Source organism: Spermophilus citellus, assembly GCF_964194105.1.
Source record: "Spermophilus citellus genome assembly, chromosome: 1".
NCBI lineage: Eukaryota > Metazoa > Chordata > Mammalia > Rodentia > Sciuridae > Spermophilus > Spermophilus citellus.
Genome location: NC_138182.1, coordinates 165,057,363 through 165,345,720, shown reverse-complemented (window position 1 = coordinate 165,345,720; position 288,358 = coordinate 165,057,363). Strand labels below are relative to the sequence as shown.

Below are 288,358 nucleotides of genomic sequence, written 5' to 3'. Positions count from 1 at the left end.
CCCCACCTTTTTGGTTTTTATTTATTTATTTATTTATTTATTTATTTATTTATTTATTTTTATTGGTTGTTCACAACATTACAAAGCTCTTGACATATCATATTTCATACATTAGATTGAAGTGGGTTATGAACCCCCAATTTTACCCCAAATGCAGATTGCAGAATCACGTCGGTTACACATCCACAATTTTACATACTGCCATATTAGTGACTGTTGTATTCTGCTACCTTTCCTATCCCCTACTATCCCCCCTCCCCTCCCCTCACATCTTCTCTCTCTACCCCATCTACTGTAATTCATTTCTCTCCTTGTTTATTTTCCCATTCCCCTCACAACCTCTTATATGTAATTTTGTATAGCAATGAGGGTCTCCCTTCATTTCCATGCAATTTCCCTTTTCTCTCCCTTTCCCTCCCATCTCATGTCTCTGTTTAATGTTACTCTTTTCTTCCTACTCTTCCTCCCTGCTCTGTTCATAGTTGCTCTCATTATATCAAAGAAGACATTTGGTATTTGTTTTTTAGGGATTGGCTAGCTTCACTAAGCATAATCTGCTCTAGTGCCATCCATTTCCCTGCAACTTCTATGATTTTGTCATTTCTTATTGCTGCATAGTACTCCACTGTGTATAGATGCCACATTTTTTTTTATACATTCATCTATTGAAGGGCATCTGGGTTGGTTCCACAGTCTAGCTATTGTGAATTGTGCTGCTATGAACATCGATGTGGCAGTATCCCTGTAGCATGCTCTTTTAAGGTCTTCAGGGAATAGTCTGAGAAGGGCAATAGCAGGATCAAATGGTGGTTCCATTCCCAGCTTTCCCAGGAATCTCCAAACTGCTTTCCAAATTGGCTGCACCAATTTGCAGTCCTACCAGCAATGTACAAGTGTACCCTTTTCTCCACATCCTCGCCAGCACTTGTTGTTGTTTGACTTCATAGTGGCTGCCAATCTTACTGGAGTGAGATGGTATCTTAGGGTGGTTTTGATTTTCATTTCTCTGACTGCTAGAGATGGTGAGCATTTTTTCATGTACTTGTTGATTGATTGTATGTCCTCCTCTGAGAAGTGTCTGTTCAGGTCCTTGGCCCATTTGTTGACTGGGTTATTTGTTATTGTCTAATTTTTTGAGTTCTTTGTAAACTCTGGATATTAGGGCTCTATCTGAAGTGTGAGGAGTAAAAATTTGTTCCCAGGATGTAGGCTCCCTATTTACCTCTCTTATTGTTTCTCTTGCTGAGAAAAAACTTTTAAGTTTAATTAAGTCCCATTTGTTGATACTTGTTATTAACTCTTCTGCTATGGGTGTCCTATTAAGGAATTTGGAGCCCGATCCCACAATATGTAGATCGGAGCTAACTTTTTCTTCTATCAGACGCAGAGTCTCTGATTTGATATTAAGCTCCTTGATCCATTTTGAGTTAACTTTTGTGCATGGCGAGAGAAAGGGATTCAGTTTCATTTTGTTGCATATGGATTTCCAGTTTTCCCAGCACCATTTGTTGAAGATGCTATCCTTCCTCCATTGCATGCTTTTATCCCCTTTATCAAATATAAGATAGTTGTAACTTTGTGGATTAGTCTGTGTCCTCTATTCTATACCATTGGTCCACCCGCCTGTTTTGGTACCAGTACCATGCTGTTTTTGTCACTATTGCTCTGTAATATAGTTTGAAATCTGGTATCGCTATACCGCCTGATTCACACTTCCTGCTTAGAATTGCTTTTGCTATTCTGGGTCTTTTATTTTTCCATATGAATTTCATGATTGCTTTCTCTATTTCTACAAGAAATGCCGTTGGGATTTTGATTGGCATTGCATTAAACCTATAGAGAACTTTTGGTAATATCGCCATTTTGATGATGTTAGTTCTGCCTATCCATGAACAGGGTATATTTTTCCATCTTCTAAGATCTTCTTCTACTTCTCTCTTTAGGGTTCTGTAGTTTTCATTGTATAAATCTTTCACCTCTTTTGTTAGGTTGATTCCCAAGTATTTTATTTTTTTTTTTTGAGGATATTGTGAATGGAGTGTTTTTCCTCATTTCCGTTTCAGAAGTTTTGTCACTGATATACAGAAATTCCTTTGATTTATGCATGTTGATTTTATATCCTGCCACTTTGCTGAATTCATTTATTAGTTCTAGTAGTTTCTTTGTAGACCCTTTTGGGTCTTCTAGGTATAGAATCATGTCATCTGCAAATAGTGATAATTTAAGTTCTTCTTTTCCAATTTTTATGCCTTTAATTTTTTTCATCTGTCTAATTGCTCTGGCCAGTGTTTCGAGAACTATATTGAATAGAAGTGGTGATAGAGGGCATCCCTGTCTTGTTCCGGATTTTAGAGGGAATGCCTTCAACTTTTGTCCATTCAGAATGATGCTAGCCTGAGGCTTAGCATATATAGCTTTTACAATCTCAAGGTAAGTTCCTGTTATCCCTAGTTTTTCTAATGTTTTGAACAAAAAGGGATGCTGTACTTTGTCGAATGCTTTCTCTGCATCTATCGAGATGATCATATGGTTCTTATCTTTAAGTCTATTGATGTGGTGAATAACATTTATTGATTTCCGTATGTTGAACCATCCTTGCATCCCAGGGATGAATCCTACTTGATCATGGTGTACAATTTTTTTGATATGCTTTTGTATTCGATTCGCCAGAATTTTATTGAGGATTTTTGCATCTAGGTTCATTAGAGATATTGGTCTGTAGTTTTCTTTCTTTGAGGTGTCTTTGTCTGGTTTTGGAATCAGGGTGATGTTGGCCTCATAGAATGAATTTGGAAGAGCTCCCTCTTTTTCTATTTCCTGAAATAACTTGAAAAGTATTGGTATTAATTCTTCTTTAAAGGTTTTGTAAAACTCTGCTGTATACCCATCCGGTCCTGGGCTTTTCTTGGTTGGTAGTCTTTTGATGGCTTCTTCAATTTCATCCATTGATATTGGTCTGTTCAAATTGTGTGTATCCTCCTGACTCAGTCTGGGCAAATCATATGACTTAAGAAATTTATCGATGTCTTCACTATCTTCTATTTTATTAGAATATAGGTTTTCAAAATAATTTCTAATTGTCTTCTGTATTTCTGTAGCATCTGTTGTGATATTGCCTTTTTCATCCCGTATGTTAGTAATTTGAGTTCTCTCTCTTCTTCTCTTCGTTAGCATGGCTAAAGGTCTGTCGATCTTATTTATTTTTTCGAAGAACCAACTTTTAGTTTTGTTAATTTTTTCAATAGTTTCTTTTGTTTCAATTTCATTGATTTCTGCTCTGATTTTAAATATTTCTTGCCTTCTGTTACATTTGCTGTTGTTTTGCTCTTCCTTTTCTAGGGCTTTGAGATGAAGTGTGAGCTCATTTATTTGTTGGTTTTTTCTTTTTTTGAGGAATGACCACCAGGCGATGAATTTTCCTCTTAAAACTGCTTTCAGGGCTGGGGATGTGGCTCAAGCGGTAGCGCGCTCGCCTGGCATGTGTGCGGCCCGGGTTCGATCCTCAGCACCACATACCAACAAAGATGTGTCCGCCGAGAACTAAAAAATAAATATTAAAAAAAAAAAGATATTTAAAAAAAAAACTGCTTTCATTGTGTCCCATAGATTCCGATATGTTGTGTCTGTATTTTCATTTATCTCTAAGAATTTTTTGATTTCCTCCTTTATGTCTTCTGTAACCCATTGATCATTCAGTAACATATTGTTCATTTTCCATGTGATGTAGGATTTTTCCTTCCTTCTTTTATCATTGATTTCCAGTTTCATTCCATTATGATCAGATAAAATGCATGGTATTATCTCCACCCCTTTATATTTACTGAGGGTTGCCCTATGGCATAATATATGGTCTATTTTTGAGAAGGATCCATGTGCTGCTGAGAAAAAAAGTATATCCATTTGATGATGGTTGATATATTCTATACATGTCAGTTAAGTCTAGGTTATTGATTGTGCTATTGAGTTCAATAGTTTCTTTATTCAACTTTTGTTTGGAGGATCTTTCCAATGGTGAGAGAGGTGTGTTGAAGTCACCCATAATTATTGTGTTGTGGTCTATTTGATTCTTGAACTTGAGGAGAATTTGTTTTATGAATGTTGCAGCACCATTATTTGGTGCATAAATATTGATAATTGTTATGTCTTGTTGGTGAATGGTTCCTTTTAACAGTATATAATGTCCTTCCTTATCCCTTTTGATTAACTTAGTCTTGAAGTCGATTTTGTTCTATGTGAGGATGGCCACCCCTGCTTGCTTATGTGGACCGTGTGCATGGTATATTTTTTCCCATCCTTTCACCTTCAGCCTGTGTATGTCTTTTCCAATCAGATGTGTCTCCTGGAGGCAGCATATTGTTGGATTTGTTATTTTAATCCATGATACCAGCCTATGTCGCTTTATTGGAGAGTTTAAGCCGTTAACATTCAGAGTTACTATTGATATATGGTTTGTACTTCCATCCATGTTTGATTGTTTATCCTTTTTTTAAAAAATTTAGTTTGTTTCTCCATGATTATCTTTCCCCTCACCCTCTGTCTTTACTGAGGCACTTCCCACTGATGGTTTTGGTTATTTCATTTCTTCCTCGTGTAGTGTTTTGCTCAAAATGCTTTGCAATGCTGGTTCTCTGGCTGCAAATTCTTTTAACTTGTTTATCATGAAAGATTTTTATTTCATTGTCATACCTAAAGCTTAATTTTGCTGGATACAGAATTCTTGGTTGGCATCCATTGTCTTTCAGTGTTTGAAATACATTGTTCCATGACCTTCTTGCTTTCAGTGTCTGTGATGAAAAACCCGTTGTTAACCTTATTGGTTTACCCCTGAATGTAATCTGTCTCCTTTCTCTTGTAGCTTTTAATATTTTCTCTTTGTTCTGTATATTGGATATCTTCATAACAATGTGTCTTGGCGTTGGTCTACTGTGATTTTGTGTGCTCGGTGTCCTATATGCATCTTCAATTTGTATATCTGTTTCCTTTTTTATTTCTGGAAAGTTTTCTGTAATTATTTCATTCAGCAGGTTACTCATCCCTTGGTTTGAATCTCTGTACCTTCTTCTATCCCAATGACTCGTAAGTTTGGTTTTTATATGTTATCCCATAACTCTTGGATGTTTTTCTCTTGATTTTTTACCAGCCTTTCTGAGTTGGCTAGACTCTTTTCAAGATGATATATTTTGTCTTCATTATCTGACGTTCTGGCTTCTACTTGCTCCACTCTGTTAGTGATACTCTCAATTGAGTTTTTAATTTGGTTTATCGTTTCCTTCATTTCTAGAATTATTGTTTGATTATTTTTTATAATCTCTATCTCCTGATAAAGATGCTTAACTTCTTCTTTTATCTGTTTATGTAATTCATTCTCAATGTGTTCTTTCGCTGCTTGAATTTGCTGTCTTGTATCCTCTTTAAGGTTCCATTCCATCTGTCTAAGGTGTTCCTTGAGTTCTTTATATGACCATTTTTCTGATGACTCTAGGTCCTCCTGAATATTTAGGCTGTCCTGCATTGTTTGTACTCCTTTTCTTCCTTGCTTTTTAAAGCTGCTCATGTTACTTCTTGTTCTGTGTGACTGCTGAGTTACTGTTTACTCCTATAAATTTATTTGATGCTTGGGAGGAAAGGTATTAGAAGGGAGGGGAAGAAGTCACTAAAGAGAATGAGAGTAAGCAGATAGAATTCAAGGAAGGGGGGATAAGAGAAATGAAAAGACAATAGAAGAAAAAAATAGGAAATAAAAAAAGAAAAAACATTAAAAAAAATAATAAAAAAAATTAAAATTAAAATTAGAAGAAAAAAAATTAAAAATATTGTAAAAAAAATTAAAAAAACAAGAAAGAAAAATGAAAATGAAAGAAAAACCGAAATCAAAAAAAAAAAAGAGAAAAGAAAAAAAAACTAATAAATGCAGTCTTAGAGTTTGATTAACTTCTCTTCCAGTAGGTGGCGCTGTGCCCACCAGGTCAAGTTTCTCCTGTCAATACGCGGGAACCAATCACTGTGCAGCAGCTCCTCCCAGACTGGGCCAGTCTCCAATCCTGAGTGTCTAGGGCCTCCTCTTGTGTCTAGTCACTTCCCACTTTTCCTCTAGCCAGGCCCCTCTCACGGGTGCCGCTCATCACAATACTGGCTACACACCAGGTCTGCTGCTCCCGGGAGCCCTGTTTTCATGAACGACTGGGCACACTCTTCCAGTTTGCCATTCCCTCAGACCCTAAGTTTGTAGAGCTTGGGGCTGAGAATCCTCAGCGAATTTTACTTGCCCTCCGGTAGCCACTCCCCCGGTAGCTGGTGCAAGAGACCTCAGCAGTCAGCCTTGGTGGGAGCGGTAGTTCCGCGCGGCGGGTCCCGCGCCACCTCTGATTCCCTCGGGCTGGTTGTCGCACTCACGGGAGAGCTGGGAGGGGCCCTTACGGGAGAGCTGAGAGGGGCCCTTAAGATTTCCCCGATGTGTGGAGAGGGAAGGCTAGGGGATTACACACCTGTATCCGCAGGTTTCAATGAAGTTATCTCCTCCGCCGCAGTCTGATGACCTTGGTTTTTATTTAGAGAAAGGAACTCAATAAGTGGCCAAGGCTGGCTTCATACCTGTGATCCTCTTGTGTTAGCCTCCCAAGTACCTGGGACCATAGGTACAACTCATACCTGGCTATGAGTTGTTAGTAACCATAAAAATTAAATGTTTCCATTCTAATTCAAGAATATGGGAGCAAAAAACAGACAAACAAACAAACAAACAAAAAGCAACCTCAAGTATTCTAGATTGCTTTCATATAACATAAATAACAAATGTGTTAATTATAATTATTAATAAAGAAAAGTGTCTAATTCAAGTAGTTCAATTGAAAAAGAGCAAAAATACTTGAAAATATTCTCTCAAATTTGGTAATCTAAGTTCTTTAATGAAAGCCTTTTTAAAATAGCAAAAGAAAAAAAGCCTAGTTTGTATCTTTGCTGTTATTTGGATATAATATTTGTATTTACAATTAGTGGGAGAAGGGAGATTTAAAAAAAAAAAAAACAGCTGATTTCTTCTTCATGCCTCCCAGCCCAACAGCATGGGGTATCCTTGCTTCCCAAAGAAAATTGGACTGAATATAATACATTTAAAAATCTGTGAAAGAGGTTTGCTTATTGCTTATGAATTTTATTTTTATTTCACCAATCCTATTTTCAGAATTCCCCAACAAGGTTTTTTCTTCTTTAATTATGTAAGCAAATTCATTCCATTTCTATATTTTTCCAGTGCTAAAAGTTAATGATAAATATGTATATGGGTCACTGACTTAGAAAGCAAACAGAATTACTGTTTCAACTCTTAAGACTATTCAAAGGAGCAAATGGATTAGAAAGTTGAAGCAGTTTGATTGGCAAAAAAATCATAATAAATTTGTAAGAAACTCTTCCATGAATTTTGTACAATACATCACCATACTGTACCATACATCCTAAAATAAATATGAAGCTCCTAGTGGCTGATATCCTGAATGTTTCACATGAGAATAATTTATGAGCTAGTAATTCCAGAAAACAATTTTCATAACTAGGTATGATGAATTTTTTTCAAATTTGTTTCTAAACTGCTTGCATTTTTACTTTCAAACACAATAATATAAGCTTACAAGGGAAGGAAAAGAAAACAGTAGATGTGGAATTAAATGTTTTAGAGAAATAAGAAATGCTGAGAATAACAGGAAGCAAACATAAAACTGAGAGGATCAAGGAAACAAAATGAATATAAAGTAGATGGTAAAAGATGCCTAAGTTAAAAAATAAAGAAGTTTTCCTTGTATTCATGATGCGAAGAAAATATACTACTTTAGCAGCTTAGTTTCTTTAAAACAAATCATCTTGACCTCTTTTGTTATATTTTTCCAATATATGAAATAGAGTACTATTTTAAAAGAAACATACAAATGTACAAACACATATACATGAGTGCCCATATATGTGTATGTATATGCATATGTTTATGAGAAAATTTTCAGCAAATCGTAAAACTGAAAGACTAGAAAAGTTATCTAATGAAATAGAATGTTGAAATCTATTCTTCTAGGTAAAGATTACTGCACTGCTTTTAGATGCAGGTGAAAATTCAGTAACACCAGATGCTACAATAGATGGTATAGATAATTAAGATTTAATGTACTTCTCTGCTTTAAAAATTAAATAGGAAGGGACTGCAGGGAATTGTTTTCTATTACCAGGAAAATTACATCATGGTCAGAAAAGTGAATTTTCTTGAAAAATTCTGTTTGCTTTAATTTGTTTGAGGGACATTTTTACTTATGAGGAGGCCCTTTCTTCCCTTTCATTTAGAACTTAAAATTTATGTTGTCAATTTTACAGCTTTAAGAATAAGAAGTTTTGGACAAACCAGATGTCAAGACCATTTAGGAAATCTATGTTTAATGGAATAAAAAGAAGAACTGCTGGAGCTTGGCACCCATTTTATTACTGTCTGATTTAGCAGCTTCAAACAGAGATGGAAAGTTTTATCATGAACCTTTTAACTACCAAATTCACAAAACAAACAGAAGGTTTACCATGGGAGGTAGAGAATGATCAGAGTATATCCTGTAGTTACTCTTCCAGTAAAACAGCATGTGTTGTCTAAAATTGCTATGGGAACCTGGGAGCTCATCAGAAAAATGAGTTCTATTTGAATGTCTTTTTAAATATCAGATACCATGAGCTCCACAGTAAATAAAAGCCTTATAGGCAGACAACTTTATAAGTAAGAAAAAATATTAACATTAAAGTAGAGCAAAATTATTTTAAACTCTGAAATTTAATTAAAGTGCTGAATTCTTCTAAAGCAAGTATACAAGCTTCACTGCATGAGTTTTTTTGTTTGCATAATACTAATGATTTTAACATATTCTATAAATTCAAATCAATATACAGAAAGTCAAATTTGTGCTCTAGCTCCTCTTTGACCTATAACATAAAATAGAAAATCATACTATTGCATATTTCCTTCTCAAAAATCTTAGGTGTTCCTCTCAATATTCAACACCAGAAGTAACCAGATCTAAAATAAAAAAATTATTTAAAAATGTACAGAAAAGAAGAGGGGAAACACCCAAATAAATACTAGATTGAAAACAATAATTTAAGCCTTACTGTAATATTTCTATATCTGAATCATTCATATTACCTTTCACAAAAGTAGAATTTAGTGTAATAGAGAATTTGATTAGGAGACAACCTATCTAGGTGCTAGCTACAGTGCTGCCATTATTAGGCTGGGGACTTTGGATAAATCAAACTCTTCTTGGACTTTGCTTTCACCAACTACAACTTCTTACTCTCTTCATTTAATGTTGTAGTACAGTCAGTGTCAGTTTTTGACATTAAAATTATTTCTAAGGAATTGTGGTCTGACACACAAAGTTTGAAAGTCATCATTCCATCTTGACCACAGATACAAAGCTGAAGAAACTGAAAAATCAACAAGTCTTCTTGGATTCATAAGAGAAGTGAGATACAGACAAGTGAATACAGAGAATCACAACTTACCAGATGAGAAAACCATAAATGGAAAGCAGTATCAGAAGACTTGAACAATAATTGACTAATCGTTAGAGACTAGTATCGACAACTGGGAAATCAGAAAACTCCAAGGAGATGTATTCATAGAGAGGCCCCTCACTTTTGTCAAGTTTGACCTCCAGGAGCATAATTTGGTTCTCACAATGATACTGAGGAAAAATTCACTTATGTTTCTGGCAAGGGAAGGGGAAAAGAAATCATTTTGAAATACACCAGATCACTCTGCTGTTCTTAACAAAGTCTACCCATAAGAGAAACTGGAGTTTCATCTGAACCTGACAGACTTCCAAGGAGGAAACTAACTAACTTTAGCAGGTGTTATCCTTCCAGGTGGGAGAAAGAAAATGCCCGACTCCAACCCACTCCACCCATTGTCTAAGTGAATACAGGAGGGTGGGGGAAGAAGACAAACAACTACAACCACAAGAATAACAAACAAACCTGAAAAACATTTGTGAAGTTCAAAGTCAGAGGCACATGCTTGCTAAAAGACTGACACCTAATGAAGGTGTCACTTCCCCTTCCCCACACCTTACCAATACAGTTCTACAGGTCTAGTTAGAGTAGTTCCTTTTATTTAGTACAGTATGTTCAGCCAAACCAGAGAAATGAAAAGTTGTGCTTCATTTGTGTACAATGAAGCAAAATGCATTCTGCTGTCATATATAACTAATTAGACAAATTTTTTAAAGTTAAGGCTCTAATAGGTAAAGAAGACAGTAAGAACAAATGGAAAGTATAGGCAAAGAGATGGAAATTCTAAGAGCTAAAAAAGAAAAGCTAGATGTCAAAAGCACATTACAGAATCAATGCCTTTGATAGGCTTATTAGTAAAGTGGATAAAACTGAGGAAAGAATCTTTGAGCTGGAAAACACCTTAATGGAAAACTACAAAACTGAAAAGCTAAGAGTAAAAAGACTGAAAATACACAAAACAGTTTCAAAAATCTGTGAGACAACTACAAAATTATAACACATGATGAAATTTCAAAACGGGGAAAAGGAAGAAAAATATTTGAACCAGTAATGAGAGAGTTTTCTCAAATTAATATCACATATCAAATTACAGATCTAGGAAGCTCAGATAACACCAAGCAGAAAAAATTGAAAACAAATAAACAAACAACTACATGTATGAATATCATATTAAAACTAAAAAAAAATTAAGAAATAAAGACAAAATCCTGAAAGAAGCCATACAGGGAAAAAACAACATAGAGAGCAGCAAATATAATAATCATATGCAACCTGTATCAAAAACAAGGGATCGATCCAGCAGGCAGATAATCAGTAAGGACATGGTTTAACTCAACAGCACCATTACTCAATAAGATACAATTAACATCCATAGACTAACATCCAACAACAGCAAAATACCCATTCTTCTCAAGCTCATAAGGAACATTCTCTAACCTAGACCACATTCTGGACATAAAAAAAAATTAAGAAATTCATAAGTATAGGAATCATATAAAAGCTATTCCTAAGCCATAAAGAAATTGAACTAAACATAATTAAGAGCAACATAGCTGGAAAATTCCAAAATGCTTGGAGATTAAACAACCCCATTATAAATGACACATGAATGGGTCAAAAAGAAATCAAGAGAGAAAAATATTTTGAACTAAATAAAAATAAAAATACAACTTATTAAAATTTGTGGGATGCAGCAAAAGTAGTGTTTAGAAAGAAAATTATATATCAGAGGGAATTCATATGTAAGAAAAAAGATCTAAAATTAATAATCCTAAAATTCCAACTTAAGAGCCTACAAAAGAACAAATTACGTATGAGGTAAGAGAATCAAAAAGAAAAAAGAAACGAAAAAAATAGCACAGAAATCAATGAAATTGAAACCTCACTCTCCTTCCCCCACACACTCAAATAATACTTATGGGTGCTGATGGATATGTTAATTTGATTGTGCTAGTGAGTACATAATGTAAAAGTATATCAAATGGTATATCTTGAATTTATACTATTTTTATTTCTCAAGTGATGTAAAATAAATAAAATCAATAAAATCAAAGCCATGTAAATAAGAAAAAGGAAAAATACAAATTACTAGTACTAGTAATAAAAAAGGTGACATCACTATGGATCCCATAGATATCGAAAGGATAAAAAAAAAGTGTATTATAGCTGGGCATGATGGTGTGCACCTGTAATCCTGGTGGCTTAGGAGCCTGAGGCAGGAGGATCGGAAGTTCAAAGCCAGCCTCAGAAAAAGCAAGGCGCTATAAGCAAGTCAGTGAGAACTTATCACTAAATAAAATACAAAATAGGGCTGGGGATGTGGCACAGTGGCCGAGTGCCCTTGAGTCAATTCCTGGTACAAATATATATAATAAAAATATAATAAAACTCTTTGTACAAAAATTTGATAACATAGATGAAATGGACTAATTCCTTGAAAGACAGAATATGCCAAAACTCACACAAAAAGAAATGGATAATATGAATAAAGGTTAACTGATTAATTCTATCAAATACTTAAGGAATAAATTCTACCAATCCTGTACAACTTCTTTCAGAAAGTAGAAACAGAAAAGGTACTTCCTAACTCACTAGATAAACTCATAATGTAGAAAACATAAAATAGGCAAAAAACCCCAACTATAACAACAAAAATCATGCAGCTAAGAAGTGATTATAGGAAGATTTCCTGATACAAGGTTAATATACAAAATCAATCATTTTTCTATATACCAGCAAAACAAAGTAGAATTTGAAATTAAAAACATAATACCACTTAGATAAGCACCCCAAAATATGAAAAACTTAGGCATACATCCAACAAGATATATACACACCACATATGCAGTAATGGTCTTATAAGTTCTAATGAAGCTGAGAAAATCCTATCAATAACCTACTGATATAGCTGGTGTAATGTCATAGAGTAATACATTACTCACATGTTTGTGGTATTCTCAGTCTTATGAATATATAGCACATATCACTACACATGGTACATAATAACAACTTGATAATGATAATAAACAACTATTACTGGTTTATATATTATTTGCTGTGCTTTACTTTTTAGAGTATGTTCCTTCTACTTACCAAACAAAAAAAATTTACTATAAAAACGTATGCCATGTTACTCTGGCAATAGCCTCATATACCTTGTGTTTACTATATCTCACAATTGCATTGAGAGGCCTTGTCTCAGTTCATGTAAAGATACCCAACAGCATTCACACAATGACAAAATCAGCCAACAACGCATTTTTCTAAATATATCTCCATCATTAAGCAATGTATGACTGTAGATCAATAGAACAGAATAGAAAGCACCAAAATAGAACCACATAAAGATAGTCAACTTATCTTAGACAAAGGAACAAAGGCAATGCAATGGAGAAAAAAGATAGTCTCTTGAATGAATTAGCAAATAAATCTTGATAGACCTTACATTCTTCACAAATTAACTCAAAATGGATCTTAGTCCTAAATGTACAATACAAAATTATAAAACTCCTGGGAGAACATATACTAACTGGTCACGGCAAAGACTTTTCAGATGTAAAATCAAAGTCTATTAATCCATGAAAGAAAGAAGTTATGAGATGGGCTTCACAAAATTTAAACTTTCTGTGCTGTAACAAACACTACTGAGGAAATGAAAAAAGAAAATCAACCAACCATGTCTTAAAATGAACCAAGAACTTAACAGATACTTCGCCAAAAAGGACACACAGATGGCAAATACATGAAAAGATGCTCCATCTCATATTTAACAGGCAAATGCAATTTAATTCAGTAAGAAATCACTACACATTTATTAGAATGGCCAAAATTCAGGATTTTGACTACACCAAATGCTGGTGAGGATGTAGAACAACAGGAATTCTCATTCATTTTAAGTGGGAATGCAAAATGATACAGCAATTTTGGGAGACTGGCAGTTTCTTACAAAACTTAATAGACTACTACCAAATGATGCAGCAGTGAAGCTCCTTGGTATTTACCCAAAGGAAATGACAACTCATGTCCACCCAGAACATCTGCACATGGAAGATTATAGCAGCTTAATTCATAATTGCCAAAACTTTGAAACCCTCAAGATGTCTTTTCAAAGGTAAAAGAATAAACTGTGACACATTTAGACAATAGATTATTATTCAGTGGACATATTTAAAAGACACACAGGAACACTAAATGCACACTAACAAGTGAAAAAAACCAAAATGAAAAGACTACATGCTGTATGACATTTTGAAAAAGGCAAAACAAGCATAAAGAAGATTTTTAGGACAGCAGAAATACTCTGTATGATACTACAAACATGGATATATATCATTACAAACATTTGTCTAAAATCATAAAAGGTACAACATCAAATATGAACCCTAATATGAATTATGATCTTGGGTGATGATATATTATGGAGAGTCATCTATTGTGACCAATAACATGTTGGTGGAGAATGCTGACAAAAGCTGATTATCCCTTATTTGAAATGCTTGTGACCAGAAGTACTTCAGACTTTGGATGTTTTTCAGATTGGGGAATATTTGCATATGTGTAATGTGATACCTTAGAATGACACCCAAGTCTGAACATGAAACGCATTTACGTCTTATGTATATCTTTTAACACATAGCCTGAAGGTAATTTTAGACAATGTTTTTAAAATACCTGCATTGACTGTGACCTATCACATGAGGTTGGGTGTGGAATTTTCTACTGCGGCACCATGTTGGCACTTAATAAATTTTCAGACTTTGAAGCATTGTGGGTTTTGGGAAGCAGGGATATTCAACCTGTAATAAGAGAAGGGAATATATGGGAAATCTCTATACCTTTCTCATCATTTTGCTGTGAATTCCAACACTACTCTAGAAAAGTCTGTTAAATACACACACACACACACACACACACACACACACACACACACACAGAGCATGGTCATCCCAAGTTAAAAAATAATTTCCACAGAGACAATTATTTCAATATAGCATTAGGAATTCTTAGTATCAAAGTCAAGAGAGTGGCTTCTGAAGGTGAATATCTACTAAAAGCATGCATTTCCAATATACTACAAAGGGAAAACCAAAACATAGTAAAAAATTAAACTGTTCCTTCCAGGTTTTTCCCTCAAGCTGTGTCTAATATTAAAATTTTTCTCCTCAAGGATAGTAGTGGACATTGCTGAGTATATAAGGCTATACACTGAGGTTTTAAAGAAACTAATCAAGACGATGTAAGATGTGTGTCTATGTAATAAAAAACATTCTCAGAATTATTATTATTATTATTATTTTTATTTTTTAGTTCTCGCGGACACAACATCTTTGTTGGTATGTGGTGCTGAGGATCGAACCCGGGCCGCACGCATGCCAGGCGAGCGCGCTACCGCTTGAGCCACATCCCCAGCCCCATTCTCAGAATTATTGAGACTGAGTGTGTTTAAGAGCGAGAGAGAGATGAGGGAGGACGGTAGGAAGGAGAGAAGAAATACTCTTTACATCTTTGATTGTCAAGCCTCCCGGGTAATAACCACAAGGAATACATCCATAATTCTGGGTTGTACAAACTTATAAATCAGGGCTTAGTATTTCATTTCACCTCTCCTACTGACACATATATAACCTAGGCAACTCATGTAATCTCCCTGTGCTTCTGTATCTTTAAACTAGAGTCAACTCAAAGGGTAACTGGCTATTTCCATGGGGAACCACACAGAAATTAGCTCTTTATTGTTCTTTTAGGAAAGGAAGAAAAAGTAGAAGAATTCTTTCATAAATTTTCTACATATAATTCTCACTGGTAAGAAATATTTTAAAATGTACTGTGCCTAGCTTGTGGAAGGCCCTGGTTCTATCCCCAGTACCAAAAATAAACAAACAAATAAAAATTTACTGTAATTTCATGTACTATTTTCACGAAATACATGACATTTTGGAAAGTAAAAAACATTGTCTTAGGTGATAACTTCTTATTAAAACTTCCAAGTGTACTACCATCAAATGAACAGAGTATGAATGAGATGAATTTATGGTCTCTTCCAAAACTGAAGTTTCTATGACTATAAACTAGAATATGCAAGCTTTGTGAAAGACAACCACTTATTTAAAAAGTGCCCAAAGTATTTACTACATAAAATGTTGAAAACTATATTTATTTGACAGAAAGACTATGCTTTCTCCATCATACACTTCTGATATAAATTACTGACTATCTATAAAAGGAAAATATATATCAGACTATTTTTATGTAAACACAAATTGAAACAGAGGAATACTGGTATATCAAAAACTTCTAAGCTTTATTTGGTAAATCATCTGTCATATTAAACAAATATCCATTAATTTTTAGGCTTTATTCAGTATCTTGACAAATCTGAAAACTACTAATATGGATCCTTATAAATGAAGATAAAAAGCCATCATTTAAAATATAGTATAGTAACTGCTTTTCCAAACATATGATTGTGACATGCCATTCATACACACATTTTTAGCATTTGAGACTAACAGCATGAAAAATATTTGAATATAAACATGCACTGTCTATAGACATAAACCGTATTTTTCCTTAAAAGTAAATACAATATCAACTCCATAACTATGACTCTCTTCAATATCATCTGGTAATCTGATAATAATAATCAAAGCAGGAAAAGATTTGGCTATAGAATTTTTATAGTAGAAAGTCATCATTATAATTCTGTTTGTCTAAGATTATTCATCCATTTTTTTTCTTTTGAGGTATTAGGGGCTTAATCTAGAGGCACTGTACCACTGAGTTACATCCTCAGTCATTTTTAATTATTATAATACTTATTCCATCCTCTTAACTCTTCCTCAAACCTTGTTTTTCCTAGTTATATACTAGTTTTTTATGTATCTACATTTTTATTGGTGCACTATAATTGATAGTGAGATTTGTTCCTACATATTTGTACAAGCATGTAATAAACAATATAATTTAGTCAATATCATTCCCAAGTATTTTCCCTTTCCCTTCTCTCTTCCTTCCCCCATGTTTCCTTCTTCTACTCTGATGGTTTCCCTTCATTTTTCATGAGATTTCCTCCCACCTGCACCTGTCTTTTCCTTTTTTCTGTCTAGTTTCCACATATGAGAAAAAATGATCTATGGCTTTCTGAGTTTGGCTTATTTCACTCAACATAATACTCAAGAGTTCCACCCATTTTCCTGCAAATGACATAAATTAATTCCTTCTTAATGGCTGAATAAACCTCCATTGCATATTAGACTCCATCATGTATATATACCACAATTATCTTTATCCATTCATCTATTGATAGGCATCTAGGCTGGTTCCATAATTCAGCTGTTGGGAATTGTGCTGCTATAAATACAGGTAGGCATGTATCACTATACTATGATGACTTTAATTCTTTAGGAAAAACATGGAGGAGTGGTAGAGCTGCACCAGACAGTGGATTCAACCCTAGTCTTTTGATAAACCTCCATAATGATTTCCATAGTGATTGTACTAATTTGAAATCCTATCAATAGTATAAATGTGTTCCATTTTCTCCACATCATGTCTAGCATGTATTATTGTTTGTATTCCTATGGTTGCCATTCTATCTGAAGTGAGATGAAATCTCAGTGTAGTTTGGATTCTTGTTTTCCTAATTGCTAAAAATGTTGTACATTTTTTCATATATTGGTTGAGCATTTGTACTTCTTAATCGGTTTTCCATTTATGAATTGGGTTATTTGTTGTTTATTTTTGGTGTTACATTTTTTAAGTTCTTTATATATTCTGGAATTAATCCTCTGTCAGAAAAGTAGCTAGCAAAGATTTTCTCCCATTCTATAAGTTCTCTTTACATTCTTTTCTTTGCTGTGCTAAAACTTTTTAATTTGATACCATTTTATTTATTAATTCTTAGTATTATTTCTGATGTTAGGAATTCTGTTGAAGAAGTCATTGCCTGCACTGATATGTTGCAGAGTTGCCTCTGTTTTCTCCTAGGAGTTGTATAGTTTCAGGTATAATTCCTACGTCTTTGATCCATTTTGAGTTGACTTTCACGCAGAGTGAGAGGGACCTCATCTCATTCTTATACATATAAATAACCAGTTTTCCCACTACTGTTGTTAAAAGGCTGTCCTTTCTTTTATATATATATATATATATATATATATATATATATATATATATATATATGAAATATTTTTTAGTTGTACATGGACACAGTATCTTTATTTTGTTTATTTACTTTTACGTGGTGCTAAGGATTGAACCTAGTGCCTCACACCTGGGAGGAAAGCGCTCTAACACTGTGCCACATCCCAGCCGCCTCTCCAACATATATTTTTGGCACATTTTCAAAGATCAGCTTTGTCTCTGTGTCTTATATTCTGTACCATTGTCCTATATGTCTGTTTTTATGCCAATATCATGCATATAATTTGAAGTCAGGTATTGGGATGACTCCAGCATTGTTTCTTAAGCCTAAAATTACTTTGACTACTTTGGGTCTTTTATTATTCCATATGAATTTTAGGACTATTTTTTCTAGTTCTGTGAAAAATGTCATTTGTATTTTGATGGGAATTACATTTAATCTAGTTACATGTATAATGCTTTTGGTAACACGGCTGTTTCAACAATATTAATTATACCTATTCATGAACATGGGAGGTTTTTCTATCTTCTTGCATCTTCTTCAGTTTCTTCCTTCAATGTTTAATAGTTTTCATCATAGAGGTCTTTCATCTCCTTGTTAAGATTTATTCCTAGGTATTTTATTTTGTGTGTGTGTGTAAATGGGATATCTCATCAATTTCTTTCTAAGCAGGTTGATTATTAGTTTATAGAAGATATTGATTTTTGTAGTGTTGAGTTTGATTCCTGACTTTTCATTTCTTATTTTGAAACACAGTCTTGCTAAGTTGCTGAGACTGGCCTCAAATTTGTGATGCTACTGACTTAGCTTCTGAAGTAGCTTCGTGTGCATGCCACCACAGCAAGCTGAATTTATTTTAATTGATAACAAACTGTTCAAAATGGCAAAGCAGTTTTTAAAATAAGAACCAATAAATCAACCTTAAATTTTGTGAATATAAGTATTTTTAAAAATTTTTAAAAATATACATCCACTATATATTATTAATAAAACACAGACAATAACTTACTTGTCCATTCTCTTTGGCTGTGTACATTTATCCTAGCATATCTGTGTGACTTTCATTAAGATCAACTTTCATAACAATAGTCAACTGAACTTCAGGAGAATTCTTTGCCTGCTTACTATAACGATATTTTCTAATACCGAGCCAATCACTCCACCACTCTAAAAACCACAAGTTAAAACAGGACTTTGAAAATGAAATGTAAAACAGATGAATTAAAAAATAAAAAGACTTATAATGCTATTTGTAGCTTGGTTAGTACAAATCAAGTTGCCCCCAGTTCAAGTATACAATCATGATACATTTTATATAGTCAACAGCCTCTGCAAGTACACTCTATTCTTCTAGAATATACTTTAAATCTACCATTTGGCAGGGCCGGTAGGTACCCAGGATTGAACTCAGGGGCACTCAACCACTGAGTCACATCCCCAGCCCTTTTTTGTATTTTATTTAGAGACAGGGTCTTACTGAGTTGCTTAGTGACTCACTTTTAGATGAGGCTGGTTTTGAACTTACAATCCTCCTGCCTCAGCTTCCTGAGCTGCTGGAATTACAGGCATGTATCACCAAGCCTGACTTAATTCTACCATTTCATTGAACAGACTTGACCTTTAATTACTTGACTGTCTGCCTGCCCCTCATAAAAAGAACAACTTTGGAGATAATAAAAAATACATCAAACAGAAACCTATCTCACTGATGAATGACTTATGTTAGAAAAGTATATTTCCTTCAAGCTGACAAAATTTGAAATCCATTTCCCCACAGAAACAATGTTAGGAACAGTAGTAATACTCCCAGACTGGTTAATAAAATTTGATATGAGCCTTAATGCAACTGACCTATAGATCACTTTGAATACTTAATTCTATATAACGGGGGTCACGTGGGAACAAGGGCAATGTTTGTAATTACCATTAGTAGTTGCAGGAAAATTAAATCAGCTATCACTTATCGAACAACAATTATGTACTGGGAACATATATATTTGACTTTATTTAATTTTTATAACCACTATATGAAAATTATTATTTTTATCTTATAGGTTAAAATCAGTCTTTGAAAAATTAATGAAATTGCTTAAGGTTATACAGATGAGAAGTGGTAGAGTCCCAGACTCCCACATGGGACAATATAACTTCCAGTCTATGCTGTCTACCACTTTGCTACCTTGCTAAGCATCAAAATACCTACTGTCCCACCCAGAGCCAAAATTCCTAATCCTTCAATATAAATGATCACAACTGCATATTAGCAGAGACCAGTGTAATGTAATGTACACTGGACATATATATTCAAACCTGCCAGACACTTTATTTTAGTCTTGTTAAAAGGAGGCAATTTAACTCAATTATGGCATAATAGATGGTGAAAGTAAAAAGAACATAAAAAAAGTAAAAACAACAGCTTGCAATGGGAAGGAGATCAGTTCTACTTAAGAGAACATCTACACTTGTCCAACTGCCATCTTTTCTTTTTTAGAAATGTCTTCATTCTATTCAGTGTTATTCTGACGGCCACTGATCTCATGGCCCTCCTTCCTCAAATGCTAGTGGTCATGAGAAACAAGCAGAGTCACTACCTATTATGTACATATGTATTTTTTTCCAGGACATTACTAATTGCCACCAGGAGAAACCATAGTCACCCACACTTATTTGAAATCTAGAATGATAATAATGATACACATCTACATATTTGCAGCTCATGGCCAGAGCCTTGTCAGAGAATAAAGCCAACACAGAGGAAAGTAAGACCTAAATATGGTGGTATACAAACCCTTGGATTCTTCCATGAGAGGCTAGATATTTAACTGTTACTCCATAATAACTACTTGAGCCAGTAAATATCCTATTTTAATTAGGTTAATTTATGTTCAGTGTCAGATGCTAGCACCCCAAAGAATCCTGATTAATATAGGTTTCTTAGAGTTTACTCTTAGAAATCTCTGGAGGTTATGTCTCCTAGGAAGTGCTTTCAGAAGTCCTTTTTTTATTTCAATAATCACACATGTGGTACAAACAAGAAGATAAATTAAAATTGATTTCAATTTCAGATAAGGAGAGATTAGCATAAGGTAAGCAAAGGAATAAAAAAATTAGGTTGGGGCAGCTTGCCCAGTCTGGCTGGGCACAAATAACCGGGAGGTTCAGCCACTTGTAGATTCAAGCAGGAACGAACTTTATTTTCGAACTCACCGAACACTACCCACGCGACCCTCCAGGAATTCTGCGCAAGCTCAACCGAAACTCAACCAACCCACGTGAACTCTCTAGGAACTCTGTGGGAGCTCAACCGGAACTCAATGGGAACTCCACAAGAACTCAAAAATAGCAGGCACCGGAGGCAGCAGGAACTGCCCCTTCTGGCAAAATGCCAGGCACCATGTTGACCTGGCCATGGCTCTCAACATCTCCCCCCTTTTGTTTAATTAAACAACAAGTATGTGGCTTAGGGACCGTGCCTGTCTTAGGTTGTCCAATACTACATATGGTCCTTACCCGTCATCGGATGAGCTGACCTCAAGGCGTCAGCCTCCTGTCTTAGGTTGGTACCATTGCAATTGGATCTTACCCATCATTGACTACTGGCCCAGCATTTATCCACACTTGTGGATAGTGGTTTTTACACAAACACCATAAACAACCTGCTACAAACAGAAAGGGGAGGATACAAAACGCCACGACACCAAGCCAATTGATGGCCCCTTTTAGAAAAATTGTACCTCTGATGACATCATCAGGAAAGATACCACAGCACTACTACAATTCACTGCACCAACAGATAATTCACAATGTATACAAGTGATACATAGTCCAGGCAAGTTCTGCAAGCAGTTCAAAGCAGAGGAATCCATTAATATGTCCTTTTCCTCCCAAAGTAAATCGAATCCTTGATTGAGCATCACTTGTTGAGTTACATTATTCATTGATGCATCAGTTTATACAGTTTGTTGTGATAGCTATCACAGAAGCTATAGTTTGGTTTTATCTTTGTCTTCACCAGCACTGGGATGAAGATAGGAATTCTGGCAGTGATGGCTAAAAAAAAATTATGTAACATTCCAGCAGGCACTAAAAAAAAAGCAATTTTCTAAACAATTTAGTATCCTGAATATAATTAGATATAATGAAAAGGAAAGGTGAAAGTAAACAGATCTGTTAACCTCCTTTTTTGTTCACATTTTAAAACAATCCTCAACAGCTGTTTACCCAATTTAAATTAAAACATTTAAATCACGTGAATAATAAAAAAAAATTTGGATCCATTTTTTAATGAGCACTCCTCATATATGATATATGGATATACGCACATACAGACATGCAACACAAAACACAAGTGTGCACACATAACACAATACATACAACACATAACATAATAGTAAAGGCCTTGTAGCTTTTCACAGGTGAAATCTCCATTGCAATGTTTAAAAACTCCACAGTCAAAAAATATAACTGATCAGAAAAACATTAACCTAGGTGTTTATGAGCTCAAAAAACAAAACAAAACTTCATGATGTGGGAAAGGACAATAATAAAATAGATATTGAAAAAAGCATCCTGATTACCACCTGGGTTTGACTCTTCTTTTGACATCCCATCCTTTTTCCTGTAACTTGCATATGGGTCTGAAGGTATTCCCACAAGCAAGCCCCAAGGTTTCTTACATTTGAAATAGGCCTTAATGGTGTTCATTATTCACTAGCCTCCTGGTGTGGGAGAACCACTGTCGCAGATTTAAGGATAGCCAAACTGGAGTTCTGGATATCAGCTGTTATGGATTTGAGCCAAATCATCTTCTTTTTGGTCTGTAGAAATCGCTTTAGTTAGTCTCTCTGGAATCCAAATTGACTGCTGTTCTCCCCTCAGGCGTTCCCCCACACGGGCCACCATATGCCGCAGTCTGGCTGGGCACAAATAACCTGGAGGTCGAGCCACTTGTAGATTCAAGCAGGAATGAACTTTATTTTCAAACTCACTGAACGCCACCCACGCGACTCTCCAGGAAGTCTGTGCAAACTCAACCAGAACTCAACCAACCACGTGAACTCTCTAGGAATTCCGCGAGAGCTCAACCAGAACTCAACGAACCCATGCGAACTCTCTAGGAACTCCATGAGAGCTCAACCAGAACTCAACAGGAACTCTGTGAGAACTTTTAAAAGTAGCGGGCACGGGAGGCAGCAGGAACCATCCCTTCTGGCAAAATGCCAGGCACCATCTTGACCTGGCTGTGGATCTCAACACAGTTAATGACAATAATGATAAATATATTTCCTTATTTAAAATATCCATAAGCAAAAATTGGAAATTAGCTTGATTTTCATCCTTAAATTCATGTTTTCACCCATGATTTTTGACAGAAAACCTCAATGTAGCAATGTCAAAGCCATTACGTTTATAATAAGAGAAAAATGGAGGATAAAATGTAAGACAGTGCTTATTCCAAAACAAAGATATACTTTCCAAATGTTTGACTTTATAAAACACATAAATTACATGAACTAAAAGATTTTTTTTTTCATTTCCCATCTTGTATTCCACAGACTTGAATAAGATAGAACATAAAAATTTAGCTAATTCATGTCTTACAAGACTTCAGGTTTGAGTTTTCATTCTTCCCTTTCTCAATTCATACTTCACCTTCAAATATTAGTTAATTTTTATTATTAATATTTCAGGTACAGAAGTTATATATAACTAACATGTAAGTAAAAGGTAGTACTAAAAATGTGGTATTAAAATATTAGGATCCCTACTCAAATGATTTAGGAATGACATTCCAAGGACATAGGACTCTTGATTGCCAGTAGCAGAAAATAATAAACCAAACTAGAATGAGCAAAAAGGCAATATATTGGGCTACAGTTCTGAAAGTGTAGGAGCAGGAATAGCTTCAGAAATAGCTAGTCTTGGGGCTGGGGTTGTAGCTCAGTGGTAGAGCACTTGCCTAGACTGTGTGAGGCACTGGATTCAATTTTCAGCACTACATATAAATAAATAAATTAATTAATTTTTAAAAATAATGGTACATTAACAGCTAAAAATATGTTAAAGAAAAGAAATAACTAGACTTAGGCCTCAAAATATATTATGATAACTTTGTTTCGCTCCCTCCACCCTCTCAGTTCTACTTTCTAATATGTTGCATTTCTTCTTAGACTCCATGTGATACCTGAAACTTTGCTGCCTGAAGTCACTACACCTGAATTTAAAAGTATCCTAACATACACTCATTGGATCTGAACTAACTACCATGACAAAGTTACGGGAGCAAAATAGGAGACAAATCACTGCAGTAGAGAAGAAAATTGAGGAAGAGGGAGGAGGAAGAAGAAAAGAACAGTGGAATGATCTGACCTAAATTTTCTATGTATATGTATGAATATACCCACAGTGAATCTGACCTTTATGTATATTTACAAACAATAAAAAAGTAACTATAAGTAAATAGGAGAAAGATCATAAGAGGGAAAGGAATGAGGGAGGGGGAAGGGAGGGGGAAGGTGAAGTACTGGAGACTGAATTAGAGCAAATTATGTTCCATGCTTTTATAATTACATCAAAATAAATTCTAATATTATATACAACTAAAAAGAACAAAGAAAAAGAAAAAGAGAGATGGAGGGTACTGATTGTTTAGGTATAGCTTACATACACCACATCTGAGCTGGTGGGTATGGTCTTACTCTAAGTGCAAAAAGGATACATTCTTCAAAGGAACATCAAGGAATTTTCTTCAGAGGATCAGAATGAATGCCAATATACATTACCTCTATCGTAATGAAGATAATATGAACAAACAGTAATATATAGAAAAAGTGCTTTAAGTTTTATTCTGCTGAAAAATATGAACAATTTTTTGAAAAACAATATTTTTCATTAGATTCTCACTATTGTTTTCTTCTGATACAATGACTTACACAACAGAAAATTTTATTTTCTTCCTTTCAAATTCCTTTTACAGCATTAAATGAAATTCAAGGTTTTGACGGCTATGGCTATCAAAAAAATAGGCTATTGTTCCACATAGCTAGAGATTAAGACCAATTTTTCACAAGAATAATCATAGTAATCAGAGTTCTAGGTCTCAAAAAGTGAAAGCAACTTCTAGTTAACTTAAGCAGAAAAAAACTCAGCTCACAAAAATGATAAAGCTGATATAACACACTTGAAAAATACACTGAAACTAAAGAAGGGTAGAAAGTAAAAAATGGATTCAAAATCATGCTTCAAAAAGAAAGACATTCAGCTTAGGAAGCCTCTGCTAGAATGCATTACTGCCACCATTGCTTGCACCATCAGTACATTCACTGGTATGAGATACTAGATGCTTCTACAGCTGCTAGAGGATTGAATTCTAAACCATTCTATGTTTCTCTGGGTCACTTTTTTCATAAATGCAGTCTCAATGCAGAAAGATTTCCAATTGATTGATGTCAAGTCATGTACCCAAAACTCCAAGTGTAACAAAAGTTATGAGAGATACTATCTGCCATATCTTGTATTCCATACTGGAAGATGAACCCTCAACTACTTAGAATAAACTCTAAAATATAATAAATATAATTTATTATTCTGATTAAACATGGTTTAACTAATTATATAGCTAATATTTTCACAAAACACCACCTTCATTAATAATAGACACAAGAAAGATGAATATCACACAATTATTTGTAGAACACAGGCAAAATTAAGCCTTTTGGCTCTTATTTCTAATTAAGCAGAAATAATTCCTTAAATATAAATCCCATGCCCCCCTCCCCATTAAATTTATCCTGTAGAACATAGTTTAAGTCAAGTGGGCTTAATAAGAAAAATATATATATACCTGAGAGGAAATTCCAGTTAAAGTATGACCCTATAAGGTAGATCATATACAAGTTACTTCCCCTCTACTATAAATCATAATTATTCAAGTAAACTCAGGCACTTCTTCTGCAAAGTAGATACCAGCATTCATTTACGTTGCCTTCTAGTACAGCTATTGGAAACTAATGAAGTCAAATTTCTGTTGTAACTGATGTGTTAGATCACCCCTAAAAATTCCTGTCTCTGGGGCTGGGGATGTGGCTCAAGCGGTAGCGCGCTCGCCTGGCATGCGTGCGGCCCGGGTTCGATCCTCAGCACCACATACCAACAAAGATGTTGTGTCCGCCGATAACCAAAAAATAAAAAATATTAAAAAATTCTCTCTCTCTCTCTCTCTCTCTCTCTCTCTCTCTCTCTCTCTCTCTCTCTCTCTCCCCCCACACACACACTCTATCTTAAAAAAAAAAAATTCCTGTCTGGGCTATGGATCTATATACTTGGAAGGAAAAATGTGTCACTCAGTTCCTATATTACCACACTATTCTGTGATTGTAGGGTCAAGTACATTATTAATATTCTCTTAGAATAATACACAAGACACAGAACTGTAATTTAAAGAAAACAAAGTGTAACACATAAAGGAAGTATCTAAGAGGAAAATTTTGCTTATAACACAAGCATACAGCTGTTTTAATTAAAATGCAAGTACTTGAACAAGCAATTTTATTTATAAAAATACTTTGTTAAAAAGGACAGAATTTAATTACTACAATATGGTTTCTTAACTCAGCTAAATGCAAACTGAATTAATTTCCATATTTTTTTCTTGTGTGTTTTAATTAGAACATGTTAGGACTATATTTACATGTAACTGTTCATAGGTGAAGTAATTAAGAGACTATTTAATATACTTGGTAGTAATAGCCCAAATTCTGTCACTCCTCTTTGTCACAACCATACGTAGATAATCTTCTGGGGATTTACATCAATAGAGTAGCTGTGCAAGTAAGTAGCTGTGCTTTTAACTATCAAATAGCTTCTAATTATAAAGGTTTTATAATATTTATTAGAGTACTACAAGCTGAGAAGGGTCAAATATATTCAAGTAAAAAATAAAAATGGAATTTCTTGGGTTTCCTTTGAATATATGTATTTCCATATTGTTTTTCCCTTATATTAATTTGTTGTATATGACAACAGAATGTAATACAATTCATATTACACATATAGAGCACAATTTGTCATCCCTGGTTGTACACAAAGTAGAGTCACATGCTTCATGTCTTTATATATGTACTTAGGGCAATAATGATGATCTCATTCCACCATCTTTCCTACCCCTATGTCCCCTCCATTCTCTTTCCCCCTTTGCCCTATCTAGAGTTCATTTAATCCTCCCATCCCCCCTTCTGCCCACAGCATATTATGGATCAGTATCCTTAAAACAGAGAAATCATTCGGCATTTGTTTTTTTGGGATTGGCTAATTTCATTTAGCATTATACTCTCCAGCTCCACCCATTTACCTGCAAATGCCATGATTTTATTCTCTTTTATTGCTGAATAAAATTTCATCATGTATATATGCCACATTTTCTTTATCCATTCATCTACATCTAGGTTAGTTCCACAAATTAGCCACTGTGAATTGTGCTGCTATAAATATTGATGTGACTGTGTCCCTATAGTATGTAGTTTTTAAGTCATTTGGGTATAAATCAAGGAGTGGGAAAGCTGAGTCAAATGGTGATTCCACTCCCAGTTTTCCAAGGAATATCTATACTGCTTTCCATAGTAACCACCAATTTGCAGTCCCACCAGCCAATGTATGAGTGTGCCTTTTTCCCCACATACTTGCCAACACTTGCTGTTGTTTGTATTCTTAATAGCTGCCATTCTGGCTGGAGTGAGATGAAATCTTAGAGTAGTTTTGATTTGCATTTCTCTAATTGCTAGAAATGTTGAATATTTTTTCATATATTTGTTGATTGATTTGTTGATTGATTAAATATCATTTTCTGAGAAGTGTCTGTTCAGCCCTTGGCCCATTCATTGATTGTGCTATTTGTTTGTTTGTTTTTTGCTGTTAAGACTTTTGAGTTCTTTATATATCTAGAGATCAGTGCTCTATCTGATGTGTGTGTGTGTGTGTGTGTGTGTGTGGTAAGAATTTGCTCCCATTGGGTAGGCTCTCTATTTACTTCACTAATTGTTTCTTTTGCTGAGAAGAAGCTTTTTAGTCTAAATCTATCCCATTTATTGATTCTTGATATTAATTCTTGCGCTGTAAGAGTCTTATTATGGAACTTGGGGCCGAATCTCTGAATCTGACATGATGGAGATTTGGGCCTACTTTTTCTTCAAATAGACACAGTGTATATGGTTTAATTCCCAGGTTCTTGGATCCACTTTCAGTTGAATTATGTGCATGATGAGAAATAGAGGTTTAATTTCATTTTGTTGCATATGGATTTCCAATTTTCCCAGCACCATTTGTTGAAGAGCCTATCATTTTCCAATGTATGTGTTTGGTGCCTTTGTCAAATACAAGATAATTGCAATTATGTGGGTTAGTCTCTGTGTCCTCTATTCTGTACCTTTGGTTTATAAGTCTATGTTGGTACCAATACCATGCTGTTTTTGTTATTATTGCTCTGTAGTATAGTTTAAGGTCTGGTATGGTGATGCCACCTGCTTCACTCTTCTTGCTAAGGATTGCCTTTGCTATTCTGGGTCTCTTATTTTTACAGATGAATTTCATGATTGTTTTTTCTATTTCTATGAGAAATGTCATTGGGATTTTGATTGAAATTGTATTAAATCTGTATAGTGCCTTTGGTAGTATGGTCATTTTAGCAATATTAACTCTGCTTTAACAAGAACAAGGGAGATCTTTTCATCTTCTAAGGTCTTCTTTAATTTCTTTCTTTAGCATTCTGTAGTTTTCATTGTAGAGGTCTTTCACCTCTTTCAGTAAATTGATTCCCAAGGGATTTTTTTAAGCTATTGTATCCCGATACTTTGCTGAATTCATTTACTAGTTCTAAAAGTTTTCTGGTGGAATTTTTTGGGTCTTCTAGGTATGGAATCATATTGTCAGCAAATTTTAGTTCTTCTTTTCCTATGTGTATTCCTTTAATTTTGTTATCTATCTAATTACTCTGGCAGGTTTTTAAAGAACTATGTTAAATAGAAGTGTTGAAAGAGGGAATTCCTTTCTTGTTCCAGTTTTTAGAGGGAATGCTTTCAATTTTTCTCCATTTAGAATGATATTGGTCTGGGGCTTAGCAGAGGTAGTTTTTACAATGTTGACATATGTTCCTGTTATCCCTAGGTTTTTTTTCGTGTTTTGAACATAAAGGGGTGCTGTATTTTGTCAAATGATTTTTCTGCATCTATTGATATGATCATATGATTCTTTTTTTTTAAAGAGGGAGGGAGGGAGAGAGAGAGAGAGAGAGAGAGAGAGAGAGAGAGAGAGAGATTTAATATTTATTTATTTATTTTTTAGTTTTCAGCGGACACAACATCTTTGTATGTGGCACTGAGGATCGAACCCGGGCTGCACGCATGCCAGGTGAGCGCGCTATCTCTTGAGCCACATCCCCAGCCCATGATCATATGATTCTTATCTTCAAGTCTAATGATGTGATGAATTACATTTATTGATTTCTATATATTGAACCAACCTTGCATCCCTGGAATGAACCCCCACTTGATCGTGGTGTACTATCTTTATGATATGTTTTTGTATTCAATTGGCCAGAATTTTATTGAGTATTTTTGTATCTATGTTCATTCAAGATATGGGTCTGAAGTCTTCTATTCTTGATGTGTCTTTGCCTGGTTTTGGAATAAAGTTGATATTGGCCTCTCAGAATGAGTTTGGAAGTGCTCCCTCTTTTTCTATTTCCTGAAACAAATTGAAGAGTATAGGTATTAATTCTTCTTTAAACGTCTTATAGAACTCGGCTGTGTATCCATCTGGTCCTGCGCTTTTCTTGGTTGGTAGGCTTCTGATAGCATCTTCTATTTCATTGCTTGAAATTGATCTGTTTAAATTATGTACATCATCCTGATTCAATTTGGGCAAATCATATGACTCTAGAAATTTTTCAATGCCTTTCATATTCTATTTTATTGGAGTACAAGTTTTCAAAATAATTCTAATTATCTTCTGTATTTCTGTACTATCTGTTGTGATATTTCCTTTTTCATCATACATATTAGTAATTAGAGTTTTCTCTCTCCTTCTCCTCATTAGCATGGCTAAGGATCTGTCAATTTTATTTATTTTTTTCAAAGAACCAACTTTTTGTTTTGATAATTTCTTTTGTTTCGATTTCATTGATTTCAGCTCTGAATTTAATTATTTCCTATTTTCTACTGCTTTGTTGATTTGTTCTTTTTTCCTAGGGCTTTGAGATGTAATGTTAAGTCATTTCTTTATTGACTTTTTCTTCTTTTTAGGAATGAACTCCATGCAACAAATTTAACTCTTAGAACTGCTTTCATAGTGTCTCAGAGATTTGATATGTTGTATCTGTATTCTCATTCCACTCTAAAAATTTTTTAATCTCTTCCTTGATGTCTTCTGCAATTCATTGTTCATTCAGTAGCATATTATTTAGTTTCCAGGCATTGAAGTAACTTTTATTTCTTATTTTATCATTGATTTCAAATTTCAAATTTCATTCCATCTGATAGAATGCAGGGTAGTATCGCTACTATTTTATATTTGCTAAGTGTTGCTTTGTGGCATAGAATAAGGTCTATTTTAGAGAAGGAACCATGTGCTGCTGAGAAGAAAGTGTATTCACTCATTGAAGGATGAAATATTCTATAAATGTCAGTTAAGTCTAAGACATTCCTTGAGTTCTATAGTTTCTTTGTTCAGCTTTTGTTTGGTAGATCTATCCAGTGGTGAAAGAGGTGTGTTAAAGTAATCCACAATTATTGTGTTGTAGTCTATTTGATACTTAGACTTGAGAAGAGTTTGTTTGATGAACATAGTTGCTCCACTGTTTGGGACATATATATTTATTAGTTGCCGCTGTCTGGTTGGGCACAAATCACGAGCCACTTAAAGATTCAAGCAGGCAAACTTTATTTTTAGAACCCATGCCGCACGCCACCCATGCGAACTCTCTAGGAACTCCGCGAGAGCTCAAACATAGCGGGGACCCGAGGCAGCAGGAACTGCTCCTTCTGGCAAAATGCCAGGCACCATCTTGACCTGGTCGTGGCTCTCAACAATTAGTGTTATGTCTTTTTGGTGTATGGTTCCCTTGAGCAGTATGTAGTATTCTTCTTTATACCTTTTGATTAGCTCTAGCTTGAAGTCTACTTTATTTGATATGAGGATGGAAACCCCTGCTTGCTTCCAAAATCCATGTGAGTGGCATTATTTTTCCCAAACTTTCACCTTCAGTCTGTGGATGTCTTTTCCTATGAGATGAGTCTCTTGGAGGCAGTATATTGTTGGTTTTTTTAAAAAATCCAATCTACTAGTCTATGTCTTTTGATTGGTGAGTTTGGACCATTAACATTCAGGGTTATTATTGAGACATGATTTGTATTCCTAGCCATTTTTTTAAATTTTTGGTATTAAATTTTATTTGGTTTCTCCTCTGTTTAGTTTTTCCTTTAGTGTAACACCTCCCTGTGCTGATTTTCATCACTGTTTTTCAATTCCTCCCCTTGGAATATTTTCTGAGGATGTTCTGTAGTGCAGGTATTCTAGTTATAAATTCTTTTAACTTTTGTTCCACGATCTCCTGGATTTGAGGGTCTGGATTGAAAAATCTGCTGAGCACTAAAAAATGACAAAATCATGGCATTTGCAGGGAAATGGATGGCATTGGTACAGATTATGCCAAGTGAAGCTAGCCAATCCCTAAAAAACAAATGTCTTCTTTGATATAAGGAGAGCAACTAAGAACAGAGCAAGGAGGAAGAGCATGAGAAGAAGATTAACATTAAATAGGGACGAGAGGTGGGAGGGAAAGGGAGAGAGAAGGGAAATTGCATGGAAATGGAAGGAGACCCTCACTGTTATACAAAATTACGTATAAGAGGAATGAGGGGAAAGGGAGAAAAAAAACAAGGGAGAGAAATTAATTACAGCAGATAGGGTAGAGAGAGAAGATGGGAGGAGAGGGGAGGGGAGAGGGGATAGTAGGGCATAGGAAAGACAGCAGAATACAACAGACACTAGTAAGGCAGTATGTAAAAACGTGGATGTGTAACCGATGTGATTCTGCAATCTGTATACAGGGTAAAAATGGGAGTTCATAACCCACTTGAATCAAATGTATGAAATATGATATGTCAAGAGCTTTGTAATGTTTTGAACAACGAATAAAAAAATAAAAAATAAAAATAAAATGAAAAATCTGCTGAGATACGAATTGGTCTCCCCCTATACGTGATCTGATTCCTCTTTTTTGCAGCTTTTAAGATTCTATCCTTATTCTATATGCTAGGTATTTTCATTATAATGTGCCTTGGTGTAGATCTGTTGTAATTTTGTACATTTGTTGTCCTATAAGCCTCTTGTATCTGGTTTTCCAACTCGTTCTTCATGCTTGGGAATTTTCTGATATTATCTCATTAAAGAGATTGTACATTCCTTTGGTTTAAAACTCTGTGCCTTCCTCTATCCCAATAACTCTTAGATTTGGTCTTTTGATGCTGATCCCATAATTCCTGGATGTTCTGTTCATGGTTTCTTACTATCTTCACTGTGTGATCAACTTTATTTTCCAGATTGTATACTTTGTCTTCATTATCTGACGTTCTTTCTTCCAAGTGATCTAGTGTGTTGGTTATGCTTTCTGTTTTTTATTTGATTTATTGTATCCTTCATTTCAAGGATTTCAGACTCGATTTTATTTTTTTAGGCTCTCTATCTCTCTCTTGAAGTAATCTTTTGCTACCTGTATTTGCTCTCTTATCTCTTTGTTGGAGTGATCAATTTTTGCCTGTATTTACTCATTTAGGTCATTCTTTTTTTTTAATTTTTTAAATATTTTTTTATTGTTGGTTGTTCAAAACATTACATAGTTCTTGATATATTTCACACTTTGATTCAAGTGGGTTATGAACTCCCATTTTTACTCCGTATACAGATTGCAGAATCACATCAGTTACGCTTCCGTTGATTTACATATTGACATACTCATGTCTGTTGTATTCTGCTGCCTTTCCTATCCTCTACTATCCCCCCTCCTCTCCCCTCCCCTCCCCTCTTCTCTCTCTACCCCCTCTACTGTAATTCATTCCTCCCCCTTGTATTATTTTTCCCTTTCCCCTCACTTCCTCTTGTATGTAATTTTGTATAACCCTGAGGGTCTCCTTCCATTTCCATGCAATTTCCCTTCTCTCTCCCTTTCCCTCCCACCTCTCATCCTTGTTTAATGTTGGTCTTCTTCTCGTGCTCTTCTTCCCTAGTCTGTTCTTAGTTACTCTCCTTATATCAAAGAAGACATTTGGCATTTGTTTTTTAGGGCTTGGCTAGCTTCACTTAGCATAATCTGCTCTAATGCCATCCATTTCCCTGCAAATTCTATGATTTTGTCGTTTTTTAGTGCAGAGTAATACTCCATTGTGTATAAATGCCACATTTTTTTTTATCCATTCGTCTATTGAAGGGCATCTAGGTTGGTTCCACAGTCTTGCTATTGTGAATTGTGCTGCTATGAACATCGATGTAGCAGTGTCCCTGTAGCATGCTCTTTTTAGGTCTTTAGGGAATAGACCCAGAAGGGGAATAGCTGGGTCAAATGGTGGTTCCATTCCCAGCTTTCCAAGAAATCTCCATACTGCTTTCCAAATTGCTGCACCAATTTGCAGTCCCACCAACAATGTACAAGTGTACCCTTTTCCCCACATCCTCGCCAGCACTTGTTGTTGTTGGACTTCATAATGGCTGCCAATCTTACTGGAGTGAGATGGTATCTTAGGGTGGTTTTAATTTGCATTTCTCTGACTGCTAGAGATGGTGAGCATTTTTCCATGTACTTGTTGATTGATTGTATGTCCTCCTCTGAGAAGTGTCTGTTCAGGTCCTTGGCCCATTTGTTGATTGGGTTATTTGTTATCTTATTGTCTAATTTTTTGAGTTCTTTATATACTCTGGATATTAGGGCTCTATCTGAAGTGTGAGGAGTAAAGATTTGTTCCCATGATGTAGGCTCCCTTACCTCTCTTATTGTTCCCATGATGTAGGCTCCTTACCTCTCTTATTGTTTCTTTTGCTGAGAAAAAACTTTTTAGTTTGAGTAAGTCCCATTTGTTGATTCTAGATGTTAACTCTTGTGCTATGGGTGTCCCATTGAGGAATTTAGAGCCCGACCCCACAGTATGTAGGTCGTAGGCAACTTTTTCTTCTATCAGATGCTGTGTCTCTGATTTGATATCAAGCTTCATTTAGGTCATTCTTTAATTCACAGATCATTTCAATTATGAACCTTCTGAACTCCTCTGACATTTCATCAATAACAGAACCCATCATGTCCATGGGTTCTGTTATTGTGCAACCTGCTTTGTTTGGGGCACTTTCCTCCCTTGTTTTTCCATGTTGTCTACGTTTCTTCCTTTCTTGCAGTGTGGATCTGAAATATACCAGTTTCTACCTTGTATTCTTGTAGTACCCATGCAGATTGTCTTTACCTCTCTGTGATGTTAGGCTTCCAGACCCTGCTGGTGTCCCTCAATGTATGCTACTGCAATTAAAGGTGGTGGCAGCAATAGCCAAGGTAACTCCGAGATAATAGTGGAGGTGCCCCAAGATGGATGCAATGTCTTACAGAGATGGGACTGAAAGTGTGGGCCTTACACTGTCTTTGGGATGCCTCCTCTGAGATACAGCTGCTTCTAGGCCCTGTCTGTTGTCAAAAAAGTAGGGACTACTGCATGGGGGATGCTATGGCAATGTCTACACTGTCCCAAGATGGAAGTGGGTTAGGTTTGGGCTCCCAGGTAGGGGCGGGGAGTGGCGAACTCAGACCTACCCTGGGCCTGAGTCCCACATATGTTGGTGTGGGCTGATCTGGGCCAAGCCTGAGCTCCTGGTGATCTGCTGGTCAGAAGAGGTAGACCTGTTCTGGAGCTCAGACAGGTTTCTGTCAGTGGTGGGATGGACCCAGGCCTACTGTCTCCATATTGGTTTTAAAGGTTTTTTTTTTTTTTTTTTTTTTGCTTTTTAGAAATGTGAATCACTTGTTTATATTTTAACATTTTACTTAAATGCATAACCAAACACTACTCAATAGATATAGATTTGATTAATTTGAAATGCCATAAAAATCAAACTACCTTCTTTAATAAGATGCCTGAAATTATTATATATGCCTGGTTATTTTTAATGGAAAAAGTAAAGGACAATAGAGAACTATATATGCTGTTGCAGCAATTATGCACTATTGGCTGCACGGCTTAATAACTCCAGTGGAGGAACTAATAGTTTCATCTCAGCTTAAAATTCATTACACAACCAAGGAAAAGAAACTTTAATAAAGTCAACTGCTACAGTGAACTATGGAAGGATAAAGTTGCTAAGTTATACAGTCATTTCTTCAACAAACATTTCTTAAACTCCTTCCAAGTATCAGATCATATAATCAGTGAGATCCCTAATCTCTAGAAGCTAACATTAAAATATATGGGAAAAAAGACTTTTTAATAAGGGAAGAAAGACATTAAATTAATTATTACAAGTGCTTTGAAGAAGAGGCATAAAACAGGAAGACTGGGTGAAGTCAGGTCATGGAAAACCTTCAGGAGATGTAATGATTAATCAGTAAGTGCAAGGATTTAAGGAAAGTGAAGAGAGTGTTACAGATAGAGAAATCTAACAAAGGCAAGAGAAAACTAAATACATTTCATGAAAAGAAGAAAGTGCTGATGGCCAGAAAAGAGGAGTAAAACTACATGAATATTTGGTTAGGGATATAAGACTATCATAAGGAAATGAGAATTCTGTTAAGTAGGGAAGTGAAACAAATTTACAAAAGTAATTTTGATTATGGTAGCATAAACTGTATTGAAGTGGGCTAAAGACTGTGAAAATGAAAAATTTGTTTAAAATATTTGGTGTGAGAAAGGCAGAAAGAAGGCTTTGGCTAAAACAAGAGATTTGTTACTTTCGTCTGATACTTGGGTTCATTTGAGCATCTTTAAATGCTGATGGTAAGTGGCCAATAAAGAGAAAGTTACTGAAGATGAAGAAGAGAGAAATCACCTCGATAACCAGAAGGGATGGATACCAGAGCTTAGGAAATTATAGGTAACTAATTAGAGCACTGTGTTATTTTCTTCCACAATGCTTGGTGGCAAAGTGAAGTTTGAGAATACTAATTCAGGGTCAAAGTTCTTCCTTGTGGGTGCTGGCAAGGTTAGCAGAGAAAGAACTTATGTACCCTGAAAAGAGAGTAAAGTGATGGATCAAAATCTAAGATAGAGAAAAAGATAATGAAAATAAGGAGGGTCTAATAAACAGATCTCAATAAAAACAGGAGGACATAACCAAAGGCACGATGCCTGCATTTGTTATTTGTACAGTTGGAAAACTTCTGAAAACGTAGCTTTGTGTGGATAAAGATCAAATTGAGAGCTAAGGAGGTAAAGGAATTTTCCACTAAGAGTTCCCTCTTTGTATAGAACCCTTGTTCTTTTGTTATACTTTATTCTCTGAGAACTCCAAGCAATAAAACAGACTGGAATTCCTCCCTGCCCTATCCCCACTCTTATCCCACTCATTACCACAAACTTAAAACTCCAAGGATAAAGCAAGGTAGAATTCAGAAGAAAGGAAAGCCAAAGAATAGATTGCTTAAACATGCTTTCGGTTTTTCAAACTTTCTTGTAATACACAGACACTTTTATTCAAGAACTTATGTGCAAATACAAATAGTAAAATGAAAAAAAATGTAGATGCTCTGCTAGAAGTAGGACCTGAGGTCCTGTTAAATGCCCCATGCTTGTCCTTGTCCTTCTTACATCTACCTAACAGCCAACTAGGACCTCAGTACAAAATTAAACTTTTGTTCTTAAAAAACTCATGCTGCCGGGCATGGTGGTCATGCCTGTAAAGCCAGCAGTTTGAGAGTTCAAAGGATCGCAAGTTCAAAGCCAGCCTCAGCACCGTGGAGGTGCTAAGCAACTCAGTGAGGCCCTGTCTCTAAATAAAATGCAAAATAGGGCTGGGGATGTGGCTTAGTGGCCCAGTGTTCCTGAGTTCAATCCCTGGTACACCATCCCCTCAAAAATACTCCATTTGTTGGAAACATTGTGATCACTTAAGCTAAGACAATATAGTAATCTATGGGCACAAAGCTCTAGAAAATAATGAAGAAACTTTATTTAGATTTCCTTTTCTATATTTAGCAATAGAATATGCTCATCTTTGGGGAAAAACCTATGTATGCCAAAACTCTCATTAGTCATTTTGTGCATGTAATTGCATTCAATTCTTTCAAAATTCTTGTCAGGAAGTCACATTATTCCTATTTTCCAAAATAGAAGTTAAGGTCTAAAGAGGTAAAGTAACTTGTCCACAGTCACAAAGTTAACAATACAAAGCATCTAACCCAAAGTTCCAAGTCCATGATATCACATTGCCTCCAAGTTTAAAAATCTAATGCTGTTCCTCTATTATCATTTTTATATAAAATCCTCTAGCTAAAAGCCCATAAAATGTTTTCTCACACATACTATTAAAAATAGTTCAACCCTTAAAAATTATCCTATAACTGCATCATAGTAATAGTGCATAACAGTCATTCTGACATATTTCTGTTCAGTCTGTTTTCTCATGGTAAATAGTCATTCTTTGACTGCTACTGGAATAAAAGTTGATGTTGATTCTTTAGGCTTGGTGTTCATTAGATCCTAATTCTACACCCACATATTGATTAATGAGATTAAACCCTATGAGTGATTATTAAACAGTAATGTTAATATTGAAAGGTTGTTTGGAGTTGAAACTGCAACCACTAAAATTTGTCTACATATAAGTAACAAAGATCACAGAAATAAATATTTAGGGAAATAATCACTGAATAACAGAATGAGAAAAAGGAGCCCAAGTACATTCGAATTATTATAAAATAAAGCTGATTTTAATCAAGAGCTTTCAGATAAATAAATATATACATAATTAAGAAAATACAGAAATATATAGCTTTATAATTAGGAAGTGAATGAAAAAGACTTTGACCTGCTAGATCAAAATTTAGAGCATTCTGGACCAGATTTATTGTCTCAACTACAATAAAAAAGTACATCAATTGAATTTTCAAAAATAAATCCAAGTAAAAAACGCCCATCTAAGATCCATAATTTTTTTTTCAATAGTCACCAATAATATTTGTTCTCAGAAGCATCATTATTAATTCAATACTTTAGGATTTGGAATTTAGAAACAACATTGTCAATTGTGATTACAGACCTTAAAGAGCAGATGATCAAAATTAAAATCCACACAAAATCCAACAGTGATTTTATTTATTTTAAAATAACACCAGCATGCTCTGCAATGGAAAAATGCTATCACAAAAGACATCCTACCTCATTTCTGATAAGCACTAATCCTATTCAAGTGTAATCTTCTAACCATACATACTTAAACACAGTAACAGGTAGAGAGAAATCTCCTAGGATACTACAAATTATCAGTTTTCCAGGTATTCTAAAAACAAATTTAAAATTTTTATTTTTTCATTTATTCAATAAATATTTGTTACATGTTTACTATGTGGTTGGTACTGTGCTATATACTGAGGACCAAAACAGAAATGGTGTATTTCTTTCAAGTGTAAAGGAACACAACACCAAGAAACTCAAGTTTAAATTAATACTCCTCAGAAAGTCTGTACACTTATTAACTTCAAAGAAGTCTATAATTCTCTTTCATAAGATACAAATTAGTTTAGTCCTCTCAATAGTCCTTTTGAGAACTGGAAAATATCACATTAAAAATAAAAACAAAACTGACTTTCATTTTAATGAGTTAATATTCTATATAGTCATTGAAACTGTAAGGCATAAGCTACCCACATCCAGGTTTTCAAAACTACTTCAGGCATTTAAATTTTATTTTCAAGGAGTTTTGGGGGTTTAGATCCTCTAGGAGCAACTTTTCTTTCAATTCCAGCGTCTCCCCTAAGAATACTAACATTTCATATTTCAACATAATGTTAGATACTGTAAACCCATGGTAATCAATTTATTTCTATATTCTCTGGTGAGCCAATGACCTCTCTTATCAATAATCTCTTTATAATTATGTATTAATCTCTTATTTTCACTTACCTTCTGGACAATCTGCCTGTTTTTCACTTGGCTAGAATTTTCACCCTTTTAAACTTGACTTTCTAGCTTATTAATCTTTTTAGTTGTCAATATCCCCCACCCCAGCAGACTGCTTTCCTCTTAATCCTTGATAACCTTGATGATTGTTTATAATTCTGTTTTGCTCCCCTAAATTTTATTATATCTCAGGAATATTCTAAATTTCTCAGCAATAAAGTTGCTTCTTACTTTAATGTGGCAATTATTTTAATTACTTTGACTGACCTTTTCTTTGCCCAAATGCTCTCAAAACACAGCTGTACTTCCTCCTGTCCTTAAGCACACACACTCTTCCTCCACTTCAGTATGTAATAGTATCACTCATTCACTTACATAAACCAGAAACTTATAGATTGTTCTTAATTTCTCTCCTGTTTCTCTCTTACCTTCCTTTCTAGTTCCCATCCCCACCCAATCTTACTAGTAGGCTCGTGTACTTTCAATATTTTTTGTGGGTTCTTTTTTTTTTTTTTTTTTTGAGCCAGGAATTGAACTCGGGAGTGCTTTATCACTGAGCCACATACCCAGTCCTTTTTATTTTGAGACAGGATCTCACTAAATTGCTTAAAGCCAGGCTAAATTGCTGAGGTTTGCCTTGAATTTGTGATCTTCCTGCCTAAGCCTCCAGAGCTGCTGGGATTACAGGCTTGTGCCACCAAGCCCTGCTAGTGTACTTTCAGTTCCTAAAATAAAGAAACTATTGCCTCAGATTCTACACACATTCAATTGTCTCTGCTAAAATAATGATCTTACTACTCCTTGAAAAAGACCTAGTTTCTTCTATTACAGGTTCTCAGGCTCAAGGTTATCTCTTCAGCAATCCCATTTTTAATAAAGTTAGCTCTCTAATTTTACCAATCTTCCTTTTTGAGTCCTTCATATAACATTTTAACTGGCAACAACATAATTTGCCTGTTTACCTGTTTGTTACTATATTGTTTCCCCAAAAAAGTAAACTCCCAGAGGGCAGGAGATGTGTGTCTTACTCTTTTTCTCCAGTCCTAAAAATGTCTGGCACAAAGTAGATGTTAAGTAAATAATTACTGAATCATTAGATGAATATACTAAAAATTTTACATAAAGAAATGTTGAGATGTTGGGAAATTTTATAACATACTACCACTGTAGTAAGCAAAGTCAAAGCTAAAAGTTAAAGACTGTATTCTTAAATTTAAAAAAAAAAAGTCTTTCTCATTCTCCTCTGAACATATGAAATGATTCTAACATGAACTGTAACAGTTATTGCCAAAGAATGGTCCCTGAACCAGCAGCATGAGGATATTAACGCTATTTCAAAACAATGGTTCTCTAAAATTGTTTGTTGAAGTCAACTGAACAGAATTCCTGTTATTATTTCTCTCTTTCTTTAGGTGAGATTTTATGAAGAACTGTGATTTCACTTTTTAAAGTCCTGACTCAAAAATTTTAGGAGCATATCAAACATAAACTATCCCACTTCTACTAATCTCTCACATAATTGTAAATTCCTAGCTTACTTTTAATCTACTTTGTACTGTTATTTCATACAACTTCAGAAGATAAAAGATATTGAGAAGTCATACTGAACACACATAGAACATATACCCACACACTACTTTCAGAGATCTCAATTTAATCTAACAGAGAAGTATACCTGAGAAATAAAACAGTTTTGTAATTAAAATGAGGGCATAGCCAGAACAATATAATTTAGCTAGTATAATTTCATTTTCTCCTAAAATTCTTTAATGTGACAAGAATAAAAAAATGTAGTCAATAGCTGATATAATCTACAACATATATATAGTCCCCTAGGTGTCTCTAAATTAATTAATTAATTGATTCTTACTTTAATGTGGCCCTTTCATCCTTATATGTTTATTGAATGTACCTACATATCAATTAAATTAAATTAAATGAGTTAATTTCATATAAAAGAGTTTAAAAAACTCATTTCTTTTTTAAAGAGAGAGAGAGAAAGAGAGAGAAAAAATTTTTTAATATTTATTTTTTAGTTTTCAGTGGACACAACATCTTTATTTTTTTATTTTTATGTGGTGCTGAGGATCGAACCCAGCGCCCTGCGCATGCCAGGCGAGCGCACTACCACTTGAGCCACATCCCCAGCCCCAAAAAACTAATTCTTAGACAAAAAAATTTCCTAGACAAAAAAATTCTAATTTTTATTTTGGTTTTCCTACATTTGTTCTTTAAACAAACTAAGATCAAAGGGCAAACCCAGGTAAATGTTTAGGATTTATGAAATAATTATGAATTAATTTTATAATAAACTGGCATTTCTAGGCAAATACAGTTTTCCATTGATATTTGGAAGAAATTGGTTCCAAAACTGTAGGACCTCCTACCCCTACCCTGCAAATATTAAAATTCATGTATTTACTCAAATCTCTCAAATAAAATGGTACAATTTTTGCATATAACCTATGTATGTCCTTCTGCATACTTTAAATAATCTGTAGACACTTATAATACCTAACATAATATAAATTTTATCTAACAAGTTGTTATACTGTATTGCTTAGGGAATGATGACAAGAATAAAATGTCTGCATGCATTCAGTACAGATGCTTTTTTCCCCCAATATTTTTAATCTGAGGTCAGCTGAATATGTAGATAAAGAATCTATGGACATGATGCCAACTATATTATTAAAAATATGAGGTACCACTAGAGTTGTTTGTGAAAAGTAAAACCATTATTCCAAAATTAAAACAGGAAAAATGGAATTAAAAAAATTCTCTTATTGTAGTTTATGTCAATAAGACCTAGGTCCTAAACAAACAATAAATAAGTAACTTAATTGGATAGGAAATCTGATGAGCATGAGTACATTTTAAAAATGCCTAAGCAATGGAGCAGTGACAAGTTACAAATTCAGCTGTAAATTACTGCTGATTAGTTTTAAATGATATTCATTTTTATGAAACTGAATATAGTAGTGTTCTAATCAAAAATGTTGATATACATGTAACTGTTAATGTACAGAGAAAACTTAACAGTTTCTAAGTGTAAATACAACAGGTACAACTCATTATTAACACTAAAAGTAAAGATTTCATTATTGATTGCTCAAAGATAAAATAATAAAAGCCTCCTTAGTTTTTTTCTATTTAATTCTTGTTTAGAGCTGACTCACCGCTGCAGAACCTACATATAAATATGGATCTAATTTAACTTCTTTATGTCTCTATTGTACTTTAATCAAATCTCAACTTTAGAGGTTACTTGTTAAATTTTTTTGTATGTTTTGTTTTGCTTTGTTTTGTTTTTGTCTTTAAGTTTTTCAGACACAATGACATTACTTTTTTCTTTGGGATTTTATGGCCCTTTTTTTCCTTATATGTTTATTGAATGTACCTACATATCAAGCACTGAGTTAAGGTCCTTTCCGGATTCATTTAATGTCCCATTTTACACATGAAATAATGTATTTTTCAAAAGATAACTAAAAAACAATCCTCACCAAAAACAGAGAATAGACTCCATACTAAGTCCATCTGAGACCAAAGTTCAAATACCCTAAACTATTCTCCTGCCACACTTACATTGTTCATTCTTTTCTGTCTCCTTTTGCTCCTGTGTTCTCTTTTCTCTTCTCAATTGTACATAAAATTTCTGAGACTGCATCCACTAGGCATTTTTAGCCCTATTTCTTTAAGTAAGCTCATATGCCCTAATAATTTAAACATGATCATATAGACAAAATTTCAAAATCTGAATTTTGGCTTTTCAGTATAGTGCTATATTTCTGAATCCTTATTATCATATATCAATTATAGAAAATAATGGTTTTATTATGACAATTTCATATGTACAAATCACATACTTTGATCACATTTACCTCCCTATCATCCTCTTTCTATTCCTCCTGTTCCTCATTTATTCCCTTCCCTAATAGTCCCCCTTTTACTTTCATGACATCTTCACCTAATGAGAGAGAACATGCATGCAATACTTGTATTTCTAAACATGGATTATTTCATTTAATATGATAATCTTCAGTTTCATCCATTTTCCTGCAAATGTAATGACCTTTTTTTTCAGTTGTTGATACACCTTTATTTTATTTATTTATGTCCAGTGCTGAGAATCGAACCCAGTGCCTCATACATGCTAGGCAAACACTATAACACGAGCTACAACCCCAACCCCATGACTTTGTTCTTTATGGATATATAGTACTCCATCATTTATATACTTAGCATGTTTTCATTATCCAGTCATCCACTGATGGGCATCTAGGCTGATTCCATAACTTAAATATTATGAATAGTGTCACGATAACATGGGTATGCAGGTATCTCTATTGTACTAATTTTGATTCCTTCAGACATATATTCAGAAATGACATAGTTGGATCATATAGTAATTCTATTATCTATGGAAAACAGTATGGAGGTTTCTTGAAAAACTAAAATTAGAACTACAAATTTAATCTTAATTTCACATACCAAAAAACAAAAACTCAATTTGTCTTAGTCTTCTAGATTATTTTATTTCTATGCAGAGAGAATATCAGTCTACTTTCTTCTTTTGTATTATTTATATAAATTGCTATGTATTTCAATAATTATTCTACAAGTAATTTCTTATGGACTTGAATTTTTATTTCATTTCTATGAATATAACTTCTTTACTATGCTTGGCATTTCAATCTTTCAATATCACAGACTAATATTCCAATGGACAAAATTATAATCAAGTTATTCTGCTTACAGAATCTATAAAAGCAGCCAACATCTACCACATCATAACTATATGGTTTTCAAGTTCCTCCTTAATCTAGGCCCAGGTTACTAACTAAAATTAACTTCTACTCTATGCCTTCTATTCTCATCAGGCCATTTCCTTTACTCTTCAGCAGGTCTTCTGAATTTCCATATTGTCCCTTCCATTGTGGAACACCAGCTCTCCTCCCCATCATCTACCTATATCCTTAAATATCTCACTTCCTTTGTTTACCTTGAATCAAGCCCATGCCATAAATGTTCATGGGTACTTACGAATAAAAAGAGTACTAAGCTAAAGTCAGTTTCCAAATCTGGTTCTGACAATATCCAATACTATATCTGAGATAGCAACTAATCCCTATTTCTGACTCCCAGTAAAATGAGATAATGAATTAGATTCTCTCTAAAATCTCCTTGTTTTAAAATCTTAAAATTTCTGCAACATTTATTATCTTAATACTGTATCACATAATAATACATTGAAGGTGCTATGTGTATTTAATCTTATTTATTGCATTATAAACTTCTTGAGGATATATTTTATGGTTTATATTTTGCAAACTCAGCAAGGCATAGCAAGTTGTTAGATAACATAGTGGTTCTTCTTCAGCTTTTTTAAAATTTTTGTGTGAACCCAGGGTCTTGTGCATGCGAGGCAAGCACTCTACCAACTGAGCTATATCCCCAGCTCCCTTCTTTAGCTATTATATTTTGATCATAAGATTATAAAATTGAATAAATAAACATGGAATCAGAAGACTGATATACTATATTTCAAAACATGATTATTTTGTTTTCCTTTAATACAGAGTGTCTATGACCCATAAGTGTCTGGTTCAGGTGCATTACACAAAAATTTATATCTGACGCAATTGAAAAATTAAGGCATACAATGTTATATTTTGTAACCCTTTCAAATGGAAAAGGTTTATGGAAATACATTCTTGCAGCCATTTTCACAAACTACAGCTAATTGCTGCTAAGAATGTCACAATATCAAATGTCATGTTTAAATTTTATTATCAAACCACATTTCCTAAGGCTACCAGGAAAAGCAGAATCACTACAAAAGGTCTTATCTAGGCTAGAAAATAAACTGTCAAAAAGGCTGTATTTCCTAGTACTATACTTTTAAGGGCTTCTTAAGAATTAGAATGGTGAATGTTTTTTTCAGAAACAGACACTCGGAAAGGGGGCATCCTCAACCATACAACAGTTAAGTGCCAATTTTTTAAATTTATAAACATGCATACATGTGTATGTACATACACACGTTTATGTGCAGACACATGTAAAAATATATTTTTGTATCCTTAGGGGGCATAGCATTCTTTTCACTAAGTAGTTTCTAATTTTATTGTATCTTATTTAACATACGAGAATTTTACAATAATCTTATAAGTTCAAACACTAAACATAATCATCCACGTTAGGACAATTTTTAAATATTTTATTTAAGTCTTAAATCTTACTAATTTAGAAGTCAAAGAGAACCTAGAATCACAGGTCTAACACAATGTTTGTTACATAGTAGGAGCTCTCTAAGCAAATATCTGTCATCTTGATCTTATAGTACTATAAAGAACAAAAGAAGACACTCCAAAATGAAGTGGTTTCAATTTCAGTTCCATGACTCATTTAAACAATTGGCTCATTTCTACCTCTCCTTTTCTTATCTCTAACTTGTACTATCTAGCACTAGCAATATATATTTAAGCACTAGGAAAATGAAAGAATTATAGAAATGAATGTATTATATCTTTTGCAGATATGAAACACACAAATCCCAATCACTTTCAATTAAAGTTTCTGAATGCTATCTTTTTAAGTTATGGTTGATAATCACATTATCTCAGAAAAAATATTAAATGCATGAATTTAGGCTTATTCATGCATATAACAGATACTTATTAGGCAATCACTAAATGCTGTCGTTAAATTCCAAAAGTAAGAGTTTTATAAGGTAACAAAACTCAGTTCCACTGTGGGGTGAGAGATACATAAATGAATAAAATAATGTTCAATGTGAAATGGTTACCTCGCTCAGAAGAAAGCTAGGACAAACAGGAAAACATTAGTGGCATTTAAGTTTTCATTAAAAATCAGTAGATTTTTCCAGATGAAAAGGTAAGGAACACTAGAATAGACAAAATATGCCAAGGTCTAGGATATGATGCTTGGAAATCTTTGAGAAATTCCAGATAGAATGTGTCTATCATGGCTAGAGAAAAGTGGGATTAAAAGAAACTAGTAGAATGGAGAGAGAGCAGACCTACAGAGCCTGATTATTCAACAGTGCAAGGTTACTAAGAAACTTTAAGCAGCAAAATGACAAGTCAGAACTTTGTTTAGTAAAATGACACTAGATTGAGAAAGAAAAGTTCTGAGGGCAGGAATATAAATTAGGAGAATGAGGTAGTTCACCAGGATAAAAATGATGAAAGCATCAGCTAAAACAATGAAAACAAAAGAAGATACTAATGGAAAGTCTAAAGAAGAGAGATAAAAACTTGTTTCTTAAGACTTTTTATTTTTCCCTTCTCATGCCCTATTCTAAATATACCAGCTTTTTTCTGGTCTAATCAATGTTATCAATCCCTCTCAAGTTTCCCATCTGCATGAGGACTGTTCTCCACTAGATCACAGTCTTCATCACATTGCTGAGACTCTCTCAATTACATGTTGTACGCCTCATGCTGCAAACCAGTTATCTCCTGACTACCTCCACATACCGATCCAGGAACCTCAGCTCAACTGGGCTCCCACTCTGAGACCAGCAACCCCCAAAAACTGTTCAACATCCAGAAGGCTGCACTACTAAGATCTTCTCTAATAAGATCTGAACTCCTTTCTTGAGAAAGGTCCCTTACCACATTGTTCCCTTCTTCCACACTCTTCTTCAACCCTGGGATATCTGTTACAGTTCTTTTTACATTGCTATAGTTCCTCCTCACCTACCATAGCTTAATTATTCTTCCCATAATTGTTCCCTGTTTGAATTACTTTATAGTTTATGTCTCTTGATTAGACTTGGGAGAGACACTGACAATAAAAAATAAATTACATTTCTTGAGAATGACAACATGAGAACTAATAACTAGGAATTGTTTTTAAATAATAAAATAAGGATATAAAATTATATCATTAAGAGTACAACCTTATAGGACTTAAACATCAGAAAACTATATAGAATTTAAGACTACAGAATAAAAATTTTATACACATAATAAAAGTTAAAAATATAGAAAAATAACCATTAGTAATGTGAGCTTAAGTAACGAAATGAAGAAAAACAAAATTAAAAGCCTCAGATTAAAAGCCTCCCATGTTAGGGAGTTTGCCGTATTATTATGAGGCTTTTCATGTTACCATAAATGATTCAGATTATATTTGTTAAAGCGTACAGTAGAACAGTTAACAACTCCACAAAGCCAACAAGGTCTAGGTAAGATCCAAGTTCAAAACAACCTGCTTTCAAAATCAACCTTTTTTTCTTTCTTCACTCTCCCTCTCTTTATTTTCCCTTTCTTCCTTCTCCCTCGCCCTATGGTAAAATATACCATCAAATTTACCAAGTTAACTGTTTTCAAGTACATAATTCTTTGTAATCAAGTACATTCATATTTGTTGTTGAACTATCACCACTGTACTCCTCTAGAACATTTTCATATTTCCCAGCTGGAACTCTATACCCATAAATTACCTCCTCCCCACAAAACTGACCACTCATAAAATTGAGATTGTATAATACTTGTCCTTTTATGACTGGCTTACTTCATGTAGCATAAGATATTCCAGATCCATCCTCCATGCTGCAGCACATCAGAATTCATTTTTTTTCAAGGCTGTGAGAACTTCTATTTCACACACACACACACACACACACACACACACACAGTCCACATTTTGTTTCTCTACTCATCTGTCTATGGGCACTTTGGTTGTCTCCAACTTTTGGTCATTGTGTATAATGCTGCTACAAACATGGGTATATGAATATTTGAGTTTCTGATTTTAATTCTTTGGGGTATACACCCAGAAGTAGAACTTCCCTAAATCACATGGTAAGTTTATGGATAGTGTTTTGTCAAATCACCATACTGTTTTCCATAGTGGCTCCACCATTTCATATTCCCACCAGTAACACATAGGATGCCAATTATTCTTACATTCTGTCTCTTAATAAACACCAATCACATAACATAAGGACATCTGTTTACAACCAAGTATTCATTCAGTTCATGTATAGTTATATAAGGAGTAACTATGGCATGATAAGTTGTATTCGAGTGTCACTGAGACTACAGCAGTTTTCTAAAAACTTGCCTCTGTCCTTACGAAATTTTTATTTTAGTGAAGGTAATACAAGCACTATATATATATGTATGTATGTATGTTTATGTGTGTGTGTGATGATGATGATAAATACAATGGGGACAAATAAGGTAAAAGAACAGGAAGCAATGGGGGAGTGATTTAAAAGGGGCAATGAGAGAAATCCACTCTGAATGGTAACACTCAAAATGAGACCTAAAGAAAGTGAAAGAAGCTGGGAAAGACCAAAAACAGAAAAACAGACTTGTTCCCTAGCAAAATACTACTTCATATCTTTTAGTTAACAAGCTATATTTTCATGTTTTATCACATCTGCCACAAGTACAGTTTTCCAAAAGAAAAAAAGTTGACCCACTAGGTTAAATTGTTTTAAAGAGTTTCAAACTTTTAATAAACATTTAGAAATTGACTCTTTATAGAGATGTTTAAATGGGCTATATCAACATTTTTGAAGGATGATACTAATTTTCATAAACATTGAATCAGAATGGCTAAGTGGCTACTATTTGGGGAAAATGGTTAGGAAAGTGTTTCTGTAAACATAATCATAGACAACTGAGAGAGACAAAAGTTAACCAGATAAACCTCACAGTCATCATTAATGAATCACTTTCTCTCAAACTTTATTTCCCACCAACAAATCCTACAATCTTTACCTTCAAAGTATTTCAGAATTCCCCTCTCATCAACTCTACTGCCATAATTCTGGTATAAACAATCATCACTTCTTTGCTGAATTATTGTAATAAGCTATTAATTGTCCATTGGTTATATCATTGCTCCTTTGTGATCTATTTTCTGTATGGTGGCCATAGTGATACTTGTAGACTATAATTCAGATCATGTACTTCTGCTCAAAATCCTTCATTCAGGGTAAAATCCAAAATTTTTACAAAGGCCTACAGATATTTCCACATTCCCTCACTCTCTTTTTTACTTTACCTTATCAGCCGAAATTTTCTTCTCACACATACTCCACTCCTGCCACACTAGCTTCTTTGCTATTCTAGGACTACTGAAAGAATATTTCCATCTTAGGACCTTTTCACTTGCTGTTTCTGCTCACTGGCTTTTTCTTCCTTGGGATATGCACACTTCTTTCAGGTCTCCAATTAGACATTATCTTTTTTTTTTTTTTTTTTTTTTTTTTTTTTTTTTTTTTTGCCATCATAGAGATTTTATTCTTTCCATCTTGAAAGTACATTAGTTCAAGAAGTTATTGTGTCTGGTTTTTCATTTTGTTTTTTTTTTTTTTTTTATAATAACAAAATATTTTTTTTATTGGATGTTCACAACATTACAAAGCTCATGACAAATCATATTTCATAGATTAGAATCAATTGGGTTATGAACTCCCATTTTTACCCCAAATACAGATTGCAGAATCACATCGGCTACACATCACATTTTTACATACTGCCATATTAGTGACTGTTGTATTCTGCTACCTTTACTATCCTCTAATATCCCCCCTCCCCTTCCCTCCCATCTTCTCTCTCTACCCCATCTATTGAAATTCATTTCCCTCCATGTTTGTTATCCCATTCCCCTCGTAAACTCTTATATATAATTTTGTATAACAATGAGGGTCTCCCTCCATTTCCATGTGATTTCCCCTTTTTTTTTTCTCCCTTTCCCTCCCGTCTCATGTCTCTGTTTAATGCTATTCTTTTCTTCCTGCTCAGCCTCACTGTTCTGCTCTTAGTTGCTCTCATTATATCACAGTAATGTGGTAAGCATCACAGGCGAATGGGGCCTGGATTGAGGAACCACAAGAGAAGGACCTAGACATTATCTTATCAGAAAGAAAATGGTATTCCCTAACCACTCAATAATCACTGTTATTACTCTCTATCTCCATACTCAGTTTTTCTTTACAGCATATCTTCATTTCACCTGTTTTTCTACCTACCAAAATGAATGTTCTAAAGAAGACAAAGAGTTTGCTTTCATTACCATGTTCCCAATACCTAGAAGTAACTGGTACATGTATGCTTTCAATAAATGTTTATTGAATAAAGAAATGAATTAATCCATATTAGTGTTCTTATTGTCCTCATTTCAGAAAAAAAAATTCAAACATGCATCAACAGTATAGTTAATACTGAATGCTACGGCTTCTTCAGTGAGCACATGCAATTCTATTTTGATATCTATAATACATCCAGAGAAGGTAGATGGCTTATGAAACTATAATTCATCTACTGAAAGCTAAGAACTGACTGGAACTTATGAAATTACTTCTGATGATAACTAGAAAGGTGAAAATGAAAGCTTCCAAAAGTGAAGGGCAAATACCAAGTACTTCATTATCCAGGATGCAAATTAGATCCTTTTTTAATGTTATGTGTAAGGTAATAGCTGAAAATAACCACCAGCTCTTTAAATGTAAATATATTTAGACTAACTATATAAATTAAATCGCATGATTCAGCCCACCAAAGCAAAGTAGAAAATTACAATGTTAAAAGTTAGGAAAATTTCAAAGATTATATTCCTACTCTAATACTAACTTGCTTAAGTTGGATTATATAACATTTAAAGGCATAAATAACAGGGAAATTGAAAATTACTGTACTCAAGAGAAATAATGCTGAGTAAGCACAACTTAGGAATATCCTAATTTCTAAGAAATGAAGGTTAATGTTAACGCATTAATATGGCTTTTTTTTATTTGTAAGCCACTTTAAAAATGGAACAAATGGGGAAACAAGCTGTTAGATGAATAAGATTATATGACTTTGTCTTGACCTTTACAGTTTTACCTAACTATTTCAAAATATACTAAAAGAAAACATGCATACAAAATAGGTCTATATGCATTAATTTACATTATTATGAACTTCAATGAAGACTATAATGTGCCATAATTTTAGGTAGTTTAATTAAATTTTACAAACTTTACAAAAGCAAAAGTCAAAGACCTGATATTATATAAAATGAGTAAAGATGTCTTCTCATATTAATCCAACCCTTATATTCCTCAAAATTTTGCAAGAATACTACTGAAATACTATTAAGCTATCACTTTAAAAAAATAGAGAACACAGAATTTTAGCTTCAAAGTCTTCACTATTTCAGATAATTAAGGGAGTAAAATAGTATTAATTTTAATCTACACATGTGCAAAGCCAGGGCTCAAAAGTACAGGTCTCTGTGGCCCTCTTCTCCATGGATCCAGTCTTCACTACAGGGCTGCAGCTACAGAAGACACAGTAGAGGAATGACTTCATAACACCATCTTTTCAAAGTGTGTAGGAACGCAGCTCTGTTTCCTCAAAAAACAGACTAAACTGAAGAAAAAGCACTTAAATATTTCTTTCTGAAGACATAGCATAGAACAACAGTCAGACTGAGCAAAGGCTTCAAATTTAAGGGAGCTCCTGTGTTTTTATAGAATCAAAAGCTAAAGACTCCTAACACACTTTGAAGATGCAAAAGAGGCAACATCAATATTCCTACAAAATACAATTAGCATTAACATAGACGTTTTCTTTATACATAATCTTTCTCCCTCTCCCTCTGCCTCTCTCTATTCCTTTCCTCACTTTCATTCCCGAAGCAGTGTAAATATCCTGCCCACTCCTGTAATGATCCAAAGTTTTCCTCCTCACCTCCATGCAGCTTAGATATTAACTCAAATCAAATTTTCTCTCTAAGAATATTAAAAGCTACGAGAGAAAGGAGGCAGATTACATTCAGGGGTAAACCAATTAGGTTAACGAATGATTTTTCATCACAGACTTTAAAAGCGAGAAGATCCTGGAACAATGTACTTCAAACGCTGAAAAATAATGGTTTCCAACCAAGAATACTGTATCCAGCAAATTTAAGCTTCAGATTTGACAATGAAATTAAAATCTTTCACGATAAACAAAAGCTAAAAGAATTCCCAGCCAGAAAACCAGCACTGCAAAGCATTTTGAGCAAAATACTACAAGAAGAGGAATTGAAAAATAGTGCCCAAAACTAACAGCAGGAGGTATCTCAGTAAAGGGGGAGGAAAATAACCAAAAAGTAAAAACTAGCCAAACTAAAATAAATAAATAAATAAACATGACTGGAAGTACAAATCATATTTCAATTGTAACCTTAAATGTTAATGGCCTAAACTCACCAATCAAGAGACATAGGCTAGTAACCTGGATCAAAAAAACAAATCCAACAATATGCTGCCTTCAGAAGACTCATATGATAGGAAAAGACATACACAGGCTGAAGGTAAAAGGTTGGGAAAAATCATACCACTCACATGGCCCTCGGAAGCAAGCAGGAGTGGCCATACTCATATCAAATAAAATCAACTTCAAACCTAAGTTAATCAAAAGGGATGAAGAAGGACACTATATACTGTTAAAAGGAACCATCCACCAACAAGACATAACAATTATCAATCTGTATGCACCAAACAATGGAGCTGCAATGTTCATAAAACAAACTCTCCTCAAGTTCAAGAGTCAAATAGACTACAACACAAAAATTATGGGTGACTTCAACACACCGCTCTCACCATTAGACAGATCCTCCAGACAAAAGCTGAATAAAGAAACTATTGAACTCAATAGCACAATCAATAACCTAGACTTAACCGACATATATAGAATATATCAACCATCATCAAGTGGATACACGTTCTTCTCAGCAGCACATGGATCCTACTCAAAGATAGACCATATATTATGCCATAGGGCAACTCTTAGTAAATATAAAGGCGTGGAGATAATACCATGCACCATATCTGATCATAATGGAATGAAACTGGAAATCAATGATAAAAGAAGGAAGGAAAAATCCTACATCACATGGAAAATAAACAATGTGTTACTGAATGATCAATGGGTTATAGAAGACATAAAGGAGGAGATAAAAAAATTCATAGAGACAAATGACAATACAGACACAACATACCAGAATCTATGGGACACAATGAAAGAAGTTTTAAGAGGGAAATACATTTCTTGGAGTTCTTTCCTCAAAAAAAGAAAAAGAAAACAACAAATAAATGAACTCATACTACACCTCAAAAACCTAGAAAAGAAAGAGCAAAACAACAGCAAATGTAGTAGAAGACAAGAAATAATTAAAATTAGAGCAGAAATCAACGAAACTGAAACAAACAAAAAAAAAACATTGAAAAAATTGAAAAAAACTAAAAGTTGTTTCCTTGAAAAAATAAATAAGATCGACAGGCCCTTAGCCATGCTAACGAAGAGAAGAAGAGAGAGAACTCAAATTAGTAACATACGGGATGAAAAAGGCAATATCACAACAGACACTACAGAAATACAGAAGATAATTAGAAAGTATTTTGAAACACTATATTCCAATAAAATAGAAGATAGTGAAGATATCGATAAATTTCTTAAGTCATATGATCTGCCCAGATTGAGTCAGGAAGACACACACAATTTAAACAGACCAATAACAAAGGAAGAAATTGAAGAAGCCATCAAAAGACTACCAACCAAAAAAAGCCCTGGACCGGATGGGTATACAGCGGAGTTTTACAAAACCTTCAAAGAAGAATTAATACCAATACTTTTCAAGCTATTTCAAGAAATAGAAAAAGAAGGAGCTCTTCCAAATTCATTCTATGAGGCCAACATCACCCTGATCCCGAAACCAGACAAAGACACTTCAAAGAAAGAAAACTACAGACCAATATCTCTAATGAACTTGGATGCAAAAATTCTCAATAAAATCCTGGTGAATCGAATACAAAAACATATCAATAAAATTGTACACCATGATCAAGTAGGATACATCCCTGGGCTGCAAGGCTGGTTCAATATACGGAAATCAATAAATACTATTCACCACATCAATAGACTTAAAGATAAGAACCATATGATCATCTCGATAGATGCAGAAAAAGCATTTGACGAAGTACAGCATCCCTTTATGTTCAAAACACTAGAAAAACTAGGGATAACAGGAACTTACCTCAACATTATAAAAGCTTTATATGCTAAACCTCAGGCTAGCATCATCCTAAATGGAGAAAAACTGAAGGCACTCCCTCTAAAATCTGGAACAAGACAGGGATGCCCTCTATCACCACTTCTATTCAATTTAGTTCTTGAAACACTAGCCAGAGCAATTAGACAGAAAAAAGAAATTAAAGGCATAAAAATAGGAAAAGAAGAACTCAAATTATCGCTATTTGCAGATGACATGATAATATATTTAACAGACCCAAAAGGGTCTACAAAGAAACTGCTAGAGTTAATAAATGAATTCAGCAAAGTGGCAGGATATAAAATCAACACGCATAAATCAAAGGCATTCCTGTATATCAGCAACAAAACTTCTGAAATGGAAATGAGGAAAACCACTCCATTCACAATATCCTCAAAGAAAATAAAATACTTGGGAATCAACCTAACAAAAGAGGTGAAAGATTTATACAATGAAAACTACAGAACCCTAAAGAGAGAGATAGAAGAAGATCTTAGAAGATGGAAAAATGTACCCTGTTCATAGATAGGCAGAACTAACATCATCAAAATGGTGATACTACCCAAAGTTCTCTACAAGTTTAATGCGATGCCAATTAAAATCCCAACGGCATTTCTTGTAGAAATAGATAAAGCAATCATGAAATTCATATGGAAAAACAAAAGACCCAGAATAGCAAAAGCAATTCTAAGCAGGAAGTGTGAATCTGGAGGTATAGCGATACCAGAGTTCAAACTGTACTACAGAGCAATAGTAACAAAAACAGCATGGTACTGGTACCAAAACAGGCAGGTGGATCAATGGTACAGAATAGAGGACACAGAAACCAATCCACAAAATTACAACTTTCTTATATTTGATAAAGGGGCTAAAAGCATGCAATGGAGGAAGGATAGCATCTTCAACAACTGATGCTGGGAAAATTGGAAATCCATATGCAACAAAATGAAACTGAATCCCTTTCTCTCGCCATGCACAAAAGTTAACTCAAAATGGATCAAGGAGCTAGATATCAAATCAGAGACACTGCGTCTGATAGAAGAAAAAGTTGGCTACGATCTTCATACTGTGGGGTCGGGCTCCAAATTCCTTAATAGGACGCCCATAGCCCAAGAGTTAATAACAAGAATAAATAAATGAGACTTACTTAAACTGAAAAGTTTTTTTCAGCAAAAGAAACAATAAGAGAGGTGAATAGAGAGCCTACATCCTGGGAACAAATTTTTACCCCTCACACTCCAGATAGAGCCCTAATATCCAGAATATACAAAGAACTCAAAAAATTAAACAATAAGATAACAAATAACCCAATCAACAAATGGGCCAAGGACCTGAACAGACACTTCTCAGAGGAGGACATACAATCAATCAACAAGTACATGAAAAAATGCTCACCATCTCTAGCAGTCAGAGAAATGCAAATCAAAACCACCCTAAGATACCATCTCACTCCAGTATGATTGGCAGCCATTATGAAGTCAAACAACAATAAGTGCTGGCCAGGATGTGGGGAAAAGGGTACACTTGTACACTGCTGGTGGGACTGCAAATTGGTGCGGCCAATATGGAAAGCAGTATGGAGATTTCTTGGAAAGCTGGGAATGGATCCACCATTTTACCCAGCTATCGCCCTCCTCGGACTATATCCTGAGGATCTTAAAAGAGCGTACTATAGGGATACTGCCACATCAATGATCATAGCGGCAAAATTCACAATAGCTAGACTGTGGAAACAACCTAGATGCCCTTCAATAGATGAATGGATAAAAAAAATGTGGCATCTATACACAATGGAGTACTACGCAGCAATAAAAAATGACAAAATCATAGAATTTGCAGGGAAATGGATGGCATTAGAGCAAATTATGCTAATTGAAGCTAGCCAATCCTTAAAAAACAAATGCCAAATGTCTTCTTTGATATAAAGAGAGCAACTAAGAACAGAACAGGGAGGAATAGCATGTGGAAAAGATTAACATTAAACAAAGACGAGTGGGGGGAGAGAAAGGGAGAGAGAAGGGAAAACATATGGAAATGGTAGGAGACCCTCAATGTTACACAAAATTACATAGAAGAGGATGTGAGGGGAAAGCGGGGGGGGAAACAAGGGAGAGAACTGAACAACAGCAGATGAGGTAGAGAGGGATGATGGGTGGGGAGGGGAGGGGGGATAGAAGGGGATAGGAAAGGTAGCAGAATACAACAGTCACTAATATGCCATTAGGTAAAAATGTGAGCGTGTAACCGATGTGATTCTGCAATTTGTATTTGGGGTAAAAATGGGAGTTCATAACCCAATTGAGTCAAATGTATGAAAGATGATATATCATGAGCTTTGCAATGTTTTGAATAACCAATAAAAAATAAAATAATAAAAAAAACAAATTTTCTCTCTATAAAAAAATATCAGCTAGGAAGTCAATACAGGATATTTATGATTTTACATACTTATCTATATGTAATACATAAAGTAGCTGGCTGAAAATGTATTTTTTTACAGTTTTAGGTTATTCTGCAAGTTCTAGACACACCATTGAGCAAAATCTTTCATTCTGGCACCCATCAGCATTGAATTTAAATATGATCATTCATAAAACAAAGCACAGTATTTTGGTTTATTTGCAAGAGGTGGTGCAAATAAAACTTGCTGGAACTTTCCCTAGAGTGCTTGCTCTCACAGAATTACATTTATCCTGGGGAAAGGGACATGTTTGGCCACTTACAGAGTCTTAAGTTGGGAGCTAGAAGATCTGGGTTCAAGTCCTGAAGTTTTATAATAGTAAGAAAAAATGTCATATATTTTCATAAATAATTACTGATCTTTGCATCTTACTTTATACTTTACAACATATTTCCCTTAGACAATTATGATTATTACCAACTTTGTGGAGCAACTACTGTTATCATCATTTTACAAAGAAATAGACTCAAGTACATAGAGTTACTGGTGCTAGAGTCCCAGAACAAGATTATGAAACTATTTAAGTGTGCAAGCTCCTCTTGCCACAAGGGATGCATGAAAGCTCCCAAGGAGCTCAGGATGACACTCTTAAATGAGTATGTCACCACAAATGACCCACAGCAATGCATATACCCAAATTGTGATTTCATCAAAAAAGGGTAAGAGAGACCACTTTTCATGGGCAGATACTAAATAACCAAGTGTTATGAATTAAATGTGTACCCCAAAGTTCATACATTAGAGGCCATAAAACCCAGTGTGGCTCTATCTGGAGATTGGGCCTCTAACAAAGTAATTAAGGTTAAACGAGGTTACAAGAGTAGGATCTCTGATCCAATAGGATTAACTGCAAGAGATGATGAACATTTTTTCATATATTTGTTGATTGTATATCATCTTCTGAGAAGAGTCTGTTCAGGTCCTGGGTCCATTTACTGATTGGGTTATTTGTTTATTTGGTGTTTCTGAATTTAATCGCACAAAATTGACAAGATAGTATATAAACTGTCCTTGCATAGAGCAAAGTGCACACCTTTGTAGTCATGTTATCTATAGTTTAAAGTCTTCAACCAAATTTATTTTTGAGTTAGCAAGTTCAATAATGGCAAGTAATGAACTTATAAATCCACCCAGCTGGACTAGAGCTTAATCACCTTCCACTCCAATATATATGCTCTTCCTTATCACAAAGAAATTTAACAAAACTGGAAATCCATACGCAACAAAATTCAATTAAGCCCCTATCTCTCACCATGCACAAAACTCAACTTTAAGTGGATCAAGGACCTTGGAATTAAATCAGAGACCCTGTGCCTAATAGGAAAAATAGTAGGTCCAAATCTCCATCATGTCAGATTAGGCCCTGGCTTTCTTAATAAGACTCCTATAGTGCAAGATTTAAAATCAAGAATCAATAAATGGGATGGATTCAAACTCAAAAAAACTTCTTCTCAGCAAAAGAAACAATCAGTGAAGTGAATAGAGAGCCTACACAATAGGAGCAAATTTTTACCACATGCACATCAGATAGCGCACTAATCTCTAGGATATTTAAAGAACTCAAAAATCTTAACACCAAACAAACAAATAACCCAATCAATAAATGAGCCAAGGAACTGAACACACACACTTCTCAGAAAATATACAATCAATCAAAAAATATATGAAAAAATGTTCAACATCTCTAGCAATTAGAGAAATACAAATCAAAACCACTCTAAGATTTTATCTCACTCCAGTCAGAATGGCAGCTATTAAGAATACAAACAACAACAAGTGTTGGCGAGGATGTGGGGAAAAAGGCACACCCATACATTGCTAGTGGGACTAAAAATTGGTGCAGCCAATATGGAAAGCAGTATGAAGATTCCTTTTAAAACTAGGAATAGAACCACCATTTGACCCACCTATCCCACTCCTCAGTTTATACCCAAAGGACTTTAAAACAGTATACTACAGTGATGTAACCACATCAATGTTTATAGCAGCACAAATCACAATAGCTAAATTGTGGAACCAACTTAGATAGCCTTCGTAGATGAATGGATAAAGAAAATGTGGTATATATACACAATGGAATATTACTCAGCATTAAAAGAGAATAAAATCATGGCATTTGCAGGTAAATGGGTGGAGTTGGAGAATATAATGCTAAGTGAGTAAGCCAACCCCAAAAATCCAAATGCTGAATGTTTTCTCTGATATAAGGATACTGATTCATAACAGGGATAGGGGAACAGTGTGGGAGGGACAGATGAACTTTGATAGGGAGGGAGGGATAGAAAAGATGGTGGAATGAGACAGACATCATTACCCTAAGTACATGTATGAAAACACAAATGGTGTGACTCTATTTTGTGTACAAAAGAGACATAAAAAAATTATGATCTATTTTTGTAATATGAACTGAATTGCATTCTGCTGTCATACATGACAAATTAGAATAAATAAAAGAAGAAAAGAAATTTAGCAAAAGCTACTGGGATAGATCACAACTTAGCCTACTATCTTGGTAGCTAAGTACAGAGACAACAGTTACTAATAGGTACAACTTGAGACCAATTAAAGTTTTACACACATGCGCATACACACACACACACACACACACACACACACACACACACACTAGATAGATAGATAGATATCAAAGAGAATTGATTTGCATATGTTTTGTCCAGCTGAATTACTTTACATGGAAATCTCCAGGTGTTTAAAATAATTGGAAAAAGATTCTCTAAAATATGTAAATCAAAGAATCTTTGTTGTTCACAAATCTTAAAGAATTTATCTCTGCTTATTACAACTATACTCACCAAGAAAGATTACTTTTGGCTGATTTCATTCAACAACCAGAGTAACAATTCTTTTTACTGCATTTCATCACAAGCAAGTGAGATTGGTGATTAGAAATATCCTGTTTCAGAATTAAAAAAATTATTGATATGAACTTGGGAAAATCAATCTCTTTTATAAAGCTTCCAATTTAAAGAATATAGATTAATCCCAGAGGTTTGGGATACTGAGGCACAAGGATTATTAGTTCATAGAGCCAGCCTCAGCAATTTAGAAGGCCCTAAGCAACTTAGCAAAGCCCTGTCTCAAAATTAAAAATAAAAAAGGATTAGGGATATGGCACAGTGGTTAAGTGCCCCTGGATTCAGTCCCTGTTACAAAAAAAGTAAAATTCTTACCAATGCACTATGTTTTAGTAAAGTTGTTTAGGTCCTAAGTAATAGCAAATATCAACCAACAAATAAATAAATAGAGATAACTATATTAGTTATCATAAGATCTGGTTCTGAGTATTACGTATTAACCATGCCTTAACTATTCTAGTCACTTAACCATCTTAGCTTCAGTTTTTTCTCATCTGCAAAATGGAAATTGTGATACGCATATGTTATGTTTAGATATGAAATATTGCCCAAGAACTTTTGTGTGAGACAATGCAAGAACATTCAGAGGTGAAATTATTAGATTATGTGAATTGTGACCTAAAGGATTGGTCCATTGTTATGGATTAACTGGATGGTAACTAGACAGATAGGGTATATCTGGAGGAGGGAAGTCAGAGGGCTTAACTTTGGGGTTTTTATTTTCTTCCTGGTGAGCAAAGCTAGCTAGCTAGCTTGTACGCACACGCACGCACACACACATACACAAACACTCACACACACACCCTTTTCTCTGCCCCCTGATTGCCATGTCCTGAGCTGCTTTCCTCCTTCAACTCCTTCCACCATGATGTTAGGAAATAACATAAGCTTTGGATTCATGGGCCCAAAGTAATGTAGTCCGTGGTCTATGGAATGAAAACTTTGAAACTGTGAGCACCGAATAAACTTTTTCTCTGATAAAATTTTTCCTGTCAGGTCTTTTGGTCACAGTGACAAAAAAGTGACAAAAACAGCAATAGTACATACCATGCCTAGTTAGAAACACTAATGGCACTAATGGTGAAAACAATTTAAAACAATAAAGATCATATATATAGATTATTATATGTTATAAGTATAAAAAATGAGACTGGGAAAATGTACTTCTAATACTTTTACTTAAATGACAGTATAAAATTATGGGCTCACTACCATAATATTTTGTTGTTTAATTAATTTTATCACAATAAAACTTAAAATCTTCAAACTTTTCTCTACTTTTGAATTTTCTTTGTTATATGACTCAAACATCATATCAATTCCCTATACAAAAGTTTCAAATAATTTAAGATCAATAAATTAATTTTTAAATGAGTATGTTAAATACAAAATACACCATGTCCTTTCACTAAGAGACTCATCAAACAGATGAACACTTCTTTTTTCATCTTCTCTCTTGGGTTTATATTCAACTTACACTTTACCTGAGATTCCTTCTACTCCCAATCAATTATAAGAAAAGGAAGGAGAGGGGCTGGGGCTGAATCTCAGCGGTAGTACACTTGCCTGGCATGAGTGAGGCACTGGATGCTATTCTCAGCATTACATGTAAATAAATAAAATAAAGGTCTATCAACAGCTAAAAAGAAAAAAAATTTAAAGAGAAAAGAAAGGAGAGAGAAAATCCAATTTATTCATCTCCTATTATACACCTAGCACTACACCGGTATATATACATTATCTCAGTCAATCCTCACAACACTAAGAGATAAGTATTCACTTCTCAATTTAAACAGATAAGAAAGATAAGAACCACGGTAGAGAAGATTTTAAACCAGATCTACTGAGTCCAAAGCTTATGTTCTTTCCACTAAATCAGTAGTTCCCAGACTTTCTGATCTCAGTATGTACATTAACACAGAAAAACTGGTGGACTTCATGGGGATGCCAACACTTTATTTTCTAAGAAATGATAGATTTTTTTTTCCAAAGCCTACTATTTACCATCTGCATTATTTTATAAAATAAAATTATATTAACATGAAAAATAAAATGATATTAACATGAAAAATAAGACATAAGCTTCTGAGAAAATAACAGTTGACAGCCATGTAGTAATATTTTCATCAAAGAACAATACCAGTTCTCAAACTGGTAGTTGAGAAAGACGGTACTGAATCACACTGTTTCCCACAAGGGAGAAGATGAACACAGAAACTAAAACATTCTTCTACAGACTCTTCCCAATTTTAGTCCAAAGGTGATGAGAATGCATGTTGCCTTGACTAAAATCAAGGAGTTTTCTGTAAGTTTCACATGCCAAGGTTCTGAGAACAGACTATCATAGTGACTTAAAAAGTTAGCTAACAAAGCTTCTGATATCAACAGATGTGTTCATTTTCAGTATTACTTTGTATTTTCACAAACAGCAGTTCAGTGATTTTCCTTAAACAAAATCTTTATATGTCATACAATCAAAACAGCTGTTAAAGTGTAGAAATCTGCTACCGCTACTTAACAGAGTCATCCATCTTCAGTTGCTTTCCTGTCTTTCTAGCCTTATCTATAACATTTAATTAAAAAGACCAGGTTCTTATCTTCCTCATGTTTTGATGCAGCTTCTGATGCTAGGAAGTTACTATTTGAGGGTCAGTACTCACTGCCAGTGCCAGAACAAATGTTAAATATTAATAAATAAATTTGTGGAAAATTTTCAGAATTTACATTTTTTAAAAATTCAATTTTTCCTCAAAACAGTGACCAATAGTAAAAGTCATCATAATACTCAAACACATATTATCTAAATATTCACCACCATCTCCATCACATGTCTATTAAGTTTCATCTACTTACTATGCAGAGGATGAAATCAAATATTTAATGATGTAAGAAAACAGGGGAAAAAAATCTGTTGTTTGCTATCCCAATGCACTTGGAACCAAGTTATTTAATTCATTACTGTTTATGAGCATTTAGTGTGTGAGGCACCACATTAGGTACTTCTATCCCTGTTCCATTATTTTTCCATCCTGAATTGTCTTCAAGCACTTTAAGAATGGCGCATACAAGCACTTTAAGAATGGCGCATACTCACTAGACACTAAAGTGCCCACACAATCACTTTGAAATAAAAGTTCACAATTTTATCCAGGTCAACAAACATGGTAAATTTTCTTCTTTGTGGATTAAATAGTATTTTGACTGATCCACTATATGTACACGGTATAATTATCTATATTGTATAAAGATTTAAAATATTAAATAATCTTCATTTGGTCACCATCTTAAAGGTTATAATACAATGCTTTTGGAACCATCTACTCATGTTATAAAATAGGACTTTCAAATAAAATGAACAAGGGAGAAGAATGAAGCATTTTTTTGAACAATATATTGCAAGACCATAATATATTGAAAAGATTCTAAGATTCAAAGTAAGTCATTGCATATACTCTTCCTTTTTCCCAAACTATCTGTTCCTTTCATCACTTACTTTTTTAAGGCCTCATTAAAAAGTTTCTCTCTAGAGCCTTTCCCAGGAATCTAGACAAGATCTAGTCCAAGTATCTATGGGCACACACTGCACTTTTAATAAACTTCCACAATTCAGTACTATTCATAAGCATCTAGTGTTTGGGATACCATTTTAGGTGCTTAAACATCTTAACATATTTCTGAAGTAAGTGCATTACAACTACATCTTTTTTTCTCACCTTCTTTATCCACTTAGTACCTAGCTCAGAACTTAGATAAAGAGTAACAGGATGGATACTACAATTATTTGCAGTGGGTTCAGGGAAGGCTTCTCTCATGGGATATTTGAATAGAGACTACATGGACGGGAAAAAGCAGTCACTTTGATATCTAGAAAGAGCATTCTGAAATAAGAAACAAAAAGCAGAAAGACCATGAGGCCTGGGCATTTTTGGAGTGTTCCAGGAAAAATGAGGCAACTTCCATGGTTACAACAGAGTAAGCAGGGAGAAAAAATGTTAAGAGATGAAGTCAATTAGGCAGTGTGAGTTTAGATCACATAGGCTCTTACAGACTATGCTAAGGCCTTTGGTTTTGAATTATAGGGCAAGTTCTTAAAATATAAAGACAAAGAAATAACATAACCTAAATTACATTATTTAAAAATTATACTGTTTTGTGAAAACTATACTGTAGAGGACAAAGGTAGAAGCAGGGAAACTAGAGGCACAGATGACAGATTCATGTCAAATGAAAATGATTAGCCACAGGAGAAATGAAATTTCCTGGATTTAATTAATGAACATGGTGACCTAGGCCCTTTATTTCCTGCAACAAGACTGCAAGAGATGTTAGCACCTGCTACTTGTCAAACATGACAAAACTGTTTGTCAACAAAATAGGAATTAAGGGAAAAAAATTATAAGGCAATTGACACTATTACAAAAATCTTTACATAATGTACATTAATCCTTAAAGCTTTAGATGCAGCTCTCCAAATCTGTCAGATTCATGAAAGTTAAAACTACAAAGATATGAATAAAATTAATCTTCCAGGAATGGAAGACTAAAACCTACTCTTGACAGGTTGGAAAATATAAATACCTCTCCTCTCTAGTCTCTCACTCAGCTGGCAAAACATTCTCCAAATACAATATAGCATGAAACTGTGGAGAAAATAAAGGAGTAGCTCTAAAAACCTTTGTTAATGCATCTGAAAGAATGATGAAGGTACTAGACCCTGTGAAAGTAAAAAGGGAGTTCATTCTTAAGGGGGTTGTCTCATGGCAGTCAGTCTGACATACCTAAAGGAAGTCTAGAGAAAGACATGTTCCAAAAACAATTCCAAGTATGACTTTTGGCAAAGTTGAACAGAATTAGAGTAATAGCAGGCCCAGAAAGGTTTTAAGAGAGGTATACTTGCAAAAATGATGACACTTGGACTAAAATGGACCAAAACTAATCAAAATGCTAAAAGACATCTAGGCGCCCAAATTTCTACAGACTTAGCCGGATGCTTAAAGAGCATATATCCCCATGTCCTCCTCAGAAGTAGTTAAAGATGGCAATGGAAAAGAAAGAATGACTCAAAGAAGAGTCAAGAATTATACCAACTCTCATCATCATAGCATCTCCATTCGAATAACAGAGTTCTCCACCCTGAATCTTAAGTGACCTATAGGTTGTTTGGCGAACTAAATTTGATAAAGCAATAGTAAGCCCAGCTTTGAGCCTAGGCCTCAAGAAGTGTTGTGTGCTTTTGCTTCCTCTTTTATTGCAAACATTATGATGTAAACAAGATCAGGCTAGGCTGCTAGATGATGAAGGAAAAGTATTCTAGCCACCCTGTCACCACAGACCACAGCTACCTAACCTACACAACCAACTTCCAGACAACCTACAAGCTAACCATAGACAAAGAAGATAAGTAGGAAGCAATCAAGTCTGATCTAAATTAAATCAGCAAAACCATCTAGCTAACCCATTGACTCATCAGCAATAAACCACTGAATGGAACAAATACCTAAAAGTAAGATCTAAAACCATAAACATCTTAGAAGAAAATGTAGAACAAAAGTTTCTTAACATTGGATTTGACTATGATTTCTTGGCTACAAAATCAAAAGCACAGGCAGCAAAAGAAAAAAACAAATTGGACTGTACGAAAACTTAAAATTTTGTGTATCAAAAGACACTATCAACAGAGTAAAATAGCAATTCAAAAAATGGGAGAACATATTTGTAAATAATATATATGAAAAAAAATTAATATCCAGAATATGAAAAGTATCCCTAAAGCTTAATAACAAAAATAAATCTGATTTAAAATTGGGCAAAGGATTTAAATAAACATTGTTCTAAAGAAAATATATTAATGGCTAATAAGCATATGAAAAAATGTTCACCATCACTAATCACTAGAGAAATAAAAAATAAAAAATGAACAAGCAACACAGATGTTAAAGAGCATATGGAGAACTGGGAATCCTGTGCACTGTTCTTGGGATATAAAATGGTTCAGGCTGGAAAAAAACAGTATGGCAACCCCTCAAAAAATTAATAACAATTTACCAAATGATCTAGCAATTCCACTTCTAGGTATATATCCAAAGAACTGAAGCAAGGTCCAAAGAGATATGTACACCCATGTTCATAGCAGCATTATTCACAATAGCAAAATGTCTAACAATGAAAAATGTACTTGTGTGTGCATGCACACATGAACATACGTGTGTGAAATATATTCAGCCTTAAAAATGAAGAAAATTCTACCTAAGCTATGCAGACAAACTCATCAATAATATATTTAAATCTACCTTTTAAGAATTTGACATACAGGGCTGGGGTTGTGGTTCAGTGGTAGAGTGCTTGCCTAGCACGTGTGAGACACTGGGTTCAACAGTCAGCACCACATAAAAATAAATAAATAAAATAAAGGTATTGTATCCATCAACAACTAAAAATAAATTGTTTTTAAATTTTACATACAATATTTGAACTTATTTAAGTGGTACAATGTCTAATGATCAAATCAGAGTAATTACCATTTCTGTCTCCAATTCTGTGTGCTAGAACCTTCAAACTCTTCCAGTTATTCTGAAATGTATAATTAACTGTTGCAAAATATAATCACCATGTTGTGCTATACAACATGAGAACTACATCCTTCCCTCCGTATTTTGGTACCATTATCCTCTCTCTATTCCGAATCCCTATCCCCTTCCTGGCTCTAGTGATCTCTATATTACTTTGTACTTCTATGTGATCAACTTTTTGAGCTTCCAAAAATAAATTAAAATTATGCAGTAGCTGTCTTTCTAAGTGTGGCTCATTTCACTTAACATAATACCCTCCAGTTTCACCCATGTTCCTGCATATGACAGCATTTCATTCTTTTAACAGTTGAATAATATTCCATTGTGTTTATACACCACACTTTAATATTACTTCATTGTTTAATGGACATTTCATTTGATTTTATATCTTATCTACTGTGAAAAATATGGCAATAAACATGTATATATAGGTATCTCATTGATAGAATGATTTCCATCTCCTTTGGATATGTTTTCAGTTGTTAGAATGTTCAATCATATGATAGTTGTTAAATTTTTGGCTAAGACTCCAAAAGTACTAGCAATAAAAGCAAAAACTAGACAAATAGGATTATATCAAACTAAAAAGCCTATGCACAGTAAAGGAAACAATCAATAGTTATGTGATTCCCTATGGATTAGAAAAATATTTGCAAATTATATTCATCCAATAAGGGATTGATATCCAGAATACATAACAATTAAAACAACAACAAAAAAACCAAATAATCCCAATTAAACATTGGACAAATTATCTGAATACACATTATCTGAAATATGAATAGCCAACAAGTAGATGAAAAAAATGTTCAACATCATTAACATCAGAGAAATACAAATAAAAAACCACAATGAGATTGTCATCTCACTCCAATTAGAATGACCATGATTTTTAAAAATGCTGATGAGGATACAGAGAAAAAAGAACTCATACATTTTTGGTAGGAAGGTAAATTAGTACAACCATTATGGAAAAAAGTATGGATGTTTCTCAAAAAAAAAAAACCTTTTTTGCCTATCATATTTTTAATTGAGAGAATTACATGCTAAACAAATTCTCTCAACCAAGTGAAATCTTAAATTTTTAACTACATTCAGTTTACTGAAACTTCTTCCCCAGGACACCACTGTTACTTGTATTGTTTTTAAAAAACTCTCAAAGTCATTTACACCTTTGAAAAATATCAATGAAAGAAAATGCACTATAATATACACTTCTACATTTTGCAATTATGTTTAATTCTGTGAAAAGTCTATGAAGTAGCTATTATCACCCAACTTTTAGATCAGAATTTGGGCCTCAATAAGAAAGGTAACCTTAAGATTCTCGGGTTACTTCCTTAGTGGCACACAGTGTAATTGCAAAGCCTGTGCTATTTCTGACTATATCCCAATGCCACCCTCAGTCCATCACTACTTTATTCTCCCATATCTGTCAGAAATAGTAATACAGAGGTGTTTGTGTGCTGGATGATAGAGATCACTTAACTCACACTCTTCATGTTGTGTATGAATGTACGAAAACCAGACAGGTAAAATGACTTGTCTCAGGACATACATAATAAAGTCTAAGCACATTCTATAATATTATCAATATGAAGAAAAAAGAAACTGAATTATAATTTATAGTCAGACCTTTTTAAAATAAAATAAATTAAATATTATAGTTCTAAAAAATTAGGATATTAATTTATTAGCATAATTGACTTCAAAGTCTCTTATACTAATGATGTTATATGTTTTAATGGCCTAAAATGAAGAAAAATTAATGGATGATTAAGGCTACTAAAATAAAGAAAGGTAAATTCCTATGACTAAAGCAGTGTAAGGAAAGCCTACAAGAGTGGAAACCAGAGGAGGCAGTCATATCTGAATCTAAATCAAATTAAAAATAACTTGGCTGACAGCAATAGAATTTGGCTTAATATATTTCAAAGAGATAAAAGAAACATGCTAGAATTCTTCAAAAGAGGCACTCATTAGGTCAACATACTCACCTTTCTCCCTCTATTAATTTTAAAATTAACCTAGCACTTATACTATCCTATGCTCTCCTTTTCTCACTAGGACACATAGAATGCCTGTTTATCTACAGATTTTTACAAGAATATACTTATCTAACAAATACAGAATATCAATGAGTTTATATTTAAGAACTTCTCTCTCTCTTAACAGGTTCTGATACTATCCGTAGGAAACTGTTTAACAGGCAGAAGACTTTCTTAATGAACACAGTAGTACGATTACATTCTAGGAAATGGGAAAGAATAGAAGATTCTAATGCATAAATAACAAAACATAAGGAGGACAACATATAACAATTATCAGTTAATACAGTGGAGTAATGTGATATTTAATCTCTGTGAATTTAACTATGATTCACATGTATGAATTCAACTATAAATGCTACTAACAGAAATAGATTATTTAATTCAATTAAGTTCACTATTGTGCTAAATAAGTGTAAAGCCTAAAGTGCATATGAGATAAAAAAAAAAAAAAGTCAATCTGCTATTTCCTCAGTCAATGCATGCCAAGGCCTCATGTGATTCCAGGTCTTATGTGTGCTAAGGACTATTCCAATGTTAAAAGACACACATATGTATTCCAAATATTTAACTAAAGAAATTACAAACTGTTTCAACAAACTGTTAAAAAAAATAATATTGCAGTCATGGACTTATTCAGAAATATTATGATGGAAACCAATGTGTACTTTTCCTAAAGGACTCCCTCCCTCTCTCAAGAATAAACTGTCTCTATGTTCTATGAATTTATCACCTTCTGCAGGTCAATCAAAATGTCAGTTGACCTGTCACCTACTTGAAATTTGTGTATCTATTATCTGGAAAAATTCAGTAAAGATTCATTTTTACCTCCCAAAACTCTCTACATCTCTAGTACTATAAGTACTCCATCACCCAGAAAGCCCTACTAGGAAAAAACAGGAATGATTCTCAACCCAATCCTTTATTGTCATTCTTTCTCTTCTTACACTTGGCAAATGGACATAAATTACCTACCCTCCGGAGAGTTTAAAAGTTACCAAAACAAAGTATTTAAAAACAAGATAATACCATAAAAACTGTGAAAATAGGGTTTGATGATCCAGGGACCTCACATAAGACAAGTAGCAAAGTCATCACCATGGAAACATAATGTCTACTTTATTAAATTATAAGTTATTTTCAGTCCTTCTGGACCAATTAAAAGAGTGACTCACTTATTAACTTGAAAAGACCAATGAGAAAAAATACAAAATCACACAGAATAATACATATTGGCACATTTTAATTGTGGAGTAAATGTTCTTTATTATTATTATTTTCTGGATCATTTTAACATGGTAGTATCAGGTATAGTGTTACAGTTTTTGCACTACACCTATCAAGACCCTCAACTGTGGCCTTACCCACTCAGAAAGAGGTAGCACTTACAGGAAAAATAATGAGGTAGCCCAGCTGCCTGCAAATTTTATGTAATATCACTCATTAATCAGATGTCCCTTCAATCTCCAAATGGTTCCTGTCACACACTAACTGACCCAAGACAACTTATAAGTTTACTTTTTCACTCTTAAGGAATGTTTATCATTTTTAGGAAATACTAGTAATAAAGTCATTTTAATTTTTATTTTTAGACTTGTTCTTTTTTAATTTGTTCTTTTTAGATAATATATGACAGTAGAGTGTATTTTGACACATTATACATACACAGAGTACAACTTATTATAATTAGGATCCCATTCCTATGGTGGTACATGATGTGGAGTTATACTACTCATGTATTCATATATGAACATAGGAAAATTATGTCTGATTCATCTTACTGTCTTTCCTATTCCCATGCCCCTTCCCTTCTTAACCTATATAATATCTATCTCCAAAAATTTGTTCTTTTTACCTTTTGTTTTTGTTTTTCGGAAAAAAAATTCTTTATTTTTTTATTCCTCTGAAGATTACCACTCATAAAAAACATGTAGCCAAAATATAGGATTAGGTAGTAGTTTATTCACAAAGGACATGGGTATCATAAAAAAGAAGCATAAGAATACTATCGTCTGGCAGAAGTCTTATTATTAAATAGTCAGTACCATGCTGACTTAAAACACCTGGATGGTAACTGGAAACACAATACACACTGACAAACGTAAGACATCTATAAATTATTGTACTTATCTGTCTACAGCAAAACGTTCTGATAAATTTAAATATTTCAAAAAAACTACGTACATAGAATTTTCATATTTTCTTGTACTTTAGAATTAAAAGAGGCAAAATAAAAAACAATCAGTTGAAAAGTACAGAGAACACTCATTAAAATGGGGATAAACATTTAACCACAATTCACATGAGGCAAAAGAACTTTTTGGTTTCTCACTTTCAAATAAGACCATGCTGTAATAGGGGCCATATTTTGATGAAACCATTTTTTCTCTTAATCATTGATGATTAAATAAGACCATTCTCCTCTTCTCTTACCAAAAAAAATAATAATAATGATTAATTGAACTATTTGAGGCTCAAATTTATAGAGCTTTGAGCCCTGTAACTGAAAACTACTAAGTAAATATAAAGCATAACTAAAGATGGTGATATCAAAGCAAAGATAATTTAATATAAGACTACATTTATAGTTGGCACATTGCCATACTACCCCTGAAGATTTGTAGAAATGGTGTTCTTCCTCTATGTTCATTTGAGAATTATTTCTACTAATTGGGAAAAAAGGAACAGTGATTTATTATAAATAATAGCTACAGATAACTCAGTCTCAATTCTAATAATCAGTTTACAAAACACGATACTGTAGCACTGAACAGTTTTTTCCTAGAAGCAAACTATGGTATAATCCACCAAGACAATATCCAACTCTTCTTTAAGATAGTATATTCCTAAAAACTATTTTGCAGAATAACTTGTCTTCTCAACATAATGTTAAACTATAGCATTTCAAATTCAATTAACATTAACTTTAGACACCCACAATGTGAGAACTACTACCATAGGCATTTCACAGACTTTATCTCATTTAATTCTATCAATAATCCTATGAAGCAAGTATTACTATCTACATTTTACAATTGGGAAATTTGCCATAGAAAGATTCAGATTCTTAAACAAAGCCTGCAAAATAAAACTCAATCTTCTCACTTCTCACCTATATTCATTCTACTATTTTAGAATAAGTTCTTATCTGGCTGTGTCAATAATCAACCAACAAACTATAACCTCACTAAGACTAGATTTTCTATCTGTTGAGAGCCACAGCCGAAAGGGCCCCAGCAAACTTCCAGCTGCCAGCAAACTTCCAGCTGCCAGCTGATGATTGGCTCACAGAGGCCCCAGCAAACTTCTAGCTGCCAACTGATTGGCTCCTCTGCAGTGATGCTCATTGGGCCGTTTCCTGGCCCTTTCAGACCACGGAGCTGCTCATTGGGGGACTTTTTTTTTGGCTCCGCCCATACGACCCAGCCAATCGGCCTCAAGAGCAGGAGAAGTGGGGGAAGTTGAGAGGCTTGTAGGAAGCCAGTGGTGGCAGTTGGGCTCTTAGGGGATTCCTGAAGAGCTGTGTGGTGTGGTGTGTGTGTTCTAAAAGTAAAGTTTGTTTCTTTTGACAAGTTGCTCCTGAATTGTGCCCAGCCAGACTGCAGCATCTATCAATAAAATTAAAGGGTTGTTGTATATTTCTAAGGGGTAAGTGTGTGTGTGTTGAATCATTTTACAGTCTGTGTACAATTCAGTGGCTTCCAAAAACAAACATAATGTTGTTACAATCATCACCAGAATCTAATTCCAGAACATTTTCATCACCCCCAAAATAAATACCCATTAATGTCTCGCTCTCCTCTTCCCTTCCCTCAGACCCTGACAACTGTTAATATACTTTCTAATTCTATGAATTTCCCTCCCTGAACATTTTATTTAAATGAAATCATACAATATGTGAACTGTAATGTCTGGCTTCTTTAACTTAGCATGTCATCAATGTTTATACATGTAACAGCATGTATCAATACATCTTTCCTTTTTATAGCTCAATAATATTCTGTATGTATGTATGTATGTGTATGTATATGTGTGTGTGTGTATGTGTGTATATATATATATATATATATATATATATATATATATATATATATATATATATTCATCCATTCATCCATTAGGACATTTGGATTTGCTATGGTCTGAATGTCTCCCAAAACTCACATATTAAAACTTAATCACTAGAGTGATAGGTTTAAAAGGTGGGGCTTTTAGGAGATGACTAATTATGAAGGCAGAGCCCTCATGGATGAGATTAGGATCTTTATAAAAGGGTTTGAGGGAGTAGGTTTACTCTCTTTGTTACATGTGAGAACTCAGGAGGAAGGGCCCTTATGGGGCACTAAATGCTGGCACCTGGAACTCAGATATCCTGGCCTCCAGAATGGTGAGATAAAATTTTGTTTCTTATAAATTATACAGTCTCAGGTATATTGTTATAGCAGCACAAATGGACTGAGACAATATTTCCACCTTTTAGCTAACATGAATAGTGCTATATGAATATTCATGCATATGGGCTTGTTGGACTTCCTATTTTTGGTTCTTCTGGGGCATATAATTATAGAATCATATGGTAATTCTGTGCTTAAAATTTTAGGAATGAGTAAACTCTTCGCAGCCGAAATACTATTTTACTTCCCTACCAGCAATGGGTGAAGACCCTACTTTCTCAACATTCTTGCCAGGCTTACATCCCTTTTGACTTTTTTTTTTAATCATAGCCATCATAGTAGGTATGAAATGGTACCTCATCGTGGTTTTGTTTGCATTTCCCTAATAATAAATGATGTTAAGTAACTTATCCTGTGTTTGTTGGCCATCTGTATATCTTCTTGACAGAAATGCTTATCCAAGTCCTTAGTCCATTTTCTAAATTAGGTTATCTTTACGTCGTTGAGTTGTAAGAGTTCTTTATATGTTCTAGATACAAATTCCTTATCAGATATATGATTTGAAAACATCTTCTCCCATTCTGTAGGTTATGTTTTTACTTTCTTGATAATGTCCTTTGATGCACAAAAGTTTTCCATTTTGACAAAGTTGTATTTATATATTCTCTTTTGTTGCTGATCAAATATTATATTAAGAACCCATTATCAAACCATAAAAGACCTCTTTTGGTGAGAAAATTCCATAAAACTTTGCTAATTCCAAAAATAAATTTGTACAATTCTGTTTGTTTTATGTTGAGAATTTGGAACATGTTATATTGGAACGTACACTGCATTGCCTTCACTAAGGAAGAAGCAGCATTTAAAATTGGGTTATTATTTTCTTATAAGGTGGATGGCTTGGATCTTTTTTTTAAATTTTATTTTAGTTATACATGAACGCAATATCTTTATTTTGTTTACTTATTTTTATGTGATGCTGAGGATTGAACCCATTGCCTCACATGTATGAGGCAAGCGCCCTACCACTGAGCCACACCCCTAGCCCAATGGCCTGGATCTTTATAATATAATGCTACATGGAGAAAGAAAATTAGTTTGCAATGAATGGATTGGGAAAAATATATATTAAGTATATCATTCAAAATGATTACCTATAAGTAAGATTACAGGTAAAAATTACTTTCTTTCTTGAATTTTAAAAAATTTTTCTACAATATAAATAACTTGTGTGAGCTTAGAAAAATATAAAAGAATTTTTAAAAAATAAAACTAATATTCCTTAAAAATGAAATTTGTAAATAAGAAATACTTTCTATACATTCACTTGCTATTATATTTCATCTTCATCTAGTATATGTAATTTGTCAACAATATTCTTTGGTTATCCAATCCCAATAATCACAACCAAGATAAAGAGATTTTCGCTGATGTTGTAATAGCATAGTTATTGAATATAAGTAAAATTTATATAAATTCTGAAAATGCCAACCTATTTTTTAAAACTTAGAATGTTACATTTTAAAAGAAAATTCTAGTTTGTTACTTCATTGGTTGCACTAAGGAATCAAAATGTTATGAAATAAGTTAGCAGGGTTTGTAAAAATTAGACTATATTAGTTCTGTTTCTTATCTTGGCTAGTAGCAAAGAGTGGAATAATTGATAAAATAAAGGATGATGTTGCTTCATCAACCCTATTCCAAATCTTCTGTTTATCTATTGCTCTAGTTGGGACAGGTTCCCACTGCCTAATGGGCATTACCCTTTGTCATATGATAAGGTGACCGAAATTGACTATTCTCTATGCACTGACCAGTTGCCTTCAGATCCTCAAATATGTCACCCAAATATAAATCAAAAACACAGAACAGATCATGAAGAGCTAATGCTAAATACAAACAAGAAAAAAGCTAAACTAGATTCATAATAATTAAGTATCTCAGGATGACCACATTTCCACATAAGAAGTTCAATGATACAAGATTTGAGAATCTGACTCTTTTAAAGGATTTTAGTTATGTAATACACAAACAAGCGGAGATTTTTTTTACAGGTTGCAAACTTCTGGATCATAAGTATTTAAGACAGTTGAAAAGGCGTGAAGAGAGACAGAGACAGAGAGAGAGAGAGAGAGAGAGAGAGAATATATGAATGAATGAATATGAATTTGATTTGTGAACTTAGTACCATAAATATTTTTTATTAGAAGACCACAAAAATAGTCAACAGTTTTCATTTCAGATTTATAGTCACAAATATCAAATGGGCAATCAGCCAATTCAGCAACAGCAAAATATCTAAAATACTTTGTTAATTTGTCAAATATTCAAAATAACTTCACACTTTCTCTTCTTTTCTCAAACCAATTAGCCATCTCCACTCCTCCAACCTAATGACTACACTAAGAAAATAGAAGTAATCAGACACTTAAAAGTTTCCTTTTGTACCACCAAAACCACCTACATAACCTTTCTCTACTAACATGAATAAAATATTCACACTCCCATCAAGTCCAACACTTTCTTTTATGTCTCTGGATGTCATATCTTTCACATTTCCTATAGAATTTATATTCCTCTTTATTTAGCATATCATCAGTTTCTCCCCTACTAGATCTGTGTCATCAGCATACAATCCTCCTCTGATATCTCCAGTCATTATACTCATCTTTCCCTATATCAACTGCCCTATTTTCTGGTTCTTGAAAGAATTACCTATACGGTTTCTTCTACTTTCCCAATATTTGTTCCGCAATTTACTTCAATCAGGTTTCTTTCTCCTCCTCTCAATCATAATTGAAATTACAAAAGTCAAGGTAAGATGAACAGGAAAGTTCACTTTACTAAATCTAACAGATACATGTATTTTTTCCTTATCTCACAAATAGTATTCAATATTTCCCTCCTGCTTAAACATTTCCATCTACTTCCCACAAAATAGTCATCAGCGATGTCCATGTCACTGTTAGTTTTTGTTCTGTTTTTGTTTTTTTTTCATTATGTAATGATTATAATGATATATGATTATAAACTCAGACTATGGAATCCCACAGACCTGGGTTAATATCTTGACTCCATCACTTTTTAAATTCAATTTAGGAAAAGATGTTTACCACTGAGTCTCATGAGGTTCCCCCACAAAGCTCATGTTTAATTCATGTGGGAATGTTCAGAGGTGTATGATTATATTATAGAAGCTATAACCTAATCCATGATAGATTAATAATTTGAATAGATTAGTAGGTGATTGACTGTAGGCAAATAGGGAATGGCTGAAGGAAGTAGGTCATTGTAAACATGCTAATATATTTCTATTTTAATAACTCTACCATTATCAACTGTGACTAGATTTAATATAAGATTTGGGGAGCTAGCAAAGACAGTAAAGATGATATTTGTTTCCCTATTTAGGAATCACACAAAAATTTTAAACAAAATTTTATTTAAAAGATATTTTACTTATTTTTTTAATATTTATTTTTAATTGTAGTTGCACACAATACTTTTATTTATATGTGGTGCTGAGGATTGAACCCAGGGCCTTGCACATGCTAGGCGAGCGCTCTACCACTGAGCCACAATCCCAGCCCTAAAAGATATTTTAACTTAGGCATTAGAACAGAAACCCTGCACCTAATGAAAGAAAAATGTAGGCCCAAATCTACATCATGTAGGCTTAGAAACTGACTTGCTTAACAAGACTCCTAAAGTTCAAGAAGTAAAATAAAAAATCAATAAATGGGGTGGAATCAAACTGAAAAGCTTCTTTACAGCAAAGCAAACAATCAAGAACATGAACAGAGAGTCTACAGAATGGGAGAAAATCTTTGCTACCTGCACCTCAGATACCACTAATCTCCAGGACATATAAAGAATTGAAAAAAAAAAAAACTTAACATCCCCCTCCCCCAAAAAACCCCAAATAATCCGATCAATATTTCAAAGAAGAAGTTATATACTAAACAAATATACAAAATAATGTTCAACATCTCTGGCAATTAGAGAAATGCAAATTAAAATTATTCTGAGATTTCACCTCACTTCAGTCAGAATGGCAATAATTAAGAATATAAGCAACAGTAAATTTTGACAAGAATGCAGGGAAAAAGGTACACTCATACATTGCCGGTGGGACAGCAAATTGGTGCAAGTACTCTGGAAAGCAGTATGAACATTCCTCAGAAAACGTAGAATGGAACCTACCATTTGATGCAGTTATCCCACTCCTCAGTTGATACCCAAAGGACTTAAAATCAACACACTACAGTGACACAGCCACATCAATGTTTATAGCAGCTCAATTCACAATAGCTAAGCTATGGAACTAAACAAGGTGTCCTTGAACAGATGAATGGATAATGAAAATGTGGTATGTATACACAATGGAATATTACTGAGTCATAAAGAAGAATGAAATTATGGCATTTGCCGGTAAATGCATGGAACTGGAAAATATCATGCTAAATGAAATAAGCCAACCCCCAAAAAACAAAGGCCAAAACGTTCTCTCTGATATGCAGATGCTAAATAAAATAAGGGCAGGTGGGTGGTTAGAGAGGAATAGAAGTACTTACAGAAGTACTTTGGATTAGAAAAAGGGCAATAAAGGAAAGGGAGTGGGAATGGGAATAGGAAAGATAAGAGAATGAATTAAACATTACTATCCCATGTGCATATATAATTACACAATCAATGTAATTCTACATCATCTACAACCAGAAGAATGAGAAATTATACTCCTTTTATGTATAATATGTCAAAATACATTCTAGTATCAATACAAGTAACTAGAACAAATAAAAAATTTTAATATTTTAATTCTTTAGGACATAAAAACTTTAAAACATTTTTACAAGGGATTATCTCCTTAAATATTATGTTATCATTTTATCCACAAGAATAGTAAATCTAATTATGTGTAGTATTTGGTTTATTTTAATTCATCAAAGATACTATAAAATATATTTTTATTAGTTTACACAGTTTTATCATGGATAAAAAGAGATTTTTCATTAGGTATCCAGGAATATATAGAATAAAAGCTTACACACACACAGACACACACACACACACACACACACACACAGGAGCAGGGGGCTTGCTTAGTGTTATCAAGTAGTTATACACATATGATTTGTATCAATATACTTGAATATATAAAATTATTTTAAAAATCCATATAACCACTGTCATGTATAACTAAAAAGAACAAATAAAAATTTTAAAATAAATTAAAATGCTACATTAAAAAAAAGCCAAATGACTCACAAAACTAAAAAAAAAAAAATGAATTGAAGAAAGGCTTTATTCCTCTTATTTAAAAAAAAAATGACAACTTGAATGATAATATCATTGAGAAATTGATCACAATGAAAAAGAATACAAAATAAAATTAAGAATTCGAATGCTAGAATCACATAGCCCTAAGAATATTCAAATAAATCTGATGCCAAACAAAGAGGTTTTGTTTTCAAAGAATAGAGACAATGATGTGATAAGAGTGATTTTTTATTTTTTCTAACCACTTGAGAATATTTGATCAGATTGCTTCCACAAGTGGTTTTAAAATGAAATAAAATAGAACAGAACAGGCTCAGTAGCCTGCGGAGGGGCAGAGCTGCCAACCACACCTGCAAAGTAGGCGGACCTGCGAACCACCAGCAGAGTAGGCCCAGCAACCCGCGGAGGGGAAGAGCCGCCCCACGCGCCTGCAAGGTAGGCGGACCTGCGACCCACCAGCAGATCAGCCCCAGGGGCCTGCTGAAGGGCAGAGCTGCGCCCTCCCCCCGCGCCTGCAAGGTAGGCAGACCTGCAACCCACCGGCAGGTCAGGCCCAGCAACCTGGGAGTAGCAGAGCCGCCCCACGCGCCTGCAAGGTAGGCGGACCTGCGACCCACCAGCAGAACAGGCCCAGCAGCCTGCTGAGGGGCAGAGCTGCCCCCTCCCCCCGCGCCAGCAAGGTAGGCGGAACTGTGACCACCAACAGAACAGGCTCAGTGGCCTGCGGAGGGGCAGAGCTGCCAACCACGCCTGCAAGGTAGGCGGACCTGCGACCCACCAGCAGAATAGGCCCAGGAACCTGCAGAGGGGCAGAGCCGCCCCACTTGCCTGCAAGGTAGGCGGACCTGCAACCCACCAACAGAACAGTCCCAGTGGCCTGCAGAAGGGCAGAGCCGCCTCCCGCGCCAGCAAGGTAGGCGGACCTGTGACCCACCGGCAGAACAGGCCCAGCAGCCTGCAGAGGGGCAGAGCCGCTGCCCGTGCCTGCAAGGTAGGTGAACCTGCGACCCACCGGCAGAGCAGGCCCAGCGGCCTTCAGAGGGGCAGAGCCGCTGGCCGCGCCTGCAAAGCAGGCGGAACTGCGACCACCGACAGGACAGGCCCAGTGGCCCACAGAGGGGCAGAGCCGCCACCCGCGCCTGAAAGGTAGGCGCACCTGCTACCAACCGGCAGAACAGGCCAAGCGGCCTGCCGGTGTGGTAGGCACATTGCCCCAATTGGAGGAGGAGCAGAGCCCCTGCCCGCACCTGCGAGGGAGACTTTGCAACTATACAAGAGTAATACAAATATATAGGGGGAAAATTCAATAACACAACAGTTTCAGCAAGCAGAAAGAAACGCGAACAGTATGAAGAGACAAGGAAAGAAAGGACCACAAGCAATGCAAGTCAACTCAACGTTAGAAGAGGTAATATCTGCAGCAGATGGAATGTCAGATAAAGAATTCAGGATATACATGCTTCAGATGATCTGGAGTCTCAAGGAAGACATTAGACAGCAAAATCAGACAATGAAAGATCACTTCAACAATGAATTACATAAACAAATCCAGGAAGCAAAAGATCAACTATACAGGGAGATAGAGGTTATAAAAACAAACAGAAATCCTAGAAATGCAGGAAGCAATAAACCAACTTAAAAACTCAATTGAGAATACTACCAGCAGAGTAGAACACTTAGAAGATAGAACATCAGACAATGAAGACAAAGTATTTCAACTTGAAAAGAACATAGACAGCTCAGCAAGACTGTAAAGAAACCATGAGCAGAACATCCAAGAAATATGGGATAACATAAAGAGACCAAACTTAAGAGGCATTGGGATACAGGAAGGTATAGAGGTCCAAACCAAAGGAATGAGCAATCTATTCAATGAAATAATTCAAGAAAACTTCCCAGACTTGAAGAATGAGACAGAATCCCAAATCCTAGAAGCCTACAGGACGCCGAATGTGCAAAATCATAAGAGATCCACACCTAGACACATTATAATGAAGATGCCCAACATACAGAATAAGGAGAGAATTTTAAAAGCTACAAGAGAAAGGAAGCAGATTACATTTAGGGGTAAACCAACCAGGATACCAGCTGATCTCTCAACACAGACTCTGAAAGCTAGAAGATCCTGGAATAACATATTTCAAACACTGAAAGAAAATGGATTCCAACCAAGAATTGTGTATCCAGCGAAATTAAGCTTCAGGATGGAAGATGAAATTAAAACCTTCCACAATAAACAAAAGTTAAAAGATTTGCAGCTAGAAAACCATCTCTCCAAAAAATACTCGGCAAAACATTACAGGAAGAGGAAATGGAAAATAACAATGAAAACCAAAAGTGGGAGGTAGGAGAGTAAAGGGGGGAAAATAATCAAAGAGGAAAACAAACCATGTTCAGTAACATAAACAAACAAATATGGCTGGAAGAACAACCCATATCTCAATAATAACCCTAAATGTTAATGGCTTAAACTCACCAATTAACAGACACAGGCTAGTAGAATGGATCACAAAACATGACCCAACAATATGCTGCCTACAGGAGACACATTTGATAGGAAAAGACATACATAGACTGAAGGTGAAAGGTGGGGAAAAATCATATCACTCATATGGACTTCGGAAACAAGCAGGAGTGTCCATACTCATATCAAATAAAATAGATTTCAAGCCAAAGTTAATCAAAAGGGATAAAGAGGGACACTACATACTGCTCAAGGGAACCATACACCAATAAGACATAACAATCATAAATATATATGCCCCAAACAACGGTGCAGCTATGTTCATCAAACAAACTCTTCTCAAGTTCAAGAGTCTAATAGACCACCATACAATAATCATGGGAGACTTCAACACACCTCTCTCACCACTGGACAGATCTACCAAACAAAAGTTGAATAAGGAAACTATAGAACTCAATAACACAATTAATAACCTAGACTTAATAGACATATATGGAATATACCACCCAACATCAAGCAGTTACACTTTTTTCTCAGCAGCACATGGATCCTTCTCAAAAACAGATCATATATTATGTCACAGGGCAACTCTTAGACAATATAAAGAAGTAGAGATAATACCATGCATCTTATCTGATCACAATGGAATTAAAATGAAAATCAACGATAAAAGAAGGAAGGAAAAACCATGCATCACTTGGAGAATGAACAATAGGTTACTAAATGATCAATGGGTTATAGAAGACATCAAGGAGGAAATTAAAAAATTCTTAGAGATAAATGAAAACACAGACACAACATATCGGAATCTATGGGACACACTGAAAGCAGTTCTAAGAGGAAAATTCATTGCTTAGAGTTCATTCCTTAAAAAAAAAAAAAAAAAAACCAACAAATAAATGATCTCATACTTCATCTAAAAATCCTAGAAAAAGAAGAGCAAAACAACAGCAAAAGAAGTAGAAGGCAAGAAATAATTTAAATCAGAGCTGAAATTAATGAAATCGAAACAAAAGAAACAATTGAAAAAATTGATAAAACTAAAAGTTGGTTCTTTGAAAAAATAAATAAGATCGACAGACCCTTAGCCATGCTAACGAAGAGAGGAAGAGAGAGAACTCAAATTACTAGCATACGGGATGAAAAAGGCAATATCACAACAGACACTTCAGAAATACAGAAGATAATCAGAAATTATTTTGAATCATTATACTCCAATAAAATAGAAGATAGTGAAGGCATCGATAAATTTCTTAAGTCATATGATCTGCCCAGATTGAGTCAGGAGGATATAGACAACCTAAATAGACCAATATCAATTGAGGAAATAGAAGAAACCATCAAAAGATTACCAACTAAGAAAAGCCCAGGCCGGATGGGTATACAGCAGAGTTTTACAAAACCTTTAAAGAGGAACTAATACCAATACTTTTCAAGCTATTTCAGGAAATAGAAAAAGAGGGAGAACTTCCAAATTCATTCTACGAGGCCAACATCACCCTGATTCCTAAACCAGACAAAGACACTTCAAAGAAAGAAAACTACAGACCTATATCTCTAATGAACCTAGATGCAAAAATCCTCAATAAAATTCTGGCGAATCGGATACAAAAACATATCAAAAAAATTGTGCACCATGATCAAGTAGGATTCATTCCTGGTATGCAAGGCTGGATCAATATACGGAAATCAATAAATGTTATTCACCACATCAATAGACTTAAAAATAAGAACCATATGATCATCTCGATAGATGCAGAAAAAGCATTTGACAAAGTACAGCATTCCTTTATGTTCAAAACTCTCGAAAAACTAGGGATACCAGGAACATACCTCAACATTGTAAAAGCAATCTATGCTAAGCCTCAGGCTAGCATCATTCTGAATGAAGAAAATTTGAAGGCATTCCCTCTAAAATCTGGAACAAGACAGGGATGCCCTCTCTCACCACTTCTGTTCAACATAGTTCTTGAAACACTGGCCAGAGCAATTAGACAGACGAAAGAAATTAAAGGCATAAAAATTGGAAAAGAAGAACTTAAATTATCACTATTTGCAGATGACATGATTCTATACCTAGCAGACCCAAAAGGGTCTACAAAGAAACTATTAGAGATAATAAATGAATTCAGCAAAGTGGCAGGATATAAAATCAACACCCATAAATCAAAGGCATTCCTGTATATCAGCGACAAATCCTCTGAAATGGAAATGAGGTCAACCACTCCATTCACAATATCCTCAAAAATAATAAAATACTTGGGAATCAACCTAACAAAAGAGGTGAAAGATTTATACAATGAAAACTACAGAACCCTAAAGAGAGAAGTAGAAGAAGATCTTAGAAGATGGAAAAATATATCCTGTTCATGGATAGGCAGAACTAACATCATCAAAATGGCGATATTACCAAAAGTTCTCTATAGGTTTAATGCAATGCCAATCAAAATCCCAACGGCATTTCTTGTAGAAATAGAGAAAGCAATCATGAAATTCATATGGAAAAATAAAAGACCCAGAATAGCAAAAACAATGCTAAGCAGGAAGTGTGAATCAGGTGGTAGGGCGATACCAGACTTCAAACTATACTACAAAGCAATAGTAACAAAAACAGCATGGTACTGGTACCAAAACAGGCGGGTGGACCAATGGTACAGAATAGAGGACACAGAAACCAACCCACAAAGCTACAACTTTCTTATATTTGATAAAGGGACTAAAAGCATGCAATGGAGGAAGGATAGCATCTTCAACAAATGGTGCTGGGAAAACTGGAAATCAATATGCAACAAAATGAAACTGAATCCCTTTCTCTCGCCATGCAGAAAAGTTAACTCAAAATGGATCAAGGAGCTTGATATCAAATCAGAGACACGGCATCTGATAGAAGAAAAAGTTGGCTACGACCTACATACTGTGGGGTCGGGCTCCAAATTCCTCAATAGGACACCCATAGCGCAAGAGTTAATATCTAGAATCAAAAATGGGACTTACTCAAACTAAAAAGTTTTTTCTCAGCAAAAGAAACAATAAGAGAGGTAAATAGGGAGCCTACATCATGGGAACAAATCTTTACTCCTCACACTTCAGATAGAGCCCTAATATCCAGAGTATATAAAGAACTCAAAAAATTAGACAATAAGATAACAAATAACCCAATCAACAAATGGGCCAAGGACCTGAACAGACACTTCTCAGAGGAGGACATACAATCAATCAACAAGTACATGGAAAAATGCTTACCATCTCTAGCAGTCAGAGAAATGCAAATCAAAACCACCCTAAGATACCATCTCACTCCAGTAAGATTGGCAGCCATTATGAAGTCCAACAACAACAAGTGCTGGCGAGGATGTGGGGAAAAGGGTACACTTGTACATTGTTGGTGGGACTGCAAATTGGTGCAGCCAATTTGGAAAGCAGTATGGAGATTTCTTGGAAAGCTGGGAATGGAACCACCATTTGACCCACTATTCCCCTTCTGGGTCTATTCCCTAAAGACCTAAAAAGAGCATGCTACAGGGACACTGCTACATCGATGTTCATAGCAGCACAATTCACAATAGCAAGACTGTGGAACCAACCTAGATGCCCTTCAATAGACGAATGGATAAAAAAAAATGTGGCATTTATACACAATGGAGTATTACTCTGCATTAAGAAATGACAAAATCATAGAATTTGGAGGGAAATGGATGGCATTAGAGCAGATTATGCTAAGTGAAGCTAGCCAATCCTTAAAAAACAAATGCCAAATGTCTTCTTTGATATAAGGGGAGTAACCAAGGACAGGGTAGAGACGAAGAGCTGGAGAAGAAGATTAACATTAAACAGGGATGATAGGCGGGAGGGAAAGGGAGAGTCAAGGGAAATTGCATGGAATTGGAAGGTGAGCCTCAGGGTTATACACAATTACATATAAGAGGAAAGGAGGAGTAGGAGAGAAATTATATAAGTGTAAGAAACGATTTACAGTAGAGGGGGTGGAGAGAGAGAAGGGGAGGGGAAGGGAGGGGAGGGGGGATAGTGGAGAATGGGATAGACAGCAGAATACATCAGTCACTAGAAAGGCAATTTGTAAATCAATGGAAATGTAACTGATGTGACACAGCAATCTGTATAGGGGGTAAAGGTGGGAGTTCATAATCCACTTGAATCATTCTGTGAAATATGGTATATTAAGAACTATGTAATGTTTTGAACAACCAACAATAAAATAATTGAAAAAAAGAATCATACCAATAAAAAAAAAAGAATCAAAAAAAAAGAATGTATTTTGACATATTATAGATACATGGAATATACCTCCCATTCTTACACTGGTCATATATTCACATATGAACATAGGAAATTTATGTCCCATTCATTCTACTGTCTTTTCTATTCACATACCCCCACCCCTTCCTTCATTACCCTCTGTTTAATCCAAATTTCTATTCTTTTCTCCCACTCCCTTACTGTGTGTAAATATCCACGTATCAGAGAGAACATTCAGCCCTTGGTTTTGGGGGATTGGTTTATTTCACTTAGCATGACATTCTCCAGTTCCATGCATTTACTGGCAAATGCCATAATTTTATTCTTCTTTATGGCTCAGTAATATTTCATTTTATATATATATATATCACTTTATTTATCCATTCATTTGTTGAAGGGCACCTTGGTTGGTTTCACAGCTTAGCTATTGTGAATTGAGCTGCTATAAACATTGATGTGGTCATGTCACTATAGTATGTTGTTTTTAAGTCCTTTGGGTATATAATCAGGAGTGGGATAACTGGGAGATTGCATTCTTGTTGCCATATCTAGTATTAAAAATTAATAATAAAATTTTAATTTTTTTGTAAAACATGAGAATATGACTATCTTTAAAAATCACTTGCAAGTTAACAGATGTACAAAAAAATACAAGTGGAAGGATGTATAGGCAAATATAACACTAGTATAAGTATTGAAATTATGTCTGATCTTAATCGATATTTTCCCTTAACCTTTCTGAATCTTTATTATAAAAATATGCAGTTATTTTAGTAACAAAAGTAAATTTAAGTTATCAAGAGAATATGCAGAAATAAATTCACTATATATATTAGATCAATTAAAATACAATGGTTAGGGTACATAATGAGATACATTATAATAAAACTATCAAAAGTTAAAGACAGAAGTTTAAAAGTAGCAAGAGACAAATGGTTTGTTATATACAAAGGAAACACTCATAGGATTCTGAACAGACTTTTCAGCAGAATTTTGCAGATCTGAAAGGATTAGCTGATATACTAAAAATACAGAAAGACTAAATAGTTAACCAAGAATACTATACCTAGCAAACCTGTCCATCAAAAAAGAAAGGGAGGGCTGGGGTTGTGGCTTAGCAGTAGAGTGGCACTAGGTTCGACCCTCAGCACCACATAAAAATAAATAAACAAAATAAAGGTATTGTGTCCACCCACAACTAAAGGAAATACATAAAAAAGAAAGGGAGTTGGAAAACTTTCTTACACTAGTAATAGCCAAGGTAGAATATTACCACCAGACTTGTCTTATTAAAAAATGAATAAACAAACAATAAACAGATGCCAAAAGGAACTCAAAAAGTTGAAACAAAAGGACATTAAACAGTGACATGAGAATATAACAACATATGAAACTTGTTGGCAAAGATAAATATATATATTTATTATATAAATAAATATATCATATACACACACAAAATTATTTTATGATCATATTGGTAGGCAAACCAATTATAATATTATAGAAATCAAAAGATAAAAGTATTTTTAAAAAACTACAACTAAATTATATTAATGAATACATAACACAAATAGTGGTAGATTGCTACATCGATAATATATGTGAAGAGGACAGGCAAAAAGTAGAAAGTTCTTGCATGCAAGATAAGTTATCAGTTTAAAGTGAAATAATGTAAGTATTTTATATAAGCTTCCAGGCAACATAGAAAAAAAAATACAAATTACACAAAAGAAAAAGAGAAAGAAATCAAACTCAGAAAAATGGGGTAAAAAAGGAAGAAAGGAATGTTAAAAAAAAGAGAGAGAGAAAGAAGGGCAGAAGAACCACAAGATAAACAGAAAATAGATAATAAAATGGCAATGATAAATTCTTTCTTATCAATAATTACTATAAATGCAAATGGGAAAACTAACCAATTAAAAGATACAGGATGATTACATGAAAAACATACAAAATCCAAAATCTCGGACAAGTAAAAAAAGAAAAACATACAAAATCCAATCTTATGGTGTATGTAGAAAATGGTTTTGATTTAACAAAATACATAAGTTAAAAGTGAAGAAATGGAAAAAGCTATTCAGTGTAAATAAGAGATAAAAGAAAATAGGAGTGGCTATACTTATTCAGAAAAAGCAGATTTTATATAAAAAATTGTCTCTAGAGATTAAGAAGATCATTACATAAAGATAATGAATCAATTCAATACACAGGTATAACAATTATAAACATATATACCTAAATATGTAAAGCAAATATTGACAAATCTAGAAGGAGAAATTGGCGACAATACCATAATAGGAGAGTTCATTACCATACTTTCAATAGATGATCCAGACAGAAAAACAAACATCAGACTTGAACAAAACTATAGACCAATGGACTTAACAGACATTTTATATACAGAACTTTTTTTCTGAAAGCAGAAAATGCATGTTTTTCTTAAATGCACACAGAACATTTCCCAAGATAAACTATGTGTTAGGTCATAAAACAATTTATTTTATTTTTATTTTGAAGTACTGGAGATTGAGCTCAAGGGTGCTTTACAACCAGGCTATGCCACCAAACTTTTTTATTTTTTATTTCATGACAGTTTCAGTAAGTTGCCCTTGGCTGCCCTCAAATTTACAATCCTCCTGCAGCAACTTTCCAAGTACATGGGTTTACATGCATCCACTACCATGACCAGCTCACAAAAACACATTTTAACAAATTTAGGAAAAGCAAAATTATACAAAGTATCTTTTACAACAACAATGGAAAGAAACTAGAACCCAACACCATCAAAAAAAAATGTTGGAGGGAACAAAATGGAAATGAGAAAAAATGAAAACATGATTTACCAAAATTATGGAATGCAGCAAAAACAGTCTAAAGAAAGCTTAGAGCAATAAATGACTACATTTAAAAAAGAAGTATCACAGGCTGGGGCTCTGGTTCAAGGGTAGAGCCCTCGCCTCTCACATGCAAGACCCTGGGTTCGATCCTCAGCATCACATAAAAATAAATGAATAAAATAAAGGTATTGTGTCCAACTACAACTAAAAAATAAATTTTTTAAAAAAGAAATATCTCAAATACACAACCTAACTTTACACTTCATAAGACTAGAAAATAAAAACAAACTAAATGCAGGGTTGGCATAGGAGCTACCAAAGATCTAAGCAGAAATAAACTAATTAGAAAATAGAAAAAAATCAACAAATAGATTCAAGTAGTAATCCTCAAAAAGAACAACAACAAAGAAAACGCACAACCAGTACTGAAAAATCTTCATGGCTTCACATGAAGCTAAATTCTACCACACATTCATAGAAGAATTTATACCCATCCTCCTTAAACTCTTCCTAAAAACTAAACTAGATGTAGAGAAAATACTTCCAAACTCATTTCTGAGACCAGTATGACCAAAAAAAAAAAAAAAAAAAAAAAAAAACAGTCAAAGACACCACAAGAAAACAACAGGCCAATATCTCTAATGAACACTAATGAAAAGAATTCTCAATAAAACATAAGCAAACTGAATTCAACATTACAGAAAGAATATTATACACTATGAAGTGAGATTTATACCCGTAATACTAGGCTGATTACACATACACAAGTCAATTATTGTGATACACATCATAAAATAAAAAATAACAACCACATGAACATCCCTATAGAGGCAAAAAAAAGTCATGTGACAAAGCACAACATTCTTTCATGATAAAAACTATGGATAAACTAGTTACAGAAGGAAGTTTCCTCAATGTAACAAAGATCATTTGTAAAAAGCCCACAGCCGACATCATAATTAATGGGGGAAAACAACAACTTTTCTGCTAAGATCTGATACAAGGCAAGGATGCTCACCTCTGTTCCTCATAGTAAATAGTAACAACAGCAATCAGAGAAGAAAAAGAAATAAATGGCATCCAGATTGGAAAGGATGACAAAATTATTCCTGTTTATAGATGACATGACCCTGGAAACTACACACACACACACACACACACACACACACACACACACAGTTAAATTAAAAATTCAGTAAAGTAGCAGGAAAAAGATTTCAAGAAACAAAAATCAGTTATATTTCTGACACAAATAATGATCTATCTGAAAAAGAAATCAAGAAAATAATCCCATATACTATAGCATGAAAAAGAATAAAATACTTGTCAAATGTCAAATGGATTCCCACTATTATAACTATAATGCAGCAATAAAAATATTTTTAATACTCTTTTAGTTGTAGTTGGACACAATACCTTTATTTTATTTATTTATTTTTATGTGGTACTGAGGATCAAACCCAGTGCCTCATACATGCTAGGCAAGTGCATTACCACTGACTCACAATACCAGCCTCTAACATTACCTTTAAAGACATGCGCACCTATAATCCCAATGACTCAGGAGGCTGAGGCAGGAGGATCAAAAGTTCAAGGCCAGCATCAGCAATTTAACAAAGCCCTAAGCAACTTACTAAGACCCTGTCTCAAAATAAAAAATGAAAAAAAAACTGGTGATGTGACTCACTGGTTAAGCAACCCTGGGTTCAATCCCCAATATAAAAACAAAAAAATTTCAAAATATTTCAATTTCTATAATAAGAGTTTGTGATTTGATTATCACACTTTATTTTTTGAGACATCTATCCTAAATAAATCTGAGGATATATTTCTCTTCAAGTAATATAGCATATTTCTTTGTCAGTGATGTAATATAGCCCTTTGTTAATAAACGTAGACTCAATAGAACTGATATCATATATTACTTTACTTACTACATAACAGTAAATAAGTGTCTCACTAAAAGTGTAAAATTTTTTCACCTTAATCAAATAAAAAGAAGAGAAAAATAAAATTTAGAATTCAAATAACTCTAATTTAAGAAAAATAATAACAAAACTTTGCATTTTATAATGTATTCAACATGTTGAAATGTATTCATATTATAGGATCAAGTACTAAATTATTAAATAAGTAAAATGATATAGTACCCTACCAATGAAGATAACACAACACAGGACTCTGAAATAAACCTAATAAATATTTGAATGACAAATCTGGAAAAATTATTTAACCTCTGTATTTCCTCTACTTCTCTATTTATAAAGTAAAGATAATAACAATTCATACCTGAAAGGATATTTTAAGCATTAAGAGATAATATCATGTCTAATACTAAGTAAATAGGAGAAAAAGTCCCTTTTTCATTCTTAATAAAATGAATTGTACATTTTGGAAATAAAAATGAAGATCTTTACCTCAGAAACTGGTATAAAGATATCTAAGTTTACTCAAAGTCATAATTATTGGTCCAAAAAGTACCTTTCACAGCCTAAGTATAATTCAGTTTTAGCATCAAGAAAAATGAAAGATCTCATCAAGGTAATTTTATTCCAGTTGTTGCAAAAGAAAAAAAGCAGAATGAAACACAATAATTCTTTCTTAAAAGATATAGGATAAATTGTTAAATCTTCATATTAACTAAATATGATTGCATTGATGGATATGAAATAAGAGCAACATGTAAATATTTCAATGCTTTTAATATTTACATTAGAATATTCAAAGTTAAAGTACTGATGTCATTCAGAATTAGCAATATTTGTTACATATTCACTATAAGTAAACAAAAAAAAAAATTCAACAGTCTATAATTAGCCTGGAACTAGTTAAACTATAACCTAATAGAGCTATTCAATTTTCTTGGGAGTTATCTTATTCCCTTTTCTCATAAAGAAAATACTGTAAGTGACAGAATGTAATGAAAAAGTCAATAGTATAGAAGGCTTTTTTAAAAAATTCATTTTGGCAAATGATCACAGACAAATTAACAAAAGCTGAATAATGATGATTTCATTTATTTGCTCTATCCACATCTGATTAATAGGCATTAATTCTGTTGATAGAAACAAGAGAAATCTATTGTTATATACAGATTAGAAATGTAAACACTTTGCATTTCCCATAACTACTGACTTCACAAGTTATTTTGAATGTTATTTCAAATAACACTGAATGCCTGAAAAGGTTAGGTAAGCAAAGCGCTCTACTGCCCTCTAACGAAACAAACCAAAAAATAAAAAAATAAAGAAGAAGGAAAAGAACAGAGGAAAAAAAAAAAACTTCAGAAAACTTGTTTTGAAGTATATGTACAACAAGAAAATAATCTTATTTTGCAAAAATGAAATAGACAAACACTAAGACAATTAACTGAAAACAACCTGAAAATATATCAAAATACTGTAGGAAAGCTACAAACACCCAGTTTCATGATAAAATTAGTAGCAAAACAGGAAAGCCTTGAGACAGAAATGTTCTAAGAGAAAGGAGACCACAGTCCAACAATGTTATCTAGTATGATAGCAATTAAAATGTAGCCTTCATTGTAGGCTACATTTTTCATGTGAATGTTGGAAGTGAAAAAGAAGAAAAAGAGCTCCTTAGAAACTACTCTTCAGTGAATTACAGTAAGTTTTCAGTTCAACAGCTCAAAAGTAAACAATATCAAAATACTTTCTTACAATTTACCCTGACTCTAATGCTCTCCAAAGCAGTTTAATATATGCATATTTGTAGGATAACTAAATTTAAAAGAATTTTATACTTTTAAATTTAAAATAGTCAAATGCTTCCTGTCTTAAACACCAATTTAGTACTTTATAGTACTTTGCATCATAAACTAAACAGTACTTTTTAATCTTCCTTTCTAAAAATATTAGTTTGAAAAACAAGCTCCATGACAGAATATTCTTTTTATTTAATATTTTATTTTATTATTTTTACTTAATATTCTTTTTATTTCTTTTTATTTAATGTTCCAATCTGTCAATAATTCTGAATTTTCATTTCTGCACAAAGCAAATGTGATGGTTTAGATATGAGATGTCCCTAAAAAACTTACATGTGAGACAATATAAGAACATTCAGAGATGAAATGATTTGGTTATGAGAGCCTTAAACCAACCAGAACATTAATCTACCTAAAAGGATTAACTGGGTGCTAACTGTAGGCAATTAAGATGTGGTTGGAGGAGGTGGTCACTGGGAGTGTACCTTTGGGGTTTATATTCTGTCTTTGTTGAGCAGAGCTCTCTCTCTGATTCCTGATAGGCATGTCCTGAGCTGCTTCCCTCCTCCACACCCTTTCGTCAGTCATGATGTGCCTCACTTTGGGCCCAGAGCAATGGAGCTGGCCATATAGACTGAGAGCTCTGAAACCCTGAGCCTCACATAAACTTTTCCTTTTGTAAAATTGTTTTTGTCAGGTCCTTTGATCACAGAAACAAAATAAAGCTGACTAAAGCAACAAATATTGGGGGGAAAAGAAATACATGGTCCTTAATATGTAAAAATTAACATCAGGAGCTGGATGAAGTAAGAGGATGAAGAATAGAATACAGGTAATAAAACAGGAAAATGTAAACAAAAGAAAAAAGCAAAACTTCTAGAAGGCAGTTCACTGAGCGAAACAGGTAAAGTATTTAACTGTCCTTTACAGATAGGTACAGCATCACTTGAAGGTAGCATGTTTCTGTGCAGGTTGGCAGTGTCTGTTGCTCAGGAGATAGAAGCAACAAAACCTAAATCTACACAATGCCATAGAAAAGAGAGGCAATACAGACAACAAGTCACTGAAGTCTGCATAGAAAATGAAAAAGACATATCCTGTATATTTGGGTGCTGCTATTCTTCCTGTGTCTGTTAATGAAAATGGTGTGCTGTAGCTCTAATAATTATAAGGCTAATGAATGTGCATATATAATGATATTCATTCAAAATTTCAAAATAGCAACACAGAAAAACATAAATGTACTCAAAGCCCATATCTCAAATGAGTTGAGCTTCACATCTGTATTGACTTCCTGAATAATATGAATTTAAAATATGGCTGTTCTATTACAAGCATTACTCATTCATTCCCTCTGTCTAAAAATATAACAGATACATAGGCATATTGTGAAGCTATAATAAAGGAGCAGGGAGGACTTGAGCATCCCAAAGTCAAGCACTGTAAAGCCATAATGCTTAGTCAAAACAGTATGTTTTCAATCTATAAAATGCTTCTAGCAATTTATACTCAAACTTAACATACTGTAGTCAAAAGGAATAAAACAAGATACTTTGAGTATGTGTGTATATACAGATGTACGTATTCTATTCATGGAATAGCCCAGTTTACACCAGGGCATTCCAGATCATTTCCTAAACTTAAAGAAATGCCTCCCCAGTTCATAGAAGAAAAAGGGACTTTGTGGGCTGTCCATTTTCTCCCAAATTCCCAGCAAGCATAAATATTAAAAATATGGTCAAGGAAAAAAGGGAGTAAGAATCAAGAAATTAGAAAACAAAAAGTAATAATCTCATTAGGAAATAAATTTAGTGAGAATTTTGGCCTAAAACAAGGGTATTTGTTTATTTATTTAAACCCTCAAAAGTGTTACTGATGATGTTAGCAGCCAGCACTTACTGAGCATTTACCATAATAGCAAGCAATGGACTTTACATACACTAGGCATTTAATCTTTACAAAAATTATGTGAAATAGAAACAATTATCTCCATTGTATAAGTGTAGAAATTGACACAAAGATTAAGTACCATAACCAAGATTACACCCCTCTTAACTTGCATAATATACCAGTTTGACTTTTAACCACTAATTTTATATTACTTCCCAGTAAAAACATGAAATGACATTTTGAAACACTGCAATAAACTAATAAATTACACATAAGATCTAAATTGCATAAAATTTTGTAGTCATATAACTTAGATTAGCCCCTGGTTCCAGTTTTTTAAAGACACATATGTGCATAATGCAAGAAAACAATAGTGAAAGATGTAATAAACACTGCCAAAGAATGTTGTAATAAACATTGCCAAAGAAGTATCATTTCCACCCTTCAATGGCCATCATAAATGCTGTTCTTCTCTAATCACATTCAGCCATTGTAAACAATATCTCCTTCCTCAGATCTTCCATAGCACTTCAGTCTCAACTGTTTATCTTAAAATGAGATCAACTCATATAAGAAACAGCAAACAATAGATCCTATACCATATATATGCAGTTTAAACAATAAAACACCCAGCAATATTCACAAATACCTAAAACTTTAAAATTGTAATTTTACATGATCTCTACCAAATTTTTCCTTTGTAGAATTTAAAAGAAAACATTATAAAATGTTCATACAATTCATTCCCAGGTCTCAACACCAAAACAAAAATGTTTTTACAAAAAAAGGCACCTTTCAAGATAGGCTACTTCTTCAGATACATAAAGACGTGATACTTAAATCTGACATCAAAACCTGCCACAAGTAAAGATCTGTCAATTTATTAATCCTTATTTAATTTACCTGATTCATGTTTAAATTTTAAGTCCAAAGAGCAAAGACTCTGCTATCAATAAATTATAAGACCTAACAAACAAAATACATCATATTTCAAAGGGACACCATTTCTTACCTTTGAATCTTCATTATTCACCCCTAGCTGTAACACAGCTTGAGGAGATTTCAGTTTTGCTTGAGCAGAGTGAGCCATTTGAAGGTTAAGCTGCCATCCAACTGTCTCTAGCTATAAAAGACAAGTGTAGATTGGAATCAGATGGTACAGAAGGAAGAAAACAGTCAACTTTAAGCAAATTTCCACTCAGCAGGAATGAACATGGATAGCCTACTCTTCATGGAAAGTCAGTTCCAAGGCTCCTTTAACCTGCACACTCTGCAAATTCTCCCTTTGGGCTCATTAGATTGGCCTCTTGCCATGCCTGTCAAATTCAACAGTAAAAATGATCTTTAAATACACTCTATTCTAAAAATAAAAATTCTAAGCAATGAAGTACACAAAAAGAGCAAATGGCTTTTTGAAGTATATTTTTATTTTAAAATAGCATTGTAAAAGCTAGTATTTTAAAATGGTTACAAATTTCAAGTAGTAAATAGCATATATTGGCAAAAATCCTTTAATGATTTCCCATTATCTTTCAAAAATCTTTGTATTAGGTAAAACTTTCCTTCCTCACTCCCTCCCTGTCTCCTTTCCTTCTTTCATTTTAATGTAGAGAGAAACTAAAGTACCCAGATGGTAAGAGGTTCACACGTTTAGATACAGTGAGAATGGAATAGAGCCTGGTGATGAACTGATATCTACTTGTCACCAGGTGGTACCCAACAGGTTTTCATACTTTACAAAGTACTCTAACTTACCATGGTTCCCAATTATGATGGAAATTAATTAGAATATTTCCTTTGATTTAATTAATACAACAGCACAATTTAACCAGGTAAGACAAAACTAGGAGAGCAATTTAATTTTTCCTGTAAAATGTTAAGCAGTACAAAGGTGGTTTATGGAACCTGACTGATCATTGCTTCCTCCAACCTCAGAAGTATATGATTTTTAGATTCAATTTCATGCAAATATCAAATATCAATATTAGGGAAGTTTTGTAAAATGCAATTATTATATGCCTCTAACAACATGACCCTGATAATGGATTTAGCAAAACTACCTTGGCTATACTGAGTAAAAATGCCAGCTTCACAACAATTTTCACTTGACCAGAATACTAATCACTTAACTTGAAAGACTGCTCAACAGCTAGAATCACAGTAGTGACTCAAAGCCAAGTTGGAAAAGAGCAATGAAAGTATTATCTATGTGAGAGAGGATGTGATGAGAAAATAAAGATACAGTTCTGTTCTTTCTGGCACTTTTAGAGGTTATGTGTATATGGGGAAGATAATGCATAATCCCTAATGAGTAAAAAAATCAATTTAATGGTGCATGTTAAGGATCCTTACTGTACTTGTCTTTTACAGTGATTACAGTAAGCATAGTCTCTGACAAAAGCCAACCACTATTTTCAACAGTCACATGCAACAGAACTTCTAATAAATACATTATATTCACTCTCATACTCACAAGCATTTTGACATGCAATGCCTTAACTGGAAAGCACCTTCTAGATATTCATATGGACCTGTGGAACATTGTATTGATCTTACTTAACTGATCCTACCCCTATTTTTTAGGCATTTAACATAACTAATGAAAATAAATACTAAGCAAATAAATTAAAATATGCCCCCATTGTGGTAAGGCTTTGGTATCAATTAATAAATGCTTAGAGACTGCATAAAGTTGGTAGGGGAGAATTTAAAAGAGCACTGAACTTGAAGTTTATGCTTTGGCTCATGGTCACGCTATCACTCACTAGCTATGTGTCCCTGGCTAAGTCTTAATCTTTCAAGATCTCAATTTCCTCATGAAATAAAAATATCTATCTGAACTATCTACTTTTCTAATTTATTGGCAGTATCAAAATACAAAGTGCATACTCAGTAATAGTGAAGCTTCAAAGCATTATAAATACAAAGCATTTTGGTCATTTAATTTTTATCTTTCAAATATTTTTCAAATATCTTCCAAAATTCATGAGCCAATTCCGATACTATCATCCATCTCTTCCCAGACTACCACAAATAATAATCTAACTGGGCTCCTTGCCTCCTATCTAACCACATCATCTTATCCCATTTTCCTTCTTAAAATTCTCTAATAGCTCTTTATTACCTACAATATAAAAACCAAATTCTTAAGTCCTAAAACTAGTCTACAAAGCTCCTCAAAATGTGATGCCTAACTACCTCCCCATTACTGTGCTCTAGTACAGCTTACTAATCATCTATCATCAGCAACACTGAACCAAGTGTCATTCCCAGAGTGCACTATGTGACTTCCTATGTGATTTTGATCCACTGTTATTTCCTCTGTGGTTTTTCACTTTTCCTTCTCTCTGCAGTTTGCCACTCGGCTCTCTCAGTATTCTGTACCTTCTCTATTAACACTTAGATCAGTATATCCCAATTATTTGCCTAGTGTTTATGTTCTCAGGGTAGACTGAGATAAGGCTAGAGTTATAATCAAAGTGACTGGGCACAAAACATACATATGCTTTCAAGGAAGAGTATTTACCTGAAAATGAATGGCAGCAGAAAGGGGAGCAAAAAAATAGTTCTATTTCCATTTGTTTATGGTTTTGTAATTAGTCAAAACTATAACCTACGGAGTCAACATTTTGGTTGATTCTTTTTACATGCTCATAAACTCACATACACAATTAATTTTTATATCTACAGATCAAAGCTTGCCCAGAAACACTTTCTATAGTGAGTAAAAATTACCTTATAGTGGTTACTTGGACTGGTAAGTAATAATAAGACTATAGACTATGGACTATGGAATTCATTAGAAGCTAACCTTAAATAAGTTAAATGTTCACCTCTGTGAGCCTCAATTTACTCACTTGCAAATTGGAAGCTAATAATACCTCACTAACTTATTGAAAAAGAATTAAATGTTGTTTTTTCAAATATTGAATTAATGGCATCTCCTTTCCCAACTTCTCCAATTTAGTGTTCTTTTCAAACTATACATTCTATACTCAAGTAGGTACATGTATATTTATAATATAGCTAAGAATTATCCTTCTGTGCTCATATTATTCATTGTCATTTTTAAATTTATTTATTTATTTATTTATTTATTTATTTTGATTCATTGTACACAACTGCAGCACAACAACTTTTGCCAAAGTGAATGTCTTATAGTATACTATTTAATTATTCCTAAGAATTCATAATGAGATATGATAGTTATCAATATTTTAATTACACATGAAACAACAAAATCTAAGGTAGAGTTTTTCCTTAAGTTGGCTAAACTTCATTTGCTTCTATTTAAAATAAAAGTGTATTCTATATACATTATACACCTGTACATTAAAATACTCAGCAACTGCATATCCACCCAAACCGACCAGTGCGAGACCTAGGCTCACAGTAGGCCTGGACTGGCTAATTTCACTTAGCATTATCCTCTCTAACTCCATCCATTTACCTGCAAATGCCATGATTTTATTCTCTTTTATTGCTGAGTAAAATCCCATTGTGTATATATGCCACTTTTTTTATCCATTCATCTGTTGAAGGGCATCTAGGTTGGCTCTACAGTTTAGCTATTGTGAATTGTGCTGCTATAAACATTGATGTGGCTGTGTCCCTATAGTATGAGAAGAGGGATAGCTGGGTCAAATAGTGGTTCCATTCCTAGATTTCCAAGGAATCTCTCAACTCCATGAACTTGACCTAAGAGTAAAACTACCATTACTTATCAAAGAATTTTTATTTGGAATTCTGACAAGCAAATAAATATAATAAAAAGAATCTCTGTGGCAAAAAAAAAAAGAAACTGGCATTTTTATTTTTTTCAAGTCTTAACTTCTGAATGTGTACTTAAGCAACACTTATGCAGTTTTTTAATGAAATCTTTGAGTCTCCATAATAAGATTATGACTTGTTTTTTAATCATTCAAATTTGTATTCAAATTCCAGGCTCACCATCATAATTTCAGGCTATTGGAAAAATTACTTAATCCTTATAATCTCAGTTTCTTCATGCTGGGTAAAACAGAGGAAATCTAATTAACCATTGCATTGAGTATTTGTTGCCACTGAGATATGTGTAAAAGTACCAGCAAAGTGTCTGACAAATAGAAGATTAAAAATGCACCATACTTTCCATTCCTTTTTACTTCAAGATCAACATTGATTATTTTCACAGTAATATACTGCAATCCCTTTGAAGACCTTAATTTTTTTTAAAAAAGTTAAACAATATCTTTTCATGTTTACTGAATTTATTTCATAACCTGTTTTTCCCATATGGTAAAAACTGTAATAAAAACTGTTATCTCTAAAAGTATTTTAGCATAGAAATTTCTCCCCTTCCTGTGTATCTGATTTCTAGGATTCAGTTCTAGACATATTGTAAGCCTTACATAACTTTATTTCTCTCTTTAAGTTTATTCTCTTAAATGCCATTGCTACAACAAATCTCGGAGTCCTATTCCCTATCTATAACTATCCATTCCCTATCTATATGTCCCTGTCTTACCCCTTCAATGCATAAGCGTCACTTCTGATTCTTGGCCACAGAACTCACTTTTCTTTTTTACACACTTATTTATCTTTTAAATCACATGTATATTTACTTTCAAATATGCTCTATCAATTTGTTTGGGCATATCTCTTATATAAAGTCCAGAAATGATTTTACTTTATAATCCTTTGGCCAAGAAATCTTAAGTAGGTGATTTGCTCATTTCTATTAATTTTGCTTTGTTCTGTTTTTGCACTGCTAGGGATTGAACAGAGGGCCTGTACACACTACACAAACACTGTAACATAGAACTATATCCCAGCTCTCATTTCTATAAATTGTTATAAAGATATTTAATCCTTATTTTGAATGATTTAAGTTTACACTTTTTGTTTTTATACCTATTTCTAAATATCATTATATGCTATATATGCCATATATGTGCTACTTCTGATACATACAGAGTATTCTCTGACCGCAATGATATCAAAGGAGAAATGAAAATCAAAAAGACAACAGAAAAATCCCCAAACATTTGCAAACAAAACAACATGCTTTTAAATAATCCACAAGTCAAAAGAGAAAGTTCTCAAGGGAAATCAAAATATCCATTGAACTAATTGAAAGTGAAAACACAGTGTATTAAATTCTGTGAGACACAGAACAACATATTTATAAGAAGGAAATTTAAAGCACCAAATGACTACATCTAATAAAAGAAAAAGCCCAGGTTTCTACTTCAAGACTCCACAGACAAGAAAAAAGAAAGTGAACCTCAACTGAACTCTCAAACCTTGTACAAAAACTAACTTAAATGGGATCATGACACAAATCAAAACGTAAAACTGCACAATTTTAGGGGGGAAAAAAAACTAAACAAAAAGTTCCAGACAACTGAAAGCTAGGCAAACCAGTTCTTAGGTTTAACAACTAAAACAAAATCCATAAAAGAAAAAAATAGTAAATTTGTCCTCAAAAAAGTGAATAATTTTTGCTTTGCAAATAACCCTATTAAGATGAGAACTCTACAGACGAGGAGAAAATATTTTCAAATCACATTTCTGACAAAGAATTAGTAACTAAAATATATAAAGAGCCCTCAAACTCAACAATAAAGAATCCAATTAAGAAAGTACAAAAGAGGGAAGAAAGGTGGGAGGGAAAGGGAGAGAGAAGGGGAATTGCACGGAAGAAGGAAGGAGACCCTCATCGTTATACAAAATTACATATATGATGGTGTGAGGGGGAAGAAAAAAAAGGGAGAGAGAAATGTGTCATAGTAGATTGGGTAGAGAGAAGTGATGGGAGGGGAAGGGAGTGGAAAGGGGGATAGTAAGGACAGAAGAATAAAATAGACACTAGTATTGCTGTATGTATATATGTGACTATATGGCCAATGTGATTCTGCAACCTGTACACTCAGAAAAATGAGAAATTATAGCCCATTTGACTCAAATGTATGATATGTCAAGATCATTGTACTGTCATGTGTAACTAATTAAAACAAATTTTAAAAAAAAGAAAGTACAAAAGACATGAAGAGTCATTTCACCAAAGAGAACATGCAGGTGGCAAATGAGCACAAGAAAAAATGTTGAACATGATCAATTATCTGAGAAATGCAAATTGAAACCATGATGAGATATCACCACACAATTATTAGAACAGTTAAAATAAAAAATAATGACAACACATATGCTGGCAAGGATATGGAAAAAGAAGATACCTCATACATTGCTGATGGGAATGCAAAAAGATACAGCCACTCTGGAAAATATATTGGTAGTTTCTAATAAAACTAAACTAAAACTACCATAGAATCCAACAAGTGTACTCCTGAGCATTTATTCAAGAGAATTAAAAAACTTATGATCACATAACTACAATATACAAATGTTTATAACAACTTTATTTGTAATAATGAAAACAACTCAGATATCCTTTCAAGACTGAAATGTTTAAATAAACTAGTTTGTATCTATACTACGGAATACTGCTTAGCAATAAAAAGGAACCACTGAATACATATAACAAGAATGAATCTTTAAAGAATTATGGTGAGTGAAAAAGTCAATTCCAGAATATTATATACTGTACTACTCCATTTATATAACATTCTTGAAATGAGAATTTATGACTTCTCAACAATGTGTGTGCAACTAAACCTTTGTTTAAAATAATAGATCAAGCATAATTTTACACTTATCTAAAATAGAAATTTCCACTCTTTCCATCATACTGTATGATTACTTCCTCACAGTTTACCAAAGGAAATAGGAGAGACCACCAATTCCATTGGAAACAACATTCTATGTACCAGAGCACAACACTATAGCACAAATGATTATACTTCAATTTTTGCCTTAATTTTTTTGAAAGAAAATTATGTAGAATGAGAAAAGGGTACACACAATCACCAAAAGTAGGTTCATTAATCAAATGAGCAAACTTATAAACAATCTATTATTTGAAGACCCTCCAAAAGAGCCCAAGTTTTTTTCTCCTTTTTAGGTTTCAGGGCTCAAAGTTCTATTCAAAAGGTCTAGTTGTTTGAAAGGTGGAATAAATTTGCAAAAAGAATATTATAAATTATTATTAAATTGCCAAACAAATATAAGAAATGTAGGTAATTCTTAACTTTTGTATACAATAGATTATTTTTCTCTTTTTTAAAAGGATGTCTTATTTAAAGAATGTTTATTTTGGCTCACAATCCCATAGGTGGTCCAGGGTGGGCCGATCCCACTGCGGGCCAATCCCACTGCTCTCAGCCAAGTGAAGGAGAGTTTCTACATTCATAGAGGCAAAGAAGAGATAGGGAAGGGGGAAGGAGCTACATGAATCCTTCCAAGGCACGCCCCCACTAAAACAGATTCTTAACTAGGGGAATGTCTAAAACTCAAAAATAATAAAGGAAGTTTCACTCTCTCCTTCCTCAGGGCTAAAAACAAGTTATGCCCTGGCATTAAGACAAATCTTTAATTTCAGCATTTTATTTATATATATGGCTTTCTTAAATATTATATACATATATATCATCCTTAAAGCAACAATTATACAATTTGAGAAAAAGCACAATGTTTTCAGGATACTAATAAGTCTTACCTCTATATAAATTGTGTCACATTTATGAAACTTATACTCCTTATCAGAAGAATCACACTTCCATCCTAGCTTTCTATTCATTCTTAAATAATAATGGCAAAATGATATAAGGATTACATCAATCATCACTGTAGTATAAAGTTGGCAATGTTACCAAAGGTTACATTTTAACTGAAAGAAGTAGAAGAGGTCATATATCAAAATGTCCATTCATTCACTGATAAATAGAAGACTGAATTTGGCACACACTAAAACAGATTTTAGTGGCACTGATGGAAAACATGAAATAAATACTAGTATATAAATCAAGAACCACTTATGTAAATAAATTCACTCTCAGTGTGAGACCTCTCTTTTTCTCTTTGGGAGAAAGGAAGGTATTGGTATAAAGGTACTACCCTACTTATGAAGGGACTAAAGAGAGGGAAAAAATAGAAGCTTAACATTGAGACTCATCTGAAAGTCAGTTTAACATGGTTGCTGTAAAATCTGTCAGATTAAAACCACAAGCCTACTATTCATACCCCTTTCAGCTAAGAAATACCATTCACCCTGGTCACAGCTATAATTAAACAGTGCTGTTCATCATATACAAGTCCTAGACTGATAACATGCTACTTCATATCACTTCCCAGTATTGGATACCAAAACTCTGGAATTATCTATTCAGTGTGTGACTGTTCTAAGAATCTATTCAAGAAGCATTCATTAAGTATGAACACTCAATATACTACTTTAGGTTTGAGGGTACAACAGTGGAAAAACACAATGAACAGAAATATCTACTTTTCACACGGGAAATGGGGGTCCAAGAAAAGTGTTAAAAGAATAATCTAAAATTCAGTTTAGTTTACTAGTGTTCAGTTTCAGATGCCTAGTAGACAGTTGAAATTAATGAGCAGGCAATCCCAGAGTAGAGGCAAAAAAATTATAATTTAAACTCTAAAGCCTAAATAAGATTACTGAAGAAGGGGATATGGATAGAAAGAAAAAAAAGGGACCAACAATTAAGTCCAAACATATTGCAATATTTATAAGTTGTGAAATTTTTAAAAAAAAATGTAGCAAATGTGGCTAAGAGATACAGCCAAAAAAAGAGAAAAACTAAAGAAGTGTGGACATGACTTTTATACTATCTTGGATGCTCAGGACATAAAATAAACCTACAATCTCTGCCAAAATTATCCAAGTCTACTGGTAAAGACAAACATTTTAAAAAAATCTAATCAGTGATTTTATTAAGGTTATGATAAAAAAGATTAATATGAAAAATCAGTAATCTTCCAACATAACAGAAGTAGACAGAAAAATAACAAAAATGTAATAGGTATTTGTAGTAACAAACATAATCATACAAATGCATAGGAAAAATGTAACAAAATTTGTGTAAGTTCTGAACAATGAAAAACTATGAATATAATTGAAATAAATTATAGAAGATATCAATAAATCAAGAGATACACATGCTCGTGAATTTGAAGGCTTATCAAACATGTCAGTTGACACTAAAATTTAAATAGAAATGCAGAAGAGACAAATCAAATTTTAGAAAAGAAAAGAAAGTTGGAGGAATTATACTACCTAACTTCAATACTTTCAACAATCGAGAAAATGTGGCATTGGCAAAAAGATAAGAGACCCATCAAACAATTCCTAACAAAGGTGCCAAAGCAAATGAGACTGGAACACCTGAAAATCTGAATAGGAAAAAAAAAAGTGAATAACCCCTACCTCAAACCAACACAAAAAAATTAACTCAAAAAAAATCGGAGTTCATAACCCACTTGAATCAAATGTATGAAATATGATATGTCAAGAGCTATGTAATTTTTTGAGCAACTAATAATAAAAAAATCAGTTTTTATGTAAGCATAAAAACTATAAAGCTCCTAGAAGAAAAAAACAAAAGAAAATCTCTATGATCTTGGGATAGACAGAGATTTTTAGATAGGAGATTAAAAGGATTAACTATACAAGAAAAAAAGTACAACTAGACTTCATCAAAATTTTAAAAATTTATCCTTCAAAAGTTAATATTAAGGGTTTGGGGATATAACTCAGTTGGTAGAGTGTTTGCCTCTCATGCACAAAGTCCTGGGTTCAATCCCCAGCACCAAAAAAAAAGAGAAAAGAAAAGAAAAAGAAAGAAAGAAAAGAAAAAAATAACCATTAAGGAAAAGGAAAAGCAAACCACAGACTGATAGAATATTCACAATGCATATATTTGATAAAAACCTATATCCAAAATATATAAAGAATTCTTACCACTCAATAATAAGACAAAGAAATATATACAAAAAGCAGCAAAAATTTGACCAGACACCTCACAAAAGATGATATATGAGTTTGCAGTAAAAACATAAAAAGATGTTCAACGTTCCTGTTATAAGGAAAATACAAATCATGACATACAACTCTAGAGCCATCAAAACAGCTAAAATGCAAAAGACTGACAATACCAAGTATTGGCCAGAATATAGAACAACTGAAGATTGAAATGTAAAAGATATAACCACTTTGTAAAAATGTTTGACAATTTTTTATAAAGTAAAACCTACATGTACCCTACAACCCAATCAATACCTACAAATAGCCCAGATGTCCATCAACATATAAATGGATTAACAAATTGTGTTATATCCATACAGTAAGTATTACCCTGTGATAAAAAAGAACGACAAATACATGCAAGAAAATGGATAAACCTCAAAATCACTGCACTCATTAGATAAAGTTAGACACACAAAAAAGTATAACTGTATGATTCTGTTTATATAAAATCCTAGAAAACGCCACATATAGTGTCAGAAAATAGATCAGGGGTTACCTAGGTTAAGGTTAGTCGTGCAAGAGACTGCAAAGGGGCATGGAAAATTTTTTGAGGGTAATGAAAATGCCCTGTTTCTTGATTATGTTTATGATCTCATGGATACAGACATGGAACTATATAACTTAAAAGGATATAGTTTCATACTATGCAATTTATAATTTTAAATTGTTATTTTAAAAAGATACCATGTACTAAAAGACATAACAAATCAATGTGTAGATGAAATGGGAGACTATATTCAGCTATCTGCCACCAATCACCCTCTGCCATCTTCTAGTCCACAGCAAGAACAGGAAGCAACAAGTCACTAAGGACTCAGCTTACACCATTGCTTGTCCCTAAAGAAAGAACCCTGTACTGTGACACCTATAAGAATACACAAATAACATCAGAATCTCTGAGGTGACCAGTATAAGATATGCCATCTATACTGCATAGATATGAATATATTACAATATATTACAAAGATGTTAAAACTTGAATTTACATTCAAGTTATCCTGTAATAAGTGACTACCTCCCTCCACAAAGCCTACCTTACAAATCTCCACCAGTGCTGAGTAATATTCCATTGTGTATACATTAAACACTCTCTAGAGTACATTAGGAATGTGTTACTCTCTGTAAAATCCAAAGTAAATCTCCTTTTGGCATTCTGTGCTTTTAATGTTATTGCTATATCAAATAATAATAAGAGGTAGAAATGCTTTATTATATATGCCACCACTGAAGGCAACTTCCTAGTTTAAGTATACCCTCAAGTTCAGACACCAAAAAGTCAGCCTAGTTTCACTACAGGGTGACAAGGAATTTGTATTTCTTAACTTGCAGATTTAGCCAAAGTACCTAATCACGAGATTGATCTTCATTATCCAAAGTGTAAGGAGTTGAGGGAAAATATCAACAAATCTTCTTTTAAATTGTTTGCCTCCTCTGCATACCAAGAATATACGAAGATAACAGTATAAGTTTAAGAACAGTGAAATGTCATACAACAAATGCTCTCACGATTGGTGACACTCTGAAAAAGTACATCAACTCTATTTAGCAAGTGCACATCTTTGAATACTATGACATAAAAAGAGTAATTTTGCTAACAGCACAGTTCTTTGGCATTAGCAAAATCTTTATTCAATTTGTTAATGGTCTGGTTTCAACCAATTACTTATAAAGTAGAAAATACATTTCTGTTTCAAAAAAAGACTGATTAAGGGTTTCTTGGATCTAAAGCTCTTTAAATTGATTGCTGCATCAACAGCTAAATCCATCAACTTCTTTTCCAGGGGAATTTCCATTTGTTTCAAGCTAAAGTAATTCTTCCTATATTTCACTTCCTATATTTTCATTTTTAAAAAGGAAAAAAATTAATGATTAGAATCTAGTATTCCAGCAAAATTCAAGAGCCATAAAAATAAATGAACCACAAGAAAAGCCCAAAGTACAACCAAAATGAAAAACAAAGACAAATGGGAAATACAAAATATAATTCATACTCTCCTCCTTAACTGTTCTTTTCTCCAAAAATTAGAAATATCCTTCTTTATAAGAAAATAAAATAGACTAAACTTCTAAATAGCAAAATTTGTAAACAAGAATATTGTACATTTATTCATTTAACAATTATTTGAGAATCCACAATCTCCCAAGGGCCACTAAAGTAATGAAAATATAGCAATGAACAAAACAGACAAAAAATTCTGTCCTTGTAGAACTCATATTCTAGTGATAGAGAGAATACAAAAGTAAACAGATAAAATATATACTGGGTCAGATAAGTGTAAATATTAAGAAGCAAAATATCACATTTAAACAAAGACCTAAAGAAGGTAAGGAAGCCAACCACATGGACATACAGGAGAAAAACTGAGGGGAAAAAAAAAAGGTCACAGGCATTCAGAGTAAGCCAGGTAGAGGATATTAAGAAATGAAAGTAACAATATAGACAGTGGATCTGGGGGTAAGTGGGTGGGGGGCTAAAATCATATAAGCAATTGTAAAAACCCAACTTCTATTACAAGCAACATGGAAAGCCATTAGTGGATATGAGGCAGTGAAGGAATAGAAGATGACTTACAATTTTTAAGAATCATTTAAAATTTTTTATTTGTTTTAATTAATTATATATGACATTACAATGACTTTGATATATCATACATTTGAATCAGATGGGATATAATTTCTCATTTTTCTGAGTGTACAGGTTGCAGAATCATATTGGTCATACAGTCACATATATACACACAGTAATAATAATGTCTGTTTCATTCTACTATCCTTCCTATCTCCCAACCCCTCCTCTTCCCTCCTATCAATTCTCTCTACCTAATCTAAGGTAACGCTATTCATTTTTTTTTTCACATCTTCATAACATGTATTTTGTGTAATGATGAGGTTTTCCTTCCATCATCCATGCAATTCCCCTTCTCCTTCCCTTTCCTTCCCACCCCTCTTTCCTATGTAGAGGTAATCTTCTTCCCATGTTCTTCCTCCCTACCCCATTTTGAGTCACCCCCCTTATATCAGAGAAGACATTCGCCATTTATTTTTTAGGGGGGGATTGGCTAACTTCACTTAGCATAATCTGCTCTAATGCCATCCATTTCCCTGCAAATACCATTATCTTATTATTTTTAGTGCTGAGTAATATTCCATTGTGTATAAATACCACATTTTTTTATCCATTCATCCATTGAAGGGCATCTAGGTTGGCTCCACAGTCTAGCTATTGTGAATTGTGCTGCTATAAACATTGATGTCCCAGTAGTATGCTGTTTTTAGGTTCTTTGAGTATAGTCCAAGAAGAGGAATAGCTAGGTAAAATGGTGGTTCCATTCCAAGCCTTCCAAGGAATCTCCATACTTCTTTCCAAATTGGCTGCACCAATTTGCAGTCCCACCAGCAGTGTATGGGTGTACCTTTTTCCAACATCCTTGCCAGCACTTGTTGTTGTTTGTCTTCATGATGGCTGCCATTCTTACTGGAGTGAGATGGTATCTTAGAGTAGTTTTAATTTGCATTTCTCTAATTGCTATAGATGATGAGCATTTTTTCATATATTTGTTGATTGATTGTATATCCTCTTCTGAGAAGTGTCTGTTCAGGTCCTTGGCCCATTTGTTGATTTGGTTAATTATTTTTTTGGTGCTTAGCTTTTTGAGCTCTTTGTATACCCTAGAGATTAGAGCTCTATCTGATGTGTGAGGGGTAAAAACTTGTTCCCAAGATGTAGACTCCCTATTCATCTCACAAATTATTTCTCTTGCTGAGAAAAAAAAAACTTTTTAGTTTAAATTCATCCCATTTGTTGATTCTTGGTTTTAATTCTTGTGCAATAGGCATCTTATTAAGGAAATTGGGGCCTAGCCCCATGTGATAGAGATTAGGGCCTATTTTTTCTTCTATTAGACGCAGAGTCTCTGGTTTAATTCCTAGATCCTTGGTCCATCGTGAGTTCACTTTTGTGCATGGTGAGAGATAGGGATTCAATTTCATTTTGTTGCATATGGATTTCCAGTTTTCCCAGCGCCATTTGTTGAAGATACTATCCTTTCTCCAGTGAATGCCTTTAGCACCTTGTCTAATATAAGGTAGTTGTAATTTTGAGGGTTAGTCTCTGTGTCCTCTATTCTGTACCATTGGTCTACCAGCCTGTTTTGGTGCCAGTACCATGCTGTTTTTGTTACTATTGCTCTGTAGTATAGTTTAAGATCTGGTATAACGATACCACCTGTTTCATTCTTCCTGTTTAGATAAAAATCATTTTTGATTCTTAAATCAAACAATGATTGGGAAGTAACTTATATCACACTAACCTCCTTAAAGATAAAAATCATCACCTGTAGACAAAAATAGTTTTTAAAAATGTGACAGCATTGGAGAATGACTAAAAGCAGGCAGAAGTTAAAATAAAGTTGTCTCAAAAAATAAATGGAATTTGAACTTTAAAGAAAGGGACTTTACAAGGTGAGATATTCACTCATATATGACTTTTCCCAATCCTTGTAGCAGAGGGTGCCTAAAATTCTAATGGAAATCCTCAGCCTTTTTGGCATGAGGGGTCAGCCGTGCTATTTCTAGATACTTACTCAAAGAAAATGAAAATAAATGCCTATTAAAAGACTTGTATACAAATGTTCATAGTGATGTTATTCATAATATCCAGGAACTGTGAACAATAAATATCCACAAACAGGAATATGGATAAACAAATTATGATTTTCATACAATGTAATACTATTTAGCAAGAAAAGAATTACTGACACATGTAATAATATGAATAAACCCAAAATATGTTAAATGACATTAGTCAGATACATTTCATACAAGTCCATTTTAATTAATTACAGTATCAGATAAAACTAAGTTAAGATGGTAGAAATCAAAAAGTGAGCATGAGGGGAAAAGGAACTGACTGAAATTGAGCACTTTCTGGAGATGAAACACTTGTTTCAAATGATTTGCTTTGTTTCAAATGATCGAATGGGTACACATAATTTCTTAAAGTCATCAAAATGAACACCTAAAATCTCAGCTTACCACAGATAAATTATATTTCAATAAAAAGAAATTTAAAAACACATTGCAACATTTAAACCATAGAACCGCTTAAGTTAATTCAAGCATATAGGGAAACCTGACTTTTACTTGAATAGCATGCCAACAACTAAGGTAACAAGAGAGGAAAGTTTGAGTTGTATGAGAATATAATCACAACAAAATACCTTTCCTGTAAATGAAGACAATAACATTAAGAAGTAGTTAAGATTGGGCATGGTGGCACAAGCCTGAAATCCCAGCAGCTCAGGAGGTTGAGACAGGAGGATTGCAAGTTCCTCAGCAAGGGCAAAATGCTAAGCAACTCAGTGAGATCCTGTCTTTAAATAAAAACAAAAAATAGGAAGGGAGGCTTAGTGGCCGAGTGCCCCAGAGTTCAATCCCTGGTACTAAAAAAATGTGGTGTTTTTTTTTTCAATTTTTTAAATTTTAAAAATCTTGAATAAACTTTCAGATATTTATTCATAGCTATATTCCATGTTTCAATATTTAGATGCACAAAATGTGCTTTTTCTGCCCTTTTTATAATAAAGCCTTTCATTTAACCTTGGAGTTCCAAAAGAAACAAAATTTAAATATTAAATAAAATAATAACAAAAAACATAATTTTTAATGTAAACTTCTAGTTTCTTATTCACATGAAAAACAGGTATTTAGAGTTCAGTACAAGACACTCTGAGTTTGATATACCTGGAAGACCTCCATGTGAAGACTACATTAACAGTACTATATATGGCTCTGAAACTCAGGGGAGAAATTTTGGATTTGCATATTTTGAAGTATTGGTATTTGTAAGATAAGACAGCCAGGGAGAAGGAAGGCCAGGCATGAAAGTCAAATCCTCCTAAGCTATAGTGCTCAGCAATGTACATAATGCAGAATTGTTGGCTAGTATGAACACTGGACATATTTCCTTGGTACCTGCTTAGGTTTTCCTGGACCTGATGACCACAAGATCCTAGTGGAATCTAATGCATTAAATTAGATAACTTATGGTGAATTCTTCTCTCTCCCTATCTCTTGTTATAGTTTATAATTTTATTATTTCTTTATATTATTTATTCAATGGAGATGCTCTTATCTCAAAAGACCTGTCAACATTATAAATTTTAAAAAGTAATCATTAACCAAAACATCAGATTAAAACTTTATGACATTGTTTAAATATTAAATGAGTTACAATTTTAAAAAAATTTTAAACTCAGTTTAAAGGACTGTTGATCATTTGTTCTCCTATTCAGTCTTCAGTTTATATTCCTTTTTCAGAGTATATTTGTAAAGATTTTAGTATATAACTAGTCCAAAATTAATGTGTTCTGTCAAATGAAAGGTACTTTATTAAGGAAAATAGATCTCTCCTAGAATCTGGTTGTTCTTTTTAAAGGAAGGAAAAATACAAATTTTAAAAGTGAATAAAAAGAAAAACAAGTATCTACTAATTAAAAAATTAAGTGTTATACTTAACAATAAAATGGAGAGAGGGCAGGACTAGGGATGTAGCTCAGTCTCAGTTGTAAAGTATTTGCCTAAGATACACAAGACCCTGAGATGGATCTCCAATACCACAAAAACAAACAAACAATAAAATAAATTTTACAATAACTTAAATTTTGAATGTTTTAGAAACATTATTAATGTTATTTAATGTTTCTATAACATTAATATTACTTAAATGTTATAGAAACATTATTATCTTAGGAATCTTAGCCATCCATTTTTAAATGTAAATTGTTCAAGAACCTGCAAGAATAAAATTTTATTACGTAAAGAAATAATTTAGCCAGACCTGGTGGTGCTCCCGAGCCGCCTGTAATCCCAGTGGCACTGGAGGCTGAGACAGGAAGATCGCGAGTTCAAAGCCAGCCTCAGCAATGGCAAGGGGCTAAGCAAGGCAGTGAGACCCTGTCTCTAAATAAAATACCAAAATAGGTCTGGGGATGTGGCTCAGTGGCTGAGTGCCCCTGAGTTCAATTCCTGATACCAAAAAAAGAAAAAACAAGAAATAATTTATATTATGAATAAAATCCGACATGCAAATGGTGAAGTGAAGAACAATCTTTTTTTTTTTTTAAATATTTATTTATTTATTAGTTCTCGGCGGACACAACATCTTTGTTGGTATGTGGTGCTGAGGATCGAACCCGGGCCGCACGCATGCCAGGCGAGCGCGCTACCGCTTGAGCCACATCCCCAGCCCCGAAGAACAATCTTAATAGAAAAAAAAAATCCCATTAAAAGCATTTTGAAAATTCCAAACAGATACAATGGACAAATTCATACTTTAAAAACACTGTCAAAAATACATAAATGTTTTTAAGAAAAGGAGTCAATGTGTGTACCCTTTAAAGAGCAAGCACCTCTATCAGTGCTTAAAATATGCCTTCTATACATTTCTAATAACCTTATTTGTAAAGGTATTTTATTAAAAAATATACAAAATAGCACAGTTTAAGAATTATGACCCAGAAAAAAAAGTTCTCAGAAAAAAAAAATAGATTGATTTAAAAAATATCTGACATGTCAGTTTATATATTTAGTAGAGTAGAAACACATGTAAAGGCACTCTAAATAGAATTTCAGGAACAAAGTTAAACATAGTATTTAATTCTGACTAAAAGAGGATTCAGAATTTAATAAATGTTATGACCACAAGGCATTATTTTAAAATCAAACAGAAAACCCTGTTAGGAGAGCTCTGCTGACAGTCAACACTGATAAAAGAGGGAGGAATATAAATCCTCATAAATGGTGATGACATTTCAGTCTCAAGTCTCCAAAGAGATTAAGACAAAGTGCTAAAAAAAAGTGAGAGGAGATAAAACTTTAAATTTTTTTTCAATCATATCCTAGGAAAAGTTATCATTATGATTATTTTTCGATCTGCCTTTCTCACTTATTAGCTCTAAATAACAAAAGAGAAGAAAAGGTGTTTTTCAACTGATCTTTGACAAAGGTGCCAAGAACACACAATGGGGAAAGATAATCTCTTCAACAAATGGTACTGAAAATACTGGCTATCTATATATAAAAGAATGAAACTGGACCTTTATCTTACACCATATACAAAACTTAATCTGAAATAGATTAAACACATAATGTTAAGATATGAAACTAAAACTTCCTATAAAATGCATAGGAAGAAAGCTCCTTGACATTGGTCTTGGTGATGATTTTTTTTTATATGAAACCAAAAGTATAGGCAACAAAAGCAAAAATAAACAAATGGGACTACATTGAACTAAAAAATATCTGTACAGCAAACAACAAACAAAATGAAAAGGCAACCTACAAAATGTGAGAAAACATTTTCAAATGATATATCTGATAAGGGTTTATTATTCAAAATGTGTAAAGAATTCACAGTCCTCAACAGCAAATCAACCCAATTTTTAAAAAACTGGGAAAGCACACAAATAGGTACTTCCCAAATAAGATGGAAAAATGGCCAACTATATAAAAAAAAGTGTTCAACATCACTCATCTTCAGAAATATGCATATCAAAACAACAATGAAATATTATTTCTACATGTTAGGATGGCTATTATCAAAAAGACAAGAAATGACAAGTGTTGACAACAGTGTGGACAAAAAAGATTACTTGTACACTGATGGTAAGAATGTAAACTCATATAGCCATTGTTGTAAACAGAATGGAAATTTCTCAAAAAATTAAAAATAGAACTGTCTTATGACCTAGAAATCCTTTGCTGGGTAAATATCCAAAGAAAATTTAATCAGCACCTTGATGAGATATCTGCACACTGCGTTCATTGCAGCATTATTCACAACAGCTCAGATATGTAAACAATCTAAGTGTCCACAGATGAATAAATAGATAAGGAAAATGTGGCATAAAAAAAGATAAGCTGCCTTTAAAAAGACAACAGGAATGAAACCGAAAGACATTATGTTAAATGAAATAGACCACTCACAGAAAGACAAATCCCGTATGATCTTAGAGAGTAGATTCTAAAAAAAATCAAAGTCACAGAAGAGTATAGAATAGTGGCTACCAAGGGCTGGGGCATGGAAGAAATGGGGAGATGTTTGTCAAGGGGTACATATTTTCAGTTACATGACGAAATTCTGAGGATCTAATATGCAGCATGAAGACTACAGTTTGTAATACTAGATTGTTCACTTAAAATTTGCTAAATGAGTAGATCCTAACTGTCCTTCCACACTCATACACATACCAATAATGGGTAACTGTGTGGTAACTGATGTTTGGATATATTGTAACCATTAAACAATGTATATTAAATCATTTTGTATACCCTAAATACATACAAGTTATATTTTTCAACTGTACCTCAATAAAGCTATGTTTTAAAAAAACTGAGGGCCGAGTGCAGTGACTCACACCTGTAATCCTAGCAGCTCAGGAGGCTGAGACAGGAGGATAGTGAGTTCAAAGCCAGCCTCAGCTATGGTGAGGTGCTAAGCAACTCAGTGAGATCCTGTTTCTAAATAAAACACAAAATAGAGCTGGAGATGTGGCTCAGTGGTTGAGTGCCCCTGAGTTCAATCCCCGGTACAAAACAAAAAAAACAAAACTGAATTAACTGGGCAAGATGCTCCACACCTGAAATGGAGGCTAAGGCAGGAGGATCACAAATTCAAAGACAGCCTCAGCAATACTTAGCAAGGTCCTAAGCAACATAAAGACACCCTGTCTCAAAATTAAAAAAAAAAAAAAAATTAAAAAAAAAACAGAAGGCCTGGGCATGTACCTAGCAGTTAAGTGCCCTGGGTTTAATTACTGACACCAAAAAAACAAAACAAAAAAAAAAACTGAATTAATAACTTTTGATATTTTAACTATTTAAATGAATCTTAAATCTTATTTACTTTGAACTAAAATGATAAGTATCATATAGACAGTACACATAGATCAATCCCTAAATTACCATAAAAAAATTAGTCATTGTGTATACACCTTTTATTCATTCTATAAGTCTGTCATTTTGTCATTTTTTTAACAATTTAAATGACATGATCTATTTCAGACATGGCTATTTTAGCCACCATATCCTAAATAGCATTATAGCTGTGAGAGGTAGCATGTTTTAAAAGAAACATGGCTGAAAAGATAAAGTTACTTACATTTTCTAAAGTTTTATATCCTTTTCAAAACTAAGAAGCATACACACAAATACGTACATTAACACACACACACACACACACACACACACACACAAACTGTACAAATCACTCTGCATAATGCATGACACAGACAATTTGTAGCTAACCTGTATGTGGTGGTATGGCATAGTGTCCCATCCCAGTTCTGTCACTTACTTAGGTCCATGACCTTGGATAACTTGCTGAGTTATAAAATATATAACAGAACTACTGATGAGTTTTATTAGATATAAAGTACTTAGCATAATATTTGGTCCATCATAAATACAATAAATGTTTGTTATAATTACATTAAGTATTTAAGATATTTAAAATGTATTTGCTGTCTGTTATGATTTAGATATTAGGTATCCCCCAAAAGCTCATGAGAGAAACAATGCAAGAAAGTTTAGAGGTGAAATTAATCTAATCAGTGCATTAATCCCCTCATAGGGATTAATTGGGTAGTAACTGTAAGCAGGTAGGGTGTGGAAGAAGGAGATGAGTTGGAGGGTGCCTTTGGAGTTTATATTTTGTCCTTGGTGACAGAAGTCTCTCTCTGCCTCCTGTTGTGACGTCTTGAGCTGCTTCCCACAGCAACACTCGTCGGCCATGATATTCTACCTCACCTCAAGCCCTGAGGAATGGCGCAGGCTGTCTATGGACCAAGACCTGTGAAAGCTTGAGGGTCAGATAAACTCTTCCTCCTCCAAAATTATTCCTATCACATCTTTTGGTCACAGCGGGAATTAGCTAAACATAGTTTCCAGCATTCTCAATGAGCTAATATACAATTAACCAAGTCTGCCTATCTTCTGTTTTTGTTTATGACAACTGATTAAATAATTTCTTAAACAGAAGCTAAAGTTATAAAACTTACAAAGCAAAAATATTATTTTTGAAAAACACTATCAGCCAGGCGTAGCAGCACACACCTATAATCCTCATGACTTCAGAGACTGAGGCAGGAGTATCAAGAGCTCAAAGCCAGGGGCTAGGAATTATGTAGCTGAGATCATTGCCTCATATGTGTGAGGCCCTGGGTTCAAGCCCCAGCATTGCCAAAAAAAAAAAAAAAATTAAGTGCGATATGTCTTAGAATAAGTTATACTCCATGTATGTATAATATGTCAAAATACACTCTACTGTCACATATATATAAAAAAGAACAAATTTTTAAAACTTAAAATAAATTTTAAAAAGAGTTCAAAGCCAGCCTTAGCAACTTAGCAAGACTCCAAGTAACTTAGCAAGAACCTGTCTCAAAATAAACTATAAAAAGGGCTGAGATGTGGCTCAGTTGTTATGTGCCCCTGGGTTCAATCCCTGCTACCAAAAATAAAATAAAATAAAAACATCAGCCAGAGACTCTGAAAAACATCTTATCATTGGAAGTACCAAAAAAGAAAAACCTACAAACTATGTAGTGTGATTACTAAGATGCCAGAAATAGTGAAATCTATAAAACAAAAGGAAAATAAAGAAGAAATAATTGCAGGAAACAAGATAGAAAACTTAAAATCTATGTTGGATATAGGAAAAATAAATTCAAATTATGAAAAATGAGGCAGTAAAGGACAGAGCAGCCAGAAGAATCCAGAATTAAAAGGAGAGATGAAAACAATAAAGGGCATTTTCTAAAAACCTATAGATAACATCTTAATGATGACAGGCTGAATGCTTTCTTCCCAAAATTATGAATAAGTAAATAATGCTCAGACTTAACACTCCTGTTCAGCATCATACTCAAAGTTCTAGTCAGTAAAATAAGGCAGGAAAAATGAAGAAAAGCTGTACAGAATGGAAAGAAAAAAAATGAAACTATCTGTATTCCCAGATGTTGTAACTATCTACATAAAACAATTGCAAGAAATCTACAAAAAAAAAGCTCCTATTACTAATTAGTGAATTCACCAAGATACTAGAATAAAAAGTCAATAAAGAAAAATCAATTGTATTTCAATATGGTAACAATAAACAATTGGAAACCAACATTTTTATAACAGCATCATTGACAACAGCTCAAAAAACAATGAAATACTTAGCTACAAAGCTAACAAAATATATGCATAATCTGTGAAAAAATACAGACAAAAGAAATCAAAGAAGATTTAAATAAATGAAAAGATATACTCAATGTTATTTCTCCATAACTTCATTTATAAATTAAACCCAATCCCAATCAAAATCCCTGAAGGATTTTTTCTTTGTAGACACAGGAAAGCCGACTTCTAAATGTACATGGAAAGGTGAAGAAACTAGAATACTCAAAATAATTATGAAAAAAAAAAGAATAAAGTAAGCAGAATCATGCTATCTGATATCAAGACCTAGTATAAAGCTGTAGAAATTAAATGGGGGATATTGGCATAAAGATAGACAAATCAATGTAATCAAATTTAAAAATCCAGAAAAAAGACACACATATCTATGTGAAAAGGATTTCTGACAAGGGGCAAGGCAATTCAGTGACAAAAAGATGATGTTATCAACAAATAATGCTGGAAACAAGGAGCATCCATACACAGAAAATATGAACTTCAACCTGCACTTAAAATGAACTCAAAGCCAAATGTAGGTTTAAATGTAAAACATAAATGTATAAAACATTTAGAAGGAAATAAAAGAGAAAATTTCCATTACATTGAATCATGTGCCAAATTCTTAAGATACAAAACAGAAAGTAAGATCAAGAAAGAAAATAATTTAATGACTGGACTTTATCAAAATTAAGAGCTTTTGCTCTGTAAAAAACACTTGTTAAGAGAAAAGAATAAAAGTATAGACTGGCAGAAAATATTGTAAAATCACATATCTGAAAAAGAACTTATATCTAGAATATAAAAATAACCCTAACACCAACTAAGAAAAAGAAAACAAACATCCTCCTCCTCCACACATTGTAACCAAAAAAGAAAAACAAAAAACTACAATTCTATATGCTAAGGTTTATATCTGTGACTTTTCTTTATATTATATTATATAATTAGACTTCTCTATCAGTCATAATTTAAACATACAGACATACAGTGAGGCAAAAGATCTGAACAGATACTCACCACAGAAGATACATGCATGGCAAGCGAGTACATAAAAAAATTAACAACATACTTTATTAGGTAAATGCAAATTAAAAACACAAGACACCACCACAAACCTAACAGAATGGTTCTATTAAAAGTTAACTGACAGGGGGTTGGGGTTGTGGCTCAGTGGTAGAGTGCTTGCCTAGCATGTGTGAGGCACTGGGTTTGATTCTCAGCACCGCATATAAATAAATAAAAAATAAATAAAGGTCCATGACAACTAACAAATAATATTAAACAAAAAGTAATTGATAGTACCAAGTGCTCACAAGAATTTGGAACTATTGTAACTCTTATATATTGCTGACAGAAATGCAAAGTAATAGTAATCCTTTATAAATTCTTACAGAAAATAGAGGAGGAAAAACACTTCCCAATTCATTTTGTTATCCTGATAACAAAGCCAAAGACATCATAAGAAAACTACAAATCAATATCCCTCACAAACATAGATGAAAAAAAATCTGTAACAAAATATCAGGCTGGGCAGTGTTATACATCTATAATCCTAGCAACTCAGGAGGCTGAGATGTGATTATCCCAAGTTCAAGGTCAGCCTGGACAATTTAGCAAAACCCTGTCTCAAAATAAAAATATATATTAATAAAAGGTCTGAGGATGTAGCTTAGAGGTAAAGTACCCCTGGGACTAACCCCAGTACCACAAAAAAAGAAAAAAAAATCAGCAAATCAAATTTCTAGCAATATATGAAAAAAATTAATACACTATAACCAGGTAAGATTTATTCCAGGAATACAAAGTTGGTTGAACACCTGAAAATTAATTAATATACACAACATGTTAACAGAAAATGGGGCAAAATCTGTATGATCATCTCAAACTTCATCAAAAGTAAACTGAAGGTTTTAAAAGGTATCATAAGAGCTTTATGATACTTTGGTTATTTTGTATTTTTTTTTTCAAAGCATTCATTTTCTTCACTGTTAGCTACACAAGTTCACAAATACTAATTGAGTACCTACAGCATATAAGCAATTCTGCTAGCACTAATGTAGACACACAAAAACAATTACATACATGATTCAGTAAAAATTAAAATAAGGTTCATGCATAGAGACACAGATAAAGGAATAACAACTCTGCTTATGGACTTAAGGAAAGAAAACTATCTCATTCCTAAAGTTATAGAGGCATATTTTAAACTGTAAGTTAAAATTAAATCATATTGTGGTAGCAAATATGTTAACATATAGAAATAATTTTATAAGAGTACTATGTATATATTTTCATTTGCTTGACTCTACCTCTCAACAAAATAGTATCTCTTTAAAACGTCTGAAGTATAAGAATTTATTTTGTCCATTATTAAAAATGTCTTTCAGATAGTATATCCTATACCTTGTGGGGAGCCAGAATCCTCTGCCTGAACTTTTCAACTGTTTCTTGACCCATGGAAGACCAAGCATTGATGAATGCTTCTGCTTTGTCTTGTCTAAGATGAATGCTCTCTAATTGCTGCTGCAAAGCTGCTGGCTTCACGTTGTGATATACTGCCTATTAAAGAGGAAAAAAAATTACATATATCCTTCTATTCTTACAGAGACTTTGAGCTGTAATCAATACAAAATTACTTTTAAGGGATTTAAATCAAACAACATTTCACATTCTTATTGCAGACATTTTGGATTGTTTTATAAACAATATCATATACTATCAACGCATAAAAGATTCAGGATTAAAAAGCTAAATTATGAGGGCTAACGATTTTCAATTCTGCCCATTTAAACAATATTACATGTACTTAATAAGCAAAAAAGTTTCTTTGCTCTGGCTATGTTAATTGTACCTCAGTTAAAATTTCATCTTATTTATTTAACTTAACTATTCAAAGTTTACAATGATTTTGTTTCTCAACTAACAAATGTTTTTCAAGAAATAGTTTTCAAAACTATCTTCATCCTTCTATTTCTTAGGTAATACAGAATTTTAAGAACTGTAAAAATTTTTAACAGTGATTACTTGTTCTGTTTTTTACATTATTCTGGAACAGAATAAATTTCCCATAAATACCATTTTGCACTATCCTATTCAATTATTTTGTTCTTCTGTTGAAGCTCACCATCAATAGGAATCACAGTCATCTTTATGACCTGTAATTATATAAATCTGTAGTAGATGCCTGAAAATTTGTCCTCCTAATAGAATTTGTTTACTAGAATGTTCATGAAGTACTATTTAATCTTTTATTTTACAAATAGTCTGTTTAAGCAATGAAGAGAAATTTCTTGAGAATCTATTTTAAGCCCAGTGAAGTGGTGGGCTTACACAAAGCATATCATCCCTGCCCCAGATAAATTCAAAATCCTCTGAGTGACATAACTGACATATGTGAAATAAGGAAAGACTAACCATGTGACCTACTATGATGAGCCAAGGTTAAAAGAAATACAAATAAGGGAAGACTACAGGTATGAGAGCTCAAGGCTAATTTGAGATGAAGTAATACAAAAGGGAAGCTCAATAGGAAAAAAAATTACTATGATAACACTTCTTTTCTAAAATTTTTGTTTATCATTCTAGTCAAATATATCCCCCCAAATCATTTATCTAATTTCTTAAATGTGTTCCATTTTTCCAAAGTACAACACCAAGTAACAATGAATTCAAATCTTTTATAGCTGTCTGAAATCAAGAAAGTCTTGATTCACATCAATAAATCTCTACCGCTATTCAGCGCTGTTGCTTTGTAGAATGAAACACTGTTGAAAGAAATGATGCTTTCAAATATTTTTTACTATATTGAAATTCTTGATTAAAATGTGTTCACAGCAAAAAATAAAATAAATGTATTCACAGTTTCCATCTTGCACACTTTGAAAAAAACTGGAATGTCATAGATATCACAGCAATACAAATAATGTAGTAAACAAATCATAGTAAGGAAATTTGAGGTAATAAAAATACCTGTTCTAAAATAAATGATATTGTTTCAAGGACAAGGTGGAGATCTTGTTTCTCTAGAGAAAATGCAGCTTGAAGTTTTTCTTCCTCTTCTGCACTGAAACTGCTCTCAGCCTACAAATACAAATAGCAATCTCTTAGCACATATTTATGTATTCAAATCTCATACTTGACTCAATAATTCATATATGAATGAGAACATTAAAGAAAAAGTGAATCCAGGATGAAAGGAAACTGATATAACTTTCTAAAAGGTGTAACCTCCATTCTACACTACTACAAGCAAAATAAACTGGATAAAACTAACTTCTTGTGATGACTCAATTCATAATTATGTGCAATGATGCCCTGGTTACAGTAGCTTTAAGAAGTGCTGATGATTTTTAAGTCCAATTTTTTAAAAAATCTCAGACTCCTGTGTTTTTACATTTTTTATTTATTTTTTTATTTCTTCTTTTTATATATGCATGATTGCAGAGGGTATTTTGACATATCACACATACACAGAGTATAACTTCCCATTCTTTGAGGTTGTACGTGATATGGAGTTACACTGGTCTTATACATGAACACAGGAAAGTTATGTCTGATTCATTCTACTCTCTTCCCTATTGCTCTCATATTTCTTATACCTGGTTTTCAGAATTCTTCCATTTCATTTCATGATTAGTAGTCATTGCTTGAAACTGCCTATGTGACCCATTATATAGTAGCACCTTCGTCCTCTGGTTTGCTGGTTCCGCTCTCCCAAGTTAGGAACCCAGACAGCTGATTCTTAGAACTAGACATACAGCACAGTTATATCAATAGGGTTTATGTGAAGGCCTAAAATCTGTTCTGTGGAGCCACATATATATGTTTTTGGTTTATTACATGAGTTTTAACAGCCATTCCTGAGCTCAGAGGCCATAAATGTTTATATTTACATTCTCAGCTAGGGAAGTTTGTCTTAACTTCCCTCAGTATTTCCAAGTACAAACTGTTGAGATGCCAGATGAAACATTACAAGATATTTAAAAATCCGTGTACATTAAATGCCAGCAGCAACCTTTGCATATTTTAACAAACCAAAACAAATACCCCAAACATACACACACACACACACACACACACACACACACACACACACACACAATATACATGTTAGGATGGGCTAGGAAGATGACCAGTTCAAAGAAAACTGACTCCCAGGTCCATGGTCAGGTATGCATGCCCATATTCTAAATCTAAGCTGTCTTAGTTTCTTCAAGTTAATCCCTACTAAGGAATTCAAGGAAGCAACCTGGATAAAGACTGGCATACTCCACCATAAACAGAAAAAAAAAAAAACTTGGTAAAACCAAAGTATCAAGTTGATGATATTTAGAGTAGCAATCAATTCCCTAAACCTCTTCACCCATACACCTGCCTCAAGTTCCACTATTCTGCTTCTTTCAAGGCAAACACCAATTTGATAGAACTAATGTACATAAAAGAAAGGTGGCCAATCCTGAAATACACTGCAAACTCTAAGAGCTGTTATCACAACAGGAACCTCTCTGTAAGATCATCTCCTGAAAATGCCTGGGAAAAAAAATAAATAAAAACTGAAATTGTTACTGACATTCTCTTATCAGGCAAGATTTCACATACATGCTCTGTCCTCAGTTATTTCATTTCTCAACAAGCACATCTCACCCAATCCCACTGTCTCTGATGACACAATATTCAGAATTGAATGATCCAGCTACATGGTTACCTCCAGACACCTAATAACTTATTCTCAACTCCAGAGGTAACTGAGAAGATCAAAGACAAACTACGCATCAAATTTTCCATGCAAATGCTCCATCCTCCCCGGTATCAAGAATGAAAGTTGTATATAAGTTTTTTTCCCCATACTGTTTTACACAATTAAGAATGCAACCACTGACTCAGGAAGAAAAGTAAAACTTCTATATCTATTGCCTGCATCATTCACTTTGGAGCTGATTTATATAATGTCTTATACTCCTTCCTGAGGTTTAGTGTAATGGGTTAAAGGAATGGACTCTTGGAGCCAGACTAAATTACTATCTAGTTGTATGATTTTAGGCAAGTTATTTAACTGGTTTCTATTTCAGTTTCCTTGTGGATGAAAGGAGGCTGACAATAGTATCCACTTCAAATTGCTGTCAGGATTAGATGAATTAATAATACCAATCCATTAAAAGAGTACCAGTCACATAGAGAACAATGTAACTATTTGTGAAGAGCAGATAACACAGAATATTACTGCTATTGTTGTTCTTAGTCCTTCCATCTACATCACAAATTCCTTACAGGCAGGAACTTAATGGACCTCCATTTGTATTTGTTTCCCATGGAAAAGAAAAGAACTAACTCTGAGAACCAGTATTGAGTGCTGTGTAAGTAGCAATGTATTAGGTATGAGAGATATAAAATGAGTAAAACATGACCCTCAAGATATTTAAAGCAGGGGTGGGTAGATTGGTGAAGAGGAATAGAGGTTTGATTGCCTTCTGATCATAAAACAAATATTTATTATATAGTACTAAAGTGTAATGAAAATGAAGCAAGTTTTAGAAGCACCAAAAAGAGAATATAAAACTGTGAGAGTGAGGTTGCAAAATATTTGCAGCATTAGTAGTTTTCTCATTTGGACATCTGAAGGCAAACAAACCAAAGAGTACACACATACAACTGAAAAACTTTATGGCACACTGCAGTAAAAGAGCATTGTCCAGTCTTACTGAAACACATGCAAAGCGGGGAGACCATAGGCTGTACCTATATTATAATGGATTATAGACACAATGTTAAGGATTTTGAACTTTTCTCCACTTAGCAACTGGTAGTCACTGATGGTTCTGAACACTGTAAAAAAAATGATTGGAGGAGTTTTTTGTTTGGTTGGTTGGTTGGTTTTGGTTTTTACCCTAAAACTGGGGATTGAACCCAGAGGTGCTTCACCACTAAGCTAAATCCCAGTCCTTTTATTTTACTTTTGAGACAAGTTCCCCCTAAAACCCTAAGGATCTTGCTAAATTATCCAGGCCGGCCTCAAATTTGCAGTCCTCCTCTTCAGCCTGAGTCACTGGGATAACATGTATGCACCTGGCTGATCAATCTTTTTTTGAGAGAAAAACATTTAGAAAGATAATTAAAATTATATTATGAAGAAACAATAGGAAGTAAGAAGACTACACGCGTAGATACTAATGTGAATGTAATTATTGTATTCCAAGTAAAAGATAAGAATCTGAACTAGCACTATAAGGACAACTCAGATTTGACAAATACAACATAGGGAGTAAGGTATGGTTCTGGGACTACTTCCTGGCCAAGAAAAAGAAGAAGAAAGAATAAGAGTTCTGGTTGTCATTGGCTATTGATGCCTGGTACAAGGCAGAGCAGTTACTGGGTGCTCCATAAACATGGGTTTGATGAAATCAAATTTTTATAACCTAACAAAGAAATTAGGTTGGACTGGCAACCAAGTAATGAATTATCAAACACCCACACATCCAAAACAACCACACCATTGAAATAAAAGAATAAGAGAAATAAAATTAGATGAAAGATTAAATACTAGTTTAAAGCAAATACCACAGAATTATTAAAAGGAAAAATGAATCAGAATTTCCCCAAAGCATGTTCCACAGAACATTACTTCCCAAATACATACTACAATAAAACATTTCCAAGGTCAAATACATTTGAAAAAATGTTATATGCCATATTCACCTTTAATGTTTACCATAAACACTACTATATTAGATATGAAAAGTTCCATAATTTTAAAATTTAACTTTATGGAATACAGAGTTTTCCAGATTTTGGACCATGGAACACTATAAAATCTGCAACAAATCAAGTATTCCTGAGAACACACTGGAAAACACTGTATTTCTCTCTCTCTCTCTCTCTCTCTCTCTCTCTCTCTCACACACACACACACACACACACACACACACACACAAATTCTACAAATGACAAGAGTTTCAGTGGCATCAGAAGAAATTTTTACATGACATAGAAACACAAAAAATACAAACCTTCAGGTGAAGTTTTTGAAGAATTCGAGTAAGCAATCGTGGAAATCTTCCTACATCTATTGCATTTATCAATGACACCGCTTTTTTCATGCTAAATAAATTAATAAAAGAAAGTTTTAAGACAAGTTTTAAAATATACTTGCTATCATTGTCTACAAGTTTTCATTTCAAAAATTCTGACTGCTATATGGAAAGTCTGAGTTAAGTCAGGTAAAGAAAATGGCAACCTTCAAAGAGTAAGGCAATCTGAACATTTCCAAAAAGATGCCCCCCAACAGTATTCTGTTGAAAAGGTGCACTTGGAAAATTTTCTCTTATTGTAGGCAAAGCAAACTACAAGGGGCGCACTACTCCATAGATGTTCATGTAACCACTTAATCCAGAATGGAACTAATAAAAGAGTGAGATAGGGGTTACAGTAATTTAGAAAATTACACTAAAAACATAATGCTGAATAGCAAGTAATGGGGGAGGTGGACACTGCATACAAAAAAATTGTTATTACTAAGAAGATGGTTGCTTTAACACCCTGTTTCATTTGTAATAGTCAAATTCAAACAATATGATAAGAACAATTCAGTACCAAATTAAATACGGTTTAATGAGGTAGTGTGTGTTCCACTGATTTGAGGAAAGAAATTAGATGTCAGAAACAAAGGAGTCCAGGATGAAGGAAAAACTTAAAAATGACAACTCTCTTCTTGAGAAGATTTCAGTCCAATCCAGGCATGAATAAGTTATTTTCCAACTCAATTATTTGCCTATATACTTCAGTGATTCTTTTGTAGCCACACAACACATTTCAATAAATTGAATCATTTTTATTTAAATGGGGTTATTTTAAAAGAGAACTTTGGGCCTAGTGTGACGGTGCACACCTATACTCTCCGCTACTGGGGAAGCTGAGGCGGGAGGATCACTTGAGCCCTGGAGTTCAAGATCAGCCAGGCCACATATCAAGACTTGGTCTCAAAACAAAAATCAAAAATAATAAAGGGAAATTTTCATCACTACCATGGGCAGCCAACCTTATCTACCACAGAGAAATTTGCTTTTAAAAAGATAAGTAAAATGGAAACCAAAGTGTTACCAAAATCTAGCCAGATTATATGACCAGCCAAAAACCCTGACCCGAGATTTATTCAATACCGACACACGTTAAGTATTATACACCCTCCAGCACCAGCCAGAGCCTTTCCCATCATCATCATCAGGTCTGAAACTTGAAAAGGGAAACAGAATACTTCTCCACGTGATTCGTCACTACTCAAGGTAGCGCCCGGGAACTTCTGACAACACTCTCAGAAGTGACCACAACCACGCACTTTCCTACAGACCACGGCTGCCAGGCGCACTGTCAGCCACAGAGGAACCTCCGTAAAGGTGGAGCACCAAGCGTTCCCACGCACTCGGCGGACCTGCGTGGCCCACGAAGCAACGTCGGCAATCTCGCGCCCACTCCTCAGTCCCGCGCCCACTCAGGCCCCGCCGCGGCGCCAGGACAGTAAGCAGCAGGGACATCCTCGCGCGGCTACCGCAAGTGACCAGAGGGACAGTACCTAGGACTCTCTGGCAGGATCAGCGCTGCGGACGCCGCCATCCTCGCTGCTTCCTAGTCCCCGCCCCCTGTCAGCTGCGGTTCGCCCAACCAATCCGGGCGGCGGAGGACGGAAACCCGGAAGGCCCAAGCTGCGCGGCAGTTGCCTGCTTCCTCGGACTCCTGAGGCTGGAAGCCCAAAGAGACCTGTCTTGCCTTCCTGGAAGAGCGAGGGATCATCACTGTCGTCCTCCCTGTAATTCTCTAATCGTATTGGAGTTAAGATTCTACCTGTATGTTTATTTATACTTGAATGTTTACCTGGCTGGAGGTGTACATTTGTGCATTTTTGTATTTTTGTGTCTTTAGACGTAATGTAGTAATGTGTGTGTACCCACACACACACATATGTAGCATTATTTTTTCAATAGCGCACGTTTAAGACGCTGCGGCGGCTGCCAAAGGAGCTGCCACATCCCTACCCAGCCCTGGAGTATGCCTCCTTTGCCCAGCATCGTTCCTCAAAAGAGTTAGTGCAGCCAGCTCCAGCCTTGGCACTGAGCAATCCTCTACTCCTGTATCAGCATCCCTGAGCTCCGCGAGGCTCCATAACCCGGCTTGAAGTGTGTACCTGCAATTCACTGAGTACCTACTATATGTCAAGCACTAAGCTAGGCACGGGGGATGTAAAATACCAAAATTCCTGTCCTGGAGTTTTGCCAGTTTTTGAAATGAACAAGAATTCGGGTCTCTCTTTTGAGTCCACCACAGCCTAGTAGAGAAGATGAATCACTGCAAACAGTGCCATGAATTACCTTCCAAGAGAATAGCATTTTCACAAATACTTTCAAATGCCTTAGAGAAAAACAAGGAGAGCATTAATGGAATTCAGAGGTGGAAGCAGGAAAGCCTCCTGAGCAGGTGGCAAATGCAGTAATCCTGCAGAGATGAGGAAGGTTTTTCAGTGCAAAGGGTAAGAACTAGATGGACAGTTCCAATGGAGTTTGAAAAACAGGCAGGAATTAAGACTAGAAAAGCTTGAATGACAGGTTTTGGCATTTGCACTTAATCTAGAGAGAAATGGGCAGCCATTAATTTTTTTTTTCATTTTTTTCCCTATGCATGAAATGTTTTTAAGTAAAGAAATTTTGGGAAGAGAACTGAGTTTGGTGTTCTGCCCCCACCCCCTCCCACTCCACCCCCGCCCTTTTTTTTTTTTTTTTTTTAAGTTTCTGGACTGGAAAGAGGTAAGCAAGAAAATTACATAGGAAACTATTGCAGTAATCTATGGAAAGCAATAAAATCTGCTGGCACTAAAAAGGCATTGGAGAATGAAAAGACAGTGGATGGATTAGAGTTGCATTTCAACAGTAGAATCTTCCAGAACTGGCAAGAGATTGAATTTAATTTTCCTCACTAATTATGTTTTGCTTAAATTATTATTTAAATTAGTTGGCATTCCTGGAGCAGCCCAAAAACATCTTAACTGAAAGGAGAAGCCAGATTGCAAATTAAAAGTGAATAATCCCCACATGGATAATTGAGTCAATTATACAGTGTGTTGAATACATACAAATACATTTAGTTCCACAACCACTCCACACACTCCCCAATTTATGCATATCTGAAGAAGATGTATGTGAATCAACATAAATTATAGGTCCCTGATCCAAACACAGATTACCTTACCTGGCACAACTTAAAAGAGGTTCTAGTTCTCTCAATCTTCAAATCATTTTCCTTTTGTCTTGATTCATTGCCTGAAGTGGAGCTACTAACCTGCTTAAACTGTTTCAAATCTATAGTGAAGTTCACCTCCTCCTTCTCAGTTGCCTTTTTTTTTTTTTGCTATTTTGAACAAGGTAGTTCAAATACTGAATCTCTATAACCTTGGACAAAATATCAGTCTCACTTAACTTCCCATTACTAATCTGTAATGTGGGGATAAGAATAATGTCTGCTCCCCTGTACTGTGGTAAGGATTAGGTAATATGATGTGCACCTTCAAGAAACGCTCTACCCTTCTTATACAATAAAGCACAGACTTCCAAGTTTCTCACAAGAGAGTCACTGATGGACACAGAGGCCTCTTGCTCTGTTTCTCTACTTGTGCAATGATGGATTGGTTACTTCTTATTATCATTTGTTTCTAAAAAGGCTTGGTGCTGTGAATAATTTTGCCCCTCAAATATTTGAGAGCCTCACCTAAGATATTTCTGCATTCTCTAGAATACAGGCATATATGTCCATGAAAAAGTCCTCCAGGTTATTTCAACAGTTGCCACCTGCTATAGAACAGGAATCATATTTCCTGAAGGCAAAATTTCATGACCACTCTCCACCCTTACCCTCCAAATTCATTGACTCATCTTCATGATAGATCCGAGCCCAGATCTTCTGCTCTCATTTATTAACAATAAGCCATGCTGAATTCATCAGTTTTTCCATGCCCCTACCTTCACTGCAAACTTCCACCAAGACAAACTTTTTGACTTTCTGTGTTAGCCAGGTCCTGTAGGAAACAACCTGATTTACATTCTTGTGCCTCACTGAGGGCTGTAAATGCAAGGAAGTAGGAATGAGGGCAAAGGGAAGTAAGAAAGGAAAGGAGGAAATTGAATACAAGGTGGCATGTTATACAACTGGTTACAGCTTCAAAACCTAGCTTACACATCAGTACTGTACAGAGAGTCTATTTGGAGTCATTATAACTTAGGAGTAGAAGAAGAAAAAATTGCCTGCAAACTCTTTGAAAGAGTTTTTTTTTTCTCTCTTTGTCTCTCTTGTTGGTCCAAATTAATCCTATGGTTCCTACCGCCTCTATATTTCTAGGGTGTGCAACATGATGACTAAGCAGCTCCACTGCAGAGTCCACAGCCTTCATGGGTCTGGTAAAGATGGAACTGAGTAGGAACCCATGACTAAGTTCCCACTTGTACGCCCCTCCAGATTACTTCCCTCTGGACTCCTGAGTGTCAGTAAATGGCAAAAGCTGTAAGACCAGGGAACAGTTCAGAGTTTCCAGAGGAGTTAACCCTTCCTTCTGAGTATGAGCTTTGTCTTTTTTGGAGTCCCTCCCTTTTAGTGGGTTCCTACTCGAAGACCTCTTTGTGTTCTCTTCCTGTACCCTCACTGCACATTCATCCTCTCCCTGCTAGGCATGATTTATACGTTTGATACTCAGTGAAGTAGAACGAAGTGTGAGCCTTTTCCCAGAAGACTCCTCCAATCCTAAATGAGCTCTGGACACAATAAGGAGGCACACCCAAATCCATCTTCCAACATCCCATCCCCTCAAAAGTGAGTGATTATCTTTGAAAGATGGGTAACACCTACTCACCCACTGGAATAGAATCTGAGTCCAGAAACCCAGGCTAGCTGAAATGACATTTTAAACATGTGGTATATATTATTAAGTTGGGCAGGTGTGCAGACATTTTATTATGTACCCCACATTGTCCCTGCAATAAGTTGACTAATTAAGAAATATTTTGGAAGTTATTAGTCCTCCAACTCAATACTTAGTTTTTCAGGTCCATCTATGTTATGGTTTGGATATGAATCTTCCCCCACAAGCTCCCATGTTAATGCAGGAATATTCTGAGGTAAAGTGATTGGATTGTGAGAGCTGGAACCCAACAAGTCCATCCTAGTTTAAATGGACTAACTGTAGGAGGTAGGTGTGGTTTGCTCTCTGACTATTCCAGGCTGCCCCACTATGCCCTTCGGCCTTGATGCTTTATCTTGGGCCCAGAGCAATGGACTTGGATGACCATGGACTGAATCTCTCAAACCAATATAAACTTTCCTTCCTCTAAGTCATTCTTGCCAAGTACTGTCACCACAGCAATGCAAAGCTGATTAATACACTCCATCAAGGAGTCACATAGGGCAGAAGACTAGAACTACCTCATCTGCCCTATGGTGGGCTGACTATAAAGCGTGTGCTTCCTGCTCAGCTGTTTTAAAACCTTTGCTGTGAAAGCCATTGGCCCAGCTTTCCTCCTCCTCACCCAACACTAAACAGACACTTCCCCCTCCACACCATCACTCAGTCACAGTTTCTAGCCCTGTTTTTAGCTCTGTAGTCAGCACTTGCCTCATAGGTGTGAGAATCAATTTGGGTGTAACTGAAGAACACCCTTTAAGATGGTAAACATGTAGTTATTTGTTCCACATTTTCCCCCAGATTCCCAGGGGAATGAAGTTTATTACACGTTTTTTATTTTGAGTTGGTTATGTGAATGTTCCTGTTATTGTGAGATACATGAGGAATAAAGAATGCTTGAACATTATCTATTCCCTGAGTATTTGCATAAGAGGCCGTGATGTGAAAAGGAAAACAAAAAGCTTAGAAAAAAAAGAAAAGAAAAAATAATATCAAGGTTGCAGGCCACATTTCCCCATTTAAAAAAAAAAACACAGTATTTATGTTCACTCACCCTTCACCAGAAGGAGGATAGAATAGGGGATAGGAGGGAAGCCTTTATTGAAATGTAGAAAATACACACTTTGTGATATATGAACAGATATCTTTGTAACTATTCTCAAGCTTAAAGTTGAAAACCAGCTCAAATTATCACCCCTCCATTTTCATTTGCACCTAGTTTCTTGCATTCTACTTCCCAGAGGCCTGAGCCATGTAAAGGACTGATATTCACACATAAGATGTGTGAAAGACTGAGTGGTTTCTTCAGTAATTTTCACCTGTGAACACTATTTGAAAAAAATTAGATGGTGCCTCCCATATAGACATGTGAGAGTGAGGCAAGATTACAGATTGCTTTCTACCCAATGACTAGTGAAGGAAATTTTAAAAAATAGTAAATGCCACAAATAAACAACAGAAAAAAATAAATTAACAGCAAATGGACAAGGAATGAAAGCATAACCAAATAATACAATTGAAAAAGTGTTTGCCAAATAAACAGATTCTGTTGCTGGGTCCTAAAGGCGGGCCTCAACTTGCTAAAACCATCTCGGAAAAGAAGGGGTTCACAAACTCATGATAATTCTCTTTATATCCCCCCAACTTGCAGAGATGCAGAATTGGAGGTAAACAGTCAGTCAGTGGAAGTCTTGGGAAATCCTGGAGAATATGAGACCTGAGGGCTGATGCAGGAACTGGTGAAGGTTAGAAGAGGCCCCTAAGGTATCCTTTTTGACACCTCTGAGCAAGAAAAGATATATATATATATAGCATTAAGACAGGAAAAAAAATACAGGGCTGGGATTGTGGCTCAGTGGTATTGCACTTACCTAGCATGTGTGAAGCACTGGATTTGATTCTCAGCACCACAAAGCATAAATAAATAAAACAAGAGTATTGTGTCCATCTACAGCTGAAAGGAATTTTTCAAAAATTATATCTAAGGGCTGGGGTTGTGTGAAGCATTGGATTCTATCCTCAGCACCACATAAAATAAAATAAAGATATTGTGTCTACCTATAACTAAAAAATAAATATTTTTTTAAATTACATCTAATTTTCTCAAACAACAAATAGGGAGCTAGCAAATTGAAGACAGAAAATAAGAAGATACTCCAAGGCACAATCCAGTGAAAACATGGAAGCCTCAGGGAAAATAACTTTGCCTCAAGCTCTCTGCCTCATTGTTAACACTGCAGAAACCCACAGGCACCTGAATCCTTTCCCTGTCCTAGGCAGAAAGGAAAGAATGAAATGGGAAATGAACAACCAGGGCTGACTCAGGAGGAATCAGAGGCTCTGGGGCTCCACAATTAAAGAAGAGCTGATTGGAAGCCTGTGGGTACCCCCTCAGGTTGGACATGCCCCTCCTGTGTGTTGTGAGTCCTAATACAGGACTATTAACAAAATCACAGACCTGGGAAAATAAAAACTAAATCCACTGATGAAAGCTACCTTCAGTACCAGATTCCCTGTAAGCTTTGATTAAAAAGTAAATTTTAAAAAAAGTAAATAGAATACAAATACTGAGCCATCAAGATGGCATTTCTGATGGGAAGGCCAATTGGTCTCACATTAATAGGCAAAAGAAGCAAGAAGACTTTGGCACAATATCAGGGAAAATAGAGCCGGGGCAGAGCTGTCCATGTCACTTACAAGTAAAACAGGGAGCAGTGCCATGGCAACTATGCAGGATTCTACAGGAAAATATAAGAAATAAAAGTATATAGCATACCAAAAACAGATGAAAATTCCACGTGCATGTTCAAGATGAACATAATAAGGAAATTAATTCCCTAGAACAAGAACTAAAAGACAATTTGATAAAACAACAAAATTAGATTAAAAAGCACAAAAAACAAAGAAAAAAAAAGTTGAGAACTGAAAACTCAGCATTTCCTAGCTATTACCTAAATTGGAAACTGCAAGAAACAGACTAGACACAATTGCAAATTTAATTATTGACAGAGAGGAAGGGTATTTATGGTGAATGCAAAAGAATGAGACAGAAAGTAGATACTGAGAACAAAGAAAAACCAATCTAAAGATCAATGTGTCCCCAAGGCCAAGAACTCAAAAAATAGACCAAAAGTAAAAGAATAATAAAAAAGCACATTCAAATATTATAATAGTGTCTGGCTCCATTTTTCATGTTTAACTGCTGACAGCTTTCCTGGCCCACTACTCCTTTTTCCCCTTCTGTCCCACATCTGGGCAAAGAAGCCAAAGTGCTCCCTCTTGAGCACAGGTAAAAAATTCAAAGCCCAGAAGCTCCTGACTACTTGGGGGAAACCATCACCTGGGCCCCACCCTTTAATCACCACAAAACCCTAAGTCAGATGCCCTCCCCTGCTCTTTCAAGCAATTTTTAGGTCTGTTTGACAGCTGATCTGTTCTCTCCAGAAAGTCTCATCCATGTAATATTTTCACACCTTCCTCTAATAATGTGTGTGTCATCATCAGTCTAGGTACCAAAACAAATTTGGAACAGGGAGTCCATTTTGCCTCTCTTGGGATGACCAAAATAAATATTTAATAGAAGACCATTTCCCTAGAATGTTGGAAAAACTGAAACTGCAGTTTAATGAAAGGGTAAATTGTTTTCCAGAAGAACTAATATCGAATAATAATGCTGGGACAAATTCTAATAAAATGACCAAACTCTAAATAAAAAGAAACAATTATTCAGGCAGTCAAGTGAAATGAGCATCTCGTTTACAAAAGTACAAAAATCAACAATTCTCAGACTTCTCCATAGCAATGTCTAAAACATTTTCATAAAAGTATATCATGTCTAGGCAAAATGCTATTCAAATATGAAAGCAAAAGTTAAATATTATCAAACATGATTGCATCCATACTTCTCATGAGCTATTTTGGAAAAACTGATAGTTGAAACTAAACCAAAGAAGCAATTAGTGAAAATAAGAATTTCAGAATGGAGATATTATGGCACATAGTGAACATTAAATCTATATAAAATAAAATGTAGTTAAAATAGGAATTATGCTTATGAAATTAAATTTATTTTGTAATGTTTGATTATATATGTTGCAGTGTTTGATTATTATAATGTGAAATTAGAATATAGCTAAGAAAACTGATTTTAAAATGAACAAAATGGGTGGAATAAAATTTTAAGAATACCAATTGCTTTATCTTTCATGGCAAGAAAATAATAAATGTACCATGAATGGAATACATCTTTAATAAATTGACTATAACTTCTTACATTTTTCATGATTTTTTTAAAAAGTGCAGAAGTGGCTCTCTAGAGAGCTGCAGTCTTAATGTCACTCAGAGAGTGTGGAAATAGTTTCCCCATTCATTTTGTTCAATCTACTCAGTAATCAGAAAAACTCTTATTTTGAAAACAATATAAGCAATTTAGCATCTATCACTTTCTAAATCATGGTGTCATTACTTCTAAAGGCATTTGAGTTTGTGACTCCTGTGTTACAGGGGTCTCTAACATCTAACATCTCTTGTTAAAGAAACAATTCTATAAAATATGGCGATTTCTTCAGTTTATTTCCCTTTTATCCATTTTAATAAAAAGCATTTCTATATATTTATATCCTATATGTTATATATAGCATATAGATTTATATCACATATCTCATATATTACATATATAGCATATAGATAGCATAAAGGGATTACCAGAATTAGGTCTGGTTAATGTTCATGATGTTTATTTGTTTGGTAAGAACTTCTGTAATTTTCTGCCCTCTACTTTGCATCTCCTTGTATTACTTGAATCTCCAATGATGAGAATGAATTATTTTTATGAAAACAGAAAAGTTATTATTCAAAACCAATGAAAACAAAGAAAAATAGTTATGGATATATATACATATATATTTATGAATGTACAGTTATATATATATATTATTGATATATACATATGTATCTATGTATATATAATGGATATGTATATGTGTGTGTGTGTATGAATACACACACACACACACATAGTATTAAATAGTCAACATTCCAACAAAAAATACTTTGGAAGACCAAAACATTAACATCATCTTGTAGCAACTTGTAAATAGTATTAATTCATTAAATATTTTCAAAATTTACTTAAGTTTTTTGTGTTAAAGTAAAGAAATGTCCAAAGTAAATTATTCATACTACTGCATTTGAAAAGAATCCAAACATATATCTCTTCAGTATAATTGCCCATCTTTTATTTACACAGGATTTTAAAAGGCTTTCTTTTTACTGTTTGCTTAGATTAGTAAATTGAAGAGATGAGTGCAGTTACCTCTTTCAGGATCAGAGTCAGCATAGCATTACTAAAGATAATTGATGCTTCTAAAAAGCCAAATAGCCACAGGGGTCTTTATCTACCTTTTTAGAGCCATAGATAACTACACACCACCGTACCACCGGCATGATTCCACCCTGTTTCCTGAATGTTCCAGCCTGGCATGCCCATTCTCTGTCTGTCCCTAGTCTTGTGACACACTTCCCTGATGATTTCCACCTCTCCAGAAGGGATTATGGATGTAAAGGTATCTTGGTTATTTCGATGCCTAAGGTAGAGCCCCGAATCACAGTCTCATACAATGATGAGACTCCCCAAAGTGTCAATAGTAACTGTAGAGAAACCAAACCTTCAGGCCTTCTTGATCCATTTAGTTCACACTTTCTACTGTCCCAACCACCAATTTACTCTTTTCTCTGGACTCTCAGAGGTTTATCATATGAAGCATACATTTAGGCAAAGATCATATAGGATTGTTTCATCATTAGCCAACTATCATAAAAGCAAAGTTTCATCCTTAAACTTCCTTGGATACCTTAAAATGCCTTGTATCATCTTAGTCTCTACCTCTTAAATCATACTGATAGCCCTTGGATAAAATTCAACTAATTCAAGCCATTTTACAATGAAGATCTAACATCTCATTTGGAAAGCCAATTTAGTTAAAGATTTAGGTCCCTTGACTGGTCATGCTCTTGCATTCCTATCTCCAGTGGGACCTTCATTCCAAAGTCTCCATGTCTGAGGCCGCTGGGGTAGGGGGCGCGCAGAGGGCTTCTTCAGGCATCTCTGCTGAGCTTCCCTAGTGGAAAGGAGGGAATGTCTTGAAGAGCCTATGCTGACTCAGTACCCAGTACTTTTCCCTTTGGAACCTTTCCCTTTACCTCTTCCCACTTCTATCTCCACTCTAGAGTCCACAAAAACTTCTAGAGCTCTTTGTATGAAGCTCTCTCAACATTAAGACAACCCCCATATCCATGCTGATGCATGTGACTCCCATGACTCTAAGTCAGTGTGTGTGTGTGTCCATGGAAAAGGTGAAAGGCGGCCCCACTACCTTCAGTTTTAGACTCTTGCCTGCTCCTTCACAGTAAGTGCCTAAAGCTTTACCTTTTTCTTCTTTGGCTTGTTGCTATTATCAGTCTGATATTTAACAGCTCAGCTCCCTCTCCTGGCTGGCTCAGCTGAGCTCAAGACAACTACATGGTCCTTGAAGACATTGTCTTTGGCTGCTGTGCAGCTCCCAGATTCACCCTGGTACCTCTTCTTACTGAGGCTAAATTCTTATGCATTTCTTTTTACTTAGTGAGCCTTTTTTTTTTTTTGGCTTAAATTTACCAAAGTCATTTGCATTTGAGACCTTAGCTGACTTAATCATAAAGGCATGCTGATCACAAAAAGTCACCAAAAATAAGATTGCAAAGATACAGAAAAGAAATGGTAATGCAGATCCTAAAGAATCTAGGGAAATGGGATCCAGAGGTTGTTCCAGTTGACTGTTGGAAAGAAATTCTTTTACTCAAACTACAGGAATGCCAGCAAAAAGAAAGATGGATAGAGATTCTTACCAAGATTTGGGGCAGGAGAAAAAAATCAGGTGATCAGAATTATATATTGTATGACCTCCATTATTTCTAGGAGGCAACATTGCCAAAATGAAAAGGTGGCAAGTTAAAGATTCTGAAGGCTTGACTAGCTGAGGAGAATGACTGAGGAGCTGGCTTGACTGGGAAGCATTGCCATGAGAATATAGAACAATGCCAGTCTGCATAACTGAGTACTTTCACCACAGACAGCATGAGAAAGAGATATAATGGAAGTTAGACTTTTTTTTGGGTATTGAACCCAGGAGCACTTAACCACTGAGCCACATTCCTATTCCTTTTTTATATTTTATTTAAAGACAGGATCTCACTGAGTTGCTTAGGACCTCGCTAAATCGCTGAGGCTGGATTTGAACTTACAATCCTCCTGCCTCGGCCTCCAAAGCCACTGGGACTACAGGTGTGTGCCACCACACCTGACAGGAATTAGACATTTTACATGAAATATTTTCTAAATTTTATGTTTTCTGCTTATGTATCCCTTGTTTTCAGTTACAATTCAGAAATTTAAAAAGAATACCAAAATAAAAATACATTTACCAAATTGAAGTCTATCATAAGTTGAAGACAATAAGTCAAAATATTGAAAAAAATTTTTAAGAAAATATTTTATTTCAAAAAAAGAAGAAATCTCATTGTAATCACTTCCAAATAATCTTTTTAGAATATGTATGTGTTTGAAAAATACATACATATTGTATGTATTTGAATATGTATATATTTGAAAAATACACATTGTCTTGATTTTGTCCTGTATAAAATACATATGAATAGCCAGCAGAGGGAGCCAAAACCATGCATGTAATTTTTTTTCTAAGTTTTTGTTCTTTTAGGAAAGCGGATTATCAAAAATTTCAAAATGCGTTGAAACACCCTTGTCTTTCAAGAACCTAGAAAAAAACATATAAATCGTATAACTTCATAACAGTATGCTGCCAAGTACTTTATGGAAAAATTTAAAGCTAAAATGGTCTTCTGAATCTGAAGCAATTAGAAGAAAATGTATCTTTCCCTCCCTTCCTCTCTTTATTGCACTTTTTGTTTTCTCTGAGACTTCTTTATAGTAACAACCCAAAGCAAGGTAATTTCTATACCATATCAGTTGAAAACTTCTATGAATTGTGTGAAAACTTTTTCAGTTCTGATTACAGGGATCATATTGGTCACACGTATGTTCCTACCTCTTAAATCAGGCTTTGAGCATGTCTCAGGAAATGGAAGGAAAAGTTTCTAGTGCAAACTTGTTGAAAATCAATTTCCTAAAACTACACATAAGCATCTCTCTATTTTCTGGATGACATCTGACTTGGGGTGTTTTGTTTATAAACAAGAGAATCTGATTCTGACTAGATTAAGAGAAGAAGGAATTTACTGAAAGGATGCTGGTTTGTAGTATCATTTCAATAATTTTTGAGAGTTGATAATTGAAATTGTAAGTGGATATTGTATACATCTTTATGTTCAGAAATTTGAAAAAATTTTATAAATTATATAATTCCTAGAAAAAATATAACTGTCCAAAATTTACATAAGAAGAAATAGAATATAACAGAATATGACTATTTTAAATGAATGCATTATTTAAAGGCTTTGTATATAAAAAAAATAAAGAAAACCCAACAAAACAAAAACAAGGGAACTCTTCAGGTCCAGATGATTTGACTTGCAAGTTTTAACAAACACTTAAGAATGAAGCATTTCATCTGAAACAAAGCCTTCCAGAGAAGAGAAAAAGATAAAGTACCCCTAATTCCTTTTATGAGGCTAGCATTACCTTGATATCAAAGCCCTATAGTGAACTTCCAAGAAGATGGAGAAGTTATGCTTTTTTTCTATTCTGCTCACTAATCCAAGCTAAGTATTGCAATTTTTCTGAATAAAACAAATATAAGATGATTCTGAAAGGTAGGGAGAAGAAGTCAAGCTGGCTGGTGACCTTAAATATGAGGAATGGCACAGTACTAAGTACCCTGGGTTATCTTTTACTTAGTATTTCCCTGGATATTTGAAGACTAGGTAATGAAGATTCTGGCAATCCAGAAATGCTAATGGGCACAGGTGAGAAAGCCCTCAAAACCTGGGCTCTGTATTCAAAGGACCAAAAAAGGGACCACCTATTCATACAGAAAACTTTTAAACAATAGTCCTTTTATTCCAGCCAAGGACCATAAAAAACACTCTTTCCTCACCCCCATCAGCCATGACCAAGAGGAGAGACCTTGATCCATTCTGGGCAGGCTGTAGCAATGTACCACCACCACAACAGGATAAACCCACACCAAGACACATCACATTCTAAAAGCTAAAACAAAGACAAAAAAAAAAATAGCTGGAGAGAAACAGCACATTATCTACAGGGAAAAATCTCAAATGACAACAGATTTCTCATCAGAAACTATAGAAGCTAAAAGGAAATAGCAAAACATGTTTTACATAATGAATGTAAAGAATTGGCAACTCAGAATACTACATCCAGCAAAGATATCCTTCAAAAATAAAATAGAAATCAAGACATTCTCAGATAAAGGAACACTAAAGAGAAATATTCTCTAGCAAGCCTACCCTAAAAGATAGCCAAAAGCACACTTACTAGTGAAAGACTGACTGCATTCTCCCTAAGATTAAGGACAAGGGGAGGTTGTCTGCTCTTGGCAGCATTATCTAACATAGTGAACAGAAAGGAAAGGTCAGAAAAGACATAGAGAATAGAGAGGAAGAAATAAAATTGTTCCTATTTGCAGATGACAAATTCCAGCTACATAGAAGATTACAAGTAGTCTTAAAAAAAACTTCAAGAATTTATAAATTAGTTCAGAAAATTTGAAGGTATAAGATCAACACATCCAAGAATCAATAGTATTTCTATATGCCTTCAGCAATACTAAAAATGCTATACCATTTTTAATTGCTCAGAAAATGAAATAGGTAGTCATATAGGACTGTTGCGCCCAAAACTACAAAATGATGATGAGAGAAATCAAATATCTAAACAAATAAAGAAACATGCTGTGTTCATTAACCAGAAGACTCAAGAGCAATGCCAATTCTTCCCAAACTGATACTTAGATTTTAATACAATTTCTACTAAATTCTAGAATATATGCTGTAGACATAGAGGAGATTATTCCAATATGTATATGGAAAAACCTATGAACTATAATAGTTCAAACAATTTTTAAAAACAAAAATAGGAGAAATCACTCTACCTAATTTGAAGACTTTACATATCTCCCAGAATTAATATATATGTAACTGAATAGATAACCCCAAAATAGAATAGCACTACAAAGTATGGACAACTGATGTTTAGGAAAAAAATAAAAACAATTCAATGGAAGAAGAATAGTCTTTTCAACAGCTGGTGCTGGAAACAGTTGGGTATTCCTAGACCAAAACAAACAAACAAACAAACAAACAAACAAACTTGACCGAAATCTCACATTGCACATCTTCTATAAAACTCAAAATGAATCACATCAAACTCTTAGAGAATAATACAAAGGTTGGGCACGGTGGCATATGCCTATAAACCCAGTGGCCCAGGAAGCTGAGGCAGCAGGATCACAAGTTGAAAGCCAGCTTCAGCAAAAGTGAGGTGCTAAGCAACTCAGTGAGACCCTGGCCCTAAATAAAATACAAAATAGGGCTGGAGATGTGGCTCAGTAGCCAAATGCCCATGAGTTCAATCCTTAGTACAGAAAGAAAGAAAGAAAGAGAGAGAGAGAGAGAGAGAGAGAGAGAGAGAGAGAGAGGAAGGAAGGAAGGAAGGAAGGAAGGAAGGAAGGAAGGAAGGAAGGAAGGAAGGAAGGATGGAAGGAAGGAAGGAAGGAAGGAAGGAAGGAAGGAAGGAAGGAAGGAAGGAAGGAAGGAAGAAAGGAAGGAAGGAAGGAGAGAAAGAAACTAATACAAGGGAAAAAGGGATTGGATCAGAGTTCCAAAAGCACAATCCATAAATGACAAAAGTTTATCAATTGGACTTCATCAAAAATGGAAACTTTGCTCTGAGAAGAACTTATTAGGAGAATGAAAAACACCTTAAAGACTGAGAGAAAACATTTGCAAACCACATATCTGACAAAGAACTCATTGCCAGATCTTAGATCACAACAACAACAACAACAAAAAACAAATAATACAGTTAGGAATTGGACTAACGACACTAACAAACATTTCACTGAGAATGACATACAGATAGGAATTAAATACATGAAAAAGATGTTCCATGTTATTAGCCATTAAGCAAATGCAAATTAATGCCACAATGAGATATCATTGCGCACCTATCAGAACAGTTTAAAAAAAATAGTAAGAACACCAAATGCTCACCAGGATGTGGGAAAATTGGATCCCTCATACATTGCTGGTAGAAATACGAAACAATACAACCATTCTGGAAAACATTTTGACAGCTTCTTACAAAACAAACATACAACTACCATCTGACCCAGCAATTGCCTTCGTGAACATTCCTCAATATCAGTCCTTTTCCAGTGTCCTCTAGCTCAGATGGCCACCTCATCTATTCAATCATGAAATCCTGGAGCCATCTATGGCTCCTCTGTCTTCCTCATCCCTCATCTCTCTTCCATGACAAAGTCCTCCCATCTGTCTTTCTCATTGCAGCAAGAGTGATCTTTTAAAAATGCAAGGATGATCATGTCACCCACTCCATTGCTTAAGGTGCTTCAATGGTTTCCTGTTGCTTTTTGGTCACAGAAGAAATTCTTCAATTCGATTAAAACGCCAGACACGATATGACCACTGTCTGTTCTACAGAGGCTTCTAAATGCTCCCCTCCCACCTGGCTTCTTCCGGTGTCCAGAACATGCTCTTAACGTTTCCTGCCACAGATCCCTATACATGGTCTTTATCAGAAAACTCCTTATATGTAATTCTCACCATTCGACCCCATACCTGTGATGGCTCCCTCAGGGAAGACTTCTGTGTAAAGATTTTCCTGAAAGTTATACCACCTCTCCCTCTTCTCACATTCGTTTATGTGATCACTTGATTATTTTCTCTCTCTCTACTCTCTGTCAGGTCCATAAGGACACCATGTCTGAGCGTGTTCCCGTCCCCAACCTATTATATTACTAGTATAGTAATGTGCCTGGCACATAGGTGGTACTTGATCAGTTAATGAATAAATGAATGGAAAGTCACCATGTAGAAAAACTATTCATATTTTATGTAAAGGCTATTTGATGCACTATTAAGGAAAAACATTTAAAGTCAGTCACTGATCTCTCTGAATTTATTATATCTGACCTAAGATTTGGCCCATTTATAAAGTACACATAGGCAGCCATACAATAGGGAGGAGGGAAATAATCTGCCTTTATAAACTGTAAGCACAAAATAGAAAATTTTTTCACATTGGGTATGAGTCTAAGTAGTATATATGTTCATTATATATATATATATATATATATGTATATACATACAGATAGGAAATAAATGAGATGAGAAAGAGAGAAGTGAGGATTTTAAAAATTATGTTATACAAGAATATGAGTTAATTTAAAGCACACAATGCTTAGCATACAGTAAGTGTCAACAGCTACTGGACCATCAAGAAATCCACATGCCAAATGGTACCCACTTGCAGAGCCACTTTGCTGCACACCTCTGGGAGACATCATTGGCCTTGCAGTCAATGTAAAATGCACCCTCCACTTAACTAGAACACAGCCTGCATGGCCAAAACACTGAAGCCTTGCTAATGTACATGTTCAAAAGTTTCCCAAGTAGGCATCATTCACTTTCCAGAAAAGCAAAGCAGTCTATAAAGGAAAAAGTTAAATAATTTTTCTGTGATCGAATATCCCAAGGTCTATATATGCAATGGATCTAGGTGATTATAATGGAGGGTAGACACTAGAAGGGGGGCAGCATAAAGGATTGTTTCAGAAGCTATATGGAAAGTCTTCCAAATTAGATGCAAAGTTGTCATGCAAATTGATGTGATATGGCATTGCATAAATGCGCTCAGGGTGACTTGTCTAAATCCTTCAGTGTGCATCAGTTTATATTTAAATGACCTTCTGTAAAATTGCTTTCCTTACACTTTCTATACATATTCATGAAGACACACTGTCAGCACTGAAAGATAGCCAAGCAGAAAAGAGAAAAATCCTATTACACTAACAAGACAATTTCCTTGGTTAATGTAATCAGATAGTACAGCTGCACTCCTTGTTAATCTGAATTTAGTTCAAATAACTAAAGAGCTTTATTCACTCTGTGATAAAAATTAGACACTCGCAAATCAAGTTTCTGACAATTCAAATAAATTTATTTTTGTAATAATCATTTAGTGCAGGAGGCCTTTTTAAAATTCACTGAATTGGCATTGGATCAAGACGAAATAAATCTGATTTATAAAAATGCACCTCATCAACGTCTTGCTAGGTTTCCACATAAGTATCATGAGGTGTCTGCTTAGTGATTATGCAATTTTTTACTTTATTTTTTGCTTTACTAGGAAAACTTACCAACCTAATTTGCCAATATACTTTTCAAACCAGATCATGTTAAGCCAGATTAATGCTTAAGACTGAATGACAAGAGGAGACAGAAGGGAAGAAGACTTTAATGCTAATTTGCCTAGGATTATTTTTATTATGAAAAAAGGTGACTGATGATATAAAACAGTGTTTCCCCAAGTGTTCTGATCATGAGACTTACCAAGGATGCATGTTTAAAAGTAGGGATGCCCAGGCCTCAGTCCTGGAGGTTCTGATTCCTGAGACTTACAGGGGGACTCAGGACTGTATATTATGAAAAGAACCCTGAAACATTTTAGGATGAGGCCAATTTGGGAAATCTGTAATATCATGAAAAGAATAGTGGCCTACTCTTATTAATGCTCAAAACCCCAGGTTTCCAGCTCCTCTGTGTCCTCACCCATCTCATTATATCTGAGTAGGTCTAAATGTCCTCAGTTGTAAAAAGTTAAGAAAAAGCAACAAAAATAAGAAGAGTTTGATTGAATCCACAAACTTCATGAAGACTGGTGGATTCCACTCACTGTTCTATCCTCTGCACCTAGTCTGCTGCCTGGCGCAAAGCAACCTCCCTTGATGTTTGTTGACCACATGACTATTTAGTTGAACTGCAAGGTTTCTGTTAGCTTTAAAATAAACAATAAAACAATTCATTTGTTCCACTATTTACAAATTATTAATTACTCTCAGAATAAAAGAATGTATCAACTGAAAAAAGACCCCTACCCTTTCGTCAGGTGGCGAGGTTGCTCGTGCCTGGTGACCAAGTCAAGGATGTGACTTGGGTAATTTCACCTCTTATCTTCCTGTCAAGGTTGTATACTTAATAGTGATGGAGGCAGTTAGCACACTGTTTGGCTCACAGTAGATGTTCCATAAAAGTAAGCTGAATCTGGGCAACCCAGCAAATTCCATATAAAACAATGCCAAAGAATAAGTGTTCTTGCTGTGTGGACATAAGTTCTGATTTTTAGGATTTTTGTTACTTTTATCCTAAAACATACTGTGAAGTAAAAAGTTCAGAATTGTTAGAAGTCTTCGCAAGCACATGTGTATAGTGCAGAAACAAGTGTTTTTGAAACTAATTGTGAAGGAAAATTAAATCCTGAAAACTCTATTATAACATTTCAAACTTATTACAAAAGCAAAAGCTTTTATTTCTTTTTAAAGAGTTTATTAAATTACACATATAAATACTTCCTTTCATCATGTATCTAATATAACTTAGAGGAGTGATTCTCAAAGGGTGGTCCCAATCTCAGCTGTACCAACATCATGTGGGACCTATTACACATGCAAATTCTTGAACCCTGTCCCAGACCGAATGAAACAGAAACTCTGGGTGGGGAGGCTGCAAAATCTATGGAGGAACAAGTTCTCTGGGTGATTCTGATGCACAGAAAATATGAGAACCACTGACTTAGAATTAACAAGATAGTCAAAAAATGAGTTCAAAGGAAGTTGAATTCAACTTCCTATACTATGATGTATTAGAACTGAAAAGGCCACATCACGTTCCTAGTTAACTACTTACAAACATACAAAAAACTTTTTTTTTTTTTTGTATATGAACTCAACTTTCCTCTCTCTGGAAAAAAAAATCTTGAAATACTAATTCTGGAATTAAAAATGTAAACCACCACTTTTAGAATATTCAAGTCCTAATTTTTCAATTTTACAAATAAAATGCAAATGTGTAATTATATTACCAAGCATTAGCAAATTTAGTTTTAATTGTTGAATTTTTTAAAAAATGAGTACACAGTTAAAAGACACAGAGGCTGTTTTTCTTCTAGTCCAAATGGCAATTCTGATTTAGAATTAGTGATGCCTAAGATTACAAGGATAACTAGACATGACGAATTTATGATTCTATGTTCTATGTAAGGCAAACCTCTCAGCAGCAGAGTTCTGAAAATCTTTAAAACTGTGTGCTCTCAGATATGAATAAAGAGGGAGGGATTTTTAATTTGAAGGCAGCATTGAAATGGGGGTGTTGGGGAGAGATTGTGATCCATCCACTGTCACATTCTTCCATTCCGAGCTAAAAAATGAGAGAAGACTAAAGCTTATAGAATCATTGCCCGGCGAACACTCTTCCGCAGCTTGAGAGAACTCTAGTCTTAAGGATGTTTGTTGAGAGCCACAGCCAAAGGGGCCCCAGCAAACTTCCAGCTGCCACAAACTCCAGCTGCCGGCTGATGATTGGCTCACAGCGGCCCCAGCAACATCTAGCTGATTGGCTCCTCTGCGGTGATGTTCATTGGGCTGTTTCCCTGCCCTTCAGACTGCCAGCTGATGATTGGCTCACAGCGGCCCCAGCAACATCTAGCTGATTGGCTCCTCCACGGAGCTGCTCATTGGGGGACTTCTTTGGCTCCGCCCACACGACCCAGCCAATCAGCCTCAAGAACAGGAGGATTGTGGGAGGTGGTGAGGGTTGTGTGGGGGTGAGAGGCATGTGGGAAGCCGGTGGTGGCAGTTGGGCTCTGAGGGGTTTTTCCTGAGGAGCGGTTGTGTTTGGTGTTTTTAGTTCTAAAAATAAAGTTAGTTTCTTTTGACAAGTTGCTCCTGAATTGTGCCCAGCCAGACTGCGGCAGATGTTTTTCCAACATTTTGCGCAAACCCCAACATTTATCCAAAAGAAAAAGGTTGACTTAAAAGAAGAAACAAATCAGTCCAGAAGAGCTCAACAGCTCCTAGTCAGGAACATTAAATGGCAGAGAGCTGATGACCTCTCCAGATTCGGTGACAATGGCATCATAAACCCACCGTCGGTTGCAGCGGCACTCAGGCCCACACTTGTTGGAGTTACATTTGGGGCAGGGGTAAAAGCAGCCCAGGCAGTTCTTCTCTAGGCAGTCACACAGGTCAGCGTCATTACAAATTAGCCTGCCACTTTTGTCATACTTCTTCATAACTCTATAAGAAAAGAATGACATTCATATGAGAGCACAATTGTCCTCAACATGGAGAATAAATTATTGTGCTGTGACTTCATATACACAATCCTTTCAGTCTGAGTGAACAGCACTTGGAAATGACCCAGAAACACTCCAGAACAGTAGGTGGCAGTGACGTCATGGGAATTTCAGTCAATATGTGATTGAACCATTTCCAGTGCAGCCAGCTTGTCATGGAGAGTAACTCTTCATTTTCCCAGCATTGCCAGGGAACATAATAATCCTCAAAGAATTATGAGGAATAAGCTGACTAACACTTCTTTCTGTGTTACAATTTTTTCTTTAAAATTTAACTATTCTTGATGGAATTTACCCTAATAGATGATACTCTTCTTTCTGATATTTTTGCAATTACATTTTTTAATGACTCAAAATGAGAACTATCAGTGAGTACGTCATAATCATTTAAATAAGAAAACTCTGCCACTGACATTCTACAGGTGCCACTTCTTTCCTTTCTGATGTCTTTTACCCAGTGGGAAGGGAGAATGCAGGTGGCAGAGATGATAGGACACCACATCATAGGTTCTGAGTGAAGGCAAGGTACTCTGTACCACGAAGACCACCAGAGTCCCCACCCTGCTGTAGATTCCCATGCTTTCTGTCAGTAACTGCAACATGGCCAAGGGGCAGAGACTTTCATAAGAATTTCACCATCCCCTCCAAACCAAATCATTTTGAAATATGTAATTCCAACCAAGCTAATGGAAAAAAGCCTTAGATAACAAAAACACCTCTATACGACTCAGATCCATTATTAGCAGTTGAAGTCCAAAAGGCTGGCCCTTCATTGGTGTGGTCAAATTATGTACCTGTGTACCCTTTGTCTCCAAGCTGGCAAAACACCTGGCCTCTTCATCTTCAGTGAGGTAATATAGCTCCACCCTGTCCCCCTTTCCTAATAAAGCATGGGTACTTGCTGCATGATGTAACACTTCCGCAGGGTTGTCTGAGGAGGATTTTCATCTAAGGTATGAGACCCTTCCCAAGCCCCACAGGAAATTCATACAAAGAGATGTAAATTTTATTATAGAACTGATAGTGAGTGGGTGGTCCTAAAACAAACGGAGAGTGTCTGTCCTTTCCTTGCTTTGCCTGAACTTAACACTCCCTAGCCTTTAATCAGAAATCAAAATGATTTTATGGTTTCCTGCCCATATGATACAATCTCTCATAAAATTCTCAACTACCCTACATATAAAAGTGTCTAAAATACACAGGCTCTATGGATAGATAATTATACCTTTGAAGTCCTCCTCAGGTACTACTCATTACATTTCTCTATGACCACTCCAACAGGAACTGCACCTTGATAGAAAGATCATGTCCTTTTTTAAACTTTTAGTTAAGCAATGTATGGATGTATCCCCAAGCATACTGAGATATTCTTCTGTAATTTTCCTTTTTATCCTACTCCATGATGTCAGATTCTTCCATGATGGTACAGATTAGCTTTATTCAGATATTTTTACTGCTACATGTAGCCTGCTCTATGAATATAGCACAGGTCATTTATATTTTCCACTACTGAACGTCATTTGAATTATTTATGCTTTGTTTTTGCTGTTACATTGCTGCCATGAAACTTCTTGAACATGTCTCCCCTTATACGTAATAAGACTTTGCCAGAATATATACCAAGGAATGAGAATGAGAATCATAAGACACATAGGAAATGCCAAGATGTTTTTAAATAGTGGTTGTACCATTTAACATTCAATTCATGCCCCAAAGCTTCATCAACTTTGATATCATCATACTAAACTCTGCCTATCTGGAATACCTGGCCCTTCTCCAGAAGGTACTGATGAGGTTTAGTATCCACATTAGCTTTATCTTCTGTGAAATGTTGGTTCACTATTTTCTTTATTTTTCTATTATGATGTTTATCTTCGTCTTATAAGAGTCTTTAAATATTTTAGATTCTGATTTCTAACTTTTTCCACTTTGTGATTTTTCTTTTGCTGTTTTAAGGGCATTTTTAATGAGTATATGTTATTAATTTTTAAAAATATATATGTATTTTTTTAGTTGTCAATGGACCTTTATTTAATTTATTTATTTGTATATGGTGCTGAGAATCAAACCAGTCACACATGCCTGGCAAGCGCTCTACCACAACTCCAGCCCCATGTTATTAATTTTAATGCAGTTGAACTTATCAATTTTTCTTTTTGGTTTGCTTAATGTGTGTGTGTGTGTGTGTGTGTGTGTGTGTGTGTGTGTGTAGTGAGGATTGAACCAAGGGCCTCCTTAATACTAGGTAAGCTCTCTACTGAGCTACACACCCAACTAGTTTCTACTTCTGATACACTAGCAATCTTAATGATAGTACTGCGCCCATTTAATATTCCAAATTCATTCCCTTGGTGACATTATTTCTCCTTCTAAGGATGCATCTTTGTTACTTTTAATCACATTTCCTACTAAGCTATTACTATAGTACAGGGATTTTTTATTTTCAATTGATTTCTTGTTTCAGATTATATTTGCTAACTTCCAGGAATATGGAGTACTATTTTAATTTAGATATTTTTAAGTCATAGAAGAGGCAATCTAATTAAAATCAAGGAGAAACGGAGAGTTTTATTTCTATTAGTATAATAATAATAATTGTCATCATCATCATCAGGTACTGTAGATTTAACCCAGGGCACTTTACCACTGAGCCACATCCCTAGCCCTTTTTATTTTTTATTTTTGGACAGGGTCTCACTAAGCTGCTTAGGGCCTCGCTAAGTTGCTGAGGCTAGCCTCGAACTTGTAATTCTCCTGCCTCAGGCTCCAGAGTTGCTGTGAATACAGGAATGCGCCACCATACCAGGAGAGACCTTGAAAATTTTATAAACCCACTAATAAAATAGAATGAGATATGGGCTTACTTGTGTTTCACAGAAAAATATTCATTCATCTTTGACATCCGGGCTTTCTTCTTCTGCTGCCTTGTTTCCGGGTTGAAGTCTGCTACCTGTGGTCCAGGGTTTTGAAATGCCAAGCATTTTAGCTGCCTTTCTATTTGTTGCTGAGAAACAAACAAACAAAAATGCTTTAGTAGTAGGAATTAGATCATTCGTTTTGCATTTTCAAAAGAACTTTCTGTAACTTTAATCATAATGGCATGAAAGTATATTTGTTTTATGTAGAAAACCCAAAGAATTTGACCTGATTACATTTCAAAGATGATATAAATAGTCTCCAATTAGGTATTGTTTCCAAATAAATACATAATACAAAACTTACATAATAAAAATGTAGAAAAAAGAATCATGGGGAAACACAAAACTTCTTTTTACATGAAAAACCACAGTCAGCTTCATCTAAGGGACCCTTCCCAAGCCCCACAGGAAATTCATACAAAGAGATGTAAATTTTATTATAGACTGATAGTGAGCAGGTGGTCCTTTCCAAATAGGATGAAGATGAATATCAGAAATAGCATTTTTCTGATGGATAAGGATGAAGGAATAATGGTCCAATGGTCCTTCCTCAGCTGTGAGCAGAAGATGTCTATGTAAAGTCTCAAACCAATGAGGACCCACAGTATGCTCAGCCCTACCCTCCAGGTCTGGGATGAGTTTTAGGTCTGCCTGTTCTGGGACTGTGGACATCACTAGGCCTTCACGTGAGAGCGCAGCCACCTGGAGGATCCACTCTTAGTCAAAGCCAGATTTGAATGGAAATATCTTGCTAGAATTATTTTCTAGGGTGTTAGGGGAAATTTTCGGAAGTTTTTTTTGGGGGGGTTGTAATTAGAAATTAAATGAGGCCTAATTGGGAAGAAAGCAATCAAATACTGATGACTTAAAAAAAAAAACATGCAGCACACATATCACAAGGGAAGGGAACGCTCTCTTGAAGGATTTTAGGAGAAAGTAATCTGGGTATCCCAAACATGTAGGCTGGCATATACTTGGAAACACTAAACATGGAGACAAAAGGACAGTTTCATTGTAACATGAGTAACAGGATCTCATAGGCTCTCCTACAATTTATTTAATATAATAGTTTAGGCAATCTAAAATAATATGTTTCTTTGAAATTTTCATCTTAGTTGTGTATATATGGGTTTGTTTTACAGATCTGAGCTTATGTAACAGCTCTGCACTTAGGTATAGCTACAAAACAGGTAACACCTAGTACTTTCTAAGTACTAGGTGCTTAGCTCTTGCAAGCTCTGCTGCTTGCCCGTGGTGTGCCTTGAGCAAGTTCCTACTTCACTAAGCCTCAGTTTCCCATTTTTTTAAAATGGGGCCAATAGTAGTATCTTGTGATAAGAATTAGATGAGTCAATATATACAAACTTTAGAACCATGACACAATGAGACCAAAATAGGGGTTTGTTCAATTAAAATACTTGAGTATATTTTTTTTCAAGCATTCTACTCTGAGGGTGAGATTTTATTGCATACAAAGAACATTGGAATAAAAATGAAGGAACATGAGAGGCAAAGAGGACATGTCAGGTGAAACCAGTCCAACAGCTGGCACAGAGACCCATCTGGTGGAGTCCTGACTGAACCGACCTTTGCACTAAGTCCACCAGCATCTCAGAGATCCCCAAGTTTGGAACTCACCAAACAATATGGAATCATAAAATCCATGTATCATACCAATTGCTTCTGTCCAATTTGACAGATTTTCTCTGGAGAACTTCGATCTGTGGGTCTCTCTCGAGTGGAATTATTTTTATCTGATTTCTCAGTCATTTCTGATCACTAAAAAGAGTAACTGAAAAGAAGCAAAAACATTAATGTCATATATCCCCAGTAACTTTTTGAAAATCTCATCTCTTCCCAGGGTTTCAGCTGTCACCTCTTCAGTCATCATTCCCAGGCTATCTTTAAAAGCCTTGACCCCCTCCAACAAGTTTTCTGACAAATTTCCTGTGTAATTGGGCTAAATGGGAGGTGAGGGGTTTTCATAATACCCAGTTGATAAAATGCCTGTAGTTTGCTTCAAAATGCTTCAGTATACATACCATATTCAATATATATGCAGGGTGTGTGTGTGTGTGTGTGTGTGTGGGTGGGTGGGTGGGTGTGTGACTTCTGTGTGACTGAGGTATAGCCCACACATTGCTGATGCTGAATGCATAGTGCAGTGTTCGTCTGCTGTGCTCTATCAGGAAACACCATGCTCCAGAGGTCTCCACAAGCCCTGCCATTCTCCCTACTTACCATCAGCTACCATGCCGACTACCAGGTGCTATTTCTCCCAAAGGAACCGAAGAGTTATGCTCTACTATGTTGACATGGGTCATTTGGCATCACATCTCTCCCAGACAGCTGGAAATTCCATTTCTATCACTGGACCTCATTCTCTTTGAGTCAAGGGACAACACCTTTGTCTATATCCTCTGTATCCCACTTTCTAATTCCCAACATTAGGCTAGGAAGGAATGTTGATATTTCTTTTCTGATAGTCCTAACACTGGTTCTTCCTTTCCAGTCTCTATTGAGTAGTCTACCCTGATGATAATAGTAGCAGCAGCAGTGGTAGTAGTGGCATTACATTACCCTTGACTAAGGTGACCTCAAGCTTCACTAAATTTTAGACAGATTTCTTCCTGATAATAGAACCTTGACCTCCTTTTCCTTTAGAAGCATTTACTTAAGAAAATGTGCAATTATGAACTCTTTCTTTTTCCCTTTGGATTGTAAATCTTCTCCCATTTTATGTCATTTTATAACCCGTGTCTGTCTTTCTCAAGTACCTGGAAACTATCCCTTTGAAATTGAATCAAGGAAGATAGTGCCCCTTTCTCCCCTGTCTCCATCAGAGGATGGGAGTCTAATTTTGACTAGGTACTAATTAGCAAACACAAGTAACCTTGCCACAAAGACATTTGCAAAATAATACAATGTACTTGATGCATCCCATTGTCCAATAAACCCCTTTCTGTCTTCCATTTCTTTTCAAGTAGTTGATCTCAGCCCTTGAGAACCCACCACCCTCTGTTTCAGTGGAGTTAAGTTCATACTGAGTTCTGGTCTCAGTCCTTTATTATGACAGCTGCGAATAGTCTTCCTTGCCTATTTAAAAATTATACTTTGTCCAGAGTAATTTTTACTTTGACACTACCACATGCAAGTTTTCAGATCTGATCAAACATTCCTGTTAAGTATTTTTCAAACTGTTAGAAGATAAAATCATATGAAGCTGTTTTAAAAATCATAATTTCCTTGATGAATCCCAGACTTACTTGGGCTATCATTTTCAGGGGTAATCTGTATCATTATAGGCTCTCCAGGCAAATTCCATCTTTAGGTAGTTATGGGAAACATTAGGATAGGGAAAGTAAGTATAATTTTATCTACCCAGTCTTGCCATTTGATCCTAAAACTATTGTCCACACTTTCTTCCTGCCCCTAATTCATCAAATACATTCTGGTCATGTTAACATTCCTTAAACAGAAATTTATTTGTCTTCCTATTAAAAGACTGCAATGATTCCTCTTTGCCAATAATATCCCACCATCACTGGTGTATATTAGCCAATGTCTATCAAAGTGTTCTATACCCTACCTGCCTGAGCTCATCACTGCACATACTTATACTTGGGCTAACAGCTACCTGACTTCACTGCACCCATTAGCATCTCTCCACCTCTTACTTATCTGAATCTTTCAACTTCAAACTTTGGCCCTCTGCCTCCTAAGAGGCCATTGCTTATCCATGAATCTCTCTTTTAGACTCCGTGTGGAACTTTTCAAGAACATATCCAAAAAGGGGTCCCAAACCTTCTAGTTTCTTCACATAACATTTTTTCTCCTCATTGGAAATATTATGAGCATCTTTGTAAGCAAGAACTTTTCCTGAAATGGTCTGGGATTTAACTGCACTCCATTAAATGAGTATCTTATGCAAACCCTCTGCCCAAGGCACTTTAAGTCCTTTGTAAAAAGATATGAGGAGAAAATTTGCTACTTTGCATTTCAAATAATGCAAAAAAATTATAATATAATTTCACCGGGTACTGAAATGTAATTAGATTTTATTGTGAGCCCAAAATATTGGTCTTAGGAAAAGTAATTAAAAGGTTCAGAATTCTCTCTTTTCCCTTGTTTGGTATTCCTAAAGCAGAGATTTTTAACTGGACAATACAGGTGGTCCTTGAACTTGGATAAGTAAAAAAAAGACATATTTGTTTCCATTAATCCGTAAGTGAAATTCTGGCATTTCCATCTATGATAATGTAAACAACATGCCTCAGTAGTGTTAGAAGTATCTGTGACCTTGTTGAGTAAGAAACCATAGATTTTATCAGTCAATTAGAGTTGCTATGTATATACAAATTTTCATTAATGTTTATTACTTATTTAAAATTATTTCATGAGCTTTGTAATGTTTTGAACAACCAATAAAAAAAGAGAAAAAAAATAAAATTATTATAGTTCTTAGACTTGATATTAGATCTTATTGTTTGGCTATTAATTAAGTGCATGTTATTATCATAACATTTTGATAAGTGTATTTTAAGCTAATTAGTTTCCTTTGTAATCTTACAGACTTTATATTATATCATTAAAAATATCATTCTGGGAAATAATCCATATATGTCACTGTTAACCTAAGGAGTCCACAATACAAAAAGAAGATTCAGAGTCCCTGCCAAGGGGCAGTGTAATCGACTGCCATCATCTCCACTGCTATTGGTGATGAAAATGACATTTCCCAGCTCAGGGTCATTCAGGCTGTGGAAGATGCTCATCTCCAAGCACATGACTGGAGGCCATGTAGCATATCCTGAGTTACTGAATTTGACAGGGATGCAAAGAATGTGAAATCAGTTTGACAAACTCTCAATTTTTCCCTAACATTTTGTCAGATTGCTTTTAAATGATAAAAAATAAGGTCCAACACAAAGAAAGGAGGCTCCCCCAAGTGGCCCATTCCTAACTCCTAGCACACAGACTCCTAGAGGAGCTAGTCTAAGAGTGGTCCTAAAATAAAGCAATTAGGTATCCATGTGGGGAAAGAGAACACGTAGCCAGAATGGAAATCATCTGCTTCACTAAGTACATTGAGTAGGTTAGCTTTCATTTTTCTTCACAAAAATACAATCTTCCTGGCCAAGACTGATGGTACATCACTATAATCCTAGCATATTGGGAGGCTGATTCAGAAGGATCAGAAGTTCAAAGCCAGCCTCAACAACTTAGGCCCTAAGCAGCTTAGTGAGACCCTGTCTCTAAATAAATACAAACTAGGACTAGGGACTTAACTCAGTGGTTAAGCACTGCAGGGTTCAATCCCTGGAATTAACAAAAGAATAAAGAGGAGGAGGAAGGGGAGAAGGAGGAGGAGGAGGAGGAGAAAAGAAAGCAAGCAAGCTAAAGGAAAGAGTTCCTAAGGAAAGAGTTCCTCAGTCTACATTTGGACACAAGCCCCTTTCTCCACCATGAGCAGGAACCTGAGTAGCTCTGGAGACATGTTGGTTGTTACATTCAGCTTGATCTACAGACAGTGCTAAGAGCCATAGCCAAGTAGTAATGATGCATGGCATTTTTGGTTGAAAGGTGATGCCAGCAAGCCATTGAGATGATATGATTATGTTAAGATCTGCATTCAAATAGATATTAGACCCCTGCTGTCCACCTTGGCCTGCTAGGGACTCCTGGAGAGTTCCCATTGGTTGGGAAAGTGCGGTAGGAGGGAATTCCGGTAGGAGGGAATTCCTGTTTGTGTGTGTGTCCGGGAAGAACGCCACGTGTGTGGGTAGGCATATTTCCCTGGAGCATACAGGGCATTGGCGGGAGTTTCAAAATAAAGTTTGTTCCTGTTTGAGTGGCTCGTGATTTTGTGCCCAGCCAGACTTCGGCAAGTCAGTTCCCTTTTTATATGCAAGTTCCTGCTTCCAGTAGGTCTTCAGCTTTCTTACACCTTTCTCTATCCCCAGCAAGCCCAAAGCTAGTACATAGACAGTGTTCAATGTCATGTGATATTATGCTTATGGTACATGCTACATGCCAAACACTTTATTGAACTTCCTACATATATTCCTTCACTGAATTTTCACAACAATCTGTGAAATAAATAGTAGATATTATTTTTCCTATTTAACACATGAGAAATTGAGACCCCAAAAGATTATTTAGGTCACATAGTCACTAGTAGGGTACATGAGTTTGTCATATAGACTTGTCTGACCCCAAATACTATGGTGTTTTCAGAATATTACACTGATTTAAGGTTTGATGATGATCACCATCTCTACATATGATGTTGCTGAGGGAGCAATTGTAATTGATGTCAGCCACACAGAAACTTTTCAAAAAGAAGCATGGGAAGGGACTGGGGAGGAGGCACTGCGGACACCTCTAGTTACTCCCTTCCCCTCTTCTGCAGCAGCACACATCTAGGAGAAAATGCTGGGCAAAGGTTTGCATCTCAGCCACATGAACCACATCTGACTTCAGGGTTAGGTTCTGAAGTCCAAATAAAAGAAAGTCACTTTTACAGTCACCTTGGGCAGCTTTAACAGAAAACTATAAATTGGGTAGCTTAAGCACAGACAGCTCTGGAAGTTGGGAAGTTCCAGAGCAAGGGGCTGACTTATTTGATTTTGGTAAGAGCTCTCTTCCACCTTCGTTCTAAGTCCATTCATGGCCTTTAATTGGTGTATGGAGAGACAGTGATGGGTAGGAGCTTTGCCTTGTGCTTCCTATAAGGTCATTCATTAATCCTACCAGGTTAGGTAGGATTACCTACCTACCTACCCTATAACTTCTTTTTTTAATATTTTTTCTAATTGTTGATGAACATTTATTTTATTTATTTAACGGTGGTGCTGAGAATTGAACCCAGCACCTCACATATGCTCGGCAAGTACTCTACCATTGAGCTACATCTTCAGTCCATACCCTATGATTTCTTTATTTCCTAAAGGCCTTATCTCCAAATCTAGTCACATTGGAGTAAGGTTGCCATCCTGTAGATTAAGGGCAAGGCACAAATAGGTCCATGGCAGTCATAAATACTTAAATGACTCTCTAAAATTCCTTCTAAAAAGTGCCATGCTTTTGAAATAGCTCTCCACAGCCAGACATTTCTTCAGGGACGGAATAGATTGTTGTTTCTTAGGTGGAGCATGAGATAAAGTAGTTGGCTTATGCATAGGAGCCATGATGACTAAATTATCTATGATGGAGAGATGATATTTACCTTTAAGCCTCAGAATTACACAGCCTGGCAACTTGTACTCTTTGTGCAAGATTCAGGAACAAGACCAGAGGAAAGCAGACCAGATCATTTCTATCCCAACCCTCACTGTGAGGCACAGACCATCAAGGGAACACCAGGCAACCTAACTCACACTTTAATCACTTACACTCATCTTTAGGGCACCCTGGCATGTACAGTTGATTTTATGTAAACTGTGTCTTGAGTAGGATGAAATGAGTAGCCCTCCATCATAACCCCTAAGAACACTACCAAATTACCAAAACAAGGAAGGTATCCAGCTTATCTCTGGCCCAAAAATTGGCCTCTATTTTTATTCAGGAGCAGATAAAGTCATTTATTCAGAGACACTATGTGTAAAACATCTCTGGAAAACTATTTAGAAACAAGATACACAGACATTCATAGCAGACAAAAGCATCAAGCTATTTTAATCTCATTCTGTCTCTACCCTTAGTTCCTGTAGTTGCTAAAAAGATGGGTCACTGAGATAATTGACAGCCGAGGAGTCAAATCCCACTGGGGTGTATTTGGTAGAGACACAACACTGTGCAGGTAGCCAATTAAGTCCTTGCTGCTCCCTCCCAGCTGCATCAGCTGTTTTCTAAGCCACAAGATTGCTCAATGACCTCTAAAAGAAAAAACTCTCCATTGCCATTTGTCCACAAAAATTTAAAGTAATTTTATCTAATCTTTCGAGTGTGTTGTTGGATGAATAAGTTTAATGCTTTAGAAACAACTGTTTACAATAGCCATAGATTCCTAGAAACACTGTTAGAGCTGTATTTTCCTGTACTCTACATACTACACACACACACACACACACACACACACACACTCTCTTACAAACACATCTGTGGCTCAATATAAAATAATGTAAAAACACAGATGGTTTATTTTAAATAATTTGAAAGTACTCTTAGCAGAGAAATTGATAACCTGAAGAACACAATAGGACCATGCAGTTTCTATTACTAATGGCTTGATTGCAGCAAGCTAGTATAACTTCAAATCTGGTACCTTCAAGGGTCCTTCTGGGTCAGTTATAGATCCGTTTCTATAGTTCAGGGCCAAACTATGCCTTATTCATAATACGGATGGCTTGAATCATGCACTCAAATTCTTCTTTGCAATTTTAAGGATTATGAACAAAAGAGACCTATCTGTTTACCCTGCCCCACTGATGGAGATGGAGGAGAGGAAGACTCTCTCATGACACCAGAGGATTAGGCCATTTTTAGCATTATCCTGAGAGATGTCTTTGAAAAGTACTCATTCTCAAATACTCAAGTGTGGAAGTTCTTTCTCCTAGATCCCTACCGTGTTCCCATGCTCATTTCTTAGTTTTCATCTTTATTTCATTACAATAAAGGAACAATAAAGGAACCCTAGTCACCTTCCGTTCTTAACCACAACACATTAATCTAACAACATATATGTGAGGTCAGCATTGGGAGGCTTGTTTTACCTCTTCTTTCTCCATCAACCTCAGAGGGCATCAGGTTTAAAATGCATCATTTCAATCGACAGCCGCATTTCTACTGCTCCCTGCTCCTTAGTAAGAGTCACCTGGTAAAGCCGAAGCAGTGGGGTGGTAAAGAGAAAGTGCACATACCTTTAAGTTGGATGAAAAGAAGGAAGGAATACTGCAAAGAAAGAGAAACTGTGCTGCTTTATTTTCTTTGTTTTGCTGGGAAACCATAGAACCCTCAAGGGAAAAACCATAGGGCCTCCAAGGTGCTTCTACAATTTAATGCTTCATAATCATGGTGGGGGAGGGGCGAGTGTGAGCATTAACTCCTTCTTCCACCAGGAGTCAATTCTAGAACGCTTTGGAATCAGTTAATGATAGCTCTTTTCTCTCCAATCTTCCATTCGACATAAGCAATTAATCTAGACCTAAGTTTTGGCCACATGGCTCAATCTCACCTCTGAACTTCAAATGTTTAATATTAACACCAAATTGCCCCTGGACTAGTTTTATATTTCAGTATAAATAGATGTATAAATGTGTAGAAATATCAGATCTGAAAAATCTCCAAACTTTATATGTAAATATAACCAAATTGGATGGTAATTCTTATTGCAAGTACTGTCTATTCAAATAAATCAATTTATATAATTTATAATAAAATCATTCTTCAATACTTTGTTTTATTATTTAAAAAAAAATAAAAATAAATAAATAGCACACTATATACATAATCAGCTAAAAATTATGTCAGGGGAAAAAAAAAACTGTGGTCCCAAGAGAAAACTAAACCATGTTTATAAACTGTGTCTAAGAAATGTATTAATCTCTAAATTACAACCCTCAAAACATTGTCCTCTGCCACCAGGATTCAGATATTGTGTTGTGAGTCATTAAAACCACTTTGCTGTCAGGTTAATACCAGCCCTGTTCATTTGTGAATTATAGGGTAAAAACCACCATTCCATTCCTAATTACTTTTGCTGCAAGGAACAAGGAAAAGAAAATCATCAGTGAAAGGAGCTTGCAATTTGTCTGGCAATGATGCAAAATGTTAAGGTGTTTCCAAAGAGGCAATATCTTTTACTTGAACTTGACATTTATTAAGGCACTTCTATATTTTGGGGTACATTTTAAATAATCAAAAGTGTGTTCCTTCTTGCAAATTAAGCATTAATAAAACTCCAAGCAGGTAAAAATCCTACCAGACTTTTCCATAATCACACTCTACAAAAACATACTCATTGGCCAAGTTTTGGCTTTGTTCTTACATCGTCAGCAGAAGTTACTCTTCACCCATCTGACTCCACAAGATGCTATAAGAACACTGAGAAAGAGGGAACATCAGGGCCAAGTGCAAAAGCTTTTAAAACTAGGTGGAGGAAAATCTGCTAGAGGATAAAAATGGCAACCAACCAAGAAAAGTACCATTAAAAACCTTCTTAAAAATGAAGGTGCCAGGCTGGGGTTGCAGCTCAGTGGTGAGGTGCTCGCCTCGCCTGTGGAGGGCACTGGGTTCAATCCTCAGCACCACATAAAAATAAAATAAAGGTATTGTGTCCATCTACAACTAAAAACATATTTTTTAAAAATGAAGGTGCCACAATAGCTAAACTAGGGAACCAACCTAGAATGTCCTCCAACAGATAAATGGATAAAGAAAATGTGGTACATATACACAATGAAATATTCGTCAGCCATGAAGAAGAATGAAACTATGGCATTTGCAGGTAAATGGAAGGAACTAGAGAATATCATGCTAAGTGAAATAAGCCAATCCCCCAAACCAAAAACCAAATATTTTCTATGATCAATGGATGCTGATCCATAGTCTGGGGTAGGTAAGGATGAATAAAGGAACTTTGGATTGTGCAGAGGGGAGTGAAGGGAGGGGTGGGGCTGCGGAGAGGGGAAGGACAGTAGAATGAGACATTATTACATGTATTATTACATGAATAATTTAGTACATACATTACTCATGTATGATTACACTACTTGTGTGACTCTGCATCTTGTACAGCCAGAGGAATGAAAAGTTGTGCTTCATTTGTGTACAATGTGTCAAAATGCATTCAATTGTTAGGTATTACTAACTAGAACAAAATAAAAAATTAAAAACAAAATGAACATATTGAGTTTCATAAGGACTACCTCTAAATCTGACATGTACCTTTCTCCTTAGAAGACCAATTTCATTTGTTCAATTGCATTGACTCAAATGAATTCAGAAATATATTTTAAATTATCATAATGAAGATGCTAAGCAATAATGGTACTCCACAGTATTCAAAGTTGTAACTTTCTATTATTTTTCAACTTAAATGTCATACAAAATAATTATCCCATGTCATTTACAAACTTCTTAAGCATAACCTTATAGTTTTGAACTATTGATTTAACTGGTGAATCTTCTGAAGAAATTTATAGTGCTATTAAAGATTATAATTTCATTTTAAAAGATAAAATGGTATTCTTCAGAAATAATAATGCCTCATTAAATTTTCTAGTCTAGAATTTATTGCACCTTTGACATGATTTATAGAGAAACTATATATTTTTTCTCTGTAGACATTATCAGGTTTGTTAGAGAATAAGTTGAATTTAATATAAAATTGGTTGTTTTTCAAATAAAGGATTCACATGCTAAAAACTCCTCAGTTTATCTATTAATTCTGAAAGTAAAAATCTTTTGCTTATGAATTGTATTATTTTATCAGTTCATAGCTATCTACATATTAATTTGTAATATACACTGTACTTCAAGTAATCCAACTTATAAACTTATTCATTGTAGTATTGTTTGCAATTGCAAAATACTAGAATGCCCATACATAGGAGAGTGGTTAAATACCTACGGTAAATCCACACATGTACAACAAATAAGGAGTACTATGCAGCTGTGAAAAAAGGAGATACCTATGAAGTGATAGTGATTTCAAAAATGTATTTTAAATAAAAATGCACAGTATAAAGGTATATTTACTGTACTTAGGTTCCTCAACTTATGATAGGGTTATGTCCCAATAAACCAATTGTAAGTTAAGAAATGCACATATGGCTGAGGGTGTTGCTCAGAGGTAGAGCACTTGCCTAGCATGCAAAAGGTCCAGGATTTGATCTTTAGAATTAGAAAAATGCAGGAACTAGACCTAACCTGATGAACATTGCATCTTAATAATAGGGTACATTGTATAGTTTTTTTCTCCTTGGGAACACACAATTGGCTAAAAGTCTTGGCCAGGAATGCTGCTATTCATCATCGCAAGAGAATATGTCACATATCATTAGCCTAGAAAAAACAAAATCCAAGACCTAAAGTAAGCTTTCTATGCAGCTGTGAAAAAAAGGAGATTCCTGTGAAGTGATTGTGATTCCAAAAATATATTTTAAATAAAAATGGCATATCACTTTCCCACCATCATAAAGTTGAAAAATCACAAGTTGAATCATTGTAAGACAGAATTGTCTGTATACTACCCTTATGTAAGAAAGAAGAGGATATAAGAAAATTGCTACTGTGGCCAAATAATTTTAATAAATTTGATATGATGTGGGGTGTTTATTGTGAAATAATTAAAAAGTAACTGGCTTTGAGAGCCATGAGCATCTATAGAGGGCTGCAGTAGAAACATTCTAGTTTTATCTCCTAAATTTTAAAAGTCTTCTTCAGAAGCTATTGAATAGCTCTCACTGGGCTTTTCCAGTTCTCTAACAAGACCCCATATTGTCTGGATCCTATGACTGCAGGCTCACTGTGGGTTTTGTTGGTTAAGCACTATTCTGCTATGAACCTGTACTGAGTTGCTCTTTTCCTAGTGGGGACCCGGGTGTAGGTCCAGAAGTGCATGGCGCTGATCGCCTCAGCTATCACAGTAGCTCTGGAGGTATCAGTTGGTGTGACTGAATCATTCACTCACTTGGCAAGCACTTAAAGACCAATAAGACATGGTTTCTCTCTTCAAAGAACTCTAAGGTCTACTCCTAGGAGATATGTAATCAAATCAGTACAGGATGTGCAATGCAAATGTTCAAGGCACTGCTGGACCAGTGGAGAGCTTAGGACTGGTGGTGGACTCTCCCTGGGAAGACTTGCCAAGTAAGGCTCCCTAGAGGAGTTCTACCCGAGAGCATCTTCCAAGTGCACAGGAAAAGCCCAGATAGGAAGGGAACAGAGAAGGCATTCTGGATAGCGGGAGCTGCTCTAAATAATGACTGAAGGTAGGGAGAAGCCTACAGAGTTCAGAAAGTTTTATTGGGGATGTGAGGGGTTGTCCTGGCTATGATAATGCTAAACCCCAAAGTGCACCGCAAGAGCTTCTGTGTGATAATATAGACTCTAAAGAGTATCAGCCCAATGACAAAATTAGAGTGGCTGGCTGGCAGATGAAGTGAGACAATGAAGAGGGAGTAAGTGTTGTCAGGACTTCCAGCAGTTCCATTTGGAAAATCATTAAAATTATTTCACACAACTTCTAACCTAAACAGTGAGTGGTATATGATTATGATATGCAAGTTAATAGTTTTACACCAAATAATTGAATTATTTTAACCATTACTACTATTATATTTACTATGACTCTTACTATGTTGGCCATTACTATTATGCCAATATTGGGCTAGTGGTATGAGTTTCTGGTATCACAATACACCTATTATTTCATGGAGTACCTCCCCACTCTCAGGACACATTTTTCACTTGCTATACCCAGATTTGCTCCTCTTACTCTCTCTTCCAGGAATGCCTTCTGTCACTCCTTTAATGAAAACTACATCCATTTGTTACATAACTAAAGCTTTAAAATAGGTATCTTCTTTGACCCAGCAATTCCTCTTTGTGGAATTTGTTCTGAGGAAAGATGAAGATCTTCATACAGATACGCACATGCAAATACAAGAACAAATATTGTATTTATTGCTAGGTTGTAGAATTGTTGAGAGTCAGCATTTAGCTACCATTTTATCAAACAAAATAATACAGTATGATATTACCACTAGAACGATATTGTGGTGAATTGATATTGTGGTAATATATTTATTTGCAAAAAGAAAGATCTATACACTTTATTGATCAGAAACATCTGAGAATGTAGAGGATTTAAATTTTTTTCTTTGTGATAAAGTTTTGTTAGATTACATTTTTCTAGGAATTTAAATATTTCTCCAAAGTGTCCAAACTTATTATCATGAATTCACCCACCATATCATTGTGCTGTCATCTAAGTCTGTAGTATCTATAGTTACCCTTTTTATTCATAATTGTTTATTTGTGCCTTCTCTCTTAGAGATTTCTCATTAAAGAACTTTTAGTTTTGTTTTTCTGCATATGTTTCTCATAATTTTCAGCAGATTTTATATATTGGGGTATGTTCTGCTGTCTTAAAATATAGGCTTAGCTCCTTAGTTTACATTCCTTTCCCCCCACTAATGTAAGCATTTAAGGATAAAAGATATATTATTAGGTTTTGCCTCTGCCATCCCAGCTTACTTTTAATCCTCTCTCCTTTTATCATATCTCTGTTATTGATTTTATCTCTTGCTTTCAAAGAAGAAATGTCTTCTCAATGTTTTCATTCCGTGGAGAAGTTTGTTCAATATTCCCTTCTGCTTTATGGTATTTTTGTTCTTCCACATACATGTTCTTCTCTTTGTTTTCCCCACTATTTTGAAGAGGGCCCATTCTGGCCCTTTCAGATCATATGTGATCTTTGCAAGGAGCCCAGCAACGGGTTCTGGTTGGAGGAGGAGGAGGCAGGCCTGGGGCTGGGGGTGAATGACCTGGAGAGAGTGAGCAGTTAGGTGGGTTGAATTTAGGATTTCCCACCAACCCTGTTCAGGACATAAGTCTCAACCTGTGACTCATTCTCCCTATGGGTGCACGGATGAATCTGGGTGTCTGAGTCCTCTTGATTGATCAAGACCAGCAGCTTCATAGTTGATTGCTGCTGGCCCTCACCCTGCCACCATAACAGAAGGTTGGGTTATCCATATGCTTCCTCATTCTGCTCCATTTCCTCTGTACCCCATGAAGTCTGTCAGTCCAAGGGTCCCATGGAAAGCCTGTCTGGGGTTTGCAATTCCAAGTAAGTTTGCAGGTTTGGCTTTGCAGGGTGTGCTAGTTGATTTTGGAAGGTTCTGCATTTTGTTAATGATCCACAGACCCATATGTTTGCGCTCAGATTTCTTTCATGGCTGGCGCCAATTTCCACTTTATTTAGAAGTAATTATTCATAGACGGTGTTTTTCAGATTGTGCTGTTTTCTCAGGTGCACTGAATTTTCATCTGCTTCACACCCTCCATATTTATGAGGCCAACTTCTAACCCTAACCTGGTTTCTCTTCCTTCAGCTATTCATATCTTCACATATTGCTACCATTAGTTATCCTCCTTAAAATTCATATTTCTCTGTGCCACTTTCCTCCACCACAACCTTTGAGGTACTTTGCGATCCTCAGCATTTTTCAGGCCTTCTATGACTTGACCTAATGCTACCTTCCCAGCCTCACGTTCACTGCCCATGTCCATTAACCTGACACTAACTGCCAGAATGTGCTCACCTCCAACACTCAGGTACACTCTCCTCACAGTGCATGTCTAGAATCGTCACTATGAAACCCTCCCCATCACCTGCCCACTTAGAATAAGCACCCTGCTTCTATGTTTCCAAGCTTGTTTAGAGTTTACAGATAAACTTCCCCTTATCTGAGGTTTCTCTTTCCAGTTTCAGTTACCCTGGGTCAACCAGAGTCTAAAGATATTAAATGGAAATTCCAGAAATAAACAATTTATAAGTTTTAAATCTTATACCATTTTGAGGAGTGTGATAAAATCTTGTGCCATCATGCTCCCTCTTGCTCAGGACACGAATCACCCTTCTGTCCAGCATATCCATGCTGCATAGCCATCTCAGTTATTGGGTCAACTGTCATGGTATCACAATGCTTGTGTTCAAGTAACCTATAGGGTTTGATACTTTTGGAGATTTCAGGCATCCACCAGGGGTCATGGAACATATTCTCATCTGATAAAAAGGGACAATTGTACTTCTTTACATTTTTTGCTTTCCCCACCAGAAATATATCACTTCCAGGCAGGATACTAATGTCATTTAAGGTGAGCACCACAGCACCTAGCAAGCTCGTGCTTGTGCATATCCACCAATAAAAAGGATTAGTGACACATTTTTTTTTCACTGGGAATATAGTAACTTAGTGATCAGTTTTCTGTGAGTCTGAGCATGTACGTTGGTTTTCCACAACCTAACCCACTGTGCTACCCCTACCTCTCCTTCACCTTCGCCTCTTAAATTGGAATGTAAAGCTTCTGCTATGCAGGAAAGGCAAAGGAAGCCCGAAGGAACAACACAACAGGGACAGAGAGCAGCACCACTCCACGAACCTCACCTGAAACATGTCCCATGTTCCTCCTGTTGCCATAACCTGAATGTAGCGCTGATCTCAAATTTGTATTTAAACACAAATGAAAACCTATTCCTGTGTGTTAGGAAATACTATTAGATCTTAGTAGTAGATATCTCTGAGTTTTTGTTTTATACTTTCTGTTTTCTATGTTTACCCATTTCCTATTATAAGCATATATTTCACAATTTTTAAATATCTTAAAACATGCTTCTGTGACTAATGCACAGTGCAGCTGTCTTGTATGTGCAGAATAAATATGTCCAGCAGATGGTGCAAAAACCCCAGTGGGGAAAAAAAAATAAAGAACCTTATTTCAAGCCTTCTTTTTTTACATGAGAGTAGAGTATATTTTGAAATATTATACATGCATAGGCTAAGTATCACTTTTTCCAATTAGGATCCCATTATTGTGGTTGTACATTATATAGAGTTACATAGGTCATATATTTATATATGAGGATAGAAAAGATATGTCCAACTCATTTGGCTGTCTTTCCTATTATTTCCCTTATTTCCCTTCTCTTCCATCCCCCATGTCTAGTCCAATGAACTTCTAATAGGAAGAGCACGTTTCTGTGTGACCAGGGATTAACCAAAATGGAGATTATCATCTCCAATAAGTATGATTCATCCACCTCTTCTTCAGTCAAAGAGGAGTCATTTCAGAGGCAAGTAGGGGGCTCTGTGAGACCTACAGAGGCTGCAGAGCAGGATGGTCTGCATAGGAAATTGCTGAGGCAGGAATAAGTTGCATGTTCATATGACACTGAATCATATGACCACGTAGTCCACTGAGTTCTCAAACACTGTTAAACAAAGGCATTTCTCTAAAAAAACATCAGCACCTGAAACCCAGAAAAAAAATGTAGCTATCTTAACTGAACTGAGGCATGGAGTACAAGAGCCAAACGAGGACTTGTCTGTTCCAGCCCAGACCTGCCCTTTCAGTGGCAGACATAACTAAGAATTGACTATACATTTACAGACTCCAAAAATACTTCCAAGAGGTCCCTGGAGAAAACCACTAATGCAGAGCAAAACTGTCGTTTTAATGTTAAAAAAAAAAGGGAAGTTCAAAGGAGAGAGATTGCATATTAAAAATAGAAAACACATAATCAGCAAAACAACAACAACAAAAAAAAACATTGATTGCTTTTAAAGAAAACCACCAACAAGGACATTTGAAATGTATCCATAAATTTAATGCTAATGTTTTTCCCAAATTTGACATTTGAAATTAGAGTTTATAGAGTATTAAGTTTCTGATTTTGTAACCTTGGACTCACTTAAATCCATTTTATGGTCATATATTGTTTATAGAAACCACATGAGACTCAGCATTTCATTTACAGATAGCTTTGTGAATAATCTAAACATATTCATAGATTATATTCATATTAACAAAGTTTACTTAGATCAACTAAATATCCTTAGACAATACTTCCTTTATAGACTCTAATTTTTGATTGCAAGTAGGAAACACAACAGATAGTCATTTGATAGTCTAAAGCTGGTCATTTTAGAACTTTGAAATCTCATAAAAATATGTTTGGCAATGTTTGAATGTAAATGAAACAACTATTTAAATTTCTTTACTTAAAGTTTCTTTTTAATACAAGTCCAAATTTAGTCTTATAAAAATTATTCTTGGAATGTTTTCTCAGGAGAAATGTTTGTTGCATCCTGGAGCTTCCTCCTTGACACCCTATATTTTTCATGTGTGTGGGTTAAAAACTTTCAGAGAAGCCTTCTTGACATGCAATACCACCTTAACCGTGTCTTAACAGATAAAGAAAAAAAAGTGAATGGGGTTTCACAGTAGACTTAAATTCTGCTCCTGCCTCTGCTAGCACTGTGACCTTAAGCCTCTGTTCGCCAGTGTGTTACAATCAGAACAATTATATTGACCTGAGTTGCATATTAAGCTATTCTCTCTCTGTTCTAAATCCACCTTTTCATTCTCCACTTTATGATCTTAGGACTGAGACTCTGCAAACCAGTTTGGTTTTGCCTGCTTGGCCAACAGGGGATACTGAGGGGCTCTAAGGGCTGGAGGAGGCAGAAGGGGCTGGCCTGCTCCTTTCTGTTTGCATCTGGCTTCTATCAGTATCACCAGGGCAATGAATTTTCCTTCTTGCCTGAGCGGTTGGATTCCAGTTCCCAAGATTTTCCCCTTGACCTCCCTGACCCGGTGGAGTGTCACACAGAGATGCCAGCCTGATAGCCAGAGCCCCCTCCCCAGAGGTCTGAGTTCACTGCAAGGCGTCCTCCTTGGAGTTTCCAAAGTCCCAGCACCAGCAAAGCCAACCCCCTCCCTCAGGGTCTAGATCCCAGCCCTGCTGAGCCTCAGGGCTGCTTTATGAATAGTTTTGTGAATAATCTAAACATATTCCTAGATTATATTCATATTAATGAGACAACCATGCTAACTTCCAGGTTGAAACCCACCTCCTCCCTGTTGCTCCTGCCCTGCAAGTTCTAGCTGCCTCTCTCTGGTCCTATCTCAGTGTTTTCTCAGTGTTACTCTTTGTCTTGTCAGTTTTCCACTTAGCAATAATATAAGGATTTAATCCTTATATTAAATCCTCTCAGTCAAAATAAATAAACAAATAAATAAAGCCAATCAGGTTTCTGATTTCCTTATTGGATCCTAAATGATAATAGATAATCCTAGGAAATAGTTTCTCAAGAATGGGTTTTGAGTTTAGGCTTGGTCATTCCTTTATTTTTGAACATATCCTGCCTCCTAGTGCCATCATGATTGGTCAGTGACTGCCTGTGATTGATTATATGAGATATAGTCATCCACAGTATCTGTAGGGGATGGCTTCCAGGAACCCCTGGATACCAAATTCTTCAGATGCTCAAATTTATTATGTAAAATGGCACAGTATTTGCATATGACCTAGGCACACCCGCATACTTTAAATTGTCTCTAGATTACTTATAATACCTAGTATGTTATAAATTCTGGGTAAACACAATAGTTGTAAGGCTTAGGAAATGATAAGGGAAAAGTCTGACTTGTCAAATACAGATACAATTTTTCAAAATGTTTTTGATCCTCAGTTGTTTAAAGGCACAGTTGAACTCTTGATTAAATGGGCCAACTGTACCTACTGAAGCAATGTGCCTTCAGGAACAAGTGGTGCTACATTTAACCACTCTTCCTGGAAGAACTGTGGGATGTGATGATATTTATGAGTAAACTGAAGTGCTCACAGGACAAAAATGACCAGCTCAGAACATGGTCTGCTTTGCTTTGGATATGGTTTGTCCACAAAAGTTTTATGTGCTGCAAATTTGGTCCCCAGAGTGGGGATGTTGAAAAGTGGAGCCTAGTGAAAGGTAATTAAGTCACTGGGGATTAATGCCCATCTCAACTAGTGGGAGAGTTAGATCTCACAGAACAGGATCATTATCACAAGAGTAGGTTATTAGTTCAGCTTTCTTGGTTCATTCTCTTGCCGCCGTGTGATCTATCTCTTTTTCCTTCCTTCTTCATTTCTCTCTCCTCCCCCCATATCATATCACCTGTAATCTACTTTTTTGTGTGTGTATGAGGTGCTGGTGATTGAACCCAGGGCCTTGTGCATGAGAGGCAAACACTCTACTGACTGAGCTATATCACCAGCCCTGTAATCTACCATGTTTTGATATAGTCAAAGGCACTCATCAGAGGCTGATGGTTGGGGTCCCTAATCTTGGATTCTGTACCTCTAAAACTGTAAGCTAAATAAACCTCTTTTCTTTAAAAGAATACCCAATCTCAGACATATGTTATAGCAACACAAAATGACCTAAGACATGATTAGAGAACTAGAGGACTTCTAAGACAATTAATTAGTCTAAAAGAATCCCTACATTCTTGTAGCTCTCTTCAGGAAGTATCATTACAATGCATGATGAATTCACAGCTTTGCCAAATTCCTAATGTGAGAACTGGGGCATTGGTTGGGAGGGAGAGATGTTTGGAATAAAGATATCTGGGTAAAATCAAACAAATCAGAAAATCTTATACTCCCTTACTCAAATGTCCATATTCTAATTACTCTTGTCACTGCCCATTATTCTCCAGTCATAGGGGTGAGAACTACTTTCTGAACTATAATTTAGGATTCTTCTTTTGCTTTTTCATTTCCTTGTTTAACAGATCCCTAACATTAAAATCTCTTTGTTAAAATAAATAAACAAGAACAACAGTAAAACTAACCTGGTTTGTTTTCCTGACTGACCTTAATGGACACCTTACCTGATGGGACTTTCTGAAGCTGAGGCAAAGTGGACATGGCCCACAGCCCAGGATGTCCCACAGGGGCTCACATAGGGAGTGCCTCTCCTACTGAACACTTCTTTACTGAATTACCCTTCTTCTAATTGGGTAGGTCATGACTTCTCTCTGAATTTCTTTATAATATGATATCTTCTCTAAAATTGGGGTATGTATTAGGGGGGAGTGATGAAGAAGAACACTAACCTGATGAAAAATTTAATTCTTGGGCTAATATCCTCACCTGTCTGCCATTCACAGGCGTTCAAACATCCTGACACCACCAGTAAGAATGTCTCCTGCTCACTATTGATAAGTCAAAGAAACAGTTGCTGGAAGGCATGATATATGCATTTCATTATGGGGCACTCTTAGGACACTGTCCTAAATGAGGCCTGAGATGCCTGGCATCATCCAGTACGGCTCCTGCTGTGGGAACTGATGGCGTGGACCACCTGTTCTGATCTCTCATAAGATATGGTAAAATTGGTGGCCATTTCTAAGTGATAGGGTGATCACTGCACCGGGGTAGAAAACCCAGAAGTCCTTCAGACCCCATGCTTAGAGCCCCTTTTTATGTATTTATGAGCTTCCAGGGTCCAGGACTTGTAAGTTATCAAAATAGGACACTTTCAGCAGGCTGGAGGCAGATAAGGTGACATTCTCATTCTGCTTGGCATTGTATGTTACAGAAAGTAAAGAACAAGCTTTGTAAGTTCAACCAAGACAAAGACATTTACTCATCTAGTTAGATTTTCTCCAAAGAAGAAAGTAGTTTAAAGAGCTGTTAGTCTATTTTTAGAAGAAAATTTTTATGTTTGCATCCATTAAGTCAAAATGGAGACACTTAAGAATATATAGATATATATCTGATATGAATAATATATGAATTATCACTAGTTAATGTGGTGTTATTATTATCACTAGTTATGTGATATATTATTTAGTCACTCCTGTAACATGGTAAAAGTCAATCTTTTGTCATAGAAACTTCAAGGTTACATTCATCCAGGTACATTTAAAGCTTTCCCCCAAATATCTCAGTGACATTTCAAATTTTAGTAATGTTGGAGTTTAAATACTTTAAACTTAAATAAAATTTTCAAAAACCTTTAAGTAAAAATGTACTAATTGAGAGATGGAAGATGGCAGAGTAGAGGAAAGCTGCATTCCAAGATATACTGTGGCCTGGGACCAAAAGTATTGGGTGTACAGCTTCTCAGCAAGGTGGATATAAAAGTAGGAATTCACTAAAATTTAATATTGGACATTTAAAGTGCCTTAGGGACTTAGAAATTTGGGTACAATAAACAAAGAAGAAATAATACATTGGAGTTGACCCAGAGGCCCACAGGCACCAACAGTGCAGATTCAGCACAGACAGGGGGAGGTAGAATAGTTTTGGTACAGAGAAACCTGAGATAAAAAGCGCTGCCTAATGTAGAGATATAAAACAAAGGAACACACTATTTTTTTCAATGAAATAATATCAGGAAAATTTCCAAACCTAAAGAATGAAATGGAAAATCAAATACAAGAGGCTTACAGAACCGCAAATATACAAAAATCACAACAGACCCACACCAAGTCACATTATTATAAAAATGTCCAACATTCAGAACAAGGATAGAATTTTAAAGGCTGCCAGTGGAAAATGTCAGATTACATTTAGAGGGAAACCAATTTGGATCTCAGCTGATTTCTTAACCTAGACTCTCAAAGCTAGAATCCTGGAATAATACACACTGAGCTCCAAAAGAAAATGGATGCCAACCAGTAATACTATACCTAGCCAAATTAAGCTTCATGTTTGAAGATAAAATAAAACCTTCCATGATAAACAAAAGTTAAAAGAATTCACAGCTAGAAAGCCAACAGTGTGGGAGACCAACCTTGCATGTAACTGAGTCACTCCCCAATGGGTGATGAGGCGTCAGGCAGCAGCCATGCCACTAGACTGCCCCACCCTTCTTGGGTTGGAGGGATGGTGTTTTAGCGTAGAGACATATCTCTCCACAACCCCAGGGACCCAATCACCTCACCTGTCCTTGCAACCCTACTCCCCTTGACCTTCATTGGACAGGATTTTTCCCAGAATTTAGAGTTCCCCAATAAACACCCACTCCCAAGCATGCTCGCTCTCTCTCCCTAGCCTCTCCTGTAGATCCTCGCTTCCCCCCTGGGGAGCTTGAGACAGAGAGCAAGAGGAGCCATCCCGGAGTTGGTTTAAAGTTAAATTGTGTATCTGTGTTTTATTTCTAACTCCCTGAGAATTTCCCTGAGTGACAGAACAGTTAATCTTCTGCAGTACCAAACATTCTTCAACAGTACCAAACATTCTCAGCAAAATATTCCATGAAGATGAAACAAACAAACAAAAAGTGAAAACTAGCAAAGAGAAGAACTATGCTAAATAAATAGTCAAAGGAGAAACTTATTCAAATTAAAACCATATATAAACCAAAATGACTGGTAATACAAATCATATGTCAATAATAACCTCGAATATAAATAGCTTAACCTCATCAATCAAAAGACATAGACTGACAGATTGGATTAAAAAAACAACAATATGCTTTCTCCAGGAGACAAACATCATAGAAAAAGTCATCTGCAGAGTGAAGGTGAAAGGATTGGAAAAACATATCACTCTCTCAGATCATGTAAACAAGCAAGAATTGCTATCCTCATATCAGATAAAGTGGACATCAAGCCAAAGTTAATTAGAAGAGACAAAGAAGGACATTTCATACTGCTTAAGGGAATTATATATCAACAAGACATAACAATCATAAATACATATGCCCCAAACAATGGAGCATCTACATGCATCAAACAAACCCTTCTCAATTTCAAGAATAAATAGACCAATAAATACAATAATGCTGGATGACTTTAACATACCTCTCTCACAACTGGATAGATCCTTCAAACAAAAACTAAGAACAAGAAACTATAGAACTCAATAATACAATCAATATTTTAGACTTTATATATATATATATATATATATTTTTTTTTTCATATATCAATGATTGTATTCTTTCTTCTCAGCAGCACATAAATCCTACTATAAAATAGACCATATCTTATTCCCAGAATAGCCAAAGCAATCCTTACCAAGAAAAGTGGAGCAGGAGGTGCCGCAGTCTGGCTGGGCACAAATCACGAGCCACTGGAGCAGGAACAAACTTTATTTTCTGAACTCCCCAGAACGCCACCCACATGACCCTCCTAGGCACACCACACACCTACCGGAACTCTCCCAGCTCTCCACAGGGCTCCGCCCCAACTCTCTTGGAACCCTGGGAGAACTCAACAGGAACTCCAAAGTAGCAGGTGCCCTAGGCAGCAAGAGCTGCCCTATTTCCGGACAGCAAAGGTCTAATATACAACTGAATACACAGCTTAACTAACCATCACCATCTCAATGGCTCGCTGGTGTCACCTTTCAACCACTCCCTTCTGGCAATATGCCATGTCATCCTGACTCAGCTGTGGCCCTCAACAAGGAGGCATCACAATACCAAACCTAGACTATGCTATAGAAATATGGTAATGAAAATGGCATGGTATTGGCACCAAAACAGACTTGTAGACCAATGATACAGAACAAAAGACACAAAGACAAACTCACATAAATACAGAAATCTCATACTAGACAAAAGCGCCAAAAACATACATTGGAGAAAAAATAGCCTCTTCAACAAATGGTGCTGGGAAAACTGCAAATCCATATGTAATAAAATGAAATTAAACTCCTATCTCTCACCCCGCACAAAATTCAACTTGAAGTGCATCAAAGACTTAGGCATTAGAACAGAGGATTTGCACCTACTAGTAGAAAAGATGGGCCCAAATGTCCACTATGTTGGCTTAGGAACTGACTTCCTTAACAAGACCCCTAAAGTACAAGAAGCAAAATAAAAAATCAATAAATGGAATTGAATCAAACTAAAAAGCTTTTTCACAGCAAAGGAAACAATAAAGAACATGAATAGAAATCCTATAGAATGGGAGAAAATTTTTGCCATCTGCACCGCAGATAGAGTATTAATCTCCAGGATATATAAAGAACTCAAAAAACTTAACTCAAAAAACAAATTATCTAATCAATGCGTTGGTTAAGGGACTAAACAGACACTTCACAGAAGAAGAAATATGATCAGTCAACAAATATATGAAAAAATATTCAACATCTCTAGCAATTAGAGAAATGCAAATTAAAACTACTCATCTCACTCCAGTCAGAATGGCAATTATCAAGAATAAAAACAACAATAAATGTCAACGAGGACATGGGGGAAAAGGTACACTCACACATTTCTGGTGAGACTGCAAATTGGTGCAACCACTCTGGAAAGAAGTATGAAGATTCCTCAGAAAAAGTAAAATGGAACCACCATTTGACATAATTTTCCCACTCCTTGGTTTATATCCAAAGGACTTAAAATCAGCATACTATAGTGACATACCCACATCAATGTTCATAGAAGCTCAATTCACAATAGCTAAACTGTGGAACCAACCTAGATGCCCTTCAACAGATGAATGGATAAAGAAACTGTGGTATACATACACAATGGAATATTACTCAGCCATAAACAAAAATGAAATTAAGTAATTTGATGGTAAATGGAAGGAACTACAGACTATCGTGCTAAGTGAAATAAGCCAATCCCCCAAAACCTAAGGCTGACTATTGTCTCTAATATGAGGATGTTAATTCATAATGGGGGGTGGATAGAGAAGAATACAAGCTCTTTGGATTAGACAAAGAGAAAGGAAGGGAACAGAGGGGGAATGAAAATAGGAAAGATAGTAGAATTAACCCAACATTATTACCTATGTGCATATATGATTATATGACCAATGTAATTCTACATCATGTACAACCAGAAAAATAAGAAATTATACCCCATATATGTATACTGTGTCAAAATTCATTCTAGTATAATGTATAACTAATAAGAACAAATAAGTAAATGAATAAATAAATAAATAAGATTTCAACTCCCAAATAGCAAAAAAAAAAAAATGAAAAATAAAAAATAAATTGCTGAAGCCTAGCTGACCCAGAGGCTGCACAAGGCACTGTTGCTTGAAAAGTTCACTTTGTATCTCAATTGGCTGCAGAGAGCTGAGACAGGAGCTATCTTGTGGCAAAGCAGATTTCAAGTAAAATTTATCAGAAGAGACAAAGAAGGACATGATTTCCTACTAAAGGGGACAATCTAATTAAAAGATATAACAGCAATAAACATTTGTGACCCAAATGTCAATGCACTAAATTACATGGAAAAAATACCCTCTATGACACTAAATTTCACAGAGACCCCAACATTATAATACTGGGTGATTGCAATACACTCTTATCACTAATATACATGTCATCAAAACACAAAATCAATAAAGATATCTCCAATCTAATCAGAAGAGACAACACTAAAAAGGAAATGGACCTAATAGACATCTATAGAACATTCCATCCCAGAATAGCTGTATTTACCTTATTCTCAGCTGTACATGGAAGTTTTTCCAAAATAGATCATACTGTAGGTCACAAAGCAAATCTTTACAAATACAAAAAAATCAATATAATCCCATGTATCCTATCAGATCATAATGGAATAAAGCTTAGAAATCAACGGCAAGAAAAATAATAGAAGCCACATAAACACATAAAGAATGAATAATATGTTCTTAAATAAATAATGAATCAAAGGACAAATGAAAATAGAAATCAATAAATTCTTATAAATGAACAAGAACAGAGATACAACATATCAAAATTTCTGCAACCATTTGAGAGCCCATCTAAGAGGAAAATTTATAGCACCTAGGGCCTACATTAAAAAATTAGAGAGATCCCAGATAAATTAAGCTTGTGCTCCACCTCAAGGCCTTAGAAAAAGAACAAACTAACCCCCAAGCCAGCAGCAGACAGGAAATAATGAAGACCAGAGCTGAAACAATGAAATTTAGAAAAAGAAAACAATACTTAGAATCAATGCAATGGTTCTTTGAAAAGATAAATACTATCAAAAACCCTTATGCAAACCAATCAAAAGAAAGTGTAAGAAGACCCAAATCAACAAGACCAGAGATGAAAAAAAGGAGATATCACCACAGATCCCCTGAAGTCCAGAGGATTTTGAGAACCTATTTTGAATATTCATATTCCAATAAACTGGAATATCTGGAAAACATTGACAAATTTCTAGGTACATATGATCTGCCAAAATTGAACCAGGAAGATATAGAAAACCTAACCAGACTGATATTAAGTAATGAAATTGAAACAGCAATTAAAAAACTTCCAAATAAGAAAAGCCCAGGGCCTGATGGATTCTCAGCTGAGTTCTATCAGACTTTTACAGAAGAATTAACACCAGTCTTTCTCAAATGATGTCATGAAATTGAAAGAGTGAAAACACTCCCAAATACATTTTATGAAGCCAGTATAACCCGGATACCAAAACTAAACAAAGATACATCAAGGAAAGAAAACTATAGACCAATATCTCTGATGAACATAGACGCAAAAATCTTTAATAAAATATCAGCAAACTATGTTCAAAAACACACCAAAAGATAACACACCATGATCAAGGGTGTTTCATTCCAGGGATGGTTCAAACTACACAAATCAATAAATTTAATTCACCACTTCAACCGAATTAAGGGCAAAAATCACTCATTACCTCAATAGATGCAGAAAATGTCTCTGATCATATTCAACACCCATTCATGTTAAAAATTCAGAGAAACTAGAGATCGAAACTAGATACCTCAATATTATTAAAGGATGTTTATGAAAACCCAAAGCCAACATCATATTAAATGGAGAAAAACTAAGAGCATTTTTTTAAAATCAGAAACAAGACAAGGCTGTCCACTCTCACCACTTCCATTCAGTATGGACTGCAAAATATTAGCCAAAAGAATCTGTCAAGAAAAAGAAATCAAAAGGATACAAACGGGAAAAGAAAAAGTCAAACAATCTCTGTTTGCCAATGATATGATCCTATATCTAGAAGACCCAAAAAACTGTACCAGACTTCTTGAGCTTATGAGTGAGTTTAAAGTAGCAGGATGAAAGAGCAACACCCTTAAATTAATAGCTTTCCTAACTCTGACAGTAAGAAATCAGGAAAACTATCCTATTCACAATAACCTTAAAAAAAGCTTGGGAATTAATATAACCAAGGAGGTAAGAGAACTTTATAATGAAAGTTATAGAACACTGAAGAAAAAAATTGAAGAAGACCTTAGAAGATGGAAAGACATCCCATGTTGTTGGATAGGCAGATTTAATATTGTCAAATGGACATATTACCAAAAACAATATGCAGATTCAATGCAATACTCATCAAAATTCCAAAGACATTCTTCACAGAATTAGAAAAAAAAAACAATTCTTAAATTCATTTAGAAGAATAAGAGACCCAGAATTGCCAAAGCAATATTAAGCAAAAAAAAAAAAAAAATGAAGAAGGAGGTATCACAATACTTGATCTGAAATTATACTGAAGAGCTGTAGTAACAAAAACAACATAGTATTGGCATCAAAATAGACACGAAGACCAATGGAGCAGAATAGATGACACAGAGACAAATCCACATATGTATTTTTGACAAGGGTTCCAAAAATATATATTGAACAAAAGACAGCTCTTTTTATAAATGGTGTTGAAAAAATGGATACCTATATGTAGAAAAATGAATTTAAACCCCCCTCTCTCTCAGTGTGAACAAAACTTAAATCAAAATGGATTAATATTTTAGCATTAGAACAGAAAATTATAACTGCTAGAAGAAAACATAGGGATCATCCCTCCATCACAAGGGTGGTGGCACTGACTTCCTTAACAAGACCCTCAAAGTGCAAGAAATAAGACCAAGAACCAATAAGTGGGATGCCATCAAACTAAAAAGCTTCTGTACAACAAAGGAAATGATTAAGAGCATGAAGAGAGAGCCTACAGAATGGGAGAAAATCTACTCATCTGATAGGGAATTAATATTCAGAATATACTGAGAACTCAAAAAATTCAACAAAAAAAAGAAAAGAAAACCCAAATAACCCAACCAATAAATGGGCAAAAGAACTAAACATAAACTTCTCAGAAGAAGAAACACAAATGGCCAACAAATACATGAAAAAAAAAACAATTTAAAAACCCTAGCAATCATGGAAATGCAAATCAAAATGACACTAAGAAGTCATCTCACTCCAGTTTGAATGGCAGTCATCAAGAATACAAACAAAAATAAATGGTGGTGAGGTTGTGGGGGAAAAGGTATACTTGTACATTGTTGGTGGGACTGCAGGCTACTACTTCAACCACTATAGAAAGCAGTATGGAAATTCCTCAAAAAACTAGGAATGGAAACACTATATGACCCAGTTATCCCACTTCTTAGTATTTTCCCAAAAGATATAAAATTGGCATTTTATAGCTATATACCACCTTAATATTTATAGCAGTAAAATTCACAAAAGACAAATTATGGAATCAGTCCAAATGCCTATCAGGAGATGAATGGATTAAGAAACTGTGATATAGGACTGGGGTTGTAGCTCCAAGTAGAGTGCTTGCCCACCACATGTGAAGCACTGAGTTCAATCACCAGCACCACATAAAAATAAATAAATACATGGGACTGGGCTGTAGCTCAGTGGCAGAGCGCTTGCCTGGCATGCATGAGGCACTGGATTCGATTCTCAGAACCACATAAAAATAAACAAATAAAATAAAGGCATTCTGTTCATCTACAACTACAAAAAATTAAATAAATAAATACAATAAAGGTATTTAAATATATATATGCATATATATGTATATAAACTATGACATTTGTCAGTAAATTGATGAAAATAGATAATCTCATGCTAAGTGAAATTAGCCAAACTCAGAAACTCTAAGGTGGAATGTTTTTTCTCATATGCAGAAATTAGAGTAAAATAAAGAAAAAGAAGCATCATATGATCACCACAATAGATGCAGAAAAAGCATTCAACACAACAACCCTTCATGTTCAAAACATTAGAAAAACTAGGAAAAACAGGAACATTTCTCAACATTGTAAAAGACATCTATGCTAAGCCCCAGGCCAACATCATTCTAAATGGAGAAAAATTGAAAGCATTTCCTCTAAAAACTGGAACAAGACAGGGATGCCCTCTTTTACCACTTCTATTTAACATAGTTCTTGAAACTCTAGCTGGAGCAATTAGACAGACGAAAGAAATTAAAGGGATATGGATAGGAAAAAGAACTCAAACTATCACTATTTGCCAACAACATGATTCTATACCTAGAAGATCCAAAAATTCTATCAGAAAACTTCTGAAACTAGTAAATGAAGTCAGCAAAGTAGCAGGATATAAAATCAACACCCATAAATCAAAGGTTTTTCTGTACATCAGTGACAAATCCTCTGAATGAGGAACTAAGAAACTAGGAAAACTACCCCCATTTACAACGACTAAATAAATAAATAAATAAAATACTTGGGAATCAACTTAATGAAAAAGGTGAAAGACCTCTAAAATGAAAACTACAGAATGCAAAAAAAAAGGAAGAAAGAAATTAAAGAGAGCCTTAGAAGATGGAAAGCTATCCCTTATTCTTGGATAGGCAGAATTAATATTGTCAAAATGACCATACCATCAAAAGGACTCTACAGATATAATGCAATTTCAATCAAAATCCCAAAGACATTCCTCATAGAAACAGAAAAAGCAGTTATGAAACTCATCTGGAAAAATAAGAGACCAGAATAGCCAAAGCAATCCTAAGCAAGAAGAGTGAAGCAGGTAGCATCATAATACCAGACCTTAAACTATACTACAGATACCCTGTGCTTAATAGAAGTAGGCCCAAATCTCAATCATGTTGGCTTAGGCCCCCAACTTCCTTAATAAGATTCCCATAGTCAAGAATTAAAATCAAGAATCAATAAATGGGATGAAGTCAAACTAAAAAGTTTCTTCTCAGCAAAAGAAACAATCAATGAGGTGAACAGAGAGCTTACATTTTGGGAGCAAATTTTTACCACATGCACATCAGATGGAGCACTAATCTCTAGGATATATAAAGAACTCAAAAATATTAACACCAAAAAACCCAATCAATAAATGGGCCAAGGAACTGAACAGACACTTTTCAGAAGATGATATACAATCAATCAACAAATCTACGAAAAAATGTTCAACATCTCTAGCAATTATAGAAATTCAAATCAAAACCACTCTACGATTTTATCTCACTCCAGTCAGAATGGCAGCTATTAAGAATACAAACAACAATAAGTGTTGGTGAGGATGTGGAGAAAAAGGCATACTTTTAAACTGCTGGTGGGACTGTGAATTGGTGCAACCAATCTGGAAAGCAGTATTGAGATTCCTTGGAAAAGTGGGGATGGAACCACCATTTGAACCAGCTATTCCACTCCTCGGTTTATACCCAAAGGACTTAAAAACAGCACACTACAGTGACACAGCCACATCAATCTTTATAGCAGCATAATTCACAATACCTAAATTGTGGAACCAACCTAGATGCCCTTCAGTAGATGAATGAATAAATAAAATGTGTATACACACACACACACACACAATGGAATATTATTCAGCATTAAAAGAGAATAAAATTATAGCATTTACAGGTAAATGGATGGAGTTGAAGAATATTATGCTGACTGAAGTAAGCCAATCCCAAAAACCAATGGCTGAATGTTTTCTCTGATATGTGGATGCTGGTTCATAATGGGGATGGGAGGTGGAGCATGGAGGAATGGAGGAACTTTAGATAGGGCAAAGGGGATGAAGTAGAAGGGAGAGGACATGGGGTAGTGGAATGAGATGGACATCATTACCCTAAATACATGTATAAAGATATGAATGGTGTGACTCTACTTTGTGTACAACCAGAGTCATGAAAATTTTGGGTCTATATGTGTTAATAGAAATGCATTCTGTTGTTATGTATAACAAATTAGAGTAAACACATTTTTAAAAAAGAAAAGGGGTAAGAAGGATAGGATAATATAAAGAATTAATCAAATATAAATTAATAGGAAATCTAAAGGAAGTCCAGTAGTGTGGAGAAAGGAGAATGAGAGAGAGGAGGAAGGATGAAATGCAAAAGGGAGAGGGAAAAGGGGAATCATAAACTGCAGCTGATTTCCGTGCATATGTAAGCTTGTTGGGGTGAACCCAACTGCTGTGTATAAACTGTAAAGCTCTTTTAATAAAAAAGAGAAAGTGTAATAATTTCTATTTATTTTAAATTAATATGGAAAATATTTGACTGAAACAAAAAATTAATTCTGTTGAAACAATTTATATTTCCATTCTGGCCTTATTAAAAATGTTTAATAGGTAATTTCAGAACTGTGGATATGGCCATTATCAAGTTTGAAAGAAATAAAATGGTTGTTTGAAAGAATAATGAATTGAAGTACTAACAACACATAACTCTTGTTTTTAAATTTATTTACTCATAAACTTACTGAAAAGTTGGGCTTACTATAAGATGTTTTTCCTGGAACCATTGAGAGTTACTTGCCTACCTGATATCTCATTAAAACCTTCCTGTGTATTCCATACAACCAAGGATATATTTTATGTAAATGAAGCACAATCATCAAAGTAAAGAAACTAATATTAATGCCTTTTTAACATCTAACCCTCAGTGGGTCAGTCAGCTTTCCATTTCCATAACTAAAACCTGAGATAATCAACTTAAGAGAAGAAAAGCTTCATTGTGGTTCACAGTCTAAAGAGGTTTTAGTTCATGGTTGGTTGGGTGGTGGCAAGAAAGCATATCATGGTGGGGATCATGAGGCAGAGGTAGTTGCTCACGTCACAGTGGCTGGGAGACACAGGAAAAAAGCAAGAGACTAGAGACCTGTGTTCCACTGTCATCTTTGAGGGCATGCCTCCAGTGACCAAGACCATTCAGTAGGACCCAGCTTTAAAACTTTCTACCACTTCCCACTAACACCAAACTGAGGACCAAACCCCTAACACATTGACCATTAGGGGACATTCCAGATTCTTTCAAGTTTTTCCAGTTGTCCCTATAGCATCCTTTATAGGACTCATAGATAGACTCCCTTCAGAACTGCATTACATTTCTTGTGACCTAACTTTATTCTCCTTCACTCTAGAGCAGGCCTTCCATCTTTCCTTGACTTCTATGACCTTGACAGTTTTGAAGATTATTTTGTGACATGTCCATCAATTTGATGTTTTCTCATTATTAGATTCATGTAGTGCAGCTTTTTGTCAAGAAAATAAAAAGGATGCTGTCCTTTTGTCATTTCATCTTGTTAAATGGAACGAAAATCTTATTTATGCCATTGTGATGATGTTCAAATTAATCAGTTGATTAATGTGATGTCTGTCAGGCTATTCTATTATAAATTACTCACTTCCCTTTCCTAATTAATTAGTATTTTGTGGGAAAGTACTTGGAAATTATGTAAATATTCTTTTCCTCATTAAAATTTCAATTTGTTCAACATTTAGATACATAAGTATAGACTTGTGATTTTCTATTTTATTTCCTTACTGGCTTTATTATTATGAAGACCTAATTTTCCAAGAGTTGAACAGAGGACACCCATTCAAGCTGGGTTTTATGTCCTTTTGGTATGTTCTCATTCTTTGAGCACTTCCTTGACTTTTGGCATTAAAAGATGTTACATTTCTCTATTGCTTTTCTGCCTGAGCCCTGAAGGCAGCCATTTCCCAAGGAGCTCTGGTTCTCTCAGTCCTAATATCTGGGTACCAGCTGTACCCATGGTTATTAGGGTTGTGTTAGCTTAAGCTGTTATAACAAAATGCCACAGACTGGGTGTTTAAGCCACAGACTCTTAACTTCATACAGTTCTGGAGGCTAGGAAGTCTGATATTGGACTGCATGATTCTTTTCCTGGTGAGAATTCTCTTCCTAGTTTTTAGATAGCCAGTTACCTTCCCATTGTAGGTGTACATGGAGAGAGGGTGGATATTCTCTGGTGTCTCTTCTTATAAGAGCACTATAATGGGGGCTGTTACCTCACAACCTCATCTGAACCTAATTACCTCCCAAATACTCTACCTCCAAATACCATCACCTCAGGGCTGGCCAACATACAAAGTGGGGAGGGGGCACATTTAGTTCACAGCAATGCAAGAGTGAGGATATATATCTATATAAAAAAAGATAAAGAGCAAAATATGTCTATACACATTTATAGATATTTATTGAACACTTTACAGATATTTTTAATCTATCTATCTATACTGAAAACCATGAGTCCATACCAATACCTCCAATTCCAATCCCAAACTACAGTTCATCCTAGTTTCTTCTTTTTGAATATTTATAACTCCCTTCTCCAACAGTGAGAAACCCAGATCCTATTGTCACAGGTATTATTTTCTTGTTTGATCTATATCCCTGGGGTAATGAGGCATTCATCTCTGCCTGTCTCCTCCCCGTGTGGATATCCTTCTCAAGCTCTGATACCTCATGCTAGGCACCCCTCCCCTCAAGCTCTGGACATCCTTTCTTACCGCACTAGAACTTGACCTCCCTGTTCTAGGTACTTCACTACCACCACCACCTATATTAGATACCTTCCCTCTCTCTTTGGACTTTGTCCATGCAAGGCTTCCCCCTGCATAGAATTCCTCCTTGCTCTGTTTGGCTCTGACTCATCATATCATAACTCCATCACTCCACCTATGGTCACCCTCCTCACCTTCCTTGGGCTCTGACAATACTTCTTTGTGTGCAAGAGGCAATCATATTTACATGTAAGTCCACCTGAAGGCTTTGCTTTGGACACATTAATCCTACTAGAATCTGGGTGGGAAAAAAACCCATTTATTGGTGCAAAGAGTGACTTGACAAGAAAAGAAAAGGGCACTTTTACATCTAATCTCATTTTGCTTTTTTCTCAGAATAAATTGCTGTGCAGCTTGGCCCCAGAGATCTAAATTATAGATGACCTTGAACATCAGACTAAGGCATTTGCTCTTTATTTGAAGTAAAAAAAATGGAGACAATATTTTAATGAGTTTGAACAGGGAAAAAAATCATAGTATTGTGAAGAAAACTTTAGTTTCTAATGACCAAATTGAAAAACATCATGAATAGGTTGTACATTATATTAACCATTTTTTTTAGGATGGAGAGTAGAAAGTTAACAAATTTAGTCACAAAAACTGTTTTATAGTTGGAATGTTGCTAAGCTGGTCTAATGGTGAGTAGTATATTTATGTTATTTGGATAAATCTGCCTTGATATTATTCCCTGACTTGTTACTGTCTTGCCATTGACCACAGAAATCAATGTTTACGTTGCTTATATTTATAACAAGTAAGGTATCATAAAATGTAGTGCATATCTAGAATAACTGACTTCATCTAAGTAAGAAAAATGTATGCTTTTCAAAATTCTTTTTCACATTTAAAGGAAAGACTATTAAATATTTGGGCATTTGATGTTTTTAACAGGAGAAAGGCATGAAGATTCTATTTAGTAAGTTTTACGTGTATAGGAGACCCTTCACACTCAAAATGAAGCAGAGCCCATCCCTTATGTGTACTAGGTTGAACAAAGAATAGTAAATCATGAAAATATGGCAAGACAAAGGGTGTGTGGAAAAGGGACAGTTAATTGTGGAAAAGTAACAGGAAGATCAAGGTTACTCTAAGGTTTGTAGGATTTCTCTTAACCATCTCTGGTGAGTGTCTTTCTCCTGGCATAAGAAGGGAACCTTTCATGTGGAAGTTATATCTCCTACTTTCAAGAATAAAAAGAAAGGTCAGGGGGGCTAGGGGTATAGCTCAGTGGTAGAGCACTTGCCTGGCATGCCTCAGGTATTCTTGCAGTTGCTTTTTTACAAGTGTCTTTAAGTAAAAAATAATCAATGTGCCAAAGCAGCATATCTTGGGGTGGTATACTTGATTCTCTACAAATTCAACATGTAGCCATAAAGACCTACCATTTTACCTTCCAAATATACCTTCATGTTCCTTCCTGCTTCTCATCTTTCCTTTCTCTAAAACTCTCTCTCTACCTTGCTCCCCTCAGATTTTACATCACCCTTAAAGTATAGCCCAAGCTCTTTAACTCCTCTTACAAAGCCCTTGAAGGTCTGGACCCCACCTCCTTGTTCCATCTCATGTCACCCATCTCCCCTTTACCCTGTGCATTCTGGTCGTGTGGAACTTCTTGACCCGTTCTCTTGCTTCTGAGGCTGTGCATGTGCTGCTCTCTCTGTGTGCAATTGATTTTGGAGAAACACCTTCAGCACTGCTCAATTACTATGGAAACTAAGGTAGGATGAGACTCTTATTTTCAATACACAGACTGGAGGGATCTGCCCACATGATCTTTCAACTAGGTCAATAGTGCTTGACATCAACTGACTGCAGGCATCAGAGCCCTCGTGGCCTCAGGTGTCAGTTCCCAAGTTCACTGGGCAGATCCAGAGCAGGGTATCATGGAAAACAAGGAGAGAGAAGATAACCATGCAGACAGAAGGCAGAGATCACTGGAAGGGTGAGAAAGGTCCACAGGGGAGCATGAGAAAGGAAATGAAGGAGTAGAAATGGAGAGAAAGGGGCGGGGGGAAGAAAAGCAGTTGAGAGGAAATGTGAAGATAAGGTTACTGAAAAGTGAGATTGATTATCAGAGGAAATATGGAAATAGACAATGAATGTTTCAGAAGAAACAAAAACCTCTTACGTGTAACAATTTGAAGGCATGGAGATATTTTATTGCTTAAAATTTACAAGGCTGGCTTTAAAGAAAACCTCTCTGACCTCTGACCCATGGTCAGTTCTGAGGAGACTATGCTTTGGTTTGTCCACATGCTTAAGTCCACAGCCTCCCATCAATACTAAGGGAACATCCTCTGGTGAAGCAAATCAAAAGTGAACTTTGGGACTGCATCGTAGTTTGTGGCTATCTTAACTTACATAAGAAATAGGGGGAAAAGCCTTAGATCACATTGCCTTGAGTTTATATAACATTGTTAAAGACTTCTCTGAGGTAGATAGGAGATCTGTAGTTTTTAGCCCCCATTTTACAAAAACGTAAAGTGTAAAGAAAAAAAAAACAGGGATTAAATTGTATACAAACAAAGTCTAGAATGGGAATGTTTTGGCTTAGTTGTCATATCTTTAATCAGGTGCAACAAAACTAAGCTAATTCCACACGAGAATGATAAAAATGTTTCAGTTGGTCCACATTCAATGTGGCCAAATAAAACCACATTTCAGACTTATTCCCCTGAGTGCAAAACTAAGAACTATGCTCTGGTTTCACTTTTAGTCCTATTTCTCTTCATTTGAAGATTTCCCTTCAGATTTGAAGACTGCCACTGTCTTCTGATATCATTATTTGCACTCACAAGCTTTGGCTGATGGAGTATTGGTTCCACAGGTAAGTGACATGCAAGAGCTGCAGGGCAGGGCCTTCTTCTCCTGTGGCCACCACAAGGGGAATCCTAAGAGCACTTCGTGGATCTTACAATCACTTGTCTTTTTGTGACATCATAAAGTTCAGTACTAGCAAAGTGTGGGTTAAGGTACTTAGTACTGTGGGAGGGAGAAATGGGCAGGAGCAGGTCCATTTCTTGCCCTCAGGGCACTTAGTATGGCTTGTAAAAAATGTCTGCTCTTCCTTTTTCAAACTTGCTTTTCTCTGGCTTCTCTGTCCTCCAGTTAATATGATTTTTCTGGTTTCTGTTTTTTTACACTGTCATATTATGTTCTCATTATTCTTTCAATGTTGGACTAAATAAACCCTAGGGTATTGCAAATCTGTATTTCCCTCAGAAAAGAATGTGCTCTTCATTAATGCCAATGATTCAATATTCCATTGGCTTTCACAACACAATAAGCAAGACTTTCTTAGGTAAATTTGTTTTTACAAGGCATTTAAAGTAAATTCTGTGGGTTTATTGCCCAACATGAAGTAAAACTTTCCCCAGAAATACAGCAGGGTTCACAGAATCCTCCGCATTCACTGAGCCTTGGGGCCAAACATGACAACATAGGAGCAACAGGACTCTTGAGTAGTGGGTGTGACCAAAATACAAATAACATTTGATTTTCCAAACTCACAAAGTATTGGAAATCAAAACTGTGATCAAATAAGATTATATGTGAGAGGCATGCTTAAGAGTCGCCACGAACTATGTGTTTTTCTGAAGCCACTGAGCTATCCTGGCACTTCGCTTTTTGTTTTTCAGATTTTCATTCTTTATTGTCTGTAATTTGGCATGAACTGTGATCCTCTGGTGCTCCTCCAACATGTTACTGAAAAACTGCTGCAGCTGGAAGGACAGAGAGACAAGCCAATCAGTGCAGTCTAACTTTTCACTTACACAATATAAAACAAAGCTCATACCAAATGGCAACATGATTCTGCAAAAGGGTAATAAGAGTAGGAATAAGCAGGAATGTGTATACCTAGATAATGTGTCCCTGGGGAGACTGGTGACTGAGACAAATGTGATGAAGACCATGCTTACCCAGAAAAGTCAAATGCAGATTAGAAGGTTCACGAAACACATCCTAAGCCCCCATAAGTATTTACTGAATGTTATATAAGTTTTGTGGACAGAGATACAGTGAGACTCTTTTATATCTCAAAGGAAATTTTACAATTTCCAAAGTTCAAAACGGGTGTATACCACAAATTTTATTTTTTATTTTTTAATATTTTAGTCAAATTAACAGTTTGCAGATGGCATGATTATATATTTATAAAATACCAAATAACCAACAAAAAAAATATTAGAACTAATAAAACATTCAGTGAAGTTGCAAGATATAAACCCAAAAAACCAAAATTCAATAACATTTCTAAACGTGAATAGTAAATTACCTGGGGAAAAAGAAAAGCAGAAAAACAGCCTTATTTTTGGTAGCTACCAAATAACTAAAATAAATTTAGTCAAAGAGGTGAAAGAACCTTACAATAAAAACTAGAAAATACTGATGAAAGAAAATGAAGAGGGCACAAAGGAAATGGAAAGACTTCCAATGTTCATAGCCTGGAAGAATCAATTTGGATAAACTGCCCATACTCCTGAAAGCAATCTACAGATTCAATGTAATCCTTATGAAAATACCAATGAGATTCTTCATAGAACCAGAAAAACAATTCTAAAATTTGTATAGGACCATACATACACACACAAACACACCTGAATAGCCAAAACAATCTTGAGTTTTTTTAAAGAAAGCAAGAGGCAGTTATTGCACTACCTAATTTCAAAATATATTAGCAAAGTTATAGTAACTAAAACAGTATGGTATTGACATAAAAACTGATATATCGGGGCTAAGGTTGTGGTTCAGTGGTAGAGCGCTTGCCTAGCATGTGTGAGGCACAGAGTTTGATTTATTTACAACTAAAAAACTATTGAAAAAGGAAAACAGACATATCAACCAGTGGAACAGAATAGAGAGGCTAGAAGTAAACCCACACACATTTATAGCCAACTGAACTTTGACAATAGTGCTAAGAACATGCATTGGAGAAAGGTCAGTCATATGAGTAAATAGTACTGGGAAAATGGAGAAGCACACACAGAAGAATGAAGCTACATGATGTTTTAATCACAAAGAAATAATAATGGGGGCTGGGGCTGGGACTCAGTAATAGAGCCACTCACCTGGCACACATGAGGTGCTGGGTTCAATCCTCAGCACTACATAAAAATAAAATAAAGGTATTGTGTTCACCTACAACTAAAAATATGTATATATTTTTTTAAAAAGAAATAATGATGGAGTAGATAAGGAGGAGGAAGATAGGTATGCCCTGATTTGAACATTACATAACATACATGCATTAAAACATTAAAGAGTTACTCTATAAATATGTGTAATTTTATTTATTAGTTTAAAAAAAATTTAAGAACAATATTTTGACAGTTAACTCATCTTTTGGCTAAATTGTCTCATTGGATCAGGCCTAGAACTTAGTTACTGGATAGTATAATATTTGCCACAATATTATATGTAAGTCAGACCACAACAGAATGTGATATTCTGAAAGTCTATTTCTGTGTCAGTGAGTTAGAACTCAGAACACATATCACCATAAGATGATAGTGTACCCATACCTGCTCATAAAACCCACTTAAACCTTGATGCACTTGAGATTGAGTAGTAATCAGGCTATCAAGTTTAATTACTGTGTATGAAAAAGTTCTAGTGGAAAACAGATTAAGGATCTAGGAACTAGCTTTTCACTCTTTCCTTCCCTGCCCACACCTGCCAGGAAGTGGGAGTCACATGTCCACAGCTCCGCACCACAGGTGGCATGCTGATGATTAGGCTATTGCAGTGTTGGGAGGGTTGGGGACCTACAGGACCATAGATGGATTCCATATGTGCTTAAGAGCATGTGTAAGGCCAGGCTTCTTGCAGAGTGGAGCATTAAGACCAGGCCAGAAGTGTGAGGGTGTATGGAAGCTGTGTGGGTGAGTAGGGACAAGGGACTCAGATGACTTCTTTTTCACTTTCCTTTTTAGTAATTATTTAGTTATTATCGTGTGAACTGACTAATATGTTCTGGTAGGACTTCTGGACACTAATACTTTGACAAGGATATCCATCATAACTAATTTTCAGAATTGCAATAATAACTACTGCTAAATAAATTTTTGTGTATATTCCCAAAACTATAGTAACTATAGTTTTGGAAGTTCGAGGATTGCTAAATTTATACCAATTTTATTCATTCATTTATTAAACAGCACCACAAATTTACTGGTTTCTGTAAAGCCAAAGATGAACTAATATGCATTGGAATATACAAACAAAATCTCAGTCTTGATCCTGAAACCTTCATTCCCAGCATGTTCTGGGTGTGCCTTCCTCCCTCCTATGTGGGGACTCCCTGATACATCAAGTTCTGACAGTTCAGCCTCAAGCCAGCCAAACTCCAAACAAAGATAATTCCTTCAGGAATTCCCTCATGATTACTACATAACAGACTGTTTCTTTCTCTCTTTCTCTCTCTCTCTCTCTCTCTCTCTCTCTCTCTCTCTCTCTTTATTTAGGATCAAATATTAGGCCTTGAGGTCCTACACATTTTTTTGTTGTTGTTGTTTGTTTATTTGCTTGGGGAGAGTTGAGTTTCCTTTCTTGTTTACACAGCATCTTCATGTACATATTAATATAGTTTCAGGCCATGATGTTTAATTTAATCAATTTTATTGGAATATAATTTGTGAACAATAAGCTGACCAGTAATCTGTATAGTTCAATGAGTTTGAGCCATGACCTTTGAAACCATGGCTTCAATCAAGAAATAGTACTCATTTTCATCACTCAAAACAATATTTTGACAGTTAACTCATCTTTTGGCTAAATTGTCTCATTGGATCCCTCTTGGGCTAGGGAAATAGCTCCATTGAAAGTGCTTGCCTCTCATGCACAAGGCCCTGGGTTCAATCTCTAGCACCATGAAAAATAAAAAAGAATTCCCTCTTGTGTTTTACAGTTCATCCCTCCTTCTGTCCCAGGAAGCCATTGATCTGCCTTTTTTATCACTTTAACTATTCCTAGAATGCAACTGGATTCTTGTATTCAACATAATCAACTTAAGATTCATCCGTATTTCTACACAAATTCATTCCTTTTGTATTTGTACTGTTCCACTGTGTGGTTATATTACAATCCACCCATTGTAGACATTTAGATGACTTCCAGTTTGGGGCTAATGTGAATAAAGCTGCTATGAACATTCATGTATAAATCTTTCTATAGACAAAGGTTTTCATTTTCTCAAGCAGAAATCTAGAATTGGAATTGTTATGTCATATGTGTCTGATTAACATTTAAAAACTGCCTGTTTTCCTAAGTGATTATACCATGTTACATTGCCACCCCCCGGCCAGTCAAAGGAGTTCCAATTGTTCCATTTCTTTCCCAACTTTCAGTATGAGAAATCTAATTTTGCCTATGCAACTGGATGTGTGAAGGTTATATTTGTATCTCTCTCTCTCTCTCTCTCTCTCTCTCTCTCTCTCTCTGTGTGTGTGTGTGTGTGTGTGTGTGTGTGTTTGTGTAGTGTCCTTTTGTCCTTTTGTAGACATTTGCTTTCCCCTCTCATTTCACTTTCTGATTATAGTATTCTTTTTTTTCCTTCCAGAACTATACCTCTCCCATTTCCAGTGCCTGGAGTTTGAACTGGGCTAGCTCCAAGTTTGGATACATGAGACTGGACCAATCATAGTATCCTAGGCTTTATCCCTCCACAGCTACACACAATGATTAGTGCTAAGACAAATCAAAGTCCTTTTTTCAGGACAGAAACCTGAAGGTGGGTGAGAAAGGATCACTTTTTCTGCAACTGAGAGTGCAAAAATTCATGTAAGTTGGAGCTTCCACATGAAGAAAGCCTGTGTAAGAAGAACTGCAGCCCAGAGGAAAGCAAATGCAAGATATGGAAAGCCCTGTGTTAGGCTTCTAGAATACAAATACGGTTGATATTATCTCAGTCCTTGAGGAACTTATGATAACCTCATATGGCCATCATATTCACACACTAATTTCAGGATAATGTGATAAGCACTATGATAAAGACACTCATAGGATGATTTGGGGGCATGGAGGAAAACAGGGTATAAATCTATTTGTTACAAAATTCCTAGAATATGTGGTTGGAGCAGGATCTTAAAGGGCAATTAGGAATTATCCAACCAAAGCAGAGATAGGGAAGATACCAGAAACAGAAGGTACAATGTTTCTGAAGTCTAGAAAACATAAAAAAATGATAACATAATAAAATATGTAAGCACTATGTATACTTGAGGGAAAGTATGTGGGGTATTTGTTAGTCTCTCTTGCTTTCTCATACTCAGTGGTAATATAAGCAAAAGTGAAGCCAGAGAGTAAAGCAGAGGCCAGATGATGAAGGGCATCATGTACTAATTAAAATATTTTTAAAGTTTATTCTAAAAGCTATGAAGAACCACAAAGAATGGATAAATGACTGGCAGCAATGTAAAGGAAGGCATGAGGGGAAGAGCAGCCTGGGAGAGGGAGCCCAGGCCAGTCCACTGTAGCAGTTCAGGTGAGCAAGAATGAAGTCCAACCCTCCATGGACAGACATGTCTATTTCAGAAGGATAACTAAAAACCACTTCCTTTACAGTGATAATACCACCAATGGAAATATAGAGTATAATAATTTAGGTAAGCATGTTATTTTTAATTTTAGCAAATCCAAATAGTATCATAAGTGCTTTCCAAATTATCATATGTTTTTCAATGTTTAAGGTGCTTACCTCCATGATCTGTAGATCTGTACTTATGGTTCTTCCAATTACATACATTAGAGTAACCAGTGATTGTGTTCCATACCTACAAAACAGTAAAAATGTGATTCAGGAGTCAAAATTATTTTGCAAAATAAAGCTGTGTTTTGTGCAGCAGATAAATACTAAATGTACAACCCTTATTAATTGCTATCTCCTGAATCCAGGCAAAAACAGGAATGAAGTTCAATTTCATCTTTGAATAGAAAATCTGTTGTATAGAAAGTTCTATTAGCACTAAAGACATTTATAAATACTGAGTTGTGTAACAGTTTTTGAAGTTTTATTTAAATACTAAAAGCTCTTTTAAAAGCAACAACTGTGCTTATTTTTTAATGAGGTAGTTAGAATACATGTTCCATGTCTCAAATTAAGAAAATTTATAAGGCAGTAAATAAACATGTAAATTATGCCCCTTAAAAAGCAATAGTTGGCATAGGGTCAGTTTCAGAACCACTGACTAAAGTACCCTGCACTATATTAAAAATGTTGTATTAGTTATGTTTTTGGAGAGAGGATTCCTGTCTTCAGATACTCTCAGAATGTTGATGATCACTGAAAACTCAGTCCCATGGCAACCTCCAATAGGCATGGTAATTAAAAAATGCCCTTCAGTCAGTGTCCTTGAATATCTAACAAGAATAATCTGAAAAAAAAAAAAAAAGCTGTTGCTATGGAAAAAGAGCAGATACATACCTGTCCAAAGTGTTGCTGTAGCTAAAAATGTAAATTAAGGACTTTTGGATGCATTAAAAGAAAGAGAGAAAAATTAAATTAAAATAGGATTATTATAATGGACTGAAAAAATAAATGGTTTCATTGCCTTGATAATTAATACATGCAATTGATTTAGTTCAAAATGCCTACTTGAAATTAAAAATTGTAAGAGTTAATTTGCATATGTTCAAATAAAAGAGAAAATTGAGCTTTCAGTTTTTAGGGTCCCAAGTGTGTCAAGCTATGGCTACTGGAGCAAAGAGAGGACAAAGCAAACAAACCTGTGTCTATGGGGAAAGGGCAAATATCTCTTTGTGCTCCATTTTAAAGAGACAAGTAGAAAAAAAAACCCAAAGCATAAGAAATTTGAGTTTCAAAAAAATCAAGCTTCAATCTTAAAGACAAACATAAAACAGAAGAAAACTATCTACTATGTTAAATGTGTGATTTTCTGCCAAATACAGGAGAAAGGTGACCCCAAGCGATGGAGCTGGGTTTGAAATCATCTTTATCAAATTTCAGAGTGTAAAAAATGGAACATAGAGTTAGATGTAGGCTTTAGCAAATTGAATGAGATAGTGTGTGTGCAAGGCCTACCAGGGTCCCAAACAACTCCACTCCTTCCTGATCTCCTCAATCTCAGGAGTTGTTTTTGAGAAAGACATGATTTACCTCTCTTGAAAATGCATTCTCTTTCATTATTACTAATCAAAAATATATGCATTACCAATAGTTTATACTTCAGAATTCCGATTTATTATAATTAACAGAAGAGCCAATGTATGTCAATAGTTAACCTTTTATCCTTCGTAAAAAGAAAATGGTAACTGATATTCAATTTTAGTGTGGGTACAGTGATTTGGCACTCTAGTATGGTTGACTTTCAGCTTCTCCCATTTCTCATAGTTCTCCCCACTGTCCCTAGCCAGGTCTGATTGCTTGCAGAGAGCATGGCCACCAGGTCATCAGGGAAGCATTGAGGTCTAATCCAGGGCCTGGCCACTGTACTCTGATGACATCTCAGTTTGTTTTTGCTCCTCTGCAACCTTTTCAACCCTGTTTCCATCATGAAATACAACAGAGCAGAAGAGAAAATGAAGCCACGATTTCAAGCTTAGGACTTAAGCAATACAACAGCAGTAGGAGAAATCATGTGTTTAGGGAAGAGGAAGAAAGGATGCATTTTGGACCAGTTAGGTGTGAAATTGACTGAATTCCGTATTCAAATAAAACTAGGGTTTTCCTATCAGCCGTGAAGCCTCCTTAACAAGAATGGCAAGGGCATGAATAACACTTTTATCACATACAATAAAAGAGTCACAAAATATTATTGTTTTACTCTTGCTCAAGTTCTTTCATAGGATCCATCCATAGCTGTTACCTATTGACTTTCTATAACCTAAAAGGTATCTTTTATAAGACAAGGAGTCTCCCTTGGAGTCGGCATTTAAAAATTCATCTTTGATCCAACAATTAACTAAATCCCCCCAGCTGCAAGTGTAATGCCCTGTACATGGGAGTGGGAGCAGTTGACCACTCCAGGCCCACAAGAACCAAGTTATATTACTGAATCAAATGTTGAACATATTTATCTGGATTAGATTTCCTGGGAAGAATGCTAGACCTGGCTGAGGGGAGGAGAAAGTCTGTGGACTGCTGTTGCCAGGGTGTTCAACATTTATGACTTTACTCTAGGAGACAATGTTCACAAGACTGCCTGGACGTCATGGTGAAACATGTGCCCATGACTGCTTGAGACAGGGAAAGGATGTACTTAAAACCAGTGTTGACCACTCCATTCCCACCAGGACCAAAGCTAGACATCCTGAGATGATGTTTGTTTTTGCATTAGATGTGCCGACCAGTCCCCCACCCCATGCCCATCATGTCTGCATCCCTAAGCACAGGATCCCAGAAGGATATCACCATACGAGAGTGGTGAAAAGCCCTCTGGTCATACTAATCCTAATTCCAGATCCTACAGCCAGGACCAAACCCATCACCCATTAAAAACTTTTGAGTCTTGGTTAATTAATTGCCTGTAAAATTAATTGAGAATTGTTTTACAGGTGGTTGTGAAAACTTCAATTATTACAAGTATAAACATTTTTTTCATCCTAATCATGGCATTCCAACAGGACTAAAGGATGTTATCAATGTCATAAAGTAGAAAATGACAGTATTGAGAAAGAGAAACTGATTGACATAAAGACTCATAATAAAACAGATATACAATCCAGTAAGATAATATTAATAATAATGAACTTTAAGCACTTATTGTGTGCTGAGTACTTTAAGTAGCATATTCATAAACTATCTTAAACATGATTATTGTTATTATCCCCATGTTAGGAATAAAAAACCTGAAGCTTAGATTTTAAAAAAATTGTTTAAGGTCACACATTAGCATTCTTCTCAATCTATGACTGACCTGATTCTACATTTTGTGTTCTTAACTTTATGACATATTATGTCTTTAATGGAATAGTGGGTAGACAGAAAAAAACTAAAATCACAGTAAATAAAAGGACAAGAAAAACAATGAAGAGACACTTTCTATAATTCTTAGAGGAATAAACCACCACTTTGCTATACATTCTGCAATTGCCCTATAGCTTTAACACACTATCAGCATTAAGCACAACCAGTATGTGCCTCACAGACACAAGTTAGAAATGAGAGATCACCAGTGAAGACACACAAAATCAAATTCCATGGCAGATATTGAAACCCTGTTACAACATGTTCAACCTCTTAGCCCCAAACTTATCTCCTCAATCCCATCTTCCCTTTTCCAGTGCTCTAAGCTCCAGCAGATCAGTTTTTGTGACCAGATCCAAATAAGCCTCCCAGCTGGGGATGTGGCTCAAGCGGTAGCGTGCTCGCTTGGCATGCGTGCAGCCCGGGTTCTATCCTCAGCACCACATACAAAGATGTTGTGTCCGCCGAAAACCAAATAACCCTCCCAGTCTTGCCTTCAGACATTTCCTGGTGTCAAGTCCTTATATAGAAGGAGTGTTTTTCCCAAACCACCTGTTCCAATCACAATCTACTCCCCACTTCCTCTTGAATCCCCAAAGCGTTTGAGATCTCTCTTTCACAGTATTCACTTTACCTCCCCATAAGTGCATAGACTAAATCTTGACATAAAAAAATTTTTAAAAAACTAAGATATTTTGTTACTGGAAAGAACCTTAAAATTTGTCTGATACAACATCTATCATTTTACAGAGGAGGAAACCAATGCTTAAATGTCAACTAGTACACAAAAAATAAATACATGTTTCAGTTCCAGTTCTGGATGAAAGAACTGGAAAAAAAATGTCTCTGTCATCTGTCCTTCTGGAGCATGGGATCTACTGGAAAAAGGACATTTTGTTGACAATAGAGTATCCTATTATGGTTTGGATCTGGAATGTACTCCCTCATGTGTTCAGAAGTAGGGCTTTTAGGCAATAATTGGCTTATGAGAGCTCTGATCTCATCATGTGGCTGAATAAATGATTGGGGGATGGGATCTAGTTGAAGGAAATAGGTCACTGTGAGTATGCCCTAGACAAGTTCATCTTCTCTCTAGCCTCTTCCTCCCTCTATGTTTCTTGGCTGCTATGAAATGAACAGCTTTCTCCACTATATCCTTCCACCACGATGTTCTGTTTCACCTCAGGACCACAGCAATTGAGCTCGCTGACCATGGAATGAACCTCTGAAACCATGACCCCAAATAAACCCCTTCTTCTCTAAGTTGTTCTTGGCAGTTATTTTGGTCACAGCAACAAAAAGCTAACACATATCCCAAGCTTATGTTCAGAAAGACTGTACCTGTAAGAGGCTAAGTAGTCAAAATGCATGAAAAACTCCACATTTCTTTTTGCAGGGCTTTTCAAGACTTTACAATGTTAACATACCTTACAGGTTTACAAAAGGGAGGGTTAAAACTGACAATTTTGAAACAGCTTGGGCCATTTCTACCTTGTTCACAGAAGGCATATCAGTGTTTTCCATGAATAACATTCAGTGGAACACACTCGAGAAACCTTAAGTGATCTGTCACATTTTAGAAAATCCAGCATACTTTTTGCACAGTTAATATAAAGTTTCATTTGGCATAATCTTTTTTAACTTATGCTTTTTATTCTATCTTCATCTTTACATGAAGATTGGTGACATGTTAATACTCATGTCAAATATAACAGTTCATAAAGTGATAATTAAATATTCTGATGTACAAAGAAGTAAACATTCCTGTGCCATTTTAAAGATATATTATATTTTTAATTATTAAATTAAAATATTATTTTAGTCATTCATAAAATATCACTGTCTATTCTAAATAAAACCATCAGCAAAATTGAACAAAACTATATATAATCTAAACACAGAAAATAAATGTATTCAATGTAGAAAGCAAACTTGTTTGAATCTAAAAGAAATTTTGTAGTATAATGTGCAAAAGGAGTGAACAAAGATTAATTTGCCATAAATATGGCATCTGTTATATTAGTGTGGTATTTTCTTGAGTAAACAATAGAAATATTCAAGCCAGAGTTAAAATTCCATGCATTTATAATCTAGGGACTTCTTGGAGATAATGATAAGACTCATTTGGAGTTTAAGAAAGGAATTACTAATATGCTCTTATTTAATAGTTACATGGGTCATTTAAATAAATTGACAGATAATAAACTTTTCAGAGAGTAGAATTTAAGCCTCACTAGAATATTCCCAACATTTTTCTGTTCTCTAAATTCTTTTGAGGAATAAAAATTAAAACATACCTAAAGTCACTTAAATTAAAAGCAATTTTTGCCATCTTTAACACCTTTTCAATAGAGCACATTTACAGTGTATCTTCTATTTTTTTTTAAATTTCATTTCAGAATAGTTTTAAATTTATAGGAAAAGTTGCAAAAAAACCTTTCATGTGCCTGGCACTCAGTTTCTCTCTTATGGTTAACATTTGTACAATATGTTTGTCTAATGAATGGGCTGATTGTCCTCTAATTTTTATTAAAGAAAATAAATAAGAATTTTTTAAAATTAGAAGCATGCCCTTAACATTTATTTTCTTGTCTAGTGACTTCTATGGGCTAAAGAGGCCAATATGAGGAATGCATTATCATAGATGAGAGAGAGAGCAGCAAAGTCCAGATATGTGTTTCAGGTGGCACCATACATTTATTTATGTTAGGATTCTATAAAACTGTTTTGAAATTTCAATTTGCACATGTGCTGTGTATGGTATAAGAAGAAAGAATAATGAATGGAGTGGCTGTTTCCCCTGAGATCAATGCTGTCCAATTAACCTCTCCACAATAATGGAAATGTCCTTTGTATCTGTGCTGTCCTCTAAGCACATTAAACTCTTAAAACAGGGATAGTGTGATTGAGGAATTGACTTTTAAATTTTATTTACTTTCAGTTAATGTAAATTTCCATATATTTGCTAATGGTCTCATATTGGGGCAATGCAGCCTCATGTAATTTTAAATACAGCATCTAATGGTCTTATGTTAAACAAAACTAGAATCACCTGGGAAGCCAGTGAGAGATACAGATTTTCTATACTGTTCTAGAAGATTCTGATTTGAAAAGGTTAGATAGACATGGGCATCTTCATGCTTATTAGCCACTCCAGGTGATTCTGAAACATTGCTAAATTTGGAAGTTCTGGTTGGGACTCAGGCTTCCTTCTCTGTGTGTGGACAACTCCTGGGGTTGACCAGCACCACTTCACTTTGAGCCACTCCAGTACATCCTATGAGGATGCTGAGTGCCAGGCACTACTAAAGAGTAAGCCTGGGAAGTAACTGTACCCTGTGTCTTCCTCAGGGCCCCAACAGTGCTTCAGAAGGAATGGAGAGTGTGACAGTTTGTGGTGATTACAACTCAGGTCCTCAAGCAAAACATGACACACTTCTTAAATGAGCTGTTTGCCTAACATTTTAATTCCAAAATTGCTACCAAAGAGGTCAGCAGTGGATTCTGGAAGAAGAGTCAAGGATGGTAGCTAAAGACAATGACTGAGAGCAAGCTGACCAATGTTGAGAGCCACAGCCAAAGGGGACCCAGCAAACTTTCAGACTGCCAGCTGATGATTGGCTCACAGCGGCCCCAGCAACTTCTAGCTGATTGGCTCCTCTGCGGTGATGCTCATTGGGCTGTTTCCCTGCCCTTTCAGACCACGGACCTGCTCATTGGGGGACTTTTTTGGCTCTGCCCACACGACCCAGCCAATCGGCCTCAAGAGCAGGAGGAGTAGGGGGAGGTTGAGAGGCTTGTGGGAAGCCGGTGGTGGCAGTTGGGCTCTGAAGGTTTTTCCTGAGGAGCAGTTTTGTTTGGCGTGTGTGGTTCTAAAAATAAAGTTCGTTTCTTTTGACAAGTGGCTCCTGATTGTGCGCAGCCAGACTGTGGCATTTGGTGGCCCGTTTGGGGAGCAACTGAGGGTAAGTGATAAGGTAAACTGCTCGCCCCTGAGGGCAGGGCGAGAGGATGGGTAGCCATTTTAAGATTCCTCTTTTGTTTTGCTTCACTTTTGTTTTAAGTTGCCTGTCCCTGGAGATGAGTGAGACGGAAGAAAAACCGCTCACATCTAAGGAAAAAGTATTTACGTCTGAGGAACAGATAGGGAGAAAGGACGGATGCACATTTCAGGAGGATAGAAAGGCTATAATGATTTTTTGTTCCATTTTTATTTCATTCTGTCTCAGTTTTGTTTGGCGTCATCTTGTTGGGTTGTATTATAGTAGAAATATGGGATCAGAAATTAGTAAAAAACAAACCGAAAGAGTGTTAAGTAAATTGTTAGAGGAAGGAGACATCCCAGTAAAATCAAGAGCAGTCAGGGCATACGTTGATACAATACAAAAATGTAGCCCATGGCTTTTTAAGGGGGAGTTGTTGAATATATCACAATGGAACCATCATGGTGAAGATTTAAAAAGAATAGAAAAGAACAGCCCAGGGACTCTGCCAGTTGGCACATTGCCATTATGGATGTTCGTATCTTGTTTGCTTAGTCCAAAGCCTTCAATTCAGACAAAGGTAGAGGAAGGAGAAGACATATTGATTCAAGTAAAAGAGAAGGTCTCTCAAGTTAGTCTGAAAGAGGAAAAGATTCAAGTAAAAGAGAAGGTCTTTCAAGCTAGTGAGACAGAGGAAGGAAGTTTAGAGCAGAAAAAGCCATCAGGGGAAAATTTACGATAGGAGACTGCTACTAACACCTTTCTATCACCAGTGGGCATAAGTGTCCAACCATCAGCACCACCTCTACAGGAGACTGCTACTAACACCTTTCTATCACCAGAGGGCATAAGTGTCCAACCAACAGCACCACCTCCATATATTGGGAGGCTCCCAACCTCCGCAGTTGATAGTTGGGATCCTGAGACAGGATCTCAAATATTAACATGCCCTGTATTTGAGGCAGGAGGGCAGCGAATTCACCATGCTTTAAATTTCAAAACAGTGAAACAGCTAAAAGAGGCTGTAACAACCTATGGTCCTCAAGCACCCTTCACTGTAAGCTTGGTCGAATCCATTAACAACTTGAACATGACACCAGCAGAATGGGCTAATATGTGTAAAGCTGTGCTAAATGGAGAACAATACCTGTTATGGAAGGTTGCCACTGAGGAATTTTGCAAGGAGATGGCTAGGCGAAATGCAGCACCTGGTTATCCTCAGAGAAATCTAGATATGTTGTTAGGGATCAGCAGCAACAAATTGCATATGATCCTGGCGTATACGCACAAATTGCTGTAGATGCAGTTAAGGCATGGAAGACTTTACAAGGACATGGGGGTTTACAAGTTCAATTATCTAAGGTAATACAAGGAGCTAATGAACCTTATGCTGAATTTGTAGACAGGCTTATTCAAACAGCTACCAGAGTTTTTGGGAATACAGAACAAACAATGCCATTAATAAAACAACTGGCTTATGACCAAGCGAATCGTTGGTGCAAAGAAATCATTAGACCATGGAAATATGAAGATTTAAACACATATATTAAATTATGTAGAGACATTAATGAACAAGAGCAAGTCGTGGCAGCTGCAGTAAAACGGGCTTTAGATGCCAAAGACATTAATGAACAAGGGCAAATTGTGGCAGCTTCAGTAAAACAGGCTTTAGATGCCTGGCCAAGAACATGCTATAATTGTGAACAAACAGGACATTTTAAAAGGAATTGCCCCATAGGAGGAGGCTTTAACAAAACTAGGTATCAAAGGAATAGAATACCGGGTATTTACCCACGATGCCGTAGAGGGAGACATTGGGCTAATGAATGCCGTTCTCAAACCACCATAGAGGGTACTCCATTATCAAAAAAATGAACAAGGACCAGGTGTTTATCCACAATATCGTGGAGAAAAGCATCGAGCTCCATTGCCAAAAAATGGACAGGGGGGCCCAATGCTCCGGGGCCCAAAACCACAAATATACGAAGCACTGAAGGAACCCAGCAACCCCATCAGGGTAGTGCCCAGGACACATTGTCCATCAGATCCCTCATCAGACAAACCAGAAGGAGTGCAGGGATGGACACCTGTGCCTCCGCCAGAGCAGTACTAACTCCAGAGATGGGAGTTCAAATCATTCCCACAGGGATAAAAGGACCTCTTCCCAAAGCAACAGTAGGCTTATTATTGGGACGCAGCTCTTCTACTCTAAAAGGACTTATGATAAGTCCTGGGGTAATTGATCCCGATTATGAAGGTGAAATAAAAATTATAGCCAGTTCTCCAAAGGGTATATCAGTAATTTCACCAGGAGATAGAATAGCACAGTTACTAATAATACCCAGCCTACATGATAAATTTTCCAGTCGTACTGTAGAAAGAGGTATCAAGGGATTAGGCTCCACAGGTGTAGATTGGGCTATGCTTTCTTTAAATTTAGATTCTCGCCCCATGCTAAAACTAAATATTCAAGGACATGAATTTAATGGGCTACTGGACACAGGTGCAGATCTTAGCATCATCTCTCGTCAAGAATGGCCAAAACATTGGCCATTACAACAAGCCACTCAAACACTTCGAGGCTTAGGAGTGGTGACCAATCCCCATAGAAGTGCAATGGTATTAGATTGGAAGGATCCTGAAGGATGTGAAGGAACTATACAGCCATATGTATTGGATCATCTTCCCGTAAATTTATGTGGACGAGATGTCCTAGATCAATTAGGTTTGACATTAACAAATAACATCAACCAAAATGCACCCACTATTATGACTAGACAAGGTTTTAGGAAAGGAAAAAGTTTAGAAAAAAAAGAACACGGTATAGCAGCACCAATACAAATACATCAAGGAACAGACAGACATGGGTTGGATTTTCATAAAGGGCCACTGAGACAATAAAAATTACTTGGAAATCAGAAAGACCAGTATGGATTCCTCAGTGGCCCCTGACTAAAGAAAAGATACAAGCAGCCCATGACCTGGTCAAACAACAATTAGCGGAAAGACATATACAACCTTCTGTATCTCCCCATAATACTCCCATTTTTGTCATCAAAAAGAAATCTGGTAAATGGAGATTATTGCAAGATTTAAGAGCCATTAATAATGAGATGGTTATTATGGGACCTGCTCAATTGGGGATTCCTCAATTGTCTGCTTTGCCAAAAACTTGGTATGTTTTAGTTATAGATATTAAAGATTTTTTTTTTTTCAATTCCAATTCATCCTGAGGATAGTCCACGTTTTGCATTTACTATCCCTGCACTGAATCATGAAGGTCCTGATCAGGGATATGAATGGAAAGTGCTCCCTCAAGGGATGGCTAACAGCTCAACTATGTGTCAAATTTATGTTAACAAAGTAATCCAGCCACTTAGAAGTCAAAATCCTGAACTACAAATATTTCACTATATGGATGATGTATTATTAGCACACAAAGCTAAAAACACTTTGCTAGAATGTTATGCCACACTTACAAACTTATTAAAAAATTATAATCTAGAGATAGCAATAGATAAAGTACAATTAAATTTTCCAATTAATTATTTAGGAGTTCTATTATCCTCAATCATGGTCTGTCCACCAAAAATTCAAATACGAGTAGATCAACTCAAATCACTTAACGACTTTCAAAAGTTATTGGGAGACATAAATTGGATAATGCCTTATCTAGGTATACCAACAGGAGAGTTGGGACCTTTATTTGATATCCTAAAAGGTCCATCAGATACAAATTCACCCCGAATGTTAACACCTGAAGCAAGAAAGGCATTAAAAATCATTGAAACATATATGGAAAATATGCATTTGGATAGAATTGATATAAGTTTGCCTTTATTATTTATTGTACTACCAACAAAAATATTCCTACAGGAGTATTTTGGCAAGAAGGTCCATTATTATGGATACATTTATCTTATTCTTCTAACACTATTCTTACTAGGTATCCTGAGGCTGTAGGACAATTAATACTCAAAGGAATAAAAGCAGCAAAGGGAGTGTTTGGAATTTATCCCAAAAATTATTACTCCATATACTATGAATCAAATTGATGAGTTAGATAATGAGTTAAATACTTGGGCAATAATCATGTGCAAATCTAATGTTTCATTTGATAACCACTTACCATCTAATCCTTTATTGTCTTTTTGGTCATCGAATCCTGTAATTTTTCCAAAAATGACAAGAAAAACACCTATCATGAATGCTCCAAATATATTCACTGATGGGCCAAATAATGGTACAGCAGCAATAGTTACACCTGATCAAACTTTTACATTTTTAGTACCCAAACAATCAGCTCAAAAGGTAGAGCTTAATGCAGTATTACAAGCTTTTGTGATGTTTAAAGATTCTGTATTTAATTTATTTTCCGATAGTCAGTATACAGTTAATGCTATAGTATCCCTTGAAGATGCTGGTAGGATATCCCCTTCCTCTACTGTTTTCTCTTTGCTTTCCATTATACAAAGTCTAATCTGGGACAGAAAAGATCCGTTCTTTATAGGACATATCAGGGCACATACAGGATTGCCTGGAGCCCTTAGTTTGGGCAATGATTTAGCAGATAAAACTACACATGACATACATATTTTCTCTACACTAGAAGAAGCTACAAATTTTCATAAAAAGTTCCATGTCAATGCTAATACTTTACAAAAGCGTTTTAAAATAACTAAGGAACAAGCTAGACAAATAATAAAACAATGTCAAAATTGTGTGACCTTTTTACCACAAGTTAATCTTGGAGTCAATCCTAGAGGATTGATACCTAACCATATTTGGCAGATGGACATCACACACTTGCCAGAATTTGGAAAATTAAAATATTTGCATGTTACAGTTGATACTTCTTCTGGATTTTTGATGGGCTCCCTTCATGCCGGAGAAAAAACTAAAGATGTTATAGCTCGTTGCTTACAAAATTTTGCCACTGTGGGCGTTCCAAAACAGTTAAAAAACAGATAATGCCCCTGGTTATACTTCTATCTCTTTTAAACAATTTTGCTCAACATTTGGCATTACTCATATAACAGGAATCCCATACAATCCACAGAGATAAGGCATAGTTGAAACAGCTCATCAAACTATTAAAATGTACTTATTAAAGCAAAAAGAAGGAATTGGGAAGGGGTATATATTCCCCAAAGATAAACTTAAAATAACCCTTTTTACTCTAAACTTTTAAAATTTGGATTCATCAGGGCTTAGTGCTGCAGAAAGGCATATGTGTCCAAAAAATGTACATAAGCCCAAGGTACTTTGGAAGGATATTCTAACAGGACAATGGAAAGGTTCTGACCCAGTGATAGTCTGGAGTCGGGGGTCTGTTTGTGTGTTTCCACAGGGAGAACAGCAGCCGATTTGGATTCCAGAGAGATTAACTAAGGTCCTGACCCAGTGATTGCCTGGAGTCGGAGGTCTGTTTATGTGTTTCCACAGGGAGAACAGCAGCCAATTTGGATTCCAGAAAGATTAACTAAAGCGGTTTCTACAGACCAAAAAGAAGATTATTTGGCTCAAATCCATAACAGCTGATATCCAGAACTCCAGTTTGGCTACCCTTACATCTGCAACCAAACCAGGATGCTTTTTTCAATATCTATTTTATTATTGCCCTTTCCCACATCATGAAGTTCTATTTTGTTTTTTGAGCTCATACAGACCTAGGTTAATGTTTTGCTGATCAGTTCTATTTTTTTTTTTGACTATAGAGTTTTTAAACATTGCAATGGAGATTTCACCTGTAAAAGGTTATAAGGCCTTTACTATTATGTTATTTGTTGTATGTATTATATTATGTGTGCACACTTGTGTTTTGTGTTATATGTTTGAATGTACGTATGTCCATATATCATATATGATGAGCGCTCATGAAAAAATGGATCCAAATATTTTTTTTATTCACGTGATTTAAATGGTTTAATTTAAATTGGGTAAACAACTGTTGAGGATTGTTTTAATATATGAACAAAAAAGGAGGTTAACAGATCTGTTTGTTTACTTTCACCTTTCCTTTTCATTATATTTAATAATTCTCTTCAAGATAATGTAAATTGTTAAGAAAATTGTTTTCTTTTAGTGCCTTCTGGAATGTTACATAATTTTTTCTTTAGCCATTATTGCCAGAATTCCTATCTTCATCCCAGTGCCGGTGAAGACAAAGATAAAACCAATCTACAGCTTCTGCAATAGCCATCACTGAACTGCTTGCAGAACTTGCCTGGACTATGTATCACTTGTATGCATTGTGAACTCACCTGTATGCATTGTGAACTATCTGTTGGTGCAGTGACTTGTGGTAGTGTTGGGGTATTTTTGCTGATGATGTCATCAGTGGTGCAATTTTTCCAAAAGGAGCCGTCAATTGGCTTGGTGTATCTTCCTCCTTTCTGCTTATCATGATTGTTCAGCTAAAATTTGGGGGCCAACAGAGATGAGGCAAATAACCTCCCCCCCCCCCCCGCTGGTACAAAGACCTATCCACAGGTGTGGCTGTATACTGGACCGGTAGTCAGTGACAGGTAAGATCCAATTGCAATGGTACCAACCTAAGACAGAAGGCTGACGCCTTGAGGTCAGCTCATCCGATAACAGGTAAGGACCATATGTACTATTGGACAACCTAAGGCAGGCACGGTCCCTAAGCCACATGCTTGTTGTTTAAACAGAGGGGGGGAGATGTTGAGAGCCACAGCCGAAGGGGCCCCAGCAAACTTTCAGACTGCCAGCTGGTGATTGGCTCACAGCGGCCCCATCAACTTCTAGCTGATTGGCTCCTCTGCGGTGATGCTCATTGGGCTGTTTCTCAACCCTTTCAGACCACGGAGCTGCTCATTGGGGTACTTTTTTGGCTCTGCCCACGCGACCCAGCCAATCGGCCTCAAGAGCAGGAGGAGTGGGGGGAGGTTGAGAGGCTTGTGGGAAGCTGGTGGTGGCAGTTGGGCTCTGAAGGTTTTTCCTGAGGAGCAGTTTTGTTTGGGATGTGTGGTTCTAAAAATAAAGTTCGTTTCTTTTGACAAGTGGCTCCTGATTGTGCCCAGCCAGACTGAGGCAGACCAACACAACAAAAGGATAGGTTGTTTCATAGACCAGAAAAGCCAGGCCCATTAGACCTAGGTGGGCATGGGGACAGAGGGTTTTGTCAAAAGCTCCAAGGAGAGAGAACAGAGACTAACAAACAGCCCATGAGGCTCAAATCTCTGAAACTTCATGCAATCAGGGTACCTTTGCACATAATTCTGAATTCAAACTCGACTTTCAAATTCCTCATGGGAGTTAAGGCTAAGGAAGGAGGGGATAGTCTTTAATGACCCAAGCCAAACTTGAAGGCAAAATTCACCTCTAAATGACCATCTAAATCAAATAACCAACAATAACAGATAACCTAAAATAGGAGAAAAGGACAATATTCTTATTAAATGGGTATGATATGTATGTTCCATTATGAACCAGAGAAGTGGTACAGTATAGATAAATTCTCATCTGAACATTTAAAATTTCTGAATCAAAACCACCTTTTTGGTGTTGTAAAGGTGTTCAATGAATGTTTACAAAAGGAAAACATTCTATTATTTTGCTGCATAAAAGAATCATACTCATATTCTTAAATATTTATATTCTAAATATTTTGTTTTAAAGAGATAAACTTATTTAGAAAAGGTATCTTACAACTTTTCATGTGCTTGGATCTTAACTTTTGGCTGCTTTGTAGCTGCTTAATCTAAATAGCAGGTAGGACAGATTAATTCTGGGTTTTTCAGAATGAATGGTTAAGTAATGTTTTAGAAAAACCAGTTGTGGAGGGTGTACTGTCTTGAGTCTTACATGTTTATATATGTTTTACCCAACAGAAGCAAGCAAATTGAATCTTAAGTAAGAAATTTAAAGAGCTCAAGAATACAGAATTCAGCTATGTAAAAGAAATCTGACAAAAAATTAAAGACATTAGCAACATCCAGGTCAACATAGTAATGAACATTCTTTCTTTTCTTTTTGGTACTGGGGATTGAACCCAAGGCTACTTACCCACCGGGCCACATCCCAAGCCCTTTTTAACATTTCATTTAGAGACAGCGTCTCACTAAGTTGTTTAGGGCCTCACTAAGTTGCTGAGGCTGTGGCTTTGAACTCACTATCCTCTTGCTTCAGCCTCCCGAGCCACTGGGATTTCAGGCATGTTCCATTGCACCCAGCTGAGCATTATTTCTTAAAGATAGTGTGATGAAATAGTCACAAATAAATGAATGGATCATGTATGCACATACCAAAACACGATCTGCTCAAATCTGCATCTCTTTAAGACAAACTTCTTCATGGGTGTGATAAGGAAACCAAGGTAGATAAATATCCTGTGCAAATCCATTTTCATACAGAAATTCAAAATTGAAGGTAAGTAATGGCTTCCCATTTGTGGTGAGACAAAATGCAGGAAAGATTATTGCTTCTCTAAACCATTGCAAAGGCAGTGCAAAAGACTCCTGTGTCAATGCCAGTCAAAAGCTGGCACAGGTCAGCAACCTAAATAGAAGAGAGATCTCAGCTTCCTTCTTACCTTTCAATCACAGCTTGCCAATTGTTGATTAAGAAATCCTTTGCTATGTACCGGCCAACTTCAGATGCTGCCACAGCTTCCATTACATTTGTTTCATTAAAAGTGAATGGAAATGTAGTGATGGCATACTCCATATATCTTCAAGAGTGCATATGCAAAAAAAAAATTTTAAAAATTCAATACAGAGTCAAATAAATTGAATTAAAATCCCATGGTTTTAAGTTAGCAATTCATAAACACGTTTCTTTTTAAATCTTTAGCACATTTCTGTTTTCCTCCTTTTGGTATATAAATTGAATCCCTCCACCAGGAACTTCCAAAATAAGTTGGCCACAATCACCTGTTAAGTATCCATGGGTCTTTACTGCAGCTCATTGCATAAGCAAGTTGGATCCTTTCCTCCTCCTTTGTTGTATTAATATAGACATTTAACAAAAAGTCCCATTCTTTATCACTTCCCAAGGCAACGCCATAACATAAAATCACATTTTTAATTGGATAAGGTATTCTGTAAGGTATAACATGCAATGATATTTCTCACAGTAGTTAAGTTATTCAGGTTGTCACATTAGAAGTAGAAAAAAAATTTGAAAAAAAAATATTTGAAACCCCAGACATAAAAATCAAAAGTAGAGATATAGAAAAGTAATGCAGGAACTGTTATTTGCATTCATGCCATAAGAAAAGATCATCTAATTAGCTTAAAAAGTGAGTTTTCAGAGAGAAGTAAATGAATAGTATGATGGAGGTGGATAAAAGCAATTTGGTCTTCTAACTCATTGTCATATTCCTCCTGTGGTAGAGGTAATGAAGACAAAAATGTAGTCTCAGCTTTCAGTGAGACTTCAAATTTAGAGGGTGGCGGGGGTTGGGGGGGAGATGCTCTGATAAGTTCATAGACCTAACGTGAATAAACAGTCACAAAGAACAACCCAATAAGACTCAAAACAAGCAGCGGAGAGAATTCTATGTTAAATGTTTATGGAAAGAATGCACCAGCAATGAGAGGTCGTGGGTGACAATTTACCTAAGAATTTGAATCTTCTATTGTTATGCAAAGACAAGTTTTTTTGTGGAAAGAACCTACAATTTACTCTTTTAGCAAAAATACCAAAATCAATACAATATCACTCATTAGTCGTGGTTTACATTATATTTCTATACATGTTCATTCTATGGATATGCACCTTTGTATACTTGGATCTACATCTCATTTCCTCCAAATCTCTACCCCTGATAATCACTATTTCATTCTATATAGACGATTGTTTTTTAAAAGGATATTTGAAAAGAAATTAGAGATATTAACCAAGTGAAAACAAAATGATCACTGCCACTGTGAGAACATCCAAAAGATAGAGACATCGGTTCTAAAATATGACACAAACAAGGGAAATTACAGTGTCATTCATACTCATTCTCTGGATGGTTCATCCATTTTCTGAAGAGTTCTCTTGACAGCTGGAGACAGTCTTCAAGACCCAACCAACATGCAGCTCCAAAAACTTTTTCCATTGATATTCTTGAAGGAAAAAGTCAAAGAAAAGCATTTCATTTCACATTATCACCTTCATTTTTTTGGCTTCCAAGAGTGAGTGCTTCACGAAAGGATGAGCACTTTAAAGCTTCCTTTCAATAACATCAGGTCTGTTTTTAAAAAATAGCTTTTGTGGATGACAAATGGATTTAAGATTCAGAGAAACTTTTGCTGAGAGGCTCTCAGGCACCAAAAAATCTCCTAAGACTAGTATTTTTTGAAAGTTAGAAATAAATTACTGCCATCTTTCATCTCCTTCAAACACACATGGGTGTACACACACTCCACATCTGTTGTCAATTTACTTTTCCTCCCTTTGACAGTAATTGCCTTATGGATAAAAAAAAAAAAGTCTTTATAGTATCTGATCTAATACACTTAAAAATAAGGATCTCTCTGCAAGAAAAAGAAAGAAAATAGTTTATTTTGCTCCTTCTGCAGTTTGCTTTCCCTTGCTTAAGTATCTGTTTCTTCCCTTACTCCTCCTGGCTATTGTGTGCATATACAGGAAAAGAACAGAGGTGTTGGTTTGGTTTATTTTTATAGCTGAGCAGGGATTCACATTGCATTGTGAGTCAAAGCAAAATAATTTCCAAAATAATAGAGTGAAAAACAATAATTAATCCAGGTAAGCAATCCCTTGCAGTGTGTCTTCCTACCCTCTCCAAGTTTGGGGTCTGGGTAAAAAAAAAAAAACCAAACTGGCTGTAAATTTCCAGAAAATGCAAAAGCCAAACGCTGTTGCTCCACCCTATAGTTTCAACCCAGCCTAGCCTGACCTTCTGATAAGCAAAAGTGGAATGTCCAAGGATGGAGATCCTCTGAGAGAGTGTTCTGGGCATTAATTTATGTAACTTACTCCCTCTCCCTACCCATCCCAACCCCAAGCTGGCTGCAAAAAGATGGAATTCTGAGGAAATGCAGTCACTCCCCAAGGTTGCTTGAAGAAAAGAACCGGCCCAGAATGCTACAAAAAGTAAGCCACTTCAGTCTAATTTAGGAGGGCCAAGAATACGTCTGGTTAACATATGTGCTGCCTGATGGAGCACATTTGGCCGTTATGTTTGTTCACACAATTTGCCTGCCCATTCTATCTTAGGCAGTTCTCACCTTCTTCCACCTTCTCATGTATTCAGTTCTGTGTCCTTCCAGTTACATACCCTAGAGCTAAGATTTCTAGCCTCTCAGAGGGTAAAAATTGAGGGAATAATCAATGTTATATATTTTGTATTTCTTTTTTGGTCTTTAATTGAATTGAGCCTGATGCTGACTAGAAGTTGTAGCTATAATGCCTGTACTTTGGTGGCTAGGAATTCCCTCCCTAAATCCAGAAAGGCCTGTCCACACACACAAGCCTTGGGTCATGGGGTGTGTCAAGGTACCACAGCCCCAGGTTGCCTTTTGCCTCCTTCCCAGACCATCATGATGTGCTTACTCCCCTTGGGAAAAATCATTTGCAATATTCAAACATGCTCATATACTAGTGACCACTATGTATCGCTGTCAACTGACCTCATTACATGATAGAATTCCTGCTAACAATAATACAGAGGGGACTTTTCCCCCTGTGGCCTTCCTATGTTCTCAGACTTGCTGGCATAGGGTAGTTTGCTTAGCATGAGTCTTCTCTGGTTTCAACCAGTAGCCTAACTTTGAGAATATAGAGTTATATACTCCTGTGTGTGCACACATATACTTTGCAGACAAATTAAGACCCAAGGTATCCTCATTAGAATAAGACATATTCCATGTTTGTATACATATGTTAAAATTGACTCTACTGTCATAAATAACTAAAGAAAATTAAATTAATTTTACCACAAAAAAAAAACAATAGCTAAGTGTTCAAAGTCTGATGCTTTAATCTGTTCAAAACCTCAGTGGATATTCTTTGTTCTTGGCTTTTAAAAAAAATGGAATGAAAAGAATGAGGTTGCAATCTTCATATCACTGATAAGAGATAGTTGTTTATTTAGTTTTACCTAGGAATGTCACCTAATAGCTGGATGTCTCTGAAAAAGTTTCTTAACTTTCCTGGATAGGTTTTATAATATGTAATTGGATATAATACATTTGTCACAGGGCTATTGTAAGAATGAAAACTGTGTCATAAAAAAAGAAAAAAAATTTTTTTAAAGTTATTATTCCAAGCTATTATTCCCTATAAGGACACATATAGCCCACCAATCAAATAATGTATACGCTCTCCCAATGAATAATAGTTATTAAGATGTTATTTTATGAATCTGGAAAACCATATATTAATATGAATAATTGTATTCAATTATCACTGCTTAAAAAGATACTTACAGAGCCAAATAGTCATCTTGCAAAGCTGCTACATTTTCACGAATTATTGTTGAATAAATATTCCATATTGAGTTAAGCCTTTTTAATAAATACTTCTATAAGCCACAAAGAAAAATATACAGTTAGTTCTGACTCAGAATACTACATTTTTATTGTATTTCTTTTTATTTAAAAATATATTAATAGAGAAGTTACATATTTCTTCAGAAATTATCCTTATTTATTATTAAATGTATAATTGTTTTCTTTTTAACTTTTTGGGTTCAGTTCCCTCTTACATAAAAGTGGTTTATAATAATTCTAATGTTGTAGCTTTATTGTGAGGATTGAGTAATATAATGTCTATGAGCACACTACCTGGCACATGGTCAGAACTCAGTAAATATTAGCTATAACTAACATTTAATATCAACCAAAACATTTCCATATGGAGAAAATATATAAAAATGTAAAACAACCTTTCTACCTTAACATTTCCATGCCAAGTGTATATATATATATATATATATATGTGTGTGTGTGTGTATATATATCATGTCTTTATATATAATAGAGTTTTTAAAGTTTTATAATATGTAAATGTGATACATTTGCCACAGGTCTATCTTAAGGATATCATATCCTTATATACAATAAAGGTATCTTTATATGGAATAAAAATATTATATATATATCATAGCCTTAATATATATATATATATATATGTGTGTGTGTGTGTGTGTGTGTGTGTGTGTGTGTGTGTGTACATATATATATATATAAATTATATATAAATTAAATATGCTTATTTGGTTTTGCCTAGGAACTATATCATATCTTCAAAGTAATGAGAACTGATTTATGCCCTGGACAATCTAAAGCCCCGAGTTGAAATAAAGTTCTCTGAGCTTCCAGCTCATAAATTCAAGATTATGAAAGTTAGACAATTACTAACATATTCCTAAGAACAAACTAAATGTTAATCATTGAAATTCTCTGAAGATAAGTATTAATTTTTTACTTCTTTACCCATAACCAAGCATTAGATGTTATCAATAAGCCAACTCAGTCCCCAAAACAGTGCCTTCTGCCACTGGCCACCACCCCTATGCTCCACTAAGTTCCCACCAGTACTTTTGATACTAAAAAAAAATCAACACCTAGGACCTGAGATATTTGTAATGCCACCCACAGAATGACCCAGAAATGAACACACTTTCTGACTCGCTGTGGCCCCTAAATATCAAAAGGGTGGCTCCCTGGCTCTTGCTTTGATTATACAGGTGCCATCCCATAAGTGACTGTTACTTAGGATGTAGCAGTGAAAATTCTCCTCTTTATATTCTGTCATTGATGGTGGCATATCATTTCTTCATTCATTAATTTAATTTCCCACTTTTTCTTCCTAATATTAAAAACAACTACAAAACTTTTATTCTTTCTGGAATATATTCCTCTGATTTTAAGTGTTGATATGGTAGATCAAAGTATTGCAATTATAAAAACAGGACTGTTAAAAAGACCTTGTGTTTGCCTAACAAACTCTTAGAGAAATACTTTCTAATAGATACTGTCCTTTTCTATATGAAAGAAGATGTATTATTTCCTTCAGTTCTGGTTTCTTAAAATACACTGTCACCTTACCAAGAATGAAGTACCCTTGCAAATTTCTCTCATACTTATCTCCCAGACCAGCTAAGAAAATTCAGCTATTGCTAAGAAGACTATAGCTACATGAAATGAATTGACAGTTACTTTGGGAAAGAGCGGTCTTTCAGATGCTGGCTAGAATATGGGAAAAGGAAGAGAAAATTTATTTTAAAACTACATAACATGGGCTAGGATGTGGCTAAGTAGAGTGCTTGCCTAGCATGTGCAAAGCCCTGGGCTTGATCCCTAGCACCAGAAAATAAAACTACATAACAAAGCATGAAATTACCTTTAATAATGGGTATGTATCATAGTCGTTCACATCAAAAACAAGATCCCTGGTTATCAAGTTTACCAAGACTTCATACCATACTATGATTTCATCTTCTTCAGCAAGGTACTTGGTTAAATCAAGTGCTGTTTCAATCTCAATATAATTGCTTCTGTTTGGTTTAAAAAAAAACACATACACACACTCTCAAAAAAACTTCACCTGCTAAATGATTTGTACTGTTTCCATATTTGTTCCATGCTTCAATGCCTGACTTCAATAAGGTGTGTGAATAAGTCAAAAGGCAAGAAGGTTACTTAAGGTCCCATATTACTAGTAAAATGAAACATAAGAAGTGTTGCCAGACTTTCCATTTCAATTTAGTACATTCATGCATCCAAACTGGAAGCTGTAGAAAGTCCAGGCCAAATGTTGGCTCAATTATTGGGCAAGAGAATATTAGATATCTATTATGTATTTTTATGAGAGTGTATTTTCTATTCAACATATATAAAGTCATTATCTAATGCTCTGTCAGCTGCCAGTGGGCACATAATCCATAAGACCTTACACTTGCCCACTGTTAAGAGCATTGGTGAGGAGCAGAAACTTGCTATTAGGTCCCTGGACAGGTGATGAATACCATAAAGTGGCAAAGAAAGAAGCATTCGCATGGAAAGGGGGAAACATGGAAAAGAGGGGACAGTCAGAGAAGGCCTCATGGCCTTTTGGAAGAACTTGAGAAAACCACTGAAGGATGGGTAGAATTAAAATGGACAGAGAGAAGGAAGAAGACAGCCCAGAACAAAAGTAACATGGGAATTAGTGTGATGGGCAGACCAACCTAACAGAGGGAGGGAATTTCCTCTATGTGTGGTGAGAGGTGGAAACTAATAGATGAGGTGGTTCAAACCCTCGAAGACCCTTGAATGTCAGAATGAAGAGCTTAGGTTTGGTGGGAAAGCACTGTCAATATTTAAGTAACTGGGGTAACATGATGGAATTGATACCTAAAAATTTCATTGCTGCAGTGCTGACAAAGACAGAATGAAAAATTCAAAAGAACTAAAGGCCTAGAGCCTAATGAAATAGGTCCTAATGCAATAGGCCAGGCAAAAGATGCCAAAAATTTGACTTAGCATGAAGCAACTAAAGTTGTAAGGTAATAATAATCCAAAGGACACAACAAGAATGAATAAATAATACATACATACCTGTGAAACATGAGAGCTGCAGAGCCAAAAGGAGAATATCTGTCAGGTTTCTAGTTTGAGTAATGAGAATAGTGGTATTCTTGACACAGGCATAGAAATTGATAGCAAGAGCATTTTGGAGATAGAAATAAAGTTCAGTGTTTAAATGACTAAAGGATAAACATAAGATAGGAGGAAAGCAAAGTTGATGTGTCAATTTAGAGCATTTATTAATCATCATATACCATCTGGGTACTGTACATATATAAAATGGTCACTGAAATCACAAGAATGAATGAACTATCCAAAGGAAAAGGAAGAAGATGACGTAATCGTGATTCGGCTTCAAGGTGCTCACAGCAATAGGAAAAAGCAAAGTCAAATACAGGAGAAGAACCGTGTTTGCAAGTGGAGTCTCAGGAAGCTGAAAAGTTTTTAGGAGGATGTAGTCAACAGTATCAAAGTCAGGGTGCCCTCAAAGAAGGTTTTCAGAAAGGTTTTGCATAAGGAAATTAGCTGCAAGTCACAGAGGGAAAAAGCAGCAAAGACATGACATCCTCAAGAAATATGACAGGACAAAGACACAGAGCATGCTAGATAACTTACTACATTATAGCCCTTAATTTTATTGCATGGAAATTTTAAATCTGTAACATATATTAATTTACCTGGTTAAATACTTAGCAGTGCATCTTAATTACTCTGAATAAATATATTTAAAGTCAATAATTCTGCAATGCATTAATATACAAGCCAGATCTCATTAAAATTATACCTATGATCATCACCTTTGGGTAAAGAAATGATTTTGAAATATCAAATGATAGCCTATTTATTTTCAGCAACTCTTTCTGCTGTAAAATTCCAATATGACCACAGAAGTTGAAACTAATTCTAATCAGTTAAGGCATGTGTATACTAAAGAATAAATTCTTAGCAATGAGGCTATTATTTTTTATGAATTTTAGGTATACTCTAAAACAACTATGAGAGAAGTAAACATACTCACTTAGACAAGGAAAAAGCATCATCAATCAACTGCAGTCTGTGAATAACAGGAATGGCCTGCAGAATATGACCCAAATAGGTGAAGGGAAAGATGAGAACACTTTTAATAAAATATTTTTTTAAAAAATAACATTTTAAATATCATTGCTGCCTCCAAAGAACTTTCACATGAATTATTTCATCCACAAAGTAATTGCTAAGGACAATCCCCATCATTTATTCATTATACATCTATTTTTGATAAATGATCCCTCTGGACATCAATCATAATGTTTAAATATGGCAGAGAATTTTGCCAAAGTACTCCCTAAACATACTACATTAAAAAATAATAAAAAGGCAGTCAAATTTTAAAGGCCTCTCTAAAAACAGAAAGCATACAATAAATTGTAATACAGAGTCCAAATTATGTTCAGGTGAGTTTTTGGCATGGGAGGACTTAAATAAATATTATTTCATGCCACTTTGGTAATACCAAGGTATTCTGTCTTTTTAAGATTTTACTGATGTGTCACATAGCACCAACAGAGTCCCTTATATACATGAAAAGGTTGGTACCTTTGACACTAACTGGTTAGCTTTTGTCTAAATTCCTTGGCATTGCCAGGTCACAGGACTCTGAACTCAGCTTCAATACCCTCCAGGTGCTCAAAGCCTCCTACATCATTCCTTAAACATCTCCCAACTCTTTGGTATATTTGGTCCTAGAAAATTTATCTTCACAACATTCCTCTGAGCATCAGAGCAAGCCAAGTTAAATTCTTCCCTCAGAATTAATACTTATATTTTCTAGATGAATACTAATACTACAAAGTAGGTTTTATTTGCTCGCCAATTATTTTGTAGAAAGAATTTACCTTCATTTTTCCATAAGTAAATCTATTACGGTTTCAAGAAATTATTGCTAAAATTACATAACCTAGTATTTTTTGTTGTAAAGTGCCCTTAGAAACTAATAAGAATTTAGCCACTTTGATAAAGATTTTTAAAGAAGATATTATTTTAAGTGGCTTTTGTTAGTTTATTTAAAATCTTATTTTAAAAAAAAAGTACTGAAGGGTGTGCAGGCACATGCTTGTAATCCCAGAGACTCGGGAAGCTGAGGCAGGAGGATGTCAAGTTAGAGGCCAGCCTCAGCAACTTAGCAAGACCCTCAGCAACTTAGTGAGATCCTGTCTCAAAGTAAAAATATTCTTAAAAATGACTGGGGAATGTAGCTCAATGATAGACTGACTCTGGGTTGAATCCCCAATATATATATTTTAAAAATTACCGAAATGTTCTGAAAACCTGACCTGTGGTTTGATCTTTGTTAAACATAATACAGGTATCATTTATTTAATCTCCACAGCAGCACTTTAAGGTTGGAATATTATACCCACTATACAAATAAAGAAATTGAAGTGCTGGTCAAAGAAGAGGTCCAAGTTCACACTTATAGTAAATGATGAACAAAAAATATGAACATGAGTCTCCCTGACCCAGAACCTATGGGTCATCATGCCATATGGCTTCCTCAGGGACATTTAAGACATATTTTAATTCAACATTGCAGTTTTATAAATGGGATCTAAGTGACCTGCCCACGGTTCACAGCACATCACAGCAGAGCCAGTGGCATAGATCCTTAAGCCACCATCCATTGCTACTAGTGGAGATTCGGTTTAATTCAACCAATTAAAATCTATTTAATTTGAGATGTTCAACCTTAGTGTTTATGGATTTCATAATGACTTGTAGTGATTTCATAATGTAAAGTGATACTGGATCATTGTTGCTGTTTTATGAATTAAATTCTGTCCTCTGAGGAAGCACATGAATATGTTTTCAGGAATAAAGTTAATATTTTCTAGCATATATTAAGTAACTATATAGGCTTAGAAATTTTAAGTATTTTTAAACCTACATCATCTTTAATACTCATGATAAATAACACATAGTGATATTTCCATTTTAAAGTGAAGAAATGGAAGCAGAACATTTAAGTCACTTGCCACAGTCTGCAAAATAATTAGTAGGAAAATGTATTATGATTTTCACCTGAAGGTAAAATTATTTTGGAAAAGCAAAAGGAATATTCAAAAATATAATGCATTCAACCAAAACCACCCTTTTTCTAAGAATAAGAAAAACAACCTCTTCAGTATGGCTGGAGGTGAGGGTGGGAATAGGGATGGAGTCTCTTCCCATAAGAAAGCTCACCTTCTAAAAGATGAGAGAGGACACCATGAACAGTACTTAATTCAAACTACCCAACATAACCTTACCTTAGGGTCCTTCATAAGCTGTTGGCTTAATTTTTTCCAACCTAATTTATCATAATTAACTCTATAATAGCCAGTTATATTCAAATTTAAAATCACCCAGTCTTGGTCAGAATCTGAAACTTGCATTTCAGGGAATACTTCTACAAAAAAATATAGGAATAGTTTGAAATGGTACATTTACAAATTTTTTTCAATACATTTTTATATAATACATTCTCAGTTCTAACAATAAACCTAACAAAAATTTTAAAATTCTAATTATATACTGGTCTTACCATATAATCATATTTTTTACATGTAATGGCTTTTAATTAAAACTTTTCTTTAAAGTTCTATGTTCTACAAGAAGGATACATTTTAGTTCTAAATGAGGTCTCAAAAGCTAGACATTTGAACATCTTATTCACTGCCTTTATATATGTGTATATATGAAGCTGTTTTTTAAAATTTGCTACTTACTGCTGCTTTTGTCTAGCCAGACTAAAGATTGTGGAGCTCCATTTTTTATCCAAAGAATAGGGACAATCCATGTGTCACTTTGGGGAAGAAAAGCAAAAAATTAGTTGATTTTAACACATAAGAATGCACACTCTGAGCCAATATTAAAGACAGGATAAAATAGCGGAGAGAACTGGAATTCTTCGCTCATTCCCTCTGGACTTTTTGCTCATAGGATTATTTGCTAATGTTTTTTACAAATAGCCAGTTTTGCTTTGGCTATTTGCTCACTCCCCTCTCTTATTGTGTCTTACAGATTTATTCTTAAGTGTAGGTAGCTCCTAAGACTGTTTTATATCTGCTCTCTTCAAGGCCAATTTATGTGAAATTATGACCACATGGCCTCTCTCAAGGGCATCCAAAGGCTGTACACAGACCCAAATCAGTCCATGCCCAGAGGTGAAGGATAGTTTAAGAAAATGCTTAATAAATGTTTAAAAATACTTTTTAGTCTCTATCTCTCTCCCCATCTGAAATATGCTCAACAGAAATCATCCAGGACATTTATATTTGTTGGATTCCTACATTTTTCTCCACATTGGGGGTGTGACCCAGATGAACCTGCTGACCACAGGGAGCTCATTAGTCATCTGAAAAGACACATGACTTGGACATTGGGCAGCATTTCCAGTCTTGCTCAAATTTTCACATGCCTGGTTTCTCAGACTTGCAAGTGTAGGTATGTGTTTTTTTGCAGAGTTAAGACTTCCCTCACTTTCAAAGGCACAGAATATTACAGTGAGAAACAGCCCTCAGTTCTCCTGTTTTCTTTCCCCTGGGGTTTTAACGAAGGAGTAGGACAACCTGAAAATTTTGGTGATGGTATTTGAAAATTGATTATTCATTTGTGCTGATACCTACTGTAATAAAATGTGAAAACCAAAACTATCAAAAACAGTTGAAAATTAACAAATTAAGAAAGGTAAAAGAGGGGAAGGAGGAAGTGATGAGTTCTGTGCAACTACTTGACATTTCATTTTTTTACAACACTCCCCTAAGATGTGTCAATACATTTATTTTATAGATAAGGGAACTGAAACTCAGTTTTATGGTTTTTATTTTGTTTTTACAGGGTGCTCTGTCACAAAGCTATATCCCCAGCCTTTTTAAATTTTATTTTGAGATAAGGTCTCTCTAAGTTGCTAAGACTGGTCTTGAACTTGCAATCCTCCTGCCTCAGCTTCCTGAGTTGCTAGGATTATAGGTGTGTGCCACTGTGCCAGTCAGAACGTCTAAACAAGATGAACCTAAGATTTGAATTTTGGTGAGATCCGTGTTCCACGCAGGTCCAACTGCATCTAAAGGCGATAATTCCTGTGGCACTATCTTATTGCCTTTCACCCAGAATCTAAAGTATTCATTACCTCTATCTAAAAGACTATGAGCAACATATAACACCCCAAAGCCTTGGTCACTAGCATGGCTCTAAATCCCAGGAGAGGGACATGCTTTGGGCCCCTAACTGCAGATCTCCAGCCTTGCTCAGGACTCTGGGGCTCTGTCTCACCCTGGTACACAGTGGCATCCTATGTAGAGTTCCTTTGCAGTAGGCCATGTGCCCATCAAGGGCTATGCTTCCTCCCCACTGGCTGGTTTCCATTCCATCAGAGCTCAGTCCAAGGCAGGTGAAGACAAAGGGAAGCAAAGTTACCTACTTGTGGGCTTGAAGAGTCTGATTTTCAGCCTTTCCAAGATAAAATGGTTCCTGTTTCATGAAACCAGTAGACACATTCAAAGTGATGACTGGAAAACCACCCCGGTGTGTCCAACTGTCCATTATGGTTTTTACTGTTGCTGGCAAAAGGATCTCACTCTGGTTATCTATGGCCTGATTTAAAAAAGATCATCACAAATGCAGATACAGTTATCAGCAAAATCTTTTGAAGTAGCAATCTCCTAAAAGAAATGCAGTAGCTATGCTAGTCATCATCTACATAGTAATTCCCAGTGATCTGGGCCAAATCCAGAACTCTGTTTATTTCTTTACAGTTATCCTTTGGCATGAGGGGGATTTGTTCCTAGACTCCCAGAGATATACAAATTCACGGATTCTCCTGTCCCTTAAATAAAACAGAGTGGTGTTTGCATGCAACTTATGCACACCTTCCTGTATACTGTAAATTATTTCTATACTACCTATTGGGATGTAAAAACTATATAAATACAGTGACTGTTATACTGTATGATTTAGGGAACAATAACAAGAAATAAAGTTCTGTACATGTTCAGTACAAGTCCAATTTTTTCTAATATTTTGCATCTGGGGTTGGTTGAATACAGAGAAGTGACTATGTATGAGTGGTTACATACTTCATTTATTCATTCATTTACAGAGTACATATTTATGAATCTAGTTTGTGCCCAGGCTCTGTTTTGGGCATGAGAATACAGAGAAGACTAAAGACACAATTCTAATTCCTGACCTAAGGGAGTTTCACAATCAAGGCAGAATTGCTTTTCCGTGAAGCTGCCATTGACCCCTGGCCTCCCAATCTTGTACTATAACAGACAAAACAACCTAGTAAGAAAGTACCCAAAAGTAGGATGATTACCATTTGAAAATGCCTCCATAGATCATCTTGCTCAGCATTTGAGTAAGAAAACATCTTCAAATATGACTGTAAAAATAGGGAAGTTAAGGTTGAAAAATAGCATGCCTTAGCTATATGTGTTTGCTGTCATCCAGGTAGCAACTGGTCTGCAAACTCACCTTAAGTGCATTGATAAATAAATGCTCATTCAGGAAACTGGAAAGCATCCGGGCCATAGATGCTCCCTAGGATGTAAGAAGCTGTTCATTATTTGCACAAAATTCAATATCTACATACTGACACATTGCATTTTAAAAAGCGATATTCTGGGCTGTGTTCCTGATCGCATTTTGTACTTTAACCGAAGGCTTGAATTATCCCTAAATATACTGATAAAACAATGGTCTGTCACTAATGAAGAAGTAAACAGTGAGCTAGTGTACTACATATAAAAAATTGAAGGTACACTAATTTTTTTGATTCAGGTATTTATATGTAATAATATATTTCTATCAGACAGAATGATCTGTCTTTATAATACATCTATTTATGATGGTTTTCAACCTTTCCAAGATAAAATGGTCCCTGTTAATATTTTCTAAGTTAGAACTAATTTGACTACATTTCTCAATAAAATTAAGGATATTCATATCAAAAGTTTTAAGTTTCACATTAATTTACAAACCTTAGAATCCATTTTATATAACTTTCTGCAAGAACAGAGGAAAATATCTAACCGCTTTTACCTTGTTGTACGTAAATAAGTCAAAGAGCTCATTTATGTCACTTGTTTCTGTGAAATTTTCCACCTTCATGGATACAGCTCTAGACACCAGGGCATGATCTTCTTTGAGGACACCATGTAAAAAGTTAGAAAAAAAGACCTCATTCTATAAAGGAAAAGATTAAGCCACATTAAATTCTGGGGTGTCACAGAAACACAAAATTAAATGGTCCTAAAACACTTCCAAAAACTTCTATTGAAGGGGGAAAAAAAAGGGAAGCATCTGTGAATCGTAGTAGGCCTAGAGTCATAATTCCTTGAATAACAAAACTATAGGAGGCTTCCCTTCCCATTTTATACCTTGTTGTATTTAAATTTTTAAAGAATCATTATAAAGTTAATATGGTATCTAAGAGTCGTGTACATTTCCCCTAAAGAAGCCCATGGCTACTTGCCAGGGCCTTCCAGAGAACAGCATTTCTATGTAGTTTCAATCCTCTGGAATTTGATTGGTAATTGTATTAGTGATTCCTTAAAATTGATCAGTCTCTCTTACATGGATATTTACAAAGCCAAAAGTATACTAAATTTGTAAATCTGCAAGGATGTAGACATAATAACTTACAATTGGAAAGAAATCCATAGGCATTTTGAGAAGGCAGTTTATTATGTTTTAATGAGAATCGCAGAAATCTCTTAGAGACTAGATCTCTATCACACATAACAAAGACAACCTCTACCTGATGTAAATCTAGGAAGGAAACCAAAATCATAGGCAAAGGGGGATATGGGATGACAGAAACAGAGAAAAGAAAATGGAGAAATTAAATAGACAGTTTGTTCATAACCTGTAGAGCAGATCAAGCCCCTAGTAACGCCTCAAATCCCTACTATATTTGGGCTCTCCAAGTTTACTGTCTCACCCCTTGATGTTATCAGATAATCTTTCAAATTGTGTTCTATGTCCAATGTTCTGATCAACCCTTTCCTATTAAATAGCAGTTAATTTTAAATTAGTAATACCATTGATTAGGCTATTATCAGACTCTCTCTTCCCAAAATGAGAACGCCAATCACATAGAGTAATGTGTCTCAAACTTTTTTTTTTCCTTCCCAAATGGAGTCTCACTCTGTTGCTCAGGCTGGCCAGGAACTTGAAAACCTTATAATTTAGTCTTCTGAGTAGCCTGAGTTACAGGTATGTACCAATAGGCCCAGATAGGTATCAACTTTTAATGTAAATAAGAATCACCTAGGAATTTCATCCAAATTATGTTCTAACTCAATTGGTCTGGGTTGACACCTCCATTTCTTATAAACTACCTGATACTACTGATATTGCTAGTTCAAGAATCACACTCAGTATCAAGAATTTAGAGGAAACATCTACACAGGTCTGCTCCTATTTATTAAGGATAATGAGAATTGCAGAAATCTCCTAGAGACTAGATCTTTATCACACATAACAAGGACAACCTTTCCCTGATGTAAATCTAGGAAGGAAACCAAAATCATAAGCAAATAGGTTGTATTGGTTTAAACTCAAGAGTTCTTGAGAGTTTCTGTTGACCCAAGTGTCATATTAGCACAATATAGAAAAGAGTGAAAATAAAAAATACCCATAAACTCACACCCAATATAAGCATCACTACAATGTTAGCATAATTCTTTCCTATCTTTTTTCCTATATATTGATTCCCATAGTTGTAAAATCTTTTATATTCTACTTTACTTATCATATCATTTTAAAATTTCACTACCTCATCTTCATAATTAACTCTTATAAGGACCGCAACATTGTAAGTGAAAGAGAAATGTAAATTTGAAAGAAATAAGCCAAATATAAGAAGCGAATCTCACAGGTGGTCAAGTCAGAGGTGAAATCCTTTTTTTTCAAAGTTTATCAAACAGAACTTTTGCAAAAGCTAAATAAGAAAATAAATAAACATAGCTATTGGTGCAATGGACCATAATTGACTTAATCATTCCCCTGTTATTAGAGATTTGCGTTGTTTCTAGCTTTTGCTGTTATAACCATTTTAATGAACATTTCTATACTACATGTAACCTTTTCCCTATTTTGTGGGGCTTCCTCCCCTCAGAATGAATTGTCTCTGTCTCTTTTGACTTCATAAGGTTTTACATAATCTTTAAGGTATCACTGTGACCACCCAAGATAACTGTGATGCACTGTATGTAACAATTAGAACATGCTCAATAAGTGTTCCACTGCTGTGATTATTTATCATCATTGTCATCATCATCATCATCATTTCTTCAGGGTTGTTCTGAGGATTGGATGAGATAATGTATATAATAATCTGTAAGCATATAATAGAGAGCTTAGTTGATGGTAGCTGTCAATAAAAGGACATAATAAATGCTCAATAATCTGTTGAATGGCAGCATGAAACCCATTTAAACTCAGAGGCATTCAACAGTGTGCCTCAACTTACAATAGTAAAGACAAACAAGATCTGCCACGTTGCAGAGTCCTTCACAGATCGGCTATTTCCTTAGACCAGGAAGAAGAAGAAAAGTCACTGAGTGACAATGTTAGAGCTGGAGCTTTGGGGGCCAGGAAACCCTTGGTACTTAATGTTCTGAACCCTTGACCACGACCCAGTCACATCATGCTTTAATGACTTGCAGCTGAAATTAGACCAAGATGTAGAAAAAATGAAAATGTTTCTGCATATGGTTCTGTGATTCATTAGTCAATTTCAATCAAATTACTAAATTAAATGGAAGCCAAAGTTCACAGTCTCCAGAGATCATTGATGCAAAACCTTAAGCTTTTTAATCACAAAGCTCATGGCAATTTCCTCAAGTGCCAAGATCTGATGTTCTTTTGGCAAGAGTTATACTCACTCCATTCCACAAGTTATTGAGAAATATAGACCCAGAAAAAGAGTGATTAAGAAACCAATGATTTTTAAAAAATCAACTAAATGGTGCAATTTTAACTTCAAAATTACCAATAATAAGTCTTCATCAAGTTTGCCAGAATCTGGTAATATCTAGCCAGTTTGGTTGCAGTAAGAGGTAACTGAATTGATGTTAATGATCCATTCACTTAAGAAAATAAAGGGTGGGGGCTGGGGTTGTGGCTCAGTGGTAGAGCACTCGCCTAGCATGTGTGAGTCACTGGATTCCATCCTCAGCACCACATAAAAAAATAAATAAACAAAATATAAAGGTATTATGTCCATCTACAACTTTAAAAAAGTTAAAAAAAAATTAAAAAGGGTGAATTTCATTGTCTGATGGTAATGAAACTGCATTATTGATTTAAGTACAGTTAATCTGGGATATAACCAAATGCTTTTGAAAAGTTATAAATAACATTAACCATGTGTGATTCTATTTCATAAAAGAATTACACACACAATTTTGTAGGTACACTTGAGTATATTGAAAGGATTTTTGACGAAAAGATTTACTCCATGTATGCAAAGTTTATATGTAGAGTAAAAAGTCAAAATGAACACACACACACACACACACACACACACACACACACACACAGGCTCCCTGAGATTAGAAACACTTTTGTGTGCTCTCCCTGAAAAGCAGTGTGGTTGAAAGCCTGGGAGTTAACAGTCCTGGCACTGAACCTCAGACCTTGTAACTTGATGCTTGATGCATCAGTTCCTTCATCTGTAAAATAGAAATAACAACTACACTCATATATATGTTCTGAGAATTAAATAAGATGATGTATGTATAGAACTCTCAGTGCTTTACACTGATATTCTGGGTATCTAGGTGAATGCCAAATTCAGTTTTATTATTGTTATTACCACATTATTGTAGTTATTATTATCTATTTATTATTCTAGTTATAATTATCAGCCTAGGCTCAGACAACTGTGTTGTAAATACAGTTCTGTTCAGTTAGGAAAACAAGCTTAGGAAAGTCATTGAACATTTCAGTCTCCTGTTATATATAATAACATCTAAACTCCTTTTTCAGGACAACAGGGCCTGTGCACAGTGCAGGGGAGGAAAGAGGAGGCACTGCAGAGTGACAGGGCTGGGACTAGGGGCAGCTTTCAGAATGCAGGATGTGTGGCATGGAAAGGGACATTAAGAGGTCTCTCCACCTCAGAACTTCCCTGATTTCACAAACAGGGAAAAGGGATTTTTAAAAGTTTTTATGAGTCAAGATAGGTTTGCCAATTTTTTATTCTGCCAAACAATCAACAGAAACAAATATCTACTATCACCATCTTTCATAAAAGAAGGAAATTTTACTACAAAAATAATGCAGTTGGCCCTCCATACCCATGGATTCCTCACCAATGGATTCAACTAACTTTGGGTCAAAAACATAGGGGGGGAATTGTGTATGAACTGGGTACATGCAGACTTTTTTTCTTATTATTATTTCCTAAACAATATGGCATGACAACTACTCACATAACATTTGTATTGTACCAGGTATCAACCAGAAACCTAGAGATGATTTCAGGTATTGGGGAACATGTGCTTAAGCTATATGCAAATAATACACCGTTTCATATAAGAGAAATCTACAGACTTTGCAATGTGAGGGGTATCCTGGAATCACTCTCCCAATGAAAGCTGAGGGACAACTGTAGAAAGAGCATAATCTTAGAATCTTCTTTAAAATGAATAGACTTCACTTGTAAAAAAGATCTGGTGAGTGGAAATCAGCATCTCAAGTATTAATAAGCAGTTTGAATGAGTGAGGGTAGGGAGAAGAGAGAAGAGGTCAAGATTTGGAACAATGAGGAGTTGAGATGACAGAGTAGCTAAGCAAGAGTAGCAGGAAGGAGCAACCCCAAAGACCAGAGAAGTGACAGGAGCAGAAACCAAGTAGGGATGTGGGTATCAAGAATGCAAGCCAAGAAAAGAACCTCTGCTTTGCTTGAGAAGAGAGGTCTATATAAACAGATAACATTATGTCTAAATATTTAAATATCTAAATCAAATCAAGTCAATCTGGCTTTTTCATGCCATTCTAAAAGCACTACCTAATTACTACAACTAAACATCAGAAATAAAAGCTATAGTTGAAACCATCAGGCTTTCATAACTATAAATTCTTTAAAATATATAATATTCTTTATTCCAATCCACAAAGCAATATCAAAAATTGTATTCTACACGAGTCACTATAATTAGCATATCACTTATCTTTAAGGCCATAGACTACAGATTAAAACTGCTTTAAAATTTAGTCTGGGTAGTGTTATTATAGGCCAGGCTAGGCAATGACCAAACAGACTCCATTTTACCCTGAGACTCCATATCTTGTAAGAAATGCTTCTCCCATGGGAAAGCTCCAACTCTGTACCCATTAATAGTTACCTAGCAATTCTTATACAATGTAAAAATTGTTCTCTTTGCTTTCCATATTTCTTGGGCAATTTACCTTTTCAGAGATTAATTGTCTCGGCATTAGTAACCATTTTCTAACTTGTACTCAACTATGGTCATTTTGACCCACTTCCTTTCTGCTTGCTTGCTGCTATGCCAACCTAGAAAGTCCTGTGGGAAATACCAATGTACCCATTGCATTGTCTCGTTAATTGCCCAATTCAGCTCCTGTATTGCTTGCTTACATTGGCTAAACACCCAAACGTCCCTCTTGTGGTTTTTTGGCTTAAATATGAGGCCAACTGAAGGCGGGTGCGTCACTCTGATCATCTCGCTTTTTAGAGAATAGAGTGTCCGCCGGTGGCCAGCAATAAAGGCTTAAATGGAATGGCAATGTGTGGTCTGAGAGTTATTTGAGAGTCTCGGTATAGGTATAACAGTAAAAATAAGTGAAAATAACCAAAACCTAATAAAAGGCAAAGATTATTTGCAAACATGTTATAAGATGAAATGATAAAATATTAGGCAGCCATTAAAATTTTTTTTCTTATAAAAGAATTCAGTGATGTGTAGAAATGCTCATGATATAAAATGGAGTAGAAAAGCATTATGAATTTCTAGGTAACTCCAACTTCAAAAAATATTTACAGACTAATCCAGCCAAGGTGGAGGGAGTCCATCACGACTTCAGCGCGAGCAGTAAGGCTGCAGCCCCAGCTGCACGGCTCTATCGGCCCCATCTCCTTCTCCTCTCCGCCTCTCCGCCTTGCTTCTCCCCAGCTGTCTCTCCTCCCAAGCTCAGTCTCTAAATCTAGATCTCAATTTCTTTCCCCCACCCCACCCGCTCTCCCGCGTGTCCGGTACCCGGCCCGCGCGGCCCCCAGGCGCCGCCTCCCCTCCCCCAACCCGCACCCCCTCCCCGGGGGTCCCGAAGGCCGCTGCTGCCGCCGCCGTTGCCGCCGTCGCCTCCCGCGGAGCACCATAGAGCAGACTCTTCACCGCACGAATGAGCTACTGAATTAAATGAAACAGCTGATAAGATGAGTGACAATTTAAAATCCAAGTGATCCGAGAACACGCACCGAGCCCTGATCCGCTGAATTCAAACTCCCGGTCACCTGCTTCCCGCAGACAAACAACTATGACTCGGCATTAATTCATCCGGCTGAAACAACTGGTCAGCCCTGCTCATCCTACGAAGGTAAATGCCTACCGAGCCTTCATAAGTAGTGGCCACAGGTTTGAAACGGGGCTTGGGAGAGAAGGACCCACCCATTGAATTGGTCGCCCGGCAAAGGGAAACGATGTCATCAGACTGCTGCCGAGGAGATAACTTCATTGAAACCTGCAGCTACAGGTGTGTGATCCCCTAGCCTTCCCTCTCCACACATCGGGGAAACCTTAAGGGCCCCTCCCAGCTCTCCCATAAGGGCCCCTCCCAGCTCTCCCGTGAGTGCTACAGCCAGCCCAAGGGAATCAGAGGTGGTGCGGGTCCCGCGGCGCGGAACTACCGCTCCCACCAGGGCTGACTGCTGAGGTCTCTTGCACCAGCTACCGGGGGAGTGGCTACCGGAGGGCAAGTAAAATTCGCTGAGGATTCCCAGCCCCAAGCTCTACAAACTTAGGGTCTGAGGGAATGGCAAACTGGAAGAGTGTGCCCAGTCGTTCATGAAAACAGGGCTCCCGGGAGCAGCAGACCTGGCGTGTAGCCAGTATTGTGGTGAGAGGGGCCTGGCTAGAGAAAAAGTGGGAAGTGACTAGACACAAGAGGAGGCCCTAGACACTCAGGATTGGAGACTCGCCCAGTCTGGGAGGAGCTGCTGCACAGTGATTGGTTCCCGCGTATTGACAGGAGAAACTTGACCTGGTGGGCACAGCGCCATCTACTGGAAGAGAAGTTAATCAAACTCTAAGACGGAATTTATTAGGTTTTTCTTTTTTTCTTTTTCTTTTCTCTTTTTTTTTTTTTTTGATTTGGGTTTTTCTTTCTTGTTGTTTTACTAATTTTTTTTACAAAATATATTTTTTATTTTTTTTCTACTAATTTTAATTTAAAATTTTTTTAATTATTATTATTATTTTATTTTATTTTATTTTTTAATTTTTTTCTTTTTTAGTTTCTATTTTTTTCTTCTTCAGTCTTTTCATTTTTCTTATTCCCCCTTTCCTTGAATTCTACCTGCCTACTCTCATTCTCTTTAGAGACTTCTTCCCTTCCCTTCAAATACCTTTCCTCCCAAGCATCAAACTAATTTATAGGAGTAAACAGTAACTCAGCAGTCAAACAGAACAAAAAGTAACATGAGCAGCTTCAAAAAAACAAGGAAGAAAAGGAGTACAAACAATGCAGGACAGCCTAAATATTCAGGAGGACCTAGAGTCATCAGAAAAATGGTCATATAAAGAACTCAAGGAACACCTTAGACAGATGGAATGGAACCTTAAAGAGGATACAAGACAGCAAATTCAAGCAGTGAAAGAACACATTGAGAATGAATTTCATAAGCAGATAAAAGAAGAAGTTAAGCATCTTTATCAGGAGATAGAGATTATAGAAAACAATCAAACAATAATTCTAGAAATGAAGGAAGCGATAAACCAAATTAAAAACTCAATTGAGAGTATCACTAACAGAGTGGAGCAAGTAGAAACCAGAACGTCAGATAATGAAGACAAAATATACCATCTTGAAAAGAGTCTAGCCAACTGAGAAAGGCTGGTAAAAAATTCACGAGAAAAACATCCAAGAGTTATGGGATAACATGAAGAAACCAAACTTACGAGTCATCGGGATAGAAGAAGGTACAGAGATTCAAACCAAGGGAATGAGAAACCTGCTGAATGAAATAATTACAGAAAACTTTCCAGAAATAAAAAAGGAAACAGATACACAAATTGAAGATGCATACAGGACACCGAGCACACAAAATCACAGTAGACCAACGCCAAGACACATTGTTATGAAGATATCCAATATACAGAACAAAGAGAAAATATTAAAAGCTACAAGAGAAAGGAGACAGATTACATTTAGGGGTAAACCAATACGGTTAACAACGGATTTTTCATCACAGACACTGAAAGCAAGAAGGTCATGGAACAATGTATTTCAAACACTGAAAGACAATGGATGCCAACCAAGAATTCTGTATCCAGCAAAATTAAGCTTCAGGTATGACAACGAAATAAAAATCTTTCATGATAAACAAAAGTTAAAAGAATTTGCAGCCAGAAAACCAGCATTGCAAAGCATTTTGAGCAAAACACTACAAGAAGAAGAAATGAAAAACAATAAACAAAACCATCAGTAGGAAGTGCCTCAGTAAAGACAGAGGGCGGGGGGGGGGGGGAAGATAATAATGGAGAAACAAACTAAATTAAAAAAAAAAGGATAAATAATCAAACATGGCTGGAAGTACAAACCATATATCAATAGTAACTCTAAATGTTAATGGTTTAAACTCTCCAATAAAGCGACATAGGCTGGTATCATCGATTAAAAAAAAACAAATCCAACAATATGCTGCCTCCAGGAGACACATCTGATTGGAAAAGACATACACAGGCTGAAGGGGAAACGATGGGAAAAAATATACCACGGACACGGTCCTCGTAAGCAAGCAGGGGTGGCCATCCTCATATCAAATAAAATCGACTTCAAGACTAAGTTAATCAAAAGGGATAAGGAAGGACATTATATACTGTTAAAAGGAACCATTCACCAACAAGACGTAACAATTATCAATATTTATGCACCAAATAATGGTGCTGCGATGTTCATAAAACAAATTCTCCTCAAGTTCAAGAATCAAATAGACCACAACACAATAATTATGGGTGACTTCAACACACCTCTCTCACCATTGGACAGATCCTCCAAACAAAAGTTGAATAAAGAAACTATAGAACTCAATATCACAATCAATAACCTAGACTTAACTGACATATATAGAATATATCAACCATCATCAAGTGGATATACTTTTTTCTCAGCAGCACATGGATCCTTCTCAAAAATAGACCATATATTATGCCATAGGGCAACCCTCAGTAAATATAAAGGGGTGGAGATAATACCTTGCATTTTATCTGATCATAATGGAATGAAACTGGAAATCAATGATAAAAGAAGGAAGGAAAAATCCTACATCACATGGAAAATGAACAATATGTTACTGAATGATCAACGGGTTACAGAAGACATAAAGGAGGAAATCAAAAAATTCTTAGAGATAAATGAAAATAAAGACACAACATATCGGAATCTATGGGACACAATGAAAGCAGTTTTAAGAGGAAAATTCATCGCCTGGTGGTCATTCCTCAAAAAAAGAAAAAACCAACAAATAAATGAGCTCACACTTCATCTGAAAGCCCTAGAAAAGGAAGAGCAAAACAATAGCAAATGTACCAGAAGGAAAGAAATAATTAAAATCAGAGTGGAAATCAATGAAATTGAAACAAAAGAAACTATTGAAAAAATTAACAAAACTAAAAGTTGGTTCTTCGAAAAAATAAATTAGATCGACAGACCTTTAGCCATGCTAACGAAGAGAAGAAGAGAGAGAACTCAAACTACTAACATACGGGATGAAAAAGGCAATATCACAACAGATGCTACAGAAATACAGAAGACAAATAGAAATTATTTTGAAAACCTATATTCCAATAAAATAGAAGATAGTGAAGACATCGATAAATTTCTTAAGTCATATGATTTGCCCAGACTGAGTCAGGAGGATACACACAATCTGAACAGACCAATATCAATGGATGAAACTGAAGAAGCCATCAAAAGACTACCAACCAAGAAAAGCCCAGGACCGGATGGGTATACAGCGGAGGTTTACAAAACCTTTAAAGAAGAATTAATACCGATACTTTTCAAGTTATTTCAGGAAATAGAAAAAGAGGGAGCTCTTCCAAATTCATTCTATGAGGCCAACATCACCCTGATTCCGAAACCAGACAAAGACACCTCAAAGAAAGAAAACTACAGACCAATATCTCTAATGAACCTAGATGCAAAAATCCTCAATAAAATTCTGGTGAATCGAATACAAAAATACATCAAAAAAATAGTGCACCATGATCAAGTAGGATTCATCCCTGGGATGCAAGGATGGTTCAACATACGGAAATCAATAAATGTTATTCACCACATCAATAGACTTAAAGATAAAAACCATATGATCATCTCGATAGATGCAGAGAAAGCATTCGACAAAGTACAGCATCCCTTTATGTTCAAAACATTAGAAAAACTAGGGATAACAGGAACTTACCTTGACATTTTAAAAGCTATCTATGCTAAGCCTCAGGCTAGCATCATTCTGAATGGACAAAAGTTAAAGGCATTCCCTCTAAAACCTGGAACAAGACAGGGATGCCCTCTATCACCACTTCTATTCAATATAGTTCTCGAAACACTGGCCAGAGCAATTAGACAGATGAAAGAAATTAAAGGCATAAAAATAGGAAAATAAGAACTTAAATTATCACTATTTGCAGATGACATGATTCTATACCTAGAAGACCCAAAAGGGTCTACAAAGAAACTACTAGAACTAATAAATGAATTCAGCAAAGTGGCAGGATATAAAATCAACACGCATAAATCAAAGGCATTTTTGTATATCAGCCACAAATCTTCTGAAACAGAAATGAGGAAAAACACTCCATTCACAATATCCTCAAAAAAAATAAAATACTTGGGAATCAACCTAACAAAGGAGGTGAAAGATTTATACAATGAAAACTACAGAACCCTAAAGAGAGAAGTAGAAGAAGTTCTTAGAAGATGGAAAAATATACCCTGTTCATGGATAGGCAGAACTAACATCATCAAAATGGCGTTATTACCAAAAGTTCTCTATAGATTTAATGGAATGCCAATCAAAATCCCAACGGCATTTCTTGTAGAAATAGATAAAGCAATCATGAAATTCATATGGAAAAATAAAAGACCCAGAATAGCAAAAGCAATTCTAAGCAGAAAGTGTGAATCAGGCGGTATAGCGATACCAGATTTCAAACTATATTATAGAGCAATAGTGACAAAAACAGCATGGTACTGGTACCAAAACAGGCGGGTGGACCAATGGTATAAAATAGAGGACACAGAGACTAATCCACAAAGTTACAACTATCTTATATTTGATAAAGGGGCTATAAGCATGCAATGGAGGAAGGATAGCATCTTCAACAAATGGTGTTGGGAAAACTGGAAATCCATATGCAACAAAATGAAACTGAATCCTTTTCTCTCGCCATGCACAAAAGTTAACTCAAAATGGATCAAGGAGCTTGATATCAAATCAGAAACTCTGCGTCTGATAGAAGAAAAAGTTGGCTCCGATCTACAGATTGTGGGGTCGGGCTCCAAATTCCTTAATAGGACACCCATAGCACAAGAGTTAACAACAAGAATCAACAAATGGGACTTAATTAAACTTAAAAGTTTTTTCTCAGCAAAAGAAACAATAAGAGAGGTAAATAGGGAGCCTAAATCCTGGGAACAAATTTTTACTCCTCACACTTCAGATAGAGCCCTAATATCCAGAGTATACAAAGAACTCAAAAAATTAGACATTAAGATAACAAATAACCCAATCAACAAATGGGCCAAGGACCTGGACAGACACTTCTCAGAGGAGGATATACAATCAATCAACAAGTACATGAAAAAATGCTCTCCATCTCTAGCAGTCAGAGAAATGCAAATCAAAACCACCCTGAGATACCATCTCACTCCAGTAAGATTGGCAGCCACTATGAAGTCAAACAACAACAAGTGCTGGCGAGGATGTGGAGAAATGGGTACACTTGTACATTGCTGGTAGGACTGCAAATTGGTGCAGCCAATTTGGAAAGCAGTTTGGAAATTCCTGGGAAAGCTGGGAATGGAACCACCATTTGACCCTGCTATTGCCCTTCTCGGACTATTCCCTGAAGACCTTAAAAGAGCATGCTACAGGGATACTGCCACATCGATGTTCATAGCAGCACAATTCACAATTGCTAGACTGTGGAACCAACCCAGATGCCCTTCAATAGATGAATGGATAAAAAAAATGTGGCATCTATACACAATGGAGTACTATGCAGCAATAAAAAATGACAAAATCATAGAATTTTCAGGGAAATGGATGGCACTAGAGCAGATTATGCTTAGTGAAGCTAGCCAATCCCTAAAAAACAAATACCAAATGTCTTCTTTGATATAACGAGAGCAACTATGAACAGAGCAGGGAGGAAGAGCAGGAAGAAAAGATTAACATTAAACAGAGACATGAGATGGGAGGGAAAGGGAGAGAAAAGGGAAATTGCATGGAAATGAAGGGAGACCCTCATTGCTAAACAAAATTACATATAAGAGGTTGTGAGGGGAATGGGAAAATAAACAAAGAGAGAAATGAATTACAGTAGATGGGGTAGAGAGAGAAGTTGGGAGGGGAGGGGAGGGGGGATAGTAGGGGATAGGAAAGGTAGCAGAATACAACAATTACTAATAGGGCATTATGTAAAATTGTGGATGTGTAACCGACGTGATTCTGCAATCTGCATTTGGGGTAAAATTGGGGGTTCATAACCCACTTCAATCTAATGTATGAAATATGATATGTCAAGAGCTTTGTAATGTTGTGAACAACCAATAAAAAAATTAAAAATAAATAAATAAATAAATAAAATAAAAAGGGCCAGGATGTAGCTCAGAGGTAGAGCACCCCTGGGTTCAATTCTCTGTTAACTTTCCTCCTCCAAAAAAATAAAAATAAAAATAAAGAGGAAAAAAAATATTTACAACAGGTAATTCCAGAACAAAAATATATGAAAAAGATAATATGGATCACCTCTGATATCAATATTAGTAATTTAAATTTTATATTATATATATTTTCAACAATGAATATGCTTTAATTATAAATTAGGAGAAATTTTTTAAAATAAATGTAACAAACATACTTACTCTTGGAAGTTTAGGATTGAAGTAGTTAATTATTCCAAACTCAAAATAAGATGCAAAACCCTCATTGAGCCAGATATTGTTCCACCAATTCATGGTAACCAAGTTTCCAAACCACTTTTGGAGATGGGAGAGAAAAAGAGCTTTCTTAAATTTAAGTTATATTTATTGTAATTGCATGTTAAATAAATGTAAGTTCGAAAAGACATAATTAAACTTTATTTGCTATAAATAACAAAACTTGAAAACAGGATTCCAACAGCAGGCATTGTTTTAGCATGAGATACAAGTCATGCATTTCTCTTTTGTAATTATTTTCACATCCAATGATTGAAAGCAATTTTTGTTTTCAAACTGTAATATTTCTTAAACTGTTCACATTGCCCAAAATTATTAGGTTTAGTTAAATGAAGCAGAAGTTCTGACTGCTGAGTTACCACGTAGTAATCCTTGCACATTATACTCTAAACAGGAGTTTGCTGTATTTGTCATGTTTTAAAACATGACTTGATCTGTGCCACATACAAATCATTCAAATAATCATATGTTGTGCAATGTGGTCTGCTGTAATTATTTTCTATTTGAACTGAACAGAAAAAATAAGTGTGCATTTTGAACGGAACTAAGAAAGAAAAACAATAATTTCCAAAACCAACAATGCACTGGGATTTAACCAGAGTTTTGTAATAACTGTTTTTCAGCCTGTATTCAAAAACAGAATGCAACTTAAGGTATAATAAAAAATGACACTTGTGATGACTGATCAAAGCCGGTGAAAGTGTGTGTGTGTGTGTGTGTGTGTGTGTGTGTGTGTTGATTATGCACTGGGGTGTTATTCAATCCTAGTAAATTGCTCTTTTCCAAACTTCTTATGGAGCCACATCACTAAGAAGTAACACTTCCATGCTTGAGATGATTTCTTTCTTGACAAATGCATGTAAATGAAATAGACTGAAATGCAGATGTGAGAATTTCCACCAAATCCAAGGGCTAACCTTCTAAAATCACAATGTGAAAGAACACTGATCTAATAAAAGAAATGTTTACACTGCCTTTGCTGATGCAGCTAGAGGATTAATTATTGCTCTCCTCACTAATGTGTTGCCTGTACCCATTTAATCTCTTTCCAAAGTAAAATTAAGTAAAAGTTTGAAACAATTCTTTGATAAAATGTGTGTATTTTTAGTGACCCTTTTGGGTATCATGTATTTTAAGATAGAATGAAAAACAAATACTCAGAGCTCTGTATGGCATCTTTTTTTTGTTTGTTTGTTGTAGGGATTGAACCCACAGATGCTTTGCCACTGAGCTACTTCCCCAGTCCTTTTTATTTTTTATTTTGAGACAAGGTTTCACTAAGTTGCTGAGACTGGCCTCCAACTTGCAATCTTCCTGCCTCAGCCTCCCAAATCACTGGGATTGCAGGGGTGAACAATTGTACCCAAACGCTTATTTTCCTTGAAGAAGACTTTGTGGATCAGTTATCTTTGGATGTAAATCCTTATCCCTTGCCTGGACTTGAGGTCTCATCACTATGATCCATCACCAACAGCCCAAGTCCAGCTGGAATCCCACTAAGCAGATCCTTCCTTGATTTTACTCACTGTCACATTTTTTTAAGGTTTAAAAAAAATGTTGTGTGGCAGTGTTTTTGTTTTATGCTATTTTTGGTAGAGCAGCTGGAGAATACCTCCATGCGGAAAAAAAAAAAAAAAATTTTACCACATGCCTGGTGTCCAATCTCATGGGAGAGAATGTAGGAGATCAGAGTCTTTTTCTCGGTCAGTTGATCACTTGGTAGCAGCAACAATAATGATTCATCAAACATCAGTAGTCCCCAATTTTCCATTGCACGGTTGTCAAAAACAGGCAAGGCAATTAAATCTAAGTGGATTTAAGTGGAGGAAAAAATGAAATCATCCCCTCCAAAAAAGGTTAAGATTTTAGCTATAAATTATCTTAACATGAAATTACAAAATTACTGAAACTTACAAGAGAATATTTATAACCTGAGGGGAGAGAAGGCTTTTTAGAGAGTAACAGCAAAGACAGAAAATAAATTGTTTTGATTATATAATGATTTTGATGAAGGATGTATTCAAATATACAAAGAACTCTTAAAACCCCAAAATAATAAAACAAAATGGGGAAAAGATCTAGATAGACACCTCACTTAAGATGATACACAAATGGCAAACAAACATGTAAAGAAAATGAGATACCACTATGCAGACTGGGGTTTGACCAGAATTGGGTAATGAAATGGCTACTAAAATGGCTTAAATCCAAAACACTGGCAAAGCAAATTCTGGCAAGAGCATCAGGAACTCTCTCCTCTTTGCTGGTAGAAATGCAAAAAATTATACAGTCACTTTGGAAGACAGTCTGGTAGTTTCTTTAAGAAGCAAAATATAGGCTTACAGTAAGATTTAAGGATTACATTCATAGGTATTTACCCAAATGAGCTAAAAACTTACATTCACACAAAAACATGCACATAAATGTTTTTTTACATACATAAATGTTTTTAGATGCTTTACTCATAATTGTAAAAATTGGAAGCAACTAGAATGCCCTTCAGTAGGTGAATGGATAAACTGTGGTACATTCAGTATTATTCAACACAAAAAGAAATGAGCTACAGAGCTATGAAAAGATATGCAGGAACCTTAAGCGCACATTGCTAAGTACAAGAAGCCAGTCTGCAAAAGCTAAATACTGTGTGAGTCTAAATATATGATATTTTGGAAAAGGTAAGATAATAAAGACAATAAAAATGTCAGTGGTTGTCAGGGATCCAGGAGATCCAAAATTCTCCCATGCTCTACCTATTCAGATGAATAGGTAGAGCATGGGAGAATTTTACAGCAGTGAAACTATTCTGTGTGATATTATAACAGTAGATACACATCATATACACTTGTCAAAACCCAAGGAACTATACAACACACTTTAGCTAATAATACTGTACTAGCATTGGCTCATCAATTGTCACAAGTGTACCACTTTAATTCAAGATGCTAACAATAGGGGCTGGGGATGTGGCTCAAGCGGTAGCGCGCTCGCCTCGCATGCGTGCGGCCCAGGTTCGATCCTCAGCACCACATACCAACAAAAATGTTGTGTCCGCCGAGAACTAAAAAAATAAATATTAAAAATTCTCTCTCTCTCTCTCTCTCTCACTCTCTCTTTAAAAAAAAAAAGATGCTAACAATAGAAACCCACAGTGAGAAAGCGAAGGAGAGGGGAGGTATGTGGGAACTCTCCACACTTTCTGCACAATTTTTCTGTAACCTAAAACTGCTTTAAAAGAAATTTAAATTTAATATTGAATGCCTTAGTTCATCAAAAATTATTGAAACAAATTTGAATGACAAACCACAAACTAGAAAAAAAATATTTATAATATATACCACACACACACACACACACACACACACTCACACACACACACACAAACTAGAAATTGTGTGTTCATGGGTGTGTATGTGTATGAGGGAAGGGAATCTATCAGAAAAAAAACATTCTTAGGAGGATGAGGTCCAGGAGTTCAAGACCAATCTAGGCAACAGAGCGAGACCCCATTAAAAAAAAAAAAAAACAGGAATGGTGGAGCACACCTTTAATCTCAGCAACTGGGGAGGCTGAGGCAGGAGATCACAAATATGAGACCAGCCTCAGCAATTTAGCAAGGCCCTAAGTAACTTAGCAAGACCCTGTCTCAAAATAAAGGAGAGGGGAGGAAGGGAGAGAGAAAGGAAGAAAGGGCAGGTTGGGGATATGGCTCAGTGGTAAAGTGCCCTTGGGTTCGATCCCCAGTACCAAAGTAAATGAATTAAATTAAAAGAATAAGCCTGATTTGATGGCGCACACCTGTAATCCTAGTGACTGGGGAGACTGAGGCAGAAGGACTGTAAGTTCAAGGCCAACCTTGGCAATTTGGCAAGAACCTGTCTCAAAATAAAATAAAAATGATTGGGACTGTAGACCAGAGGTACAACCCCACTAGGTTCAATCACCAGTCCCACAAATAAATACATGAATAAAAATAAAATAAAAAGAACAATTCACCAAAGAAGTCACTTAAACAGCCAAGATCTTATTTAAAATGCCCACCTGATTAATTATTAAAAAATCAAAAGTTAAGGGGTTGGGGTTGTGGCTCAGTGTTAGAGCACTTGCCTGGCATGTGTGAGGCACTGGATTCAGTTATCAGCACCGCATGTAAATAAATAAATTAAATAAAGGTCCATCAACAACTAAAAAATGCATATTTTAAAAAAACCCAAAAGTTAAAAATATATACTATAATACTTTCAAATGTACAAGATTAATAATTAGTGTTGATGCATATAATAAGAAAGCTGGCACCTAAGCTGATGGGTAAAAGTGTCAAAAAGCACAATCTTTCTGGAATAATCTGGCAAAATGCCTCATAATCTTTAAAAATGTTTATAACTTTTGACTAAACCATTCTACTTTTGGAATTTGTACCGAGGCAGATAATACAGATATATGCTAATATTTCCTTATAAGGATTTTATTTAGTGTTTTCAAGGTAGCCAAGGTTAAATCAATCCAAATGTTCAATCACAGAGGGTTAAATAAATTACTTTGTTAAATTAATGTGTAGGAACTGTATGTTTGAAAACAATAATATAAAAGAATGTTTAGTTATTTGGATCTTGTTCCTGTGTACCGTTAATTTAAAAAAAAAGGAATTCAAAAACAGTGTCAACTCTATGGTGCCATTTTCATTTAAAATGCAAATAGAAAGAGATCAAGACTGACTGATAAAATTTAAACCAAAACATCAGTCATGGTTTTATATCTGCCTGACAGCATTACAAGAGACATTACTTTTCTTTTTTGTGCTTTTCTATTTTCTTCCAAATTTTCTACATTGTGATTATTTATTACTTATATTTATAACTAGAAAAATAGATGGTTTTGTTTTCTTTTTCTAATGGAAGAAATGTCATTCCTCTAGTCCATGCTACCTTTGTTAATGAACATGCTAAATTGTGCTATGCTGAATATTTAAGTTGAGTTTACACCCATGAGGAGGAGTGTGCAGCCAAGAGCCCCATGGTCCATTGCTTAGCACCTCCATTGCTCAGCGGGCCATGGGCACAGTTGGTCTTTAGCTACCTCCACCTCAGTTATTCTTCCTACTACCTGCACCCACACCCATCCCACCTACCAACCCACCCACTTCTCTCACAAAAAAACTGCTCTGCTCCAGCCAGCCAACCCAATCCCTCTTGCTCCCCACAGTCAGAGTCTTTCTCTGCTCATGTTGTCTGCTATCCCAGGAAATCCTCTGCCCAATCTGTGAATGTTACTGAAATCTGTGGTCCAATCGTCCAATCTCACCAGCTCTAAGAAGCCATTTCATACTCCAGCTGCATACAGTTAGACTTAAGAGAAATCTTTGTTTCCTGATAAACTATCATTCGTTCACACAGGACCCTGTTTTACTTGACTCAAATGATTAACTCATTATTTTAATAATATAAACATGAATGCATTTACCACTCAACCCTTTAAATAGAGGGTGTCAAACTATATGTTTTCCATCACATTTTATATTTGCCATTCCTTTACTTTAAAGAAATATTATGTATGTATGTATGTATGTATGTATGTATGTATATATATATATATATATATATATATATATATATATATATATATATATATTTATACATAAATATATAGTTTTGTAACAAAATTCAGAGTAATTGAATAAGTGCTTTATTTTCATTGCTATACCAATTTTACATAATGGAAAATTGCATCATCATTTATTCATCATTTCTCCTATCAATGACCATTTTGTTGTTTTCATTTTGGGGCTATTATTAAAAGTACAGCTATGACTTTTTTCTTTTTTTGGTACCAGGGATTAAACCTAGGGGCACTTAACCACTGAGCCACATCCCCAGCCTTATTTATTTATCTATTTATGTATTAATTTGAAGCAGGGTCTTGCTAAGTTGCCTAGGGCCTCCCTAAATTGCTGAGGTTGTTGATCCTTCTGCTCAGCTTTATGAGCTACTGGGAGGCTGGGCCACTGTGCTCAGCTAGCTATGAATAATCCAGTTAACATCTGCTAGTACATGTGTATTTAGATTTCTCTTAAGGATATACTTAGGAATGTTATTCTAATGTCAATACTGAAAGAGAATAAATATGCTTTAAATGGTTGTAATAATTGATACTCTCATTAAGGATACTGCATCTTCTCCAACAGTTGCCACTTATTAAAATGTTTACTTTCTGACAACTGAATATAAAATGATGCTTCACTGTGGCCTTGGATATTCATTTCTCTGATTACTAATGGAGTAAAACATCTCTTCATAAATTTATTAGCCACATATACTCTCTTTTCTTTTCATCTAACTTGTTTTTCTATTGGGTTGTATTTTCTTACTTATTTGTAGATGTTTATATATTTGGGACACTTCAATTACCATTTCTTCATCCTCTTTCTCTTAAGACTCTTATTTGCCTAATACTCTATCTCTTGCTGATATAATTTGTTACTTGTGTTTCTGACATATAGAAGCTGCTTCCCCAACTCTGTTTCGTGAGCAGAGCCCTACCCACCTTCTGTTTTTACGTTGACTTGGCACCTAGGGAAGTAATTGTTATTTTCCAGTATTTGCTCAGTAAATTTTGACTTTAAACAAAGTGAGTTAAAAGGATAGCCACACCAGAAAAAAAAATGCTACTACTTACTATAGATATACAAATACAATTTATATTATCTTAGATTCTGAGCTCAGAATTCATTGAGAGAATGGATTAACCAATAGCTCACTTTTGACTCACCAAGAATGACATATGTGGGAATTGCTGGTGGGGAAGGCATTGTGTTTTGTTTTGTTTTGTTTTGTTTTGTTTTGTTTTGTTTTGTTTTGTTTTGTTAGTGACTCCACCATGAGTTGAAATAATTAAGATACATTAGTTTATCTTTCTTCTAAAGATCCAGCAATAGAGAAACTTCTTACTTTAATCATCTATCAATAGAAATGAAATTTTAATTAAGCACCTATGAATACTTATAGGGCAACATTGGCTAAGATGCTATGAAGGGCGCTATGCTTTTATGTATTTAAAGTGCACATACAATCCCATTATTCAGGAGGTGATAAGTTAGTCAGAACTAGTGGCATTGCTGAACTGATTATATGTATATATTCCTCTATCATCCTACATGCCCCACCCTGAATTTGTTTACTGGTTACCATCAGAGAGAATCACTGCCGAGGCTCTGGAGGTAAATGACAAAGTAAATGACAATCCAGATCCTGACCCTAGTTACTCTCAATCAAATGGGGCAGACAATTAGAAGACAGCCTGTGAAGGGCTCAAGTGAAGGGGTGCACAGGATCCTGTGGAAGCCTGAGGGAAGAAGTCAAGGATGGCTTCTAGGAGGAGGGGACACTGAGTTGATGAGAATTAGCCAGTTGAGTAGAAGACAGTCCAGGATGAACAAATTGCATGTGCAAGAAACTGGAGGAAACAAGAGGGAGATGGAAGCAAAGGAAGACTGTGTTCAAACAAAGACTGTGTTCACACAAAGACTGTATTCAAATATCTTACTACTCTGAGGAATTGGAGAAATCCCTGAAGAGGTCGGTGCACCATTCTAAAGACATGGTACTGAGCTGGGACTTTATCCTTGGGGAAGTGGGAAACCACAAGGCAGATTTAAAGAGGACTGAAAAACGTGATCAGATTTTTCTCTGAAAAGATTCTTCTGGCTTTGTATGGATGGACAGAATATGGGGCAAAATGGAAGGGGAGTAAAATCACACGAGAACTTCTGTATAGAGATATTGGTGATGTAAACTAGAGAGAACTAGGGGTAAGGAAGAAGTGAGGGGGTGGGTGTAGCAGATAATAAGGTGACTAGCTGGATGGGGGGTGCCTTAACGGGGAACAAGATAACTCTGGACTCTCATCTAAATAAACACAAATGGAATTTTTCTTGTCTAGACAAAGTTCACCTTGAGAGCCTCCAGCAAAGAAATGCTAGAAGCTTCATCTGCAAGCCCACTCTGATGCCTTCAATCCCATAAATGACAGATGTCACCTCCAGGATCTCTCAGTGGGCTGAGGTTGGTTCCATTCCTTCACTCACCATCCCCTCTTAGCAAAATCTTAGAGCTGCAAAGCCTCTGGCTTTCTGGTGTTCCAGAGCCTCAGGCCTCAAATGTTTACTCCCCACCTTCTTTCACCATTTGCCGCTAACATGTCCAAGGAATAAAACATATTTACATGGTACTCTCCATTTAGAGAGGAAAAAAAAAAACTTTGAGCAACTTTCTGAACTGAGTGGTTCATACAATTTTACATACATACCACAAATCTAGGAGCAATAAAATATTTACATATTTCCTTCAGGATCATATTTTATTTACACATGATTCCAATTTTATACAATAAAAATTCACAGATGTGATCACCAGAACCTAATCCAATGACTCACAGCTAAATAATATTAAAAAAAAAAAAAACTGAAGGGAAGTGGAGTACGTCATGCAAGCCCATTAGCTAAAAGGATCCAGAACCACACACAGAACACTTGCATTATGTGAGAAAAACCCAGAACACAAAGGAGAAAGTAGGATCTGGAGGAAGCGAGCTGCCAGTGAGTGCCCAGGAGAAATTTAAACCCCAAAGTTTTTGGATCCTTGCTGGGGACATGGCACCACACAGAGAAAGAACAGATAGGCCTCTATGGTTTCAGATGATGCAAAACATAACAATGAAAGGTAAGTTCCCATGAGCACCTTGTGGCCTCAACTCAAGGACCCCATAACAAGAAACCAATTGCATTGGAAGAAAAGATGCCTCACCTGTTTTGGGAAGAGGATAACTGATATTAAATAAATCCTCCAGAAATGAGAAGATGGGACCTGTAATGTTCAGAGCAAAGTCTGCGTTTCCATTTGCAATGGCATCTTTCCGGGCCCAGATGTGTATCTAAATCAAAACAATTCAGCAGTGATTAGGAAAACCAACAGAGATTTGGAAAAGTGACAGCCTGCTTGCTCCATCTTCCTATAGCTCTACAGCCAAATTCTTACCTTTTCAGAGGCTCCATGTTTAAAACACTTCAATGAATACTTGTGCTGAGAAAACCCCAGAAGACAGTTGACTGAGTTAAGAACCAAAAGTGTGTAATGTTGACTTTTGACAGTAATATGCATTACTCTGTAATTGAAAAACAACCCTTGGAATGGTCCATACCACCATCCCATAGAAAATGCAGATTCTACATAAAAGGACATTTTGAATCCATTATTCCCTTTTCAGGATATATTTCTAATGACCCAAAACATAATTGGGCTGTTAGTGGTGGTTATACCATATGGTATAAATGAGGGAAGTTCAAATTATATAAATTTAAAATGGTTCAGCAATAAAATATTAATTGTCCCACCTTATTTTCAAAATTTAAAATATAATTAATTCCCCTAATTTTAAAAAGTTCATTAAAATTTTAATAATTTTACACCTATTAAAGCAAATGAATTATATTCTCTGCTTATTCTCTTGCAAAAGGACACTTCTACTTTAGATGGTAAAAAGGAAGCTCTGCTGTCTTTTGTCAGTTTTGTGTAACCACACTGTTTTTTGAGCCCTTGGAAACTTCTATCTGTGATTTTTCTGAGTAATATGCCACTATTTTAACATTCATTACTACTGTAATATGGAAGTATTTTATACTCTACAACTATAGCATCTAAATAATTTTAATAGGATAGCCTCATTAATGCTAAAGAAAATACATAAAATTAAGAAAGCTTTTCTCTGACTGCTAGCGATGGTGAGCATTTTTTCATGTACTTGTTAATTGATTGTATGTCCTCCTCTGAGAAGTGTCTGTTCAGGTCCTTGGCCCATTTGTTGATTGGGTTATTTGTTATCTTATTATCTAATTTTTTGAGTTCTTTGTATACTCTGGATATTAGGGCTCTATCTGAAGTGTGTGGAGTAAAGATTTGTTCCCAGGATGTAGGCTCCCTGTTTCTCTCTCTTATTGTTTCTTTTGTTGAGAGAAAACTTTTTAGTTTGAGTAAGTCCCATTTGTTGATTCTAGTTGTTAACTCTTGTGCTATGGGTGTCCTATTGAGGAATTTGGAGCCCGACCCCATAGTATGTAGATCATAGCCAACTTTTTCTTCTATCAGACGCCATGTCTCTGATTTAATATCGAGCTCCTTAATCCATTTTGAGTTAACTTTTGTGCATGGCGAGAGAAAGGGATTCAGTTTCACTTTGATGCAAATGGATTTCCAGTTTTCCCAGCACCATTTGTTGAAGATGCTATCCTTCCTCCATTGCATGCTTTTAGCCCCTTTATCAAATATAAGATACTTGTAGTTTTGTGGATTGGTTACTGTGTCTTCTATTCTGTACCATTGGTCCACTCGCCTGTTTTGGTACCAGTACCATGCTGTTTTTGTTACTATTGCTCTGTAGTATAGTTTGAAGTCTGGTATCGCTATACCGCCTGATTCACACTTCCTGCTTAGCATTGTTTTTGCTATTCTGGGTCTTTTATTATTCCATATGAATTTCCTGATTGTTTTATCTATTTCTACAAGAAATGCCGTTGGGATTTTAATTGGGATAGCATTGAACTTATAGAGAACTTTTGGTAATATCGCCATTTTGATGATGTTAGTTCTGCCTATCCATGAACAGGGTATATTTTTCCATCTTCTGAGGTCTTCTTCTATATCTCTCTTTAGGGTTCTGTAGTTTTCATTGTATAGGTCTTTCACCTCTTTTGTTAGGTTGATTCCCAAGTATTTTATTTTTTGGGGGGATATTGTGAATGGAGTAGTTGTCCTCATTTCCGTTTCAGAGGATTTGTCGCTGATATACAGGAATGCATTTGATTTATGCGTGTTGATTTTATATCCTGCCACTTTGCTGAATTCATTTATTAACTCTAATAGTTTCTTTGTAGACCCTTTTGGGTCTGTTAGGTATAGAATCATATCATCTGCAAATAGTGATAATTTAAGTTCTTCTTTTCCTATTTTTATGCCTTTAATTTCTTTCGTCTGTCAGAGAAATGCAAATCAAAACCACCCTAAGATACCATCTCACTCCAGTAAGATTGGCAGCCATTAAGAAGTCCAACGACAACAAGTGCTGGCGAGGATGCGGGGAAATGGGTACACTTGTTCATTGTTGGTGGGACTGCAAAATGGTGCAGCCAATTTGGAAAGCAGTATGGAGATTTCTTGGAAAGCTGGGAATGGAACCACCATTGACCCAGCTATTCCCCTTCTCGGTCTATTCCCTAAAGACCTAACAAGAGCATGCTACAGGGACACTGCTACATCGATGTTCATAGCAGCACAATTCACGATAGCAAGATTGTGGAACCAACCTAGAAGCCCTTCAATAGATGAATGGATTAAAAAAATGTGGCATTTATACACAATGGAGTATTACTCTGCAATAAGAAATGACAAAATCATAGAATTTGGAGGGAAATGGATGGCATTAGAGCAGATTATGCTAAGCGAAGCTAGCCAATCCTTAAAAAACAAATGCCAAATGTCTTCTTTGATATAAGGGGAGTAACCAAGGACAGGGTAGAGACGAAGAGCTTGAGAAGAAGATTAACATTAAACAGGGATGATAGGCGGGAGGGAAAGGGAGAGAGAAGGGAAACTGCATGGAATTGGAAGGTGAGCCTCAGGGTTATACACAATTACATATAAGAGGAAAGGAGGGGTAGGAGAAAAATTATATAAGTGGAAGAAACGATTTATAGTAGAGGGGGTGGAGAGAGAGAAGGGGAGGGGAGGGGAAGGGGGGAGGGGGGATAGTGGAGAATGGGATAGACAGCAGAATACATCAGTCACTAGAAAGGCAATTTGTAAATCAATGGAAATGTAACTGATGTGACACAGCAATCTGTATACGGGGTAAAAATGGGAGTTCATAACCCACTTGAATCAATCTGTGAAATATGGTATATTAAGAACTATGTAATGTTTTGAACAACCAACAATAAAATAAAATAAAATAAAATAAAAGAAAAGAAAAGAAAAGAAAAGAAAGCTTGGAACAAAAGTTAGAGGTGAGGATATTAAAATATATGTCCTGATGTGAATGCAATTAACTTAAGAAAGAGCTCTCTAAAAACACTGGAGAAAATGTCAAAAAGCTGCACAATAGTTACAGGCTTAGGTACTCCAAGAACACATTCACCTAACTATGCTTTTATTTCCGCTGGAAAATTTCTCTTGAATTATGTGAATTTTGAATTACATGAAGGTTCAGGAATGCTCCTCTTGCACAAAATACAACCACCTGTTCTTGAGCCTCCAGCCTGGTTCCCTTCATTGCTTTCTGCCTCTTCTGAGCTGCAGAGGCCTCATTACAGTGGGAAAGATGACCCCAGGACTGGGCCCTGCCCTTGCACTACACCTACTCTCCCCCTTCTCAAGTTCTAACTTCTGAGGTGACAGGAAGCCTGCTCAACCAAAGGTGGAAATAATATTCATCTTTCGCCACAGTAGAGATAATGTGTGTGTTTTAACTGTAGCCTTCTGGAAAATAATAGCATTGACAATTCATGTTTACATATTAATTTTCAGTTTACAAGACTCCTCCCATAAAAGTGACCATTCTTCCAGCCCAAAGTAAGGTGAACTATGGAGTGTGTACCCCCTGGAAATGCAGCAAGGAACACAAACTGGTAAGGATTATTTTAGAGATGCAGCTGTAAATTCCTTCCAAATAATACCTGGCTCACCACTGTATTCTGGTGGTCCTTACTGGACACAGCAGGTCTTGACATCTAAAAGATAATATCTTTGAAAATGCCTGTGCATGCCAAATTCCACTCAGAGTTATTTCCATCCCTACTTATAAGTCTCCTATGTTTATCCTCATGTTTCACATTCACATTAACTACATTCCCCATTCCACTAAATCTTTATCTCTTACTTAATGAGCAATGTTTAGATAGGCTGGACACTATTCCAAGCATACATTCTGGTATCCCTGTAGAGTATATGGTGGACTCATCAACATTGTAGAGCTGAGCCATAGCCAAATGCAACATTCCACTGATAAACTCAACCCAAAATTTAGTTTTCTGGCTAAGAACATTACTTTATGAGGCATGCAAATCCATTTCCTCCTTGTTTCTATAGCAGCTGTATTCTTTATAGGGTGATCTTTCATGAAGAAACAGATTTTATCCCTTTCTAAGAATTGTTGGCTGAGCAGCACAGACCATAACAAGCAACCTGAGGTGTGGATTCCGAGGGACCACTGTGGGTCTCTCACTAGTTTGCAAGTCATGCCTGAGCAGATTTGTCGAGGTATGTCATGAAAATTTTACTTGGCCAACATTATATCTCTGAATGTCAAGGATTTCCTAGTAATTATTCAGTAAGGGAAATCAGACTGGGGTAAATAGCATAGGAAGATAACAAGCTGATGTTTGCATCCAAGACAGTATTACTAATTCATTAGGTTAGAAGGAATATAAGAGGAACAGCTTTGACAGGTTCTCCCCCCATGATGGCTTGGCTCACCTACAGGTTCCTCATCTCCACCTGTCAATGGTATGAGCCTGGAAGATCTCAGGCTCCAGTGTGGCTCAGTCAACTGTAGGGCCTGATTTCTCTCAACCCCATGAAACCAATGCAAGTAGAAAGAAATGGGCTGAAGGCTCTGGCCTTACTTACCTCCGCACTCTGATAGGAGGAGAACACTATATAAAGTTATCCAAATAATCTTAATATTTTCCTAATAGTTCATGAAGTACTGAGGGTATTATTGGATGGAGACCAGGTATTTCAGAACAGAGCACCCCACACATACTTTGAGGAACACAGCAGCCCAGCTTCTAGGCAGGGATGACATTTTACCTTCATGTACCATCTCAGCCACAGCAGTTGCTCCTGGATGGTGTCTATTTTGATTGGTTGGTGCCTGGGCCCCACTTGGTATTTAACACTTTGAGTATCACCAGTTTCAAGACTACATTAGCACTTGAGGCTAAGTACAATATATTATAAATCTGAGCTCTGAGGTAATAGCGTGGCTGCTCTCCCTGTTCTTTCCCATCCTCTACAAAGGCAGAAACAAGAAGAGGGTGCTCAGAACTTGCCTTGAGGAGTGGCTTCCATGGAAACCCCTCCTCAGAGCAGTAGCAGGAAATATTATCTCTCATTTTGCAAAACCACACCAAAAGCATTAACAGGGCTTGGAAGAGACAATTGGACATATAGGCATAACACCCAGATATAGGCAGAGTAAGTGAATAATTGCAGTCAATGCCTTGTTCCTTCCTAATGAATCTTCCTTACCTCTTTGCCCCTTTCTGTTCTGCTGACATGGTCATAATCACATATGGCAAGTGCGACCAAGTAGGTTGGCATGTGGGGTGTGGTGTAAAAAGTGGTAACAGTCCATTTGCTTCCATTCACATCTTCTTTTTCAGACTGACCTAGAGAAATGTGTTATAGTCCAAATCACTGTAAACATAGGCAATAAAATTTAACTCTAAAATAATTTGTCAAGTCAGTTTCCAACCACTTACCAACAACTCCCCATGTTCTAGCATTTGGATTTTTCTACTATCCCTACACCATCAAAACTGCATTAGATTATTGTAAACTACAATCACCCCAGACTCCAAACACAAGGTAATGACAAGGAGATAGAGAAGCTAATTACCCTGATGTAATCAGTACACATTGCATACCTATATTAAATCATCACACTGTACCCACAAATATGTACAATTAATTAACAATAATTAATTTTTCAAATAAATTAATTAAAAGTATATTAAGAGGAGACCTAAGGACAAAGTCTTGGGCCTAAGTCAGCAATTTGAGTTACATGGGGTTGTCTAAGGGTCAAGTTTATGAGGCCTGTAAATCTGATCCCCAATCTGCCTTTTTTTTCTTCTACCCACTTCTCTTTCCTACTCTGGCCCACTTCCCCCAGTGCTTAATCTAGAGCTGCCTGGATACAATTCTACCATTCTCAGGTTTCAGCAAGGTAACCAGCAGAGGCAGTCTAGAGCTTATGGCTGAAATTGCAAACCCAAATGTTCATGAGAGCTAGGCATTTGATGGTGACAGGGGGCTGGTGTATGCCAACCATGAGTGCTGGAGACAATGACAGGTTAAGGAATGGAGGCTAACCTGCAGAAGGGAGACATTTCTCAGCTGCAACTGATGGCTATCAGTAAAAGTTGCAGGTCCAGTGTTGTTAGAGGTGCTGAATTCTTGAAGCAATAAAAATCTATATTTTTACATGAAATGTTTGGACCTTTAAAAGTTGGAACTAATTTAATTAAAAGAAAAATCACATGAGACAAATAAAATACACCTGTGTATCAGATTCAGACCAAGTCCACTAGCTGGTTATCACTCAAGATCAATAGCTGAAACTCAAACTATCGGGTGGGTAGGCTGCCAATGTATAAGAACAGTTAACATCCCTGGATTCTAAAGCAAAAAGAATCAGGATTTATCATCCCCAAAATGTGGGGGCTGACACATACCTACGTGATGGCTCTCCCCAGTTCAAACAGGCCACAACTACTAGCACACTGCATAGAAAAACGATCATCATAAAAGCTATTGCAAGGTTTATGTTTCTGTAATGACAAGAAGTATTACTTACCTCGCTGTGGCATGTTGGAAAGGGCTACATAGCTTGGATGATGAATAATTGTAATATCAAAAGTTGCCTTCAAAGCTGGCTCATCAAAACAAGGAAAAACACTCCTGGCAAATGTTGGTTCCATCTGAGATGCTAAGAGGGCCCTGAAATACATTTTGGAGAAAAATTCATTTATTTTTGTCTAAATTGATGGAAGGGGGGAAAAAAAAGAGCGAGAGATTGTGGCTTATAATTAAGTCTGGTGTGTGGGAAGGAGCCGGGTACTTTTTCTGCGTCTTCCTCACTGCCCTCCCATAACACTCTCTCCAGTTCTCACTGCACCTTAGAATTCCTGTAAGACCTAAAATAAAAAAAAGAACTCTCTAATTTTCAACCACAAAATAATATTTTCCTCATTGCATCATAAACCTTTAAAACATTTTATAAACAAAATAGAAACAAACATAGCAAATACACAATGCCTGTATTTTGAGGAACTGGCCTTCTTATAAGGAGGATTACTTCTTTGAGGATGGTATATTGCTTTCGGCCTTCATCAAGTCAGTTTGAAAAATGTCTACATTTCTTTTCTTTTTACCAAACGTTCCCTTTTCTTGCTGGTTGAAAACTTATGAAAGGTTTTGTTTTGGACACCCTTGGGGGTAAACAATATGGGTTCATGCCAACTGAACAAAACAACTTTTAGTTATATGTGCCTACCCACATATATTCGTCAAATCTCTACTGCTGCTTATTCTTCTTCCATGGAAAAACACAAAACTCACATTATCTCACAGAGCACTGATAATTTATGAGGAAAATCTTGGGAACAAGGATCCCTAAACAAACAAGATGATGTCAGGATCACAACACTGCCTGAGTTAGCCAAGAACAGGGATCTTAGCAAATAACTTCCTCCTCAAAATAAACCTGAAATCCTATTATCCCACTTGCCACTTGGTGACCTGGGACCCTGTCTTTAGATGACTGCTGTGAATGTTAAATTCTTTTTTCAATTAGGATCCTAAGACTTTCTATCTCTGATCCCTTTATTCTTGCTTCAGGCCCAATTCTTGGAAAAGGTGAATTCAACAAACATATCTTGAAAGGGTGTGTCCCTCCATTCCTTACCCTGGGGAACCCTTCTTTTCCCCACAATAAGGCTTCTCTTCTAACAAAAAAAATTCACACAGCTTTAGGAGGGACACATGGGGCACCAGGACACATTTGGAAACCTCTTATAGTCAGATAATTTGGTGTGTCTATAACTTCACTGGGACAAAACTATAATTTGTAACTAGCATTTTTTGCTATTTGCTTTTTCCTATTTTATTATACTCTATTGCATGGACTGGCAGGAAGCCTGTGAGCTCTAACACCACCCAATATAACTATAAGACCCTGATCCCTCTCCTACTAACTGGGAAATCCTGAACAAGTCACATAAGGTTGCTGAGTCTCAGTTTGTCCATGTAAAAAAATAATGATACTATTTTATTGCTGTTTGAGCTTTCATAATGTTAAGGACTAAATTTACCAAAATATCACATTTGAATTATCCTATAGTTCTTTAAATCTAAGAAATCATTCTTGATTCAGATGAATCAGAGAAGAAATCAAAGAGCAGTATTTACAGGGTAGGGATGGAGGGTTGGGAATCACTAATTACAAATGCATTAGCCCCTAAATCCCAAGTTTTAATTTCTGTGACTACTTCAAAGAAATTGCACAGGTGTATTAAAATATATTGGAAATTCTAAATTAGAGATTGTATATATTATTACATTAAATGACATTAATATAGTTAACATTATTATATGTAATTATAATTATAGTATTACTAATACTATAATGTAACTATATGCATATTATATATTATATACTATATTTAAGTTTTAATAGGTGTTCCACATCTGGAATGATGGGACAAAATGGTTTAAAGAGGTTGTAGGGTTAGAGCTGACCACAAGCTGAATAATAATTGTTTTTCTCTCTGATAAAAATTACTAGAAGTTAGGGATTATGTATTTTTTGTATTATTTACAATACTTTACAAAAGCTGTTTCATAGCAATTAAATAAGAATTTGCTCAGTCTTAGAGATATTATAAAATACCAACAGCTTAATATTAGCACATATAATATTGAAGTATTTTAGTAGAGTTTTTTTAATATATATTTTTAGTTGTTGATGATGTTTATTTTATTCACTTATTTATATTTGGTGCTGAGAATTGAACTCCGTGCCCCACACATGCCAGGCAAGCACTTTTACTACTGAGCCACAATCCCAGCGCTGTAGTGTTTTTTATACTGGCATTTGTTTATAGTTTTGGCTACTGTTTTTAGGAGACATGGGATAATGTAGAGAATATTCATTCAACTGACAGCTTAGTGGGAAAAAAATATCAAAAGGGAATTCAGCCTTATGAGTTTTTGCTTGGTATCTGCAGTATAGACAAATTTGTGTAACTTTGAGAAATTGCTTAAAATCTCTAGAAATCCACTTCTTTAAAAGGCAGGTATGGTACTAGATGATCTTGAAGGTCAATTAGAATGCTAAAACTGTGATTCAAAGATGGATAAAGAGCCCATGAGGTGACCATGACTGAGTCATCTGAAGTTGGGGAAACCTCCCCTTGGGGGTTCATGCATGACTTTGAGGAAGTCAATAGCACTATGAAATTACAGAGCACTTGTACAGATGGTGACATATTAACATAAAAATTGTGGTGCAGAGTGAAAAAGCATACACAATTATATAAAATATGCTTATACATATGGAAAACCAACAGATGACTATTGTTTTTATAATAGAAACCAAAAATTAAAGCATGATGATAACCTCTCCACTGCTGTGACATCACAAAACTTGGGAATCTTAGAGAAGTTGCAAGGTAAAGAGTAGGGAGAAAACAAGACTCTTCAAGGAAATGGCAAACTTTTATGCTACGGGCTCAAATAGGACACCAGCTTGGAGAGTAACCATTTGAACAAATCAAACATCAAGCAAATGCCTTCCAATTCCATGATTCAGGTCTCCAGAGAGGTGAAATAGAAGAAACTCACTTGACTCTTATTCAACTAGTTCCCTCTTAGATTTATAAACTGTCTTTTTGGTTTTCAATCTTAACTACAAAGGTCAGGAACAATCAGCAGCATATAGGATCTCACTAAGTCACATCTGGTGTCCTAAAGGTGCTGTGTCTTCCCTCACCCCTCTGCTATGGAGTCAAGTAACCCTGTAAGGCTATTCAGACCTCAAAAAAATAGAACCATCCACCACTGTCTTCTCCCTTCAAATTTTACTGAAACATGTTATTATGGTGCACATTAAGTCTATGTTTAGAGTGGCCAACTGGTGAGGGAATTAACGTGGAAATATTTGCAGAGCCACTTTCCTGCCCTCTTGTCTTGCCAAAGAAACATGGACTTGCCAGTCTCTGGTGCTGGAAGAGATCTCAGTGGTCAAGACCCACATGATGCCCTTGGGGAATAAATCTACTACTTTATTAAAAAATACCTACTATATACACACAGTAAGGAATTTCATTCCAAATTATTGAACTCTGTATGCCTGCAGCTCTAGTTAATAAGTTTTAAACAGCAGTGCTGGTCAAAGATTAAGTAAAACTCTTTAAGAATCATTTCCCCCACCCCTGTTTAATTTTTTTTTTACACAATACACACTTAGAAATCAAAATGTTTAGTAGAGCCAGATGTTACACCACTGGACTGTGGTTCAAGGATTGGCCCATAAATCATGTTTGTTTATTACTTGTGTAATAGGATCTGAAAACTGAAGTTTCCACCAGGCAACAAAATATAATAGATTCAAAATTCCAAAGAAAAGTTCCAAACCATGCTTTGAAGATCTTCAAAGTAAATAATCTTTACTGGGGGTCCTTTTGGGATTCTCAGCTAGTTATAAAAAACACAGAAGGGTAAGAAATGATGACAAAAGAGACAAGAGAAGAGATCTTTTGGCTGGAAGTGAGTATTTTGCCAGGTTTTCCATGAAGTCAGGGAGATAGGAAAAGGTCAATCCTCTAACCCTAGTCTAGTGGGAGAAGGCCCTCAGAGAACAGTAAAAGTGTTTCTTAAGGATAAGAGACTTAAAGACTGGTGTCCAACTCACTATTGGGAAAGCTGAAATTGACACTGTGGCCAGAATCTAACAACTCCTACCAGGCAAAATGCTAAAGGCAAGAGAACTGACTGCTTCGGAAGCAAAAATTTGGGACACTGACAGTCCCAGGCAAGGGTTGTATGAGTGTTCCTTAAGAGCTGTGGGGTCTGAGACAAAGTAAGCCAGGATGAGGACTGTCTTGTCCTGTCCAGTAGAGCCACCTTCAAGAAGCTGAAGGACAGTGGAGATTCATTACTTGATGCTCAAGGACCGAGAGTCACAGTGACCATCAGAACACAGAAATAAGTATCCTGCTGGATTAGGGGAATGACAGGAGAAAGTGAAACAGCAGAAAAAATAAAATAGAACCATCCAAACCATAGAGTCTAAGAAAGTGATATCTTAAAGGATAAAGACATCTGTTAGGCCAGAAGAAGAAGTACATGCCCTATGTTTCACCTAGTTCTCTTGGCCCCTGACCTCTGCACCCTTGTGAGATTGAAGTGGCAGCTATCAAAACAGCAGGGAGGACTAGAAACAGGAGGTGGAGAAATGGAGATCAACTACTCCTCACCTTCATAAATCTTCATAAAAGATTTGAATCATTGGTCACTGAATTTTCTTGGTTTTGCCACTGACTACATTTGTGGCTTCCATTCAGAGCCAACTGTGAAGTAGGGAGTGAGGATGCAGTGGGGTGGGCAGGAGAGATAACAGTAAATGAAATTCAAAGTTTTGAGTATTACACAAGACTTGATTTTCTCCTTTTGGCCTCTGAATGTATTTGTGATTTAGTGACAATAGATCATTTGTCACCTAAGAATGAGCAGGAAATTATAGGTTACTGGAGTCATAGGAGTAGGAAAGATGATACCATAAACTAAACTGTAAAAGGACAGTGGGAAAAACAAACTTGTATTTTTACTGCATTATGAGGTATGCCATTTCAGTATGTTTGCAAAAGATGCAGGATTTAAATATTTGGTTAGCAAAATCATTTACCAGAGAAAACTGCTTAGTCACATGAAATACATGGGTTCAATGCCTGCATGGGTAATGAAATGACCTCTTCCCTCTATGACATCATCAACTTGATGTGCCTGGCACTTAACTTCACTGGCCTTGTTTTGAGACATCCACATTTTTTCCTAATATTGCTCAATTATCTATTTTGTGTATCATACCCTAAGCACTGTACCTAGTTTCCTAGCATAAAAAGAAACTACAAGAAAGTCTTTTCAATTCTTTCTTCGCTCTGTCTACATGTACAGAAAGAGATTGATTTTGATCATGCCACATTGCTTTTATTTTTTCCTCAAACCTAATCCTAATTTTCTGCAAGTATTTCATACTTCTTTCTCTGGATCTTTCTATTTTCCTTTCTCTAAATATCTCCCAACAACTACTGATCTTTTATCAAGGGAATGACATGATCAAAAATGAAAGAAGTATTCCTAAGGATATAAGAGTAGGGCTATAGATCCTCCCTAATTAAATTTAGAAAGTAGAAGAGAATCTGCAGAGTCCCACCATCTTAATTTACAGATTTGAACACTGACACACTGGAAATTTATACAACTTAGACTACTAGTAAGTGGCAGGGATGGTACTAGAATCAGGGTCCAGGCTCCCAAGCCTGGGGTCCTTTTTAGTTCCCTGCCTAACTTCAAGTATATAATTTAACAAATACTAAAAATCTAACAAAGATATCATGAAGATGATTTAACATTAATCTTATAATTAATGGAATTTCCAAATCTAGACAGGATAAAACTTCTATTTTCCACCAGGAGGGAAAATCTGACTGAAATCAGCCTTATGCTGAAAACAACTAAAAACACTGACAAAATATAATAAACAATTGAATTTAGACATTAGGAAACAGGAAGCACAGAACCTTGATCCCCAGGAAAAGACAAGGTGAACTCCACAATCACCCTGTCTCTCTTCTGGGAAGCAATTTCTAAACTGCCGCACAGGGAGAAGAAATGAAAGAGAATCTAATGATTTCACCAAGTTGAGAAGACAGAGATTAATGCTCAGGAAGACCTACACAGCTAAAATTTTCAGGGTAGAGTAGAAGAGAGAAGCAGCTGTGTTGAGAAAGACCTCTGTAAATCTTCATAGAATTCCCCTGGATTTCCTTGTTTTTGCCTGTGACTTTGTGACTGTAGATCATCACCCAAGAATGAGCAGAAAATTATGGGTTGCTGGAGTCTTCACGTAGGAATAGGAAAGATAATCCCATAGACTAAACTGTGAAAGGACAGTGGGAAAAATGAAATTGTATTTTTACTACATTAGGATGTATGCCTTAATCTGCATTTTATAAGGTCAGACAAAGGAAGAACATTGGTGAAGGAATAAGTACCAGGGAAGGTAAACTGAACAATTCCTAGAGCTCACATAGTACTAGGAGTTGTTTGAATTCCAACAAGCTAGAGCATAGAAATCCCTAGAATAGGTGGTTTGTGCAGAAGAAGTAAGAAAGGTAATGCCTAGTACTGAGCTAAAGAAGCACTAAAGTAGAAGTCATGGCAGAGTTGCTCTCAGCTTAAAACAAGGCTCAAGAGGATCACCAAGTAACTTACATACTTATCTTACAGATCAATATTCTTTAAAGTGATATAACAAAAATCCAGTGCTCAATAACATAAAAATTTAAATGTTGGGAGCTCAGTACAAACAATGCTCAAATATTTGGAAGTAAAATAACAATGTTCTAAATAATGCATGAAGCCATGAAGAAATCAAAATGGAACTTAGAAAATATTTTGCACTGAATGAATTTGTGACAAGTTGCTAAAGAAATACCAGGAAATTTATAACACTAATTGTCTATATTAGAAAAGGAGGATATTAAATTAATGTCCTTGTGTCAATCTGAAGAATATAAAAAGAGTAAAGGAAATGAAGTCCATAGTACCGGGAAGAAAGGAAATAATAAAGATCAAAGTATAGATAATTGAAATTAAAGAAATGATAGAGAAAATCAATAAAACAAAAACCTGGTTACATAAGGCTAATAAAATACATAAATCTCTAAGAAGACTTATCATACTTAGTGAATATTAAAAATAGAAGGAAACTTGAAAAGTCCTACCCTCTTAATTTAAAGCTGAGGGCCAAGACCCCTCCCTCTTCACTCCAATTCTTATGATCATACCAGAATGATTTCAGACATGTCTCTCAGAGTAGCAGACATGAATTTATTAGAAGGGATATGAAAAGGGAATAGGGAACACTGTCAAGGGAAAAGTGGGGTCCTCTCTGAGAGAAGGAACCAATCTTCTCCTGCCTTCCAGTTTTATTGGGGATCCCAGGGAGGTTTCCAGAGAGTCCCATCCAGGTTTGCCTCTGGACTTTTGACTGACAGGAGGATTGCATGAGACTTTCAAGTCCCCACTTCTGTGACAACTCTAGGTAACTTTGACTCATGCTGACCAGTTCTAATTGAAACCTGTTCTTACAGATTTTATGGTTAGGGGGAATTATCCTTATCTCCCTGAATTCTGGGATCTGCTTTGTGTAAGAGTCACAGAAGTCCCCCACCCCATTCAGAGTAACTTATATTCATCTTATTGGCATTTTGGGTCTCCAGTTTTCCTTCAGATAACAATTTGTTTGCTAAGGAATGAAACATATCCTGTGGACTTAAGCCAGGCAGCGCTGTAGATAAATTTCTTTTTAGAAAAAGAAAGCATGTGGGGTCAGCAAAGTGGGCTCAGCTTATGGAATTATTTCCTAACTTCATTTTCCCACTACTTATATCTGTTTGTTCCCTATCATTCCCCTGTCAATGACTTTGGGTCCCTAAATTCTCTTAGGATATTTGGGCATTGATTTGACCTGGGTGCTTCCATATGAGAGAGAGTGAAGTTAGGTGAAATGACCTGAAATCCTTGTTCTCTATCAGGTACAGGCATAGACAGTTAAGGGAATTTAGCAACAAGGCAATCCAGAGATCCATGGTGGCAGTTGGTGGGTGACTGAACAAAGCAAATACAGGACAGGAATTATGCTAGGACAACAATAAACAGGACAGCAAAACATCATTTTCTGTAAATAGCACAGAAGCAATTAGTATTATCAGTCAGTCTCTTTAGACAGCAATTCATTAAAGTTTAAGGTGGGGTCCAACATGCTACTGATTAGTGAGTGGAGACCACTTAAGTCTTTAGAAAAATAAGCAAAGTTGCTATAAATACACAATGTTCAGTTTTTATAATGGCACAGATGTCCCCTTGAGCTATATTTAAGATATCTAACACCACCTGATTTCTGTAAAATAGATTTTTATTAGCATTACCTCTTCATTAGTAGAGGGATCCTTTTAACTGTGTTCTTTAGGTCTGGAGATAAATATTAGAGAGTAAAAGGAAGAAAAAGAGGACTCTTTAACTTGGGGTTAAAAAGTCTCATGATCATTGGCTTTCAGATTCTACAAGTATGAGGCCTTCACCAATAATCTTTCAATTGCCAGTGGGCAATATTTTTTTCCCCAAAAATGCCAACGGTGAAAGCCTCAATTCTTATCGTTAAGGGCTGTAGCATCTAAATTCTAATCAAGAGACCTTTTGGTCCTTACTAGAGTGTGCTCTAGCCAAAGAACCATCAATTGTCTCAAGACTTTCCCTCAGTCACCAAAAACCTGAGGCATATAATAGAGGTAGTTTAGATAAGGTATGTAAAACCAGGCCTAACACCAAATGTTACAGGGCACTGGCCTGTCACAGAACTGAAGCAGGCTTTCACAGGCTTTCCTCTTCACCCAGATTCTTATAATCATGCTGGAAAGATTTCAGACATGTCTCTCAGAGAAACAGAAGGGACAGGAAAAGGAAAAAGAGGGACACTATCAAGGAAATAATGGGTTCTCTCAGAGAGAAAGACAACACACCCCTCCTGCCCTCCAGTTTTACTGGGGAGTCTCAGGGCTTTGCAGATAATCCTACCCAGGTTCATGTCTTGACTTTTTACTGACAGCAAGGTGACAACAGACTTTTTTTTTTTTAGAATCAAGAAGAAAGGAGTTTATTTGAGAAATCCAACTTATCTCCTTTTTTAAAAATTATTTTTTCTTAATTAATTTTTATTTATATATGACAGTGGAATGCATCATCACTAGCAATTAGAGAAATGCAAATCAAAATAAGATTTCATCTTACTCCTGTCAAAATGGCAGCTCTTATGAAGACAAACAACAATAAGTGTTGGTGTGGATGTGGGGGAAAAGGTACACTCGTACACTCCTGATGGGACTGCAAATTGATGCAGCCAATATGGAAAGCAGTATGGAGATTTCTTGGAAAAATGGGAATGGAACCACCATTTGACCCAGCTATCCCTCACCTCAGTCTATACCCAAAGGACTTAAAAGCAGCATATTACAGGGACATAGCCACATCAATGTTTGTGGCAGCACAATTCACAATAGCTAAACTGTGGAGCCAACCTAGATGCCTTTCAATAGATGAATGGATAAAAAAAGTGGCATATATACACAATGGAATAGTATTCAGAAATAAAAGAGAACAAAATCATGGTATTTGCAGGTAAATGGATGGAATTAGAGAAGATAATGTTATGTGAAGTTAGCCGATCCCAAAAACCCAAATGCTGAATGTTTTCTCTGATATAAGGAGACTGACTCATGGTGGGATAGGGAGAGGGAGCATGGGAGGAATAGATGAACTCTAGTTAGGCCAGAGGGGTAGGAGGGGAAGGAAGGGGTCATGGGGTTAGAAATGATGGTGGAATGTGATGGACAACAGACTTTTAAGTCCCCATCCCAACTTTAATTCACTTTGGCCCATGATGACCAGTTTTAATTGAATCTTGTTCTTATCAAGTTTATGGTTAGGGTGAATTATCCTTATCTGCCTGCATTCTGGGATCTGGTCTTTGTAAGGGTCACAAAAGTGCCCTTATCTTACTAAGGGTAACTTGTAGGATTTGGTTTGTTTTGATTTTTATGGACACAATACCTTTATTTTATTTCTTTTTATGTGGTGTTGAAGGTTGAATCCAGTGCCTCACACATGCTGTACCATTGAACCACAATCTCAGCCCCTAACTTGTGCTCTTTTTCATCAGCATTTTGGTTCTGCATTTCATTTGCAGTGAACAGATTGTTTGCTGAGGAGTGTAACAAACATATTCTGTTGATCTAAGCCAGGCATGACTGCTAGTAAGTTACATTAAAAAAAAAAAAAAGAAAAAGAGAAAGCATTTGGGGTCAGTGCAGTAGACCCCATTTACAGAATTATTCCCTTAACCTCATTTTCCCGTCATTCACATTTTTCTGTTCCCTATTAGTACCAGACAAGGGCTCCAGCTCCCAGAGACAGAAGATATAAATTACCAGTATCAGGAATGAAAGAAGTAATGTGGTTCTGAATTTAAAATAATAAAAAGAAAACATTTTGACAACTTTGTTTAAAAGAATAAGTCCTTTGAAAGATACAAACTATTAAACCTCACTCATGAAGAAATCATCTAAATAGCCCTATATCTATTGAGTAAATTTAAGTTGCAGTTAAGAAACATTTCACAAAGAAATTCACAGGCCCACATGGCTTCACAGGTGAAATTCATCCAGGCATTTAAGAAAAAGGTAATAAAAATTACATAAATTCTTTCTGAAAATTGAAGAAGAGGGAATACTTCTGAATTCATTCTTTAAAGTCAATGTTACTTTGTTATCAAACCCAAAGACATTGCAAGGAAACAAAAAGTCCGGATCTCTCATGAACACAGATGCAAAAATTCTAAACAAAATTTTAGCATACAAATCTAATAATATATAAAAAGGCTAATGTATGAAGACCAAGTGGATTTATTACAAAAATGCAACTTTTAAAAAAATCAATGTAACTTAACAAACTAAAGAAAAATCATAAGATCATCTTAATATGCAGAAAAAAAATTGACAGAATCTGACATCCATTCCCAATAAAACTCAGAAAATTAAAAATTCAGAAAGCACTTCCTCAATCTATTCAAAGATATCTACAAAAAATAAAATAAGAAAAGAAAACTCACATAAAGAATTAATGATGCAAGACTAAGTGCTTTTGCAATAAAATAAGGGAGATGCTTGGATATATTCACTTATTTTTTTTCTATTAAATATTGTACCAAAGGCACTATCCATTAAAATAAGACAAAAACCACATAAACTAGAAAAGAAATAAATCATCTTTACTTGAAAATAGTGTGATAACCGATGTGGAAAATATAAGAGAAAATTACATTCTTTTCACAAAAAAATGCTGCAAAAACTAGCAAGGAAGTTTGATACGTTTATATCATACAAGATTGAACCACAAAAAAAAAACTAGCAATAAACAATTAGAAATTCAAAATTGTTTTTTATTTGCAGAGAAACAAGAAGTTCCTTTATTTCCTGTCAATTCCTTAAAAGAAAGCACAAATAGAGTGTTCTGGGTCATGAGTAATTATCATTTTAATCAACATTGCTGTGCAGTGGACCTAATAGAAGAAAAAGTAGGCCCAAATATTCACCACATCGACTTAGGAACTGACTTCCTTAATAAGACTCCTAAAGTGCAAGAAGTAAAATAAAGAATAAACAAATGAGATGGAGTCAAACTAAAAAGCTTCTTCTCAGCAAAGGAAACAATGATGTGAAAAGAGAGCCTACAGAATGGGAGAAAATCTTCACCACATGCACCTCAGATAGAGCACTAATGTCCAGGATATATAAAGAACTCAAAAACCTTAACACACACACACACACACACACACACACACACACACACACTAAATAAATAAATAAATAAATAAAATGGGCTAAGGAACTGAACAGACACTTCACAGAAGAAAAATACAATTGATCAACAAATACGAAGAAATGTTCAAAATCTCTGGTAATTAGGGAAATGCAAATCAATACTACGCTAAGATTTTATCTCACTCCAGTCAGCATAGCAATTATCAAGAACACAAGCAATAATAAGTGTTGGTAAGGATGTGGGGGAAAAGGCACACTTATTGCTGGTGGGACTGCAAACTGGTGCAACTGCGATGGAAAGCAGTATGGAGATTCTTCAGAAAACTTAGAATGGAACCACCTTTGACCCAGTTATCCCACTCCTTAATTTTTTAATTCTCTCCAAATGTTTATATATATTCAATGCAATCTCACTTGAAATTTCAGCAGTCTTTCTCATTCCTTTTCTTTTTTAGAAATTAATAAGATAATTCTGAAATTTATATGGAAACCAAAGGACCTAGAGTACCCAAAATAACTTTTAAAAAGAACAAAATTGGGAAATGAATATTACCTGATTTCAAGAATATTTTTAAAGCTAATAATCAAGACAGCATAGAATAATAAGTCAATGAAATAGAATAAGAATTGAAAAATACACCCATATACATATGGACAAGTGACCTTTTTTTTACATAGACACAAAAACAATCAATGGAGAAAGAGCAAACTTTTAACAGTTTGGTGTGACAATTCAACTTTCAAATGCCAAAAAAATAAATAAATAAAAAGAAGAGAGAACTTCAATTCATACCTTCTATCATATATATAAAAAAACTTTAAATGAATCTTAGTTATAACTATGAAACCTAAAACTATGAAACTTCCAGAAGAAGGTATAGAAGGAAATATTTATGATGTTGAGATGTTTTCTCAGATGTAATAAAACTCAGAAAAATTCAATTCATATTCAAATGTTTTCTCAGATGTAACACTAAAAGCCTGATACATCAAATGACTAAAATGGAATAGTCTGTCAATATTAAGTGTTGGCAAAGATGTGGAGTAACTAGAATTTTCCCACACTGTTCATGGAAATTTTAAATGGTCAAATAAATGCTTTAGAAAACAGTTTCATAGTTTTGAAAAACTTAAACATTCACCTACCATATGACCAGTAATTCTACTGAGTAAAAGAAGTCAGATGAGAAAAACTATATGATTCCATTCATTTGAAACACCAGGAAGTGTGAATTAATCTACAGTTAAAGGAAGCAGGTGCGTGGTTGCCTCAAGTGGAGAAAGGAGAGATTATAAAGAACATAAGAAACTTTGGAGGCAATAGACATTCCCATTATGTTGATTGTGGTATAATTTTTACTACCACATTTGCAGATACATGCTAAAACTTCTCTAGTTGTATTGTTTCAGTACATACAGTGTACTGTATGTCAATTATACTTCAATACAAATGTTCAAAAATCACTAGAAAAAGAAAGCAGTATGAAAATGTCCATGAGGGCTGGGATTGTGGCTCATCGGTAGAGCGGTTGCCTAGCACGGGTGGGACAGGGGTTCCATCCTCAGCACCACATAAAAATAAAGGCATTGTGTTGTGTCCATCTGCACCAAGAAATAAATATTTTTTTAAAAATGTCCATGATTATCTGGAGAAAATGAAGTCAATATAAATGAAATAAAAAACAACAGAGATACTAAAATTAGCAGACAAAAACATTTAAATAATAATTACAAATAAATCCAATATGCCCAAGGATATAAAGCAAAATACTAATGTATTAAGGAACAAAATGAATTACATAAAAATGTAGAATTTATTTTTTAAAAAAATATTTATTTATTTTTTAGTTTTCGGCGGACACAACATCTTTGTTTGTATGTGGTGCTGAGGATCGAACCTGGGCCGCACGGATACCAGGTGAGCGCGCTACCGCTTGAGCCACATCCCCAGCCCCTGTAGAAATTTAATGACAAAAAAATGCAATGTCTTGCATGATAATTTCACTGGATGGGACTAAAAGCAGATTGAAAAAAAAATGAATGCAGAGCAATTGAAACTACCCAAAATCAAATACACAGAGGAAAAGTATTTTAAAAAGTGAAAAAAGACCTCAGTGATATGCTAGGGAATGATGAAGCAGACAAATTGGTAATTGGAATCCCAGGATAATAGGTAAAAAATAGGAGACAGAAGAAAATGTTAGAATAATGTCTGAAAGTTTTATAAGCACTCTACATTCACAAATATAAGACACTCAATGAACCCTGAACAGGATAAACCAATGATGACCACATTGAGGCAAATCAATTTCTTGAAACAAGTGATAAAGAAAAAGCTTAAAAACAGATACAGAAAAAGGCAAATCATATATAAAAGAATAAAAATTAAAGTCACAGACATCTCTGCAGAAATTATACAAGCCAGGTGATAAAATAACATCTTTGAATTGCTGAAATTAAAAACAACAGTAAAAACAAATCTGCCAACCTATAATTCTATATCCAGCAGAAAGTTCTTTCAAAAATGAAGGAAAAATAACTTCCTAGATTAACAAAAGCTGAGGGAATTTATCACTATTAGACCTGAATATGAAGAAATATTAACGTTCTTCATGTGAGAGCAAAACAGTATGGAAACTTAGATGTGCACAAAGAAATGAAGAGCACTAGAGATGAAAGTAAACAAAGAGACTTTTTCATTTTTTTATTCAAAAGTCATCCATAGTGCCCATTGCAGGGCAAACACGTCAGCTAAGGTGTCCCAGTGTTCATGAAGCTGAGGTAGGATGATCACAAGTTCAAGGCTGATCTCAGCAACCTTAAGGAGACCCTGTCTCAAAATAAGAAAAAAGAAAAGGAAGAAAGGGAGGGAGGAGGAAAAGAAGGAAGAGGTAGTTTAGGGATTGTATATATACATATATATGGCGATATATAATCTATGTAGTGTAAAATGTTTAGCAACTATAGCACAAAGGATAATAGAACCTGGAAGGAAATGGTTCTGAGATTCATAGATTATTTATGAAGTGGTAGATAACATTTGACTCTAGTCTATAGTAAGTTGGGGATGCATATTATAAACACTAGAGGAATCCTCCCATGCACATATCCCCCCTCCCCAAATAGAACATATTAGCCAAGAGTTAAGATTCAAAGGAATTTTAAAAATATTCAATCAAAAAGAAGCAAGAAAGAGAAGAAGAGAGAGACCGAGCACAGGTGTGAGTGCAAAAGCAGATGGGATAATAGAAAACTAAGAGCAAGGTGTAGATTTAAGCCCAGCCAAATCAATAATTAAATCAAACATAAACAGTTTACCACCAATTAAAAGACAGATTGTTAGACTGTATAAAAAGCAAGAGTCAACTCTATGTTTTCCATAAGAAATTCATTTTTAATATCCAGACACATATAGGTTAAAAGTAAAAGGATAGGAAAAGATACATAATATAAACATTAGTTATTAAACAACTGGAATAGGAAGAAAGAGAGTAGATGAGGGGCATAGAATACAGCCTGCTTAGTTCTTATTCTTTTCTCCAAAAAATGCTGTGGGAAGTTCAGAAAGGACTGAAATTTCTAAGTGAAAATCTGAACTTCAGATTTCTTAAACAAAAGGAAGGCATTTCCTGCATGTTAACTTTAAAGATCTCATTCCAAACCCTCTCAAGATTGAACACGCCTTCTCATGCCAACAACAAAGGGAGGTGACCCTTGTTATTGTTCATAAATTATTATTGTTGTTGTTGTTGTTATTATTATTATTATTATTATTATTATTATTTGGTACTGGAATTGAACTCAGGGCGCTCACCCACTGAGTCACATCCCCAGCCCTATTTTGTATTTTATTTAGAGACAGAGTCTCACTGAGTTGCTTAGCACCTCCTCACTATTGCTGAGGCTGGCTTTGAACTTTAAATCCTCCTGTCTCAGAGCCTCTCAAGCCAATAGGCTTACAGGCGTGTGTGCCCCCCATGCCTGGCTATAAATTATTTTTCATAGTGTTAGATACTGTGCCTCTTATGTTCAAACTTTCCTTACGTCAATTTTGCACATATTAAATGAATATATGGATGTAAAATTTTTTGCATAACTAGCAATGATACAATATCATCCTATTGAAGGAATTTCAAGTGTTTCAATTAATTCATTGGGTTAAGTACTATGAAAAAGGGTCTCCGGGAGGAGCAAGCTCATCTTCAAGGGGTAGAAACAGAACGTAGTCCCCAAATATTCTCAGTAGTGGTATATCTAGTTTTACCCTCACGGTGATAATTTCAGAAAAGGCCTCCTTATTTCTTTAATATGGTGGAAGTCAACCTATAATCATTCTATAGTTCTGAAATATTTGAGTGATTTATATAGTACTTACAAGAAAAGAATGTTTTTTTTTTTTACTTTCCCAATTCAACTATTATCAGATGAGTAAGCAATCTTCAATAAGCTAACTGGCTTTCAATATAGGAACATTCTCTGCAATGTGTTCCAAAGGTCAGAAGCAGTGGGTACAAAGAATAGTTTCATAATGCAATGTGTTATGGAGTCATTGATAATAATTGCTTAGAAGCTTTGGATGAATCAAAATGTTATAACTCTGGTCATTTTTCTGGATCAGATATTTATTTTTCTTGGAGAAGATTATAGAGTATCATCAAAATTTACTTACAAGAACTCAGACGTGCAAAACAAACTGTCTTATAACTAATCTCTTCATTCTCTGGGACCCATGTTTTCACTGATAGTACAGAAAAAAAATGCAAGCTTACCAATTATTTTCTTTATCAGTTTAAATCAATCTTATTCAAAAGGATAGTCTAAACTCTCTTTCTTGACTCTTTCCTTAGGACATGAAAACTGATAATATTTCCTTATATACTCAAATGCCATATTGGAAAAGGGGATAGAAAGAGAAGGCCTCTTGAAAAGAGAGGACTTCTTGAATTCACCAGACAGATGGACCACATTTTCTGTACTAGTGTGACTTGTGAACCATTTCTTCATAATAGTCAAGATGCAGTGGATCCCAGTGGTGATATGTCCCTCGTGTGGGCTCTTACTTGCACGGCCAATCATTTGAACCTGGCTCTAACTCTCTTTGGAACTATATTTTGGGCAACCATTTCTACAGCATTCATTGTAACAGTTATTTTGATCTGTAGTATAGTGGCCCCTCTGTAACTCTCCAGTCAATATCCTCAGCCATATGAGTAAGTTTAGATACCCTCTGGCCTCAAAAAGATCACAGGGACCACCTGTACTATCTAGGCCTATTGGCCTAAGCTACTTCTATTCTATGAATTAGAACATTGGAACATTGCCTTCACAGTCATATCAATCATAAAAGGAAGAACAAACTCCTTGCAAAACTTCTTTGCATACATTTCTAAAGAACAGAGTATCTGGGAATTAACTAAGTCTGAGGGCCAATCTACAACCAATGTGGAGGGAACAAATACTACTGCTTCCTTGCTTTTAATAGGGACAGGTTTGAGAGATGATTCATACTTTCCAGAAGTTTACTCCATAGGACTTTCTTTGATCTCACACTCTGAATTGGCCTTCTTCCCTTCCAAGCATGTTTCCCCATTTTCCAGGTGGTTTTTCCTAGGAACATTACCGAAGTAACTATTCTCATAGGAAAATTTGTCTGAGGGTTATTTCCGGTCAGAAAGAGGATAGTGAAAATTAAAGACACTTGTTCTCCCTACTTGTCCTTTTCTCTCTCCTCCAAGCCTTTCTCCCTATGTTGGAAGTCCTCTCTATCCTCCCTTACTTACAACAACTGCTCTCATCAAAAGGAGTGAGAACACCAAATATTCAATCATTCAAATAAAGTTAAATATTTGAATCTAAGTCTAACAAAATGTATATAGGACTTAAGTATTTAAAATGATAATAAATTGAAGATCTAAATAAATGGACATTCCATGTTGATGAACTGGAAAACTCAGCATATTAAAATGTCAGTTCTCCCTAGATTGATATAGAGGTTTAACATAATGTATTTCAAAATCCCAAACAACATTTTTTTAGTAAACACAGACAATAATATCATCAAATATTATGGAAATTCAAAAGAACTAAAATAATTAAAAAGTAATTCTGAAAAAGAAGGCAAATTTAAGCCTTATGGAGCCATAAGAGTTAAGACTAGGTAGCATTAGCTGAACAGACACATGGACCAATGGAGCAGAATAGAGGATCCAGCAAAAGCCTCACACAATAGAGGCAACTCATTTTTTATAAGGTTACAAAAGCAATTAAATAGGGGGTGGGAAGAATAGTCTTTTCAAGAAATGGTGCTGAAACAATTGGATATCCATGGGGGGGGACTTTAACCTAAACATCCCCTCTGATATAAAAATGAACTCAAAATGAACCATATATTTAAATGGAAACCAAAAATTTTTTAAAACTATCAAAGGTAATATTGAAAAAACTGCAGAATGAAAGGCTTGTAAAGAATTCTTAAGATATTATACCAAAAACATGATCTATAAAAAATAGATAGACTCAATTCATCAAAAATTATGCATTTTTGTTCTGTGACTTATTAAGAGGATTAAAAGACAATCTACAGACTGAGATAAATATCTGCAAACCATATCCATCTAACAAAGGATTCAGATTTAGAATATATAAAGAACTCCCAGAATTCAACAGTAACGAAGAAACAATTCAATTAGAAAATGGGCAAAAGACAAGAAGAGACATTTTATTGAACATAATATACAGGCAGTAAATAAGCATATGAAAAGATATGTAGCCTCACAAACCATTATCAAAATGCAAATTAAAACCACAATGAGATATCACTATATGCCTATCAGCAAAACTAAAATAAAAATAGTGACAATATCAAAAAGTGCCCAGCATGCAGAGAAACTATCACTTGGGCATTGCTGGTGGGGATATAAAATGGCATAGCCACTTTGGGAAATAGTTTGGCAATTTCTTAAAGGCTAAATATGCCACAACCACACAACCAACAATTACACTTATAAACATTTACTCAGAGAAATAAAAACTTATGTTCATATTAAAAATGGTCATCATCTCTAGTGATTAGAGAAGTGCAAATTAAGACTACTCTAATATTTCATTTCACTCCAGTCAAATAGCAATTATCAAGAATACAAGCAATAATAAGTGTTGGTGAGAATGTGGGGGAAAAGGTACACTCATACATTGCTGGTGGGACTGCAAACTGGTGCAGAAAACTTGGAATGGAACCACCATCTGACCCAGTTATCCTTGGTTTATACACAAAGGACTTAAAATCAGCATACCATAGTGATGCGTGATACAGCCACATCAATGTTTATAGCAGCTATAATTCACCATAGCTGAACTATGGAACCAACCCAGGTACCCTTCAACAGATGAATGGATGAAGAAAATGTGGTACATATACAATGGTATATTACTTAGTCTTTAAAAAGAATGAAATTGGGCTGGGTTTGTGCTTGCCTAGCACATGCGAGATCCTGGATTTAATCCTCAGCACCACATAAAAATAAATAAATAAACATATTGTGTCCAACTACAACTAAAAAGTAAATTAAAAAAAAAAAGAATGAAATTGGGCTTGGGTTGTGGCTCAGTGGTAGAGCACTCACCTAGCATGTGCAAGGCCCTGGGTTTGATCCTCAGCACCACATAAACAAATAAAATAAAGGCATTGTGTCCAACTACAATTGAAAAATAAATATTAAAAAAAAAGAATGAAATCATGGCATTTTCGGGTAAATGGATGGAGTTGGAGAATATCGTGCTAAGTGAAGTTAGCCAAACCTCAAAAAAACCAAAGGCTGAATGTTTTCTCTGATAAGTGGATGCTAATCCATAATGGAGGAGTGGGTAGGGAAGAATGAAGGAAATTTGGATTGTGCAGAGGGGAGTAAGAGAAGGGGAGGGTGTGGGGATGGGAAAGATGATGGGATGAGATGGATATTATTACCCTATGTACATGTATGATTACACTACTGGTGTGACTCCTCAACCAGAGGAAGGAGAAGCTGTGTTCCATATGTGTACAATGTATAAAAGTGCATTTTACTGTCATGTATAACTAATTAGAACAAATTTTAAAAAACAAAAGACTAATGTTCAAATAAAAACCTGAACATAATTATTCATGGAAGCTATTTTGTAATAGTCAAAAACTAGTAACAACAACAATATCCCTCCATAGGTGAATGACTGAAACTGGTATATACACATATCATGGAAGAGCACTAATCCATTAAAAAAGTTCAAATTATTGATATAACTTGGATGGATTCTGAATGCTCTATACTCAGTGAGGAAAAGCCAATCTCTAGAGTTCTCTTGCTGTCGGGTTCCACTTATATAGCATTATAAAAATGACAAAATTTCAGAGATAGAGAATAGATTTTAAAGGTTGCAGGGTTTTAGGATGGTGGGGGGACGGGTGGGAGTGAGTATGAAGACCAACTCCAAGGTAATGGAGCAGTGCTATATCATGATTGTGGTAGTAGTTACAAAAATCTACTCATGTGATAAATGACATAAAACTATATATACTGTTTTTGATATGTACTATAATTCCTACTCTTGATATTATACTATAATTGTGTAAGATATAGCCATTTGAGGAAACTGAATAAAGAGAACATAAGACCTCTCTGTAATATTTTTGCAACTTTTGGTAAATATAATTGCTTCAAATTAAAATAAAAATGTGAGGCACTGATTGTGAGCATCAGAATTACCTGAGGCAATTGTTCAAATACATAAGTTTTATGAATTGCATTCTAAACTCACTGATCTACAATGTTTTTCTCTTTTAAAATTGTAATTCTGGGGAAATACACATAGCATAAAAGTTACCATCTTTATCATTTTAAAGAACATAGTTTGGTAATGTTAAGTTCATTCATGGTGCTTTACACCAATGTCCAAAATTCTTGCAAAATTAAAACTCTATATGATTGTATATCCTCCTCTGTGAAGTGTCTGTTTAGATCTTTGGCCCATTTATTGATTGGGTTATTTTTTGTTGTTGTTGTTGTTGTTGTTGTTGTTGTTTAACTTTTTGAGTTCTTTGTATACTCTGGAGATTAGTGCTCTATCTGAAGTGTGAGGGGTAAAAATTTGTTCCCAGGATGTAGGCTCCCTATTTACCTCACTTATTATTTCTCTTGCTGAGAAAAAACTTTTTAGTTTGAATATGTCCCATTTGTTGATTCTTGATTTTAACTCTTGTGCTATAGGTGTCCTATTAAGGAATTTGGAGCCCGACCCCACGAGTTGGAGATTAGGGCCAACTTTTTCTTCTATTAGATACAGAGTCTCTGGTTTGATTCCTAGTTCCTTGATCCATTCTAAGTTAACTTTTGTGCATGGTGAGAGAAAGGGATACAATTTCATTTTGTTGCATATGGATTTCCAGTTCTCCCAGCACCATTTGTTGAAGATGCTATCATTTCTCCATTGCATGCTCTTAGCACCTTTGTCTAATATAAGGTAGTTGTAATTTTGTGGATTGGTCTCTGTGTCCTCTATTCTGTACCATTGGTCTACCTGCCTGTTTTGGTACCAGTACCATGCTGTTTTTGTTGCTATTGCTCTGTAGTATAGTTTAAAATCTGGTATCGCTATACCATCTGTTTCACTCTTCCTGCTTAGAATTGCTTTAGCTATTCTAGGTCTTTTATTTCTCCAGATGAGTTTCATGATTACTTTTTATATTTCTGTGAGGAATGCCATTGGGATTTTGATTGGCATTGCATTAAACCTATAGAGTACTTTTGGTAATATGGCCATTTTAATGATATTAATTCTGCCTATCTATGAACAAGGTATATCTTTTCATCTTCTGAGGTCTTCTTCAATTTCTCTCTTTGGGGTTCTGTAGTTTTCATTGTAAAGGTCTTTCACCTCTTTTGTTAGGTTGATTCCCAAGTTTGTTTGTTTGTTTGTTTGTTTTTTTTGAGGATATTGTGAATGGGGTGGTTGTCCTGATTTCCCTTTCAGAGGGTTTGTCACTGATATACAGGAATGCCTTAGACTTATGAGTGTTGATTTTATATCCCACCACTTTGCTGAATTCATTTACTAGTTCTAGAAGTTTTTTGGTAGAACCTTTTGGGTCCGTTAGGTATAGGATCATGTCATCCACAAATAGTGCTAATTTCATTTCTTCTTTTCCTATTTTTATGCCTTTAATTTCTTTTGTCTGTCTTATTGCTCTGGCCAGTGTTTCAAGAACTATGTTGAATAGGAGTGGTGAAAGAGGGCATCCCTGTTTTGTTCCAGATTTTAGAGGGAATGCCTTCAATTTTTCTCCATTTTGAATGATGCTAGCCTGAGGCTTGGCATAAATAGCTTTTACAATGTTGAGGTAAGTTCCTGTTATCCCTAGTTTTTCTAATGTTTTGAACATAAAGGGATGCTGTATTTTGTCGAATGCTTTTTCTGCGTCTATCGAGATGATCATATGGTTTTTATCTTTAAGTCTATTGATGTGGTGGATTAAATTTATTGATTTCCTTATATTGAAACAGCCTTGCATCCCAGGGATGAATCCTACTTGATCATGGTCCACGATCTTTTTAATATGTTTTTGTATCCGATTTGCCAGAATTTTATTGAGGATTTTTGCATCTATGTTCATTAGAGATATTGGTTTGTAGTTTTCTTTCTTTGAAGTGTCTTTATCTGGTTTAGGAATCAGGGTGATGTTGGCCTCATAGAATGAATTTGGAAGTACTCCCGCTTTTTCTATTTTGTGAAATAGCTTGAAAAGTATTGGTATTAGTTCTTCTTTAAAGGTTTTGTAAAACTCTGCTATGTACCCATCCGGTCCTGGGCTTTTCTTGGTTGGTAGTCTTTTGATGGCTTCTTCTATTTCAATTGATATTGGTCTGTTTAAGCTGTGTATACCCTCCTGACTCAATCTGGGCAGATCATACGACTTAAGAAATTTATCAATGCCTTCACTATCTTCTATTTTATTGGTGTATAAGGTTTCAAAATAATTTCTAATTATCATCTGTATTTCTGTAGTGTCTGTTGTGATATTGCTTTTTTCATCCTGTATGCTAGTAATTTGAGTTCCCTCTCTTCTTCTCTTTGTTAGCATGGCTAAGGGTCTGTTGATCTTATTTATTTTTTCAAAGAACCAACTTTTAGTTTTGTCAATTTTTTCAATTGTTTCTTTTATTTCAATTTCATTGATTTCAGCTCTTATTTTAATTATTTCTTGCCTTCTACTACATTTGCTGTTGTTTTGCTCTTCTTTTTCAAGAGCTTTGAGATGAAGTGTGAGAATATTTATTTGTTGGTTTTTCCTTTTTTTTGAGGAATGAACTCCAAGCAATGAATTTTCCTCTTAAAACTGCTTTCATTGTGTCCCATAGATTCCCATATGTTGTGTCTGTGTTTTCATTTATTTCTATGAATTTTTTAATTTCCTCCTTGATGTCTTCTGTAACCCATTGATCATTCAGTAACATATTGTTCATTCTCCAAATAATGTAGGATTTTTCCCTCCTTCTTTTAACGTTGATTTCCAGTTTCATTCCATTATAATCATATAAGATGCATGGTGTTATCTCTACTCCTTTATAATTGCTAAGAGTGATATCAATCAACAAGTACACAAAAAAATGCTCACCATCTCTAGCAATCAGAGAAATGCAAATTAAAACCTCTTAAGATATCATCTCACTCCAGTAAGAATGGCAGCCATTATGAAGTCAAACAATAATAAGTGAGCAACTATGAACAGAGCAGGGAGGAAGAGCAGGAAGAAAAGATTAACATTAAACAGAGACATGAGATGGGAGGGAAAGGGAGAGAAAAGGGAAATTATATGGAAATGAAGGGAGACCCTCATTGCTATACAAAATTACATATAAGGGTCTGGGGATGTGGCTCAAGCGGTAGCGCGCTCGCCTGGCATGCGTGTGGCCCGGGTTCGATCCTCAGCACCACATACAAACAAAGATGTTGTGTCCGCCGAAAACTAAAAAATAAATATTAAAAAAAATTCTCTCTCTCTCTCTCTCTCTCTCTCTCTCTCTCTCTCTCTCTCTCTCCTCTCTCCTCTCTCTCACTCTCTCTTAAAAAAAAATTACATATAAGAGGTTGTGAGGGTAATGGGAAAATAAACAAGGAGAGAAATGAATTACAGTAGATGGGGTAGAGAGAGAAGATGGGAGGGGAGGGGAGGGGGGATAGTAGGGGATAGGAAAGGTAGCAGAATACAACAATTACTAATAGGGCATTATGTAAAATTGTGGATGTGTAACCGACGTGATTCTGCAATCTGCATTTGGGGTAAAATTGGGGGTTCATAACCCACTTCAATCTAATGTATGAAATATGATATGTCAAGAGCTTTGTAATGTTGTGAACAACCAATAAAAAAAAGATAATGAAAAAAAAAATAAGTGCTGGCGAGGATGTGGGGAAAAAGGTACACTTGTACATTGCTGGTGGGACTGCAAATTGGTGCAGCCAATTTGGAGGGCAGTATGGAGATTCCTTGAAAAGCTGGGAATGGAACCACCATTTGACCCAGCTATTCCCCTTCTCAGACTATACCCAAAAGACCTAAAAAGAGCATACTACATGGACACAGCTACATTAATGTTCATAGCAGCACAATTCTCAATAACTAGACTGTGGAACCAACCTAGGTGCCCTTCAACAGATGAATGGATTAAAAAATGTGGCATTTATACACAATGGAATATTACTCAGAACTAAAAAATAAAAAAATCGTGGCATTTGCAGGGAAATGGATGGCAGTAGAGCAGATTATGCTAAGTGAAGTTAGCCAATCCCTAATAAACAAATGCCGAATGTCTTCTCTGATATAAGGGAGGTGACTCAAAACAGAGTAGGGAGGAAGAGCATGAGAAGAAGATTACCATGAAACAAGGAAAAGAGGTGAGAGGGGATGGGAGGGAGAAGGGGAATTACATGGAAGATGGAAGGAGACCCTCATGGTTTCACAAAATACATATATGATGGTGTGAGGGGGGAGGGAAGAAAAAAAGAGAGAGAGATAAGTGTCACAGTAGAATGGGTAGAGAGAGGTGATGGGAGGGGAGGGGAGGGGGGATAGGGAGGGCAGCAGAATATAACTGACACTAGGATTGCTGTATGTATAAACGTGGCTGTATAACCAATGTGATCCTGCAATCTGTACACGTGGAAAAATGAGAATTCATACCCTATTGGATTCAAATGTATGATATGTCAAGATCATTGTATTGTCTTGAACAACTAATTTAAAAAAAAACTCTATATGAATGTGATAATAACTCCTCAGTTCCCTGGCCCCTGGTTTGTTCCTGTCTGGGACCTTTCAGACTCAAATCTAGGAACTTGACAGTTTTAATGTTTAGATAATGAGGGGGCTGTTTGCTGCCAACAATGATGACCTGACCTATGATAGCTGGTACCACTGCCCAAGCTGTGTACCTCCTTTATCACTTAATTCTTACAATATTCTAAAAGTTGACAGTTATTATATCTATTCCATGAAATGAATGAATGAGAAAACTGACTCACAGAGGCTAAGAACTGGCTTAATTCACACAGCTCAGTTTCAAATACAGATCTGTTGGGATCCCCAAATTTGTCATACCAGGATCTTCATGACCTTGGCTTCATGTTTAACTACAGCTGTCTTTTCCTGGTGATTTCAAATGCAAAGACCAAAGGGAAAACTTCTTGGCTATATCTCTTCCAAAACACCACAAGTTTGAAACTCTACCTCAATTTTTTTATATTTATTTTATTTTTTAGTTGTAGTTGGACACAATACATCTTATTTATTTATTTAAATGTGGTGTTGAGGATCAAACCCAGGGCCTTGCACATGTTAGATGTGTTAGAAGAACACTCTACCACTAAGCCACAACCCCAGCCCCTCTACCTCAATTTTAATGTTCTGAAAGCACGGTTTCTACTTATTGTTAGAGTTGATTGGCACAAGAGAGAAATGTATTCCTTTACCATGTTTGCTACTTTGTCTGAGTCATACTCCCACTAAGACAGAGGGAAGGAAAGAAGGAAGGAAGGGAGGGAGAAAGGGAGGGAGGGAGGGGATATGGATGAACAAATTAAGATTTACTGGGTGGCAAAACAAAACATTGTCAGATATCTATGCAGAATTTCCATTTTTTTCTCTGAAAGATCTTGCACCCTGAAATACAGTGATTCCAAAAGGTCTACATGTGTATGAGTTGGGTAAGACATCATCCTAATGAGAAAATTTTGAGACTATTTTTCAAATATTAATGCATTTTTGAAAAAAAAAAACAAGCATACTGTCCTTAAAAACAAAACTTACAGATTACATATCCACTAAGGCAGATCATTAAACTTATTTAAAACCTTTGAAACTTTGGAAAAGAAAGTGTAAGAGATTGTTTAGAAGGTGATTTAATAGGTTCACTGTCCCCCCTTCCCAGAACCTCTGAGAACATTTTCTCTAATAACAATGGGTAAAGTACATGCAGTCCTATAAACCACAAATGCTCCTCCACTGAATGAATGAAGGATAAGATGGCAGGTTAAAAAAAAAATAGAGAAACTGTTTCCTTTGTTCCATATATGCCACTCTGATGGCAGAGTAAGGAAGGGATGATTTTTTTTTTTTTTTTAAACAGGGCTGGAAATACCCCGTTTGGGAGACATTATCTCAAAGGAGTGGAAAAGGAACACAAGTTCTTTGTGTGGGCTTGAAACTCAGAGAGGACGTGTCTTGTCATAGCTTGTATTTATTTAGTTTTTCCCAGAAGAGGAATCTCAGAAGTACCCATCTCTGACGTTCTGCAGAGCTTGACAAAATATAGAAAGGGTAGGGGAAGATGCTACTTGCCAGGGGATGAGTGCCCCAGACAGTAGTGGAAGGGGATGAATCCCAAAGTTGTGGAGAGCAAGCCTTAGCAGAAAACCAAAGGACATGGAAACAAACACTTCTGATGTGGGTATATTTGTTGCAAGAGCAGCTCTTAAAAAGTGACCCAAAAAAGAGGCAGAGCAGGGAAGTGAGCACCTAGAGCGCTCTGGGTAGGGAAGAACCTCAGAAAGAGAAGGGCGCTTTAACCCGACGCTACTCCAACTTTAACGCCCGCAAACACCCAAGAATTTCGTTAAATTTTTCGTTAAAATCCCAAGATTCTGAGCCCCTTGGTTAGGAGTAGAGCCTAAGAATCTGCATTTCCAACAAACTTCCAGGTATTAGAGCGGCTGTTGGTCAGAGCACCAATCTTTGAGTAGCAAGGGATTTTTTCGGGAGTAGGAGGGTGAAGAAATTCTGGGCTGGAGAGAAAGGGGCTTTCTGGAGAAAACGATGAACCTTTGGGGTGGCAGAGACCTCAAATTGGATGGGCAGGATAGTGAAGAAAACTAATCAGAGAAGGAACTTAGGTCTGGAAACTTTAACTTCTAGCAGTTTCAGGAGGAAATGAGAGAAAGGAGGCGTTCGTTCTCTGGCTCTGGAAGAAAAAGTCCAAGAGGCAAATGCCTATAAGAAGGGCAGGAAGTGAATACCTGGACACTATGGGCAGCTGGATCTGCAGCCTGCTCCAGGACGCAGAGGAGGGACACAGGGGATTTGGGCTAAGCAGCCCTTACCTGCGCTCGCCCTGGTCGGTGTACGTGTTGAGGAAGAGCCCCTCCCTGACTTCCTGGAATATTGGGCCAGAGAAGCTGAGGTGCAGTTCATAGCGGTTACCAGGCTGTAGAGCTTCACCGAGTTCCAGCACAACATATTGAGTGTCCATAGCAAACCACACGTCATGCACCGGCACGCGGCCCACGGTGTCGTTCCTAGTGCCTGGGGACAGGGGACCCCTCACTTCAGCGCGATCGTAGTCCAAGAAGAGGCTGTGCAGCAGCAGTCTCTTAGTGGACACCGCGCAGCGCACCGTGATGTTCACTCGACCACTGAATCGCAACTGCACGGAGAGCTTATCGGGCTGCAGCCGGGGCCACAGTTCCAGATCATAGTGAAGCGGCACCAGCCAGAGTGGCAGGCGCAGCTGGTCCCAGGGGCCCGGAGGTCGCCAGTCTTTCGAGGTGGCTGTCACCTGCGGCTCACTAGTAGTGCGGGGTTCCTGCGTTGACGACGGCCCCTCCTGCCCGAGGGGAGAGAAGGACGCGGCGTTTGGGACCTCTAGGCTACGCTGATCCGACGGCGGGACACGCGCGCAGTGGCCATACAGAGAAGCTAACACTGCCAGCGCCAGCAGGAGTGCGGCAGCCAGCCCAGCCAGCAGCAGGGCCACCGCACGGCTCACATAGAAGCCAGAGCTGGAGGGGGGTTCCATAACGCGAGTGTGGCGCTGGCGAGATAGGATACTGGAGATAGCATAAGAGACACAATCCCCAGCGAGGGTATTGGTTGGTGGGACCCCCCACACTCTCCGCCCTTTCTCTCTTGTACTACCTTCCTCCTCGAGAAGCCTAGGAGAACTGCGACAGAAGAAAGTGATTGGGACCAGGGCTTCCCCCTCCCAGTTAATCAGATCCAGGTCCCAGCCTACCCAACCCGCCCCACCAGATCGCTGGGAAGAGGCGGACCCGGCGCACCAAGATGCGCGCCCCTGGGGGTCCAAAGTGAATGACCCCGCAGAAGAAGCATTCGGGATAAGTGCAGGCGGGAGCTGTAGAACCAAACTCTAATCTGGACCTTTTCGAGGAGTTCAGAATTGCTGGGGTGTGCCCTGTTTGTTGTCGCAGAAGGGTCAGATACCAAGCTTGACCACGACGAGCTCCCGGCAATAAAATTTTTTGGCCACCAGCTTGGGCCTCGTGTGCCCAAATATTTGGGGAAACGCTTTGAAATGACACCGAGAGAGGCAACTGCGCTTTCATAATATCTGAAGCCAAAACTATGGCCCCCAAATTCGCCTCCTGAATTAAGACAGGATGCATGAGGCTGGAACAGAGAATGAGAACTTGGAAACAAGGTTTGGGGTCCTGGAGTCTTTCCGGAATTTAGGAAGCTGGGCTGCAGGAGGGGTCGACAAAAAACCATGTGAGCACTTAGTCTGCAGTTCAAGGGAGAAAAGGAAGGGAGGGCTGCTTTACCTCGGGAAGGGGGAGCAAGGAAGCCTCCATTCTTCCCCAATTTTCTGCGGCGGGATTTTCCCTGCCCGGAGCTGGATCTAACTCTCCGCAGCTTTGCTGGGGGCGAGGGGGACTCTATTCCTGCTTTCGAAACCCGCCCATTTGAAGCAAAGAGGATAAAACAAGCCGGCCAGACAGCCTTTCCACCCGGAAACCACTGGGCTGGAACAGGCTTCCCAAGCTGTGCCCTCGTCAGTGAGGTCTCTGGCTTGCCAGGCATCTGTTTGCTATTTAGCCGGTGATCCTGGGCGAGTTCCTGGCGGTGCGCTTGGTCTTGCACGCACGCACGCGGGAGAATTGATTCCAAGTATCTGAAGGCGTCGGGGAAGAGGGAAGGGACTGTGGTTAAGATCCCATGGTAAGTTGAAGATTCATTTCGGAGCATCCTGTCTTTACGGTCCTTTTTTCCCCCCCCAGAATGAAAATAATTATTCTGTCGCAGTTATACAACTGGCCTCACTTTCGTGCTTTGCCTGTATCTCTCTTCCAATAATGAAATCCCTTTCACTTGAATTTGGAAACAGGGTAGACCACTGTGATTCTTGGGGGAAATGTGTGCTTCCTCGCTCCCTCCCATAACTACAATTAATCACATTAACAATAAACCCTCTGGAAGAAGACAGGAAGGTGGAAGTAGATTTGACTCTAAACTCGGTGGAGGGATGTGCTGTAATCTATGAGCCAGTCTCCTGGTTCTAGATTCTTGGGTTACTTTCTTCAAAAATGGAACAACCATTTTAAAGTACTTATGACCATATGCATCACTCTCAGAAGATGCTGGATAGAGCTGAGGGAGAAGCCTCCTGTATTTCTACATACCTACCAGAAGTTGAGCTGTCAGAATTGTGATTTGCTGCAGTTGGCAGGGTCTCTGGGTTTAGGTCATCAGATGGGAATTGAGACAGACGTGGAATTATTTAACTAATTGCTGGCCTTACCAACCTCTGGACAATTTCTTGAAAGATTTCAAGAATTCCAGACAAGTAAAGAAAAAAAGTCAGTAACAGGATTACTTCAAACACATTAGACATGTTTCACCCCTCAATTACAAGAAACTGTACTGAAAAATGTGTATGTGAATGCGAGTTTTGATTCTATTTCTCTAACATCAAAAAAATAGAGATAGGATCCAACACAAGAAGTTTCAAAATCAGACCCAATGATTCAACATTTTAAATATCTCATTAAAAAAAGAAAAAAATGTTTCTGATAAATTATTAAAGTTACTGAAAAGAATTTATACAGTAGCATCCCGACTAAATCAGGATTATGATAACAATTTAAGAAACTGGGAAAGTATTTGACATCTCAATGAAAATATTCACTAGAAAAATTTTAAATGTTTTTAATGAGCCTCTCAGAAAATCTAATTATTACTGAGATTAGTCAAAACAGTGATTCTCAACTGGATGTGACTTTGGTGCTTCCTCCCCATTTGGCAATTTCTAGAGACAGTTTTGGTTGTCACAACTGGTGGAAGGAAGTGCTAGTGGTATCTACTGAGTAGGGTTCAGGAATACCACTAAACTTTGCAAAATACACAGAACAGCCCCCAAGAAAATGAAGCAGCCTGCACAAAATGCCATGTGCACTGCTTTTTGGAAATTCTGAGAAGAAGCAATTATCAAAGCCTTTTATATGATATCCAGGTAAAACTTCATCTATTCATTTTGTGCTATTTACTTTTGTTGTTCATGTTTATATTTTGGCATGTCTATTATTTTTCCATCTTTATTTCTTAGTACTTATTATGAGCCACTTTAATACATTATTATACCTCTTGGGTCCCTTGACTTAATTTTTCTTTTTCTAATCTTACATTAAAATTCCATTTTAATTGGTATTATATTCATAAGTTTGAAAATAAAAACTTATGAAAATCAAGTTGAAGTATCTTGCTTCCACTACTTATTAGTAATTTTTTAGTGTGTGTATCATTTCAGTATTTTTTCATGCAAAGCAAATAAATACAATTACAAACCCATGTATTTATCTCCTAGTGTACTATATTATAGTTCTACACCTATATTTTTATTAAAAAATATATTGGCCATTTTTGCATATCATTTCACAGATATATTTCCCATTGTTTTCTACAGCTGCATAGCATTATATTGAATGGATATATGCAAATAACCCAAGTTGGGTTATTTGAAAGGTTTTATCAGAGTAGAGTCAGGCAGGCTTTTATTTAAAGGCAAGGATATGGTGCAGCAAGAAAAAGAAGAGTACAGGCAAACACCGGTGGTCAGGAAAATATCCATTGTGCAAACTCCCTAGGGCCCCTATTTGCACAAATGAACCATTCCATATTACCAGCATGAACCACCAAATTCTGTAAGAGAAATCTTGTCTACAGGGATCTCAAAGAAGAAACTCTTAGGCCCTTTAAATAATCAAGCCTCATTTGTAAAACATGTAAGTTCAGTTGCAAAACATTAGTAAAGAAACCAACCCTAGGAGTCTCCAGGGAGAAATTCAGAAATTCAGAGAAATTTAATCACTATATCATAAATTGGCCAATAGTCAAAAGCCATATTCCAGAATGAAAACATAGTAAGGACAACTGAAAATCCCCCCCCCACTAGAATTCATGTGAACACTGGAAAAGTGTCAAAATTCATTATTGCAGAACTCTGGAACTTAACTGAAGGCTTGCAACAATTCTAGAAATGTTTATTCAAGAAAACTGTCAAATTTCAGTAAAAAAGAAGTGAGCTATTCTCTCTATCTTTCCAGGTCCTTAGAAACTGAAATTTAATAACTTACAAGCATGGTGAAAAACAGCAGCTGGCAGCCCCCGGAAAGAACAGAAAGGTGCTGCAGCCCCTTTAAAGCCTCATTCTCAGAGAATTGTCATAACAAATGGAAGATACACTTGCTAGACTGACTTTATTTGACCTGATTAGAGTTCACCCAGTGAACAGTATTTCCCCAGGGTCTTTGGTTGAAAACAACCAGAGGCAATTTTTTAATATTGCTGCTGGAGGTGGGCAAACAATTGAGGCAAATAATAAGCTCATCAAAAGACTTAAAAGGAAAAGCTCAGGAAAAAATATCCATAAGGAGCTTTGAAAAGCTCCAATTCATTTCTAAAAATCTAAAAAGACACACACACACAAAACTATAAAACATGCTCAAAGAAGACCTGAGAAGGATCTAAAAGCTCTCACTTTTAGCCAATCTTGAGGCAATACTTAAGTTAAATGTGATGGCTAAGGCAGAGTTGTCAACTGCCTGGCTGAGCTTTGGGAGGATTCCTCAACACACACACACACACACACACACACACACACACACACACACACCTTTCTTAAAAACTGGTAGGCTTATAAGTTCTAATCATTTGAGGAAATCTCTGTCTAGTCATTAGTTGACCACTAAGCTAACTGAGCAAGGATCAGAATTTACTGATTTACTTCAGAGGGGAAAGAAAAAGATGATAGCAATAAACCCTGGAAAGGGAAGAAAATCTGATTTTCAGAGTTGTACATTTTCAATGATGTTTCCAATAACAAAATTAGGTCATATGCAAAGAAACAAGAAAGTATATCCACCCCTAAGAAAAGAGAGCAGTCAATAGAAAATGTCCCTGAGAAATTCAGGCATTAGACCAAAAGGAGGCAAAGTTTAAATTAACAATTTAAAAAACCAATTAAAATGCTATATCTAAAAAACTGAAAGAAAAAATGAGAATAACACCTAATTAAAAATATCAACAAGCAAATAGAAATTGCATTTTCAAAGAACCAATAGAGAAGCTGGGGATATAACTCAGTTGGTAGAGGGCTTGCCTAGCATGTACAAGGCCCCCTGTGTTCAATTGCCAGGACCTCCACCAAAAAAAAAAAAAAAAAAAAAAAAAAAAAAAAAAAAGAACCAATAGAAATTCTAGAATTGAAAAAAATCGATAACCAGCTCAATAACAGTTTTTTCTTATTTATTTATTTATTCTAATCAGTTATACGTGACAGCAGAATGCTTTTTGATTCATTGTACACAAATGGAGCAGAAATTTTCAGTTCTTTGGTTGTATCCTCAATAACAGTTTTTACCACCACAAAAAAAATCATCCATGAATTTGAAGATAGTTTGATTGAGATTTTCAGTATATGGAGCAGAAAGAAAAAAAAAGAATGCAGAAAAATAAACAGAGTCAAAGAAACTTGGTGAGATATCATCAAGGAGAATGAAATATGCATGGTAGAAATTTCCAGGATAAGAAAGTGAAAAGAGAACAGAAAGCTTATTCAACTAAACAATAGCCCCAAATTCCCCATATTTGGTGCAAGATATAAATCTACAAACCTAAGAAGCTCAACAAACTCTAAGAAAAATAAACACAAACTCTGGAGACAAAGACAAAGAATCTTCAAAGTAGCAAGAAAATAGTGATTCATCACATACAAGTGACCCCACCCAATAAAACTATCAGCTGATTTCTTATCAGAAACCTTGGGGTCTAAAAGGCAGTGAGTTGATATATTAAAAGTGCTAAAATAAAAATCCCCCAAAACTTGCAGGCATGGTGGTGCATGCCTGTAAGCCTAGTGGCTCAGGAGGCTGAGACAGGAGGATCACAAATTCAAAGCCAGCCTCAGCAATGGCGAGGCACTAAGCAACTAAGTGAGACCCTGTATCAAAACAAAACAATACAAAATAGTGCTGGGGATGTGGCTTAGTGGTAAAGTGCCCATGAGTTCAATCCCGGATACAAAAAACTGTCCTTTAAATTTAACAACCCTTTATTTAGAACTACCCTACAAGAAATGTTAAAGATTATGATTGATGTATGTATATAGGTGACTCTATGACCAGTGTGATTCTGCAATCTGTACAATTAGAAAAATGAGAAATTATACTCCAATGATACAAATGTATGAATTGCCAAGATCATTGTAATGTCATGTGTAGATAATAAAAAAAAAGAGAGAGAAAAAAAAAAGAAATGTTAAAGAGAATCTTTCAGGTTAAAACAAAAGGACACTAGATAGTAATTCAAAGTTAGATGAAGATAAAAAGCTCTCCAGGAAAGATAAGTGGGCATAATTATAAAAGCTAGTATTCATATAATTTGTATTAAATGTCTCTCCTCTTGAAAAAAACGTGGTTTATAAGTTCAACTTTGAGTTTCTGTGATTTAAAAGACAAATTAATAAAAACAATTATTATGTTATTTAATACCCAAAGTATAAAGATGTAATCTATGATATTAATAATGAAAGGGAAGGGGAATTGCTTTGTAGTTAAATTGGCATAAATTTAAATTAGATTATTATGACTTTTAAAATTTTAAATGTAAGCACAATGAAAACCACAAAGAATATATCTACAGAATATGCACATGAAGAAATGAGAAGGAAACCAAAATAAAAAAATCAGTTAAAGACAAAACAAGGTAATAATGTTCTTTTGAGGAAGAACAAAATACTCATAACATATATAGAAAACAAATAACAAAATGGCTGAAATAAGTCCCTACTTATAATGAATTACTTTAAATGTAAATGTATTTAATTTTCCATTTGAAAGAAAAATACTGGATGAATAGCTTTTTTAAAAAAAATGTTCTAATCCTATCTACAAGAGACTTATTTTAGATTCAAACACAGAGGTAAAGTAAAAGACGGGGAAGATATTCCACACAAATAGTAATGGGTTAACTAATATCAAACAAAATTGACAATTAATCCAAAAATGTTATATGAGACAAGAATATCATATATTAATAAAAGGTTCAATATAGCAATAAGATATAATAATTATGAATATATATACCTATATATTATATTCTCACAATATATTAGCAAAATGCACAGAATTGAAGGGAGAAATAGACAGTTCTAGAATAATATTTAAAGGCTTCAATACCCTACTTTTGATAATGGCTAGGTCAATGACATATGAGAAGTAAGGAAAAAGAGGAGTTCAACAACACAACAAGCCTATGAGATCTACTGGACATGTGCACAACACACCCAAACGTAGCAGAATATGCATTTTTTCACATACATGTGAGATATCTCCATGGGTAAACCACATATTAGACCCAAAGAAGAAGATTCAATAGATTTTTTTTAAAAAAAATAAACATCATATAAAGAATCTTCTCCAATAACAATGGGATATAGTTAGAAACCAATAATGAAGGAAAACTAAAATAATCATAAATATCTAAAAATTAAACACACTCTTAAGCAGAAAGGAAATTAGAAAATTCTTAGAGTTGAATGAAAACAAAAAACACAAAATGACTGCCAAAACACAACATACCTGCCAAGACAGTGAAAAGCAGGGCTTGGGGAAATTTATAGCTGTAAATGCCTACATTGAAAAGGAAGAAAAATCTCAAGTCGATAACAATTTTACATCTTCAGATATTAGGAAAAGAAGAATAAACTAAACTCAAAGCTAAAAGAAAGAGGGAAATAATAAAGTTGAGTGGAGATAAACAAAAAAGAGAATAGAAAAACAATAGAGAAAAGCAAAGAAACCAAAAGTCAGTTCTTGGAAACAATAAACAAGTTTGACAACTCTTTAGCTAGACTGACAAAGAAAATAAAGAGAGAAGGTACAAATAAATAAAGTAATAGATCAAAGCAGGGACATTACTACTGACCTTACAGAGATAAAATTATTCTATTCGTGTTATGGTTTAGATATATCTACAGAGTATGCACATAATGTAAGGTAGCCCCCAAATGCTCATGTGCGACACAATGCAAGAAGGTTTAGAGGTGACACAATTGGATTATGAAATCCTTAACCTCATCAGTGAATTAATTCCCTGAGAGGGATTAAATGAGTGGTGACTATAGGCATGTAGGGTATGGCTGGAAGAGGTCAGTCTTTAGGGGCATGCCTTTAGGGTATATATTTTATCCTTGGTGAGTGGATTCTCTCTTTCTCTGCTTCCCAATGTGGTGCTCTGAGCCTTTTTCCTCTGCCACACCCTTCTACCATGATGTTCTGCTTCACCTCAAACTCTAAGGAATGGAGCTGGCCATCTATGAACTGAGCCCTATGAAACCATAAGCCCTCGAATAAACTTTTCTTTCTCTAATTGTTCTAGTTATGTCTTTTGACCACAGCAGGAAAAAAATGACTATAACAATCTGAACACAATGAATTATTATATGCCAACAAATTAGTTAAAATGGACAGATTCCTTGCAATACACAAATTATGTAAACTGACTTAAGAAGAACTAGAAAAAGGAAATCTCACTAGACCTATAATAAGTAAAGAGATTAAACAAGTAAACAAAAACCTTTATTTAAAAAAAAGCCCTGGATCAGTTTGCTTCAGCTGTGAATTCTACCAAGCCTTGAGCAGATTATGCTAAGCGAAGCTAGCCAAGCCCTAAAAAACAAATGCCAAATGTCTGCTTTGATATAAAGAGAAAAACTAAGAACAGAACAGGAAGAAAGAGCATGAGGAAAAGACTACAGTAAACAAAGACGAATGGGGGGAGAGAAACGGAGAGAGAAGGGAAAGCATATGGAAATGGTAGGAGACCTTCAAGGATACATAAAATTATAAGAGGTTATGAGGGGCAAGGGGGAGGGAAAAAAAAAAGGGAGAGAATTGAACAACAGCAGGGGAGGTAGAGAGGGAAGATGGGAGGGGAGGGGAGGGGAGGGGGGATAGTAGGGGATAGGAAAAGTAGCAGAATACAACAGTCACTAATATGGCATTATGTAAAAATGCGAATATGTAACAGATGTGATTCTGCAATCTGTATTTGGGGTGAAAATGGGAGTTCAAAGCACAATTTGAGTCTAATGTATGAAAGATGATATATCATGAACTATGTAATGCGATAAATAATCAATAAAAAAAAATTAAAAAAAATAAAAAAATAAAAAGAATTAAAAACAACAGGCCTGGGGTTGTGGCTCAGTGACGGAGTGCTTGCCTCATATATGTGAGGCACTGGTTTTGATCCTCAGCACCACATAAAAATAAATAAACAAAATAAAGTATTGTGACCATGGATAACTAAAAAAATATTTTTTAAAAAGTTGCTCTTGCTTAAAAAAATTTTTTAAAAATCTTTTAAAAACTATTCCAAAAAAATTAAAGAAAGAACATTTGGTAATTCATTTTATGAGGCCAGGTTTACTATGATAACAATGCCAGATAGAGATATCACAAGAAAAGAAAAGTATAGGTCAATATAACTCATGAATACGGATGTAAAAATCCTCCATAAAATATTAGTAAATCAAATACAATAGCATATTAAAAGGATTGTTTATCATAATCCCAGTGAGATTGATCTCAAGAAAGCAGAGATGATTCAACATATGAAAAGCAATCAATGTAACACATAACATTAAAGAAAAAAGTAAAAAAAATGAGATCATTTGAGCCAATGCAGAGAGGATTCTTAACAGATGCCAACCTTTATATGATTAAAAACTTGCAGAAAACTAGGAGTAGAGGGGATATTCATCAACATCATAAGGATACTGCTGAAAAACCCACAGCTAACATTATCATCAATGGTGAAAGATGGAATAAAACAAGGATGCCTACTTGCATGGCTACTATTCAGTATTATATTGGAATGTTAGATAAAAGAAGCAAAAATCATCCAAATTGGAAAGGAAGAGGTAAAGCTATCTTTATTTGCAGATGGCATGATCCTATATATAGAAAAATCCCAAAGAGTGCATAAGAAAGCTACTAGAGCTAACACATTGAGCAAACTTGCTGGATACAAGATTGACTCAAGAAAATCAGTTATGTTTCTATACAGCTGCAATGAACAATCTGACAAAGAAATTAAGAAAGTAATTCCATTTACAATAGCACTTGAAAGAGTTAAATACTATATGATAAATCTAATCAAGACAGTGAAAGGCTTTGATGTTTTACACTACAAAATATAGCTGAAAGAAATTAAAGAAGGCCTTAATAAATAGAAAGAAATCCTATGTTCAAGAATAGGCAGACAACATTACGACATTGATACCACCCCAAACCATTCTATAGATTCAATGTAATCTCTAGAAATTACAAGCCTTTTGACGTGGAAAAGCCAGTCCTCAAATTCATGGAATTGCAAGCAGCCCCCAAAAGCCAAAACAATTTTGAAAAATAAATAAAAAAGATGATAGTTTCATACTTCCCAACTTTGAAACACTGTAGGTCTTGATCCTTCCTTATAAGAAAATCTGAAGTCTGAAATGCTTCAAAGTACAAAACATTGTGAGCACTGTTATGTATCCTCAAGGGAAAAAAGACCCTGCTAGTTCCTTCTGCTATGATACACAACCTTTGCTTCATGCACAAAATTTTTAAAAACATTTTATAAAATCCTCTTCATATGTATAAGTTGTAAGAAACATAAGTGAATTTTATATTTAGACTTGGATCCTGTACCCAAGATAGCTCATAATATGGATATATGTATTTCAAAATCCAAAAAACCTAAAATATAAAGTACTTTTGGTCAAGGAACACTTGATTTATACAATGCAATAGTAATTAAGATAGTGAGGTACTATCATAAAGACATATGTTGGACAGAAGTAGGGCAGATGAGTCTGGACACCAAGGAATAGCAGGAAGCAGGTTTATTGGCTACAGCCAGGCTCAAAAGGAGGCCTTTTGCCTCTATCAAATCACCCCTCTGAATCAAGTTCAGAAAGTCTTATAACTTTATACCTAGTGTGTAATTGGAGGGGCTCAGAGGCTCACAATCTGTAGAAGTTCATGTAAAAGCAGCCTTTTCATTGTTCTGGGCACCCAATTCAAGCCCAGGAAACTCTGTGAAAATCAGTGTCTGGAAAAAGGAGAGTTCCCCTCCCC

General features: G+C 35.6%; 3 protein-coding genes across 7 annotated transcripts in view; all 3 read right to left on the bottom strand.

The window, feature by feature from the left end:
• The window catches only part of COMMD10 (COMM domain containing 10), a 228,491-nt gene extending 103,025 nt beyond the window's left edge, over positions 1-125,466 (bottom strand). The window contains exons 1-6 of one of the 3 annotated variants that reach the window (XM_081305292.1): positions 125,389-125,466; positions 123,830-123,920; positions 119,796-119,906; positions 118,230-118,385; positions 93,693-93,803; positions 90,098-90,118 (exon numbers count right to left, since the gene is read on the bottom strand). In XM_081305292.1, coding sequence (XP_081161418.1) covers positions 90,113-90,118; positions 93,693-93,803; positions 118,230-118,385; positions 119,796-119,906; positions 123,830-123,920; positions 125,389-125,429 — 516 coding nt within the window. In that variant the 5' untranslated portion in view covers positions 125,430-125,466 and the 3' untranslated portion in view covers positions 90,098-90,112. The other 2 variants (XM_081305290.1, XM_081305291.1) reach the window with 2 other exon arrangements.
• Positions 125,467-144,786: 19,320 nt separating this feature from the next.
• ARL14EPL (ARF like GTPase 14 effector protein like) lies at positions 144,787-149,872 on the bottom strand. Its single transcript, XM_081287253.1, has 3 exons — positions 149,755-149,872; positions 148,027-148,166; positions 144,787-145,103 (listed from the first exon to the last, which is right to left on the bottom strand). The coding sequence occupies exons 1-3, from the start codon at positions 149,848-149,850 to the stop codon at positions 144,881-144,883; spliced, it is 459 nt and encodes a 152-aa protein (XP_081143379.1). The 5' UTR covers positions 149,851-149,872; the 3' UTR covers positions 144,787-144,880.
• Positions 149,755-278,141, bottom strand: LVRN (laeverin). 3 transcript variants are annotated; one of them, XM_081287221.1, is made up of 20 exons: positions 277,043-278,141; positions 249,556-249,698; positions 248,226-248,365; positions 242,730-242,856; positions 235,586-235,740; positions 233,860-233,973; positions 220,567-220,710; positions 220,000-220,065; positions 219,842-219,907; positions 218,945-219,117; positions 217,251-217,327; positions 216,792-216,931; positions 214,526-214,581; positions 212,342-212,495; positions 210,424-210,518; positions 207,991-208,098; positions 206,917-207,084; positions 206,577-206,714; positions 190,809-190,884; positions 149,755-149,872 (listed from the first exon to the last, which is right to left on the bottom strand). In XM_081287221.1, exons 1-20 carry the CDS (start codon positions 277,735-277,737, stop codon positions 149,843-149,845), a joined length of 2,865 nt encoding a protein of 954 aa, XP_081143347.1. In that variant the 5' UTR covers positions 277,738-278,141; the 3' UTR covers positions 149,755-149,842. The 3 variants fall into 3 exon arrangements, with proteins under 3 accessions (XP_081143347.1, XP_081143346.1, XP_081143348.1); XM_081287220.1 differs by lacking the exon at positions 149,755-149,872 and adding an exon at positions 181,850-185,835 and having other exon boundaries at positions 277,043-278,139; XM_081287222.1 differs by lacking the exons at positions 149,755-149,872; positions 190,809-190,884 and adding an exon at positions 204,311-204,435.
• Positions 278,142-288,358: the final 10,217 nt, after the last annotated feature.

Excerpts from the sequence above, each read along its gene's own strand:
- ARL14EPL (XM_081287253.1), bottom strand. The coding sequence starts at position 149,850 with ATGACTGAGAAATCAGATAAAAATAATTCCACTCGAGAGAGACCCACA. Across the intron at positions 148,167-149,754 it reads AAATTGGACAGAAGCAATTG|CAACAAATAGAAAGGCAGCT; the intron begins GTATGATACATG and ends TTTGTTTCTCAG. Across the intron at positions 145,104-148,026 it reads TATTTTTCTGTGAAACACAA|AGTTATGAAGAAGTATGACA; the intron begins GTAAGCCCATAT and ends CTTTTCTTATAG.
- LVRN (XM_081287220.1), bottom strand. The coding sequence starts at position 277,737 with ATGGAACCCCCCTCCAGCTCTGGCTTCTATGTGAGCCGTGCGGTGGCC. Across the intron at positions 214,582-216,791 it reads AGCTTATGAAGGACCCTAAG|GCCATTCCTGTTATTCACAG; the intron begins GTAAGGTTATGT and ends CATATTCTGCAG. Across the intron at positions 207,085-207,990 it reads ATGAACCATCCAGAGAATGA|AATACCTTATCCAATTAAAA; the intron begins GTATGAATGACA and ends TATACCTTACAG.